At 38.4% G+C, this 243,793-nt stretch overlaps 2 protein-coding genes, 2 long non-coding RNA genes and 1 other non-coding gene across 30 annotated transcripts; 3 read left to right on the forward strand and 2 right to left on the reverse strand.

The window, feature by feature from the left end:
- Positions 1-2,063: 2,063 nt before the first annotated feature.
- Positions 2,064-18,142, reverse strand: ASNS (asparagine synthetase (glutamine-hydrolyzing)). 3 transcript variants are annotated; one of them, XM_038556888.1, is made up of 13 exons: positions 18,012-18,142; positions 15,286-15,321; positions 14,213-14,484; positions 9,552-9,789; positions 8,324-8,509; positions 7,962-8,063; positions 7,392-7,519; positions 6,161-6,287; positions 5,189-5,295; positions 4,392-4,492; positions 3,197-3,278; positions 2,954-3,109; positions 2,064-2,398 (listed from the first exon to the last, which is right to left on the reverse strand). In XM_038556888.1, the coding sequence occupies exons 3-13, from the start codon at positions 14,459-14,461 to the stop codon at positions 2,189-2,191; spliced, it is 1,686 nt and encodes a 561-aa protein (XP_038412816.1). In that variant the 5' UTR covers positions 14,462-14,484; positions 15,286-15,321; positions 18,012-18,142; the 3' UTR covers positions 2,064-2,188. The 3 variants fall into 3 exon arrangements, with proteins under 3 accessions (XP_038412816.1, XP_038412817.1, XP_038412818.1); XM_038556889.1 differs by lacking the exon at positions 18,012-18,142 and adding an exon at positions 17,546-17,766; XM_038556890.1 differs by lacking the exon at positions 18,012-18,142 and adding an exon at positions 17,542-17,766.
- A 101,148-nt stretch (positions 18,143-119,290) lies between these two features.
- On the reverse strand, positions 119,291-147,515 carry LOC102154669. Of its 6 annotated transcripts, none has more exons than XR_005369416.1 (5): positions 147,272-147,515; positions 146,164-146,205; positions 132,287-132,419; positions 128,846-129,225; positions 119,294-119,350 (listed from the first exon to the last, which is right to left on the reverse strand). It is a non-coding gene; the product is annotated as an uncharacterized LOC102154669 (long non-coding RNA). The 6 variants fall into 6 exon arrangements; XR_005369420.1 differs by having other exon boundaries at positions 147,234-147,515; XR_005369417.1 differs by lacking the exon at positions 128,846-129,225 and having other exon boundaries at positions 119,291-119,350.
- Positions 125,959-126,031, forward strand: TRNAE-CUC. The gene has a single exon. It is a non-coding gene; the product is annotated as a tRNA-Glu (tRNA).
- Positions 147,516-147,814: 299 nt separating the features above from the next.
- Positions 147,815-186,023, forward strand: C1GALT1 (core 1 synthase, glycoprotein-N-acetylgalactosamine 3-beta-galactosyltransferase 1). Of its 4 annotated transcripts, none has more exons than XM_038556891.1 (5): positions 147,815-147,993; positions 169,500-169,597; positions 170,958-171,194; positions 174,192-174,859; positions 180,999-186,023. In XM_038556891.1, exons 3-5 carry the CDS (start codon positions 170,975-170,977, stop codon positions 181,188-181,190), a joined length of 1,080 nt encoding a protein of 359 aa, XP_038412819.1. In that variant the 5' UTR covers positions 147,815-147,993; positions 169,500-169,597; positions 170,958-170,974; the 3' UTR covers positions 181,191-186,023. The 4 variants fall into 4 exon arrangements, with proteins under 4 accessions (XP_038412819.1, XP_038412821.1, XP_038412820.1 ...); XM_038556892.1 differs by lacking the exon at positions 147,815-147,993 and adding an exon at positions 148,454-148,594; XM_038556893.1 differs by lacking the exon at positions 169,500-169,597.
- Positions 186,024-224,160: 38,137 nt separating this feature from the next.
- On the forward strand, positions 224,161-243,433 carry LOC111098769. 16 transcript variants are annotated; one of them, XR_005369428.1, is made up of 9 exons: positions 224,161-224,398; positions 224,654-225,051; positions 225,532-225,626; positions 226,390-226,740; positions 227,233-228,163; positions 231,959-232,669; positions 238,020-238,195; positions 242,277-242,565; positions 243,240-243,433. It is a non-coding gene; the product is annotated as an uncharacterized LOC111098769 (long non-coding RNA). The 16 variants fall into 16 exon arrangements; XR_005369433.1 differs by having other exon boundaries at positions 226,522-226,740; XR_005369436.1 differs by having other exon boundaries at positions 226,575-226,740.
- The last annotated feature ends 360 nt before the right edge of the window (positions 243,434-243,793 follow it).

Here is a 243,793-nt window from a genome sequence, read left to right on the forward strand (position 1 = left end):
TGCTGGTCATGGAAGCTTGTGTCAGGTTTATGTTTCCTTCAGCCTGGGTCTCAGAATGATTATAGCCCCTTCAATGATGAGCAGAGCTTCATAGGCCCAGATGAACATACAGTTTGAGCAAGAAGTAACTTCAGTTGTGGTAATGCACGGACTATTTGCAATCTTCTCATCATCTAATCTATCCCGTTTCAGAAAATGCTTAGCGTCACCTGGCACGTAACCCTACTCTCAACTCCAGCTGAGAGGGGGTCCTTTCCAAATTCACAGCAGAGACCTGGGCTGTAATTGCAAACTGTCATGGGAGGGGATAGTCAGGAAAGAACACCACAAAGGCTCTGGAGCCAATCTGTCAAGTAACTTGGAGCTCCAGTACCTAGCAATTAGCTAATTGACTGAGCAATTGATTTAACGTGTATAAAATAGGGGTCCTAGGACTTACCTGTTCCAACTACTGTCCCTGTGTAAGAAACCACATAAAAGGTAATGGTGTCAAATATCCATTTATTACACTCAAGGAATTTTGAATCAGGAATTGGACACAGCATGCAGGGATGGTTTATCCCATGACTGGGGCCTCAGCTGAAGACTCAGAGCAGGAGTAGGAACCATTTGGAAGTTTACTGACATACTTGGTGATTGATGTTGGCTGTTGAGGGGTAGGGGTGGTGGTCGTGAGGTCAGCCCTAACTCTTACATGTGGCCTCTCCCTGTGCCTGGGCTTCCTTACAACATGCATCGAGAGAAAGCATAAGCCAAATCACCTTTTGTGACCTAGCATTGGAAGGCACAGCCTCACTTCTACTGGATTCAGCTAGTCAAGGCAATCTTGAAATCCTGCCCAAACTCAAGAAGGGAAATAAACTCCAGTCCTATTCGCTTTTCCCATCAAACATTCTTTTTTTTTTTTTTTAGGATTTTATTTATTTATTCATGAGAGACAGAGAGAGGCAAAGACATAGGCAGAGGGAGAAGCAGGTTCCCTGTGGGGAGCTTATGTAGGACTCAATCAAGACCTGAGCCAAAGGCAGATGTCAACCACTGAGCCACCCAGGCATACCCCCCCATCAAGCATTCTTATGTTGACCTGTGCACTACCACTTTGCTCTTCAAAAGTGCCTATTAACTGAATATTTATTTATTTATTTATTTATTTATTTATTTATTTATTTATTTATTTATTTATTTAATTTATTTTTATGATAGTCACACAGAGAGAGAGAGAGAGAGGCAGAGACATAGGCAGAGGGAGAAGCAGGCTCCATGCACCGGGAGCCCGACGTGGGATTCGATCCCGGGTCTCCAGGATCGCGCCCTGGGCCAAAGGCAGACGCCAAACCGCTGCGCCACCCAGGGATCCCTGAATTCATCTTTATAACATATTTCAAAATGTTGTCCCTAAACAACCAATAAGCACTTAAATACGAATCTAATTCTTTTACTTTTGCCACTTAGGTTTAGCATGCTTTTTCCTTTTATCAGAAATGCTTGGTTTGTTTCTCTACAGCAGGGCCCACAGGCTAAATCCAGCCTACTGCCTGTTTTTATAAACTTTGACGAGAACACAGCCATCTCCACTCATATGCATATTGTCTAGGTCTGCTTTTACAGTCCAGTCATAGAGTTGAACAGTTCTGATGGAGGGCTGTAAAGCCTAGAAGACTGATTGTCTCTTAAGAGTCTGCTGACCTCTGATCTAGCATAGCAGTTCTAAAAAAGCTGTTGGCTCAACAGAAAAAGGAGATAGAAATGGCTATTTCACAAAATAGAGCTGTCATGGACATCTACAATGGACCCAGCTGCCTGGCCAGCTGCTGGGGATAGAGAAAGGAAGAGGGGAAAGCTGGGAGAAGGCCACTAAGAGGAGGCGAGGACTGGAAGAGGGCCATGGTGGCACAAAACCCAAGTCTTCTGCAACAGCCAGAATGCCTGTGAGTGCCTGCAAATGTGTGATGGCTTCCCCCAGTCCTAAGCTCACTCTCTCTTATTGGAAAATAATAAAAGCTGCTCAGTTTCTAGTTACCCCTAATAAAGGGGCTATATGAATATAAACAATTACAGCAATGTTTCTGATTTGGGACTTTTATTTTCTTCATGCCCAATAAGCCTACGTGGTTGACATTCACAGCTCCCCTCTTACTCCCAAGCCCCCTACTCTTTATTGCCTTGTACTCGCTAGTGCAGAGGGCACCTAGGCTTTGGCAGCTGCCTTGTAATGGGCCAGAGTACGGGCAGAAGGGTCAGTGGCATTGATCCACCTCGGCATCCAGTAATGGGTCAGCCAGTCAGCCCGGCCGGGGTAGTGGCGTTCAAAGATTTGACGGTAGTAATAGCCCTCTTTAGTTTTAGGAGTATTGAAGGGAAATTTCTGGGCTGCAGCGGCCATCATTGCATCGTCAACCTGGAAGAGCATAAAAGCAAAATGGTTTTTTAAAGGGCACAGAAACACTTGTGTTTAATGTGGCTTCACAACAACAACAAAAGATAACCAAAAGGCATGATGTAAATTGCACAAGAGACCCTTTGAATAACCTTTCACTTAGAAAATGCTAAAATATCCTAATATACACAGTTGCAGTGACTTTTAAGGAACATTTTTGTGACTATCTGTAATACATGGTGGCTCTGAATGTAATACATGGTGGCTCTGAATTAAAGGAGTAATTCCTTTATTCAGGAATAAAACATTCCTGCCTGCCAGCAGCACCCAGCAGGTCCCCAATAATGTGTTAAATGGAGGTCAGTGATGGTTGGTAAGTCGCCTCTTTTGCTCTTTCAATTCTAGATGCTATTATATAATCCTTCATGCTATTGAAATCTTATGAAATTCTTATAAAAATATTGTTTACAGAGAATTTCTCCAACAGACACAAAACATTTAAACAAAATGGACAGCGACTACAACTCTGTGTCCACCATGCCCTATTCCCAAAAAATATTTCTAAAGACATTATACCTGATGTTCAATATATTCCTGCAAGATCCTAAACCAGGAATTCTTAACTGAGGTTATTCCATCACTGAAAGCTTCTTTTGGCCGCCAGAGAATGTCTTTAGGTATCAGATTGGAGTCCTCAAATGTCTCTCTCAGGAGATGTTTTTCTATTCCATTCTGACATGAAAACAAAGGAATGTCAGTAAAAGTTCCAAATATATTCAGTGTCAATGGACAGTTTTTATCTTGAATTGATTCACCTACCTTGGGAATTCTCATATCTGGTGGCAGGGACAAGTAATAGGAAGAAAATCGATGATCCAGGAAGGGGACTCTCAATTCAAGGCTTAAAGGGGAAAAGAAAATCTAAATCAAAATGAATATTTCGTGCCTGTCCATTTAGATTTTCCTTGAAAGTTTCTTAGCATTCAACCAGTCTTTAAATAATGTTAAGACAATGAAGTCATTTTTTGCAGTCCTCCTGCTTGTGCTACACTACTGCAAGAATACAAAAAAAATCTTCATTTAAAACAATATTACCTTATCAGAGTAAGACCAACTGTTTGACAATAATTTACTTTCCCCTGCATAAACAATTAAATGCACATCTCAAAAAGCAGAAAGAGTAAGAATCATGAGAGACCTGATCATTGAGAATGTACTTTTCCTATGAAAATCAAAATCAAAATCAAAATCTTTTCTTGGTGACACCATTTCTCATCCTATTAGAAACTGTAATAATTCAAAACTGTTTACTACTAAATGACTAATTTACATAAAATTCAGTAGTGTTTCATCAAAGGCCACAACATGTTTCCGAAATCCTGGTGACTCTGGTTAAAACAAATGGATGAGATGATAACCATGGATTCAGTTCATTCCCCACACCATGGTTCATTATTTTCCAATCTAAGTGTGATTTAGTAGAAGCAACTAAAACATTGAAAATCGGTTGTCTATCATGTACAATAGTGTCTCATTCTCCAACATGACTGGCCACAAAGTGACAACTTTAGGCATCCAGAAATGGTATCAGAGAAACCTGTTTTATAATCTAATCAACCCTCTTGGATCCTCACTGCCCTGTACCCACACAGGGTCACCACAGAATCCAAGGGGCATGGCAGGCACTCAACACTTATTTCATAGGGATGTATCATCTTTAATTCTCTTAAAAAGTCTTAAAAAGAACTACAATCTGCCTTCTTTCTCCATTGTTCTGATGGCAGCAGAGTGGGACTGTAGTAGTAGGTAGTCTAACCCTAAAGACCATCCCTTCCCCCTCATCAGTGCTGCAACAGCACTAGGAATAAGAGGAGCTTCAATTTCACCAAAAAAAAAAAAAAAAAAAAAAATCATACTTTGCAACATATAACCAAATTAAAACAAAAAAATCAGCTGTTGAGCTTTCTGACTTTTGAAGCTATCTTTATAATTGCTTCTCAGACTACTGAGTCACCCGTGGGCAGCTGTAGTGCGATCTGCCCGGAGAACATCGAACAAGTAGAGTTCCTTCAGAAGCCTCTCACTCTCCTCCTCGGCTTTCTCAGGAGAAGGAGCCTGTGTTACAAACAAACAGGTGAAGTTACAAATACACCAATAACTTTGCTTTGTGCACACAGAACAATCTATATTTCTTACTCTTTCCCACACTCCCGCTGTAATGGCAGGTAAGACAAAAAAGCTACACAAGGTTTGGGGAAGGGCGTCCCTGCTTGGTAAAACAGGCCTCCCTTCACACCAATCAGTTCGTGTCAGGCAATAAAATGGGACACTGTGGGCAATAACACTCTGCCAGAGGATCTCAAGACATATTAGAACCACGATTCTCATGTTTACCCAGTTCTCAAAAATGCAGATAATCTGACACCATCAAGACTTCTTTCTCCCCCAGAAGAAATATAAAACAGAGTACCTCGGTGGCTCAGTTGGTTAAGTGTCTGCATGCCTTCAGCTGAGATCATGATCCCAGGGACCTGGGACTAAGCCTTGCATCAGACTCCTTGCTCAGTGGGGAGTCCGCATCACCCTCTACCCCTCCCCACTGCTCATGCTCTTTCTTTCTCTCGTATTAACTCTCTTTCAAATAAATAAAATCTTAAAAATAAAAAATACAAATCAGACACTATCTGGTTTCCTCACCTACATCACAAGACACTCAAGTGGTAGGGCTATAGTGAAAAGACAGACAATAGCAAACAAATTGTTCACTTTTCCTAGACTAGTGCCAATATCTCTCCATTTCAGAATGCTTACCTTGTGAAAATATATGTAACCCTGAGTCAGTTCATCTGAGCCTTCTCCAGAGAAGATCACCACGCTATCGGTGTTCTTCCGAATGTACTTGGAAACTAAGTACATACCTTAGAAGAGGGACAGAAATTGTTAATGTCAACATAACTCTCTACCAAAAATGCCTTTTGTTTGGCTTTTGGAAACTACTAAGTTTTACTTCGATTGAACTCTGTATTAATGAAGTAGTCTCCAAAATAATGACCTTTTGTCTATAAGCCATTTTAATATACCTAATCCAGAAGTTGTACTGTTATAATGAAATAGCTCAAAATCATTCCAGAATTTCCTATACAGATTTTAATGCTTTTAGATCAAGAATGTCCATCTTAAAACTCTGTTAACCTGAACAATGACAAATACCTTAAAAAAAAAAAATAGCTTTCATACCAGTATCACTCTACAAAAATAATAGGAGTGGGGAATTTAGATAGTTTAGTTTCAATTTTTTTCCTAACACTCCCCATGCACCAAATTTCACAACAGAGTGGTTGTGAGAGTTTTGTTGTTGAGCCTTGTGATCACTTGGCTGACTGAAAGCTGTAGCTCACTGCCACTGCCCAGCATCAGGAGACAGTAGCCTCCACATGGTGCTAGCCTGGGGAAAGTATCCAAATTCAAAGTTGAAGTATGGTTTCTACTGAAAGGGTGTTGCTTTCACACCATCACAAAGTCAAACATTGTTTAAGTGGAACCGTGGTTAAGTGAAGGATCATCTGTAGTGATACCATAAGTGTGGAAGTGTATGTATTTATTCCTGTCCCAAAGAGATTCGGGGAATTCTTAAATGGTCTTGTCTTAAAATACTGCTGACCTAGGAATTTCATTTGCATTCATTCTCAAGTATTGTTTTTCAAACTGTTGTCTGAAATAATCTTTTAACCCTTATTATTTTTTCAGTATTAAAAATCTTTCTGTTATCCGAGAATACCTTACCTACTGAAGCACGAACTGTTGTAATATCGTAAGTTTCCAAGGAAAATATGACTTCATCCAGGACCTGAATGCCTTCCTCAGAATTAAAGAGGACTTCATGGTGTTCACTCCCAATATGATTTGCCACCTGATTATTTAAGAAACGTCCATACACTTGTTATTTAAAGAAAAGAACTGCTCTTTTTTTTTTTTTAGAAAAGAACTGCTCTTGAGAAGGAAAGATGACAGTAGTTCACAGCGCATTATAAGTTAAAAGCAGTGAAAAATAAACCAGGCAAAATAGGGGAAATGATTCTCCAGGCCACCATATACACAGCTCCCTGGTCAGATTTTCTGGCCTCCCTCAGTCTCTGCCCTGACTCAACTAAGAGGTAGACAGCCCATCAGCTCCTTCTACTCCAAGACTTCAACCTAACCATCTAAAGTGTGCCCCCTACACACCGAAGTTACCTACCTCCTCTCTCTCTAGTCCAATGGGACCCCATTCTAACCATGGCCCCCTATTGGCCCTCCAGCAATGTTTTACATTACATTCAGGATAATATTCCTAAAGGGAATGCTGCCACCACCACCCTTTTTTCTTTGGCTATTTTGAATTCTATCAGCATTGATAACTTACTTTGAGACTGCACTCTAGCTCTTTCTCATCCATTCTACATAAGTTCTTCTAGAGTAGGAATAAGGTCTCCTGAACACTGAATATATATTATATGTATAAGGTCCCTCCCCACCCCATAATCCTAACACACAGTATTTTATTAAAAACAGAAAAGAAAAATAGCTAATGTTTACAAAGTACTTACTACATGCTATGTTCTATCCTATGTTCTTTATATGAATTCTATCATTTTTACCACAAAACTATTCCATAGTAGATACTATTATTCCCATTACATATATGAGGAATTACATGGCAGAGGTAGGATTTGAAACCAAAAGTCAGGTTTCAAAGTGTGCAGTCATAACCACTATACCACATCTTTATATTCAAAAAGAATTATTATCATGGGATTTTTAGGATTGCACAAACCTTGGTAGAAGTACCCAAAGGAGTGTGTACAACACAGTTGATACTCAACAGGTATTTCATTCCATTTTAATATCCTTAATTTAAACTAATTACCTGAGTCAGTACAGGAGCATAAATAAGCATAGAATTATTAATTATTGGCTTGATTTTTATTCTAACAGGTATGTCTTAACTAAATAACGGGGAGAGACAGTGTCTTACCTTTCTAGCTGCTAGTAAATCAGTACTGTCTTCCATGCCAATTGCAAATGTCTGGAGAGGGTACTGAACATGGGCCTCTTTTAGTTGCTTTAAGAGGGTGGCAGCAACCAGACTGGAATCTAAGCCCCCTGTGAGTAAGACCGGAAGTACACGGGTTATGTGCCTTGCATAAGGGAGGAACAGGTGGGATTTATAATCCTGTTAGGCTCCAGGTTTTGAGTTTTACCACTTAAAAATCCCCAAGTTTTATAGACTAAAAATTAACTTTAATAAAAGAAAATTCTAACATATATTACCTGAGATAATGGTTATAGTATTTGAATTGGTTTAAAAAATCACTACACACGATTCTAAAGAATGTATATTAGCTCGCTCATCGCAGTGATTATAACAGAACCTGACATTGCTATATAACTATGAATATTAAATGCAGCTTACAGAAATCATTTTCAATCTACAATGGAGGGAAGATTAAATCATAAATATTTTATAGTCAAAACCTCAGGGATAGCTATAAATCATTTAGTTAAATACGCATGAGATATAATTAGGCTTTTTAACAGCCTTTACCTGATAAAAGGCAGCCAATCCTTCTGTCTGTCATCAAGCGTTTCTTAATGGCATTGTCAAAAAGGATCCGGAGGTTGTTCTTCACAGTTTCTATCTCAAAACCTATAAACACATAAAATAAATAAACAATTCCAGAAAATCTTGGTCTGAATTATTTACTGAAACGTGGTACACAATCATCTGTATCTATCATGATGACATGTGCTCAACCGTGGAATTTGCCAAATCCCAATGCACCACCTCCAAATTAAATAGGAAATAGCTCTTCAGACTCGAACCATTCCAGTGACATGATAATATCATTTTCTTTTTTCCTTTTGGGGAAGACAGGTAGGGACTAGGCGAGTGGGAGTATCTACTACCTGGAAACAGTTTCTCCACATTGTCGTAGAGGGCGTGCAGAGGTTCATCTCTACAATGATGATATTTGACCATTTCCACAGATGCAACTTTGCCATTTGGCTTTAAATCCAAAACTTCATAATGTCCTGGGAGAAAAGGCTCCACTTTTAGAAAAGGAGTCGTGGAGTGCTTCAAGTTAACAAGACCTACGAATTCAAGAAGATAATTTTACTCAAGATACAATGCACAATAACTTTCAGTTACTTATTATCCCCTAAATTCCTATTTTCCCTTTTTAATATAAACATATGTCTATTAGATGAGCAAAATATAGAAAAATTAACCCAAATACTACTATCTACTTACTAGAGAGGGCACAGTAGTAGAGATATATAGCAAGGCTGCACTGATTTCTAGTAATTCAAATAGGAAAATCAGCAATGTTCAATATCTTCTCCCTAGCTGAAATTTCAAATCAAGAGAATCTATTTTCTATAATAAATTAAATATAAAAAGATACATTAAACAGAGAGATCGACTTGAAATTACTCATTTTATGTTATCCTGGGAGTCATTTCTTTGACTGAGGTATTTTACGAAATAGCCATGGTTCCTAGACCTTTGACAGGCAAAATGATCCACTAAGAGATCGACTTTACTTTAAAGTTGGATATTAAGAAGTCAGGCATCTACCTCTTAGTTATTACATACTCTGTAATGTTAACAGTATAATCTAAAGTTCCTCAATAAGTTTTCACAGAGAGTAACCAACCTGACACCACCATAATCTTTGATACAAAATCAATGTTATATTATAAATAGGAATAGCCTATCTAAATGCTCATTATGATTTACAATGTGAATTTGTCAGCCTAGTAATCTGTCTTATTGAATTCAAAAACCAGATTGGACTCAGATCCCATCACTAGCTAGCAGACCTCAACAGAGCCATATAACTTCTATGGGGGATGAAGAGTAATTTAAAAGTTTTAACTAGGCAATACCATGAATGGATTAGTTTTTGATATATTATCCTAAAAGCACTGAGACTATGTTGGCAAACCAAACTTCAATAAAAAAAATAATAAAAATTAAATAAAATTAAAAAAATAAATTAAAAATAAAAGCACTAAGAAATAGTCATTTGAAAACTTTTGGAGTGCCCATTATGATATTCAGAAATATGAGCTAGAGAAAAACACAAAACCAGAGCAATAATGAAAACCCACAGAAAAATTCTATCATTACCTTTAGCTTCTGAACACACAGCCAAAAATCCATCTTCTGTCATGGCTTTAAACAAAGGCCTGACTCCATAAGTATCTCTGCCCAGGAACACTTTCTTATTGGCAGTATCCAGCAAAATAAATGCAAATACCCCATCCAACATACAAACTGTTTGTTCAATTCCTCCTTTGTCGTATAGATGAAGGATTATCTCACCATCCACTTTGGTCTGGTATTCAAATTCAAAATGGTGTTGCATCTTATAAAAGTAATAATAAAATAAACATGTTAAAATCTGTGTGCATTCACTAATAATTTTTCATTGCAAGTTGGTTCAATACTTCCGTGTTCTATAAGCATGCACTTTAGTGGAATTACAGCATTATCAAGATATAATTTGTTTGAGGTCACAATTCTGCAAATTCTTTATAACATAGAGCTAAGTCCATGAAAATTTTTGTTGCATTTTCATAAATGCAGTGTATCAAAACAATCCTGTGTGGACAGATAGAAATGCATATTACATATGTGCTATGTCTGTAATACACATATATTTACAGCTGTACGTGAGGCAAATAGGATGTCCCCTTGCCATGACACTAAAAATGTGCTGCCACAACTGTAGTATTTTGGCTTGGGAATATAATATCAGCTAAGGTTTTTCCAGTTCAGTCCCAAAGACCTGCCTACAAAAATGGAAAGCAAAAGGACAAATATAGTTGGTTCTGGTCCCTGACAAGTAGATGATTCCATCACAACAATAAAGACATGGTGCAAACAAAGCTGCTGGTCCCCAGGGAATGACCGTTAATATTCAGTTTTTGTACCACTGCAGTGGCATTAAAGCTACTACTTCTCACTGAGGGACAAAATGACAGGGAGGCTTTAGCAGCTCACACCCCCCCAAGGCACAGCAAAGTGACAGTCATGACCACTGAGTGCAGAGGGTTTGATTACATTACACCTGGACTCTGTGGCTCTCCAACACCACTGGCAAAGACGGTGAAAAGTACTCAGAGAATTCCTCTTTCTGCGAACTTACTCATATTTTAGCTGACAATGGAGAGAAGTTCATATAAACAAAATGAGGTAGAAATCCTGGATAAGTTTAAACATTAAAATAAGTTTCTAAAATTCAAAAAGAGAATCTATGTTTGTATACATATGACCTATAATCATGCTTCACAATCATGTTCACTCTACGATTTGTGAAACTTCCATCTATGAGCATTCAGAATGACCCAAAACATGGGTTTTGGCTGCCTCCAGCGACTACAAAGCCACTTCCGGTTCACCTCCCCCTACTCTGAGAGACCATCTGGGAAGATCCTGTCACTAGCAGGTGGGTTTGGAAGCAGTCTTCTGCTGACCCTTCTGGGCTTAGGCATTGGAAAGATGAATATACCCCAAAGCATTCAATGATTCCGGTAAGCCACGGCCTCCCTAATCTATCCTCCATTGCCACCATGTCAGCACTGCTCTTTAGCTAAAGCTAGCAGGTAATTTATTGGTTAATGATTCCCATGTACCACTATTCACCCTCCTGAAACCACATGGGTAAAAGCTACACTGGGATAAAAGCCCCTATCTCTTGCCCCCATCCAGAAATCACACTGCCATTTGACCTGCTGGTTGTAAGCCCCTAATGCTCCCTGCAGAGACTCTTCTCTGCCCCAGACTCCACTCAAATTTCTCCTCTCTTTCATTTATTCTCCTCCATGCCTAACATACCTCCAGCTATATTTTATTAGCAGGAATAAATTTTCTTTTCTGTAAAAAAAAAAAAAAAAAAAGAGGGGCGTTGAAGTTTATGTTGCAGCATACTTTATATACGCCTAAAATGGCCATCCACCTAGACAAATTTCTGGGTGCTCACACTGCATAAGCTTAGATGATTGGTAGAAACAATGGAATGTCTATGCTTTTGAAAATATCTTTTTTTTGAAAATATATTTGACTAATTTAGAATAAAAACACTTTTGAAACATTTATCATTTTCTAACTTTTCAATAAAAAACATAAAAGCAGCAAAGTTGTTGTTCAAGTAAAACAAGGTATTTCCTATATCTTTTCAGGTGAAAATCAGGTTAAAATTGCCATAATGCAATCCAGCATTCTTGTGTATATGGTATTAACTTGGAAGGAAGTAGGAAAGTAGTCTTAACTATTTCCTTCCTGTACTCTCACTAGTGTGAAACTCCATTCTTACTTTTCTTGTTCACCATTTTATCTCTAAGCACCTAGAAAGAGGATGCCTGTGTATAATACACCCTTAATAAATGTATGAAAGGAATCTAAATAACTATAAAAACTTCTCAAATGAGAAGCCTATGATTCGGAGTATTCCTATAAGCATATAACAAACATCAAAAGCTATCACCCAGAGAAAAATGTCCAAAGGGTAACTAGAATGTAAATCCCTACCTGGGAATGATAGACCTAACATATCAAGACTCAAAAAGTATCAAGGAACAACTAACTGTATGAAGTATGAATGCTATCTGGATTCAAACAAAACAGCTATAAAAATATCCTTGGTGGGGATGCCTGGGTGGTTCAGTGGGTTAAAGCATCCCAACTCTTGATTTTGGCTCAGGTCATAATCTCGGGGTCTTGAGATCAAGCCCCATGTGGGGTTCTGCACTGGGCATGGAGCCTACTTAAGAGTCTGTCTTTCCAGGATACCTGGGTGGCTCAGTGGTTGAGCATCTGCCTTTGGCTCAGGCCATGATCCTGGGTCTGGGATCGAGTCCCGCATCGGGCTCCCTGTGGGGAGCCTGCTTCTCCCTCTGCCTATGTCTCTGCCTCTCTCTGTGTGTCTCTCAGGAATGTATAAATAAAATCTTTAAAAAAAAAAAAAAAAAGATTTTCTCTTTCCCTTTGCCTCTGCCCCTGCCCACATCTTCCTACTGCCCAAAAAATAAAAAGATATTCTTGGCACACTTGCAGAAATTTAATATGAACCGAATATTAAATGGTTCTATTAATTCTTAGGTTTAATAGTATTGGTGGGGATCCCTGGGTGGCGCAGCGGTTTGGTGCCTGCCTTTGGCCCAGGGCATGATCCTGGAGACCCTGGATCGAATCCCACATCGGGCTCCCTGCATGGAGCCTGCTTCTCCCTCTGCCTATGTCTCTGCCTCTCTCTCTCTCTGTGACTATCATGAATAAATAAATAAAATCTTTAAAAAAAAAAAAAAATAGTATTGGTGTTAGGTAGAGGAATGCCCTAATTTTTAAGAGGAAGTGCTTATATATTTAGGAATAAAGTGTCACATCTATAGTATACTCTAAAATGATTCAGCCAAAAAAAAAAAAAAAAAAATCAATGCCTAGATATATATACAGAAAGAGACAAACAGAGCAGATATGGTAAAACATTAACAGTTATACAATCTAGGTTCTCGTTCTGTTCTTTTTTACATGTTTGAAATTTTCAAAATTAAAATCTGGGGAGGACGGTGGCAAACAAAAGACTACTTGGAAATTTTAGATTAAAAAAAATTTTTTTTAAGATCTTATTTATTGATTCATGAGAGACACAGAGAGAGAGAGAGAGAGAGAGAGAGAGAGAGAGGCAGAGACACAGGCAGAGGGAGCAGGCTCCATGCAGGGAGCCTGATGTGGGACTCGATCCCTAGTCTCCAGGATCAGGCCCTGGGCTGAAGGTGCTAAACAGCTGAGCCACCCGGGCTGCCCCTAGATTAAAAGATTTATGAAACACTAGCTAAACAATTCCAGATTGGAAGGTTCTTAGCCAATTTGGCTTCCTGAGGTCAGAATTTCCACTCCCTCACCACTCTCATCCTGAGTAAGCTTTCACCAGATTAGGAAGCTGTTCCAATTTTAATACTGCTAAAAAATCACTTCTTGCACTCTGTTGCATCTGGCTACCCTTCTGGCATGTGGCTCTATGTAAGTGCAATATGCAGAGCAATAAATATCATAAGGGCAGGATTATATAAAACCTACAAGTATGATTACCTCCAAACTATTAAACTCTATACCTACCCTAAAATTCTCCCATCTTACTACTCTTAGAATGATAGTCCAACTCCTTACCAAGTCCTTCTTGATTGAGTCCTGCTGATCCTCCTAACCCCACCTTCCTACCTACTCCCCTTGTCACAATCCCAGGGCTGCTTCCTGCCACAGGCTTCTACACATGCTATTCCCTCTGCATGAAAAGTTCTTTCCAGCGCTGATAGTTGATCACGGTCCATTAGGTATTCGTTCAAAAGTGTCCCTTCCTCTGATCAGGCCTTCTCTGATCATGCTTATTGACACTGAATCTCCCACATCATCCATGTTTTCAGAATATTTATCATATGTAAAAGGAATTTTTTTTGTCTTTGATTTTAAATGGAACAAAGCTCCATCAGACCTACCTCTCATACTTACTATTATATCCCTAGCACCAAACATAGACTCTAATTAATAATCAAATTCATAAAAGGAAAAAAAATTCTGAGTTAAAGAATTACAATCCTCAATTTTGGTTTTTTTTTTTTTTGTGACCAGCTCATTTGACCTCTTTGTGCATAAGTGCATAGTCTTTATAACTGCAGCAAATGAGGGACATGGAAACTGAAAAGTAGAAAGCTTTATACAAAATATTTAAAAATTATAACCAACTAGCTCTGAGGTTTAATCACATCCAGATACCTTCTGGTTTTATTTACCTTCTTGTGGTTGTAGATTTCACCGTTGTAACAGAGCCACAAATAAGGATATTTCTTTACTCGAATTGGCTGCATTCCAAACAGCTGGTCAACCACTGCCAACCGATGAAATCCAAAGCAGCAGTTGGTGTATCCATTGACATTCTCAAAACGAAATGCATCTGGACCCCTGTGTGCAATCTTCATAGCACTCAGGCACTGCACAGAAAGGCAGTCATCACTGCCAAAGAGGGCCCAAATCCCACACATGGTGCAATGGAGCTACGGGCTTTCTATGAAGAGAAGAACAGGTCAGCTAAATATTCAATATCCATTCCAAATCTGTATTAAATCTTAATTCCAAAAACTGGCATACTCCACTTCAAAGGCTGAAACTTAAACTATCTCGTCTACAGCAATTTTCCATTAAGCCGCCAAGCACACAGGAGTTGAGAATGATTTAATTTGTGTATAAGCAGGGCACCTGGGTGGATCAGTGGGTTAAGCATCTGCCTTGAACTCAGGCCATGATCCCAGGTCCTGGGATGGAGCCTTGAGTGGGGCTCCCTGCTCAATGGGAGGTTTGCTTTCCCCTCTCTCATTGCCCCTCCCCTCCATTCATGCATACACACTCTCTCTTTCAAATAAATAAATAAATAAATAAAATATCTAAAAAATAATAATAATTTACATACAAGTATTCAGAAAAAATGCATGACCTTTACATCTGGCCAGCTGTAGCAGTCTGGCACCCTGTTGAAGCCTGCATATCTCTCACCTTGAGACTTGGTCAGCTAGAGCTCAGAGCAGAGGGAGTCATGCCATATTCTAGGTTTACTTTTAAGATAAAGATACATGTCCAGGCTGGCTCAAATCTAGTGAGATTCCCCATCCCACTCTCTACATCCCAGAATCTCAGAGGCCCTCAAAAATCCAAGAGACTCAAAGTACTACCACAGTTCCCTCTGAGGTCTCTTTGACAATTAAATGTCCTATCTTTACCTGTATGGAGGGTAAAAAAGATCATACATACTTGCTCAAGTGTGATATTAAGATATACAGCTAGTACAAGAATTTCACAACTTCTGGCTTACCTCTAAGTGATCTATTCAAATGTGATGAAAGAAATTCTAAAGAGAAAAAAGAAAGGCATGTTATCTAGGATCAGATATCCTGGCTGTATAAGAAAAAAAAAAATTTAGGTTGATAGAGCTGCATAATGTTCATCATCAAAATGTTCCAAAAGACAAAAATATTGGAGAATATTTTTATCTCAAGGTTGCCTTGGTTCATAAGAAAGCAAAGTAAGTGGCACATAAACAGCAACATCATCTCTGAAAAACAACTTGGCCATCCCTATAGGCTAAAAAGCAAACAATTCCTACAAATGTTACCTTGCAATTTCATATTCTCAACTGTGAAATAAAGGGTTGTTTTATCTGGATGCTGTCAGCCAGGTATTTTACCAAAATATCTCGAACTTAGAAACTATTTGGGAATTTTTTTTTCTTTTTCTTTTCTTTTTTTTTATTTGGGAATTTTTAATTCAAAATTGCAGCCAATGCCTAATTTGAGACAAAATTATCAAGAAAATTTATACATTTAAGTTACACCAGTCAGTTTGGACAATCCTCTGAGGGTGTTTGTATCTAAGTGAACCAAAGCTTGTTTAGCCTTTTAACAAGACCATATCAAACTGATGAAAAGTAGGGACTCAAACAACATGAAGTGGCACGTGTCCTATGTAGTCCCTTCCATGCACTTGGCCAAATAGCTTCTTCTTTTTTTTTTTAAGATTTATTTATTTATTTATTCATGATAGACATAGAGAGAGAGAGAGGCAGAGACACAGGCAGAGGGAGAAGCAGGCTCCATGCCAGGAGCCTGACGTGGGACTCAGGATCACGCCCTGGGCCAAAGGCAGGCGCCAAACCGCTGAGCCACCCAGGGATCCCCTGGCCAAATAGCTTCTAATGGGATTTTTGAGATTAGGGGAAATTTACTTAGATTGAAATGATATGACTACTGATAAGCCAGGTTTCACTCTATACCAGTTAAAAATGGACTGAGACAGTGCTTTGAAAATCACAAGAGGGGGACGCCTGAGTGGCTCAGTGGTTGAGCGTCTGCCTTCAGCTCAGGGTGTGATCCTGGGATTAGGGATCAAGTCCCACATCAGGCTCCTTGTAGGGAGCTTGCTTCTTCCTCTGCCTGTGTCTCTGCCTCTGTGTCTCTCATGAATAAATAAAAAAAAATCTAAGAAAAAAAAAAAAAGAAAAGAAAATCACAAGAGGTCATTACTGAATCATTTACCCGTCTTCCTAATGCAGCTTAGTGAATCCCACTATTAAGTCTACTATAAGGAACACACATTAAGCACTAGAGGAGCAAGAAGGGGAACACACATTAATTAGGAAGCACACTTCCTTCTGCAGCAGGAAAAAGCACATTAAAACTATTACCTATTTTTATTGGACTCTTACTTGCAAAGGTCCTACTTGCGTGCTTTTTCCTTCTGCTATTACCTGTTCCCAGGAATTCTCTGTATTTCCTCATAAACTTCTAGAACAGTGCTGTCCAGTAGAAACGTGAGCTACATATGGTATTTTAAAAACACTAGTAGCCCCATTAAAAAAAGTAAATAGAAACAGGGACGATAACTTGAAATATGTTTTAACATAATATACCAAAAATAGTATTTCAGTAGGTAATCAGTATAAAAAATTATCAAGATACATTGCCTTTCTCTATTAAATCGTCAACATCTGGTGTGTCTTACACTTACACCACACCTCAATTTGAACGAGTCAGCATTTCAAGTTCTCAGTAGTTACATGTGGGCTGAATTGGACAGTGCTGCTTCGGTGCATTTGATTTCGAGGCTGCTTACCAACTACCTCACCATATTGTTTTATTTTTGCATTAAGATATCAGCAACCGACTCCTGGACAGGCTCAAGACTTAAGTTATTATTATTATTTTTTAATCTTACAGCAATTTGATCAATGAGAAAAGGGTCATGAGTGCTTTTAAATGGTTAGGCAAGGCACCCAGGGCAATGGCCTATGAAGAAATAATGTAGGCCAAGGGCCCAGAAGAAAACGGTCCTTTTATTCAAAAGAGTAACATTAATCTGAAACTAGCCCTACGGAATAGATATCCATGAGAAAGGCAAGTCAGTTCTTTTGCTTTGTTCCACGCCACTCCGCCTGTCGCCCTGACAGATCTCTTCTGGGTGAGGTTTGCTCAAGTCACTTGTGGAGTCCTGCAGTCTGGCGGGGAGGGTGGGGAGGGTGGGGAGAGGGAGGGGAGGAAACGGGTGGGGCGAGCCGGAGGTGAGGGGCACGTACAGACCCTTAGGCTTGGACAGACGGCCCGGGGATCCGACCAGCTGCTGCGCCGCCCGAAACTCCGACTGCCCCGCAGCCACGTGCAGCCGCCGGCCGCTTCCCCGGACTGCGAACATCTCCACAGGCTTCGGTGCAATAGGATTACAAGCTGTGAGATGTACCGGGGCCCGGGTGGGCCGCAGCCCGGCCTCCCCTCTGCCTTTCCCCGGGCCCCCTCCTCGCGGGGCCGGGAGCGAGGTGTTCGCTCCCCCGCGGGCTCCCAGGTGCGCCACAATCGGCCCCGCCCCTCGAGCCGCAGGAGCCGCAGGAGCCGCAGGAGCCGCAGCGCGGGCAGGCGGCGGCCGCCTGGGGCCCGGGGCGCGCAGGTCGGCAGCAGCGCCCCGGCCGCCTCCTCGGCCTCCCGCCCCCTCCCCGGGCCGGCCCGGGCCACGCCGGGAGGGCGCTGCGCTGGGCGGCCGGGCCTGGCTTACCTGGGCTCCGGCGGAGGCGTCGGCGGGAGGCGCCGGGTAGGGGCTGCAGGTTGCGGGCGGGGCGGCGGGCCTGCTCGGCTTTCTCCCGGCCTCGCTCCTGTAATGCTTGCGGGAAGTTTCATCATGTCTGTGGGCGCCAACCAGCGCGCAGGGGCGTGGCCCACGATGCGAGACCTTGGCGGGGCGGAGCAGGAGCGGGGAGCAAGGACCGACTGCTCCGTTCCAGCTCCTTAAAGTGTTAGCGCACCTGCTGGAGGGGAGAGCCTCAGAGGTCTAGCCGGGTGCCCCGCTGACACCTAGGGTGACCTCACCTGCTCTTCTGGCCATGAGGAGGTCTTCTGCCCTTGGCTTGTTCTTTGGGAAATCATCGCCAAATTGATCAGTGTCCCCTTCGCATCAGATCTCCCTCATGTCCTTAATTGCAAAGGTTTTAGGTGCACAGGTATCCACTGCGCTCTAACAAAAAGGCCCGCATGGGTACCTGTTTTTGCTACCTGAAAGAAATCAGAAGAGGATTTTTGCTTTTAGGGGGGAAAGGCGAAAAATGAAAATAGCGTTCAGTTTTTATTTGGCAGCCAGCATGGATGGAGCAGCAAGAATGGCACTGCCAAGTTCCCTCCCCAGATCTGCACTCAGCATCAAGGTGCCCTAGCTTTGAACAATGTCTTAGAGCATCTGTGCTTTATCTCCATTTATATCGTGCATTCGTTAGCAGGATGTGTCCTAAGGTGTCAGAAAGGCCTAAGAGAGGTTATTTTGAGGATCTAAGAAAACCCATTTTCCATGTAAAGTAATGAATGGTAACTGCTTCTTCATTTTATGTCATTTCGGCCTACAAAATGTTTCATAGGAACACTCTACTTTGAGATAGCAGGGAAACCTGTACTTCAGTTTCCCCTTGACTCCTAAGAGAGCATCCGATACATAGACGTGTATGTATACATACAGAAAGATCTGTCCTATTAATATATAATGGGGCAGATGGGAAGAGCTGGAAGGATATCATCTTTCTATTAACTATGAGGTAGATTTCACTATCTTCTATCTCAGACGTAATTAAATTTCTCCCCCTTCTGGATATCAGATCAGTGAATTTTTATTTTGTGTTGGATCATCATCAAACTTGTGATGCCGTTATATTCGCCTTCAATTAGATTGTCACTTTCCTGGTTGTGTTGACTTGACCTTTTGAGCCTCATTAGCAGCTCAGTGGATACCACTAGGTAGATTCTCAAACCTGTATTCAATTGGATTCAGTTCTTCATCGTATTTTGTCATTGACAAATGTCAGTTTCAGGAAAGGATGGAGTTCCAGTCTGAATTTTACCACTAACTACTTCTATAACCATAGGTATGTTCTATAACCTTTCTAGGTTTCCATCTTGAAAGGAAAGTAGAGATTGCCAGGGGTCATTCCAGCCCTAAAATTCTAAGCACTAAAGTGATGAGCATTCTGTAGAACCCTAGCACCCAAGAAGGAAACTTTTTTTCCATCCCCACAATATCATGTCTTTTTGAAACTCAAAATAACTTTACAATCTGGATAATTTTACATCAGGCCCAGGTAGAATTATCCAAATTCACTCACCTGCTATTTGTAGATCCAGGATGTGAAATCAGGTTCATCTGGATCCACAGGACATTCTCTTCTGATCATATTCTGCCTATGGAATAGGTTCACAAGAAGAACTGGGTCATACTGACAGAAGAGCAAGGATTCTCTCTTATGTTTGCTAAACATGAATGATTTACATTCAGAATCAAATATATGTTCTTTTCCAGATTTCATCCCCACTCTTATATTGGAACATTACCCTAAAATTAGATCTTTTTCCTTTTTATTATCTGCACTAGAGTTTAAAAGGGAAGACTCTCCATTTTAAAGGCATTGTTGAACTGGTACCAGTACTGCCCTCAAATTTGTTACACAGTACAGGGAAAGACTCGTCCTCAGAAATCAATTTTTTTCTTTTTTTAATTTAAGTTTTTATTTTAATTCCAGTTAGTTAACATACAGTGTTAGTTTCAATTGTACAATACAGTAATTCAACAAGCCCATACATCACCCTGTGCTCATCATGACAAGTGTACTCCTTAATCCCTAACACCTACTTACTCCATCCTCCCACCCACCTCCCTCTGGTAACCATCAGATTATTCTCTATAATTAAGAATCTCTTGCTTTCTCTCTCTCTCTATTTTTTTCCCTTGTTTGTTTCTTAAATTCCACATTAGTGAAATCACATGGTATTTGTCTTTCTCTGACTGACTGATTTTGCTTAGCATAATACTTCTAACCCCATCTATGTCATTGTAAATAGCGGGATGTCATTCTTTTTTATGGCTGAATAGTATTTCATTGTATATATACCACATATTCCTTATCTATTCATCAGTCTATGGACACTTGGGCTGCTTCTATATCTTGGCTATTATAAATAATGCTGCTATAAACATAAGAATGTATGTATCCTTTTGAATTCTAGCATGATTGCTTGATCATAAGGTAGTTCTGTTTTTAACTTTTAAGGAACTTCTATACTATTCTCCACAGTGGCTGCACCAGTCTGCATTCCCACCAACAGTATGAGTGTTCCTTTTTCTCCATATATTCTTCAAAACCTGTTTGTGTTGTTGATTTTAGCCATTCTACAGGTGTGAGATGATATCTCATTGTAGTTTTGATTTGCATTTCCATGATGGTAAGTGATGGCAAACATTTTTTATATGTCTTTTGACCATCTGAATGTCCTCTTTGGACATTGGACAATCCTCATTGTCTGTTCATATCTTCTGACTATTTTTAATTAGATTATTTGGTTTTGGGGTGTTGAGTTGTATAAGTCCTTTATATATTTTGGATACTAACCCTTTATTGGATATGTCATTTGCAAATAAATCTCCCATTCAGTAGGTTGCCTTTGGTTGATTGTTTCCTTTACTGTGCAGAAGCTTTTCATTTTGATGTAGTCCCAATAGTTTATTTTTGGTTTTGTTTCCCTTGCCTCAGAAGACTTATCTTGAAAGATAAGCCTATGCCAAAGAATTACTGCTGGTGTTCTCTTCTAGGATTTTTATGGTTTCGCATTTCCCATTTAGGTCTTTAATCCATTTTGATTTTTCTTTTGTGTATGGTGTAAGATGTGGTCCCATTTCATTTTGTATGTTGCTGTCCAGTTTTCCAAACACCATTTGTTGAAAAGACTATCTTTTTCCCATTGAATATTCTTTCTTGCTTTGTTGAAGATTAATTGACCATATAGTTGTAAGTTTATTTCTGGATTTTCTATTCTGTTTTACTGATCTACGTGTCTATTTTTGTGCCAGTAATATATTGTTTTGATTACTATAGGCTTGAAATATAACTTGAAGTCCAGAATTGTGATGCTTTCAGCTTTGCTTTTCTTTTTCAAGATTGTTTTTGCTCTTCAGGGCCTTTTGTGGTTCCATACAAATTTAAGACCATGAAAAATGCTGTTGGTATTTTGATAGGAATTGCATTAAACCTGCAGATTGCTTTGGGTAGTAGAAATGTTTAACAATATTTGTTCTTCCAATCCATGAGCATGGAATGTCTTTCCTTTTCTTTGTGTTATCTTCAATTTCTTTCATCAGTGTTTTATAGTTTTCAGAGTACAGGTCTTTCACCTCTTTGGTTAGGTTTATTACTATGTATTTTATTATTTTCCGTGCAATTATAAATAGAATGGTCTCAAAAACCAGTTACTAAGGCCTAAAATGTCTTTAGAAAATATAAACCAGGCAGCCCCGGTGGCGCAGCGGTTTAGCGCCGCCTGCAGCCCCGGGTGTGATCCTGGAGACCGGGATCGAGTCCGGAGTCCGGTTCCCTGCATGGAGCCTGCTTCTCCTTCTGCCTGTGTTTCTGCCTCTCTCTCTCTCTCTCTCTGTGTCTCTCTGAATAAATAAATAAAATATTAAAAAAAGAATCCAGAAGGTCTATGTTAAAAAAAAGAAAGAAAATATAAACCAAGTTGGTACATAAAGTCGAAATATATTAGTGTTCCTAAACATCTTAAGTATGAGATTCCGTTTAGAGTCACAGAAAAGTTTCTCTTGACCTCACCCCAAAAGATAGTGGGTTTTTAGTATTCTTTTGATAGAGTAAAAAGTACCATGATTAAAAACAAAACAAAACCAATAATATATCAAGACTTCATACCACTCTCAAATAAATTCGTACTTTATTAGTTACATCAGCACCAAAATAAACTGATAAATAGTAAAATGTGTAAGACACACTAAGATCTTATACAGTCAATGCTTATAGAGTACACAGGTTTGAAATCCCCCTACAGTACACTGCCAACTAGTTTACAGATTGCCAAGAATATAAATTCCACACAGAGCGTGTAGTGAACACTTAGTAGTTGACAAGCAAGACCAAAGATGGTAGATGACTAAGTTCTAAGGTTCCTTATTGCCCTAAAGTCTTTAGCCAACTGTGATTTTGCCGTATCCTAATCTACATAATAGGTCCGAAAGCTGAGAACAATGTAGGAAAGAAGGTATTCTATCCACATATTACCAATGTAAAACTAAGAATCAGAGAAGTTGAAGGACTTAGCCAAACAGTCTGGATTAAATTATCAAGAATGGAATAATAACCTGTATAAAACCCAGAGCCTATTTCCTTTACCACCCTGTCTATGTAGTGGAAGACATATTTGATAGGTTATCTAGGTTATCTAGGGTCATTTGTTTTTCAGATTATCTTCTACTTGTATGTCCAGAGCCACTCCATCCTTTCCCACTTCACTTTGTGGCCTGGCTCCCTTACCCTCCTCTTCTTATGGAAGTGTCCAAAGGGAAACATAGAGGATGAAAGGGAGAAGTCCCAGGGTAGTTCCTCCTGACTCCTTCACTACAAAATTCCTCTCCTCAAGGCCACAGCTTCTGGCATCTATCTGGCCTTCTCCATACCATCTTCTCCTCAGAGTCCAGCAACTTCCTTCCTCTTCTCCTTCAGGCCTAGCCTTAGGGTACTGAACCATCTTGCTTTTCCGAAATTCTGCCCACGCTTCTATAACTGTCAATTGGAGTGTGACACCTGCTTCCTATCAGAACCCTACCCAATACATTGATCTAGGATATAATGGAGAATGCTGTGAACTTAACTAGAGCAGAAAATGATTCACATCCTCTCTTAATTATTGGACACAAATGAGAACTAAATTATGTTGGCCTATTTTCCCAGATTTTACCCACCCTTGTATTGAAACCTCACTCTAAAATAAGACTGGGAACATTCAACATTTTTTTTATCTGAGTCATGGAGGGATCAAATAAAACCCTCCTCTGTCAAGTAAAACGGTTTGGCTAGTTCTCCGTCTCAAAAGTGTAATTGACAATACAAGATTGCACTTGTTCAGCCCTGAGAGCATTAATTAAAGTTTTTAAAATTCTTTTAAATAACTGGTAAATTGGTTTTCTTCACTGGATTTGTTTTTGGATTTTTTTATAGATTGGTCTATTTTCTAGAATTAAAAAAATATATAGTAATAAGACAACCCCATAATGGTAGCTCCCCCTTGGTATTCTTTGATTTAAAAATGTACATAATAATAAAAAAGCTTCATTGATATTAAGACACTTTAAAATAAGATTGCATTTTATTCAGCCCAATATACCTTTGTAAAAGTATTTGTTGATGAGTTTGACATGTTTATGGTCCATAGAAAATGCTATAAAACCATTCAGATTTGCCAACTCTTATCATAACTCCAAAGCTACCCAGAAGCCCATGAGTCACATGTTAGGTAACACTGAATTAGAGTTTCAACTAGTTTATAAGCCCATCCCATATCACCCTGCAAAATAGGAAATGCTTCTAGAGCAAGCCATGTGATTAGCACTTCCCTAAATACTAGATGAATTATCAGCAAGAGTGCTACCTTTAGATCCCAGTAACCAAACCCATTGAGCTTTCCACTGGACATGACCTGCCCACTCAGGGGGGAATTTAGGATGTCACCACGGGTGAGCTCTCAAGGTATAGGATGGAGTCAGAGGAAGACAAAAATGTAGCTGGAGCCTCCATCTCTTGCCCTGTCCTGTAAATGTTAGTCACTGGCCTTCTCAGCAGCTTATGAGTCTATTTCCCTGCCATCTGACCTATTTTTTATAATTCTTGAAATGCAATTTGAAATAGGACTTCTGATCTTTACTTCTATACCCTACTTTTCTTCTAATTTCACAGAAATTCCCCTGTACCTACATTTAAATCTGCAGGGTAAACAGTAATATGGAAAATTCTGACAATTCCAAATTCCAGAAAAATTCATGGATCTATTTGATCTATCATTCTAAGATATGTTACTTAGCCTCCGACAACAAAAAAAGGAAATATTAACGCCAATTGGGTTCATATGTGTTTTGTAGAACCACAGATTTCATAGAACTGGGAACTATCTACTCTTTCAACAAAACATTTATATAGTCCCAAATACAAGAATACTGGTATATAAAAAGGAATAAGAAAACACTGTTAAATCTGAAAAAAAAATGAGAGTCTCTCCTATGAAATATTAAAAACTCCTATGAAATATTAAAAACTTACTGAGAATTTCCACTAATTTAGAATCAGAATAATAACTGATATGAAGAAGAATAGAGGGCATTGAACATATAAAACACCATTCAAATTTGACTTTGCACAGCAGATGACGTGAACAGAGATTGATATTTAAGATAATATGAAGTCATTTATTGAGTACCTCTAAGCTGCAATGTATTTTATATATATTTTTCACTCTATAGACTAGTCATGGAGAATAATTATTCTTCTTTTGACAGTTAAAATAAGTGGCTCAAGAATATAAATGAACATATCCAACACTGAACAGTTAACAAGTGGCTGAGCCAAGGGTCTCAAACCCAGCATGATGACTTGAGAACTTCCATCCCTGCCTGAGAAGTTGCTTAACAAGCAGACCAGGTAGAGAGAGCCTTTTCAAGAAACAGCAGTAAGACATGAAAAGTCCCAGTGTGTCCCCCTAAGGTCAGCTAGAGAAAGTACATTTGGACCTTGAACAACAACTGGTTTGAACTATGTGGATCCACTTATACACAGATTTTTTTAATACAGTACTATAAATGTATTTTCTAATGATTTCCTTAACATTTTCTTTTCTCGAGCTTACTTTATTGTAAAAATACAGTATATGACACATATAACATATAAAATTTGTCTTAATTGGCTATTTTATGCTATGGGTAAGGTCAACAACAGACTATTAGTAGATAAGTTTTTAAGGGTTAAAAGTTATACCAGATTTTCAACCGTGTGGGGGAGTCAGTTGTGCCCCTAAAACCCATGTTGTTTAAGAATCAACAGTATACAGAACAAATGGAAAAAGCCAATGAAGATGAAAAGATTCCATTTTAAGAGAGCAAGAGTAAATGGAGTAGGGTAGCCACAAGAAATGGGCAGAATGCATGCATTTGGAGAAAAAAAAGGCTATTCATACTTTTAGAACAGGAAAGGGGGAAAAATGATGGTGTGGTATTGGTAAGCCTAAAGGAAAAGGAAAGAGAAGCAGAGAGAAAATAAACAAGTTAAGTATAACAATGATGATAAAGAAGTGCTATGGAGAAGAAAAGGAATTGAGGGAGGATTATAATTTTTAGGATAACTTTTACTTATAGCCCTCCATTTTCCCTAAGAAATAGAAATCACATTGTCTATGGTTCTGAAAGGTTTGGGTCATGGTGATGGTGCAGTTTCAAATAATAGCCAAATGTCAACAAAAATTGCTGAGGGAAAAAAAGGTGGTCGAGCAACATGGAGGTCCAGCACAGGAGGACAATATAAGCATGAATGTGACTGGGGCAATAAGGGAAGGCATATCCTCCAATCACTTGGGGCAATTCAAAACTTGGGGTCAAGGCATAAAGGGGAATGGATCCAGGCTCTGGGTTGGGTAGAGCATGTATAGCACGAAGAAAAGAGGGCATGAGATTGTGCACCTATGAGTATTGATAGGGACAGCCCTTTTAGTAAACACTGTTATTGCTCAGAAATATTCAGTGCCCCTCCCTGGGGGAGGCTTATACCATTTCTAGCCCATTGACATAAGGGTTAACCACGTGACTTGCTACTGCCAATGAAATGTGAGCAGAAGTGACAGGTGTCTCTTGTGAGCAGAAACTTTAGGAGCCATCGTTATGCTTCATGACATCCTCTTTTCCCTCTGCTAGGAATCTGGCAGTGTTCCAGAGGCAAGCAACTCTGCTAGCCCAGAATGAAATATGTGGAAAGAGACCACAGCTTACCCATGAGGAACATGTTTTCTGCTTACAGGTGTCTGAGATTTGGGGATCTTTTGTAACTGCAGCATAACCCACTCTAACCTGACAAGCAAAGCTTGAATGTTTTAAGTTGGAAGGGAAAGTAGTAAAGTCAGAAGTTAGCTAATTTATTAGAAGACTAACAGGGGCTAAAGGATTAGAGACTGGGTTGTAGGCTAGGGAAGTATAGGAATAAAAGAAATAGATGAACTAGATGTTTTTATGGAAAAGGAATGTATAATTTTAATGTGTAAAATAAAATAGTGAATGCAAGATTACTTATCCCAGGCTCCTGAACACAATCAGCATTAAGTAAACAAACGTCCTCCCCAAATATAATTCCCCTGTTCCTTACCAGGCTATGTCCTGTCTGGTCAAGATGATTATTAGATTAGGAATTAGCAGTCTTGGAATAAAAGGCCCCCCGAAACAGAGTCAAACAGCAAATCTTGAAGCTTGACAAAAACATCCACTCTTCTCCCACCACCTCTCTTACTGCATTGCACCCTAGACCACTGGTATTCTTGTTCTTGAACATAACAGACAATGGTAAATAGGGTTTTTAGCTGCCAAAAGTTGGACTTGTGCTAGAAACCGGATTTACCCCTTTTCCTTCTTGTGGAAGTTATGCATATTGAGGTTGTCAGGGCAGAAAATCATAGTTTCATTTCTTCATTAAACTAACAATATACATGGAGCATCTACTATATTTGGGAACGTGGAGCTTACCCTCACCATACAGAGGAACAGAGAAAATCAATGAGATACAGAAGCACAATACATAGGTAAGGGTAAGTACGTGCTATGGAGAAAAACAGCAGAGAAGAAAGATATCATACTGCCGCCCTGTTGTTGCATTATATCACTCTATAATTAGTCTTATATTTGGTTTTCACATGTAGCAAAACATTATGAGCATCTCTCCAAAATGAAGCTGAACCAGAGTTCACATTTCTCAGTGAAAATTCCTCAGAAGAGTCATCCAGTCGTCCTTCCCTGAGGCTTGTCAGATATGCTCAATTATCCCACCACATTCACCCATTACTATTTTAAACAATGCCCACCAAATGGGAAAGAGTTTGTTGGATTCCAGCCATGAGCACAGCTTTGCAGCAGCTGAAGATTCATTACACCCTTAATCTAATTTTGGGCACTGTGAAAGGACCCAATCTAATACTTCAAAGCAAGGGCTTTAACACCATAGTGGAGACCAGTGCTTCCCAGAAGGATACAAGTTCAAATGGCATTCACTACTGCATCTACAGCCCAGAAAGGCTGAAAACAACAATCATTGGCTATTGAAGCTGCTTTAATGGCCTGGAAGCAGGACCATTAAGAAAGTAGCACCTAAAAAAAAAAAAAAAGAAAAAAAGAAACTAGCACCTAATAAAAGCTATACTGAGACCACCCAGACCAATTGTGGCAGATCTAGAAATTACAGTTGTAGTTTCTACTTATTGAGGACATTTTGGGTCTTTTCTAAGAGACTTATTTTTTACCTACTGTTAATGTCCAGGCAAACACTGTGGCTTGGAAGTTGGACTCTAAAGGCAGCGTCACCCTCAGGAAATGCTTCAGACTGAGCATATGTCAGCCATCAGGTCCCAGTACAGACAGAAAAATGCAGTTTCCCAGGGCATCTGGCCATAATCCACAATATTGGGTGGAAACACAGAGGTAAGAAAGGCTGAGAAGGGATAATCAGGGCAAACAAATAACAGCTTCAAATATAGGCTTACCTATGAGGTCATCTCTGTCCATTTGTGTTTCTGAATATAGTATGCAAAGGACTTGATGTAGTGGGTAGAATGGTGGCACCCAAAATATCTGCCTAAATCTCAGAATCTATGAATGTGACTTTATTGGGAAAAGGGTCTTTGCAGATTTAAGTTAAAGATCTCAACACAAGATCATCCTGGATTTTCCAGGAGGGCCTTAAATCCCATGACAAGTATTCTTATAAAAGATGCATGGGGAGAAACAGAGAAGAAAGCCATGTGAAGACAGAGGCTGAGATGGCAGTTATACAGCTACAAACCAAGGACACCTGATGCTACCAGAAGATGGAAGAGGCAAGGAAGGATTCTCCCCTAGAGACTTGGAGGGAGTTTGGTCCTGCCAACACCCTGATGTCAGATTTCTGGCTTCCAGAACTAAGAGAGAATTTCTGTTATTTTAAGGCACCTAGTTTGTGGTAATATATTATATGAGCCCTAGGAAATTAATACACTTGGTGATTCTCTTTAGCTTGACCCTACTCTTGATGTCCCTCTCCAAGAAGAAGAGGCCCAAGCAGCAACATCTTTCTCAATGCTAAATTCCTCTATAATTCTCATGGCCTCCACTTCAGATGTGCTCTCCACCACATTCAGGGTGTCTCCCTGCACCTCCACTCACTCCACAAATACCCAAATCTGGAGCAAAGTACCTAATCATGAAAGAGATTCTCCATCTTCATGGACTATTCAACCAATTGGCCTCCAACCTTCCATTCTAATACATGCTCCAATTTGGCAACACATTCAAAACTGCCAATGCAATTATCCTCCTGCTCAATGCCCAGACATGTGCAGACAAGGTGAATCAGCAGGTGCCCTTATGATACACCCCCTACAGACACCACAGTTCTTCCACCTGCTCAGCCTTCCACAGAAGCGGCATACAGCAAACTGCTCTTTTCCTCCTACAGAATAGCCATTTCCCTAAATATTATTTCTCCCTCTACCTTTTCTCAACTCTCCACTCTTTTTCACACAGTCCAGAGCTGAGCGCAATACTTGGCACATATAAGGCATGCAATAAGCACTTGCTGGTTGAATGGGAGCCAGATGTATTTGGAGCTTCCAGAAAGATATTCTAGAAACTAGTGTATGAAGAAATGCTTTAAAGACCTTCTCACTGGCACTGCTGCCACTGGCCTCCTAACACACTGGACAACTCTCTTTAGCTTGACCTTATCCTTGATGCCTGTCACCTAGTGATGACAAAAGCCTATTTTGGCCTCTTCCTGTTGGTCACACAGATACAGGTTAAATTTTGCTTCCAGTGAATGCTTCCTGTCAGAGTCATCTATGAAGTGAAAAAGCAAAAAAATCAAGCACAGCCCCTATTGCCCCTACCTTCTGGCTACGCATCTATCCCATTTCTTTTTCCTCCATTTGGCCTCCCTGGTTACAAACCTTAGTTTCAAATTTTAGAACCCTTGGCTTTTAATTAATGTTTGAACCAGCTTGTCCACCTAATGTTGTTCTCACAAGCTCTCATGCTACACTTTGGGAGAGAAAATCAGAGTAACATAATTATACAGATCAAATATAGAATCCTGGCAACATCACCTTCAAGCTATGTGACCTTGAGCAAGTTCCCTCTGACCCTTAATTCTTCCACCTGCCAGAAAATAAGGCATGAACTTTGCAGGGTTTTGTTTTGTTTTAATTTAGAAATACTGAGAGGATTAAAGAACTGCAGAATAGCTGAAACAAAATAAAAGTTCAAAATACGATTATTATTGGACTTACCTTAATATTCACATTGTATATTGCAGAAAGGAAGTCTTGAAGAACCCTGGGCAGCCTTGCCCACTCTTCCAGACCTGGAGAGATGAACAGGTCACTTCAAGTATACCCAGATGTTTCTACAATTCTACCTCACTAGACTAGGATGGAAATAACCAAGATCATAAGAGAAGTTTGAAAAAACTCGTTTGAAACATAGTTAAAAAAAAAATAATAACTGGAGTGCCTTAGTAGCACAGTCAGTTAAATGCCCAATTTTTGATTTCGGCTCAGGTCATGATCTTAGGGTCATGAGATTGAGCCCCATTTCAGGCTCTGTGCTTAGCAGGGAGCCTGCCTGGGATTCTCTCTCTCCCTCTCCCTCTGCCCCCTACCTCTTGCTCTCTCTCTTACTTTCTCTAACTCTTTCTCTTTCAAATAAATAAATAATATTTAAAAAGAGAAAAAGTATTTTCTTAGCCTTTCATTGTATCTATTAGAAATGTGACTTTCTAGTTTTATATATAGCAGATGTCACTCAAAATGTTTTACAAAAATATATCAGTTGTACAACATTGTGAATGTACTAAATGGCACTGAATTGTACACTTTAAAATGGTGAATTCTATGTTATGTGAATTTTACTTTAACAAAAAACATAATTTTTTTAAAAGATGCAGAAACTGATGTTGTCATCAACATCAGAATGTTGACTTGAGGATCATTTTTACAAACACAGATTCTGATTCTGTAGGTCAAGGTGGAACATGGTTATTAACACCTTTTAAAAAGCTCCCTTAATGATTCAGATGAGCCAGAGTTAAGAACCATTGATTAATAACTTAAAATATCTCAAACTAGACAAGGAAGAGAGATGAGAAATTGCACCTTCTACAAAAAGACAATTATCTGACTAACATGGTATGATTCTGAGGATATTCTTTTTGTTTTATAATTTCTATTATTGAGGTTACAATAAAGTTTGAACTATGCATTTACCCATGCAAGTCACACTTTCCTGTGGATCTTCATTCATTTCACTTTTAGGAATAGATATCTATATCTATATCTATCTATCTATCTATCTATCTAGCTCCATTAAATCATATTAACAATGCTACATTAGGAGACTAGAATATTGTGGTCTACTCCCAGATACAGAAATAGTTTATGATGTGTTTCTTGGCAATTCACACAATCTTCTTGGGTTTCCACATTTGTTAAAAAAAAAAAAAATAGGGCTGAACTACATAAACTTCCTTAGAGCTCTAATTGCTAAAACTAAATGGATGTGAGCTACTTAGGGAATTTGAGTGTAGGAGAAATTAACACTTATTGACCTTTACTCCCAAGAACCCTCATATTTACATTGTAAATAAGATTTTTTCCTCCATTTAAAGATAATTGAGAATCAGAGATAAGATGGGACTTGCTCATGATCATACAGTTATCCAGGAATAGATCCCAAATGGATCTGAACCCTGATTCCATTCTCTGCCACCCCACGTAGTCCCTTATTCAGGAGACTGATCTCTACAAGAGGATAGTCCTTTTTACTGCAGGACCCAACAAGCGCAGGTTGTGCAACATTAAAATACAGTATATTATTTAACATAATCTTTTGTCCAGGCTTCGCTTGCATTTTTTTATTGGAAACTAACAAATGACCAGATGTATTTTTTTATTATTTTAATTGAAAACAAGGAGTTCACACCATAATAAAGATGCATTTTTTTATTATTTTAATTAAGAACACAGAATTCATCCCATTCCCATTTCCGAAAGCCCCTGGTGTCAGTATCCCCATCTTCTCCCATCCCCATGTATGCATCTCCACTCTCACTCATATATTACTCAAGTTTATCATGTAAAATTAATGTCCCCTAGGTATAGAATCTACATCCAGGGAATAGCTCTGGCTAGGAATATTAATTAAGAGCTTTTATGTGAAAATGACCTAGTTTGCATGTAGTTATGAATAAGAGTGTCTTTTCACATCAAAAACAGTTTCACATAACAATAGTTGTACATTTAGTTACTCATTGAGAGAAATAAGTTAAAAGCCACTTAAATGTAGTAAAGGTTCTGAAACTCATTTTGTTTTCTTCAGCATAACAGCATCTACGTACATCTTAAAATACAACTCTTCACATATGTTCATGATATTTCTCAGAGGCAAGTCAGGGAAGGCCAATTATAGCTTGAGAATATAAGGATAATGGAAATTACAGTGGAGGTGACAAGGGCCATGAGAAGTTTTTAAGTGGAAAATGGAATGATCAGATTGACTTTTTCAAAAGCTAACCTTGCTGGCTGTGAAGAAAACTAGCTGCAGTGGGAGCCCAGTGGCAGGAGGTCAATTAGAAAGCAGAGGAGAATGTCAGCAGCACTGGGGTGCAGAGGGACCTCTGCCATAACCTGGGGGATGAGGAACATGGACATGAGGGAGAGGGCAAATCCAGAACATTGAAGTCTTGGGTAATGGGTTGAAGGAGAAACCATGATAAGAAATAAAGACAATCAGAGGAAGAGATATTAAAATAGAGACATTTGGACAGTTAGGAAGAGTTTGGAATGAGGAGCGCAGAATATTGAGTTTAGCATAGTATCTATTAAGATAGAAATGCCTGAGCTACATTTATTAGGCAGTTGGATGGATGCACCAAATTGTAAACTCAGGTAATCTGAGAGTTTTAAAAGACAATAAAACACAGTAGACATAACGTCAGCTTTAGAGTTAAACACACAATGGGTTCAATCAAAGCTCTGCCATTACTAATTCTGTGAGATTGGATAAAATTTGGAGACTTTCTGAGCATAAACTTCCTCATTTGAAAATGAAGATATGTTCAATATATATTGAAACATACATTGTAATAATCAACTGAATATTTGGTGTGGACTTAATGAGACAAAGCAGATATATCAGTGAGCAAAGTGCCTAGCAGATGTTAGTAATTGTTCCGTAATGTTATATGCTACTTTGACTACAAAGGTTACTGAACCACAAATAAAGGTAGGAATTGAAGACAGAGGTTTGGACCTGATAAACCTGGAAGTACACGAGAGAAGATATTTAAAGGCAGGGCCTTAGGGATGCCAACTCTGGAGGATCAGGCACAGTAGGAGCAGGCAACAATAGACTGAAGGCATAGAAGGGGAAAGGAGAATCAGGAGAGTGTTGTGGCCTGGAAGCCAATGGAAATAAGCAACAAGTAGGGGGATGGATCAGAATCATTGAATTAAGAAGTTATGGAGCAGAAAAATAAGTTACATTTGCTTATAAGGAGGTCTTTGTTGACCTGAACAAACGGTACTTTGATGAAAGAAAGAGTAGAAGCAATACTTAGAGACAGCACTTAGCTTTCCTATAAGCTTGAAGGCTTTATTATTAAAAAGAAATATATAATTCTAAGAGAGAGAATATAATCTAGTTTTAAAACAGTAAGGGGTTAATTAATAGTATCAACACAGCTGAAGTGAATCTTTCCCCTCCTTTGGTGATCTTGCTGTTATGTTTCCCATCTTAGCAAAAACAAACACGAACACATTCTTGACTCTGTGATACTACCTCTTCCTCTGCCTATTGCTCCTTTTCTCTCTTTACCTTCAATGGTGAATCTCTTCCAATAGTTGATCTCAATTCCCCATTTCCAGTGCTCTTCTGTTCCCTCCTAAACTCACCCCTAAAGAATTTGTCTCCCACATTCTACTAAAATTACCTGTAATCCCCACATTGCAAAAATCCAAAGATCATTCCTCAGTCATCACCTCAGTTGACCTGTCACCAATATCTGATACAGTTAATCAGGGAGAGGGAGAAGCAGTCTCCCCACTGAGCAGGCAGCTTGACATGGGGCTTTATCCCACACAGGGATCATGACCTGAGCCAAAGGCACACAACTGACTAAGCCACCCAGGCACCCCGATCACTGTCTTCACTTTAAATACTTGGCTTTTAGGAGACAAATTCTCTTGATTTTCGTCTTTTTCACTAGCAATTCTATCTCCTTTGCTGGTTCCTTATCATCATCTTAATATTGGAGAGCCCCAGAGCTCAGTCATTGGACATTATTATGATTATTATTATTTTAAATTTATACTCACCACATAAATATTCTAGTATCATGACTTTAAAAAGTTACATGACTCCCAACTTTATATCTTAAGTCTGACCTCTCCAGAAATTCCAGAATACTCTATCAATCTTTGTTTCAACGTATCTATTTAAAATTATTTTAAGAACAATAAATTTTTGAAATGCATATCAACTAAATGAATGCTTATTAGCTTTTCAAGTATGTGGAACCCTTTACTAACATCAAAAAACTAAACCATCCACATGAGAGTAGTGTAATTGAGTACTGCTGATAACAAAATGTATAATGAAACCATCTACTATTAACTTAGTCTCACCTTACATTCATATTTCATTCATCATTACATTAACTTGAAAATCATTTTTATAGATTTATCAGTTACACTATTTTCAATCTACAGACAATGAGACAGCAGCATCCAGATTCACCAATTCCTTGCTATATAATTCCCAAACTATCCAGGATCAATGCCTCACAGATTGAAAAACACAAGTGGATTACTAATTAATTTATATGCATACTCAAATGTTTATGTTCAAGACAGACCCACTATTTAAACTTTATGTAGGTTGGCACTGAGATTCCTTATTTCTGTTCAATACATTACTTATAGCAATTATTTTTTCAAGCATTAAAATTCAGAATGGGAAAAATGTAAAACCTCATGTTTAGCCCTCCAGCTACCAGTCTTCTCTCATGATTTAATAAGGGTACCACATGCATCTGTTCATATCCTAAACACAGTGCAAAAGATTCAATAGCAGAAGGTAAGATTTGAGGATATTTAATATACCATTAGATTGCCATGATGTTTTGCTTTGTGACATTTTGACCAGCTAATAAGTCTCATTTCTCTTTGTGCAAAAAAATGAACTATTAGCATGGTCCTCAAAAGACACTTCTTGGAAAAAATAAGATGACAGCACTATGTAGGATGTAACTGAAGTATAAAAGCAAGAATTAAAAAAAATAAAAGAAAAGAGACTAGTTAGGAGGTGACAGAGGATAGAATTGATGGCAGGGATGTACAGACGTTCCTGGATGTGAGAGAGCAAGACCTCAGCAGGTAAAAGAAACAATAAGAACAGGGACACGCATAAATGGCAACAGCTCTATGTGTGTGGCAAAAGCCAATTATCCCTGCCATTGGTCCATATTGAAAACAGTACATGCTGAAAACAGCAATGATAGTAAGATAGGCCTGCTGAGGTCAATTCTCCCATGCCCTGCCTGCCTCCTAGTTAATCCTCCTCTGAGACCTGTGCAGATAGTCACATATGCATTTCCCTGTTGCCCCTCACATGATTGGTTTCTTGAGGTGTTCTTCCTTCCTTATTTCCACATACTTAACATTCTATGATAATAAAACCAAATGCCAACCTAGATTCAGGGCTTCACCTTGGTACCTGCAGTTCTTGGCGATGCCTGAAGGTGTAGTCCCTTTGGGCCTCTGTTCCAAGATACTGGACCCCTAAAATCATTTCATCTCTTATTGGAGCACTCCATGTGGCACCTGGGGTAAGTTCTGTAGGACTTGGAGACAAAAGGATAAGGAGAGTGAGTAAGAAGGATTCTAGAATGACTTCCAAATGTCCATCTGTGTGTCAATGGTGATATATTAATAATATGAGAAATAAACTAAGGAGATTTTTTTTTAACTAAGGAGATATTTGAAAGGATATAGGTTCAATTTTGTCCAGGTCAAAGTCAAAGTTTCTGGGAGGTATCTAGGTAGCAAACGAGTAGTAAATTGAACATAAGGATCAAGATCCCATTACCTGGCATACATCAATAGCATGAATCAAAACCATCTACCAAGATTTTCTTTCAGTAAGAAAAAGGAGGGTCAGAGCCATCTATATTTGAAATAATTTTTATAGATTCCTCTCAGGTGCTCCAAAGCTATGAAACCCTTGCCTCAGGTTCAAGTCAGACATTGAAATTCACAATATATTGGGCAGTATATGTTAAGTTTAAAACAGTGGTCTTGCAGTCAGATATGGGATCTAGTCCCAGATCTTTCAAGCTATGATTTGAACAAGGTACATGACTTTTTTTTATCTTCATGCCAAACAAATATACTAATTTTAAGAATGTTGTAAGAATTAAATGAGGTAAAATACATTAAGAGATAAACACAGTTCCTAGTACATGATAATGTTACCAAAAAATAGTATTTTTTGAAAGTCATAGGAGTATTTGGAGAATGGAATCAATCATCCTATAAAAACAGAAGTAAAAATTAAAGGCCCAGCCTTGCAAATGCCAACATTTTAGGAGTAACAAGAGAATTATTTAAGCAAATACACTACAAAAGTATAAGCAAACAGCCATAGAGAATTCACGAAGGTTGGTGAACTAGAAGCAATTCAGGAAATTATTTCAAAATCTTGGGATAGATCAATAGTATCAATATGGGGATTAAGAAAGACTAAAACTAAAATTTTATCATGGACTAGATAATGAGGAATTCACTGGGGATGGCATCCTGAGCTGATTTCTGAACAGCCTTATGATCAGCCATTGGTTTTAGTTTCAGGTTGATTGAGATCTTCTCCAAGAGCCACCATATCATACCTCTGAAATATTTTTGTTCTGCGTCAAGTGGACTTTCACACATTGGTAGTCAAAAACCATAAAGGAACAGAGAACTTGTAACCTTCATCAAGCTAATAAAAAAAGGTCTGATACGCTATTTTATGTCTCTTGTACACATGACAGAATGTAACTTAAGGTAGCTTTCATTATAACCCAGCTCAAATTGTTCCAGCAACTAAAATTTTCTATCAAAAATTAACTAAGGACTCTGGAGAAGATGGCAGAGTAGGAGAATACTAAGCTCACCTCATCCCATGATAGAACTAGACAACACCTACATCTGTGTAAATAACCCAGAAAATGACCAAAGACTGACATAACAGACTTTCCAAAACTAAATGTAGAGAAAGAGGCCACATTGAAGAGGATGGGAAGGACAGAGACATGATTAGGAGCTCAACAGGCCTGCAGATTGGTCTGTGGAAGGAGGGATGCACAGGCAGAGAAATGGGGAAAGAACAGATACCGTAAGCATGGGGACCCCACACAGAGAAGACAAACCACCATAACATCTGGCTTTGAAAATAAAAGGAGCCCAATTTTGCAAGTTCTTACAATCAGAGAGGCTTAACACCTGGAACTTTAAAAATCAATGGACTTAGAGGCCAGAGTCTCCACCCTTAAAAAGACACAAGCAAAGCACAACAAACAGCCCCACAGAGATATAGCATAGAAGCAGCAGTTTGAAAAATGCCTGAGGTTTACAGGAGGGAGATTTGTTTACTAATCTCAGAGTATGTGATGGCAGGAATCATTGGGAAACTACTCCAGAAATAAAAAAAAAACCTGGCAGGCACCATTTCCCTCCCTTACGTTCCAGCCTAAATACACAAACACCTGCAGGAATCAGCACTGTGTCAACACTTGCTACCTAACTTGCTAACACCACTCACTCTGTACCTGTGCATTTTTCTTTGGATCCACTCCATCCAATCCAGCCTACCTTGGTCCAGAAAGTACCAGCATGAACCCCAGCATTTTCTTGTGGACCTGCTCCTTCCAGTATGTATTTGGCTGGAGCCCATCCAAAGATGTACCATAAGCCTGGCAGTGTGCAAGCAGTCCCAACAAAGACCAGAACCACTTCAAAGTGACTCCTACCCTAGGAAGACAGGGAATAACCACACACACCCGTCCAACTGAGGCAACAGCAGTGGGCTGGGGGCAGACATCTGGTTTGACTGCAGGCCTCATCCACCAACAAAAGCTTCTCAGTGGCCACAGAATGGCCCACTAACAACACAGGGACCAAATCTTGCCCACAACAGGCAAGAGAGAGCCATTGCAAATGACTGGACTGAAGGCAAAAGCAGCTTAGCCACAATAGTAGGACACATATAATACACAGGAGACATCCATGAAGCACTAGGTTCTGGTGAACAGAAGACATTGCACGGCAGGGCACTCCAGGACCTCTTCTCCTTAGGGCCATTACTTTCTTTTTAAAAAAATATTTATTTATTCATGAGAGACACAGAGAGAGAGGCAAAGACATAGGCAGAGGGAGAAGCAGGCTGCCCATGAGGAGTCTGATGTGGGACTCAATTCCAGGACCCTGGGATCACAACCTAAGCCAAAGGTAGATAACCACTGAGCCTATCCAGGTGCCCCAAGGCCACTACTTTCAAGAGCAAGGGATGTAGCTGATTTTCCTGACTCATAGAAATAGACACAGAGAGTAGACAAAATGAGGAGACAAAGGAATATGTCCTAAATGAAAGAACAGGACAGAAATACAACAAGAGACCTAAACAAAATGGAGAGAAGTAATATACCTTAATAGAGAATTTAACGTAATGATCATAAAGATACTGATAGGACTTGAGGAAAGGGAGGAGTACCTCAGTGAGACCCTCAATAGATAGAAAGCATTAAAAAAGAACCAAAGATGAAGAACTCCATAACTAAAAATAAAAATACACAGGAAGGGGGGCACCTGTGTAGCTTAGTTGGTTCAGTATCTGACTATTGATTTCAGCTTAGATCATGATCTCAGTTGTGAGACTGAGCCCTGTGTTAAGCTCCATGCTGGGCATGAGTCTGCCTCACTCTCTTTTTCCCTCTGCCCTTCCACCCTGTCTCAGGTTCTCTGTCGCTTTCTAAAAAAATAAAAAATAAAAAAAATAATAATAATAATAGAGGAGAGGGACTACATAGTAGACTAGAGGAAGAAGAAAAATGGGTCAGTGACCCAGAAGAAAGACTATGGAAAACAATTGAAATGAACAGGAGAGAGAGAGAAAAAAATAACAAAAAATGAATGTAGACTTACAGAACTCAGCACCACTATCAAGCAAAACAACATTCACATTATAGGGACTCCAGAAGAAGAGAAGGAAAAGAGGGCAAAAAATTTATTTGAAGAAATAATAGCTAAAAACTTCCCTAATCTCAGGAAGAAAACTGAGATTCAATAATAGTAGGGGACTTTAACACTTTAACATTAATGGGTAGGTCATCCAGACAGAAAATCAACAAGGAAACAGTGGGTTTGAATTGGACTACATGGATCTAACATATGTTCAGAACATTCCATCTTAAACAGCAGAATATGCATTCTTTTCAAGTGCACATGGAACATTCTCCAGAATAGATCTCATATTAGGCCACAGAACAAATCTCAACAAATTCAAAAATATCAAAGTCATTACACCCATCTTTACTTACCACAAAGCTATAAAACTAGAAATCAACTGCAAGAAAAAATCTGGAAAGAACACAAATACATGGAGGTTCTAAACAAGGAATGGGTCAACCAACAAATGAAAGACGAAATAAAAAAATACATGGGGACAATGACAGTGAAAGCACAATGGTTCAAAACCTTTGGGATGTAGCAAAAGCTGTTTATGAGGGAAGCTTATAGCAAGAAGCAAGAAAAATCTCAAAATAAACAGCTTAGCCTTACATTTAAAGGATCTAGAAAAAGAACAACAAACAAAACCAAAAACCAGTAGAAGAAAGGAAATAATAAAGATTAGAACAGAAATAAATGAAATAGAAAATAAAATAAATAATAGCACAGATCAGTGACATCAGGAACTGGTTCTTTGAAAAGATCAACAAAACTGATAAACCTTTAGTCAGACAGATGACAATAATGACAACAATGACAATGATGACAATGTCAGGAACAAAGAGGACTCCGATAAACAAAATCAGAATTGAAAGACGAGAAATAACTACTGACACCACAGAAATATAATTATAAGAGAATATTATGAAAAATTATATGCCAATAAACTGGACAACCTAAGAAGAAATGGATAAATTCCTAGAAACACATAAACTCCTGATATTGAATCAGAAACAATAGAAAATTTGAACACAGTGATTACCAGCAATGACAATGTATCACTAATCAAAAACTCCCAACAAACAAAATTCCAGGAACAGATGGTTTCACAAGTGAATTCTACCAAACACTTAAAGAAGAGTTAATGTCTATTCTCAAACTATTCCAAAAAATAGAAGGACAACTTCCAAATTCATTCTAGGAGGCCTGAATTATCCTGATACCAAAACCTAGATAGACACTACCAAAAAAATAATAATAATAAGATAATGACAGGCCAATACCTTTGAAGAATATAGATGCAAAAATCCTCAGTAAAATACTAGCAAACTGAATCCAACAAGACATTTAAAAATTCATTCATAAATATAAAAAATCTTTAAAAAACAACAGCAAAAAAGAGGTACCTAGCTGGCTCAGTTAGCGTCATTTGGTGGAGCATGTGACTATTGATCTCAGATTGTGAGTTCAAGCCCCACATTGGGTATAGCGATTACTTAAAAATAAAAAATCATAAAAATAAAATCATTCACAATCAAGTGGGATTTATTCCTGGGTTGCAAGGGTGGTTCAATATTAGCAAATCAATTAATGTGATACATCACATCAATAAGAGGAAGGATAAAAATCATATGATCATTTAATAGATGCAGTAAAAGCATTTGACAAAGTACAATAACCATTCATAATAAAAACCCTCAATAAAGTAGGTTTAGAAGGAACATACCTCAAGCATAATAAAGGCCTTACATGAAAAACCCACAGCTAACATACTTAATGGTGAGAAGCTGACAGCTTTTCCCCTAAGATTAAGAACAAGACAAGGATGTCCACTCTCACCAGTTTTATTCAACAAAGTACTGGAAGTCCTAGCCACAGCAATCAGACAACAAAAAGAAGTAAAGGGCATTCAAATGGGTGAAGAAGTAAAACTCACTATTTGCAGATGACCTGATCTTGATATAGAAAACTCCCATAGACTCCACCAAAAAACTACTGAAACTAATAATTCAGTGAGGTCACAGGATACAAAAAATCAATAAGCAGAAATCTGTTGAATTTCTATACACTAATAATGAAGTGGAAGAAAGAGAAATGAAGAAAACAATCCCAGTTACAACTGCACCAAAAATTATAAAATACCTAGGAATAAATTTAACCAAGAAGATGAAATGCTTGTACTCCAAGAATTATAAAATATAAAACATTGATGAAATTGATGACACAAACAAGTAGAAAGATACTCCCTGCTCATGAATTGGGAGAATAAATATTGCTAAAATGTCAATAGCACCCAATGCAATCTAAATATTTAATGCAATCTCTATCAAAATACCAACATCCTTTTTCACAGAAATACAATAAATAATCCTAAAATTTGTAGGAAATAAAAGACCTCGAATAGCCAAAGCAATCTTGAAAAAGAAGAACAAAGGTGAAGGTATCAGAATCCCAGATTTCAAGATATACTACAAAGCTGTCATAATCAAAACAGTATAGTAGTGGCACAAAAACAGACACATAGATCAAGGGAATAGGAGAGAGAGCCCAGAAATAAGCCCACGATTATATGGTCAGCTAATCTATGATAAAGGAGGCAAGAATATTTATAATATAACATAAAGGAGGCATTGTATATTCTTGCAAGGGGAAAAAGACAATCTCTTCAACCTGCGATATTGGGAAAAACTGGATGCTACATGCAAAAGAATGAAACTGGACCAATTTCTTACACCATACATAAAATAAACTCAAAATGAATTAACGACCTAAATATGAGCCTTGAAACCATAGAAATCCTAGGAGAGAGCACAGGCAGTAATTTCTTTGACCTTGGGCATAGCTCCTTTTCTAGATATGTCTCCTAAGGCAAGGAAAACAAAAGCACAAATAAACTACTGGGATACATCAAAATAAAAAGCTTCTGCGCAGCAAAGGAAACAACAAACAAAACTAAGACAATTTACTGAGGAGGAGACATTTGCAAATGAACTATTTGATGAGGGGTTAATATTTAGAATATATAAAAATCTGGTACAACTCAACACCAAATAGTAATAATAATAATAATAATCCAATTACAAAACGAGCAAAAGATATGAACAGATTTTTCTCTAAAGAAAACATCCAGATGGAAAACAAACACATGAAAAGATGCTCAACATCACTTGCATTTTGAAATGCAAGTCAAAACCACAATAAGATATCATCTGACACCTGTCAGAATGGCTAAAAAATCAAAAACACAAAAAACAAAGTGAGGATGTGAAGAAAAAGGAACTCTCATGCATTGTTGTTGGGAATGAAAACTGGTGCAGCCACTCTGGAAAATAGTATAGAGGTTCCTCAAAAAATTACAAATAGAATTACCATGTGATCCAGTAATTCCACTACTGGGTATTTACCCACAGAAAATTAAAACATTTATTTGAAAAGAATATATGCACCCCTATGTTTATAGGAACATTATTTACAATAGCCAAGATATGGAAGCGACCAATCTGTCCATTGATAAATGAACGGATAAAGAAGATGTGAGAGATACATATATATCTCACATATGTGTGTGTGAGTGTGTGTGTGTGTGTATACACACAATGGAATATTATTTGGCCATAAACAGAGAATGAAATCTTGCTATTTGCAACAACATGGATGGATGTAGAATGTATAATGCTAAGTGAAATAAGTCAGTCAAAGAAAGAAAAATTTCACTGATATGTGAAAATAAAGAAGCAAAACAAAGAAAAAAAAAAAAAGAGACAAACCAAGAAACAGACTCTTAACTATAGAGAACAAACTGATGGTCACCAGAAGTAGGTGGGGGGATGGGTGAAATGGATGAAGTGGATTAGAGTATGCTCATCATTATGAGCACTGAGTAATGTATAGAATTGTTTAATCACTACATCGTATACTTGAAAACAACACTGTGTTAACTATACTGGAATTTTTTTTTTAAACAAAGATGAAAAAGTTAAAAATAAAAGCTATCTTGATACAACATTTTTTAAAGATTTACTTGAGAGGAGAGAGCACAAGCAGAGGGAGAAACAGGCTCCCCACTGAGCCCTATGTGGGCCTTGATCCCAGGATACCAGGATCTTGACCTGAGCCCAAGGCAGACACTTACCCAACTGGGCCACCCAGGCACTCTATACAACATTTTTTAAAAAGAATTAACTGGGATCCCTGGGTGGCGCAGCGATTTGGCGCCTGCCTTTGGCCCAGGGTGCGATCCTGGAGACCTGGGATCGAATCCCACGTCGGGCTCCCGGTGCATGGAGCCTGCTTCTCCCTCTGCCTATGTCTCTGCCCGTCTCTCTCTCTCTCTGTGTGACTATCATAAATAAATAAAAAATTAAAAAATATATATATAAAGAATTAACTAAGGACAGTTTATTAGTGTGATTCTCAGCCTTTGACTAGTGTATACTATCTCCTTTTCTGTGGTATAGTTTTGATAAGCAAAAGTTGTAAATCCTGAGTCTGAGTCTCAATTTAAACAACAATGTGATATATAGCCTTGTCTGGATGTGAAACAATGAAGACAGGGGGTTGGCTGAGGTGAAGTATAGGTCAGAGACTGTGAGCTCAGGGTAGGACTCCTTGATGAACCTACATTAGGTTCTTCTTGAAATCCCCTCTGCATATCCTCTCAGCAAAGCCTTTTTTTAAGGGGAACTAAGAGGAGGAAGAGGATGAGAAGTTTAAGAATTGTTAATCTATAGAATTTTGTGTGTTTTTAATGGTGCTCCTATAACGTACAGGATAGGCAAAAAGAAAAAGGAGATTAGTGGTTGCCTAGGGCTGGTGGTGATGGGGCGTGAAGGGAGAAGTGGTTGTTGGAAAGTGGCACCTACCCTCGTGTGTTTGCATCGGAAAAAAAAAAAAAAGAAAAAGGAAAGTGGCACCTAAAGGGTACGGCTTTCTTTTTAAGGTGATAAAAATATTCTAAAATTGACTATAGTGATGGTTAAACAACTCTACAAATATACTAAGAACTATGGAATTGTAAAGTTTAAATGGATGAACTTTATGGTATATAAATTATTTTTCAATAATGCTGTTATCAAGAAAACTGGTGTTGTAGTACAGGAGATTATGTGAAAATTCAGTTTCCTTGTTATGACTTCTGTGACCATGATGTTCCTTCCCCAGCCCTCCCCCAACTAAAATTATAAAAACACGTGGCATCTTTAGCCTGTAAAGCAGAAAGAGTATATCCTGTGGCATCCCCATGAGACTGAGTGAAGACCTCAAGGAAACATCTATGCTCTTCTGGGAGACTTAGGACAAGTAACATCAGGACTTGGATACACACTGGTAAACCACCCAGTCAATGCTCTGTGGAAAGACCCTCCTTCTCTGCCCCTAATCACACCCTGCACCCTCAAGTGTCTCTGGAAGTAATACTAGATAGTCATAATCCCTAGACAGATTCATAAATATATAGGTATATATGTCTGGATTATAAAGTACAAAGGTGGGAGATATTGATGGGGAAAAATGCAGCTCACATAATAAGCAGAACTTCTTGTCATATATTCTAGAAGATAAAATTTCAAGGTTTCCTTAGACTACTGCACTCAGAACAAACATTGTGATTCTTTCACAGGGTATTTGTGTTTTACTCCCCCTAGACAAATACTGTGACTTATTTTTAAATCTTAAAACAGTTTATTGGATAAACAGCATAACTTCTTTCATTTATAGGCAGTCTCCTTTATTTTTTTAAAATATTTTATGTATTTATTCATGAGAGACACAGAGAGAGGCAGAGACGTAGGAGGAAAAGCAAGCTCAGGGGACCCAATGTGGGAGTTAATCTCGGAACTTTGAGGTCATGCCCTGAGAGGAAGGCAGATGCTCAACCACTGAGCCATCCAGGCATCCCTAGGCAGTCTCCTTCCTCAAGGGACACCTGGGTGGCTCAGTGGTTGAGCATCTGCTTTTGGCTCAGGCAGTGATCCTGGGGTCCCAGGATCGAGTTCCAAATTGGGCTCCCTGTGAGGAGCCTGCTTCTCCCTCTGCCTCTGTCTCTGCCTCTCTCTATTTCTCTGAATAAATAAATAAAATCTAAAAAAAAAAAAAAGCCTTCCTCAAGTTTGTCAATTTAGGAGGACTACAAGCTATGCCCTCTATCAGTCTTCCCTCTATCCCATCCCCCCATGTCACAAAATCCAGTTATGTCATAAGGACTAGGATTTCTACTTAGAGCTGTACATGTTGTGATAGGCAATAGACTTGACTTAAAGTAGAAAGGAAAGAAAATAAAATATAAGCATGTTGGTAGATGGGAAGAATATGGAAGGGTAGAAGCTGACGTAGTCTCAAACAGTTGGGTGAGTTGAGGTAGTACATTACAGGGGGCTTGTCACATAATCATCATAAACTTATGAAGATTTATATGAACTTATGTAGATTTATGTATGTAAAATTATAACAACTTTGTGGCATGTGGCAATTTACTAGGTCTTTGAAGAAAGGGGGACAAAGGGGGCTCCATCTATCCTAAACTGCTCTCAGCCTTCCCTCTGCTTCTTCCTGCTTGTCCTAAAATTTCACTCCTGTTGAGGACATTACCTCATGTCTTCAAGGATGGACCAGGTCTCCAAATGCGGCAGAGCCTCTGTTGTACCTGTCAGGCTAACTCTACCCTAAACTATAGGCTGAGAAGCAAGAGTCTGAGGAAGGAAGCAACAGTTGGCAGGAAGGATGAGGGCAGGGGAGAGAAATCAGCAGCTGTGTCTTTGAGCCAAACTGTCAGGACACAAATGAAAGTCAGAATAATAAAAATCCAGGGCTTAAAAAAATAAAAGAAAGTGAATGTCAACATAAAAACCTGCACACAAATGTTTATAGCAGCTTTATTCATCATAATTGTCAAAAAATGGGAAACAACTAAGATGTCCTTTAAATGAATAAACAAACCGTGGTATGGCCATACAATGGAATATTATTAAACAATAAGAAGAAAACCATCTACCATGAAAAGACATGGAGAAACCTTAAATTCATATTGCTAATTGAAGAAGTCAGTGAAAAGCTATGTACTGTAGAATTCCAAATATATGAAATTCTGGAAAGAGTGAAACTATGGAGACAGTAAAACTACCAAACTTTCATTTCCAGAGGTTCAGGGATAGGCGGTAGGGATGTTTCAGTAAAGCACAGGGCATTTTTAGAGAAGTGACACTATCTTGTATGATACTGTAATGGTGGATATGTAATATTACACATTTGTCAAAACCCATAGAAACATAAAAAAAAACAAAGAGTGAACCCTCATGTAAACTATGAAATATAGTTAAAAATTATCTTCTAATACTGGTTCATCAGTTGCAAATGTATTCTGTTAAGGAAAAATGTTAGTAATAGGGGAAACTGTGCAGGGATGGAGTATATGGGAACTTTCTGTACTTTCTGCACTATCTCTGCAAACCTAAAACTGTTCTAAAAAACAAAGTCTTTTAATTTAAAAAAAAAAATCCAGGGCTGATCTGTTTATTTCCAAATATCTGCCTCACCCATTACTTGGAGGTTGCCTGGTATGTAGCTCTATGAAACAGGGAGCTCTTGCATTTGCTTATATCACTTTGGGAAGTAATTATAAATTCTTATTATTATTTCACTTCCAGTCTTATTTCCCATATCCCTGGATTACAAGTTGTTTGACTCATTTCTTTCTCACTGATGATGTCAAACACAATACTTGAAAGAAACATTTTACTCCAGACATATTTGTTGAATGAATGATGGATAAGGACAGTTGGAATCTCTCTTCAGCAGATTTCCCGAAGCTATCCTTTTGATCCCCAGGCCAATTCCCTTCTTCCTCTGTGTTCTCAAGCTCTTCTCATTTCCAGAGTTATCATTCCATCATAAATAATATTATTCAGTAGTGTTGATTTATAATACCTGGATTGTACCTTAAACCAAAAGAACTTTAAAATTCTGAATTTAAAACTCCAGGTGAAGTTCAGACATGGACCTTTTTAAGACTTCTCCCAGGTGATTCTAGTGTGTTACAAATTTCTAGGAGATATTTCCAATAAAATAAATATTTTTATCCATTACTGATACTAGCAGCATCAGCCCAGTGCTCAGAATTAAGAAGATTCTCACTTACTTGTTCCACTCAATCCAGTTAATATCTCTTTAGCATTTGATTGAAGATCAGCTTGCCATCACTAGGGATGGACAATATTAAACTAGAAGAAGATTCCTCAGCCTAAGCCTATGCTCAATCATATAACAATTTCATGATGTGATCAGATCTCGCATGACTTCTTGGTATTTTCACATTTATGAAATAAGAGGCTAGACTAAATAAGGGTTAAGTTTCCCCCAGCCTTAGAGTTTAAGCACTAAATAGATGTGAGCTATTTGGGTTCATGGTACCACAGAAAAAGAAGTCAAGATTTATTACTCTTTTCAAGTTCAACTCTCTTTTTTAAACTCTCAATAACCTTACAAAGTAGGCTTTATTCCTGTATTAAAGATAAGGAAACTAAAGTGTAATATTTGGTGACTTTGTATCAAAGTTTTAACCCAAACACATCCAACTCCTGAGCCCAATCTCTTCCCTCACTACACAAGGAAATGATCTATTTAATCCCTTTACTTTGGTGATGGTGTCAAATGAACAGGTGGTTGCACAAGAATAGAAAACAGTGTCCATCCCCTGTTTTCAAGATAGGAGACAACTGAAGACCAAACCACATTGGATACAGTTTTTTAATGAAATATCACTCTTTTCCTTTTTATTTCATTCCTGTTTCTATACTGAAGCCTACCGTAAGGGAAAGAAAGACATATTTAAATGTTCTTTCTGATAAGCTATTAAGAATAAAAATTATTAGGAATAAAAAATTCTTCCCTACTTTGGAAAGATCTTAGGGCTAGTAATTCCATGCACACCTAGGTTCAACCTCCGCCACCCCCCCAAAAAAAATCAGTCCATTACTCAGCCCAGGAATGACTTTGGTTCCAAAGTCTACCAGGTTCAACCTTGAAACTACAATAGTTAATCATGTTCATTAAAACTTTTAAGCTCTAAAATCCCAAAGAATGGTTCTTGATTGATCATCATTTCATAAAATGTATTGGCAAATCTCAGCATTTATTACTTATGAGACACTCTTAAATATTAAAAAAATTGAAGTATCCCATATGAAAGTAGTTGTACTTTTAATATCTCATTGGTTGAGAAATTCACAATGATAAAAATCCACTATATTTTTAGCAATAACTTGAAATTATTTTGTATTTTGATCCTTATATAGCATGTACATACATCTGAAAAAGCAATCATTCACATATGTGTAAGGCAAATCTGATCAGAAAATATAGATGGAGTCATTTGTGAATGACTATGGAGACTGGTAGGCAACAAAGACTCAAGAAGCCATGAGAGGTTTTTAAGCAAAGTGACAGGATCATATTGATTAAAAATATCTGTTAACTGTGCAGGACTAATGGACTGTGGAAAGACCAGCCCAGAAAATCAATTAGGAGACAGGAGATGTCAGCAACATATACTTGCCATGACATCTGTGAACTAAATGCTGCTAGACATGAAGAACAATTTGACAGGGGATAATAGGAAAGAGTCCAGGATGTTTCCAGACTTGGAAACTATATAGAAGATCAAATCATGAAGTACAATAAAGAATACAAAAAGAAGAGATGTTTTGTATTGTTAGGTTTGGGGGTAGGAGAGGTGGAGGGTGGAATTGGAATAAATGGGAATTTTGAAAGACAGTAGACCACAGGTGTTAATGATGATAGCTTAGGATTTATATGGGTCTGTTTTCAAAACCAAATTCTACCACTTGCTGAATATGTGAGCTTGGACAAAACCTATAATTATGATGAGTTTGTTCCCTCATTCAAAAATAGGGATAGTGATAATATATCACAATATGAATAAAATTATATATACACAGAGCTTAGAGATGTGTTGGTGCATAATGATCTCATGATCAGTGGTAAGCGCAATTATTAATATGTAGATTTTCAAACTATCAGAAATTTCTGAGAGTCAAAGACATGCAAGTTAAATTGAAGAAGCAATTTTCCACCCTGAGATACACAAGAGAAAAATCAAAGCAGGGCTCTATGGATGTCAAGACAAATGAGAGAGAAAAGTGAGAACTGGAAGAGGCTGGTGACTTGAAGCCAACAAGGTAAGGCCCTAACAGGCAAGGGAAGAGCTGAATATCATTCTAGTTTTCACTGAGTGTTGTATATAAGGATGAAAAATTGACCCTGGATTTGTCAGTGGGTTAGTATTTATGTCCTGGATTAACAGCAGTGTGAAGAGACATAAGGGTAGCAGCAATAAACGGGGGAAGGGGGTGACTTTTTATCAACTTATAAGAAATTATAATTTAAATTCAAAACAGGAAGACCCTAATGCAAAGCAAGGAATGAGCTGGTTCAACAATGAAAAGGTAGAGGGGAGGGGCATTCCACATACCCTTTTCCCTCCCCTCTCTACTCCATTAATAAATTATGTTAGTTATACTATCAAAATAAATCCCAAGTCTATAATAAGCCTCTTTTCTGGTCTCTATACTACCACCAACCTGGTTCAGATACTATTATCTCCTTCTTGAACCACTAGCCACTTAATTAGCATTCTGGTTTCATGTTACTTCTCTGAGAAACTATTCTCTATGGAGTTATCCAAGGAATCTTATAATTGTGAACTAGATAATATTCCCCTGCCTCAAATCTTCCATTGTTTCCCACTGCGTTTAAAATATAATCCTCACTATTTATGGGGGGTGTCTATGAGACTCAAGTAAATATACCCCAACTAGCTCTTTTACTGTATCTCCCTTTATATGCCCCTTTGGGTACCAAATTTAGCCCAATGGCCACCTTTCCTTTCCACTGGCAAAGTAATTTCCATTTCTCTTTGCCTTCACAGTTCTACAGCTATCTGAATCATCTTCTGCCTCTACCAACCAGTACCATTTCCCTAATTCCCTATCTCCCAGACATACTAACACTTTGGCAGCCAGCCCACTTAAGTCCTCCCAAAATAACCTTCCGGTACACCAGAGAATAGTATAACAATCATGTCCAGTAAGAGCCCAGGAAATCAGAGTGGGAGACCCTGGCTGTCTTTCTTCCCAGTGTATACATTGGAGCCTAATAAGCTTTTCTCCCAGAAAACTTGAGGAAGCCACAGTTGTACCATATCCAGCCTGGGTATTCAAGTGGAACAGGTAAAGACCTAGTCACTATAGCCTCCTGTCTCTGGCACTCCTGCTAGCCAGCTACTCATTCTGAATTTAGAACTGTGATATTGACCAAATGTCTTCCAGGCTTGATTTTGAATAAGCTCTCTTGGCAGAGAAGCCATAATGTATGGTATAGAGGATGCACGGTTAAGTTACTGTATCCCTTGTCTGTAAGATAGTTACATTGATAGATTATCTTGAGAATTTAAAAATAATGTTTATAACACACCAAATGTAGTCCCCAGAATCAGGTAGGAATTTGACAAATGGCTATTACTATAACTAAATAAGATTTGGTATTTGCCCTCTGAATGTACACACTTAGGTAGTGGATCAGAGTCCCTACAGCTAGATCTCAAAGAACTGGAGACCCCCTAGCTTCCCTCTGCTCCACTTGAGACTTGAGGCCACTTCAGACCAGATACTTCCCTGCTTTCCAGATAAGTCACCCACTGTTCTGCCTTACAGGACCACGTGGGGGTGGGGGAAGGGAGGGAGTACAAAAAGAAGGAGACAGTTACTGAAAAGATTGTAAAATAAAACTTTTAAAAATATTTCAATCATCCCTTACCAAGATAAATGGATCTTTACATTTTAGGTAATGAACCAACAAATTCAAAGTGAATTCTTGGAAACCATAAAACAGCAGATTCTGGAATCTTACTCCAGAGACAATGAGCCCATAGCTCTGGAGAGGAGCCCAGGCATGGGTGTATTTCACATTTTCCCTGCTGACATATACAAGTATTCGAAGTACAAATCAGTACTGATCTCTGCTCAGAGCATTTAGGAATAGGGGCTTGGAAAGAACAAGAAAAATGACAGCAGGTGCTTAAGATGATAAAATTCTGTACGCTTTTTTCCTTTTTGTTTCCATACTCTTTCTTTCTTTTTTTTTTTTTCTTTCTTTCTTTCTTTCTTTCTTTCTTTCTTTCTTTCTTTCGACAGAGAGAGAGGCAGAGACACAGGCAGAGGGAGAAGAAGGCTCCATACCGGGAGCCCAATGCAGGACTCCATCCCGGGTCTCCAGGATTGCGCCCTGGGCCAAAGGCAGGCGCCAAACCGCTGAGTCACCCAGGGATCCCCTCATACACTTTATTACAACACTGTTTACATACTAAATTTAGAGAAATTATTATACTTGTTGTTTATAAAAAAAAAAAGCCTCTGAATATTTATTAGCTAACAGGAGAAAGGGTGCCTAGACAGGAAAATGGCAAAGGGAGCTGTGATAGATACGGACAAAGAACTGTTGAAAAGAAAAAGGAACAAAGAAAAAGACAAAGAAAGAAACAGAAAAGAAAGAAAAAAGAAATAAAGAAAAGACACTGACCATAAAAGAAAAGAACGAAATAAACAGACCGAAAAGCATACGAAATAACCCCCGATAACGAAGACCTACCCCCTGCCCCTAACAGAAGAAACAAGCACTAAGAAAGAAAGAAAGAAAGAAAGATCCTAATGAGAAGCCTTCTATCCTGCCACCATCACCTCTAAGTCGGCCCGGTCCCAACCCCAGCCAAACATTCTCTTTGATAGCTGTTGAGGAAGCACAGTAGAGGTATGAACTCTGCAAGGCCAAGTGTGCCCCTCTTTGACACAGACACTGAGAAGTCTAGAGGAGAGGGAGCTTATGGGATAGCTAGTCACAACTTCTCCCTCTGGAACTCCCATCTCGTTTAAACCTACTACTAAGCAAAATCAACATTTTTATTAAGGAGAGGATACAGAAAAATTAGAATGCTCATACGTTGGTGGGAATATAAAATGGTTCGGTTACTGTGGAAAGCATTTTGGCAGTTCCTCAAAAAGTTAAATAAGAGAGTTGCCATGTGACCCAGGAATATACCAGAAAGAATTTGAAAACACACACTTGAAGCAGTAGATATACAAGAACATTGGTAGTAACACTATTGATAATAACCAAAAGGTGGAAACTGATCAAATGCCCTTCAATGGATGAATAACCAAGCAAAACTTGGGTATACACATACAATAGAATGTATAGGTACACATTTAGGCATAAAAAGAAATAAAGGGATGCCTGGGTGGCTCAGCGGTTGAGAGCCTGCCTTCAGCCCAGGGTGCGATCCTGGAGACCTGGGATCTAGTCCCGCATCAGGCTTCCTGCATGGGGCCTGCTCTCTCTCTCTGCCTATGTCTGCCTCTCTCTCTCTGTGTCTCTCATGAATAAATAAATAAAATCTTTAAAAAAAAATAAAAATTAAAAAAATAAAAAGAAAAGAAGTATTGATATTTGTTACAACATAAATGAACCTCAAAAACACTATAAAAGTGAACAAAGCCAGACACAAAGGTCACATGTTTGTCATTCCATTTATCTGAAATATTCTAAATAGATAAATCCATAGAGACAGAATGCAGACTGGTAGTTTTCAGGGAATTTGGAAAAGCAGAAGAGTGAGAAACCACTTAACGGGCAAGAGATTTTACTTTGGAATGATGGAAGTATTTTAGAGCTAGATAGGAGTGATGGCTGCAAATATTGTAAAGAATTTTTTTTAACTAAAAAGAAAAAAAGAACTTTTTTTAACTAAAAAAGAAAAAGAGAATGGAACCCCAAATCACAGTGATGGCTGCAGGAAAGAAGCAGTAAGGATGAAAATACAATACCTTGTAGCAGTATGAATTGCAAGGTATTATAAATTTAATACAATGACAATTTGTGGGATCCCTGGGTGGCGCAGCGGTTTGGTGCCTGCCTTTGGCCCAGGGCGCGATCCTGGAGACCCGGGATCGAATCCCACATCGGGCTCCCGGTGCATGGAGCCTGCTTCTCCCTCTGCCTGTGTCTCTGCGCCTCTCTCTCTCTGTGACTATCATAAATAAATAAAAATAAAAAAATTTTTTTTTTTAAAATACAATGACAATTTGTAAAGAATCAATGTTCACAAACAAAACTGGTAGCTTCTCTGTGTAATTAAAATGGAATTTAAAACATACTGGTTTGTGGACAAAATTTTACTCACCTCTGAATCCTGTGTTTGACAAAATAAGAGGATACTAAACTCAGAAGATGGCTCAGTAAGGATGGCAAGGTTCTGGGGGAAATTATTTTTATGCCTATTTTACAGGGATTTAAAATACTGATATTTAAGAGAAATTAAGTGATTTTTCCAACTACATGTAATCATAAAAAGTTAATTAAAAATTTCAACTTAGGTTTGTCCAAATCTGGAGTCCACTCTCCTTCTACAAGAATATTCTAAAATCGTAGAAGACTAGTATCTCATCTATAACACTACCAACCTAGAAGTACTGTCTAAAGATAGAATGGCTTTAACTAGAATAAAAAAATAAATATCTTCTCTTAAAAATTAAACAAAAGGGAATTATATATGTCTATCTTTTCCAGACTCACTTCCATTCACAATTTAGAGACCCATTATACAGGCTCTAAGAATTTAGCAATCTTTTTAAACTGAGCCATGGAAGATTCAGAATAAAATCCTCTCCTTCCAAATAAAGGCCAGGGCCAGTCATCATCTCTCAGATATACCCTATAGTATATGTACACTCTTAGCTTAAATGAATACATCCTGGCTCATCCCAAACCATATTAGTTACAATAATTAAAATTGTTTAAAATGTTGACATAGTTGGTATATAAGTCTACCAAAGAAGCACTGAATCCAATGCTTCTTAACCATTCCAGTTTATGAATTACTTTTATAACATCATGAAGTTACACGCATGCTTTCCAAGTATATACATCATACTAATTAATCTCTTGAAAATCACTGCTGAGAATATATATGATAAAACAACCTTAGAAACACTTCAGAAAAATTCCTATTTTACTGATCTCCAGAGATACACAATTGTTTTTCAGAGATTCTTCAGTCCACAAACAATAGTATAAAAGCATTAACGCTATAGTCCATGGCCCACAGACTAGAAAACACTAAGCTGGATTCTCATCTTTGGTCTCACCCCCTGGATGCTGGGCCCCATTATGGCTTTCATGGGTCCTGAGCACTTTTGCCCTCATGGACCTTTCCTCTATAAAAAATGTTAAAATGTGTATTTTATAGTTGTATTGGTATACAGAAAAATATATTATTACATGTTAAAGTATTTTATTTGACCTAAAAGTTCATTTCTTTCCTTCTGATTTTAAAAGAAATGAAAACATTTTCACTGTGTGTCCTCAGCACTTTCTCTAATAAAGAAGCCAGCAATTCCCAGGTGTTAAGAACCTTCAGGATTATGAATATAGCAAGTACTCGTTAATCATTCAGTTGTTTGTTAGTCAGTAACTGAAAGGATAGTCCTATTTTTCTTCTATCTTCAGTCTATGGTCTATAAGGACTTCTTTTTCAGTATTTGAAATGCAAGTTTGAGAAAGCAAAGTTCTGGGCAGCCCCAGTGGCCCAGTGGTTTAGCCCTGCCTTTGGCCCGGGGTGTGATCCTGGGGACCCCAGATCGAGTCCCAAGTCGGGCTCCCTGCATGGAGCCTACTTTTCCCTCTGCCTGTGTCTCTGCCTCTCTCTCTCTCTCTGTGTATCTCTCATGAATAAATAAATAAAATCTTAAAAAAAGAGAGAGAGAAAGCAAAATTCTATCATTCATTCTCTACCCTGCCAGTTGTCTCCCACGATTCCTTAAATGTACTGATGGCTTCCAAATAATAATTCTACAGGATGGAAAATTCAAGAAGAGAATTTCTAACTTCCAGATAGAGTATTATATTGCTATGCTCACTTGTGGCCCTTTGAAACTAAGTAGCACTATACCCTTTGGTCTCATGTGCATCCTGTATATTTGTAGTGGAATTATAGACACACTCCATCCATAATGCATTTTTTACTTTAAGAAAAATATCTCTAGAAGTAGTGGGAAGGAGAGCTGGAATGTGAACTGCTGAGAAGCAGGAGACCAATGAGGAGCAGAAGCTGATGCAGCATCTATGGGGATGCCCAGGCATTGACAGGGCAAGCTCTGTAAGATGTGGTACAAACCTGATCAGAGAGTGAGGTGGGGGGTAATAAGGCCAGGATGGTTCCCCGGCACCAGTTAGCCGATAGCCATTTACATCCATTTAGCTCCCAATTCATTAAAAGTCTGCCCTGTGAAATGAATGTGGTCCCTTTAAATACTTTTCCTTTGCCAACTGGTACAATGTTAGATTTGCCAGTAGAGGGCACAAGGAGGAAAGAGTTTTGCTTCCTGGTTTTGGTGAATGTGTGTCTTTTTCCAGCACCTGCTCCTGTGTTACACACAGCTTCCCTATGGCTAGCAGCCAGCAGCTTCTCTAGTCATCCCGCTCCAAAATTTGGCAGCAGAATGCCTCCAGTGAACAGCTCTCTCCTTGGCACCATAGAGGAATGATTTCTGGCAAATTCCACCAGCACTGCACCACAGTGACTTCCCTGCCATCCAGTGAACTGGCTGTGCCCCCTCCAATAAAGTCTAGGTCTCATGCTGAAAGGACTAGGGCCTTCCTTGTGCTCTCTGTCTCAGCCTGGAGGACAGTGGCTGCTTCCTGTATCTGCTATCCTAGGTTCATAGCAATTCTTTTTTTCTTCTTTCAAGTCTATCTCTTAATATATCTATCCCCTTCTGTAGTTAATAGTTTTCATATTAAACTTTCCCACCATTGTATGTTTTCTCTTTCCTAATTGGGTCCAGATTAACATACTTCATGAATTTAGGAAAATTCATAAGGATTGTGATATTACTAATAAAGAGGAAGGAGAGGAAGAGGTTTGGAAGGAAAATAATTTGCTCTGTTTTGTACACATTATAAATAAATCTCTTGACAAACATCCAGGACATAGTCAAGAACAGGGTTTTACATTATTTGGTCCTTTCCAAAATATATTTGTCCTAACACTACCCACTGAGATGTCTATTGAGATGTAGTACTAATTTAGAGTTCGGACACCTGATTCTTTCTTTAATTTCCATAGATGGTTCTCACATGCAATTGCAATATTTGACTGCTTTGGGCACTTTTTAAGAAAATAGTTTTATAGTTAGATTAATCTGAGTTTAAATCTGTTTTGTTATTAGCAATAAATGAACAATGATGAGCCTCTTCTGCAAAATGTATTTGGTAATATTTAGCTATTTAAATTGTAAGAATTAAATTGGATGACATGTATTTAGCATAGTTTTGGCACATATTATTTTATAAATGATAGGAGTGGTGGTGATTCTTCTGATATATTCTGAATCAACTTTATTTTTCTACATTCCACTTACCCACACCTCCACACCTCATATGCCATACATTTATGTACTTATTCTACAATTCACCTCTCTAGAAGGTAAACTCCAAGAAAGTGGAGCATTTGTTCTAATCATAGTTGCTTCCTAAACCAAAGTAGAACCAATGTAGGTACTCAACAAGTATTAGATGTGTCAATAAATGATGTAAACCTGAGCAGGACCAGAATTAGTTGCCCTGAAAGAGCAAGAGGGAAATGAATTTACAACAGAGCCAATACCTGAAAAGTAGGAGGAAGATAAGCAAAGATATTGTAGGGGAAGATAAAACCTTCTCTCTAGCCTCTTAGTTTCTTTTAATAAGATCTGTGAATTGAACTGATAAAGGACTGATTAACAGAAGAAAAGGCATACAGATTCTGCTTGACGTTAGTTTTTACATGTATACATAAAAAAAATGAGCGAAGATCAAAAGAGGCATTTAGGCAGGCCCTCATATACCATTTTAACAAAGGGTAATAAATTATATGGGGGAAACTAATAGAAGATAAGGGTTACTTAGTAAAGTTTTGTTTATTCAGACTTTACTTCCAGTGTTAAGGGCTATTGTTTCCTTTTTGGTATGAGAGAGGGAGACACCTTTATAAAGGGATACTTATGCCCTGTTTTTAGGCAGATAGAGGGAAGATAAAGAGCACTCCAGTTCTGCTCTTTCTCAACTGTCTTCCACTCAAAATAATCCTAATGCCAAGGTGGCATAGTCTGATGCCCTCAACATTAAAAAGGACAAGTCAGTGAGGCAAGAAGCCATGAGAGAACAACCAGAGGGTTGTAGTAAGAGTAGAGGTAGTCCATCTCCAGAGCTCTGAAAGCCTGATTAGTAAAAATTGCTCTATAATTCTAACAAGCACAATATTGTCAAAACTAAGGAGAAGAAAAGATTTCACTCTAGTACACTGGTGATCCTAAGGTATTTATAAGAAAATGAAAGGATTCACATGGGAACCATGAATCTGCTCGAAGAAACAAAATTTACTTGTATAGTATAACCCTAGACCTCTGAGGACTCTGAGTTACTAACTCAGGTGTCCAAACCCTCTGAATATCAATGTTCTAAAAATAGTTACCACCATGTGTGACTGGTAGAAACCATGAACTATTGAAATATCAACCTCTTAAGTCCAGCTTATTGTTTGAAATGCTAGCTAAAAAACAACTTTTATAATTTGACTTCTTGTGTACTTTTACTACTGGTAAAGAACTCTTGTTCAAAGAGTAGAAATATTTTTCACTTTTAAAAGTCTTGTGCTGGATTTTGCTTTAACTCAGGCCATTATGAATTTGGTCACCATGAGTCTATCTATCTAGATATAACCACTTCTGGGACATTTGGAAAACTTTACTTGTAGATGAAAAAGCTGAGGTTCAGTCTAGTCTGAGATAACTTTAGGAAATAAAATGTCCCCATGAAATTATCTGATGGTCAGCTTGTCCACCTGCCTAGTAATCTCCCCTCTATTTTGCTACTCCCCTTAAACATGAAAAGACAATAAAGCATATCATAAAAGTGATATAGACTGAGGAAGTAAATACCACATGCAAATGCTTTTCTTCCTTAAGGTTCACTAGACAAGAACAGGAAAGACATAAGATGGTAGCCTATTGTGAGGTTACAGTCAAAGGTAGGCTTAGAGGAAAGACCATGTGAAAAGTGAGATTTGCTCATTATAAGGCAGAGGGGACAATGCAACAAGTACCTTCAGGGAGGGCAGATGAAGAAATAAGGTGACGATTATAACCCAGTATCCAGGAGAAAGGGCTGGTCTCCAAGAAGTCAGCCTCTGTTTCAGAATAGGAAAGAAGGAGTAAGAATGTGTGCAGTTATAAGTAACCCTAGAGAAGAGTAGAAGAGAAGTTGGAAGATCTTGTACTAAAAGGACTCCATTTTTTTTCTAAGAAATATGCTAAGAGTGAGAGGGTTGGGGGGAAGGGCTTGCAGATATTGGTGAAAATTTGGAATACTCAAGAAAGCAAGTAAGAAAGAAGAAGACTAGAGACATGAAGTCATGCAAAGACTGGAAACTATTTATTTTAGTTCAACTACTTGGCAGCCAGGATCAGAAGTGAAGAAAGCAGGTGATTGATTAATACAGATTAGTTTGGTCCAAACTGCAGCAAAGATAGAAGGATGAAAAGCCAAGGAAAAATGACTTTTCATTAAAGAGTCATTAATATTATGGAATTTAGGTTTGGAGCTGAGAAGAGAAATATGTAAATCAAACATATTTGCAGAGAAGGAAAATATGGAGGGGCAAAAAGAAAGTAGACAAATTTAAAAACTAGCAATATTGGTGGTGATAAAGCAATGAAAATGTATAAAAATGGAAGATGAAGGTGGGAGCATGGGTTATAACATTAAAGGAATCCACAGAGCAAATGCTAGAGTCTCATGTAAGTCTATCAAACTTCTCAGAAGATGGAACAGTAAGAGGATCCTAAACTCACCTCTTCCCATGGGTACACCCATATAACAACCCACATCAGAAAATGACTCAAAGTCTGGTACTATAGACTCCCCACAGCTAAATGTAGAGAAGAGGTCACATCAAAAAGGGTAGAAACAGCAGAGTCATGATCAGCCAATTTTTTAGCGGAAACTTTCCAGGCCAGAGAGAATGGCATGATATATTCAAAGCACTGAAAGAGAAAAAGCTTTAACTGAGAATACTCTACCCAGCAAGGCTATCATTCAGAATGGAAAAAGGGATGGACTTTCCCAGACAAAAAAAAAAAGTTAAAGGAATTCATCACTGCTAAACTAGCCATACAAGAAATGTTAAAGAGGACTCTTTGAGTGGAAAGGAAAAACCACATAAGCAGGAGTAAGAAAACAAAGGAAGTATAAAAACAGTAAAATAAGACATACCTATAAAAATCAGTGGAGAGATTCACAAAATAAAAGGATCTAAAATGTGATACCATGTACTTAAAACATGGGTGTGAGAGAACTAAAAATTTAGTGCTGTTAGACATGATCATCAACTTAATATAGACTCCTTTATGCATGAGATGTTATATATAAACCTAATGATAACCACGAATTTAAAAAACTGTAATAGATATGCAAAGAATAAAGAGAAAGGAATCTAAGTATATCACTAAAGAAAGCCCACAAACCATGAGAGAAGAGAGCAGCAGAAGAAAGGAGTAGAGAACTACAAAAATGATAAAAACAAGTACTACATATAAATAAGTATGTAACTATCAATAATTACTTTGAATGTAAATGGACTAAAAGCTCCAATCAAAAGACACAGGATGATGGGAAAAAAAAAAAAAAAAAGACACAGGATGACAAAAAAAAAAAAAAAAAAAGCAATACCCATTTATATGCTACCTACAGGAGACTCATTTCAGACCTAAAGACACATGCAGATTGAAAGTTGAAGGGATGAGAAAGCATTAATCATGCAAATAGATGTGAAAAGAAAACCAGGGCAGCAATACCTATTTCAGACAAAATAGACTTTAAAACAAAGACTGTAACAAGAGACAAAGAAGGACACTACATAAAGGAAACTATCTAACAAGAAGATATAACATTGTAAACATTTATGCACCCAACATAGGAGCACCTAAAAACATAGAGCAGCTATCAACAAATATAAAGGAAGTAATAAATAGTAATACTATAATCTAGGGGACTTTAACACCCCACTTACATCAGTGGGTAAATCATCCAAACAGAAAATCAACAAAGAAACAGTGGCTTTGAATGACACAGTGGACCAAATGAATCTAACAGAAGTTTTCAGAATATTCCATCCTAAAACAGCAGAACACACATTCTTTTGAAGTGCACATGGAACATTCTCCAGAATGGATCACATATAAGGTCATAAATTAATCCCCAACAAATTTAAAAAGATTGAAGTCATACCATGCATCTCTCTGACCACAATACTATAAAACTAGAAATCTAGGACACCTGGGTGGTTCAGCGGTTGAGCATCTACCTTTGGCTCAGGGCGTGATCCTGGATTCCCAGGATCAAGTCCCACATTGGGCTCCTTGCATGGAGTTTGCTTCTTCTCCCTTTGCCTATATCTCTGTCTCTTTCTGTGTCTCTCATGAATAGATAAATAAAATCTTTAAAAAAGATAGAAATCAACTACAAAAAAAAATCTGGACAAAACACAAGTATATGGAGAGTCAATTACATGCTACTAAACAAAAAAAGGGTTAACCAACAAATAAAAGAGGAAAGTTAAAAAGTGCATAGAGACAATGAAAACACAACGGTCCAAAATCTTTGGGATGCAGCAAAAACTGTTCTAAGAGGAAATTTTATAGCAATACAGGCCTACCTCAGGAAGCAAGAAAAACCTCAAACAACCTAAACTTACATCTCAAGAATCTAGAAAAAGAACAATAAATAAGTCCAAAAACAGCAGAAGAAAGGAAATAATAAAGATTAGAGTAGAAATAATGAAATAGAAAATAAAAAACCAATGGAACAGATCAAGAAACCAAGAGCTGGCTCTTTTTTTGTTTTCTTTTTTTTTTTTTTTTTAAGATTTTATTTATTTATTCATGAGAGACACACAGAGGCAGAGACATAGGCAGAGAGAGAAGCAGCCTCCCTGTGGGGAGCCCAATGCAGCACTTGATCCCAGAATCACGGGATCATGACCTGAGTCAAAGGCAGATGCTCAACCACCAAGCCACCTAGGTGCCCCAAGAGATGGTTCTTTGAAAAGATCAACAAAATTGATAAGCCGTTAGCCAGACTTATAAAAAAAGGGAGCACTCCAATAAACAAAATTAGAAATGAAAGGGGAGAAATAACAACTGACATCCCAGAAATATAAACAATTATAATATTATGAAAAATTATATGCCAACAACTTGAACAACCCAGAAGAAATGGATAAATTCCTGGAAATATATAGCCTCCCAAAACTGAATCAGAAACAAATAGAAAATTTGAATACAAAAAAAAATTTGAATGCATTGATTACCAGCAATGGCCAATGTAACAGTAATCAAAAAACTGCCAACCAACAGACTGAAGTCATACCATCCATCTTTTTCTGACCACAATGCTATAAAACTAGAAATCAACCACAAAAAAAAAAAAAAATCTGGGTAGATGACTTCACAGGTGTAGTCTACCAAACATTTAAAGAAGAGTAATACCTACTCTTCTCAAAATATTCCAAAAAAAAAAAAAAAAAAAAAGTAAAGGAAGGGAAACTTCCAAATTCTTTCTGCAAGACCTGCATTACCCTGATACTAAAGCCAGATAAAGATACCACAAAAAAAAAGAGAACTACAGGTCAATATCTCTGATGAATATGGATGTTAAAATCCTCAGTAAAATACTAGCAAACTGAACCTAACAATATATTTAAAAACTCATTCACCACAATGAAGTGGGATTTATTCCTGGTATGCAAGCATGATTCAATATTCACAATCAATCAACATCATACATCACATCAATAAAAGAACTTTAAAAAATGATCATTTCAGTAGATGTAGAAAAAGTATTTAACAAAGTACGAACGACATTCATTCATAATAAAAACCCTCAGCAAAGTAAGTTTAGAGGGAACATATTTCAATGTAATAAAGGCCACATATGAAAAACCCACAGCTAACACCATACTTAATGGAGAACTGAGTTTTTCTCCCCTTAACATCAGGAACAAGGATGTCCACACTCACCAATTTCATTCAATATAGTACTGGAAGTCCTGCCCACAGCAATCAGACAACAAAAAGAAAAGGCACCCAAATTGGTAAGGAAGAAGTAAAACTTCCACTATTTGCCAATGACATGATACTAACATATAGAAAACCCTAAACATTCTACCAAGAAACTGCTAAAACTGATAAATGAATTCCATAAGGCCATAGGATGTAAAACCAACATACAGAAATCCATTGCATTTCCATACACTAATAATGAAACAATAGGAAGAGAAACTTAAAAAGTAATCCCATTTATAATTTCACCAAAAATAATAAAATACCTAGGAATAAACTTAACCAAGGAGGTGAAAGACCTGTACTCTAAAAACTATAAAATGCTGATGAAAGAAATTAAAGAAGACACAAACAAATAGAAAGATTTTCCATGCTCATGGATTAGAAGAACAAATATTGTCAAAATGTCCATACTGCTCAAAGCAATCTACAGATTTAAAAAGTTCTTATCAAAATACCAACAGCATTTTTCACAGAACTGGAACAAATAATCCTAAAATTTGTATGGAACCACAGAAGACTCCAAATTTCCAAAACAATCTTGAAGAAGAAAAGCAAAGCTACAGCCATGTTTTCCAGGTTTTCAGTTATACTACAAAGCTGTAGTAATCAAAACTATCTAGTACTGGCGCAAAAATATACACATAGATCAATGGAACAGAATAGAAAGCCCAGAAACAACCCCCTGATTATTTGGTCAATTAATCTTCAACAAAAGAGTCAAGAATATGCAATGGGAAATATATCTCTTCCACAGATGGTGTTGGGAAAATTGGACAGCCACATGCAGAATGAAACTGGGCCAGTTTCTTACATCATGCACAAAAATAAATTCAAAGGTAATGAAAGACCTAAATGTAAGACAGGAATCCATCAAAACCCTAGAGGAGAACATAGGCAGTAACCTCTTTGACCTGGGCTGCAGTAATTTCTTGCTAGACATATCTCCAGAAGCAAGGGAAACAGAAGCAAAAATGAACTATTGGAATTTTATCAGTATAAAAAGCTTTTGCACAGTACAGGAAATAATCAATAAAACTAAAAGTCAATCTACGGAATGGGAGAAGATATTCGTAAGTGACATAGGGGGCTAGTATCCAAAATCTATAAATAACTTACCAAACTCAACACCGAAAAAAAAAACAAAAAACCTCGGCAAGAAATGGACAGAAAACACAAACAGACATTTTGCAAAGAAGACATCCAGATGGCTAACAGACACATGAAAAAATGCTCCACATCACTTGGCATCAAAGAAACACAAATCAAAGCCACAATGAGATACCACCTTACACTGTCGAAATGGCTAAAATTAACAACTCAGGAAACAACAGATGTTGTTGAGGATGCAGAGAAAGGAGAACTGTCTTACCCTGTTGGTGGGAATGCAAATGGGGGCGGCCACTCTGAAAAACAGTATGGAGGTTCCTCAAAAAGTTAAAAACAGAACTACCCTACAACTCAACAATTGTACTACTAGGTATTTATCCAAAGAATACAAAAACAGTGATTTGAAGGGGCACGCACACCCCAATGTTTAGAGGGGCAATGTCCATAACAGCTAAAATATGGAAAGAGCCCAGATGTCCATTGACTGAAGAATGAATAAGAAGATAAGGCATATATATATATATATATATACACAGACACACACAATGGAATATTACTCAACCATTAAAAAGAATGAAATCTTGCCATTTGCAATGATGTGGATGAAACTAGAGAATATTTTATTAAGCAAGATTAGTCAGAGAAAGACAAATACCATATGATTTCACTCATATGTGGAATTTAAGAAACAAAACAGATGAACATAGAGGAAGAGAAGTAAAAATAAAATAAGATAAAAACAGAGAGGGAAACAAATCATAAGAGACCCCTAATAGAGGGGACAAACTGAGGGTTGCTAGAGGGTAAGTAGGTGGGGAGATGGGGTAATTGGGTGATAGGCATTAAGGAGCACAATTGATGTAATGAGTACTGGTGTTACATGCCACTGATGAGTCACTAAATTCTACCCTTGAAACTAATAATACAATATACGTTAACTAAATTGAGTTTAAATAAAATTTTTTCAAATCTAGAAGATAACACAAGCATTAATTTTTCTGACATTGGTTGTACCAAAATATATGTCTCCTGAGGCAAGGGAAACAAAAGCAAAAATAAACCATTGGGACTACATCAAAATATAAAGCTTCTGTACAGTGAAGGAAACAGTCAACAAAACTAAAAGTCACCCTACTGAATGGGAGAAGATAGTTGCAAATAGCATATCTGATAAAGCGCTAGTAGTATCAAAAATACATAAAGAACTTATACAACCCAACACCAAAATAATAATAATAATAATCATCTTATTTAAAATGGGCAGAAGACATGAACTTTTCCAAAGACATCCAGATGGCCAAACAGACACATGAAGAGATGTTCAACATCATTTATCATCAGGGAAATGCAAATCGAAACTACAAGGAGATATCACTTCACATCTGTCAGAATAGCTAAAATAAAAAACACAAGAAACAAGTGTTGGAAAGGATGTGGAGAAAAAGGAATCCTCAAGCACAATTGGTGGTAATGCAACCTGGTGCAGCAGCCACTCTGGAAAACAGTATAGAGGTTCCTCAAAAAGTTTAAAATAGAACTACCCTTGGGCAACCCGGGTGGCTCAGCGGTTTAGTGCCACCTTTGGCCCAGGGTGTGATCCTGGAGACCCCGGATTGGGTCCCACGTCGGGCTCCCTGCATGGAGCCTGCTTCTCCCTCTGCCTATGTCTCTGCCCCCCCCACCCTCCCTGGTCTCTCATGAATAAATAAATAAAATATTTTTATAATTAATTAATTAAGTCAATAGAACTACCCTACACTCCATTAATCTTACTACTGGGGATTCACCACAAAAATACAAAAAACTCTTTCAAAATGATATACGCACCCCTATGTTTATTACAGCATTATTCACAATACCTAAATTATGGAGGCAGCCCAAGTGTCCATCAATAGATAAATGAATAAAGAATGGATTTAAAGATAAATGGGATAATATTCAGCCATTAAAAGAATGAAATCCTAACATTTACAATGACATGGATGGAACTAAAGAGTATAGTGGTAAGCAAAATAAATCAGAGAAAGATGGAATGACCGGGTGGCTCAGTGCTTGAGCATCTGCCTTCGGCTCAGGGTGTGATCCTGGAGTTCCAAGATCGAATCTCATATCGGGCTCCCTGCGAGGAAGTCTGCTTCTCCCTCTGCTTGTGTCTCTGTCCCTCTCTCTGTGTTGTCTCTCATGAATAAATAAATAAAATCTTTTTTTAAAAAATCAGAGAAAAATATTGTATGATTCCATTCTTTAAAAAAAAAAAAAAAAAAAAGATTTTATTTATTTGTCCATGAGAGACACACAGAGAGAGAAGGCAGAGACAGAAGCAGGTTCCATGCGGAAGCCGGATGTGGGATCACGCCCTGAGCCAAAGGCAGATGCTCAACCGCTGAGCCATCCCAGGCATCCCTAATTTCACTCTTATGTGGAATTCTAGAAACAAAACAAATGAACAAAGGCAGGGGGTGGGGGGAGACAAACCAAGAAACACTCTTCTCTACAGAGAATAAGCAGGTAGTTACCAGAGGTGAGGGGTGAATTGGGTGATGAGGTACACTTATGATGAGTGCTGGGTAGTATATAAAATTGTTGTATCACTATATTGTGCATCTGAAACTAACATTTTATGTTAACTATATTGGAATTAAAATTTTTTATAAAAAGTATTTTGCTCATGAAAAATAAACTAGAAGTTGGGGGAAAGAAAATAGAAATGGGCATGTTAAGCTAGATTCGCAAGTCAGGCTGTCGGAAAAGACATGCAACTCTGAATCATTAGAAATCTTGGCTGCTGGTTTCTCACTTCTACAGAGAAAAAGGAGGGGTTGCCTTTTTCTACCATTTGGTGATTGCCTGGTTTAATCTCCTGCAAACGCCAGTATCTTATTATTTGTTTCTATCTCTTATAAGGATATTCATTCATTCATCACCTTACCTTGTGTCAAGAACAGTTCTGAGCCCTGGGGACACTGGGAACAAACAGATGAAATTTTCTGCCCCCTGGAACTAACAGGCTAATGAGGAAATTATCACCTATTTTGGCCATTATTCTCTTATCTTACCACAAGCCCACTTGGTTGTTAACTGTTTGCCACACTACTTGCCTTCTTTTCCTCTGACCAAATTAAACATGTTGCTGGTAAAGTTTGTTCCTTTAACATTTGCCTAACTGATGAGTGGTGACTCCAGAGAAATGGCTAGAATAGTAGACCTCTTTTCAGTATGCATAGAATGGATTTAGTGAAGCTTTCCCTTTTACCCCTAGGCAAAGCAATACCCCTCTCCCTTTGGCGCCTCAAGATTTTATTTCAGCTGCTAACCCAGCCCAACTGCAGCAAGATTTTATGTAGTTTACAACTTTGTGTCTACCAAATCAGGAATATCTTCTAATACAGAAACTAAAGTACCACTACACTCATCAGCACTGAGAAGACTCACAAATGTATGCAGTTCACTTCAATGTTGATTTTTCATTATATTTAATTGCTAGGATAGGCTCTCTATCCATAGAGTAGAAAGCACAGCTAGGAAATTAGGAAAGACTCTGAGCTCAAGCCTCAAGCCACTTGCATTCCCTCCTGAGATTTCCATGCTTGCCAAACTTCAAATCCTAATTAATACACTGGTAATATTTCTTTTAGCCCTAAACTTCAAAGCACTAAATGAGACCTAATGAAATACGGCACCCTTAAGGAGGAAAAATACTATTTGTTAATCTTCAAGAGACCAAATTTATCTAAGTTCCATATTATCTCTTTTTAAGTACTTTATTCCTTGTAAAAATTATTTTTAGTGAGGGACTTGAGGTTCAAAGGCACAACCGTCTGAGGTCAAAGGGTTGCTCACTGTTTATCCCACATGTAAACCCAAATCTACTTAACTCCTATCCCAATGTATTGTTCCTATAGTATGAGATTAGCTTATGTCATTCTTTCTTTACCTCTTAAAGTGGAAAACAGTTTCATCTTCCCTTTTCTATTACAGGATATAATAGAAAAACAAATGGTCATGTTAACAGTAATAAATTATCATATAATATTATCACTAAATATTTTTTCCTGACTCCTGCCCCATCCACTGATTGGAAGTCATATGTGCTAGAGACATTTTAAAGTCCCTTAAATTGTGCTACTGAGAATGAACTCAGTTCCTACTAATCAATAGCACTTGAGCTAGCATTACCTCCTTCCCCACCTAATGCCTCCACATACTCCCACATAAACCCAAAATTACTATGCAAAAGAATCTGTCTTTGGCCTCAAGATTTGCAGCTATGGAGTAATGGTAGCTGAGGAAATTCTCTAAGATCTGAAAGCAAAGGAAGCTCTGGGGACGCTTTCCTAGGGAGCTGACGTATGGAAAGTCTGGCTACTCTGAAACTGCCAAAGCTAAAGAGATCTCATTTAGAGGACACATAAAGATTGAGCTGCTAAGGAGCTCCAGATATGGTTGCCCCCTCCTATCTGAGTCTTCCTAGCATCAACTGCCAGACATGTGAGTAAAAGAACCTTCAGAGGATTTCAGCCCCAGCCTTCAAGCTGCTGTAGACATAGAGCAGACATGAGCACTGCATACATTGCAGGATTTGTGAGCAAAATCGGTATTAAACCAGTAAATCTCAGGATGGGTTGCTATGCAGCCATGCTAATTAGGGCAATACTCCTGCCTCCAAACAGACTCTATCACATCATATCTAAGAATTTTTTTCTCTAGAATATAATCACCCGAGACACTTACATAACAAAGATATTCCCAGGCACCCAAAGTTCTGCGGCTCTAATCTTGATTCCTAAAGACCTTTGGGACCCACTCATGACCTTAAGTGGTCAACCAGCCATGCTTACTCCAGAATCTCTCTTACTTTGTCCTCTTCAGAACTCATTACCACAACATGTGCATGAAAAATATTTTCTATCCTTAAGGTCTAACCAACCACTTCATCTTCACTATTCAACCTCAGTGGATATTCCAGTTTTGAAGGACAGTTCAAACATGCCCCTATGAAAGCACACAATAGTCCAGACAGATTCTCTACTGCTGTACCTCCAAAATTAAATATTACTGGTTTACCTCACTCAGGCTCCATTGTCTCTTCAGAGGAAAGCGTTGTTCTGCCCCATGCAGATCTCTCACTTCCACCAACACTGGTGACTACCTCAGCTACCCCCTACCAATCCTTCAGGTCCCATTCCTCCTGGACCTGTTGTCACTCAGCTAACTTAGGGACAAAAACCTCTCATATTATCTACTTGCCTTCAGCTCCAAAATTTTAGAAAAAGCAATCTATGCAGGTCTCTACTTCATTGTTCATTCTTTCTTTACCTCTTAAAGTGGAAAACAGTTCAAAGGGCACACAGCTAGGCAGAGAGGTGAGGTCTAGGCTAGGCTAATTGGACAGCCACCCAAACACGGCCTGAAGGAATGTAATATCTCTTGAAGACCTCAAAATCTGAAATTTGTTTATGCATCCAAAAATCATCTTTCCAGAATAGATTTGATATGATCCATAATTACACTTGTGCTGATTAAACAAATTTTGATACGTAAATTGAAATTCCAATATCATAAATTATAGTAAGAAATTTTACATGCTTTGTGAGCCAAAATGCTTGTGCCCACAAGATTTACTATTGCTTTCTTTCCTCAATTAACAATAGGAATCAATAAAATAAGACAAAATCAGAGAGAGAGACAAATCAAGAGACTCTTAACTAGGAAACTGAGGGGGACGCCTAGGTGGCTCAGCAGTTGAATGTCTGCCTTCGGCTCAGGGCATGATCCTGGAGTCCTGAGATCAAGTCCTGCATCAGGCATCCTGCATGGAGCCTGCTTCTCCCTCTGCCTATGTCTCTGCCTCTCTCTCATAAATAAATAAATAAATAAATAAATAAATAAATAAATAAATAAATAAATAAATACAAACTAACTGAGGGTTGTGGGAGGTGAGGAGGGTAAGGGGAGGGGTAACTGAGTGATGGGCATTAAGGAGGGCACTTGATGAAATGAGCACTGAGTGTTATATGCAACAGATAAATAACTGAACTCTATATTAGAAACTAATGATATACTATATGTTAACCAATTTAACTTAAATAAGTTTAAAAAGTAAAAAGACAACAGGAGTCAAATATTATATACTTTTACATCAATTCTAAATTTTTTCCCCAAAATTTAACCTCTCCAAAATCAGAATACTTCTTTCAATTGACTATGTTTTACAGATACTATCAGCCAGATGGCAGTCATGACATGGGAATTTAAAATTTTCTATTGATTCGGCAGTTCCTCAAGAAGTTAGACCTAAAATTATCCTTTAGCCCAACAATTCCACTTCTAGGTATAATCCAAGAGGCTTGAAAACACAATATGTGTTTATACAATAACTTGTACATGAATGTTAACAGCAGCATTATTTAGACGTCAAAATGGATATTTAAGTGACCAAGGGCTTCAAGTTTTCACAGGTGAAAGTATTCATTTGCCTTCATTTCTACAGCAGGGGTTAGCAAACTATGGCCCCTGAGCCAAATTTGATCCCCATCTATTTTTGTATGACCTAGAAGTAGAGGATGGTTTTTACATTTTTAGATGGTTGAAAAATAACAAAAGAAGATTAATGTTAATTAATTATAAATCAAAATTGCATGAAATTCAAATTTGTGTACAAAAATAAAGTTTTTGCTGGAATACAGCCTTGCCCATTTTATAATAGCAGAGCTGTGGCAGGGACCATACAAAGCCCAGAATATTATTAATGGCCCTCTATAGAAATTTTGCTCCCTCCTGATATAAACTACTATTTTACAGAAGGATTGGATTCCTGATTTTGGTAATAACAGCACTCTGGGGCCAGAGCAATGAAGCTCCATCATATTTTATATCTTCTCCAGCTTCTGCTAACCACATTAGCCCAGTAAGTTGGGCTACAGTGACACTTTCCCTTCCTGTTCATTAAGATTGCATTGTTTCTGTGTTTCCTGCTGATGTTAGTATTAAACTCCTGGAGGTCTAGGTGTGCCTTTCTGCTGCCTGTGCGCATAATCTTTTCCCTCTGGACAGTGGGTAGCGACACAGCCAGTGCCCTCTCCTAACCTTCAGACTTTTTGATGGGCTCCAAGTGACTTCCAACTGCTAACATATCCCTGTTGGTGCCTGAGAACTTTTATTTCAAAAACACAATAGGCCTCTCTGTCTAAGCTTCTGGCAGATGAAAAGTGCAGAGGAATTAAAACCCCTAAAAGTAATCCTCAGCTGATAACTTAGAATTTGGTATATACATACTGTCTCATCCCTTCAGCATATAATTTTTGCATCATTTCCAAGAATGCAAGATTTTCTTAATCTTTGTTGGGATTAAGCCCTAGTCTCCAACTATGGTAACTCACTTAATATTACCTTTTATTAGCGGCTTTTTCTTCCCCATTTCACTTCTCCACTTCATGTCAATGTTTCCTGAAATTCCCAAATAATCTGCATGTACTACAATCTTGTGTTAGTTTCTTCTTCTAAGAGAACCCACATTAATTTTCTAACTAAAATCACCCTTCCTGCAGCCCTTTCACGCTTATCACCTGGGAGGAGTTGTACTTAGATTAACAAACAGAATCCCCAGAAATGTCAAATCTTTCAACAAGGGCCAGCATGAGTACTGACTAGAAGAAAGTTTGTCTTCTTCCCAAGAGAGGTTAAGAACACACTTTCCCTGAGATTACAACTAAGCTTTCCCTAGGTCCCCACTTATGCTATCAGAATAGTTTCCTGCTATCTGAAGCTTTAGCTCATATTGCCTCAGCGTAGATCCATATGTACAGCTGCCTAATGCACATCATCTGGTTGTAATCAATCTTTATATATTTTATATATATATTTCAATCATATATGTATGATTGATCATATATAAATATATATGATATATTATATAATATATAAATACATATATATTTATATATAATTATATATTTCAATCATATATATTTACATACACATATATTTTTTAATATTATATATATATTTATATGTTTATATATATTTCAGTCATATATGTATGATTGATTATATATAAATATATATATTTATATATGATTTATATATTTCAATAATATATAAATATATATATTTACACACATATATTTTTTATACAGGAACAGAGAGAGTTTTTTTTTTTTTAAGATTTTATTTATTTATTCATGAGAGACACGAAGAGAGAGGCAGAGACACAGGCAGAGGGAGAAGCAGGCTCCATGCAGGGAGCCTGATGTGGGACTCGATCCCGGGTCTCCAGGATCACGCCCTGGGCCGTAGGCAGGTGCTAAACCACTGAGCCACCCAGGTGTCCCGGGAGAGTATATTTAAAATCTAATTCTATATCTTCCCTTTTTCCAACCCTTCCCCCAAAACAAATAAATTAATAAAAAGCCTCTTTCTCAGACATTCTTTATTACCTTCATGGTCTCATCCTCCAACACAGTTTTCCAAGCTTAGAAATCCTCTTGACCATGTCCTCTCTGCTGTGCCCAACATCCAGCAGATTACCCAGTCTCTGGGGCCCGGGGCCAGAGGAATTTCTGCATCACTGTGGCTTCTGACATCATCTTCTGCCTTCTAATTGACCTTCTGCTATTGGCCTTTCTATATACCATTTGGCACTCCACGCTGCTGCCAAAATTATCCTTCAGAAAAGCAATCAATTGAATTCTACCACTTGGCTTTGAAACCCCTTTGACTCCATTTTGCCTACAGAATAAATTTCAATCTTCTTGTAGGTCTCTCAAGGCCCTTAACAATTGGTCCAGCTCCCTCTAAGTTAGCTATTTTTCACACACATATGACTGATTACTTTTCAGATGGATATAGATGCTGCCGAGATGAAGAAAATATAAACTCATTTCAAAGCTTTACTGAACTCATACTGATTTTATTCACGTATTTTTCAATCAATAGAATACCAAAAAAAAAAAAAAAAGGTACAGCTATTATCATGTGGAGTTGCAATTTTCTGATGTTAAAAAGTGATTTTCATAGTTTAAAAGTTGGGGCCAACTGGATTTATAGTTTTTTAAGTTTCTTCCAGCTTTCAACACATGCTAAGTAACTTTCCTAGTCAGGGTCATTCCAGTGATGTAGACTTTGAGAACAATGGTATATTTGGGCTGAAAAATAAGCTTGGTTTTGGATTAGTGTGTGTGTGTGTGTGTGTGTGTGTGTGTGTGTGTGGTGCAGGTGGCAGTGGGTGGTGAGAAATAGATTAGCCCTGGGCTTATATAAATAGGGCAGGATGTTCTACCTTTTTCACAGTAATTCAATTAAAACTCTGACTCCTTTAATAGGCTTCAATAAGGGAATTGGAGAAAATTCATCTCAATTATACACAATTTATAACAATTTAGTCTTTGATAATATCTGTCATAAAATGGGAAGATATTAACAGTCTTCCGTCCTACCGAAGCCACTAGTTCTTCAGGCAGCATCACGAGGATACCACCTTGTGTCAGACAGTATCCCATTATACAGTCAGAATGTGGCAACTGGAGGGAGTGAACCCTGGATTCACGTGTATTTTGGATCAAATCCTGGGAAGATTCTTGGGTAACTCTACAAACTTGAACAAATCACTCTGAGTCTCAATTTCTTTATCTATTATGTGAATAACAAATATATCATATGATACTGTGAGGACTTTACAAGAAATTAAGTTGTTCTGGTGGGTATTAATGTATTTTTTCTTCCCCTATTAGTATTACTAAAATCACCATTACCTCAAATGCCTCATATGTTTAAGGCTTCCAACTGAGTGTCTAACCTTACTTAGACCACTTTATTTACTTTTCAGATATGGAAACCAAAAGAGGTTATGCAGGTTGCCTCTCCTTATATCATGAACTAGTGATATTTAGAATAACCCTAAAAGCAAATGGGAGAGCTTATGAGAATTGCTGAAAATTATTAATATCAACAGAGGTTAAAAACAAAACCAAAAACTCACAAATGTGCATCAGGGAAAAGATTTTCTCCAAAACTACTTGAGTGAAAACCAGAAATGAAAAAAGCAAATACCAAAGATCCCCCTGCTCCTATTTACTACTGTTGGGAGACAATTCTTCAAAGGTCTGTCATATTTTGCTTATCTTTTAAGCAGAGGCACAAACTACTTTTGTACTCAACAGCCTTTTCAAGAACTTTTGTGGAGTGAATAGTCTTGGGAAGTAAAGACATTATCTCCCTCCAGAGCAAAGGTTTTGCTAACCACCAATAACAAAAGATGCAGGTTCCCCAAACTCAGAGTTCCTCTCTGTAACAGTCACGCTTGTGCAGCTGTCACCTAGCCCTGTGGGAATTTGGGTTCACAGAATCATTACAGGAAGCCAATATTTTGGCTATTGCTCTTATCATAATTCAATTCTTTGTCTCTGACCAGGCATCTCTCTTCTTCTGCCAACATCCATGAAACTGTCAGGCTATCTTGTTGGTGTGCAAGTAGGGGGAAAAAATCTCAGACTTTCCAAAGTTCTTAGCATTGCTAGGTATTATTAGCTATCAAAGCTGCCTTTAGGCCCTTGAAGCAGAAATTTTATATAACAAGCTCCCCTGGTGGCTTCATGCAGACCACTAGCAACTAAGACATATTCAGAAATAGCAGTAATAACCACTTATTTAGTGTATGCCCCATTACCCTCCCTCCCTTCCTCCTTGGATGTCTTCTAGCAGCTCTGTGCTCCAATCCCCCAGTTTCTAAGCACTTGCTGCTAACTCCTCTCACCTGAAAACTTCAGAGGCTGAACTTGGCACTCTGTACAGAAAGATGCAGGGAGTGGACATTTCTCCTTGGGAGGCTTAATGACTAACTGAAATGGAAACAGGGGAGCCCTGCTCCTCTTCCTCAAGACCAGACAAACTCTGGAAGCATAATTTACATTTTATAACTTCCTGTGGGATCCGCTAAGGCTTAGTCTTGCCCTGAAATGGAACCTTTGGCCTAGCTGCTTTCCCTTTCCTGTCCTGCTTCCCCACTGTATCACTGGTTTCTCTTTGGAACAGATCTTTAATAAATACATGACAAATGGTTGGCCTGGGGGTTTCTTCTAGGAGAATGTAACTAATCTAAGATAACCAGTGATTCTCAAACCTGGTTGTATATTAGATTCAACCATGGGAACTTTTCAAAAATTATGATAGTATCCCAGCCTTGGACAATTAAATCCGAATCTCAGGCAGTGGGGCCAAGGCATGTGTTATCATCCCCAGATGATTCTTTTTTTTTTTTTTTTTTTTTATCCCCAGATGATTCTAATGTTCAGCTCTGACTTAGGTCATTTGAGTGCCAACATCTTTAGGTAGTTTAATTTCATCACTTGCTATATTCCCAGCATTCAAACAGGCCTAGCAGAAATCCTAGCTAGAATACTGCCCAACCCAGGAAGTGTTTTTTGCTTTTTTTTTTTTTTAAGATTTTTAAAATTTTATTTATTCATGAGAGACACAGAGAGAGAGGCAGAGACATAGGCAGAGGGAGAAGCAGGCTCCTTGCAGGGAGCCCAATGCAGAACTCGATCCCAGGACCCCAGGATAATGACCTTAGCCAAAGGCAGATGCTCAACCACTGAGCCACCCAGGCACCGTAGCCCAAGAAATCTTAAAGGCTAATAATTGGCAGCAACATGGCCTGGCTTAGGCAGCAGCACAATGCTTTTTCTGAACAATCTTGAGATGGGAAGAGCCAAGGGAAGGTTATATAGACCTGGCAAGCAAGAGCTGGCCACTAATCCTCCCACTACCCTGAAAAGACCACCACTGTTCATATATAGTTCCAAATCCAGTTTATAGGTATATCTGGTGACACCACATCCATAATGAGTCTCATCTTCACAGTGATGAGATCTCTACCTCCTAATCTAAGGGTAATTGTGATGGTTACATTTTATGTGTCAACATGTCTAGGCCCCAATGTTTAGTTGTTTGGTCAAATACTCACCTAGATGTTGCTCTGAAGGAATTTTGTAGATGTGATTAATTTCTACAATCAGTTGACTTTAAGAAAAGAGATTACACTTGACACTTGACAATGTGAGTGGGCCTCATAAAATAGCTTGCATCGGTGTAGGCTCCTTGTGGTTTCTCGGATTCGCAATCTTGGGCACAACAATGACATGGTAGTTGCCTTGCACAAATTTGTTGCTCCACAGATTTGTGTTGAATTTATGAATGGTGAGCTGGTTGACTGCCACGCACATGCCACATGCATGCCACGCATGCATGCCACGCACATGCCACAGATTTTAGATGCCAATTCCATTCTGTTCTAGACAAAATGCAACCCTCTTTCCTCTGGATCCACAGCACTTGACATTTCACTTAAAATTATTCCAACCTGGGGCACCTGGTTGGCTCAGTGGTTGAGTGTCTGCCTTCTACTCAGGGCCTGGTCCCAGGGTCCTGGGATGGAGTTTCACATCAGGCTCCCCAAGGGGAGCCTGCTTCTCCCTCTGCCCATGTCTGCCTCTCTGTGTGTGTCTCTCATGAATAAATAAATAAAATCTTTAAAAAAAAAATTATTCCAACCTAACCTGCCCTCCAGATCTTGGGTTACATCTGGTTGCAAATCTGGGAGCAATGGGTCCTCATCAACTGTGCCTGGAAGAGATCATTATCTTTGAGCAACAGAGCCTGAGGGTCCTCCTCTGTGGGTCAATCCTTATTCCACTGCCTTATCTGACAAGGGGTCCTGTGCTACTCACCTATCTGTACTGTAATTAAATTGGCCAAAAGGCCAATCTCCCTGGAGGGCCTGGAGCTCTGAGCTCTCCTTATTCCTGTACTTCTATAGCCTAAGGGAAATTCTTAAAGTGGCTGATGGAAACAAACAAACAAAAAAGCACCTACCAGTGGATGGCAGAGCACTGGCTCCTTAGCGGGGCCTCACAGGTGCTGCAGCTTTAATTCCTCCCCCCTATCTCAAAAGGCTATCTCAAAAAGGCAGTGCCTCCCCCACACGCTGTATTTTAATATGAAAAGAGAGGGGAAAAAAAAAAAGAAGAAGAAGAAGTCATCCCTATCAGTATTCTAGCGGGTAAACTGTAAGGATTCTAGACCATTGTTTCCACCAGGCTGTGAGCACCTCAGATAGAGATTGCTTTTTCCCACCAGCTCCCAACACAGCACTGGCATTGAGCAGGTTCTTGAATGTTTGCTAATTCAAACCAATTTTCCATCTCAGTATTACTTCTCTGGCTCTGATTTCCTCATTACTAAGAATGAAATTAATGCTAAAAAGAGAAAAAAAAAACTCCTTTTTAACATAACTGTAGATAACCTAGGATCTTGGAATTTCCTTATCTATAAACCAAGTGGACTAAATCAGCTCTCAGGACCCTTCTAGTCAGAGATTGAAGCACTAAACATAAAGCAGTTGGAGGCAGGTTATGGTAGAAAAGCAAATGAACCCGTATAAATTCGCTGCAGACCAACTTGACTTCATATAAAACTCACCATAACTCTGAAGTATGTATTTTATTCTCATTTGAAGAAAAAAAAGTCTCAGATCTTTGATTTGTTGAAGGTCAGGTAGTGATAGTATGCCTAGGATTTGAACCCAAATGAGATTTGTTGAAGGTCAAGTAGTATGCCTAGGATTTGAACCCAAATGTTTGAACCCATAGGCCATCCTCCCCAACCTCCACACACTGCTTCTCCAGTGGGAGACTGGCCACATAAGACAGTGTGCTGGAGGATCCTGCTGAAAAAAACAGTGGCTCCTTTAGAATAAAAATAGTTTTCATCTCCACTTTTATCACAGAACATAAAGACAAAGTTTCATAGCATGACTACAGCATTATTAAATGATGTATTTTTCCTGTCTCTACCATTATTCCCTGATTGGAGTCTATTAAAAGAGCTAAGGGCACTTTTAAAGTATTTTACCTGGCTGGAGAAAAAAATTAAATCTTTCCCCTGCTTTTTACAAGTCTTAAGTTGCTCCACCATATCCTTCTAATAACTTTGGCTAAGAAAATTACTTAAAATAATTAAACTCTAAAATCCAGAAAAATATTTCATGAAAATGTCTAGTTCATTCCCAATGTTTACATTATAAGAATCCTTTTCCTACCAAATATAAAATTTCAATTCCACATAATAGTTGTGCTTTTTAGTACTCATTGATTGAGAAAATAGGTAATAAAAAAGTCAAAATGAATTCTGGTTTTGAAATGCTTGTATATTCTGTACCTCTACAGCATCTATATCCATCTGAAAAATAATCACTTCTGTATGTCTGAAAAATAGCTGATTGCAGGATAGGCTAGGCCAATTGTCAAGGGCCTTGAGGGGCATAACAAGGAGACTGAAATTTATTCTGTAGGCAAAAGGGCATCAAAAGAGGTTTTAAGGCAAACTGACAGGACTGGATTGATTTTTCTTTTTTTTTTTTCCAGAAGATAATTTTGGTAGCAGTGTAGAGAGCCAATTGTGAAATGGAAAGAACAGTGGCAGGAGTCCAAGAAGGAGATAGGAGAGGATATCGGGGAAACACAGTGACACAGAGATGCCTCTAAGCCCAACATTGGAGGACATGGTGAGCAATCCAATGTGAGTAGCATGGGAGAATGAAGGCCCAAAGAGGTTTCCTGCTTCAGAAACTTTTGGAGACTGTTACCTTGTAAAGAATAGGAGTGCCAGGGGAAGTATGTGTATTTTGGATGAGGTTGAAGGTTAGAGTGGTGGAATGGTTGGTGAGACTGATAATATGGACATGACTTATATATATTAAGTTTGAAATGATAGGGAACATTCAGGTGATATCTCTTTAGCATGCCATTGAATATTTAAGCCTGATAATGAGGAGAGCTGAACTGGATCTTTTAGTCAGCAGGAAACCTTAGTTGTTATGACAATAGCTTATAAGTTAGGCCTTGATTCAAATCTACTTACTGACAGGCTCAGGCAAAATTCCCGAACTTTACTAAGCTTCAGTTTCCTCTTTTGAAAACATAGATCCTTAATATGCACTTCAAGGGTTTCTTGGGACAGCTGGGTGGCTCAGTGGTTGAGCATCTGCCTTCAGCTCAGAACATGATCCCATGGTCCTGGGATCGAGTCCTGCATCAGGCTCCCTGCAGGGAGCCTGCTTCTCCTTCTGCTATGTCTCTGCCTCTGTCTCTCATGAATAAAAAACAAAATCTTAAAAAGGAAAAAAAAAGCAGTTTCTTATGAAAGATTATAGGTTTTCTTTTTCTTTCTTTTTTTTTTTTTTTAAGACTCATTTCTTTATTTTTGAGAGAAAGAGAGATATGTGGGAAGGAGCAGAGGGAGAGAGAGAATCTTAAGCAGACTTCCCATTGAGCACAGAGCCCAACACAGGGCTTGATCCTGAGACCCTGAAATCATGACCTGAACCAAAATCAAAAGTTGGACACTTAACCAACTGAGACACCCAGGCACCCTTATAGGTTTTTTAAATTAAAGATTATATAAATTAATAAAATGCATGGCATATGATAGTTACTCAAAAAATACCATGTGCCCATATGCAGATGTAAGTAACCAGAGTATAGCCCTGTCCCTTGAGATAGTGGAACTTCTCATTCTCAAAAAAGTAAAAGAGAAAAATAAAAGGCAAGGCCTTGGAGATCCAATGCTAGAGAACTGAAGGAAGAACAAGGAAAAAAAGGCAGAAAAGGAAATAAATGAATCAGAAAAAGAGGGTGACCTGGCAATCAAGGGAGGAAAGAGTTTCAACAAGCAAGAAGTGGGTCTGATTCCTAAGGATGGGCCCTACACATTAATCTTGACTTGATAACAGACTCATGATGCTGGGAGAGTGATGTGAGATTTGGGATGGGAATATATGAGCATATTCCAATAAAGCTGGGGACTTTGAACCTGTAAATTCTGCTGATCCTCTTTTGCCAGCAGAAGCAGCCCTTCCACCTATGTCTAAAGAGCTTAGTCTTTCCCAGCCTGAAGAACCTATAAAGTCTTCTAAAGCAATTGCCGGGATGCCTGGGTGGCTTAGCGGTTGAGTGTCTGCCTTTGGCCCAGGGTGTGATCCTGGAATCCTGGGATGGAATCCCACATCAGGCTCCCTGCATGGAGCCTGCTTCTCTCTCTCTCTGCCTATGTCTCTGCTTATGTCTCTGCTTCTCTCATGAATAAATAAAAATCTTTATTCAAATAAATAAGTAAATGAATGAATGAATGAATGAATGAATGCAATTGCCTTGAAGGAAACCACCAATCTTGCTCAGGAGCTACCCTCATGCCTCTCATTACTTCTATACCTTTAACCAGACTCAAATCCCAGTAGGCCTCAGGAGGGAAGCTGTAAAGCCGGACTCATAAGGTCTATATGCAACTGCCCCTAAAAAATTGCAAGATTTTGTCAATTTATATTGATAGAACCTCAGTAGTATGCATGAGAATTGATCCTAAATTGTACTGGATCAGAGAAGAGGACACATAATGTTGGACTCCGTGAAATCAGTTCATCTTAGGTGAACTAAGGAGGGTTTCTGGAATCAGTGTGTTAGCTCTAGGGGCTGTGAATGGCTTTAAAAGTTTGGTTGGTTCTGAAACCCGGAGTTAAAGACACTTTGCACTAAATGGATTTGAAGTTTCATAACCCCCTTGGTATACTGATGAAAGGATCCCAAGGCTTAAGGAAACTGATATGCTTAAGTAGATTTATTATGTAATACCCTCTATGTTCCTCAGAATGGTCCAGAGGATACACCTTTCACTAAGACATTGAGATACATTATGGAAAGAGGCCTAGCATCCGTGAAGAGCTCTGTGATAGCTGTTGTCTTAAGACAACTTTAAAGTTAGAACTGAGAGGAAGAAATGCTGCCATCAAACTGGGGTTCCTGATTCTGATGGGGATGATGAGATCCTGGAGTGGCAGGAGTCACTTGGCGGCATTTAATTACAAAAGATGAGGATGATGTTACCATAATAAGCAACAGACCCATAGAGACCTCTGACATTCAATAGTTGATTATGATGTCCCTAGAACTGAAATAAGTGATCATTTAATAATGTCTCACTTGATTTGTATAAGCAGAGTGGGGGAAAAGAAGTCATTCCCTGTTTAGCAATAACGAATTGTAGACTCTCAGTCAATTGCCAGACTTAAACCAGTTCAAAGACCTATAGACCCTTGAATGGAAGGTAAGAAGAGTCTTCTTGAAGTACACTCCTACAAGAAAACCAAAAATTTATACTTCAGGTCTTCTTCCCAGCCCTGGGAGAGTGGTCTTCAATCTGGGGCAATCTTACCCTCTGAAGGACAGTTATTAATACTTGGAGACATTTTGGATGGTCACAACTGGGAAAGTCCTTCTGGCATCTAATGAGGAGAGGCTAGGGATGCTACTAAACATCCTACAATGTCTAGAATAGTCCCCACAACAGAGAATTATGTAGCCCAAAGTATCAAGAGGGCTAAGGTTGAGAAACCCTATTTTTCCCAAAGAACTGTGACCACTGAGTTTCAACAAGTGGAAAGTAGGTCAACATCATAATTTGCAGTGATTCAAGAGGACCAACACTAAACATTAAGCTTGGATTTGCCATATATAATAAATTTGAGAGTCACAACACAGATTGAAGTGTGATGTGAGAACAGAATTCAGACAGTCCTAGAGCTCTGAAAATTTAATTATCCAAAGTATTATATAATTTTGAGAGAGAGAGAGAGAGAAATCCAGATTAAAAATAGAATATAACTAACCATATTAACAAGTTTTTTAAGACTTTGTTTAAAGTAAAAATGCCAAGTGATCTCTTTCTTTCATTTACCAAATCTAATTCCATCAGCAACTGCACTCCAAAAGTCATTTCAAATGCAACTCTTGTCTCTTTTACTTTTCTTCTGCTACCCATCCTAGGTAAAGCCACCCTAGAAAGCTGCTTTAACAACATTTTCACTTCCTTGTTCCTGGAGAATCTATTCTTGATAGGCTGCTGCCAAGTGATCTTCTTAAAATGTAGATTACTTGCAATGCTCCGATGCAGCAGAGTCCAGGTGATGATGTAGGCCATAATACTTGAAATGAAATTGGGATCTCTTTCCTATCTTGAAGGGAAGCCCAGAGGTATGAGTAAAGAAAACACTGGTCCAGTTTTGCTCTGCTTGAGAGAGCACATGTGGAAAGTATTCCAGCTTCTATTCGTGGTCCTGTATCACTTCCACTCGCACACTTGCAGATTACCATTCACAGCAGCAGAGTGATTCATTCAAACCATAAATCAGGTCACTCAGCATAAAACACACACCCACAAGAGCCTGCTATAGCAAGCACCTGATCTAAGTAGTCCTGAGTGAGGCTGGCAAGGGGTGGGGGAGGTGGGGGGGGGGGTGTCTTACATATTTTCTCTCTCCAGGTGATTCTAATGTATAGCCAATGCTGAGAACCACTAGCTTACAGCTGTGGTTCTCAAAAATCTAATGTCCACACAAACACCTGGGAGTCTTGTTAACTTCACTTTCTGACCCCATAGGGGTGGGGCCTGAGACGCTGTAGTTCTAACAAGCTCCCAGCTATTCCAAAGTTGCCTTCCAAGGACTACATTCTGTATAGCCAGAGCCTAGGAGGGTGAATCACTGCTTCCCTCTATCCAGCTGCCTTGCTCATAATTACTTGCAATTGTATTTTTCACCCTCTACCAGTCCTCCAGTTTCTCAACCTCCTGGACCCACAAATAACTCTGTAGCCAGCCAGCTCAGGACTTCCCATCAGGACCTTGAGGACTGACTTTCATGGACAAAAAAAAAAAAAAAAAAAAAAAAAAAGATAGAATGATGGTGCCCACTATGAATAGGCCCAGAATATTTGAATGGGAAGCACTATATTTGTTCCCAAGGTACAGGAAGGCTTTTCTCTGGGTAAAATTAAGCAAAATTCAGCCCTGTCATGTCCTATTGGAAAAATGGATCTTCAGTGACAGGTTAAAACCTAATCATAGTACCCTCCTCTAATAAGTATCTAGAGCAGTGTTTAACTTTTTAGTTATTATCATCTCCCTAGAGCATGATTAGACATTTTTCCCTAATCACAACACTTTCCTCTATGAAATGTTAATACCACAATTCCTTTGCTTGTCAAATATCAGTAAAAAACCACCTCCAGGGCTATCATGAGGGTTGGAGGTGGGGTCTTTCTCCCAGCAGAGAGAGCCTGGCTCCCATTTGGGGCCTCTCCACTTAGAGATTGACTTAAAAAGGTGGTTGCCTTGGTGATGCTGCCCAAAGAATAGTGGGTTCCCGGAGAGGGGAAATAGTTTCCAGGCTCCTTTTTCTATTTCAGGATTCAACAACTGATGATCAAGTTATATCATATTACAGTACAAACTTATCACAAAAGAATTATTACTTTTTCCTGACTTGAATCTCTTTCCAAATTAGATCCTACCATCAGTGCCAAAGGCCACTTAAGATTCTACCACATAAGAAAAAAAGTCTTTAAAATATTTAGTATTTCAACAAATAAAGAATAAATATTTCATAAATCATTTTTAGCCATTTTCATCATTTAACTTTTTATTTCTTGAAAAGGAGAAAGGTAATTACTAATGATTTTCCTATTAATCAGTACATAAAAAGAAATTTTAAATTGAAATTCTAAATCAGAGGGGCAGCCCTGATGGCCCAGCGGTTTGGCACCTCCTTCGGCCCGGGGTGTGATCCTGGAGACCCAGGATTGATTCCCACATCAGGCTGCCTGCATAGAGCCTGCTTCTCCCTCTGCCTGTGTCTCTGCCTCTCTCTCTCTTTCTCTGTGTCTGTCATGAATAAATAAATAAAATCTTTAAAAAATAAATAAATAAGATAAGCTGTTGATGAACAAGTAAACACCACTACCTCTTAAAAAAAAAAAGAAATTCTAAATCAGAAGTGCATTGTATATGTGTGGTTCTCAACACTGATTGGTCCTCAAAATCACCTGTAGAAGATCTTAAAATGAAAGAAAATTAAGTGTCTGACTCTTGGTTTCAGCTCATGTCCTTTATCTCATGGGTCATGGGATGGACCTCTGCCATCAGCGAGGAGTTTGAAGGTTCTCTCTCTCTCTGCTCCTCCCCCTACTCACACATGTGCTCTCTTTCTCTCTCAATTAAATAAATTAAAAAAAGAAAGTTCTTTGGGGCCATAGCAATGTGCTGCTAAGAACATCTTATACTTGTCTTTTGGGGGCATATATACATCTGTTTCTGTGGAGTATATGTGAGAGAATAGAATTGCTAAATCATAGGATAGGCATGTGATCAGCCTTTGTAGATAGTTAATTCCAGCTCTCAGCCAAACAGCCTCCTCTGACCAAGTGTGGAGATCCAGTGGTGATGTACACTTCTCAGATGGCAGGGTCCAGAATGTATGAGGCTCTGCAAATTACTAGAGCAGACTGAGGTCCTGAAGAATGGGAGACACGGAGGCAGCCAGAGATGCCAGGCACAGCCCTTTCATGCCCTGTTTGGCTGTTTGAATGCAGACTAGTCATTTCATCCTTTTTTGCAAGTGCCTATGAAAAGGGGTATGGACACTGATGCTGTTAGGCAGATTTTAATTTAGATTAGAGGCTGGAGAGTAGGGCAGGGGATATGAGAAGGATAATGTATTACCACTACATTCGTGTGCCTGTAAAGAAATGTGACTCTGGATAATGGGGATGTTGGCCAATAGCATCAGTTTTTCAGAGAGAAAGAGCCTTCATTCCCAGGCATTTGGTGGTTGACTGTTCTTTTTTATTTCCCCCTGTCATAAGCCTTCCTTTTTATTCCTAGGCGAAACAAATCCCTCCTTCCTTTGCACTTCTGCTGCACTTGGCACTTCTATATATACCAACGAAACTGCACTGTGCTTTAATGGGTTGAGATCCATGACTTGCTCTAGACTACTGGTTCTCTGAGTATGGTCCATGGAGCACTTTTAGACATGCACATTCATGTAACCCAGCCCAAATCCACCGTATCAGAAACTCTGGGCATGGGGTCTAGGATCTGGAGTAACAAACGAGCCCTCCAGGTGATCCAAATGCAGGCTGGAGTGACTCTCACGCTGTAGCAGACTTCCCTTCAAGAAAAGTACCTGTGACATACACCCTGAGGGACCTGGAAATCAACTGAATGTAGGAAGGTAGAGAAGCCGTAAAAGACAAAGACATTTCCAGTTTGGGAGATTGGATTTATTATACCATGGAACCAAACAAGGAATACAAAGAAAGGAGATATTAGTCTGTTCTTATTCACACAAGGTAAGGAGCAGGTGAGAGTAAGTTTGGTTTCATGCCTATTTTCAGGTGTGTGAACTACATGCATGTGTTGTTCACAAGGCAGCTCAAAGCATAGATCTGGAAATGTGAGGTGTGACCTAGGGCTCTAGACAGCAGTTAAGTCCTGGTTATAAAAAACGGCTGCAGAGGGCAGCCTGGGTGGCTCAGCAGTTTAGCGCCGCCTTCAGCCCAGGTTGTGATCCTAGAGACTAAGGATCAAGTCCCACGTTGGGCTCCTTGCATGGAGCCTGCTTCTCCCTCTGCCTGTGTCTCTGACTCTTTCTCTCTGTGTGTCTCTCATGAATAAATAAAATCCTTAAAAAACAAACAAACAAACAAAAAGCTGCAGAGCCACATGAACCTTGCTTTCAGTCTAAGCCCTGCCACCTTTAATTCTTGGAGCTTGGGCAAGTCTTACTTACGCCTTCCTGAAACATCACTCCTTCATCTGACAATTATAAGACTCATACCTGCCCCCCTCCAAGTTCAGGAAAGACTCAAATGAAATAATGTGTTTGACTCAATTAGTGAAGTCCCTGGTTTATAGAAATGGCTGATGCTACTATTTTATATATATTTGCGAGACGCAGAAGAGAGATGGGAAATGCAGACAATGGAGTGGATCTGATGACTCAAGTTGCGCAAGAATGAAGAAACAGGACCAAACCTGGGGGCACCAGCACTGGGAGGGTCCCAGGGGAACAGGCAGAGACTGATGAGAAGGCACAGGTTGAGAGGCAGGAAGAGGCTCAGGAGAGAGTGGGTGGAGGGAATGGATGGACAACTGCACATGTGCCAGGGTTGGAATGAAGACTTAGCCATTTTATTTGGCACTGAGAAAGTGCTGCCTGGAAAACAGCAAAGTCCATGGACAGGCCGCAGAGAGGGACAGCACCCCCCAGCAGCATCAAGCAATCCTTAAATGCTCTAATTTTCATCATTAAAATAGATCTATAATTAGGAGACAAAGGGAATGTAATCCACCTTAAAATAGAAGAGCCTAATCAACAGCATTAATACACATAATGGAGTAAGTTTGCTCAAATCAAAAAGGATGTAGGCATCACCCTTGGTTCTTTCCTTCACATGTCACATCTGAGTCATCAATTACTTCTGTTGGTCCTATCACCAAAATAATTCTGGAATCCCTCCACGTCTCCGCTTTCCCTCTGACCCGTACTGCCCAACATGGTAGCCACTCGCCACCTGTGGCTATTAGGCATTTGAAATGCTAGTGAGAGTTATAAAATATGTACCTAAACATATTTATATTCGTGGAGCCCTATGTGGTGGGTATGATTGAAGAGCTGAATTTTAGATTTGATTTAATTTATATAACTTAAATAGCACATGTGGCTAGTAGTTACCATGGTGTACAGTGCAGAGTAGAACATTTCTGTCATCACAGAAAGTTATAGTGGATGCCACTGCTCTGGCCTGATCTCCCATTATGTTTCCCCTTGCTTACTGGACATCAGCATCACTGGCTAACCCTCTGTTCCTTCCATTCCTCACCCACATCAAGCTCAAGTGTTTTTGCAGATTGTTCTGTCTAGACTTTGTGGCCCATTATCTTCACATGACAGCCTTGTCTCAATGTTACCTCCTTAGAAACATTGAGGCCTTCCCTTTCCACACAAATGAAAGTCTCCCTATTGTGTTAGCTTCAAAGCATTCCTGACTAGGCAAAAAGTGTTTTCTATATGGATTATTTGTTTATTGCCATACCCTCCTTTAGGCATGGTATTTTCCCAAGAGCAGGGACCTTGACTCTCCAAACCTGGAGGCTGAAATTCTTTTACTTCAAGAGAGCAGAAAAGTGAGCATAGGTGCTTTCCTTGGAAGAAGAAAAATGCATCAAATATGCCTCATGATCCCTGAGTTCTTAAAAAAATAAGAGGCAAGATTATCTATTGAATATAAGCCTCCTAGGGATGAACAAATTTGAGAATCTGGGAAATCTAGTAAGGAACTGCTGAAAGGGACTTAACTAGCTACAACTAAGAGGAACAGTGGGCGTGATCACTGAAGATGCAGAGGAAGGGTGGAAGTTATAAGCAGTTTGCAGTATTATCTATAGCATGATTTTCCTCCGAAAGATGAACAGCCTGCATGCACTCATCCCATTAAATCCTTATAACAACCTCTGAAATATGTGCTAAAGTATCCCCACTTTATAGGTCACTAAACTAAAAGACAGAGAAGTTAAGTAACCTATCAAAGACCATGAAGCTAATAAGTAGAGGACCTATAATTTGAGCCCTGGCATTCAGAGCCCAGAACCAGAACTCAGCCACATTGCCATAAGTCCTCTCTCCTTATTAGAGTTCACAAAGAGTAGGTATTTCATTAAAAATGTCATAAATGTCCATTGCAGGACTCTGAGAATTTCCATTTTTTCCAAAATGGCAAACCAGCTGAAGAAACAGGATGAGATAGAGAACTTAATAACATTTGCATAAAATTACATAAACAAAAACTTTTGCACACAAATAATACACATTATGCAAGAATGCATACACAAAAACATTCAATACTTTAGAAGGGTCACATATAGGGGAATTCAGGATAAACGGGAAATTGATCAATAACTAATGAATAAGAGAAGGGCCTTGCATGGATGTACAATGGCAATGCACCGTGAACGGAGAAATATAATTCGGCACTCTGCTCCTGAGATCAAGCAACCCTAGGACTGCCCAGCCCATTTCTCCATAGATGAGACCAGGATCAGATGCTTTCCTCCTCCCCACAGAGGCCTTGCACCATTCTAACCTCACAGGGCTTGGGGTAAAGTAGAAAAGATTTCTATGCATATGGAACTGCTTATAAATATGTATTTTTTTTACTCTTCCTAGCTTTTGTCACTCAAAAATATGAATACTTAGCAATTTTAGGTGAGGCAAAAAGTGGGCCTTCAAATCAAAAGTCTATGAATATTAATGTTATATACTTTGGTGGTTCTCACCCTTAGAAATGACTCTCAAATATAATTCCATATATTAGGAATCCACAGCTCTGGAGCATAGCCCAGGGATCTGGAGTGTGTGTGTGTGTGTGTGTGAATTTTTTTCTTAAGATTTTATTTATTTATTCATGTGAGACACAAAGAGAGAGAGAGGCAGAGACACAGGCAGAGGAAGAAGCAGGCTCCATGCAGGGAGCCCGATGTGGGACTCAATCTGGGACTGATGCTGTGGAATCACACCCCGAGCCAAAGGCAGATGCTCAACCACTGAGCCACCCAGGCATCCCATGTGTGAATCTTTTTAAAGCAAGCCCCAGATGACTGTCATGACCAGCCACTCTTGGAAAGAATCATACTGCCAACTCAGTGAGTGCCAGTTTTCTAGTCAGACATAGAAGAGAGGGACATTCCAGGCATGGACAAGGACAGTATAGCATGGGAAGTCCGGGTGGGTTCTGGAAAAAGGCATCTACTAGAGCTGGGGTTTGTGGAGATTAGCGTTGGAAGCTGATGCAATGGGGTCTGCCTCTAGGGTCTCTAGGAAGCAAAGCTGATAGCCCCGCACTTTACTCTGGAGACAGCAGGGGCTTGCACAGGTTTTTCAGCAAGAAGGTGACCTGATCTGGCATGATGCCACCTGGTAGCCATGTGGAGTGGACTGTGGGGTGACGGGATTGATGCATATACTACATAGAAAGGGAAGAAGGAAGTCAAAAGCATGGACTTTCTGCCCAGTAGATGGGAGAGGTTAAGGATGGTTCTGATGTTTCTATCTGTAAAGACTGAGTGGCAAGTGGCACAAATAATATGAGGTCCCCTGCTTAATTTACAAACTGTACACAGATAAAATCTGGAGGAGCCAGGCAGCTGAGTCACCCTAGAAATAAATCCTCTTCCCTTTTTTGAGTCATTAAACAAGAATGTTTATGTATAAACTATTGTGTTCATTTAATCCTGACTCTACCCCTAGGGTGGAAGCCTAGGAGGAATAACTATTGCAGCTTATTTATCCTAAATGCCATGCACAGCAGCTCCGTTTTCTCAGTATCTTATGTTTGATAATCTAATTTACCCTTGGCTCCCTAGGCCTGTCTGGCTTCCCTGTAATTGCTTAGCAAACCTGCCACCTCTTTAAACCGTAGATCAGCCTGGTAAATATCACTGACCTACCAGACTAAAGCAAAGTGTTTGTCATGCTGGTTTTAAGCATCTGTGTGCCTTTATGTTTTAGTTCCTTTTCCCTTCTACCCAGATCATTTTCTTCTTGTCTGCCTCCTTAGACTCTTTTTTTTTTTTTTAAAGATTTTATTTATTTATTCATGTGAGAGACACACACACACACAGAGGCAGAGACACAGGCAGAGGGAGAAGCAGGCCCCATGCAGGGAGCCCAATGTGGGACTCGATCCCGGGTCTCCAGGATCACGTCCTGGGCTGAAGGCGGCACTAAACCACTGAGCCACCAGAGCTGCCCAGACTCTTTCTTTTACTCTCTGCTTCAGTCTAGCTGCTTATAAAAGCAACAGTTACAATTTCTTGTATAAAGTACTGTTCTAATAAGCATGTTACAGTTCAGCTCAGACTCCTCCACAATGATGGCTGAGAAAATCCCACTGAGGGGCTGTGTAATAATCCAGCAAAGACACGATGAAGATCTGGACAAGAAAGGATCAGGGAAATGGGAAAATGGGAAGAGGTCAAAGAAATCACAGGGAGACTGCAAATAAATCTGTTGAGGGGAGAGACAGAAGATATTTAAAAGATGAGGGATCCTGATTCATGAAAGATGTGATGAAACAAAAGATTAAAAAATAACCACTTGGAGCAGGGGGCACCTGGGTGGCTCCATCGGTTAAGCATCTGCCTTCAGCTCAGGTCATGATGCTGGGGTCTTGGGATCCAGCCCCACATTGTGGGGATCTCTGCTCAGCGAGGAGTCTGCTTCTCCCCCACCCTCTGTTCCTCCTCATCCTGCCCATTCTCTCTCTCAAATAAATAATTAATTAATTAAATATTTTTAAAAACTAAACAAAAAATATGCTCCAGGTGATCACAAGTGATGTGTTTAGAGGCCCCTTCCTTGCTTTCCTATAGCTCACCTTATACATCTCCCAAATGATGAGAACAGAGTATTAATTTACATCACATGCAAAAAATACAAAGTCTAGAATATAGCAATGGAAGAAGGAAAATGAAATCAACGAGGAGGGTTAATGTCATTAGGGTTGATGCCAGACTTATAGAACTTTGTCCAAATGTAGCATTATTTTCTGCCATATTTTATTTAAAAGATGTTAATTGATGCATCCATTTCCCCTATCTAGGTTATGGATACTCACAGGCATATACTGCTTTCTATTTAACCTTTGTATCCCTAGCAACTGACAGTGTACCCAGCACAGAAAAGACTCTCAAAACATATTTGATAAATGAACATGGTTGGTTTTCTTGACAAAATGATAATAAAGGAATTCCTCAGCTAGAAAAAAAATTCATTCCAGGAATTATCACTGTACAGATTTAAAGAAAGCAGGGTCTGTACACTATGTTTCTGTCTCTTTAACCAGAGCAGGCCCACCCAAATATCCTACTATGTTTGGTCTGTAAGATCCAGTTATAGAGAAAAATTATTCCAGGAAATTTCTCTGGTGCACTTCCCATTCATATACATATCTACTACTTCTGCTGTTATCCTCTGACTTTTCAAATTCTGGGTTCAGCACCTCTGACTTTGATAGATGGATGCTTTGGGCTCCTTCAGGTTTGATGACACCATATATCCTCTCTGGTTCACAAAACCTCTGCTTCCTACCTGGCTCTTGTCCCTGCTTGCTCCTAGTGATTATGATTTTATTAAGCTCCAGAAATACCTTCAGGATAATCAAATCAACCCTCAGACTGCTAAGTAAAAATGGCAGTGAATATACCATGGAATAAATTAATAGAGACACATGTCATCACTGGAGTAAATGACACTCTTCAGTGATTCTATCTTGGCTGTTCTTGGAAATGACTTGGGGAAATCTAAAACTATTGACTCCGGGTCCCACTCCCATGGATTCTGATGTGATTGGTCTGTGGTGAGGTCTGGGCATCAGGGTTTTTTAAAAAAAACTCCAGGGGATTCCTATGTAAAGTTTTCAAATCATTGCTTTCGGTTGAAAACCAAAGTAGTAGCATTTTCCCCCATATTGCAGAGAATAAACATTACTAAATGACAATAAAACAGTTTCTTAGCTTTGTATTCTATTCTCATGTCTGAGTATACTATACCATCTATATAAGTATGCAAGTAAAATGAGATAAATTGGGTAGATAAGTTTCAGACTTCTTAAAACAAACAAAAGAATTCCAAAATGTTAATACCATAGGATGGACTCTTCTTATCTAAAGTGAGAACTAGGGGTGAATGTTTTCCCCACTCCCTATCTTAACTGAACACTGAAAGCTGTCAATGCTCTCAGGATGTGGGCCAGCATCCCCCGACCCCACAAAATTAAGAACTGGCATTCTCTAGCTGGACCCTCTCCCACCTGCAGGTCATGTGCCCAGGCATTGGCTGTTTTTAGAGACATGAGTCTCCAGAAACATGGGTCTTAGCTCTTAATTGAGGGGGGACAGATGCCAGCCTTTGGGTCTGACTCATGCTGAAGATAAGGAAAGGGAGCCTGGGAGCATGAAGGTCTCCTTCATTAGCTGTTCTTCTTGAAAGAGCTGAGGGGCGTGCTCCTCTTCCAGATGCAGTAGCCGAGGAACAGTGTCAGTGCCAACTCAGCCTCTGTTCCCCAGGCTTCAGAGATAAGGGTATAGTCTCACCCCAGGTACTGGCATCTTCAGTTTTCACTCCTGTGTGCCATTTGTCCCTCTCTCTAGACATAAGGGCCAGCTCATACTTCATACCAACAATAGAGCCTCAATTTCTTGGGGAAAAGCAGAAGTGGGGGCAGGGGGTATTAGTTTGAACAGAGTTGTTAACAATGCCATGAAAATTATCCTATGTGTAGTTTAAATAAGCCATACACAGTATATTTGTCTTCTTTTTTTTTTTATGTTCATGATTATAGCTTTCATGGGACACACCTCAGAATCCCCCACCTGGGTAGTCTAGGTCTGAGGCCTATCTCAGGACAGAGCTGAGAGGAGAGTGGTCACTAACCGTTCACAACTTGCACCATCCCTAACAGAGACCCCAAATGGGTCCTGCCACAGCCCAGTTCTCCCGGCCCCCACACGGTGTGGCACTGTCTTTTTAGGAAGACTCCCGGCTCTTCTCCAAGGACACACTTGGACAGATGTTGTGATTGGATCTCTACTTGCTGGTGGAAGAAGAGGAGATAGGGCATCCATTATTGGCAGGACCTACAACTTGAACAGAATGAGAGAGGCAAAAAGAAGCAGGCAGGCAGGGAAGACCCAAATATTCTCCACTGATGAGACTGTCATAGAAGAGCAAGAGAAAGCTCCCAGCAGGGCTTGCATGGAGTACAGAGGGTTAGCATAAACAGCCAGACTGCTCCTCCGCATCTTGAACAACAGGCCCAAACCGCCTTGTCTGTGCTGTCAGAGATGAACAGTCTCCTTGGCAACGGAGGCACTTGCCCTGCAGGGCTACCAGGCGGGCGTCTGCAGGCGCCGAAGGAGCGCTACTGCTCCTGCCCTTCCAGACTGGCGTCCTCCCACTCCCCTTCATCACTGTCACCCACTGCCTTCGGGGCACTCTCCTTCACTGAGCAAAGTCCTCCCCCCGCCCCCCGCCCCCCCGCCCCCCACTCCAAAGCCTGAGAGATTTCAACCCCTATGAAGAGAGTCAGGGAGCAGTTTCACTTCACAATTCCTGAATCTCCTTCGCTGCACTGCACTTCAGTCCCCAGTGCAAGGAGCCCATTCTGGAGCTTACCATCCTAGAAATGCCCGGAGGCAGAAATTCTGAACTCCAGCTGTCCATGTGCAGATCATCTCCTGGCCTCTCTCTGCTTTCTCTACATTCACACCCACTGTACTTGTTCCCCCAAACACTAATTCCTTCCTTGCAGGTGAGCCAGACCCTCTGGGCCTCTCCTCTCCACCACTGGGCCCCTTTGTTCTAAATTACCAGCTGGCCAGAAAAAGCAGCAACCCCCATCACCTGCTACCCACTTCCTTTTCTGATGCTTAATACTGGTCCTGCTGCAGTATTTGCCCAGTGGCACACAGTGACTACAGCGCCGTTTTGTGGTTTCCCCTTCAACGGAGCCCTGAGCACTGTTTATAGGCCTTTCTATTTGTTTTTGATGAGTTTCTTCATCTCATCTTCTCAATGGCTCTCAGGTGATTGTTGCACTTTCTATCCACAAAACTGGCAGCAGCAGCAGCAGGATCAATTCCCTGCCTTGTTTCATTCGTGCACACTTCACACTGGATCTCCAAGTCTGCCCAGGTCTTGGTGGGCAAGGTCCCCCCATCTCTCCAAACCACCCGGGGAGGGCCTGGCCCCATCTCCCACCTGTGCTCTCTGGAAATTATTTCACTCGTCTTTTTCTTGTCTTCCTCTACCACTTTTTCTTATCTCCCTCTCCACAGGCCCTTCCTCCTGTGTCTACAGACCTGCTCATGTTCCTCTCAACCTAATGTTCCACCCCTTGACCCAGCAGACTCCCTCTCAGCTTGGTAAAGTAGGGCCCAGAGGGAGAAATCCTATATTCCTGAATAAAATTTGATTGGAATATAACCAGGCTCCTTTGTTTACATATTGTCAACAGCTGCTTTTGCCTTACAACAAGTAGTGCAAAGTAATCAAGTAGTGAAGTAGCTATGACAGAGATCATATGGCCCATGAAGCAAATAATATTGGCTCCTTGGCCCTTTACGGAAAAAATTGCCCACTCCTCCATATCACCACCTGTTTCCCTCCTCTCCACTCCTCGATCCACAGCATTGTGATCTTATTTCTGTGCCCCACCATCTTCTTAATCTTCCCTTACTCAGTCACTCAGATGACTCCTAATTTCCTAATTCAAAGGCAGGGGAGATTTTCTTATTCTTTTTTTTTTTTTTAAGATTTTATTTATTTATTTGAGAGAAAGGGAGGGGGAGCAAAGAGAGAAGGTAAAGCAGACTCTGTGCTGAGCATGGAGCAGGATGTGGGGCCCAATCACAGCACTAAGATCATGACCCCAGTAGAACCAAGAGTCTGAGACCTAACCAACTAAGCCACCCACATGCTCCAGATTTTCTCATTCTTTATTCATTCCTCTGCCACACTGGACATTTGTCTACCACACCTTTCTTGAAATTCTACAGAAAGAGCCCAAATTCAAATGCCCAGAGCCAGGCAGACCATGTCAATGAATGCAGGCCATATTGAGATACGAGTATGAGGGGACCTGGAGAGCCTGTCCCCATAGCAATAGCTCCAATACAATCGGCTTTTCCAATGTTTTAAGGGAGGCTAGAAATGCAGATTTTATGTGACATCTCTCTAAAATATGGGCAACTATTTAAAAAAATATATTATGAACCCTGATGAGGCAAACAAAACAAACTTTTTGGCCAACTTGGTCTAACAGCTATGAATTAATCTCCTTGGATCCCAAGTCCATGACTGAATTTCCCTGGTTCTCTTGGAGAATCTCTGATTTTTGCTGTTTGAAGTTCTCTGTGAGACAAACTGCTTATGCCTTCCCAGGTATTTATCCCCAGCCTATGGGTTTTTTTTATTTGCCACACAGTCTCTCTAGGTGAAATCCCAAATTTATATCTCAGTCTCTAACCTATGCCCCTGTTTCTGACTCTCATTTCCAGTACCTGCTGGATTGGTCCACCTAGAAATTCCACAGACACTTCAAAACACATCAGCCCTCCACAGCCTTATCCCCTACCCTTTGCCAAACCAACACCTGTTTATCATTTAAGACTGAGTTCCTGAGGCAAGGGTGGCTCAGTAGTTGAGCGTCTGCCTTTGGCTCAGGTCATGATTCTGGGGTCCTGCGAATGAGTCCCAAATCAGGCTCCCTGGAGGTGATACAGGAGAGCTTGGTTCATGTCCCACAGAGTGGAAGAATCTCGTGGACAAAGGAGAGTAAAGATAGAAGCCTATTAAGTGAGGATACAGAGAAAGCTCTCAGAAGTGAGAGGGGTCCTGACAGGATTACCACTGGGGGCCTGTAGGGTTGGTCTTTTATTGAAAGCCAACCAGGGAACCTAAATCCTTTTAACATGTCTATTGATATCACTATTGAGTAAGGACTAGCGATAACATCTTTAATGGCTTACTTCCTTTTTAGGGTCCTGTAATTCTTTGTTGGTCACAAGTAGCTGTTACAGCAAGACCCCACCCCTGGCACCTGGGACTAGACGGTCTGGTTTGGTTATCTCTGGTTTCCTTTCATCTCCACATTTTTGGGATTTTTGTGAGCCTGATTCAGAGCCTGATTCAGATCTTTTCCTACATAGCTCTGTTTGTCCCTAACTCAGAGGGAAGCTGTTTCTCCCTCTGCATATGTCTCTGTCTCTGTCTGTCTCTCATGAATGAATAAATAAAATCTTAAAAAAAAAAAAAAAGAGCTCCCTCCTCCCCATGAAGCTGCCCTTCTTTCTATCTTTCCATGGGAGGATTGGGGTCCCTCTATGTCTTTATAATATTTTGGTAACTATACTTTCTACAAAATATTATAATTATTTGTCCTTGTGTCTCTCTTACCCTCCTAGAGTGTACAGTGGGCAGAGACTGTATCTCATTAATCTCTACATTCCCAGCTTCTAACAGAGTGCAGGCATATAATAATTTTCTAATAAATGTTTGGCAAAATAATATTTGCACAAATAAGAGAAAGATACACTAAAAATTAAACTGCCAAATTTCCTATGTCTACAGTACTTTTACTAGTGTTATGTTTATTTTATGGTATCTTTGGTACAAAACTAGCATTACTGTTAACCCTTTAGTATTTATCAGGAAAAAAATGTAATTTTCTCTTATGATTATTAAAAATGTTTGTTTTCATATTATTGTAAAACTTTATTATGTGTAGCCATAAAAATAGTAAAACTTAGTAAATGTAAATAAATCAAGAAATGAAGTAGGACTTGCCAAATAAATTAATCATTAATCAAAACATTGTGAGAACACATATCTTTTAATAAGTGTGAGATTTCCTCGGAGGATTTACTTCCGTACAGAAATGAAAAAGTAGATTTTGATCTTCAAATCTTGTTATGTGTAGTGATAGTTAACAATGAAACAAGTTTCTCTTAAGCAAATGAGGGCATTGATTCTGGGGGGACTTATAATGCCCTATCATGTATTTGGTTTTGTGGCATACTTTTAAGAATCCTATGAGTTTTATCTCTGAGGAGGGGGGAGGTTGTGGGGACAAAGCAGGGTGAAAATGTTGAAGTAACAGGTTTATTTTTGTCCATGGTTAATTGCCTGGGACTCCCCACCATCACTACTTGCAGATTAAACATTAAGGTAAAGTTCTCTTTTTCTACCAATAGGTGGCAGTATTGCTTTGGGACAAACAACATTGACACCTTACAGTGTGTCATTTTTGAAAAACAAGACTTCTAGATCTGTTTTATCTTTATTTTATTCTTAGACTCTAGGCCTCAGAGTGTCCAATACAAATAACAATGGAACAAACAAGGCACAAACACGATATTTGAAGAAAATTAAAGAAGACTTACCAATATTACCCCTTCATTCATAGCCTTGCTTTTGAAAGAAATGCACAGTAATTCCTCTTCCCCCTCCTCCAACCCAAGGAAGACTTCTTTCCCAAACCTGGAATGATGATTAAGGTAGAAAAAAGAGGTTCCATGTTGCAAGTGGTAAATTTTCTTCTCTGAGAACCTCCAGATTGGGTTATATTCAATTCACTAATCTACTCCCCAGCCTGGAAAGAATCTACTCTGAACATGTATTTACATAAATCTGTTTCTTACATTGTTAGGTTAGAACTAGAGTCAAACTGCCCAATTTGTTGATTGTCTCTAATTATTTTAAATTTATTAATGTGTATGTGCCCACATAGCCATCACACTGATTAAGATGAAAACATTTTCAACATCTCAGAAAGCTCCCTATGCCCTGTCAATGTTTAGAATTGGGAAAACATTTTATTTCTCAAATAGTGTGTTTAAAACAAAATCAGACAAAAAACTCAAGAGGCAGAAAAGTTGGGGAGAGGAGTTGCCCTACTTTATACATTGGTCAGGGTCTCTGTGGCCTTGAGTGGGAACTCTGTGGATAGATGCTTTTGGGGGGATCTGCTCAATGCAAGGCTAGGATGGAACATACCAAGTTACAGTAAGGATGTGGAGCAACTGGAACTCTAGTGTATCAGTGGTTGATAAGTAGACAAAATTACTTGTGAAAGAGAGCAGGGCTAGCTAAGGACAAAGCACCCTCAGACTCAAAACTCCACATACATACATACATACACAACAAAAATGCAAACGTACTTTCACCAAAAGATGTATACTAGAATATTCCAAGATCGAATGGCCAGTCAACAGTAGGATGCATAACCAGATTGTGGTATATTTATGCAATGTAATATCATATAGCTACAATGAGTAAATAATCCACAAATACATAGAACAATATGGATGAATCCTGCAAACATATCAGGGAAAAGAATACAGATACAAAAAAAAAAAAGTGCACACATTATTATTCCAATTCTATGAAGTTCAAAATTAATGTATCCGCTGAAGTGTGGATTGTAGATCCCCTTGGGTAGGACTAGTGATGCGAGAAAGATTTCTGAGGTGCTGGTAACGTTCTGATTCTTCGTTACACAAGTATGTTCAGTTTGTGAAACTGCTTCAATCTGTACACTTACATTTAGGTAAGTATGTGGTAAGTATTAAAGGAAGTAGATATACTTCAATTAAACTTCAATTAAAGTCTTAAAAATTAAACTCTAGCCAATTATAAATACAAGTCAGGTCTATGTGAATTGACAGTGCAACTAGATGAAGGAAATCACATTTCCATTAAGCCCTCAAAGATGGGCAAGGCTTCCTACATAGAGACAGAGAATGGGCCTTTTATAAAAAAGCAATGTAAAAAAAAGTGATGGTATAAGCAAAAACATAGGAGGTAGAAAGAGTAAGGAACATTTCGAAAATGACAGAATTAACCAAAAAATAAAGCCAATATAAAAAGGAAAGCGGGAGAAATATCTCAAAGCTAGTCTGAGTCTAAAGAATTTAGTCTTTATTTATTGAGCAAGACAAAGCTAGTGAAGTCCCTGATTTTTGTTTTTGTCTTTTAAGTGAGAAGCAAAATGACCAATTCTCTACTTTGGGAAGAACAATGTGCAGGATGCAGTGGAGGAAAGAGAGGACAGATTGGGTGAAGGTCACATACAAGTGTAATGTGGCCCCTGGCCCACTCACCTCTTCAACCCAGTCCTTCACCTAGCCCCACCCAGCTACAAGCCAGTTCCTCCACCAAACCAAGCTCTCCTGGCTTTGGCATGAGGCTCCATTTCCTGGGAAGATCCTTTCTCTGCTCCTTCCATGAGGCTTACCCTGGAAAAGAGCATCCTCCCAGCAGCGTGCCAAGAAGCTCTGCCATAAAATAAATCAAAATCTACAAGTACAAAACTTGTCTTCAGGGACTCCTGGGTGCCTCAGGGGTTGAGTGTCTGCCTTTGGCTCAGGGCGTGGTTCCGGAGTCCCAGGATTGAGTCCCACATTGGGCTTCCTGCTTGGAGCCTGCTTCTCCCTCTGCCTATGTCTCTGCCTCTCTCTCTGTATCTCTCATGAATAAAAAAATAAAAATCTTTAAAAAAGAAAAAAAAACTGGTCTTCTGAACCAAAGAGGCTGTATATAAACCAAATAAGAAATGTAAGATACAACAGTTTCTATGACCAAATCACCTCCAAAATCTGAAGGAAAAAAAACTATTGGTTTTCAATATATTAATTTACAAAGAACAAAGTTTCACTCCCTTGTTTCTCAGCACTCCTGAGTCTTATTTACTTTCAGTAATTTAACAGGGTTCTTGAGAAGCACAGAAACTCGTATTAATATCTACAATGATAAACCACCAGGGATCACCCCAGAGTATAACTGCAGCCCAATTTTGCTAAGTGTACCACATGCTGTGACTCCCCCTTGCCACACTAAAAACCAGAAAAATGCACCCTGCTTATGGGCAAGAAACTAGAAATTGGGTATTGAGTCACTGGATTTACCTATATAGGCTGAAATTTTGAAATGTTTGAAGAAAATGTATAAGGGCAAAAGAGAATCATCTGGACATTTTCCAGGGTTCAAAAGGAAATATAAGAAAACCTAAGTAGGGATCCCTGGGTGGCTCAGCGGTTTAGCACCTGCTTTGGCCCAGGGCGTGATCCTGGAGTCCCTGGATCGAGTCCCACGTCAGGTTCCCAGCATGGAGCCTGCTTCTCCCTCCTCCTGTGTCTCTGCCTCTCTCTCTCTATGTCTATCATAAATAAATAAATAAATAAATAAATAAATAAATAAATAAATAAATAAATAAATCTTTAAAAAAAAAAAAGGAAAACTTAAGTAACTCATATCCTGTACATCTTCTAAGCAAAATACACCATTAAGCATTAAGTGTAGTCCTTTACAAATGCAAATATTGGCAATAATACACATGCCAGGCAGTGGAAAATGTGAGGCGCAAATATTTGTAGGGAGGTTTCAGTGCCAAGATCTAATAATCGTGGTGAAAAGGAAGAATGGAAGCCAGCTATTGCCTCTTAGAAGGCAGGGGGGCAGCAGTGAGCAGGTCAAGTGAAATGAAGGGGCAGGAAGGGTGTTGAGTTTGATAAGCTCTTTATCTTTTTTGGATATTAACCCTTTATCAGATATGTCACTTGCAAATATCCTCTCTCATTTAATGGGCTGCCATTTAGTTTTATTGATTGTTTCCTTCACTATGCAAAAGTTTATCTAGATGGAAGTCCCAATAGTTCATTTTTCCTCTTGCTACAACCAAAACACAAATAATCCAGTTAAGAAATGGGCAGAAGACATGAATAGACACTTTTCCAAAGAAGACACCCAGATGACTAACAGACACATGAAATGATGTTCAACATCACTCATCTTCATGGAAATACAAATCAAAACCATGAGATACCACTTCACACCTATCAGAATGGCTAAAATTAATAACACAAGAAACAATAGATGTTGACAAGGATACAGAGAATGGAAAGCTCTCTTGCATTGTTGGTGAGAATGCAAACTGGTGCAGCCACTCTGGAAAACAATATGGAGGTTCCTCAAAAAACTGAAAATAAAACTACCCTACAATCTAGCAATTGCACTACTGATTATTTACCCAAAGTTTACAAAAATACAGTTTCAAAAGGGGGTATATGCACCACGATGTATATAGCAGCATTATCAACAATAGCCAAACTATGGAAAAAGCCCAAAATGTTCATTGACTGATGAATGGATAAAGAAGAAATAGTACATATAAGTGATGGAATATTACTCAGCCATCAAAAAGAAAATAATCTTACCATTCGCAACGATGTGGATTGAGCTAGCATGTATTATGGTAAATGAAATAAGTCAGAGAAAGATAAATACTGTATGATTTCATTCATGTGGAATTTAAGAAACAAAACAGATGAACATATGGGAGGGGAGAAAAGAGAGAGAAAAGCTATAAGAGGCTCTTAAAGATAGAGAACAAACTGAGGGTTAATGGAGGGAAGTGGGTGGGGGGATGGGCTAGACAGATGATGGATATTAAAGAGGGTACTTGTCATGTTGAGCACTGGGTGTTGCATGTAAGTGATGAATCACTAAATTCTATTCTTGAAACCAAGATTGCACTGTATGTTAACTGGAATTTAAATAGAAATTTGAAGAAAAAAGGGGGGGGGGGTAGAAAGGGAATTGCTCATCTTAGAACAAAAGTTTTAGCTGAAGATTAGGATATTAAAAGCTTAAAAATACTGATCCTCAGCACCTATCCTTAGATTAAATTTGTCTAGGGAGGGTCCCAGGTATGGAGATTTTCCAGGTGATCCTAAGGTATAGCAAAGTTTAAGAACCACTGCAAAAGCAGAAAGGCAGGAGAGTCACACCTATGACATAAGTTCAGGTTATAATACTTCCCTGATGTGAACTCATTCTGTTTGTTACTCATTCACCCCACCGCCTTCTACCACACCCCGCCTCATCTCACCTCACCCGACTGACACTTACCTTACAACCACCAGCTGGGTTTTGACCTCTCTAAAGTCAGATCCCTGGAAGTTTCCATCCTTTCCTTCCTAACTTCCAACCCTTAGCCAGCACAACTTTCTCAATCAATCAATCAATCAATCAATCAATCACCAAGTTCTGTCTTCTTCTGCACCTTAATTCTCAAATCTGCCCTTTCTTCCCCATCTCCATAGTTTCTACCTTATTCTGGTCATTTGTTTGCTCAACAAATAATTATGAGTGCCCGCTACTCTTTAGGTGTAGTTATGTACACTGTTTTGGTGAATAAAACATAGTCCCTGCTCTGAAATGCTTACAGTCTAATGGAGGAAAAAGCCCATAAACAAGTAAGTGAATAAATTAAGATGATAAATGTGAGTACTGAGGAGGAAACAAGCAGGGTGTGGTGAAGGAGAATAGGGAAGGTAGAGGGAATCTGATTGGACAGGGAAGACAGGAAGGACTTCTAGGAGAGTCGCCTAATTTCATTATAAACTCTCAACATCCCAAATAATCCCTGTAATCATTCCTTTCCAATCCACCCTCAAAGCAACTACCAGACTGATTTTTGTAAAAGTCCAGACACTTTAATAAGACTCATGGCCTATTCAAGACCTAGCTCTCACCCCTCAGCCCAAGCTCATGCATCCTTGGGGCTCTAAGTGCTTCAGGCCATCAGCAGCTGCTAAAGCCATCTTTCAAATGTGCATACATATTGCCCTGCCTACAATGTCCTTTTCATGTCTTCCATCTGCTTTATTCATATTTATCTTTCAGAACAAATCTTATGTTGCCTCCTATGAGAAGTCTCGTTGGATCTTCCCTAGTTTGAGGGGAGCTGTCACTTCTCTGTGGTTCCAGGGCACTCCATGTTCATACAAAGGACAGCTCTTGTCAGTCTGTGATGTGACAACAATTTTCCTGGTCTGCTCCTCCTCTGACTGGGAACATCTTCAGAGCATTACAGACTCTGTCTGTACCTTGTTCCTCTCAGTTTCTCATGCCCGGCACAGTGCTGGGCACACTAACGTACAGCAAATTTGAATATATGCCTGAAATCTCCTTGGAATGCTTTTAGCTTTTTAGCTGGTCCTGGTAGGTCCTAGCGGAAAATAGGGTGACCAGCTGTCCCAGGTTACTCATAAATACTAAAGCCAGGAGGTAAAGCCAACTTCTGCCAACAAAGCCCATATTTCTTTCCTGTAACCATGTCACGATTTTCCCTACACTGTTTTTGAAGTCATTGACACTATCTAAATTGCATAGCTAATTAACACATGGTCACATTATAAACCCTTTGAAAATACAGATAAATGAAAAGAAAAAAGCCACTCAAATGTCATCTCTCACCACAATCACTATTAACCTCAGGGGAGGTTTTCCAGACATTCTCCCACAACGCCATCATACACAAACATGTATATTTTTGTGACCAGGCTTATATGTGCACAGACACTGTTCTCTCCTATATAGTTTTGAGGTTAGGACTACGGTTTTGTTTTGTTTTGTTTTGTTTTGTTTTTATACTAAAAAGAGACTATTCCTTTCTCAGAATTCAAGAACTGTGCTTCAAAAACAGTTGTGCTGTTTGGTCATTTTGTTTTGGTTTTGTTTGTTTGGTTTTTTTTACACTTCAGTAGTTGCTTAGAACAGGACATGTTGCTTTTGGACAAAGAGCTCTATTCCTTTATTATATCCTCAGTTTTTCAGGCTCTCTGTGATGTACCAGTCCAAGCCACTGCAGTCTTGTTCTTTTTTTTTTTTTTTTTTTTTTTTTTTGCAGTCTTGTTCTGAGCAATTCCTCCATCCTTCTTTCTGCTCCAGTACAGGCTGGGTGCACAGCAGCCTGATGCTTGGCAATCATCCTGGGGCTTCACTTCCCTGCTTCCTGGGCCCCAACCCCCACACCCCCACCCCTGCCTCTCTTAGATTACTCTCTCTTATCGGTGAAATCCATCCTCAAGTAACTTTTTTAGAAAGGTATCTTGGAGAAAAAAAAAATTCTAATCCTTAAATATTTGAAATGTTCCCTTCCCTCCTCAACTTAATAGTTTAGCTGAGCATAGCAATTTAAATCTAAAGTTATTTTCCCAGAATCTTGAAAGCCTCCATATTTTTCTTAGCATCTTATTAAGCCAGTAAGAAGTTTGATGTAATTAATGGTAATTGTCCTTTATAAATTTTGTTTTCTTTCTCTCTTTAAGATTTTAAGATGTGAGAATTGTGTTTATGTATTTGTATTTTATGTGTATTTTATCTATTAGGTAAAAGGAAATGTATATTTTACTGAGTCGGAATGATGCTTCCCACCTCCTCAAAGATGTACATGCCCTAATCCTCAGAACCTGTAAATCTGTTCTTTTCCATAGCAAAAGGGACTTGGCAGACATGATTAAGGTTACCGGTTACCGATCTAGAGCTGGGGGGATAATTCTGGATTATCTGGGTGGGCCCAACCTAATCATGTGAGTCCTTAAAAGCAGGATGCCTTTTCTGACCAGGTCAGAGCTGGGACAGGAGGAGGAAGAGATGTGAAGTGTGAGAGAGACTTGAGCTGTCACTGCTGGCTTTGAAGATGGAGGAAGGGGATCAGGAGCCAAAGTTTGCAGGTGGATTCTAGGAGCTGGATCCGCCCTCAGCTGACAGAGAGAAAATGAGGAACTCAGATTCAACATCTGGAAAGAACTGAATTTGCCAACAGGGGAAATAAGTTAAAAAAAAGGTTCTTCCCTAGAGCCTACAGAAAGGGACACAGCCCTGATGAGGCCTCGATTTTAATCTGGTGAGACCCATACTAGATCATGACCTTTGGAGCTAAAGTTACTAAGTGTGTGTGTGTGTGTGTGTGTGTGTGTGTGTGTGTGTGTGTTTTAAATATGTATTGTTCAATGCCACTGAAGTTTGTGGTAATTTGTTATAGCAGCAACAGAAAACCAATACATTTATATTTTGATAAATGTCGTCAAAACTTCAAGGCTGGATTTATTTATATGTACACCAGTAGCTGTTGAACAAACTTTCTCAAAACCTTCACTAACACGCGATATTTTTAGTATCTTAATTTTTCCAAGCTTACTGTGAAAAATATTTCGTTTTTGTTTTCATTTGTAGTCCTCTAATTTTTTAAACAAGGTCAAGCATCTTTTATATATTTGTTAAACATTTTTTGTTTGAAATTATACTGTCTTTTTTTATCCTTAGATTGCTAATATTTCAAATTGTTATGACTATGTGTATAAAAATGTATCCTGTTAGGTGTTTGTTAGGTACTTTTAGTTTAATAATTTGTATCTCCTTTCTGCTCTAGAAGTTACACTGCATATTAAACCATGTGCAGAATCTGCTAGCTGCCTAACTCAAAGAATCCTGGTCCTTCTGATCATATTACTGTTGAGTATAAAGGACTACATGTCCTAGCTTTAAAGGACTACATGTCCTAGCTTTTCTTGCAACTAGGTTTCACAAAAGTGATGTAAGCAGAATTATGGGAAAGCTGCTTAAAGATAGTTGCCATAGCTTGGAAGGCCTTTTCTTTCTTTTACCCTGCCTGTCTGCCTGCTTGCCTTCCTTCCTTTCTACTTTCTCCTTCCCACTTTACTTCTTTTTTGGACTGGACTCAGAAAAAATGGTTGCAGTTCCAGCAGCCATTTTGGACTACAAGGTAGCCTTGAGAATAGAAACCGGGACGCCTGGGCGGCTCAGCGGTTGAGCGCCTGCCTCCCAGCTGAGGGCGTGATCCTGGAGGCCCTAAATGGAGTCCCACATCGGGCTCCCTGCATGGAGCCTGCTTCTCCTTCTGGCTGTATCTCTGCCTCTCTCTCTCTCTCTCTCTCTCTCTCTTTCTCTGTGTGTCTGTGTGTGTCTCAAATATATATATATATATATTTTTTTTTTTTTTTTTTTTTTAAGAGAGAATAGAAATCGTGTTCTAGATGACAGAATGGGAAGGAACAGCCTGGTATTCCTGGTGACTCACTGAAGACACCAAACCACCTCAGAAATACCTACTTGTTTTATGTGAGTGTGATTCTTCTCTCTTGTCAGTCTCTGATTCTTCTATGGCTTTCTATTATATAATACAGCTAAATCTTATCCTAATACAGAACCCCAGCACTGATCTGCTATGCCTTTCTTCTTTATCTTTCCCATCTCTCTCTTCTGTTCTATTTTCTAGGTGAGTTTCTTGACTTCACCTTTAAAACTTCCTATTTTTTTTAATTTCTGAAATTATATTTTTAAAAATTTATTTGGGAGAGAGAGAGAGAGCACAAGCAGAAGGGGGAGAGGGAGAGAGAATTTCAAGCCAACTTTGCGATGAATTTGGAGCCCCAGGTGGGCCTTGATCTCATGACCCTGAGGTCACAGCCTAAGCCAAAACTAAGAGTCAGAAGCTCAACTGACTGCACCACCCAGGCGCTCCTGCAATTACAATTTTATTTTCCAAGAGTTTTTTTTTTCTTTTTCATAGCACATATTTCTTGTTTTGTATATGCCATAGGTTTTACATCTCAAAGGCTACCAACTGGAAAGTCTTTCCCATTTTGAAATATACCTCTGACTTCTGAATTCTTCCTTTCTTTCTTTCTTCCTCCATTCTTTTCTTTCTTTCTCTCCTTCCTTCCTCCCTTCCTCCCCTCTCTCCCTTCCTCCCTCTCTTCATTCTTTCCTTTTTTCCCTTCATTATTCTGTTGCTTTATCTTGGGTTTTCCTTTTCATATTGGAGACTTTCATCTGATATCTATTAATTTTTGGTTGCTATTCACATTAAGAATGAAGCGATAATGGGACAAATTAACATCATATGCTCCTGATGAGATGCACTGAGAAAAACATCTACTTGTGTGGGATTCTGCCAAAAGTATATAACCTGAATTTAATCATGAGGAAACACCAGACAAACCCAAGCTGATTTTCTACAAAATAATTAAAGAGTAGTCATAAACATCAGTATCATGAAACACAAATTGGTGTTTGGTGATTGGTCCTACTGAAAAAGACTAAAAAAAAAAAAAAAAAAGAAAGAAGAAGAGACATGGCAGCTGAATGCACCATGATCTGCTGAAAAGAACATGTTAAAAAATAATTGGCAAAACCTGAATAAAATCTACAATTAGATAATAGTATTATATCAATGTTAATTTTCTGATTTTGATCATTTTTCTGTCGTGTGTAAGAGAGTGTTTTAAAGAAATATACACTGAAGTATTTAAGTATCACATCTATAACTGACTTTAAAATGGCTCAGCAAAAAATGAAATGTACATATACCCATATCTATATATAGGTCTATCTGTTTGTTAAGAAAGAGAAAAAGGGATAAAGTAAATATGTTAAAATGTTAATACGACAGGAACTTAGGCATAGTGTATATAGAAATTCTTTGCACTTCTAGCTTTTCTATAAATCTAAAATTATGCCAAAATAAGAATAAAATTGTGCCAAAAAAATTAAAAGCTTTTTTAAAAAGAGAGAATATAACAATAGATTCTCTGGGAGTTGTATGTTCAAGGACTGGTTGATGCTAGGTTTCAATAGAGTTCATGCAGGCATGAAGCCACCTGTGACTCTGGGAATCCTTAAATGCCAGAACAAAGAAGCATTTACCTTGGGAGTGTTTTCTGTAGTCATCTGTTCTAGTTTTTCCTAGGCAATTTCTTAAGATTAATTAAACCTTCCAATTTTTGTCCTGGGCTAAATGGCTGTTTGCAAATCCTTTCAGCCCAATGTCTCAATCCCATCCCCTATTATATCTGCTATGTTAAAATCTAAGGCCTTTCTGGGGCTCTACCAGAGAGTCAGTCCCATGGTACGTTCTAGGCTATGGCTTCCTCTACTCTGCTTCATCAAACAACACTCATTAATCTGTTCTGCATCTTCCATAAATTTGTTGAAATCTTTAATTTGATGAAATTTTAGTCTACCAATACATTGTAGTCTACCCTCTTATTCCTTTCATTGTGTTACTTCTGTTTTCATTTTTATATATCTTTATTCCTAAGCATGTGCTTCATCGGCCATCCTAAACCAGAATCTTTAGACAATTTAATGTTAGTTTTAATCTATAACTTATTATTCAAGGAATACATCCTTTTTCTACTTTTTTTTTTTTTTGGCATATCTGACAATCTGTCAGCTTTTCAAAATTCCATGTTATCATAAGCTTTCTCAGCTAACTATAGGTCATATTGAATTCTTAGACCTTCACAGTTTTTGCTCATACTATTTATTTGATCACTTAATAAAGTTATGTATTTATTTCATGTGTGTGGTCTTTTACAGCTTCATTTTATAGATTTGGGCTTGTCAAGGACAACCTCAATTTATTCCTTTCTTTATACTTTATCTGATGTAAGGATATGCCCAGAAGAATTGAGTAGCCCAGAACCTCACCTCTCCTTCTCCCCACCATGGATGATTAAATCAGGTATCTACCCCAAATAGGCAACCAATCCATTGATTGATCAGAAACCTTTGCTTGGTGTGGCTGGACTAGAAAAGATACCTAGGCTAATCAGATGCCCTCCATTATGAGTTCAAATTATAAAATACAGAGATTGTTGCTGGTCAGGGGTGGGTATTGAAACAGCAAAGTCATGTCAATGTGGTGGTGGTTAAGGCAGCCATTTGCAAATAAATGAAACTGATCTTAAGAGGGATGAAAATGCAAGTAAGTGAGAAAGAATTTATCTTGGTTTTGAACAGCTCTGTAGTTTGTGTGAGGGTCAATTGCACAGAATTCTGTGAAATATCTGTAGCATTGAAACAAAACTTCCTTCCCAATAATGAAACTAATTTGAGTATCTATTTCTTGCAACCAAAAAATAAAAAGCCTTAACGTTATTATCTTCATTTCCTAGTTCTCTTTTTTTTCTAAAACAGAAAGAACTATTTGTTAACAAAGCTATTCATAAAAAATAACATCTATATTAATTGGTACGCAAATTAAGTTGTCATAGAATTAGGAGGGTTTTTTTTTTAATCCTCTGATGGAATGTGGGGTCTTTTCCCCTAATCCTTGACTCTTTTCAGTCAATTTAATCTAATTCTACCACTGAAGTAAAAATTTCTTTGGGGCAAATTCAGTTTTGTTGTTTCAAGAGTCAAGGATTAGGCATGAATTTTCCATTGTGAACGCTCCTATAAGATTTCCTGCCAACAACACATTAAGGAAACCTAATGCATCCTATACTTCCTCTGCTTCCTTTGTTTGTCCTTCATCTTTCTCCAGAAGCAGCAAGAAAAGATTCAATGACTTCAATAAGTTTCCATATTTGCTACTGTGAAATTATGTCTTATTCCAGTACTATCCTCTCTATGCATCTTGACCTTTGAAGCTAGAGTTTCTTCCTGTTTTTATATCAAATGGATCAGATTTATCATGGGTTTCAGAGAATAAATGCATAGAGTTATAAGAATATCTAGCCAGAATAAAATTACTTAAACACATTTAAATCCTACTTTCAAAAGAGTTATAAAAAAGTTCTACAATAGTCTTCTATTTTTTTTAAAGATTTTATTTATTTATTCATGAGAGACAGACAGACAGAGAGAGAGAGAGAGAGAGAGATAGGCAGAGAAGAAGCAGGCTCCCTGCAGGGAGCCTGATGGGAGACTTGATTCCAGGACTGGGATCACACCCTGAGCCAAAGGTGTCCCTACAATAGTCTTCTAAAGTGAGTTCCTGAATTCAGGGACCATATTCTTTAATTTGTTCTACATTCCCTCTAAAAAATAAAAATAAAAAAGATTCAGAACTATGTAATTTTCAGCTATCCAATTAATGTAGTTGAATTGAATAATTTCAATTACCAGAAGAAAATTTTATTAAACTTTAGTGCCAAGTTTTAAAATGAAAATACATTTAAAACAAAGTTAGGAAATGACATTAAATTTTTAAATTGCAAAAGTCAGCAGTTAAGAGTTATGTTCCAAAATAAGCACTGCCCATCTTCTGTGAATAAGCAGTTTATTTTGGCAAATGCAGAAGTTTGTCTTGGGTGGATTCATAATGATCCATGCCATTGCTGTTTTCTTCCAGACTAGTTAGAGATTTACTTCTTATTTAGCTATCTGATTGTTAGAGCTAAAACAAATATGTGTCATATCATCTTCAAATAACAATTTTCCCAATTTAAAATAGTTTGTTCATAAAAGGAAATTCTGAAAAAGTATAACAAAATTGGTAAAATAAATTATTCAGAGTTCTACCATCCAAACAGATCTGCTCTTAGTATATTCTTCTAGTTACTTTCTACTCATAGACCAAAGAAATACATGTTAATCACTTTTTGCATAGGATAGCAAGCTCATCTATACGACATGCTGAGGAATTTATGATCTAAATTGTAATGTACCATTTGTCCATGAATTCTCCCAGATTTACTTTTGTGCTCTAGGCCAAAGTTGCCCTGCTGGAAGAAATGCTTTGCCCCCATTGATTTGTACGCCATGTTCGGGTACATGAGTGTTGAAGGAGAAGAAAGCTTTCAAAAACATTGCTTCCCACTTCATGGTACATATGAATCATCTGTTGATCTTGTTAAAATGTAGAGTCAGTCAGCATTTTTAACAAACTCCCAGGTGATGCAAGAGCTGCTAGTCTATGAACACAGTTTTAGTAGCAAAATCCTATTATAACCTGGAATGTAAGAGAATTTGATGGAAGACATTTTTGCCTTCACACATCCATCTGCCATTAAGCCATTGCCACATCTCTGACCCATTTCTGGGAAGACATGGGACTATTTCTCATACTTGGAAAGTTTCCCACAGGCTGAGGGTGGAGTAAGGACTTATTTATTGCAATGCGAGTAAAAATATTGAGCAACTATATTGAGTCTCTCCTCTGCAAAGACTTGTAGAATTCACAAAGTCTCTGTTTATCTCTTCTCCCTTGGTAGCAATATCTCTGATATCTGGGCACAGGGTCTCCTAGAATAAAGGCTACCTTTCCTAGCCTCCCTTGCAACCAAATGCGGTCACGTTACTAACTTCCAGCCAATGGGATCTAAGTAAAAGTATATGTCCAGCCATGTTTTGAGGATGGCAATTAAATTAAATTATTTTATTTGTCCTAGTTAGAATAAGCTGCAACCCAAGTGCAGTTAGCTAAAAGTTTAACTAGAGGTATATATATCCCAGAGGTTGTCACTGATGTTCTAGTCAAAAAACCCATATCCTACAGGTGATGAAGTGTTTCTGTCATCAATATCCGGATCAACACCAGACTCACTGCTAATGTTCTCAGTGAATTTCAGAAATAGGATTTTAAGGCTGAAATTAGTAGTCTACTAACTAGTATAATGATGCTAAAAAGGAACACTCACAGGTTAATTTAAAGATATGTAAGATATAAGGTTGACTAAAATCATTTACAGACACTTTCTACCCTTGCATGGATAGAGTAAAAGAATCCAACGAGGCCTGCTGCCCATACCTTTAGGAACGGTGCCTGAGGTTTGATCTCTAATGATCGTGGGTCAACTTTGGTTTTAGGCTACCTGATGTCGACCACAGAGATAATGGATTTCTGCTTCTGGAATGCCTGCCTTGATTGAATTTTCCACTCCAGGTAAGACTAGGGATTGGAGGAGATTGGAATTGAGACTTCATTGAATTGAAAGACTAGATACTATGAGCTATTCTTATGGTTCCATATAAATAAATGTTTTGTTAATAAATATTTGATTTTGTGGCAGAATTTGTCCTGACACTTGCTTATCATCTGATAGCCAGGTTGGGGAAGCACTTTGAATCTACTGTTACCTACCCAAAAAGACCCTAAGAACTGTGTGGGACCCTGTTGGTTTGTGTCAGCTCACAGTAAAGAGAAAGAGGGATAGAAAGAACTGGATTTTCTGAAATCCATGAAGCAAACACAGAGCTCTGGACCTCTCTCCTCCAGAGGTGTTTTTTATGTCAGAGAGAAATAAGTGTCCAAGTTGTATAAATGTAAGTTATCATCTTACATTTTCTGTTACTCACAGCAGAACCTATCCTGATAGTCCTGTATGCTCCGCTCACCATCCCAGGAAAAATCATTCCATCGACAGCTTTTATGATTTCACTTCCCCTCCTCATTCTTATTCTCTTCTGTATTTAGGATTCTCTCTACCACCACCCTCCTCCCTCTACTTTCAGATACTTTGGACTCCTCTTCAATCCTTTCTAATCAGAAATATCTTCTCTCCCAAGGAAGTCTCATTGATGACATTGCTGCCCCCACCAAGGGTTGATCACTCACCCTTACTATTTTAAGGAAGAAAAGTTTCTAACCTAACCATTTTCCGATGACATATATCAGAAGTCAGATACTTTATCCTTAGACTTTACATCTTAGCATATATGATTTTAAAAATAAAAATGATCAATTGTTCGGATCAAAAATAATCCAAGCCTGTATAACATGCTATGGCACTTCTTGCCATTTTTCATTTATTTTCTTTATTTCATCCTTTTCATTCATTTCACAGATTTTTTAAAGTGGTTTTTCAAGATTAAAAATGCCTCAAGACTATATAAAATTCATGATTACATAACATGGCCTTAACAGAATGCCTTTCAGGCTTATTACCATTCTTTATCCTTCTCTTCATGCTTCCCTTCCAGTTTTTTCAGTAACAGAGAATGGAACTAAATAAAGGGCTTCACATTCCTCAAACCTCTCTTTTTGCCCAGCAGAATACCATGATTTGGATTTGGGGTGATTTCCTAGTTATGTAAAGTGCAGTCCATGATGAAAGCAGTAGAGTGAAATGACCTAGCATATGTTCTAGAGTCAGTAGTGGTTCAAATCCTGGCATAGCTATGTGTCCTTAGGCAGGTAACTTAATTACCCTGTGCCTTAGTTTCCTCATCTAAAAAATAGAAATAATAATAAGGCCTCCCTCCCATGGTTGTTGTAAGGATTAAACAAGATAATCAACAAAAGAGCTTAGTGTAGTGTTTGAATGCAGTAAATTTGTAATAGCATCCATTTACTCAACAGGTAATTACTTGCTATGTGCTACAAGCAAAGTACTGCCTAACACTGTAGTGCACTGGAAGCTGAGACAGAGTGTGTTCCTTCCCTTAAGAAACTTATAGTCCTGTGGGAGAAATAAAACAGCAAAGTAGATTACCACAGTAGAAATGGATATATGTCAAAATATTCTAATAAATTATTTACTGTACTATATTAAAGATAGTTGCAAATTCTTTACCCTAAGGCTAAACTGGTGATAAAAAGTATATTCTTTGCAATTATATAGCAAGACTTTATAAATTTATGGCTAATCATAAATCCTGATACAGAGTCAAATTTCTTCCCTTTGAATCTAGGTTGGCCTTTGCAATTTGCTTAACTAACAATATAACAGAAGTAATATTCCAGGACTTTCACCCAGGTCTGCTTTAGAGTACTCTCGCTCTGAGGGAAACAAGCCATCACACAAGAAGTCTAAATATGTGATATCAACATGCTGTAAGAAAGCCCAAGATAGCTATCTGGCAAACCTGCATAGACAGAGCATGAGCTCTGGCTGTTCCAGCCATCCCAGCCCAGGAATCTAACATAAGTGAATCAGCTGTCCTGGCAGCATCTTAGCAGCCCCAGAAAATGCAATGTGGAGAAAAACCAAGAACCCAAATAATAGCCAAGACGGAGCCCTTAGATCTATGGTCCTAGGTCAAGCCATCTCAGCCAACTAACTAGATAGGACTTAAGGTAAGCCATGTAAACTGTCCTTGCTACAGGTTCCTTATATCAAATAGGTTAATGATAGATAGCTGTCTTCTTTATGTCTCTATATGTGCTAGAATAAAGAAAATAGTACATGCAGAAAAAAGTCAGTTGAACAGTCCTGAGACTGCTAGTCTTAGGAAGGGTTACTTGCAAAATTGGCCCTTGGCAGGCATCTAGGACCTTGACTGGTAAACAGTTCCCTACACCGATATCAAACTTTCCTTAAATGATCAGGATGGCTATGGCTAGACTGCTTCTACAAACAGTATGGCTTATGCTGAGCATCTGCTTTCCTTATAGGAGTCTGGGACTGGGATATGTGGTGAGTGAAGAGTGCTTCCTTGACAGCCCTTGATAAAAACCTTGAGCACCAAGTCACTTATGAGCTGCCCCAGGAGACGACACTTTCCCATGTGTTGTCACAACTCACTGCTGAAGGAATAAGCTGCCCCACTGTAAGAGGGCTCTTCCAACTTTGAACCTGAGGTTGCCCCCAACTTCATCCTATGCACCTTTTCTGTTTTTTATTTTTTACTTTTTTCATGGTAATAAATCTTAACTATGAGTGCAAATAGATGCTGGGTTCTGTGAGACCCTTTCTTGGATCAGAGACCCAGTCACTTGATCTGGCAGGTGACCTTGGGGACCCCTGACACCCAGCATTTTAAAAAGTTGTGAAAGTAATATTGGAGAGTTCTTCAACTTTCTTTTCTTAAAAGGAGGTATCCCTCCTAACTTTCTCATGTTCTTCCTCTCATCCCACCTTCCCAGAATATGCAGATTGAACTTCCTTCCCACCTAAATCCAAAGTGACATGTGAACATAAACACACCATTGGAGATAATACTTGGTTCTTCAGACCTAGAGAAGCTGTGTAACCACAATCTCACACATATATATATAGAAGAGTGACTGCCTGCATTTTATTCTTTATCCTCTTGTGTTTGCCTTGTGTACATATAGAACAGGAGTTTATAGCTCATCAGGCTAATGGTAGCAGTAAAGTTCTTTTCAAAATATTTACCCTAAGGCTAAACTGGTGATAAAAAGTATATTCTTTGCAATTATATAGCAAGACTTTATAAATTTATGGCTAATCATAAAAGAACTGGCCCCAAATATCAGCAAGAATCTAGATAATCTATAATAATCTATAAAATCTATGCAGTATCCTGCTAATGAAACATATCTATCTCACATTGTATAATAAGCATGACTTATTTTCAGATGGTCTTCTGGATAAACTTTATAGATTTTACTTTGACAGGGATGAATATCATTTCTTTAATCTCAGAGAATGATAAGAGCTTAGGCATTATGACAAGCAAAGTCCTTGGATTTGGCTCTAGAAATCAACTGAGCACAGTATATTTTAAGAATTCACACAATAAGTCAGCAAACTGAATATTATATGCTAAGCACTTTAATTCATACTGTAGACATAGGACTGAAATTTAGGAGACCAACTCCTAACCCAATCTATGTTCTAAAGATATGATCTTGATAAATAATTTATCCTTACTAGATCTCTATCACATCAACTGTAAAATGGGAGCATTCACATGAACCATTTTTTCAATTTCAAACATTCTAGGATTCAATAATAATATGAAATGTGGGAAGATAAGTGCCAAATAAGAGAGTACAAGTTTGGGATCCCTGGGTGGTGCAGCGGTTTGGTGCCTGACTTTGGCCCAGGGCGCGATCCTGGAGACCCGGGATCGAATCCCACATCGGGCTCCCGGTGCATGGAGCCTGCTTCTCCCTCTGTCTATGTCTCTGCCTCTCTCTCTGTGACTATCATAAATAAATAAAAATTTAAAAAAAAGAGAGAGTACAAGTTTATTTTGTGGAAGGGAGAGGTTCCGGGAGGTTAGAATAAGAAAATTTAATTGGCCAGGAAACAGAGAGAGGGGCACTCCTCTATATCTTGGTAAAGGTATAGAGATAGAAAATTTTCATTATAAAATAACAATGATAATATTGGCCAGCCATTGTTGGGTATTTACTGAGGTAATATATATCATCTTATTTAACATCCATAACAATCCTAGGTACTGTTATTATTCCTGTTTTACAGAGGAGAAAACTGAGGTACAGAAAGATTCAGGATTTTCACGAGGTCACACAGCGAGTGGCAGAACCTAGATATGAAGCAATCTCACCCTTTTAGAGAATAGTTCTAATTGCTATTATGGCAATAGAACTCAGCAATAAAACTCTCCTCCAAAGCATTGTAGGTTAGATAGAATTGACTAGAAAACTGGAATAAGCAGAAAATAACAGGCCATTACCAAGAAGAATCGTGATAGTTACTTTTCACGGAGTCCCATTTGTGTGCTTTTCATTTATTAGCTCTAACCCTTGCAGATGTTTTTTGTTTTTATTTTTGTTTTAAATTGCTATTTTACAATTAGGAAATTTGGGCCCAGCAAGTTCAACTCGTAATAGGTCAAGAGCTGTGAGGTGGGAGAGTTGGGATCCAACGCTGAGTTTTCTGACTTCAAAGACTGTAACGTATTCTACTATGCCATGCTGGATTCTTGGCAAGAAAAATAAAACTATTTCCAGATATTAAAAACAGCTGTATCCTACTGTATGCTTTTATTTACATGAAATTCTAGAACAGAGAAAAGTAGTCTATAGACACAGAAAGCAGATCAGTGGTTACTTGGAGCAAGGGGAATGAGGAGATTTACTGCAAAGAAATATAAAAAAAAGTTTTTTTGAATGATGGAAAAATTTTATATCCTGGTTATGGTACTGATTACATTTATACCATATTTGTCCAAACTCACTGAACTGCATGCTTAAAATAGGTGCATTTTATTGTATTCAAATTATACCTCAATGAAGTTGATTTTTTTTTTAATCCAAATGAATCCAGTATTTGGTCCTTTAGACAGAAGCTTGGGCCAATGGCATGATGTACCTTTTCATATGTATGGATCAAATTGCTCTTAGCAACCATTCTGAACTACTCTGTGGTTCCTTCTTATATCGCCAAGGCTGAAAAGCTCAAAATCACATTTCTCTGACTCTTTTATAGCTAGTGTTCAAATTGTGAGTTAAATACACTCAAGAGGCTTAAGAGGAAGGAGTGAAACCAGGGCCATTAGCCTGCTCTGTTATTTGTTGCTACTGGCAAGTAAGGTCATGCAGACATTGAGTTTTTGGCAACCGCATCCCAAACATCCAGTGTCTAGCTTCATGAGGATTAGAAATTAGTGGCTGCAAGGATGACAGTGTTTTCATGATCCTCAGATTGCAACTATACGGGATCTGCAAAATTCAAAAGCTTCCCTAAAGACTCTTGACTTCAAACACTTACAACTGTGGCAGGGGCAAGAGCTCCCCTGAGAAATCAGATTAATAGTTATCTCCTGGGAGTTATTTCTGGTGTTTCAGTTTAGAAACTGCTACTCCAGCTCTCTAATGATTTTGCAAGCATGTAACTACCTGTATTAAATCTCCTTCTACTTATAATTGCTGGAATGGTTTCTGTCTTCGCAGAACTCTATACTGACATTCCTAGAAAAGATGGTGTGGGTTTCTTCAGTCACAGGGACAACTAAAATAATTAGAGGCAGCAACAGAGTAATAGCAACTTTTTTGAGTACTGACTTCCTCCCAGATGAACTCACTAAGGTCCATGCAGAGGACAGCTTTATTCTTTTCTCCATCCTACTCAAACTCTGTGGGTAGATTCGTCCACTCCTCCTTACTTTTTCAGTCACTCTCAGATCATAAAAACCCTCCAGTTCATTGCAGTCCTCCAAATCAACTCACTGCAGTCCTTAAAATGTCCAGTCCAGGGCCATTAGCATACATAACCCGATGCTCTCATCTAATTTAAAGCTTATTTATGCCCTCAGCTTCAGCTTCCTTTGGGTTGGAAAGTCTGTCATTTTGAGGAAGAGAACACGATTGGGTTCCCCTCCACTTCTCCATAAAACGTTTGTTTTCCTTCTCCTCCCTGTGTCCCTCCTCTATTAGGCTGCTTCAGGATTTTCTGGGGTTATAATGTGGTTGGGAAGAAGTAAGACTAGTTTCTAAAAAAGCCTCTAAACTGGTCTGAATATAATGTGGCATGTGAGCCCACTGGGTATGGCAGATTTCCAGTGCTGATACTTTCTCTGCTGGCGTGCTGACATAGCTTCCTCAAAGAAATCCCACTGCAGCCTTCCAGCCTCCAACCCGCATCTTTCCAGACTGCACAGTAATGAATCCTCCTCAGTGTCTGTATATGACGGTATGCTCCAACTTCTTTTTGCTGAGGTTCAGCTTGGCAAAAAGCCTTCTTGCACAGTCTTTCCAAAATGACTCTCAGTTATCTCCAACCTGCCAGCCCACTGGCACATGAGAAAATGCCCCACTTCATTGCTCTGCTATCAGTGAGGGAGCATTTGGGCCCCTCTAGCCACCAGGTGGGCAACACCACCCATAGTCTTCCACATTTAATTTCCTAAGGCACGAGTCAAACAGCAGTTCCTACTTCCCCCAAGCTCTGAAGGGTCCCTATCACCTGACTTGGGGTGAGAAGGAAGCACACATCTCCCTTCCCACACAAAGAGCAGGAAAACAACTCTAAAAATACATCTCTTTTTGGTTTTATCAGCCTTGGCTCCTTTATCATAGAAGATGAGTGATTGCATCTGCCAGCTCAAGTACCTTCACACTCTGTGAACATGTCTTACAGAGGTGGTTCAGCAGCTCACTTTAGAATGTGGAGATACTTTGTAATTGTTTGCTGTTTTTGGTCTTGAAGCCATGAAATTTTGGCTGTTAGGGCCAAAATTGAGATGGAATCTTGTTTAATTATCACAACCCTAAAAGGTAATGATTAATGCTCCAATTTAGAGACAAACTGAGGTTCAAAGGGCAGAAAATGAGATTTCAACACAAATGAATATGACTTTAAGGCCTTTCTGTTAAATATTATATGTTTGACAATTATGAACACTAATGATTGTTATGGGTCAGATTATGTCCCCCAAAACTCATATTTTGAAGTCTTAAGCTCTGGTGCCTTGGGAGGTGACCTTATTTGGATATAGAGTTGTTGCCAACGTAATTCATTAAAATGAAATCATACTGCAGTAGGGTAAGCCTCTACTCTAATTTGACTGGTATCTGTATAAAGGGAAAATCTGAACACAGACATGCACACAGGGAGAGAGCAATATAAAGATGAGTTAAGCTGCCACAAGCCAAGGGACTGCCAGGAGCTAGGAGAGAATCCTATAACAATCCTTCTCTGATGCCTTTAGAGGAACCATGGCCCTGCTAATACCTTAGCATGGACTGTGAGCCTCCAGGCTATAAAACAATAAATTTCTGTTTTTCAAAATTTAGTTTGTGGTACTTTGTTATGGCAGTCAGAGAAAACTAATAAAATAACTATGTAAACAGTCATGGAAGTATTGAAATTCTAGCTGAAATAAGCATCATGTGAAAGAACCAAGCTGCTAAGAGAAGAAAAGGTAAAAAGGTATTGGAGGAGCCAGAATAGGTGGTATTTGTTCATGTTGGATGACGGAAAATTGGGTTGATCATTAGTAGTCTTTTAATAGGTTATTAAGTAGAAAGCTTCAGAGCAAATTTTACTTCCCTAGGAACAGAGAAGGATTACAATATTCACCTTGAAAAACTTGAAGAAAACAAAGCTCAAGCCAGGATTTTGCATAATTATTTCTGGGAAAGCTTGAAGAAATTTGAAAGAGGGCCAGCAGGAAGTTATATCTGTATCTGAATGTACAGAACCAGGAATAAATGAAAGGGCAACACAGTATAAGCTTATATTTAATATTTCATGTTCCTGATGTCTTTGAGGAGTACTAAGATACTAGAATATCTTAATAAAATTTGCTTATACCTTGAAACATATAAACAACTATAAAGATTTTTAAATTGTAGTTTGTGCAGAATTAGAAGACACATTTGCATGTCCTAAACAACACACACACACACAACTGGTTTAGAGATTTTAGGTTTTCTTTTTTTTTTTTAATTTTTAAATTTAAATTCAATTTGCCAACATATAGTATAACACCCAGTGCCCATCCCATCTAGTGCCCTCTTCATTGCCCTCCCCCCAGTTACCCCATCCCTCCACCCACCCACCCCCCTTCTGCAACCCTTTGTTTGTTTCCCAGAGCTAGGAGTCTCTCATGGTTTGTCTCCCTAATTTTTTCCATTCAGTTCTCCTCCTTGCCCTTAGAATCCCTTTCACTATTTCTTATATTCCATGTATGAGTGAAACAATATGATGATTGTCTTCTCCAATTGACTTATTTCACTCAGCATAATACCTTCTAGTTTCATCCATGTCAAAGCAAATGGTGGGTATTTGTTTCTACTGATGGCTGAGTAATATTCCATGTGATATATATCACATCTTCTTTATCCATTCATCTGTCAAAGGACATCATGGCTCCTACCATAGTTTGGCTATTGTGGACACTGCTGCTATGAACATTGGGGCACAGGTGTCCTGGCATTTCACTACATCAGTATCTTTGGGGTAAATACCCACTAGTGCAATTGCTGGGTTGTAGGGTATCTCTATTTTTAACTTTTTTTTTTTTTTAAGATTTTATTTATTTATTCAGGAGAGACACAGACAGAGGCAGAGACATAGGCAGAGAGAGAAGCAGGCTCCATGCAGAGAGCCTGATGGGGACTCAATCCCAAGACTCCAGGATCATGGCCTGGGCCAAAGGCAGATGATCAACTGCTGAGCCACCCTGGCATCCCTATTTTTAACTTCTTGAGGAACCTCCACACAGTTTTCCAGAGTGGCTGTATCAGTTTGCATTCCCACCAACAGTGCAAGAGGGTTCCCCTTTGTCCACATCCTCTTCAACATTTGTTGTTTCCTGTCCTGTTAATTTTCGCCATTCTCACTGGTGTGAGGTGGTTTCTCATCGTGGTTTTGATATGTATTTCCCTGATGGCAAGTGATGCGGAGCATTTTCTCATGTGCTTGACGTGTATGTCTTCTTTGGAGAAATTTCTGTTCATATCTTCTGCTCATTTCATGATTGGATTTTTTGTTTCTTAGGTGTTGAGTTTAAGAAGTCCTTTAAAAAAAAAAGATTTTATTTACTTTATTCATGAGAAATACAGAGAGGCAGAGACATATGCAGAGGGAGAAGAAAGCTCCCCATGGTGACCCCAATGTGAGGACTCTATCCTAGGACCCTGGGATCATGTCCTGAGCTGAAGGCAGATGCTCAACCACTGAGTCACCCAGCATCCCTATCACATCTTCTTTATCCATTCATCAGTTAATGGACACTTGGGCTGCTTCCATGTCTTGGCTATTATAAATAATGCTGCTATAAATGTAGGGGTGCATGTATCCCTTTGAATTGGTGTTTTTGTGTTCTTTGGGTAAATACCCAGTAGTGTGATAGCTAGATAACAGGATAGTTCTATTTTTAACTTTTATTTAATTTTATTTAATTTTGCATTTTAAAATTTAAATTCAGTTTGCCGACATATAGTATAACACCCAGTGCTCATCTCATCTAGTGCCCTCCTCATTGCCTGTCTCCCAGTTACGTCATCCCTCCACACACCTCCCCTTCTGCAACCCTTTGTTTGTTTCCCAGAGTTAGGAGTCTCTCATGGTTTGTCTCCCTCTCTAAATTTTCCCATTCTTCAGTTCCCCTCCTTTCCCTTATAATCCCTTTCACTATTTCTTATATTCCACGTATGAGTGAAACCGATGTGGATAGTACTGGCGAGTATTATGCTGAGTGAAATAAGTCAATTGGAGAAGGACAATCATCATATGGTTTCACTCATACGTGGAATATAAGATTTTAGGTTTTAGATTTTATTTCCAAAAACGTTGGCCTAAATAGCATAGCTAGACAATTAAATATTAATAAAAATATCTCAAGATTTCAATGGCTTGTTACAACAAACTTCTTTTTTTCACTACCACGGCATTCCAGTATGGATCAGGTGGCCCTCCTGAAGCTTGTAGCTCTGCCATCTGTAATGCTTGGCCTACATGACGGGAAGGGAGGGATAGAAAAGACAAACTGGTCTTAACTGTCTTGGTCCAGAAGAGACACACACCACTTCTGCCCACAGATCATTGGTCAGAACTAGTCACATGGCCCAACCTAATTGCAAGTGAGGCTGGGCAAAGTAGGAAAACACTTGGAATATTTAGGGAACACCAATTATCTCTGCCATAAAACTATACGGGGAATAAGTGTATAAAACATGCTAACCCCAAAACTAAGATGTTTGTTAGACAATAAATCCAATGAGAATCTGATCTCATTAATCTTAATGAGGGACACTCTGATGCCTTGCTATCTATATGCAAATTACTACACTCTGGTAATTTGCTCAAATTTAGTGCTGCTCAAGAGCCCCCCATTACTTCTGATAGTTCCCTAAGGAGTGCCTCATGTGTGACCCCTTCCCCACAAACTAAATTGCTCCACATATAAAACAAAAGCAAGCAGGGATGTTCAGGGCAGTCTGTGAAAGGGAGACAGCAGTGAGAGTCCCAGGATTTGGAAGAGATGTGAAAAGATGGAGGAGGAGGTCTAAGCAGAGGGAGGGAGGCCCAGTCAGATGGCAGCTGACAGGAGGCCTGCAGCAAAGCACATCCCCTTTGTCAGGACAATGATACCCAATATTCGAATTTAAATTATTTTCAATTATTTCCTGAGCTGTAGTCCTGTCTCTCAGACTAATAATATTAAAAGGCTGCTATCCCAGAGAAGGAGCCTGACCTTCAGGATTAAAGAGGTCACCCTGCACGACAGCGACAATAGCTATAGAGATGTTGGTCCCACATTTTCTAGGGCAAACCCACTATCTGGACCCATATTTTACAATAATTCATCTCTCAGACCCTGTATTCCAAGTTTTGTTTTCAAAAAATAATGTCACTGTGGAAATCATCCCTATAGGAAACTGGAAAAGAAAGGATTTTTCTGGGCAAGGGTAAGGCCCCACAGAGAGCAGAGGACAGCCCAGATTTGAAAGTGGGTCCAGGCAGCCTATTTTCATAACTTTTGCCAGCAGTGTTCAACAAGGAGACACAAGAACAAAAACAAAAAACAAAAAACAAAAACCCAAAACAAAAAAACCTTTCTATATATGCACTGTATTATGTTTGCATAAGTAAATCCTAGAGGGATACCAAAAAAGCTAATAAAATAGCTACTTGGAGTGGGAAAAGGGGGGAAATAGGACAGACAATTGCAGGGGTAGGAGTGGGATTTTCACTATGCACCCTTCTATATAATTTGATTTTGAAACCATGTGAATATATTATCTATTCAAGACTGTAAACACAACCAGGGGGAAAAAGTCTTCCAACCACCACAGCCTTGCGTTCAAGCTGCTTTGGGCGAACAAAAGAATTGAAGCAAAATGAAGAGTAAAGCAGCATAGAAGTAGCCACAGGAAGAATGATACTGTCAGCACAAGCAGGAAATGGGAGTGAGAGGTAACTAAGGAAGTGAAGAGCTCCTGATTCAGCTTCTCATTCCTAAAAGCTCCAGAGATGTTTGGGGGAAAGTTGCAAGGAAGAGGAAGGTGATGGTGGGCTCTCGCACAATGTGGAACGCAAGGCAGTTGCTCTGTCAACTTGAGTATAAGATGAAAGGGTGGCCCAACAAGGGGAGGATTTGAGGACATCCAGGTGGCAGACACTTGGATTATACTAGCATGGCATTCAAGGCTCTTGATGATTTGACCTGATCCTTTCTGGGAGTCACTTCTTGACTGGAGCACTTCCCTCATTAAGGATCAGTCCAGGCTAAGTGTTAGCGTTTTATTCATGCAGTGATGAATAAAAAATTAAGAAACTCACAGTCAGATTGATAAACATGACTTAAATGTTTAAGTTTAATGACTTAAAAACAACCAAGTATTACTTACACTCTGCTAGGAAAGTGTACAGTTTCAGCAGGGCCACAAGTGAGGAGTGGACAACTACCTCTGCCTGGAGGAGACCAGGTAATGAGGTTTCATGGTCAAGGTAAGCCTTGAGTTAAGTCCTGGAGGGTGAATGGATATGCTGGGAGGTGGAGGAGGCAAGGAGGGCATTCCCAGCACAGCAATTTGTGGATAAGCTCAGAGGGATGACACAAGATGGGGTTCCAAATCTGTGCTGTGCAAACAACTCCATATGGCAAAAATGAAGGAGGTGCTAAGAGATGCAGCTGGAGAAGCAGGAAGAGAGGCTTGTATGCCATGGACTTTTATCCTGTAGACAGCTAGGTGATAATAAGGATGAACCAAAGATCCTATAGTCATCTTATAACACTGACTTCAGTAGCAAGAACTGACTGGATCCACTGGAGGGATCTAAGACTGGAAGCTGGTTGGGCTGCCTGGGTGGCTCAGTGGTTTGGCACCAGCCTTCGGCCCAGGGCATGATCCTAGAGTCCCAGGATCGAGTCCCATATTGGGCTCCCTGCGTGGAGTCTGCTTCTCCCTCTGCCTGTGTCTCTACCTCTCTCTCTCTGTCTCTCATGAATAAATTAAAAAAAAAAAAAAAACTGGAAGCTGGTGAGATGCAGGAGTGACTGTTTTCAAAGAAAGGAAAATCAGAGAAAGCCTAAAATGAGGCATTACCTTCTACCTTACCATCCTGCAGGGACAGTGCTCCCCATAAGGCCTAGAGTAAGTTATTTAACATCTACTCAAACTTAGCTTTCTCACCTGCCAAATTACCTGCCATTCAGGGTTACCATGGGGGTCAAACAAAACAATGTATGTAAAAAAAAAAAAAAGAAAAAAAAAACAATGTATGTAAAGTACCAGGCACAGAGAAAGTATTTGATTATGGGTAAAAACAATTATTCCCTAATACACTATTAGCCCAGGACCTCAATATTCTCACTTCTGGGAAGCGGTGGTGCACTGTGGGTGTTTCAGTTACCTATTGCTACACAGTAATAAATTATCCCCAAATATAGTGGCTTGAAACAACCACCATGATTCTGTTGATCTTATTGGGCTCTTATTGCATCCCTCACAAGGCTGCCCTTGGCTGGTAGCTAGGCTATGCTAGGAGGTCTAAGGAGGTGGCTTTACCCACAAGCCTGGGGCCTTGGCAGAAATGACTGGAGGACTGGGACTTAACTTTCTCCACATGGTCTCACGTTATTCCATTATCTAACCCAAGCTTTACATAGGGTGGCTGACGTCCATGAAAACAGAAGCTCCAAGCCCTCTTATGTTCCAGAGATTTATTGCTTTGAAACAACCATCCCCAAACAATTCCAACCATTTATTTGATGTATTTGCATATGATTCTGCAACTTGGGCAGATTGGCAACTTAACTCTGTTTCACATGGTATTGGCCGGGGAAGCTCAACAAAAGCCACAGGAAAAAAAAAAACAAAAACAAAAAAACAAAACAAAAGCCACAGGATCCAGGATGCCAGGCTTCATTCACATGACTCATACCCAGCTGAGGTGACTGAAATGGTGGCAGACCCATTGGACTTCTCTCTCCACTCCCTGTCTCATCATTCAGTAATCCAGCCTCAGCTTCCTTACATGGAGGCCACATCCCAAGAGGGCAATAAAGGAATCTGCAAGGCCTCCTAAGGTCAGGGTATACAAGTCATGCCACATCATTTTCTACCCAGGTACTTCTCTTGACTTTCTACTGAAGACTTGTAATCGTTTTTCCTTTTCAAACTTCTTAGATTCATTTGTATGAAGAACAATTTTTTTTAAAAAAACCTTTTTGGGAGAGAATGTGCACGATGCATCTGACTCTAATTTTTTTCTTTTAAGCATTGCCTTACCATGTCATTCCCTGTCCCTATCTGTGGGAATATTCACTCAGCCTTCATTATGTCTGAACAGTGATGTAAAGACTGCACCTGCCCTCTTTCTTTGGAGCTTCACCACAGTCCTCTGAGATAGATATTATTCTTAGACTTATTTTTCAGGTGAGAAAACTGGAGAGTATCCCATCCAAAGTAATAGAGTAGTACTTAGTGGAGCTGTACTTGAAATCAATATCTGTCTGACTCAAGACTCTGTACTCTTCACCAGCATGCTATAATGCTTCTATAATGATTGGTTGAGCATCCGACCCTTGATTTCAGCTCAGGTCATGATATCCGGGTTGTTAGACTGAACCCCTTGAGGGGCTCCATGCTCTTAGGCAGGCTCCATGCCTAAGATTCTCTTCTCTCTCCCTCTCCCTATGCCACCTTCCCCTATCCCTCTGCCACCTTCCCCTATCAAAAAAAAAAAAAAAGACAAAAGGAAAAGAAAGTCAAGTGAAGTTTCAACATTAAAAATGTCAGTTTTGGGGCAGCCTGTGTGGCTCAATGGCTTAGCTCCGTCTTCAGCCCAGGGCATGATCCTGGAGACCCTGGATCGAGTCCCACATCAGGTTCCCTGCATGGAATCCTGCGTCTTTGCCTCTGTGTGTGTGTGTGTGTCTCTCTCATGAATAAATAAATAAAATCTTAAAAAAAAAAAAAAAAAGTCAGTTTTTAAATCCAGAATGCTATGTTGACCTTTTGGTAAAGGTAGATTATATTAATAAAGTTTTTAAAGGGCCACTATAAGCAGAAAGAAAAGGCTAGGTAAAACAGTAAAGCATTATAAATCTCAAATCAAGAGGACTACCCAAAAGAGCAAAACATAGAAAATGATTGATCTCTACAAAGAAAGAAACAAAACTCCAGCATGTTAAAAAGCTAATGCCAGTTTTCAAAATAAGTTTCAAGAACACTATAAAGAAAATCAATATGTAAACACCAAGTGATGAAATGTTTGCAACCTATTGACACGGGTTTTATTAAAAGGAGATCATGCTAGCTAAGCTGAATAAGTCTGTGATTGATATCTGATGAAAGAAAAGTCATAGACATAGTCACTGGGGTTGTCTAAATAACTTTTTTTGGCACATCAATGAAGCCTTTATTAGAAAATAAGCAGACAACTGCTGTAGAAATAGAAAATGATGCATCTTAAATTTCACAAAGATGACAGTTCAGAGAATCCTTTTGTCCTTAGGCGAGGGAGGTCAGTGGGAAAAAGAATCTGATTGACAACAGTGGTGGTAGGGGAGAGGTGGGTGGAAGGTTGTGAGGCTACTCCTTTGCTTCTATCAGACATAACAACAACCAAAAAGGGTTTGTTTTTCAAGCAGAAACTAGGTATCTTTTTTGCTTCAAATTATAAATGTAAGTTGAAATAGATGATTATAAAACTGCATTAGATGTTTCATAAGATTTCCATAAAAGAATTGGCTCTGCAAGACTCTGGAAGACTAGAGACTCTACCAGGTGTACAGTGTTCCTTTTTTACTTTACCTCTTCATTTTGCAGCTCCAAGATTATAAATGATCCAGCACTATAAGCATTTTTTTTTTTTTTTTGGAGAAGAGGCAGAAAAGACAATATTTACTTTAGGTTTAAAAGCTTAAGACTATTTTAGAAAGAGAAGATAAAATAATATACCAGGCTGCTTGACTTTCATGGACTAAAACAATGGGATACTCATTCAATCATTTATTCAGCAAATATTTGTCAAATACATTGCATGTGCCAGGCACTGTTCTAGAAACTGGGGAGACAGCAATAAACAGGACAAAGTTTCTGTTCTCATGGGTCTTGTATTCTAACAGAGAAATACAGACAATAAACAATTAGACATATAAAATGTGAATGGGGCACCTGGCTGGCTCAGTCGGAAGAGCATGAGATTCTCAAGCTCAGGGTCATGAGTTCGAGCCCCATGTTAGGTGCAGAGATTACTAAAAACAATACATTTTTAAAAATGTTTTTAAAGTGATTGAATTCCATGAAGAAACATAACAGGGTAAAAACAGGAGGGGAGAGGTTATGAACTTTTTTAGGCTTTGTCCTCCCCCTTTCAAAGGTCTAACTCCATACCAAGATTCTGGTACATGGTAATTTTTAAATTATCTTTGAAGATCCTGGCATATAGAAGTCTTTGTTGAATGACTACCAGAGCTATTGATGGTCTGTGGTGAGCACAAATCTCTAGGGTATTTGCTGATGAGCATACTAGAGTCACATGGGAGGAGCCCCGTGACAGGTCACAGGGACCAAGGGGACTGAAGAACCTACAAAGGAAACATAAGCCTTCTAGGGTCTTTTTCATGCAGTTCCTGCCTGATAAAGACATCCTTCTACCTCCATATGTGACCCCAAGAACACAGGGCTGGGCAGGCTTTTTCATCTGGCCATCTCATGAAGCAATACTCACTCACAGAAATTCCTTTCATTGTGCACAAATCCTGACACTTCCTGGGCCTCAACTAATCCTCAGGGTACCCACTCCCTCTCCTTTAGACCCTTAGACACAAAAGATTTCCTATTTTCCCAAAAACATAATTATGCTATCTTTGAGAAAGGGCCCAGAACTTAGAAAAGCTGGTTTATACCCCCTGAGAAGTAAAAGGGACCAAAATCTAGAAGCTTTGAAGAACAAAGAGTTTCTTTCACTCTCTCCCAAACTGAATGTGAGTGTATGAGTGTGTCTGAGCTACTTATCCTCTCCTTCAGCCACCTGTTCCTTCTGTAGTAGGCCATCACCTTGCTAAATTTATTATTTGTACACTGAGGGAAACTGAAACAGTGCTGGAAGTAATAGTGACATAATTGAAGCAGGTTTTTTCATATAAACAATAATGAGAGATTTGCTTTTGATCAATGGCCTAATGTTTAATCAATTATAAATTATAGAGCTAAGTCATAGGAGTGTGCATGCCTATATAGAGGCTTATAGTAACAAATCTAATGTGGTTTCTTGCGTTTTTGTGTTAAAGGCCACAACATAAATGGGCTTTTTTTACCAGTTGAAGAATCAATCATTTTTATTTTTTAAAATAGATACTATTATTAAAATGTTCATTGCACTTAAAATATATATTTTTTAAAGATTTTATTTATTTATTTATTTATTTATTTATTTATTTATTTATTCATGAGAGACACAGAGAGAGAGAGGCAGAACATAGGCAGAAGGAGAAGCAGGCTCCATGCAGGGGGCCCGATATGGGACTTGATCCCAGAACTCCGGGATCACACCCTGAGCCAAAGGCAGATCCTCAACTGCTGAGCCACCCAGGCATCCCTAAAACATATTTTTAATTAACATTTCTTCTGAGAGAAATATGGAGACAGAAGCACACCACATTTGTTATTATTAAAAAGAAAACAACAGACCCAAAATGGTGTCACTTAGGTTAAGGCCCCAAGTCAGTAATGAGGGCTTAATACCTAATCTAATTGCAATTTCAGCCTCTCCCAGAAAGATGAGTCTTAACGAGGTCAGTCAGGAATTTTCTGATAAGCACCAATGAGGTAATCTGTCTGGGTTTTCTCTGTCCCCCCAAAGGAACATTAGGTAATCTACATAATAAGATCTCCTGTCCTTTTCCTTATGGGAAGGTGATCTTACCTGACACAATCCTTTCTCTATTTTGCTTATAACTTTCTTGCTCCACCTCCTTCCAAAGAATACCTTCCATTTCGTACAATTCTTCTGAGAGCTCCTCTACTTGCTAGATAGGATGCTGCCTGATTCATGAATTGTTTAAAAAAGCCAATTTCATCTTCAAATTTACTTAGTTGAATTTCGTTTTTTTAACATTATAAAGGGCAAAATGAGTTGACTGAATTGTTACACTCAGCAAAGGTGGAACTTGGCTAACCATGAAACAAGGGCATTTCCATGTTCAGGAACCAATACAACTTAATTAAAGATAATCGAACAAGCTAGTGGTTACGTTAAGTAATAAATGAATCAGAAAGTGAGTCAAGGTCAAGTACACAGAAACAAATGATTCCAAGAAAAGCAATTGCCTAAGGAGGAATACAAAATAAGATATCAGGCTCACCTACGTAATAGCAATATGTTATTAGCTAGAAAAGGATCATCTCTGCTATTCAAACATGGCAGTAAGACAAATTTGAAATCATTGTTATCCCTATCTCTGTTGCAACCTGTGAACAGCAATAGTGAAAGAGAAAGAAAGAAGCAAAGGTGTAAATCTAAACTCATGCAAATTTAAATATACAAAATATAGGTGGAAACTAATATTTGAAGATATCTACTTTATACTAGGCATATCCATTATCCTATTTCATCCTCCTCAAAACTGAGGAGATTGGGCATTAACTTGTCCATTTTATACATGCTAAAATTGTCTCACAAAGAGGTCTTGTAATGGATCTAAGTAATAAAACTAGCAATCAATCAATCAATCAATCAATAAAACTAGCAAGTAGTGGAAGTGGGATTTGAACCCAGGTCCCTCTACTTCAGAAACCCTTATTTATCCTGTTCCATTGACTTGGCCTCTTTTCGGATACCAATTAAATAGGTCCGAAATGTAAACCTAGGTAAGTGAGATGTAAACAAGGGTTCTGGGAGCCTGTGAATAGAGTGGAACAGGACTAAACTTTGGGCCTCAGGGCCCAAAGGTGCCAACAACAACAACAAAAAGATAACGATAATAATATAGCAGATACTGAGCCAGAATAAAGAGCTAAGAAGACAGTCAAAAACAATCTATCAGAAAGATACTAACCAGTGTTCCAAGAAGTACTGGGCTCTTGTAGGACACTCGTACCTTCAAAACAACCCATGAAAAGAAAAAGGATCTTTAAGACCCAGACGTGTGGGATGGTGCAGAAGGGAAAGCCACCATCACCTGTAAAACTAGACAGTGACAAAACCCAAATAACCACAAGAAGTCAGGGGTAGGGGAGAACTGGGGCCTTCATATCTCTCAGATGAGACAACAGTAAAGGTAAGAAGAATACCACCCACAGCAGCAGCAACAGCATCTCATGGAGTAGAGGGGAGGCCCAAGCGAGGTTGAAGAACTTTCCTACCCATTGCACTGGGCAGTATAGCATAGTGTCCAGGCCTATAAGCATTTCAAGGGCCTGAAAAACAGTTTCTTGCCTGAAAAAGAAAAGAAAGTATTGGGCTCACAACACAAAAGAAGAAAAAAAAAAAAGGAAAAACCAGAATTCACAAATTTTGAATTAAATATCTAAAGATAATATCAAGTCAAGCAGTCAATTGCTGCTAAACCTTCACTCAGTTATATGGGAATATCTTTGATGAGAAATGGCTGCCTTTTAATATGTTTTATATGACATGGGATGGAACCAACAAAAGAAGAGGGGCTGAGTGGTGCTCTTATAACCCAGCCTCTGAAGACACCAGCTGGGGTTATCCTCTGCAGCTTTTCCAGACTTCTTCAGCCCTAGGCCATATACAGGAGGCTTCTTTCTTCCCCAGAGCCATATCTAATTATGGCAATTCCATAAGAGGCCTGATCAAAATGGCCAAACATATTTACTTCCAGTTTATCACTCACACTACTTTCCCCTCAGCATATAATAGTTCTCTCCCCTTCTTGATCCCTCTCTTTTTCCCCACTGGAGGAAAAATTATATCCAATAACATTCCAGTCAATAACATTGACTTCAGGTTTCAGAAGGACCTAAGGAGCTATAACTAATTAGCCTGGCAAATTTAAGATTTATGTCAACCAAATATAAAGGGAGAACATAGAGGGACAAAGGTTACACTACTAACAAATGACATTGAATGAACTGAAATCATGTAATACTCAGGAAAAGAAAACATAAGGTAAACATTAGAATTTACATTTCTATCAATATAAGATTCATTTAAAAGTAAAGTATCTTTCCTATGATTAGTTCTATATTTGATAATGAAAGATGATCATATCACTGATATATCAGATGTCATGAAAAAGACTATAAAAATATGACTATATGATTCTAGTTTGTTTTAAACACCACTGTGTGTTTGTTCAAAGAATGAAAAAGTCTAAAAAAGTGAAGACAAAAATGTTTGCAACTGATAAGAGTTTTATTTGGGTGATTAGAATCGTTTTTCTAATTTTTCTATAATAAAGATATTATTGCTGTAAATTTTAAGTTAATGACAGGAAAAGTTATGGCCTAGTCTTCAAGAAACATTTTACTATGAGATACAGAGAACAGGATTAGTTTGAGGGGAAAATTAATGATGCTGAAGGTTTATACTCTGTCAGCAAATGGGTTTTTGAAGAGAAATTTAGTAAGCTTCAGAAAATTCTGGATCCATTTTCTAGCTCATCCATGTGCCATTTGTGCATATTGGGCAAATTACTCTGAGAGTTTATTCATCTTGATCTAAAATTTTCCCAGAACTAACACTCTTTGACTTCACATTTCTAGCTCTCTGGTAACTAGCAATTTGGATAGCTTTTTCCTTTTCCCTACCAGGTATAGCCTGAAATTCACAAATTTATTATTTAAACCATGTATCCATCCAACCATTCATCTGTTAAACTAACATTTATTGGCAAGCTGTTATGCTCCTGGAACTTAGCTGAACCATCCTTTATGATTTCTTGATAGCCTGAATCTTGTTTTCTAGGTTTCTGAAGTTTTTACAGGTTCACATCTTTTTCTGTAGTTTATACTTAAAATCAACTTTGTACATGTATAAAATCACTATTTCATGTTTTCTTTCCTTGAGTCTCTTAACTATGTTGCTGTATCATCTTATGCTGAATAAATCTGATGAAAATGTGATTTTACTTTCCCTTTATAAGTAACTTTGTCTTTATGCCTAGATGTCCAAAGAGTTTTTTCTTTCTTATCCAGTTTTACTAGATTATATCTTAGTGTTTACAATTATGAGTTCATTTTCTAAGGTTATTGGGGTGATATTTCAATTTAGATGTTCCAATTTTTTAAAAGAAGATCTTGCATTATGGATTTTTGTATTGTCTTATTCTACTGCTTTCATCTTCTTCTTCCAATATAAATTATGCTTATGTTGGATCTTCTTTTCCTATCTTCTGTAGCTCTCATTTTTCTCTTGAATTCTTTCTCTTTCTTTCCTTTTTCTTTCTTTCTTGCTTTCTTTTTTTTTCTCTTTCTTTCTTTCTTTCTTTCTTTCTTTCTTTCTTTCTTTCTTTTTCTTTCTTTCTCTTTTTTCTTTCTTCCTTCTCTTCATTTGTAAACTGTATTTCCCAATTTCTATTTCTGACAATGGTAGACTAGGTTGTCTCAGAACAATGTGAAATTATTTGAAGAATCCTCACTCAGGCAGTGAGGATATATGGGGACTTGATCCAGAAAATAAGGAAATCTGAGAAGAGTACATGAAAAGATGAGAATTTGAGAAAAACTTTTCATAGGTTCCAGGGGTTGAGAGAAAATTAGAGTTTAAAGCCTTGTACGAAAGATGGGAATCTATAAATTTCAACTGGGACCAAAAAGTAAGAGTAAGCTGGAAATAGACCAGCCCTCACGACTTGAGCCCAGTTCTGAATCTTGATTTCTCAATTAAGCCGCCTCATTTCTTAATTTCCTAATTATAGTGTACGCTGTTCTTTCACAGTTTTTTTTTATTGTTTTCTTAAGTTCTTCTAGATAATTCTATTATTTAGTTTTCATCTTTTTGTTATATGTTTTTTAGAATACATTAATTATCCAGTTTCATCATGTAGTCCATTTTTAAAATAGTAGTATATTTAGTGCTTGACAATATTCTTTTTCTGTTGTTCATGTATAAACAAATCCAAGTGTTCCATGTCTTTAAAAAGTGATTTCTTTGTAGGGGATTGAGATGCACTAGGGTAGCTTTCCTACCTCTTCTGCTTGAGAGCTTTCTCCTCTATTTTTTATTACAAATAATATAGGTAGATAGAGATACAAATAAATATATAAATGACCTCTCTGTGTAGTCATACCCACTTTCTGAGATCTGCCATCTTTGGAATCCTACCTTTCCCCAAAGTGTTAGATCCTTTTCTCCCCTCTGTCCTAAGCGTTCCTGTCCTACTCAATTTGAATTCTCTTCACAGGACCATTTTCCAAAAGGCAAGAATGTTATTAGATATTTCTGAGTTCTTTGAGCATTTGAGCCACAGCAGTACCTTCTGATCTCTCCATAGTGCCTGAGTATGTAGCTGTGCTCTTCTTATTCCACTCACCCACAATTGGAGCCTGGAATCTTCTTCTCTTCACTGTTATTCTCACAATATTCAACTTGCTGAGAATTCCATTCCAGGAGGGACTCTCTCTCCTTTGGAGTATATCTTGGCAACTGCTGAAAGTTTTCTCTATCTGAAAGTAGAATGTTCCTATGAAAGCTTTCATAACCAAAATGCCATTAAGTGAGGAAGTAATTACCATTACCTATATGGAAAACTTTTTAGAGTTCCCAGATCTAAAAAATAATCTCTCTTAGACTTTTCTGATACCTTAGGACACATCTTGGTAATGAACGCACAAAATAGAAATAAAGCACAGATGCTAGTGGATACAATTCAATGCTATGGCAGCATGATGCTGAGATGCTGAGAGTAGTTCCACGGAAGGAGCCTGGAGGTGCCACTCTTTCTGATCTGGGTATTCACTTCATCTATAAACACTGAACGCTATTTTTGCTTTTTTTACCTATCTTCATAAAAGTGAAAACCCTCTTGGGCTTTCTCTTAGTTAGCAAAAAATAGGTACTAAAGTAGGTCTTTTGTACAAGTGAAATGGCCTAACATAAAGTTCCTAAAAGCAGGGGAAATCTGCATTCCAGTGTTCATAGAACCGTTAAAACTCTCTTTTTCTCCTCTCCACTACCTCTGCATAGCTGCTAAGCCTACACATGTCCTATATGCATCCTGTATTGTCTGTGGTCTGGGTAAGGCAAAGGATAATCTCAAAGGATATTCTGAGGTCCATGGGGATGTTTTATTAGTTTTTTGGAGGATATTGTACATTTTTCTTTTGTTATTTTATTTATTATGTTTTTAGGAAGGAATTAGAGAAATTTAAAAACTATGCATCATGAACTTGCCCTGACCTGAAGTCAACATGGGCTTACTTTTAAATCATGATACTATCAATCAAGGCAACATAACACCAATTCTTCATTATTCCAGTGTCTTGACTGGGTTCTAAGATGACAGTTACTTCCAAAGTAGTTTCTGCTCAACTTTATTGTTTATTAGCTTCCCTAAAAGTATTCTTTTGTAAATATAATCAGCCTCTATCTTGTCCACATTCTGGTATTGCTTTCATTTTCCTCACGAACTTCTATTCAAATTATAGATTCCATCATTAGCTAGCCTCAGATAGAGTATGTACACATACATTCTGAACAATTTATTCAATCAATGATATCTTTTTTTTTTTTTTTTTTTTTTTTTTAATCAGGCTTCATTTGAGAACTTTCTTATGCTCCAGTTGCTGTATTTTCCTCCTGGGCATGTTTCAAATTGTTCTTTATATTTCAGGAGCTTCAGTCAGAATGCCCCCTTTAATGTTCAGAGGACTTACTAAGTCAAAAATGGTTTCCTCAAGTTCATATTGTATTAAGTTTGCAGTAATTCCTTCCACATTAAAATTGGCACATTTAAGCCTATTGCCCTCACATTGCTAGAACTGCCTGCCACATTTCTCTGATTAATAGAAGAAAATTACTATATTTCTCTGCAATTTTGTAGACTCTCTCCACTTTTCAGAATGTGTTAAAATGCCCCCTTTCCTTTTCTCTAAAGAAATGAGATTAAATGGGGAATAGGAGAGGGGTGAGTAGCCTCAAGCTGCCAACGATCTACTGTAGGGTTCTGTAGTTGACTCCGGTTTAGTTCAATCAACATTCCAACCTTCCATAAATACCTATGTGCTAAGTTTTGTGTTGAACAGAAAAGATAACTAAGATATTACCCTCCAAGGGAGCATTAGAATTAGATGTAGATTAGAATCCTTATCTATATTAATAGGTGACTTGAGTTAGCTATTTGATTTCTCTGAGCCCCAATTTCCTTATCTCAGTGTAAATCCTACATGATATAGCTATTGTGAAAATTTAACACATATATAATATTTTACATCATGCATATTTATATATTATATACATACATATATCTGTATATATGTGTACATATATATAATTTTTATAGCAGCTGTATCATGTAGGAATTTTATATATAGGTATGTATATGGCCAGCAGTGTTCAATAAATGTTTGTTCCTTTTGGATGATGTTACAATCTACTTGCAATTTGTTTTTTGTTTTTTTTTCTACTTGTAATTTGATAAAATTTCTTCTATTTTACTTCTCCAACCACACAAAATGGCTGTTATATAGCCTATTGATTTTCTTAACAAAATGAATTAAACTTTATTATGTTCTATGATGTTTTAAGATTCCTCTGATCTCAAGTTGTATGATATTTGTGAAATGTACTGGAATGACCAGCAAGGTTCTTGATCTGAGGTCATAGGCTCCTAAGGGGTTCAGGGAGTTTTTTAATCTTCTGAAACTGCATGCAAATTGAATGTGTCCATGACTTAGTCATTTTTGGAAGGAGGCAGTTCATTGCTACCATCAGATTTTTAATGGGACTGAGAAAAAACAAAAAACAAAAAGCCAACAATCATGAGAGTGTTATAAAATCACAGCTGGGACTCATAATACATTACTTCAGGGGTCAGACACTATCTATGTAATTTCCTTTTTATAATGCTTAGCACAGAGTGAGAAAGAGTTAAGAACTTAAACTTCTCTTTTAATGAAAATAATAATGGTATTCCTTTCTCTACCAGGAGGGGCATATATAAAAGATATAAAAACAAGAAATGAAAAATAAAAAGGAAGGGATTGAAAGGAGGCAGACCAAACAATGAGGGCAGTGAAAGAGCAGGAAGCAAAGAAAAAGAAGAGAAAAAGAACCCCTGCCACCTTACCCTCCCCCATCTCCCAAACACACACAAATGAAAACAGAAGAAGGAAAGGGGGAGGAGGAAAGAGATAGATGGGAAGAACATAGAAATGCAAAGCAATTGAGAGAAATGAAAAAAAAGTGATTTTCTGTCAGAAAGGTTATTTTGTTCCCTTCCCAACTGCATCCCTCTCCACCAATAATGTCTTCAAAGCAAAGGCTTCCTAAAGATCTAGTAGAAAAAGAAGTTTTGCAGACTGAATGAAGGTCAATTGAACTAATTTTAGTTCAATTTGATCATAATGCCTTTTGCAAGTCACTGTTTTACCTGAATTTTCCTAACCTACAACATCTAGATAGTTGATGCTAGTAAGTCAGAAAAGGTCTCCTATATCCATGTGAGCTGTATCCCAAAAATTCATTTTAAGGTAATCCAATCTGAAGAATGCATTTTTCTACAGAGATACTGTTAAAAGATTATTATATTTCACAAAAACATATTTAAAATAAAGCGGAAGAAAAGGGAATTGGCCTTTAAGTCATTGGCTGGGTAAAATGGAGCACAACATCTCTCCTCATTTCTTTTTTCACACTCTAGGGAGCTTTATACTCACCCATGTTGTTAGGTTGGGGGCTATGTCTGCACTTAAAAGTCAGTGATAGTATAAAAGGCCATTGGCACATGAGAAGCAAAACTAGCTAAATTTCCTGATGCCTATTCCTTCTTTCAACTCCTTTCTGTCCCACATGTGTATCTTTCTTGCTCCCATTATTTTTCCACATTTTATATTGGGCACAAATTCTACTTTCCTCATAGAACTGGAGTTCTGATTCTCCTGAACTCTGGAAGACTCTAATGTTTCTGTATACCACCTTCACCTTTCATTTAGATCTGTCAGGCTTCAACTATAAAGGTGGTATACAGAAACATACCACACAATGGTATAACAGATTGAGAGTCTGAATTATTTGCAAGGAGAGTATTAGTCAAGAAGACTTAGAACTAAAGTTCTGTTGACATGTGGCCATCCTCAACACAGAGCTTCAAATCTCAGAAATAGTTGCTTCTATTTTTAGAGGGTCATATTAATTCATAGACTCACAAGGCTCTAACCACTGGGGGAAAAAAGACTTAGAAATCACTTATTCCAACTCTTTTTTCTTTAGAGATAATTACTGATTGGATGAAGATCATTTATGCACATTTCAGTATAGAGATCTTTATAGAGAGTATCTTTGTTGATTAATATTTGCTACTAGGGGACTAAAAATGTGGCAGTAAATTGAAACATATGTTGAAAGGATACTTCCTTTTAAAATCTTTACCCAATCCACTTATGTCATTATTATACTTGTTTGTAAAAATAGCTACCATTTATTGAATACTTGAATATGGTAGGCCCTTTACAAATATCCTCTCATCTCACTTAACCAACACAATCACTCTGAAAGATGGGCATCATTACTTCTTGTTTATAGGTATGAACCATGAGGCTCAAAAAGCAGCTAGTAAGTGACAGAGCAAGGATTGGAATACATTTTGTCTAATATCTACTACCCTATCAGATTGTATCACCATGGAAATATTTGGAAAATATACCAGGAAAATCTTTTGAGGTTGATTCCTATAAATGAGAAGAGGAGGAAGCAGCATTGTACAGAGGAAGAAGCTGGGCTATGTGTAGTCTTTCTATGGGGAACTCTGATGTTGTAATGGCTCTAAAGAATACTACAGGTCGAAGTTGGGAGGCTGAGTTTCTATACCATTATGTTGATCAGTCATTGCGTGTGGGTGCCCTGAAAGGAGTCATGACCTTGAGTTAAGTCAGGTGCCTGCACCTGAGAGGGCTGTCTGCGGCAGCACTCCCAACAGCTAGGGGAATAAATCTTTCAGTCCTGAAGAGGGGATCAGAACCATACATCACAGCCCTTTGTGATGTTTTGTGCCTTTGATCATTTGTACAGTATCATTTTTATTATTTAAGATGTCTGGGTGAGTCATCATGAAATGTCCCAAGAATGCCTCAGCCTGATGAAGATAACCTTGCCTGTCAACTCATTTCCTTTAGACCCCCAAGACCCTCAGTAGAAGACAAAAGTGTTTAGTTAGTTAGAGCTCAAGGAGTTGGGCTTATGTTTTTTCTGTGAGGGCAACAAGAATCACAGAAGTCAATGAGAGAAAATAGCCAGATAACTGAAAAACAGGAGGCAGGTTAGGAAGAACCTCAGACCAGGTTGTGCCCATCCGTGTGAGAGGATGTGATCCTTGTACAAGCAGCCATGGGACTAAATAAAGCCCTTTTGTAGGCTAGATTTAGCCCAAAGGCTGTAGCTTGCTAACAGTGGGTTTTTTAAATTAGCATTAAAAATGCAGGTCTAGGAATCTGTTTGGTTTCATTTGCATTTAACACCATAAGATTTCTATCTGTGTGACCTTGAGCAATATCACAAAGCCCTCTCTGTCTCAATATTCATCTGTTAAGTGGGTTATAGTACCTTACAGCATTGTTTAGAGTAGGGGATAGTCTCAGTTAAACATCCAGTAAGTAGTCTGGCACTCATCAGATATTCAGTAAGCAAATTTGGAATTGTTACTGTTGTTAAATTTGTTATCATACTGAGTTAATTGAATATTTTCTGCCAAAGCCACTATTAGCCTAAATTTCAGAGGCAAGTGAATAGTAGAATAATTTAATAATTTAATTTAAATGAGTTGTTAAAATTGTAAAGCAATAATCAAGGAAAAGATAGTATTAAGTATTCTATTCCTGCAACTTTCCTGTAAAATCTGAAATTATGTCAAAATAAAAACTGAAAATTAAAAAAAATAAAGCTCTTTAACTTAACTTTGCTGGGATTATTTGGGAGAGAAGTATGCTCTGAGACCCTTAACTATTTCTATATTTCTATATTGCTTGGCTTCATGTAATTATACCCTTTCAGTTTATCCCTTTATTTTTGTGAAAACATCACTCTATTTCAGTCATGGTATGAGAATAAGAAAAAAAGTCTGTCCATATTTGGATTAGAAAGAAAAGGGGAACACTGTATCCATGAGGTGCAGATTAGATGCAAGCAGGGGAAATCAAAGTGAGCAATCTTCAAGAATGAGGTGAAATTGCAGGAAAAAAGACTCCAAAAAAGCATATACTGCTATATTTTTTCTCTTTTCCTTCCTGGAGATATTTCTTTCCTGGAGAAAATGAGTATTTATGAGCACCTACTGTATGCTATGCACAGTATTAGGTGCTTTCCCATTTTATCTTACACATAAGATAAAAGGACATTGGGAAAAATATTACTGCCATTTTACAATGAGAAAAATCGAGGCTCAGAGAGAATAGTTAGGTTTCCCAAAATCACACAGTGAGGGAATCACACAGTGAGGGATCTGGGGAGAGAATGTAGCATGGGTTTAGAATCAGAAACAATTGGGTTAATTGTCTATCAATGAGTGAATGGATACATAAGTAGCAGTATTTCCTTATAATGGAACACTATATCAGCAATAACAAGGAATGAACTATTGATCAACAAAACAACATGGTTTAATTTCAATGTAATTATACTGGGTGAAAAAAAGTCAGATAAAAAAGAACAGACATTGTATGATTCCATTTATAGAACTCTAGAAAATGCAAACTAATCTATAGTGACAGAAATCAGGTGAGTGGTTGCTTAGATATGAGGAGGGGTGGGAAGTAGTAGGAGAAAATTTTGGAAGGGGAATGATAGCTATGTTTAATATCTTGATTGTGGTTATGTTTATATACGTCAAAACATCATATTATACATCTTACATATATATTATTGCATGTCAATTATACCTTAATAAAGCATTAAAAAAAAACTGGAGTGGAATCCTTTTTACTATTTACAAGGGCTTAATCTCTGAGACTAGTACCTTCATTAGTTGATAATGACTCCTCAGAGAGTTGGCATGAAGATTAAAATAAATCAGTGAGGTTGTTTAATATAGTACCTAATATAATATTAAGCGAGAAGTTATATAAGTCCTAGACTCTGAGTTCTTCCTTCTTAGAGCTTTCTCCACTTCAATTAGTAATGCTAGTCATTGTTATTTTTATTTATAGCTAATTTGAACACATTGGTCTTAATCTAAAGCACAAGATCTTTCTGCTTCACCACACCAAACCATGACAAATTTTATAATTTGAGTTCACTGACATCATCTCCTGATGGAGGACCAGGCCAGAGTCTTCTGCAAAAAACGCTGTTTTGTCTTAGGGCCAATAGTTTGTCCAAATTGTTGCTATTGTACTCTTTAGCCCCAGAATTTTTCTTTAGTTCCTTTTTATAATTCTATTTCTTTATTGCTAATTTTGTTTATACATCTTTTGCCTCATTTCCTTTAGTTCTTTGTCCAGGTTTTTTGTTTCTGTTTTTGTTTCTTTGAGCATATTTAAGCATAGGTTGTTTTCAAATCTTTGTCTAATAACTTCAATGTCGGGGCTTCCTCACAAATGGCTTCATTCCTTTAAATAAGCCATTCTTTCTTGTTTCTTTGTATGCCTTGTAATTTTTTTTTTGGGGGGGGGGGGTAGAACTGACATTTGACTATTGTAATGTAACTGCAAGTCAGATTCTTCCTCTTTCACAACCTATAGATTTAATGTCCTTTCCAAACTATTATTGCAAAGACTGTATTCCTTGTTACATGTGGTCACTGAAGTCTCTGTTCCTCAGTTTGTGCTCAGCAAGGGTTGTGATAGAAATACCCTTGAATGCTAGAAACTTCCCAGTCTTTGCAAATTGGCTCTGAGCCTGGGCCCCCCTTCAACTTGCCAGTTTTCACTGTGCCAAGGGATGAGCGCAAGGTGAAAACAGGGTTTTCTTGAGTGTTTTTGGAGTATGTCTTGCCCTGAGCATGCACATGGCTTTCCAAATTCCATTTATATAGTTACTTTTGAATGTCTAAATTTCCCAAAGAAACTCTACCCAGCTTTTGTCTTAGGCAGTCTATTGTGTTTCAACTGTAATCTCTGCCTTGTTAATTAATTAACAAGGCAGATTTGCAGCATTTTCAAGCCTTTTTATCTGAGTTCTGAGATAAAATAGGACAGAATACCTTGTATCAGAGCTACCTTATATTAGTCTGCTTGGGATGCCACATCAAAATATCATGGTATAGATTACTCAGACACCAGAAATTTATTTCTTACACTTCTAGAAGATAGAAAGTCCAAAAATCAAGGCACCAACCAAGTCAGTTTCTGATGGAAGATGATTTCTGGTTTGCAGACAACTGCCTTCTCACTGTGTCCTCACATGATGGAAAGAATGAGCTCTAGTGTCTATTCTCACAAGGGCTCTAGCTCTACTAAATGAGGGTCTTATCCTTAGGGCCTCATTTAACTTTTATTACCTCCTTATAAGCCCTAGAATCACATTGGGGGTTAAGGCCTGAATATATGAATTCTGGAAGGCATAATTCAGTCCATAGCACCCCCAGATAGATTAGAACAGGCCTCACAGTAATCTCTAAACAAGGTCTATTTGCTCCATTCAGAACCAGGGAAAGAGTGGCACACTGAGAACAAGGGCAGCTGCCATTTTTTGGTTGCTACACTCTAAGACTCTGCCTCTTTATGACTGCATTGGCCTTATGACTGTTGCCCTTTTAATACTACTGACATTACAAGACTGTCTCCATGCAGAGAAAAGGGTAGAGTGAACTACCTACTCTGCCATCATGCTCTTCTTATTCAAAAGACTGTAATTTTTGCGTGTTTTTCATAAGCTTTATGTTAATCTTCAGACCAAAGATTTCACAATGCTTTTTACTTTTTTAAGTGATTTTAAAGGTTTTTTGTTTTATTTTTTTATTTTTTTATTCATGATAGACACAGAGAGAGAGAGACAGAGAGAGAGAGGCAGAGACACAGGCAGAGGGAGAAGCAGGCCCGACGTGGGACTCGATCCCAGGACCCCAGGATCGTGCCCTGGGCCAAAGTCAGGTGCCAAACCACTGAGCCACCCAGGGATCCCCTTTTCACTTCTTATAAATGAAAAGAACTATTTAGATTTCTCTTAAATACAATGAGATTTATTAGAAATGTATTTTAAAGAATGGAAAAAATTAACCACTTAAACTAACAACAGCAAAGTATAATTTAATAGGAGAAAATAGTGTAGGGATCCATGGAACTCAAAAGCAGGCAGGCCACTCTCAGTATGGGAGCCATAGGAAATCTGTGCAAAGCTAGAAAATGACTCTCCCCTTTCTGTTTCTATCTCTCTCTGGGAATACCACAGCTTGGGGCCACTATTCTCAAAGAGTTTGCTTCATTTCGGTCTTTCTCTTTTTTTTTTTTTTTTCTGTCTTTCTCTTTACAGAGTAGATTCCCTTATCTTGGGTTTACACATCTGGGTCACAAGTCCATGTCTAGAATATAGTTTCAGTGTTAACAGATAGGAACTAGGATTTCTCTCCCAGTTCCAAATTCCCAGAAGAGACTCTGATTGATTCAAATTCCTCTGAGGATCAAAGTCTATGACCAGGAAGGGGGAAGTGTTCTCACATAAACAGTACTCTGGAGACTCAATCTGTAGATGAAAATTATAGAAAAGGGGATGAGGAAGAGGGTGCTTCTCAATGGATGATGGCCATAAAACCCAACCCAAAGTATCGACCACAATTAATTTTTAGATTTGCATACACTTAAATACAATTTAAAAGAAATGAGGAGAAAAAAAGGTGCCACAATATGCAGCTAAGATTTGTAAGTCAGTTCTTTACAATAAAACAAGTAGCATACACTCTTATAATTTACTGCTTAGGGATTTTAAACTAAAGCTAGCTTCACCTATTCCATTTACAGCAAACGTTTTCTGCTTTTATTGAACCACAAGGGAAAACAATTAAGGAATATTCTGATTTGTATTCCAGGGAACTAGAGAAACTCAGGGTAAGTAATCCCAGAGAGCCCAATCTCATAAATTGAGAATCTTTCTCTAGATGACACAAGTTCCTCAGTGCAACCGTGGTAGTCTCTGCTTCCAAGCTAATATGTGGCGAGTCATGCTGAGTCCTCTTCTCTTCAGGTTAAAAGTATTTCCTTTTTTTTTTTTTTTTTTTTTTTTCTTATCTCCCCTCTCCTCTGTTCTCCACCTTTATCCCCTTTACATGTCAACCAACTTAGAAAATAACATTAGTGTTTCCATCTGTCTCAAAATCTTGGTAGATTTTGTGATGATATAGCTACAAGGAATAAAAATTGTTTGCAAATGCTCTTTTAGTTTCTGTCGGATGAAAATACTTTATCTTGGCAGGTTATCTTCAATATGAAATTAGAAGCCCTACCATCACCAGAAAAGAAAGATCTGTCCTTTTTTTCCTAGAATTTTTCTTCTTCCTATTCAAGTTAATAAAGATGGTAGGTAGCAGGAATCATCAACTACAAATAACCTGATGAATACTTAAGCAAGTAGTTTCAGCTGATGTGGGGTCATACTGAATATCAGAAAGAAAGAAAGAACAATACAATAAAACCAGGGAGTTTGGATAATTCATCCATTACATAATCAGGGCTTGAATCTTACACTAAAGCTCTATCTTACTCATCCTCATATATTTATCTCTGAGCTCATCCACACCACCAAACTGTGCATTGTCAATAATTGCATCTCTGGTGTTCCATTAAATAAAGACTTCCCTATGTGCCCAAGTTTTCCTCTCTGAAAGAGAAAGACATATATTCTATAATTTATTTTCTTCCTGTTGGCTGCAATTTTGCTCTAGGATAAACTCTTAGACTCAGACCAAATTATTGGTTAAATGTATGTTTATTACAAAGTATGCTTAACTACCACTGTTGCCACAAAGAGGGGCACACACCCAACTGCAATTACAAATTAATTCATGAAAAGGAAAAGGAAGCAGTCATAATTATGTATTCCTTTTAAAGTGCAATAAATTTTCAACAGGCTAATAAAATGAGATCTGACATATAATAACCTACCATCCTACCATACTCTTAAATCTTAACTGCTTGCTATGAATGATGCTAGTATTTTACAAAGGTACACAGTAAAGTCAGTAATGAGTTATCACCTCTTGAAAGAAAGCTCTTCATGGTGTATACACCTTAAATATTTAATACTTAATTGCTTAAAAATAAAATAGATCTGAGCCTAATGAAATTAAAAGAATGTCAATGCTTTTCAATTACACTTTCACCTATAATCTGATTAACCACCTTTTGAGGTAGGCTGGGATTATTTCCCCCAATTTACAGATAGAGAAATTGAGATTTAGAAAATTTGGATGACTTGCCATGGGCCATTCAGCTAGTCAGTGAAAAAATTGGGAGCATTATCCAGATCTCAAGGGTTCCACTGCTCTATTCACTATATGTTTCCTCCAGAATTGTCGACATTTATAGTAAGATTCACAATGATTTCTCTATGATCGCATCAGAAAACCCTTATAGAATACAGGTGTCAGGGAGCAAAGACAATACTAGCAATGTATGCTATTCTTCAAAGTGAAAAAAACATATTTCACTTCACCGGTTTGTTCATTCAAACAAGAAATCATTAAACACCTACATTAAATGCCAGCCATTGTTCTAGGTTCTATTATACCCACCTGTATTAGTTTTCTTTGCTGCGTAACAAATTATCCCAAAGTTTAATGGCTTAAAGCAACAAACCTGTATTATCTTACAGTTTCTATGGGCCAGGAATTTGGGAGATTTTTTTTTAAAGATTTTATTTATTTATTCATGAGAGACACACACACACACACAGAGAGACAGAGAGGCAGAGACACGGGCAGAGAGAGAAGCAGGCTCCATGCAGGGAGCCCAATGCAGGACTTGATCCCGGGACTCCAGGATCACGCCCCGGGCCAAAGGCAGGTGCTAAACCGCTGAGCCACCCAGCCACCCTGGGAGCAGATTAATGGAGTGTTTCTGGCTCAGGATCTCTCTGAAGGTCAGTATAGATGTTGACGAGGGATGCAGTCATCTGGAGACTTGACTAGGGCTGAAACATCTGTTCCCAAGTTCACTCACACGGCTGTTGTTAAGAGTTGTTGGTTCCTCACTGGCTGTTGGTGGGAAGTCTTAACTACTTATAATGTGGGCATCTCTATAAAGTTGCCTGAGAGTCTTTATGACTTGACAACCATCTTTCCCTAGCAAGCAGTCCCAGAGAAAGAAGAAAACTGGCATATGTTTTATAATCTCCTCTAAGAAGTTACACTGCATCACTTCTACATCTTATTCATGAGACAAAGTCACTAAACACAGTCCAGACTCAAGGTAAGAGGGATTAAGTCCCACTGTTTGAGGGAAGAAACATCAAAGAACTTGTGGACATATTTTAAAACCACTATATCAAAAAAAATAAAAATAAAAAAATAAAACCACTATATCAGTGACTGTAATTTTATATACAGAATTTAATCTAATTATTACAAAATGATTTGTTAATCTCATAACATTTGGATAAAATTTTTTCTTTTTTTTTACATTTGGGTAATTAAAGGGAAACCAAGTGTATTAGAGAGTGGTTTTTTGTGGTTGTTTCCATTTTGTGTCCCCATTTTCATTTTATTCTATTAAAAAATTCTACATACAACGCTAAGTAAATGCTGGCTTGTCCTATCTTGCTGTGTTATTAGGAGTTGCATTCGTTGCTTATGACAGAAAACCCAAGTAACAAAACCTTAAATAGGAGGGATTTATTCTCCCTTACATAACAATAAATCCAGAAATGGATGGTCCAGAGCCAATTAGCTGGCCTTCCAGAGCAAACACAAACCCTGGCACCTCTGGCTTCCTACGCTATTAATATTTGTGGGGCTTTGGTTATTATGGTTGAAATATGGCTGCTCCACTTCTAGCATCATGCACTGTTTCAGGTGAGAAAAAAAAATGGGTACAGGTCTAATGGTTAAAAGGACATTTCTTCCATAGAGCTTTGAGCCTCTCCTAAAAATACCCATTTTCATTTTATTGATCAGTCACACAGCCAGCCATGGCTTACAGAAATCTGGAGAAGTAAATATTTTTAACTAGACTACACTGTCACCCTGAAAAAAAAATCAGAGTTCTGCTAGTAAGGAAGAAAGGATTTTGGTTTAAACAGCTAGCAGTGTTTACCACCCTGCTTCCAAGAAGCCTCAACACACAATATTCTGCTTCAACAAGTTTTGACACACATTACTGAAACACCACACCAGACAAATATACTGTCCAAGATTTATCTGTGTTTCAAACGGGAGAATCTAGTCATTTTGAATCCCATATATAAAGTATATTTTTCAAAGTAATCACAACTTTCTTTCTTCTAGTTGATAACATTGAAGAATTGGCTGACATTAATGTCACTTCTAGGAGACTATCCAAGTAGATAATCATATAGTTGTGCAAAAGTATGTGCATAAAGTTCATGAGTTGTTTATTATATTGAAATTTGGGGGAAAAAAACAAATAGCAATAGAATACTGGTTATATAAATGATAGTACATCCATGTATCTTTAAAAAAGTGATATTAATTATGATATACTGTTCAGTGAGAAACGAAATATATACATACTAAAATCCACTTTATGAAATATTGTATTTACATGTCTTTATGTGTTATTTTTTATATCTGAAAGAATGCAACATACACTCTTATAAATCGTTATCTGTGGATTATGGGATTTGGATAATTTTTTTTTTTGCATTTGTTTGAATAACTATATATTCTTTTCATGAAAAAAAACAGCTATTTTCAAATACCCAAAGGGTGGGAGGGGCTTACTTGATCTGGTTTTGTTCGTATCAATATTGTTTCCTGCCAGTAATTTTCTGAGTCATGCTGTCTCAGCTTCTCTTTGGAAGGGTTTCTTATCTTTGCTCAATGGAAAAAGCAAAGTTGTTCCTTACTCATTAAAAATTTCCGTAAGATTAAAATGAGGTAAAGAATCTTGAGTTTATATTTGTTTTGCTTTCTATTTGGAACATTGTGATCTCTGGCGGGGTCTCCTTTCCCTGTTTTACAGTGGGTTGTGGAAGAGAAGGGGATGAGGCTGGGCAATTCACTATACACAAGTTGGAAGAAAGGGAAGAGGATACAGTTAAAGGATACAAGGAGAAAAGTCTAGAGGCATGCGCCAGGAAAAGAGCACTAACCTGAAGCCTATGAGTTTATCTTTCTGACCTCAGTTTCCTCATCTGAAAAATAAAAGGTTTATAAAAAAAAATTTTTTTTAAGACTTTTATTTATTTCCTTGAGAGACAGAGAAAGCACGAGTGGGGGGAGGCCCGGAAAGAGAAGCAGCGCCCCCCCCACCCCCCGCCCCAGCATGGAGCTCCATGATCCCCAGGACCCCGGGATCAGGACCTGAGCCAAGGCAGATGCTAAATCAACTGAACCCACCCAGGATAAAAGGTTTAAGGATCACTAGATGCACTTAAATTCTTTTGGTAGATTCTCTTGGATCTGTTAGTGGCATATCATGGCAAACTACACTAGAGCTGAATCTAAACAAATTAAGGGAAAAAGAACAACAATAACTTATATTCATTGTTCATTATCTCTCCGAGGTGTGTTAAGTAACTTGCCAACGTTGCACAGCAAATAGGTGGAGGGACCGAGATTCCAGCCCAGAGCCCAAGCTCCTAAAGGTTATGCTGAAAGGCATTAAAAAAACAAACTAACTAACTAACAAAACGGACTAAGAAGGGCTTTTAAAAGAAGCAGGATGAGGGATCTCTGGGTGGCTTGGCGGTTAAGCTCCTGCCTTCAGCCCAGGGCATGGTTCTGGAGTCCTGGGATCAAGTCCCACATCGGGCTCCCTGCATGGAGCCTGCTTCTCCCTCTGCCATGTGTCTCTCATGAATAAATAAGATCTTTTAAAAATAAATAAAAATAAAAGCAGCATCCTCAAGCTAAGGCCTTTCTCATCCTCAAGCTAAGGCCTTGTCGATGATGGTGAAAGCCAAGACCTTACTCCCACTTCCTGACTGTTGTGCGGTTGCCTCAATGGCTCACGGGCTCCTTTCTAGAATCCAAAAACCACTTTCTGATTCAAAGTCCTTTCGCCAGATAAAAGGAAGACGAGTTTTAGAAAGCCCCCGGCCGCTCTAGACTTGCCTGACGGCACCGCAGCGAAGGAATGAGAGAACCCAAGCACGTGCACACAGGCCACCCCTTTCCGGTTCAGGCATCTGGTCACCCAGCTCCCGCTTGCGCACCTCACCTTCCTGTATTCCCTTTCAGTAAGGCCAGAGAGAGTACCTGGGGGGTGGGGAGTGGGGGACAGGAGAAAACGGAGTAGGCGGGCCAGGGTGAGAGCCTGTTCCTCACCCAGAGGCCCCTCAGGAACCTCCAGCCTCAGTCACTGCAGTTTCACTGCTTCACAGTCTCTCGGGGTCCGGAAGCCAGCGCGAAAGCCCCACCGCCAGAGCAGGAAGCAAGAGGCCGGCAGCGCAGAGCCGCAAGCGGGCTGCGACTACCGCTCGAGGAAGACCCGGCTTCCCAGACCCCCTCGCAGAAGGGCGGGGCGTGAGCTCGGCGGCCAATCCCCGCGCCCGCACGTCGCCACGGCCCCGCCCCCGCCCGCCTCCCCTCGCCCCGCCCTTCCCCGGGGCTGGTGCGGCGGCGGAGACGTCAGCTCTAGGAGACCCCGGGGTGGCGGCTGCGCCGTCGGCGGGCCTCGGCCTGGACGCGCTGCGGGGAGGGGCGGAGCGAGCGGGCGGGACGGAGGGCGAGCTGGGCCCGCCTCGGCCGCCGCCGCCGCCGCCGCCGCCGCCGCCGCCGCCGCCGCCGCCGCCGCCGCCGCCGCCGCCGCCGCCGCCGCCGCCGCCGCCGCCAGGGAATAATCTGGGCGGCAGCGGGCGGCCCCCGCTAGCGGCCACGAGCCACTTCTGCGGGTGCCGGGAGGAGCTGCGGCTGCCGGTCTCGAGTCGTCCCCCTCTCCGCCCCCCAGGAGGGGCGTGAGGAGCCGCGGCTGCTGTCAGGTACGGCCGGCGGAGGCGCCCTCCGCTGCGGGTCCAAGGTCTCGGCTCCCCCTCGCGCTCCCGGCCCGGAGCGTGCGCTGGGGGCGCGCAGCGGGGGGAAGCAGACCCGGGCGCCGCCAAACAGGTGTCTCGGGGGGTCGCCGCCGGGGCTGGGGACTCGTGGGCTCCCGAGGGAGGCGTGGGGTACTTCCTGCTCCCGGCGCCTCTGCGAACCGCCTGGGGGCCGCCCGCCCACCGGGCCGCTATTTTGTGGACGAGGAGCCTCGTCTTCGCGGTGGCTTCTTCCTTTCCGCCGGCTGGCGCCCCTCACCTCCTCTTCGCGCGCTGCCTGCCGTCGGGCGGCAGCACTGAGGCGCCAGGCTGCGCCCGGGTGGCGGCCGGACCGCTCCCGGCTCCTGCCCGCGGGGCCCCCCTCCCCGCTCCCCTCCCCGCTCCCCTCCCCGCCCCCCTCTGGCCCGTGCGTCGGGCGAGACCCGGGGCTCCGGTCCGCCCCAGCGCTCAGGTGTGGGCACCTGGGGCTGCGGGGCAGCCCGAGTGCCGGAAGAGCGGGCGTCTTCCACGAGTGCCGGGGGACTTCCTCGGGGCTTTCTTGGGTCATCAGGTTTGTCCGTGGCTGACTTATTTATTTTTTTATTTTTTTTTTAATTTCTCTGCCTCTGGCCGAACGAGCAAAGCCAGGTGCGTTGGACTCACTTGCTGCACTGGAGAAGGAGGAAGAGTTTTCTCTCCCCCCACCCCCCGCTCCGCGCTAGTGTGACCGGAGTAGTAGGTGCTGACAGGCTGGCCGCACAGTTTTGAATTTGGAGAAATTGTACGCTCTTAAAAGAGGAACGTAATTTGGGAACGGGGATTGATTCTTCCCTAGCTCTTACTCTCTTGTTTTTTAAGATTAAAAAAAAATAATAATAAGAAAGCACCACGTGCTTTGGAAGAGTTGATTGGATTTATAATCTAGTTCTCTAAATTCGTGATGTAGGTCTAGTAAATAGATCTTTTTAGCGCTTTTCAGATTGGAAAACTCTTAGGCTAACCGTGAATTGACTTCGCTATGAATTAAAGAGTTATAAAGGTAGAACTTTTAACGCATTAAGGTGAATGATTAGGCCAATGTAATTGGGACAGAAATATGTTCATTTACTAGAAGTTAGGCACAGAATGTAGACAGCTCGGCCTGGATGCCAGGAAAAAGTTGTGCAGATTTCGATTTGTTTCATTCTGGTGTTGATTTAGGTATTGGGGACCAGACTTTTTGAGAGAGATTTAGACAGCTTTCCATACCCTTAGCAGATAAATGTCAAGTGAACCTTTATACACATGATGTTCTGTGTTATAAGTATTGTGTACAGTAAACTCTACTTATTTTTCACTAGCCTTAGTATGTTTTGATGTGCACTTTTAAGTGAATATAAAGTTTCAAACTACCGAACAGTTAACTTTTCACCATATGTTAAGTAAAACAGTGATTTAGTAAGGAAAGTATGACTCATTTAAAATTCTTCATAAGAAGCATGGTTTTTCAGTACTAGTGGAGAACTATTAAGTATCTCTCTTAAATTTGCCTGTGATTTGTGTTTTTCTGTATCTTTTGATTTAGGCTTCAGCATTTTAAAACTACTTTGTGCTTAATACCCATTTAAGAATAGATATGCTTTTTTTGGCTTAGGTTATACTAGTCTATATTTCTGAATAAATTTAATATCCAGAAATTCTTCGAATTTTGCCACATTCTTATTTAGTAGTACATACAATGGATTAATTTTCACTCAGTCATAGAAATACAAAACTGTGTCATTTAGGCGTATGCTATTTACTGTTTGTATATAGATTTGTGCTAAGAAAAAAATTGCATTTTATAGCTTATAAACGTTGTAAGTCATGGTAATTTAAAATAGAGTCTATGTGATGAAATTATTGATCAGAATTCTTGTGACATTGCAGCTGTAAAAATTAAATGGAAAACGGACAACTTGATGAAATTAATTTCAGATACATTTAAAATTTTAAGCTTCACAATACCACCATGTTACTTTTAGGAGATTTGTTGAGATTTGAACAAAACTATAATGAGATGGAAAGAAAAGTTTGACAAAATTTTTTTTCACCCAAAATTCATTAGAAATAAGGTCATTCTTTTACAAGAAGGAAGAAAGAGAAAACATGGAGAACTGTTCTGTAAAAGAGAAGATAGCATTTTATTTTAAATCTAAATGCATATCTAATGTGTACTTAAAGGTTCACTTTGCAACTAATTCAAATGGCCAAGGGGAAAATACATACCAAAATGTATAATGTGTGAAAATAAGAAATGTCCCTTGGAGGGAAAGAAAAAAAAAAGATGTTTGTGAAATAGAGAAGCACAAAAGAAGGTAGGAGAAACAAACAAAAAAACCTCAAGTTATCTAGAACCTCTAGTATGAGCTGTCTTGCACATTGAAGGCAGGAGAGGCGATGTTAAGTGGGAGAGATTTTGAGACGGGAAACCTGATTAATTTACAACTAAGGCCATGTATTAAAACAAACTGATGGAAATAAGAGAATAGCCAGAATTTGAAATCATGTATGGCTTGGTGTGGTTATTTGCATTCTTGGTCCTTATATTGGTTTCCGAGGGCTACCATAACAAAGTGTAGCAAACCGGGTGATTTAAAACACAGAAATTTATAATCTCAGTTCTGGAGGCTAGAATTCTGAAATCAGGTTGTTGTCAGGGCCATGGTGTCTAGGTTCTAGGGGAGAATCTGTTCGTGTCTCTTAGCTTCTCATGTCACTGGTAGACTTGCAGCTATATCACTCCATCCACTCCATTCTTTCTGTCTTTTCATATGGCATTCTCTCTTCTTTATAAGGACACCAGTTGTATTGGATTAAGGTGTACCACAATGACTTCATCTTAACTTGATTACATCTGCAAAGACCCTATTTCCTAACAAAGCCCCACTTATAAGTACTGGGGTTAGGTGGGGGGACACAACCCACCACAGTCACATAATTTATCTTCTACAGTGTTCAGCAAATTTTTAGCACCATGTGGCAGACCAAATCAGAGGGTGTGGTGGCAACAGTGTAGGGGACATGCAAATTTCCTTGTCATTTACTTATCTCAGTGCTTAACTCCAAACTGGGTTGCAGAGAGAAAGCAAACAGGCAGACAAAAATCTCTGTCCTGGAGGAGCTTATGTTCTAAAACGTAGGTTCACAAAATGTGGTTCCTGGATCTGCAGTATCAGCATCATCTGGGAACTTGTTAGCAATCCACATTTTCAGGCTATTTTTATATCAAGCCCCAGACCTCTTGATTCAGAAACTTTTAAAAAAGACTTTCAGGTGATTCTGATGCAGACTCAGGTTTGAGAACCAACAAACAAGACGGAGAAAAGAGACAATAAACAAAATGAAGAAATAATATGTGATGTATTAGATGTTAATAGGTGTTGTGGGTAAGAATAGGGCGACCAGGGAAGACCCCTTGAGAAGTAAAGGCCTGAAGGAGTTGAGGAGTAAGCCATGTGAGTATGTAGGTGAGTTGTGTTCCCAACAGAGAACAGCAGGTGCAAAGGCCTTCACATGTTTGAGAAACAGCAGGGAGTCAAGAAGAATACAGTAAGGGAAATGTTAACAGATTCAATGTATGAAATTTCTTTTCCTTTTTGACCTATAAAAACCAAGTACTAGGAAGAAAGATCAGAAGAAGAAGAGTAGAATTAGGATGGCAGACCATTGAGGTTCATCTTAAGGCTTTTGCTTTGTCTCTGAGTGAGATTGGGAAGACACTGGAAGATCTTGAGTAAGTGAGTTTACAGTCTTTTTAAAAGGATCACTGGCTCAGGGTGTGATCTGGGAGTCCCAAGATTGAGTCCTGCATGGAGCCTGCTTCTCCCTCTGCCTGTGTCTCTGCCTCTCTCTCTCTCTCTCTCTGTATCTCTCATGAATAAATAAATAAAATATTTTAAAAAATGAAGAAAGAAGGATGTAAAGGGAAGAGTTGATTGGGAGTCAGTTATAGTAGTTGGGAGAGAGAGAGGGAGAGGAGAAGGGAGAAAAGAAGGTGATCAGAAACATAAGACTAGTGAAAAGGGCTTTTTTCCCCTCCTACTCTAGTTACTTCAGTCACCCATTTGCCTTCCTCAGAGGCAACTGGTGTTACAATTCTTTATATATTCTTCCTTAGATATGTATATGTGATAGACTAGGTTCTAGCAGGTTAGTGGACTAGTTCTTACCTGGAGCTGATTTTGTTCCTTAGGAGACATTTGGCAGTGTCTAGAGACATTTTTGGTTGTCACAACTAGGAGTGCAGCTGGTATCTAGTGAGTAGAGGCCACAGGTGCTACTAAACATCTTACAGTGAACAGGACAGCCAACCACAAGAGAGAATTATCCAGCTTAAGATGTCACTGGCTTAATGGGGGTTGCAGAGGTTGAAGCATAGATGGTGGAGGGAAGATAGTGTCGTATAGGCAGAGAAGACAGTAGGAATAGAGGAGCCCACTGCAGCAGGGATGTTTAGTAAACCGTAGATAGTTCAGGATTGCTGAAGAGTAAATACTAGGGCATGGAGTATTGAAATATGAGGCCGGAAACTTGGACAGAGTCTAACTAGATCAAGGAGAACCTATATATATCATGTTAAAGGTGCTTAGATTTTGTCTTTTAGGCAGTAGGCTCTATGGAGAATTCATGGAGTGATTTGGTCAGCTTTTCCTTTTAGATAGGTCATTCTGGTAACAGAATGGGAATAAGTTGAGAGAGAACGTTTGAGTGAGGGAGACAGATTAAATATTGTAGTTGCTTAGGGAAGAGAGGAGGGTCTGAAATAGTAGAAATGGAGAGGAGAGGATGGATTAAAAAACATTTAGGAAATAAAATTGACAAGATTTGGTAATTGGATATGGAGTAGGGATAAGGGGAATGTTAAGAATTAAAGACACTGATTTCTAGTTGAGATAAATAGATGGCTCCTAGTGAAATAGGAACCCATTGGTGAATAATGTAGGTGATCGCCAGTAATTTTAGTTAAGATAAGCAGGTAGCAAGGGAATTAAGGAAGGAAGGTAAATGAGTCACTTTTGGCTGTGTTGAATTTAAGATGCCTATGGTCAAGGTGGAAACATTCAGTATATATGTAAGTCAAACTTCAGGAAGTCTGAAAAGGATCAAGAGATCCTCTTTTGTAACAAATGTGGGGATTTTAGTGCACTTTGTTTTTGTTACATTATCTCTATAAATAAAGTCGCCTATCTTAATTTTTGTAAAATAAAAAAAGTAATATATATGTCCTTGATTAAAACATTAAAAGGTTATAAAACAAAAACTTTTCTTACTCATGCCATCTAGTCTTAGTTCCCAGAGATAGTCTTTGTTATATATCTCTATATACATCTTTCTAGAGCTATATTTACAGAAGCATTTAAAAAGCCAAATGTGATTATACAATACAGACTGTAGTACTTTGTCTTAAAAAATAAATATTTTTTCTTACACGTTTTAATGAATGAAGTTGTGTTATGGAAGAAAATAAAAGAGCAAACTGGAGACTAACATATAGAATCATCTCTTTGATGTAAAGTAAAAGATGCAAATACATATATGCTGCTACAGACACTACTTTTTTTGCAAAGATACACAGAGAGATGGGGAAGAAAATGTACTCTTTTTGCTGTGTATACATTTTTTTTTAATATATAGTTTCAGTTTAGGTTTTTTTCATTTGTTTTCTCTACATTTCTCTGATTAAAAAGTACCACTACAACATGCTAGCAGAAAGTCATAATATGCCAAATGTGTAAAGATTTTCTGTATTAGCACATATAGATTACTGTTTTGACAGCTGCAGAGTATTCTTTGGTATGGATGTACAGTATTTGTTTATTTAACTAGTTCCTTATCAACAAGCAAACATCTTACAGCGATGGCCGCTGTAAATATCTTTGCAGACTTCTGTGTGTCCATAGACAAATTTTTGATGATGAAATGAGGGTCAGGTCATACTCATTTAAAAATTTTAAAATGTATTGCCAAATTGCCCTTTCAAAAGTCACTAAATGTATATTGTGAGAAAGAATGCATGACTGCCAGTTTTCTCTTCCATGTCATTACTGGATGTTACTAAACATTTTTTGCTAGATTATACAGTTTTAAAAAAATCTCTGCATTTGAATTTCCTTAAGTGAAATTTGAACATCCTTGACCATTGTGTTTTCGTCTTCTTCAAATCCTTTATTTTCTTTATCTGTTTATTTTTTTAATTTATTTTATTTATTTATGATAGTCACACAGAGAGAGAGAGAGAGGCAGAGACACAGGTAGAGGGAGAAGCAGGCTCCATGCACCGGGAGCCCGACGTGGGATTCGATCCCGGGTCTCCAGGATCACGCCCTGGGCCAAAGGCAGGCGCTAAACCACTGCACCACCCAGGGATCCCCTCTTTATCTGTTTTTATATGAGATGGATCTTTTGTCTTTTTCATTATGATACCTTTTGGCATTTTTTGCTGTATAGGTTTTTTTGACATTTTATACAGAAACATCTTTGAACCAGCAGTTTCACTGCCCGAAGTTTAACTGATGAATAATTTCATACAATTTTCCTAAGTCATAGCTTCTGAGTTTTGAGATCTCAGCTCGTGTTATAAAAATTATTTTTATGTTATTTTCTGTAAATAGTTATTTTCTTCTAGTGTTGTTATAATTTCATTCTTCTATAAAGATTTTATTTATTTGGGAGAGAGAACACGAGCAGGGCAGGGAGGGGTAGAGAGAAAAGCAGACTCCTTGCTGAGCAGAATCTGACTCAGGGCTGGATCCTATGACCCTGGGATCATGACCTGAGCCAAATACAGGCACTTAGCTGACTGAGCCACCCAGGCACCCCTATAATTTCACTTTTTTTTAATATTGAAGTCTTAGAGACTTTTGAAGTTTGAAAGAGAAAGGGATCCACTTAGTTGATTTTTATCTTTTTCCCAAAAGATTATTCAGTATCAGTACTTGAATAAACCATTTATTTCTTGATTTGAAATGCTATATATATTGTGTATTTCCATATGTATTTGTTGTTTTTTAAATTGTGTTTTTTGTTTGTTTTTACCATGTATTTGTTTTTTTAATAGACTCTTTATTTCAGTCTGGTAAAGACCACCAGGGATATATATATATCTTTAGGCTGACAAAGATTAATTAACTTGCTGCTGTGAGGGAGACCACACACCAGAGGAACTGCCAGCATTTTACCAAATAAAGAAAGGACAGGTTTATTACAGGATTTTGGATAAAGGTGGAGTTTAGACAAAATTTAAACGAAACAATATTTGATAGGTTTGAAGTATAGCAAGGCTGTGTGTCAGGGGTTAATTAACATCAGGCCTGGGCTGAGAAGCAAGCCCAAAGTCCTATTTCCTTAGAGACTACACAGTTAAGATAAATGTGGAATGTTGTGTCTGGGAAGCCCTATATGAAACTTTGACTCGGAAATTAAGGCTGCTGCTGTTTGATGAATGATCCGCCACCCATGCAAGAATGGAATGTTTCAATCTCTGATACACTTTTAAGATGGCTTAGTTCTAACGGCATGGTTGTAGAGAAAGAAAATTTGTCAGCAGTAAATATACAGTATTAATTAAAAGCATTAGAAGTGGGTTTTTAAAAACTGATTCATAGATAAATTGATGTGCCTGTTCACCCTACATATCAAATTATTCTAATTACTACACCACTATTTATTGTAGGTAATATATTTTAATCTCTGGTAGGCTTGATCTACCCTCCAGCCCACAATGCTCCTTTCGGGAATTTCCGAGTTTTGTGTATTTTCCAAAAAATATTAAGAATAATTTTTTTAAGATTTTATTTATTTATTCATGAGAGATACAGAGAGAAAGAGAGGCAGAGACACAGGCAGAGGGAGAAGCAGGCTCTATGCAGGGAGCCTGATGTGGGAATCGATCTTGGGTCTCCAGGATCACACCCTGGGCTGAAGGTGGTGCTAAACTGTTGAGCCACCCGGGCTGCCCTCAAAAATAATTTTTTACTACATTATTTAATTTTTTAAAATCTTGAATTTTAAGTGGGTCCATTAGGCTTCATCTATCCCCATACTCCTTTCCAGAATTTCCCAGGTATACTCACATATTTATTTTTACAGATCTTTTTGATTGCTTTTTACTGAGTTATTTAACTTTTCAAAATCTTCTTGTTTTTTTTTTTTTTTTTTTTTTTTTTAAAGATTTAGTTATTTATTTATTCATGATAGACACAGAGATTGAGAGAGAGGCAGAAACACAGGAGGAGAGAGAAGCAGGCTCCACGCCGGGAGCCTGACGCGGGACTCGATCCCGGGACTCCAGGATCGTGCCCTGGGCCAAAGGCAGGCACTAAACCGCTGAGCCACCCAGGGATCCCCCTTCAAAATCTTCTTGTATTAAAAAAATAACAAAAAATAAACTCTTGTATTTTAGTTTGGATGACATTACATATATAGATTAATTAGAGAAAATCAACATTGTTATCTTTTTCCAATGTTTATTGTAAAATGCACATAAAATTTACCATTTTAATCATTTTTAAGTGTACATTTCAGTGGTATTAAGTACATTTATATTGTTGTGCAACCATTACCACTATCTATCTCCAGAACTCTTTCATCTTGCAAAACTAAAATCTATGCCCATTAAACAATAGTTTCCCATTCCCCTTCTCCCCCAGTCTCTGGCAACCACCATTCTCCTTTCTGTCACTATGGTTTTAACTGAGTGTCTCCTGTAAATGGATTATATACAATCGGAAAAGGACAAACATTATATAGTCTCATTCATTTGGGGAATATAAAAATTAGTGAAAGGGAATAAAGGGAAAGGAGAGAAAATGAGTGAAAATATCAGTGAGGGTGACAAAACATGAGAGACACCTAACTGGAAATGAACAACGGGTAGTGGAAGGGGGTTGGGAACGGGAGGTGGGCAGGGGGTTGGACTGGGTGATGGACACTGATGGGGGACTTGGCAAGTTGACAATACAACTTGATTTTGACTTGGTGGTGAACTGTTACATAATTTTGGAAGGTTTATTAATTTGTTTCTTATCCTACATACTTCCTTAGGATTCATAAAATTCCATGGTCTTTCTAATGCTAAGGTTTTGTAACCATAATGCAGGGTCATTAGGTGACAACTATGTGTTAATTTTATCAGCTTAATAAATTAGTAATAGAAAATACTTTTAGAGTCTGTCTCAGAATTAACATGTACTTCTATTATAGTTCATATGAGTTGAATACACATCAAAGGAAATAATATGTAGTTCATATTATATATCTATTTTATGCCTTTGGGTTAAAGAAGTGTAGAGCTTCAAATGGTGGAACCATATGTGATTTTTGTATTTAGTAAATTAAATGGTATAAATATAAATCTGGTTACAAAATCATTTCAACTGTATCCCTCCGTTTAGTAAAACATTTGAATGCATTTTATAAGCCAGTCTGTGTGTTAGGTGCTGGAGATGTAGAGATAAGAGCCATAACCACTTTTCCTGAGTTGCTTATGGTCTAGTGGGAAACAGATGCACATGCTTAATATTATGCAGTATACACAGTAGGGAGTGTGAATAAAAGAATGAGGAAACATTCAAAAGAGAGCAGGTAATTTGACCATGGGTAATAGGGAAGAGTGGTCATGGCAAGTTCTGAAACTAAGTAACCTTGAAAGAATTATGCACCTATCCAGTAGACAAAATCGAGGATGGCACACCAAGCAAAAAGAATAGAATAGCCAAAATCATCCATATGAAAGGTCATGGCAGACTTGGGAGGATGGCTGAATGGTCTTTGCAGATAAAGAGTTATGAGACAGAAGACAGCAAGAAGATAAGCTGGAGCCAGTCTTATGTATCAAGTAAGCAGTATGTATTTGATCCTGTGGCATTGGAATGTATTATGTGTTTTTAACAAGACTGCTGTGTGAAGCCTCTGTGAAGTTGTTACCAAGGAAAAGTAAAAAGACCTGAACCTAGGCAAGAATGATCAAGGAATGAATATAGAAAAATGTCTTTATGAAGGGATAAAATATGTGGAGATATAATCAGATTTGGGGTGTTAGGAGAAGAATAAAGAGATAGATGCTTTGCCCTCTTATTTCAAGCCAGCTAATGTTTATCACACTAAATTAAGAATTTAAAGGGATCTTGAGAGTACAACTTTTGAGAGCTGCTCAAGTAATATATATTCATTAAACTTCACTTGGAAAAAAAAATAAACTTCACTTGGAAATAGATGGAAAGAAAAATATTCTTAGTTATCCCTAATTCCAGCACTGATATTAGAAGTTAGAATTAAAATTAGAAATGAGAAATTAACATTTTGGCTTTTTCTTTTTCCTTTTTTTTTTTTTTTTAAGAATTTTGGTTTTTAAAGCACAGATATATAATAACAAACAAAACTCTGCTTTTTTTTTTTTTTTTTTTTTTTTGCTTTTGTTCTAACCATGGTCCCATGTCATTATGTAATCTTTAAAGACATTTTAGGAGTTGTAAAGCATTGTATTTTTGTATTCAATGGGTGTACTTTGTATAATTTTTCCTTTTATTGATTCTGACTTGTGACTGAAATCTTTCATTTAGCAGACTCTTGAGGGTTTATGTGCAGGCACTGTTTATAAATACTTCTCATATAGCTTGCTAAGATTATTTTCTTATTTTTTTAATTTTATTTATTTATTAATGAGAGACACAGAGAGAGAGAGAGGCAGAGACACAGGCAGAGGGAGAAGAAAGCTCCATGCATGGAGCCTGACGTGGGACTCGATCCCGGGTCCCCAGGATCATACCCTGGGCCAAAGGCGGTGCTAAACTGCTGAGCCAGCTAGGCTTCCCAGATTATTTCCTTAGTTTAAAAGTTGACCTCCCTCTGCCTGTGATTCTGCCTCTCTCTCTCTCTTTCTCTCTCTTTCTCTGTGTGTTTCTCATGAATAAATAAATAAAATATTTAAAAAAAAAAAGTCTGTGAGCTAAGAAAATCTTAACTTCTCTTTTGATTTTTTTAGATCAGGTCACGTGGCAAACTGTCAAAAGTATTAGGTATTTACACAACTCTTAGCCTGCATAGTTTTGTGGAAAGGCTAAGTGAATTTAAAACACTTAGAAGAGGGGCGCCTGAGTAACTCTTAAGAGTCCAACTCTTGATCTCAGATCAGGTCTTGACCTCAGAGTCATTAAGTTCAAGCCCTGCTTTGGAGCCTATTTAAAAAAAAATCACTTAGAAGAGTCTCTTTTGCATTGAATAATTACTGTATTACCTGTTTTTATTTGCTAGATAATATTTTGGATTTGAATGTTATTTTTAATTTGTAATTTGTTATTCAAGTATACAGATGACCAACTGTGGATGTTTTCCCAGGTTCCACACCTGCATCTCCCTCTCTCTTTTTTTAAAAAAAGATTTATTTATTTGAGAGAGTGAGAGAGCAAGCAAGGGGAGGGGCAGAGGGAGAAAGAGAATCACAAACAGACTCCAGGCAGAACACAGAATGTGATGTGGGGCTCAATCTCAAGACCTTGAGATCATGACCTGAACTGAAACCAAGAGTTGTACACTCGACCAACTGAGCCACCCAGGTGCCCCAGACCTGCATCTCTTAACAGCTTGCTCAGTATTTCTATGTCAGTGCACTACTGGCACTTTAAAATAGATATAGTATGATGCACTGAATATTGATCTGACTAAAGTCTGTCATGTTTTTAAAATATCTGTACTCATCCCTTATACTCCTTGGATAGTTTAGCTGGGTATAACATTGTAGGTTGGAAATCATTTTTCCTCGGAGTTTTGAAGGATTTTCTGCCTTGTTTTCTAGCTCTCCGTGTTGCTGTGTGAAAGTCTAAAACTACCTAATTCTTGTCTCTGCCTCTTTCTCTGCAGGTTTGCAGGATGGTTTATTTGAGGTGAAATTGTTCTGAAATTACAAGATACTATATCTTTGTCGGTCTGTTTTTGTTCAGAGTGTTAGCTATCATTGGATCCTTTAGATCTGGAAACTTCCTCAAAATATTTGATTATTGATTTCCTCCCCTCTTTTATCTGCACGTCTAAACTCATCTTTAGTTATCAACTTTCTTATTTTTCATCACCTTATCTTTTTGTTTTGCTCACTGTGGGGGTGATTTCCTTTGTCCTTTGTTCTTCTGTTCAGGTTTTTTATTTTCTTATATTTTAATTTGTTGTAGAGTTCTTCTTCATGTAATTTTTAAAGCTAATATTTTATTTCATTAATAGAATGGCATGACATTTTTTAATCTCTTAGGATATCAATAATTGGGGTTTTCTTAGTTTTCATCTCATTATATCATCTCTTCCAAGTTGCTTTAAATTTGACTTTGTTGGGGTTTTTTCTTTCGTATTACAGACTTTCCTTAGAGTATCTGGTGATTTTTAAGTGGCTATTTACATTTTAGAATAGATACTAAAACTAGTTAATATTTCTATATGCATTGTTAGGGCTGACAGTATTCTTCACTGTATGATGATTGAACTGGAATGATTGATTGTTGAAGCTTTTGGGGATTCCATATGGCAAAACCAAACCAAGTGATTTTTAACTTCCCAATAATAAAGCAGATGGTGCTAATGCTTTTTCCAAGGGCCTATATCCCCTTTCTGTTCACAGGCTCCTAATGCATTTTTATCCTCATTGTTTATCTCCTAAGATTCTACCCTCACACTGCCAGAGCCAGCTTTGCTAATGTATGAGCTGTGGGAATGTCTGGGAAGTTTATTTCCTAAGGACAGCCCTTCACCAATAATTATATGAATACAACTCTGAGGTGTGGCTTACATTGCCTCCAGAACTATCCTATGGAATGGAGTTAAAATTACCTCCCATGGGATTTTGTATGACTTCCTTTCCTTCCTGTCCTACTTCCCTACAAGTTTTTCCAGGGACTACTTTCTGTTAAACCACTTTCACACAAAGGCCTCATCTCAAGGTTTCCTTTCTGAGGACCCACTTAACCATTAATGTTTGGGCTTCATTCCCTTTGATAATGTATTATTTTGGAGTGAGATTGGACTGGTTTGTTTTTTTTATGCTATCTATATTTCAGGCTCTCTTTGTCAGATGTTGGTATCAAACTTTTTCATGAAAGAAGAATTAGTTCTACTTAACTTCCTGAATGATTCATGTAGTACAGGCATACTTCAAAAGTATTGAGAGTTCATTTCCAGACCACTGCAGTAAAGCAAATATTACAATAAAGCAAGTCAGATGAATTTTTGGTTTCCCATGCATATAAAAATTATGTTTACACTGTTGTGTAGTGTGTTAAGGTGCAGTAGCATTATGTCTTTTTAAAAATGTACATACCTTAATTTACCTTATTAAAATATACTTTATTGCTAAAAAATGCTAACCATTATCTGGGCTTTTGCTAGTGGCATCATAATCTTTTTGCTAGTGAAGGGTTTTGCCTTCATGTTGATGGCTGCTGACTGATCAGGCAGGTGGTGCTGAAGGTTGGAGTGACTATGACAATGTCTTAAAATAAGACAGCAACGGAATTTACCACATCTGTTGACTCTTCCTTTCTTGAACGATTTCTCTATAGCATAGATAGTGTTTGATAGTATTTTACCCATGGTAGAACTTCTTTCAAAATTGGAGTCAGTCCTCTCACACCCTGCCAATGGTTTATTAAGTTTATGTAATATTTTAAACCCTTGTTGCCATTTCAGCAATCTACATAGTAGCATCACCAGGAGTAAATTTTATTGCAACAAACCACTTTCTTTGCTTTGCTCATCCATAAGAAGCAACTCATCCATTCAAGTTTTTTTTCATGAGATTACAGCAGTTCAGTCACATCTTCAGACTCCATTTCTAATTCTATTTATTTTGCTGTTTCTACTGTATCTGCAGTTACTTCTTCTTCTGAAGTCTTAAACCCCTCAAGGTCATCCATGAGGGGTGGAATCAACTTCTTCCAAATTTTTGTTCATGTTAATATTTTGACCTCTTCCATGAATCATGACTGTTCTTAAAGCCATCTAGAATATTGAATCTTTTCCAGGTTTTTAATTGAACTTGCCTTGCTCCATCAGAGGAATCACTGTTTAATCACTATAGCCTTATTAAACGTAGTTCTTTTTTTTCAAAGATATTTATTTATTTATTTATTTACTTATTTATTTATTTATTTATTTATTTATTTATTTATTTATTTATGAGACAGAGTGCACACAAGCAGTGAGGAGGGACAGAGGAAGAAGCAGACTCTCTGCTGAGCAGGGAGCCCAACACAGGGTTCAATCCCAAGACCCCAAGATCATGACCTGAGCCAAAGGCAGACACTTAATTGACTGAGCCACCCAGGAGCCTCATGAAATGTTTTTAGTAAATAATAAGACTTGAAAGTTCAGAATTACTCCTTGTTCTATATGCTGCAGAGTGGACGTTGTGTTAGGAGACATGAAAATAACTTTAATCTTGTTCCTCTCTGTTAGAGCTCTGAGATAACCAAGTGCATTGTCAGTGAGCAGTAATGTTTTTATTTTTTTGTGAGCAGCATGTCTCAACAATAGGCTTAAAATATTGCGTAGCCTGGGTGGCTCAGTGGTTTAGCGCTGCCTTCCGCCCGGGGCATGATCCTAAAGGCCTGGGATCGAGTCCTGCATTGGGCTCCCTTCGTGGAGTCTGCTTCTCCCTCTGCCTGTGTCTCTGCCTCTCTCTCTCTGTCTCTCATGAATAAATAATAAAATCTTTTAAAAAGTTTAAATAAACAACATTGTAAAATAGATGTAATGTCATCCAGGCTTTGTTGTTCCATTTCTAGAGCACAGGCAGAATAGACGCAGCATAATTCTTAAGGGCTGTAACATGCTCAAGATGGTAAATGAGCAATGGTTTCAACTTGAAGTTATCAGCTGCATTAACCCCTAATGAGAGAGTCAACCTGTCCTTTGAAGCCAGGCATTGACATCTCCTATCTAGTTCACAAAGTCCTACATGGCATCTTCTTCCAACAGATAGCTGTTTCATCTACATTGGAAATCTATTGTTTAGGGTAGCCACTTTCAGTAATTATCTTAGATGGATTTCTCTGGATAACTGGGAGCTGCTTCATCACTAACTGCTTCACTTCTTTGCCTTATCTCATGAACCAACCTCTGCTAGCTTCAGACCTTTTTTAATGTGCTTCTCTCAGCCTTCATCGAATTGAAGAGTTAGGACCTTGCTATCGATTAGGCTTTGGCTTAAGAGAATGTTGTGGCTGGTTTGATATTCTATCTAGACTATTAAAATGTTTCCATATCAACAGTATCAAAATCAGCTGTTTTGCTTTCTTATCATTTCTGAGTTCACTGAATAACACTATTAATTTCTCTCAAGAACTTTTCCTTTCTATTCACAGTTTGGCTGTTTAGCATAAGAAGCCTAGCTTTCAGCCTTTTTGGGCTGTCAACATGCCCTCCTCACTAAACTTAATCATTTCTAGCTTTTAATTTAAAATGAGAGGCATGTGATTCTTCCATTCACCTGAACATGAAGAGCCCATTGTAGAGTTACTAATTGGCCTAATTTCAATTTTGTGTCTCAGGGAATAGGGAGGAATTAGGAGGAGGAGACGGACGAGAATGGCTGATGGTGGAGCAGCAGAACACACAGCATTTATCGATTAAGCTTGCCGTCTCATATGGATGCAATTCATGACACCCCAAAACAATTAGAATAGTAGTGTCAAAGATCACTGATCAGAGATCACTATAACAAATATAACAGTGAAGAAGTTTGAAATATTATAAGAACTGTCAAAATGTGACACACAATTGAAGTGCATGGTGTTAGAAAAATAGCGCTGATAGACTTACTGAACAAAGAGTAACTACAGACTTTGAATTTGTAAAACATCCAGTATCTGCAAAGCACAGTAAAGCATAGTGACATTAGATATGCCTGTATAAAAATTGTGTTTTGAAAGATTTAAGTATTATATCCAAGAAAAGCCTGGACCTTTTTGAAGTCTGACTCTGACAACATTTTTTATTTCCTTTGTGGTACTTCTTTTAGTTTTTATACCTGAGTCAGCTTGGATTTTTTGCTTTTTTTTTTTTTTTTTTTTTTTTTTTTTTTTTTTTTTTTAGAGAAATATGTTTCATTTAGGTTTTCCAGTTTAATAGCTGTTTATTATACAAAATGTTCTTTTGACTTTTTAAATCTGTGAATGTGGATATAATTTAAATTCTGACTGTAACAAACCAACTATAAAAAGACATTTGTGAACTAATTGAGGCAATTTGACTATAGAAGACAGTTACAGAAATTTGATTACATACTTGGGTTGGATGAGTCCAAAGAATTGTTAATTTTTTAAAGCATTGCTGATTCTGTTAGGCATTTGATAGTGGCTTTTTGTTTCATTAATTTTATCTATTTTTCTATCTTGAATTTTATTGATTTTTGTTATTTCATTCATTTTGCTTGCTTTAGGCTTATTTTTCTCTTTTTCTTGATTTTTGAAGTGGGAGCTTGAGTCAATTCATTTGAGATTTTTTATCTTTTCTAATGTAAGCACTTAGTTCTGTAAGTCTTCCTTAAGCACTGCTTTAGATGTGTCTCTTTCATTGCTATTTATGAGCCCCTGTGTAATTAACAGCACAGTAAATTCCATGAAAACAGGGAAAGATATTTTGTTTTAGCTTTTCCCAGTATTTAGCAGTGCCATATAATTGTAAATGATTTTTGAATTTTAACACTTCCATATAGTAGTATCTCATCTTGGCAGCTTAGCTCAAAAATCTGAAACTTATAAAGAAATAAAATTAGTAGAAATATTCTCAAAATATTAAAAGAAAAGTACAAAGGAATATAGCAAGTAAAATTTTATGTAATGGAGTTTTCTTTTTAGTGAAAAATGTATTGAATATGAGATATGGATTAAATCTTCAACAATAAACCTTTTGAAGAAATCATATAAAGAAACATTTGAATTGTTATTAGCAAGATTAGTAGTAGGAGAGCAGAGGCATGAAAATTTAGTCTGAAACCAGTTCTGGTCTTTCAGCAACTCTTAACATTTTCACAGTCCTTCTTCAAGCTCATGGGCTTTTTTTTTTTTTTTTTTTTTTTTACATCTTTACATCTCAAGATTTATCAATAGAGCAAGAATAGTTTCTTCTTGTGCTGGTAACAATATCTTCTTATCTTCCACTTAAAGATACTTTTAGAAAGGGAGAAAGATATGGGAAGTTGGTTGGTGACTATAAATGTAACTGTGGTATAATGGGAAAAAACCTACAAACTTTAAGTGAAATGTGAGTTAGAATCCTAACATGTTGGCTGTGTGGTTTGGGTCAGTTTAATTTCTTTGAAACTCAGTTTCCTCATTTGTAATATAGAGATACTACTATCAAGTATTCCAGTTGTTGTGAAGATCAGAGAAAACAAAAGTTTTAAACATAATGCTTCATACATTTTTATGTATTTGTACATACACCGTATCTGTAAGCATTTATACATTGAATCACTATATAAGATTCATTTCAGGTTTTTTTTTTTTTTTTAAGATTTTATTTATTTATTCATGAGAGAGAGGCAGAGACACAGGCAGAGGGGAAAGCAGGCTCCATGCAGGGAGCCCAATGTGGGACTCGATCCAGGGACTCCAGGATCATGCCCTGGGCCGAAGGCAGGTGCTAAACCTCTGAGCCACCCAGACGTTCCTCATCTCAGTTTTGTAAGGAAAGTCTTTTAAGGGAAAAAATAAACTACCAAAAATCATTTTAATGTAGTTTATGGAGAGAAATGCATGTTTAATATGTAAATGTAGCAAATTAATACTATAATCCAGAAAAAAATTATAAGCAGTAGACTGACAACCCTGGTAGGATATAGTATAAAGTACTAAAATTTAAAAGCAAAAAACAAACACTGAAAGCCTCGGATTTGGGGGACTTTATTGTAAATTCCATTAACTTTCTAAAAGCCTGAAAATTGAAAGAAAACATGATCTCATGTAAAGGGCATTAAAGTCTTATTGAGAAGGTATTAGTGACTGGTAGAATAACTAAAAACCAAATATTAGAGAAGAGGACTATTTATCTACAAAGATAAAAGATCAGTCTGCATCTTTTCTAGCATCAATATGAGAACACCATAAATCAATATTTACGGAGTTTATACTTGGTCAACTTGTGCTTCATTTATAAAGAGAGTACTTAATAGTCTCAAGCCTGTAAGAGTTTAGAATATAGCACCAATGAGTACTATTACAAAAATTACTTGCCGAAATTCAGCCAAAAAGCATGACATTAATGAAGAACTCATATATAAAGGAACTGTAATAAAAAGACTATTAATGAGCATAGAATCCAATTTAATACATATCCAAAATTAAGCAGTCATGGGAATTACAGCATAATTTATAGATTGTAAACTGTGCAAAATTTTACAGAATAAAAATAGTTCACAAAATTTGAGCATTTGGGGGAGAGTATATGTGCTGATTTCCACTCTTCTCACAGCAAGAAATTAATAGGAACTATCTAAAATTGAAATATGTAGTTTTTAAAAAGAGCCTCCAATTGCCTTATATTTTTCAGTCTTATCTTTAGAAAGATCATTGAGAGAAGAGTCATAAATGTTTAGCTGACTTTCAGAGTTCATTTAGATTGATTTAATTTCCCCCTTTTGTTTTTGGTAAATTTAAGTAAATCTAACTTAATATGTTAAATCTTTAAAATAACGTAACTAACATCCATACCAGTTCTGTAAAACTACAGTAAAATGATTAAGAATCTGAATTTTTGATTCACATTGCTAGTATGACCCTGGGAAGATTATGAACCTTTTTGTCAGAGTTTGTCTGTAAAATGAGATTGATAGTCCCTAGTTTATAGTTAACTCATGTAAAGCTCTTAATAAATACAAGGGTCAACTATTAGCTATAGTTATCTTTCCTTCCATCTCTGTTATTTATAAAGATGTTGTTCATATCTATAATGATATCACCAAATGTTAATAATAGTTATTTCTGGCTGATGGAATTTGGGATGATTTCTATCTTTTCCATGTTGTTCTGTATTGTTTGATTTCTTTTTTACAATGAGTAATACAAAACTGTCCCTTAAAAAATAAAGCAAAAAATATAAAATTTATTAGTTGTTCCAGCCCTTCTTTTGCATCTAAAATCTCAATTGTTAAGCCTAAAAATCTTTCTTTTTAAAATGCTCCTCAAGTGATTTTGATTCCATATCATGTTTGGAAAACAGTTGACATTGAGAACTTCCTTCCACTTAATTTTAGTATATTAGAAGCTCCTGTAATGTGCAACTTAGTTACACAATGTCTTCCAACCTGGTCTACTTCAGCACTCTTGTTAAGAATCTGAATAGTTGAGAGTGCTGATTTTTGCCAAAAATCAGAGTAAGATTTTGGGTGCATTGTACCCATATGAGATGTCTATTTTATCCCAGGAACAAGAAAGAAAAATGGGAGTAAACAGAAATTTAGTCATAAAGCCACAATCTTAGAGGTTAAGAGGATGGGGTAAAAGCAACAGGGATGAGCCAGCATATGTTGATTGATAATGCTCTGGAGGAGGAGGGGTAAGAGGATGGTAGCCATCCAGCAGCATCACAAGATATTTTTTAATTAAAAACAAATATTTAATAACAGTTTTCCCTCCACTCACCCCAGAACAGGTGTGTTGCTAAAACAATGTCACCTCAGCGAAGAAAACTAACCATAATTATGTCACTAATTTACTACAAACGATAAATCCCCCATGCTGCAGAAGTAGACTTGTTCTGAAACTCAGTGTCTTTTGGGAAATGATAGGGTAGCAGGTTAGTATTCGTAGTTACTGGAGCTGGATCAGCACTTTCTTCACATATTCACTTTCTTGCAGCTCTTCCCCTTGTCACTCACAGTGCCTTCTATGGCTTGCTTTCTCCCCTGCTACCAGGAGTAGACTATAGCAGTGGAAAATTCATTTAGACTGTGTCCTTCTGAGACTGTGAAGTGATTATATCTGGTATTAAGGTGAGGGAAGTCACAGCCAGTACAAAAAGAAAATCAGAACCAGTGTGCTAGAAGGGAAAGTGTCAGAGAATCAGAAGATGTGGGGAATTGCTTACAGTGCGGCTCCTAGATGATATCTCAGTTTAAGTGTTTGCTAATGCTACCTTAACAACCTTTCTTTAGTTTTATTGCTTCAGTCTTATACTGCTAATCTTTTTACATGTACCTTAAGAAATTTGGAGTTATGATATCTTTCATTCACTTTTCTTGGCTTCATGTTTTCAATTCATGGGACTTCTGAATTAACTCTATTGTGGGTAAAGTCTTAATAATACACACTTATTTTAAAGAAAGAATTCCAGATTCTTGAATAGTTCTCTTCAGCTTTTTTTTCTTATATAATGATTCAGCAATTCTGTACGTTACTCAGTGCTCATCATAATAAGTGTACTCTTAATCTCCTTTATGTTTCACCCATCCCCTACTCACTTCCCTTCTGCCAACCACCAGTTCTCTGTATTTTAAGGCTCTGGTTTTGCTCTCTCTCTCTTTTTTAATTTCCTTGCTTTGTTTCTTAAATTAAACATATGGGTGAAACCCTATGGTATTTGTCTTTCCCTGACTTATTTAATGTTATAACCTCTAGATACACCCATGTTGTTGCAAGTGGAAAGATCTCCTTTTCTATGACTGAGTAATATTCCGGTGTGTGCATATGTGTGAGTGTGTGTGTGTGTGTGTGTGTGTGTGTACATGCACACGCACATGCGCCACATCTTCTTTATCCATTCATCTATGGACACTTGGGTTGGTTTAATATCTTGCCTATGTAAATAATGCTGCAGTATACATTGGGGTGCATATATCTTCATATTAGCATTTTTAATTTTCTTTGGATAAATATCCACTAGTGGAATTACTGGATCATATGGTAATTCTATATTTAATTCTTCAAGGGACCTCCATACTGTTTTCCACAGTAGTGAAACCAACAGTATACAAGGTTCCTTTTTTTTCCACATCCTCACCAACACTTGTTATTTCTTGCCTTTTTGATTCTGGCCATTCTGACAAGTGTAGAGTGATATTTCATTGTGGTTTTGATTTGCATTTCCCTGATGATTAGTAATGTTTAGTATCTTTTGATGTATCTGTTGACTATATGTCTTCTTTGGGAAAATATCTCTTCAGGTCCTCTGCTCATTTTAATCAGATTAAATGGGGGGTTTTGGTGTGGAGTTGTGGAAGTTCTTTCTGTGGTTCAGCTATTAACTCGTTATCAGATATATCATTTGCAAATAATCTTGAGAGTTTTAGAGTTTCAAAAGAATCACTTAAACCATGAAGGGTATTTTCCCTGGGGTTGCAGATTATACCTTTGTTATAAGGATTTCACTAAAGACCAATCTGAAGAAGGAAAAGAGGACAGTAACAAGGGAGAACTTGAGACCCCTCTCAGGGAAAATAGTAACAATACTTGGTAAACTTGTTTCTGCTTTTCCTCTAGGAAATTTTATAGGATAGCTGAGTGGGACATATATACTCTTCACCCATGAAGGCCTACCTTTCTGAACCTTAGAATGCAGTTAAGATAGAGCAAAGGAAGTAAGTAAACCAGTACCTGCCAGTTTCATGTGGGTAATTTACTTCTGCCTTATTACTGAGCAACTTTGCTCACATGGTCTTTCTTTTACCTCCACTTCTCCTTGGGGTAATCCTTCTCAAATTACTACTTAATAGAGGGCCTGAGAATCGAGATGCAAGATGAACATGGTATAGTTCCATGGCCTGATAATTTTATTTATAGAATTAAGGATAAATATTTTTGCATTAAATATACATATATTAAATATGTATTAAGGATATAGTAAAAGGTCACATGCAGTTTTTTTATATAAATTTTTTGCTACAGTAAATATTGATACAAAATATATAAATCATAAACATAGAGTTTGGTGATTATCACAAAGATAACAAACTATGTAACCATTAATTTATTTTGATATTAGCATACTTTCTTTTTGTAAGTTTGATACATCTTTTTCCATCCTTTTGCTCTTAGCTTTCTGAATATATTTAATGTATACCTCTTATAAGCAACATGTTGTTTATTTTTTCACTAATCTGGGCTGGCAATCTTTATCTTTTAGAGTTTTCAGTCTTTTTTACATTAATATCATTGGTGATATATTTGCATTAAAATAAACCATATTACCTTTTTTTTTTCTGTTTTTCACCTATTTTGTATCCACTTCTCTTTTTTCCTGGTCTTATTATTTTATTATTTCATTTTTTCTGTTTTAGTTATATAGCCTTTTACTAATTTTTTAAATGATTACACTAGCAATTATATTATACATCTTTTAGTCTTTTTTAAAGCCTAAACATTTGTACTTTCACCACTTCTGGACAACAAAATTATTTTAGAACTGTGTCCTCCTTACAATTTTTGTACCACTTATGTCATTTGTTTTAACAATGATAGTAATAATGTCTCACAGGATATTATATCATATATACTAACATATATAATATATACTATGTAATATAAAAGAGAAAAAAGGTAAGTTTAGGTATTTTGACAGCAAAAAAGAACATGGCAAGCAGGCTTGGGTTCACAAAGGATTCTGGTGGGAAGAACAGGAAATTCTGTGTGCAAAAAACACTGACCTATTTACCATATCCCACCCTAACAATGATTCTCCAAGTTACTACTCATCTATTTTATAGAATTGTCCATAAGGGGGAAAAAAAAAAAGAATTGTCCCTAATTGTGTTTTAGCAACTGAAGGGATAAAATATTAGAAATGTTCTCCTATAGGGAAGGAATTAATTTTCCCATCTGGCTAAAAGTAATCAACTTTTTTATTTTTTTTTTTTAAGTTATCAAGTCTTTTCCTTTTAACTCATGGTAGGTATTGATTCCTTTATAAATTATAACTTCCTGCTAATTTTTTTCTTACAGAAATACACTTTCGGGAAATGGCCTCTAAATCTTGGGTGAATTTTTTAACCTTCCTTTGTGGATCAGCAATTGGATTTGTTTTATGTTCTCAGCTATTTAGTATTTTGTTGGGAGAACAGAGTGATGCCCAGCCCAATATTCTTCATAATGATCCTCATGCTAGGCATTCAGATGATAATGGACAGAATCATCTAGAAGGACAGATGAACTTCAATGCAGATTCTAGCCAACATAAAGGTATGGTTCACTTTATTAAGGATTAAACAGAAACAGTATTTTTCAGTCTGTGTAAGTGTTGTGAGAATTGGAAAAAGCTATTAATGTGAATTTTGTTATACACAGTGTCTTTTGATGAAAATGAGCTTAATTCCTGGTATTTAATGACAATTCTTAGTTCACCTCAGGAACTAAAAATTTATTTCAGGGGTAAGATATTTAATTTTGAATTTATTCTTTACTGTCTTTATCTTAGCCCAGTTCCAAACACTGTGAAAAAAACATTAACATAATTCAAAGATCTCTGCAAATATGATATATTTGACAAGAAAGAATACAACAGCTCAAGAACAATTGGAATCCTGGGATGCAGAGGGTCCCTCCATTAAGAATGGTTTCTTTATCTTTTTGGGAGTAAATTACTTCTTTCTGACCTCTCAAGCAGAGGCTGAGGAATAAAGAGTACCACATTCTGATTGAGTTTTATGAACTTAGAAGTACATATACATACCATTATGAATTATGTTATATTGTGTAAATGTTTCTATGACCCTGATTCAGCTCTGAGTAGGTGCTCTGTGTTCTTATCATAGAGCAGTTTGATTACTGTACACTTCCTCTATAGCATTGCTCCAGATTGTTAAAGAACTGATTGGTGCCATGCTTGTCTACTACTAACAGGCTATCAGGTCACTGCAGGCACATATATTAGGTACCTACTTGTCCTGATCCATGGTCCACATCTAAGCTAGAAATTATGAAGTCATGGTAGGTGTTTTCCTTTGCTTACCAATCAATCCCATTTGTCTTAAGTTCTAACATTCTACTTCTTTACCATTTTTTCAGATTTCCTCTCTCCAACTATTTCCCCTAGTTCGGGCCTTCAGTTATACCCATGTACCTGGACTCAACCAAACTTCACTATACTGTTTGTCTTTCTTCATTTAAAGACCTATTCTCTGCATCATTTCTGTTTTCCTCATCTTGCTTTATCTCCTCTTTTCTTTCCAGCCAAGTTCCCATCCCACTGTTCTATAGGATTTATCAACCACTGCTTTCTTTTTCCTCAGCACATTACATTGAACCCTTTCACATACCTCTGTTACAGCATCTCTCTTAGTATGTGTCAAGTGCTGGTTTGCGTGCCAAGGTCCACTACAAAGCTGTGAGTTCTTCTGTAGCAGGACTGTGCTGTATTCATCGTTTCATCTCCTATGCCAGCATATACCTACAACAAAGTAATTAATGAATGAAAAATTAACAAAATGAGAAAGAATATCTGCCAGATCCCAGCAGTGGGGAGAAGGGTGTCTTGTCTTGTTCTCAAAGTGAAACATTGAGAATTCCTGCATCTACCATTTTCCCTATGCATCCAGTGTTTTGTCTACAGCCAGGAAATTGGGCTCCTCAAGTACATGAAATATGAGTGCTCCCTGAGTGAAAGTAGAGTGATTTTGTCTGTTTTTGAATTCTGAATTATTGCTTTTTCCGAGGGACGTGAGAATATTTTCCGTCCATGCCCAGCCTAGCCCAACCTGTGTTACCTCTCTATCAGTTAACTAGAAATGTATGCTTCCAGTGGTTAATTTTTCACAGGACTGAGCTTTTGTAACTCACTGGGTTGATGTTAACCTTAAGGATATGCTTTCCTGGGATCCCTGGTGGCGCAGCGGTTTGGCGCCTGCCTTTGGCCCAGGGTGTGATCCTGGAGACCCGGGATCGAATCCCACATCGGGCTCCCGGTGCATGGAGCCTGCTTCTCCCTCTGCCTGTGTCTCTGCCTCTCTCTCTCTCTGTAACTATCATAAATAAATAAAAATTAAAAAAAAAAAAAAAGGATATGCTTTCCTCAGGATTCTGCCTAGAGCATTACTACAAAAAGTGTGGTTTTGCAGACTCATGCTGGTCTACAACTATGTAGGTATTGAAATTGGGATTAAACAGTTAGAAACTTTCATGGTAATTTAACAGTAATTTTGTCTAAAAAAATAAGAATTAGGATTTGTTATTTTTTTTTTAGTTTTATTTTTCTAGTAATTCATTTTTAGCATATTTATAAAAGAATGGGTCTCTAACCATTGGAAATAAAAATTGATCCTCCACCAAGCACTTAAGGTCTAGAATCTTAAAATTGGACTCTTCCTTTAAAACAGTGATACTCGGAATGTGATCCTAGCCTTGACAGTCTGAGTTGTTTGTTACTAGTCTGCACCCAAATAAGGAGCTTGCACAAAGATAGAACTCATTTAAACTCACTGCTTAGTTAAGTGGACTTCTGGGGGTGGGGGGGAGGCGTATAACAAGACTTCCTTGGTGAAAGAAGTAATATGGTACTTTATATTCTGGCATAAGCTTCCTCCTCTTTACAAAAGAGTATTTTGAAAAACACTGCTCTAGACAGTCTTGCAAATATGACTGCTACCTGTTCTGTTTCTCACTGATGGATTTGCATTTTGGAATGAAATATGTTACTATCAGCAGTAACCTCAACTCTGCAGCATGTTTTTTCCTGTCTTCAGAAGCTTATTTAGAGCTCTGAGAAATTCCTGTCTATGTTCTGTTGAGAACCAGTTGAATCTTTGTAGAATGAAGTGAAAAGCAGAGTGTCCAAGACTGTGCTTTGTATGTATACAAATCTCCAAGAGAACTTGTTAAAATGCAGTTAGATTGAGTAGGTCTGAGGTGGAGCCTGAGATGCTGCATTTCTTACAAGCACCCAAGTGATACTGATGCCTGATGCTGTTTGGTCAATGAACCATCATTTGAGTAGTAAGAATTTAAGTCATAGTGGCAATTCTTGCTAACTCCAATGGATCTCATGGATAAGATTGACAAGAAACCAATAAATCAGAATGTCAATTCATATTAGGTTGAGTTTTGCTTTCAGCCAAATTACTAATGGTAGAAAGGTAAATAGAAGGGGGCTTTTGAAATTGTTTAAGAAAACTTTTCTTCAACATAATTTATTTGAGTTTTACATCCATGTAAATATAACTCTAAAAATTTTTTGTTTAATAGATGAGAACACAGACATCGCTGAAAACCTCTATCAGAAGGTTAAAATTCTTTGCTGGGTTATGACAGGGCCTCAAAATCTAGAGAAAAAGGCCAAACACGTCAAAGCTACATGGGCCCAGCGTTGTAATAAAGTGTTATTTATGAGTTCCGAAGAAAATAAAGACTTCCCTGCTGTGGGATTAAAAACCAGAGAAGGCAGAGACCAACTGTACTGGAAAACAATTAAAGCTTTTCAGTATGTTCATGATCATTATTTAGAAGATGCTGATTGGTTTATGAAAGCAGATGACGATACGTATGTTATACTAGATAATTTAAGATGGCTTCTCTCAAAATACAACCCTGAAGAACCCATTTACTTTGGGAGAAGATTTAAGCCCTATGTAAGACAGGGCTACATGAGTGGAGGAGCAGGATATGTACTGAGCAAAGAAGCCTTGAGGAGATTTGTTGATGCATTTAAAACAGACAAATGTACACACAGTTCCTCCATTGAAGACTTAGCTTTGGGGAGATGCATGGAAATTATAAATGTAGAAGCAGGAGACTCCAGAGATACCACTGGAAAAGAAACTTTTCATCCTTTTGTACCAGAACACCACTTAATCAAGGGTTATCTACCTAGAACCTTTTGGTACTGGAATTATAACTATTATCCTCCTGTAGAGGTAAGTTTAGAAATTTTATTACTATATAAATACTTACACTGACTTTTGTTTACTTGGAAAAAAAAAAAACTAACAAATAATATGTTTCTTTAGCACCAATAACTAAGAATCTCCTTTGCTCTTTTTATGTAAAGTGTCAATGTATAACAAAAAAAAAAATGAGAACATGTCAGTAGTAGTAATTCAATAAATATTGCTGTTATTTATCTACTATTTATTGCTTATGTCAGGCACTAAAAATATAGCAGTAAATATGGCCAAGTTCCAGTTCTCATGAACTTGATAACATTATATTATGAACTGGGTACAGAGACATACAGTAAACAGGCACACTAGTAAAGATAAAATATGATTTTAGGTAGTGATAAGTGCCGCAATGTAAAATGAAGCCAGGTAAGGGGATATAGAGTGACCCTGAGTGGAGTGGAGTGCCCTAGTCTGGGTGATTAAGGAAAGTGTCTCTAAGAGGTAACTTCTGAACAGAAATCTGAGTGATGTTAGAGAGCAGGCTGTATGAAGAGCCTTCTGGGCTTCAGGAACAATGTATGAAAAGACTCTGAGGTTCAAAAAGACTTAGATTCAAGTCTTTTCCCACTTAATAGTTCAGTAACTTTTAATGGACAGAATTTGCCAGACTTCTGAGCCAGAGTTGCCTCATTTATAAAATGGACCTGATCTACCTGTTTCATTCAGTTGTGATTATGGTATAGCATAGTACCTATCACACTGTAAGCACGTAATAAGCCTCTCATTTAATACCTTAGCATTCATTCCTGAGGATTTTATCTAAAATACATTATTTTATCAAATATATAGCTAAAAGTTTGAGAAGAATTAATATCCTGTATACCCACCAACTAGCTTCACCAAATATTAATCTTTGCCACATTTGCTTCCTTTTTTTTATAAGAAAATGGTATAGATACAGTTGAGGCCTCTGTACCCTCCAATCCAGTTCTCTTATCTCCTTCCTGAGTGTTAACCACTATCATGAATTTAGTATTCTTCATTACCTTGCATGTTTGTATCTTTTTTTCCTACATGTTTATTTGTCTATAAATAATATATAGTATTATTTTGTAGGTTTTTAAATAAATGGAATTATTCCCTATATATCCTTGAACATTTGCCCTTTGTATACAACATTAAAATTTATCAACATTAATATATGTGCTTCATTAATTTAGGCTGCTGTACAATCTAATGTGAGTATACAATAATTTATCCATTCTTCTACTATACACATTTAGTAGGTTGTTTCCAGTTTGTCATTGTTACGAGCATTGCAGCAGTGAGTGACTGAAGAAGACTAGGAATCATGAAACCTAGCTTTTAGATTCAGATCTGTTATTGATTAATAATGCATGTAGACAAGTCATTAGTACTCGACACCTTCTTTTTTTCTGGTCCTAAGATACAAATAATACACTTCATGTTAACATTCTCATCTTTACAAGCCAGTGTTTTCAAATTATCTAGGACAGGGGGATCCCTGGATGGCTTAGCGGTTAAGCATCTGCCTTTGGCCCAGGGCGTAGTCCTGGAGTCCCAGGATCGAGTTCCACATCGGGCTCCCTGCATGGAGCCTGCTTCTCTCTCTGCCTGTGTCTCTGCCTCTTTCTCTATCTCACATGAATAAATAAATAAAATCTTAAAAAAGAAAAAATAAAGAAACAAATTAGGACAGTGGTTCTCAACTGCAGGCGTTTTTTTTTTTTTTTTTTTTTTTTTTTTTTTTTTTTTTGCTTCCCAAAGGACATTTGGCAAAGTCTAGAGACATTTTTTGGTTGTTAACTGGGAGACTGGCATTGAGTGGAAGTTGCTACTGGCATCTAGTGGGTAGAAACCCACAGGACTGTAAACCTACTAGATTCTAAATGTCTTACAGTGCTTGGGATAGCCTCCCACAATAAAGAATTATCTGACCTAAAATGTCAGTTACACTTAACACTGAGGTTAAGAAACCTTGACCTAGAACATTTGACCTAATCTTTAGACAATCAGCATTAAAGGAAACATTGAAGCAAATCACTACTGCTTCTGATGTCAACCACTAGTATGTTCTTGGTACTTATACAGACACAATAGTTTTCCTTACAGTAATTCTGCATTTATTTATTCATTTACTTATTTTTTTAATTCTGCATTTAATGGGTGACAAAATTGAGACTCAGAAAAGGCAAGTAATTTGTCCTGGTAATAGCCTAGGCATTATTATAAACCATGCCTATAAACTCTTGTGATTTCCATCATGAGCTCCCCTCCATGATTAATATATGTACCCCCAAAGGGGTTGGGGGGCTGAGGGATGTTAGAATAAATATTCTACTGTTGGGATAAAATTCCACTTTAATAAATGAACAGTTTTAAGTTCAGTTCTATGTAATGAGTCTAAAACCTTATGCTAGCATTCTATTGTGGATGCAACAATTTCCTAAACTATAAAACAGATGTATTCCTAAGTCTGCTTTGTGATAGTCTGTTTTTGTTTGGTTCTACTGAGGTACTACTTTGAATTTTTTTTTTAATGTAAACTTTTCTTAGTATAATTCTGTACCCTTTTCCATATAAAGATCTATAAAACTTAAGAACATTGCAAGTACATATAACAAAGACATTTAAATGCGTGTAAGATTTTATTTACTAGGAGTATCTGCTTCATACAGTAATAGCAAAAGGACGTCATAATTGTCACTGTTTTTGTAAACAATAAAATATCCTTCTTGCCCTTAAGAGTTCTACTCACAATTTCCACCTACTGATAGGGTATACCTAACAATATAATTTCTATGAGCAAAATAAATATTTCTGTGGTATATCTTTTGTTTAAATTGCAGTGGTTTTTGAAATGGATGCCAAATTTACATTTTTTCTATAAAAGTTTATTCAATTATATTGAAGACAATAAAATAGACTTGGAAGCACCAAAATTGACCCAGCTTTCTAATGTTGCCTCTTCTTCCCCAGGAGGTTCTATACAAACACAATGTGAATCAAACTTCTGTTATTGCTCATCCATCATTTAATAAATTTTCGTCTCCAAAAGTGAGAAGAATATTTACTGTTTTCAGAGTTGAAATATTACTCAGAAATAATACTATTTTCTGAATTATTAACTCTGAAATTACTGCTGTTTTCAGAGTTATCCTAAATCTCATACATACACTTTTGCTCTGTAGTAGTCACTACAAACACAGTGTGGAAAATTTTTATTTTAGCAAGTCACTATATGAGATATTACAGTTAATCAAAGAGTTACATTCTTAAGTTGGTTAGTTGTTTAAAACTTAACTTCTTCATACAGTTCCCTTTTCCTACCACCTTCTCACTTCCCTAGAAGTGAGTTTATTCCCTAGGACTAAAGTCTGTTTCCTAGGAATAGAGTTTTCACCAGATAATTTATAATCAGTCTTTATACAGAAGATTTAAACTAGTGTATATGTGTGTAATAGTGTATACATACACACTTATATAGATATGCCCCTAAATGTGAAATTGCTTTTGTTGTAGGTTAGAAATGACCAAGTAGGATCTATTCTATTCTTCAATTCTATTAACTGTAAGCCATCTGAAACTTACTGACATATGGTCAAGGTTGAGAGCTCCTGATTTTTCCAAGTTGTTAACTGATCATTCCAGTACCAATTTTTATTTTCAGTAGTGATTTAAAATAATCTCCTTTATCACATACTATAGTGTTTCTTACAATAGGATTGGTATCTGGTATTTCACTTCTGTTCCATCATCCTATTTGGTTTTGCCTTAAGCACCATATTGTTTTGAACCTCCTAACTTTACAGAATTTTGAAATTATTAATCTAAGAGTATATATTCCTTTATATCCTTTTTCTTTCAAACTACTTTGGTAACGTGCATGCCTTTACGTATTTATCAATTTAGGAACAATGAATGCCTGGTATTATTAAAATTTATTTTAGATGGCTTAGTAAGCTTTATAGTTTTCTCCAGATTTTATTTCTTCTTAAATATCTCCCTATGCTTTTAATTTTTTTTTTTTTTTTACCTGAACTCTCTTGAGTTTTGGTAGTAACCATTATTATATGCAAAGAGATATTTTGTTCCTAATATTATAGCTGTTTTCTTTTATTGTCTTTTATTTTATTGCTTATAAATCTTAACAGTATCCTGGTCATCTAGCAAAAAAAAAAAAAAAAAACAATAATGCAATAGAGTGAAATGTAATTAATGCAGTAAATCTTATCAAAAATATAGTATATCAGGGTCATATAAAGTTGCTTTCAGAGAGGTTCGACAATTTAAAATTAATTGCTATTAGTCTAGTCTTTTAGTTTTAATACACACTGGCTAGTATAGTAGCTTCTAGCCAGGTATGACTGTTGAGTATTTATAAAGTATGGCTAGACCAAATTGAGATATACTGTCAGTATAAAATCCATTCCTAATTTCAAGAACTTAGCACAAATAAAAAGAACAATTTCATTAATGATTTTTAAAATATTGCATGTTGAAAAAAATAGATTTATTCATTTAAAATATATTCAAAATAATTCCCATTTTTTAAATTACATTTTAAATGTGGCCACTAGATTTTAAACTGCATCATGTGGCTCACATATATCTATTGGACAGAGCTGATTTGATGATCACAAGTTGACTTATAATTTTACTTTTCAGATTTGTTCCTATCCTTACATTGCCTAATTGTGTTAAGAAGTAGGCAGCAAATAATTTTCCAGTGCTACATGGTTGTTCAGAACCCCACATATTCAGCATTTGTTTCAAAGGGAAGTTCATAGAGAAAGCCATAGAAAATACAGTGGACAATTCCCTGATAATTTTTACTGCATTATAAGCTATCTACTTCCAAATATGAATTATTAAATGTTCAGTATGGATCTTCTCTGGAAACTTACCAGAATATCTTTCTTCTTGAGTCCCTGCAAAGACATTAGATAAAGTGTGAACGTTTTGTTGGAGTCACCTGGGTGAAGCATTCTCTAGATACCAAAATGACCTTACAGCTGTTTAATTCTAGGACCAGTTTTTAAATTTTTTTTCTGCTATGTTCTTGCTTTTTTTGTTGTTTGTTTGTTGTATTTTTTATTATCTTGTTTTTGTCTTTTTTTTTTTTTTAAGATTTTATTTATTCATGAGAGACACAGAGAGAGAGAGGCAGAGACACAGGCAGAGGGAGAAGCAGGCTCCATGCAAGGAGCCTGATGTGGCACTCGATCCCGGGTCTCCAGGATCCCACCTTGGGTTGCAGGCAGCGCTAAACTGCTGCGCCACCGGAGCTGCCCCTGTTTTTGTCTTTTTTAAACCTGTTTTTCATACTAACTGTGTTAGGAATCTGTGAGAATTATATATCTGGACAAATGTGTAACACTTACTGAGGGCCACCTAAATATGACTATTTTGTCAAAAATAATGTCAACATTTATTGGGCTTTACTATAGGTCAAGATGGTTGCAAACATTTTATAAACATTATCTCTTTTAAATAGCCATCTTTTGCAGATGGGGAAATTGAAGCTTATAGATATTAAGTAACTTGCCCAAGGTCAGACACTAGTAGGCAGAATTTGACCCTAGTAGACAAACTTTAGATTCAAACTTAGATTTGACTCAGCACTTCCTCTCATAAATACTACACTGTTTTGGTTGATGTGCAGATGAAGTATTAGGTTGCAGACACATTATGGGTAAGGCTTTTGTAGTCCTTGAATGTTCCAAAGATGTCTTCCTGGGGTTGAGCCAAACAAAAAGTTATAGACAGAACTTATGAAGAGAAAGCAAAACTCAAAAATGGAGCTTCATCCTTTGTATAGTTGCCCCTTTCATTTGAGAATTCTCAAGATAGATAGATATATACATATATATATATATATATAAATTTTTTTTTTTTTTTTGCAAAACCCTATAGAATATGAGAGAATATTATTTCAGGTAGATATATTTTAGCAGTTTTCATGTTTAGTTTTAAATCTAAAAACTCTTGGTTTCTTCCACAGGTCTAATAAATAAGGTGCCTCTGCTTTACCTTGCCAGCTTTAATGCTTGAATTCTGTTAAAATTAATGTTTCCTTTATCAGTATGTGAATATTGTATGTTAACTATGTATTATATCTTAATAATGCCTGTTTCCACTACTTTTTTAGGGTCCTGGTTGCTGTTCTGATCTCGCAGTTTCATTTCACTATGTTGATCCTACAACTATGTATGAGTTAGAATACCTCGTTTATCATCTTCGTCCATATGGTTATTTATACAGATATCAACCTGCCTTACCTGAGAATATACTAAAAGAAAAAAGTCGAGCGTACAAAAATGAAGATCCAAAAGTACAGTGAGAACCCTTGAAAGAAAAACATAAATGAAGAGGTAAAATGTCTAACATTGCACTGAAGAACTTCTACATTTCTGATACAGAACACTGGAATCCCAGTGAGGAATTCTTCCTAAGTGAACATTCCATATTAGAGAAATCTTTCATATGAATGACTGTAAACTGAAGCTTTAAGTGAGCTGTGAAGTCTGTTAAAATGTGTTTTGATACATATATATATATGTGTGTGTGTGTAAATATATATATATGTGTGTATATATATATATGTATGTGTATATATATATATATATATATATATATATATATATATATATGAAAAACTTGTGTTTTTAAAATGGTGGCCAGGCAGAGGAACTAGAAATGAGATTTTTGTTTTCTATTCTTGACCACATGTATTATTTTCACAGAGAAACTAGAACATTTAAATTTTCTAAAACTACACTGCACATATTAGTAACACATGATGCTAAATAGATCTGCCTTAAAGAAAATTTTAGAAATATTGTTGCGTAATATTATTTATAAACTCAAGATATGAGTTTATATTTGCAGTATGATATAAATGAACCAAACCCACACCCCCACACACTCACACATGCAGTTTTTGTCTAATGAAAATTTTCCTGTGACTATAGTTGGCAATATTTCTTCCGGGCAAGGTTAAAGTAAGAATGGCACTTGTCCTAAAGTGCATTAATAAAGCCACATTTTGAAATTATATGGGCCTTGACTGTATTATATATATTCTTGGTTCTAATTAGTAGTTAATGTTTTACTGAGTCCCCGTTGTCTCTTTTCTAAATATGTTTATTCTTGAATATGATTTTAATTATTAATATTTATGTACTCAAAACATTAATAGCATTCTATAAACACATTTTAAAATATTTTGTTCCCAAATTTACCCATTGTTAATTGTGGGTAACTAATAAATAGTAAATTTAATGCTATTTGGGGATGCTTTTCTTAGATCAGAAGCACTCTCAGGAATTACTAAGTGACATTTTAAATGGAATATGTAAAACTCTTTTCAACTACATAATTATAGTTCCTTTTGTTATCATTTTGTTGAGAGTTGAGAATTATGTTTGTGCCTTTCATAACTTGTTTAAAGCAAGGTTAAGACATTCATTTTTAGGCTCTGAGGTGGCTATTAGTTGCATTGGCAAAATAATTTGAATATACGAGTTTGATCAGAGGTCATTAAAAACATTAGAAATACAGAGTGCTTAAACAAACTGAAATATGCCAGATGTTAAAAGACCAAATACTTAATTCATGAACAACAGCCTGAATTTTGATGCTGACTTACTATTTGGGGGTTTGTTTATTGATTGGTTTTTGGTTTTGCCAATGGATAATTCTAACGGAGCAGAATACCATTCAACACTGTCATCAAAAATATATTCATAAATATTTCATTCTAATTTTAGTGACCTTCTATTTAAAGGATTTCTGGAAGGAAAGAATATTTTGCAGACTTTCTATAAGATTATCTTAAATGTAACAAATGATTTACATTTTTTATGTTTATCATCATGCTAATTTTACATGGCTTTCATGCCCTTGAATCTGCTGCTTAGCTAAAGAGTTTATATTTATTGTGCCAAAACATGTCAAAAATCATCTCTTTGGATGGTGTATTGAAAAGATGTTCATCTTGGTGACAATTAGTGGTAATTATGGATTATTCTGTTCACACAGTGAAAAGTCACACCTGTTTTTACCTTAAATTGTCTTTTTTTTTTTTTTTTCATAGCACTATCATCTGCCAGAATTTCAAGGCATTCATTCTGTTCTTTAAACAACTCTTCACCTTGGTGTCAATATGAAGTTATTTGCAGTCCATATATGCTACTTTCTAAAAACCTGAAAATTTACTCATAGGAAATTAACATGGTGATGAATCCTGGGATCTGGAGTCAGATTGCCTGGGTTTAAATTCTTGATCTGTCACTTATTAGTTTTGTAACCTTAAGCAATTTTAATCTCTCTGTGCCTCAATTTTCTCTATTAAGTTAAGGACAGTAATACTACCTACCTCACAGGATTTTAACAAGAATTAAATGAGTGAATATATGTACAACTTTTCGAACACTTGTCTGGCCCAGCCTATGGAGCAATAAGTATAAGGTTTTATTATTCTGTTACCTTAGAGTATAAATATTTGTTCTAAATGAATGAAAAATCTGCTTTAATCAAATTAGATATTGGAGGAAGTATTTCATACAATTCTTAAGTAATAGCTAGTTTTTATCTAATGCCTACTCTATGCCATCTAGTGTGCTTAGATATTCTGTGTGCATTAGTGTTAATCTTCACAAATTGGGTGTTCTTTCTGTATTGTAGATGAGAAAACTGAGGCTCAGAGAATTAAAGTAACTTTTCCACTGTCACAGAGCTAGTAATCACAGAGCCAGGATTTATGCTCAAAGACTGTGTGTTCTTTATACCATATCACCTTTGAGGTTAATCATTTAGTACTATTTCCAGTTTTACTTACTAACATGTGTGATCTGATACATCAGCCAGTAATAGTCATATTAACCAGGCAAATTGTCGTAGTGGCTCTCAAATTGTGGTTCTTCTTTTCTTGCCTGGGAGCTTGTTAAAATGCATATTTCAAGACCCCAGTCCCAGAAATTCTGATTCTAGCATGAGAACCGTTAGTATGCATTCTTACCAGATTCCCTTGCTCACTGGTTTTCAAAGTGTTGTCCCCAACTAGCAGTATTTGCCTCATCTGGGAACTTGGAAATGCATCCTTTCCTGGGCCCCCACCTCTGACCTCCTGAGGTGGAGGCTAGCTGTAGTGTTTAAATAAGCCCTCCTGGTGAGTCCTATTCATTCTAGTTTGGGAACCAAGGCCTGGGTGATTCTGATGCAAATGATCCTTGGGATGTGCTGAAGATTTATTGCCCCTTAAGTAGGATATCTTTCAAAGATTTAAATAAAGCAAGTTTTAAATCTGTGTTTTCCAAGATCATACCATATTAAATGTCAGAGATTTTAAAGATAACCTGAAGGGTCCGTGGATCATTCAGTTTTTGACAAAATTCTTTGGCTTCTTCAGGTTCCACTAATGTCAGGGCCCACAGTAACTAACATATTTAATTCTCCAAGCTTAGTAATTTCACAATTGGGGTGGGAAGAGTTTATTAAGAACTAGTAAGTACATACTAATTCATTAAAAGCATAGCTAAATGAGAGTCCTCACTAGTTAGTAAAAAAAAATTCTGATTGTTAATAAAAAATTTTAAATGGAGGTAGCAGAATATTACTTTATAATATATAGAATGTTTTTCTGCAAATTAATAATATCAAACTTTGATCACTGTCAAGAATCAGTTGACCCTCCATATGACCTCATACAGCAAAAAATTTTCCCAAGTATTCAGCAGAGCACATAAAACCGGATTTCATGGTGATAACTTACTGTATTTTAAATTGAGATCTTTGTCATTTGGATAAATGGTTTTAGTGTTGTTTCAAAATATAAGGCTTTTGCTATGTTTATGTTTCCCAGGAACAGTATACTGTATTTCAAGTGGGAAGTTCATAGGTGATACAAAGCAGATTTTTGTCTCAGAGTTCAATTATTTGTTTTCAAATATCTTAAATTTCAGAGGAATTTTTGTTACTGTAAGAAGACTCAAAATAAATTACTGGCCAGTTTTTGGTATTTTTTGAAATACGGTAATTGCATTTGAGCATTAAATTTGTTAACGGGTTATTTTCATAATTGTTTGAGTATTAATTTTTCATTTCCTTGAGCCTATCAAAAATACTATCAATGATAGTATTTTCAGATTGAGACTTGAAAAACTGTCTCACTTTATGATTAGATCAAGTCTATCCTTTTGTTCTTCATTTAAATTTTCAGTTCATTAGAGTATTCTGTCTTTGACAATTCCTTCTTCTTTGTATTTGTTGCCCTTTATTTTCTTTACAACTAATTTCCATTTTCTAACTATTCTTAATGCTGCCTTTGCACGGTTAATTTGGCTGTGATTAGTGATTAGAATTTGTATCACTTACTAATAATTTTATACCTATTAACTTTAGATTTCCCTAGGAGATTGGAAGTAAAAAAATCTAAGAATAATGCCTGCTGGCTCTCAGGATACTTGCCCTACTTAAATGTCTACAGTTTTAAACTAATTCTAGATACACAATTATTAAATGAAGTAAAGTTATTTGGATTTCATTTCCTCTACCCCTTTTTCTCAAAAACAAACCAAAAAAACCTCATTTGCCTCATTTCTCTATTGTAGGCCTGACAGAAACGCTCTTATGCAAGCTGGGGGACAACCTATGGTTTATTTTATACTAAATGTAATCTCTGTTAATTTAAAAATACAACTTATGTTTATATATCGGAGTTGAAATAGAAGTTTTAATACAGATTTGAGTAAAAAACTTTACAAATTCTCTCCAGAGAAATCGACTCTAAAACTGGCTCCAGAAGTGAATAGTGCTCTATTTCAACTCCTTTTACCTTTTTAGCTCTCTAGTTTTTAGTTTATATCAGTTCAGTTTAAATAATTTTGCAGGGCCCTACAAATTAATAATCCATATGAAGTATATATTAGAGGGAAACTAATCTTACTGCTAAGCAGTGTGTTATATTACACAGTAAATATTTGTGTTTTGGAATTTAAAAATTATGTAAGGTAATAGTATGAATGATTTAAAAATGTGTGGTGACTTGATTATTTTAAGTGATCCACCAATAAGTCAGGAAAAAATGTATTTTTAAATGTTTCTTAAAGTGCCTTTTGAACATTTTTAAACAATGGATTTAAACAACCACATAAAATAAATTACCATGTTTAAAGCTGTTTTATCTGATTATTTTTAACTGATATAAGAGTTACGGGAGAAACTAAGGGGTAGTTTTTGGGTTATTTTACCAAAAAAATACTAATTTAAATTATTTTCCCATCTAAGTTATTCAATTTCAAGAGGCTTAAGTAATTTTTACTACAATATATATTATTTGTCTTAAAGCAACAAAATACTCCACCTCAAATTTTAAGTAATAACCTTAAAAAAATTAGAAACACTCTGTCATCCAGGTAAGTATATGTATATGTGGGGGATTCTTTTCTATCTCTTGGTATATTTTGATCTATCATGTACACTCAATTTATTCAACTAATGAAATAATTATGCCTAGCATCTGCTAGAAATACAGTGGTGAGCAATAGAGCCTTAATTCTGTAGCTAGACAATAAATAAGTTAATAGGTGCATGAACTAGGTATTTCAGAGAACAATGTTTTCTGAACATTGGAAAAGAAAACAGTGATTTGATAGAGCAATTTTCTGGGTAGGGTGTCAAGGTAGACCTCTGAGGAGGTAGTATTTGACCTGAGACTGGAATGACAGACATTTTGTATACTTCAAAAGTTATTTATATTTATGAGGTTCTTTGCCCCATATGTAAAAATAATAATTTTTCTAACTTTGCTTAATTATGCTCTGCGTATATATAAAGGCTCAGTGAAATGAATTTTATAGGCCAAAATCTTTGTGGTTTTAGGCATATTTCATTCAGAGCTCAGGTTTATTATCTATCGATATTAGATCAGTCTGGTACTTTTAAGATATGAGTGAAAATTGACCTACCTCTTTCTTAAGCAAATGATTGCAGATGTTCATATGGCCCTTGACCTGAAGTCTAGCCTGTCTACCTCAATTTTCAGTAACCTGCCACCCAATATGTTCCTTATTAGTGCATATGTACGTGTATGTGTTTATATGTATATACACACTGTTGTTTGGACTCAGCAGCTTTAAAAAAGCTGAGGGAATGAATGCCACTTTATACTGTTTTAGTAGCAGAGTTGTAAGATTTAGTAAATTCAGATAGCCCCATGTTTTCCAATTAATTGTATTTAGTTGTAAGTCTTTCAAGAAGAAACTTATGTACCTAAATACATATAGATTTACTACAACCTATTTTAAGTTTTCCAAAGGTATAGTCCTGGAAAGGATACAGAATTATTGCTTAACTTATCTTATCACTAAAGGGAGGCGCTCTACCTCAAACATATTTTATTTCAGATCTAATAATGTTGACAATATAGATTGTCCAAATAGAATTTCCTATAGTATTTAATTAAGGTGAATGAACAGTTAACAACTAAAGTAATCAACATTCTCCAGATAAAGCTATCAGTATTAGCAAAACATAGAAGTGAACGATTTTCTCATGAGTTTGTTACTCATTATTGAATTTAGTCTTGCTATGTAGAACTTTACTGTACTTCTTAAGAACTACATTTGTGTTGCATCATTTCTGCTGCCTAAGAATTACCAGGTTTGTACTGGTGTTTCTCATTCTGTTATTGATAGCTCTTTTTTTCCAGGACTAAAAATTTGTGCATTTATACTCTGTCTTGTATGTTGCCTCTCTATAGTGTAGTTGAGTACAGCTATTTACCTCCTAATGAAATACTCATTGTCTTTTTTGTGAAATTCAGTACTAGGATTTCAGCTCTTTGGGTTTTCTAATGAATGTCTAATGACAGATTAACAGTACTTCCTCATTTGTAGAACTGCTAGATGTGCCATTATAGAACTAATTATAGTGGCAGTGTCTTAGTCTTAACAAGTTGTCAAGTTGTGACTCTTGTCAGTTTCAAATCTTTTTTCATAGAACTCACACTAAACCACATTGTCTTTCCTCTTTCTTTTTCTAGAATACCAGAATTACACTCCTGGTAGCAGTTAGGTTGAATTTCATTTTCCATTCATTTGTTATTAGACTGTAGCAAGTTGGTGATAAAATCCAGAAAGTAGTTTGAAAGAGACTAATGATCCACTCTTTAGTTCTATATAAGACTGTATTCATTCTCTTCAGTGCTGTGTGTGTCAGAGATATAGAAAGGTATGGTTATTTTAGTTGGATTTTTCTTTAGTCAAAATACTAAACTTTAGTTTTTCATACTAATTAGGTGTGTAAAGTAAGTACTTTCATTCTAAAAAAAAGTAATTTTACTCTGTGAGGTGAAGGTCATTACATGCTTAGAATAATAAAACAAAAAATGATTTATTTATAAAAAGTAATTTTTATAGGGGCACCTGGGTGGCTCAGTCAGTTAAGCCTCCCACTCTTATTTTCGGCTCAGGTCATGATCTGGGGGTTGTGGCAACCAGTCCTGCCTTGGCTCCCTGCTCAATGGGGAGTCTGCTTGAGATTCTTACCCTCTCTGTCTTCTCTCCTCTCATGCTCAGTTTCTCTCAAATAAATAAATAAAATCTTTTTTTTTTTTTTTTAATTTTTAAAAATGATTTTTACAGACCTACTTGCCTGGTTACAGAAGCAGAAAAAAAAGGGGAAATAATTGAATCACCTATATTTCCTTAATCCTAAATTAGACATGTAGCCAACTATTTTGGAGATCCTCAAGTAATCATTGGTATTTGGTGTTTTTTTCTCATCCGAAAATTTCATAATCTTTACCAGGTTAGACTTCATTCTCTGTTTTATTGTAGACCCTCTTAGGCTACTAAATCTTCAGATTTGCCAAATGGAAAATTGGTGTTCAGAAGTCAAATGACTCAGAACAAGTGAAGCAGAACTGAGTGGCAAGATTGAACCCGAGTCTGAAGTTTGAAAACACATCAAGATCCATTTATAATATGCTAACTTAGAGGGTAGAAAGGCAAAAAACTTGTAGGTGCACATAGTTTTAATTTAAGATCACCAGTGACCTCATTTAGGCCTAATTGATGACCTCATAATGTAAAACAGTGCTTATTAAAGAATATTAATAGAATTTTTGCTATTAAATAGAAATTCACCTTACTAATTCAGTAGCTATTACAAATCCTAAACTTACAGCATATTGTCTAAATTTATTCTTCGATAACTCTAGATCATTGCATAGAATTACTTGAAACTCATTTGTCAGGTGTCTTTAAGAGGGTTTTCTTTTTTCCCCTCTGCAGTCCAAAACTTTTGATGTAAAATTACCCAAACTTCCTGTCATTACTAAAACTGAAATAAACAAGAGATAGAGAAACTGAAAATGTGAAGCAGGCATTTTACCCAAAAGCAGTTATTTACATCAGTGAGATTTTTTTTTTTTTTTTAAGAAGGCAGGTTGGTTTCCTTTGACGTCATTTTTTCCAGACTCCTCCTTATGTTACAGTATGGTAGTGGTTTCCTCCCTAAATTTTATTGCACTTCTTACACCTAAGAATTAAAAATTAGTCTTACTCTATGGCATAGCATGTTAAAATTAGGAATTGTCTTGTTTACTTCTTCTTTCACTTCTCAGATTCAACCCAAGCTCTGTACTCAAAAGATCAGCAACCTTTTGACTTATTTTGTTGGCTTTAATATATGTCAAAATCACACCCAGGAGCCCAAGGTGTGGTAATAGACATCAAATATACTATTATTCTAATTCTAAGCCAGTCAGTGCACACCCTCTTTCATATGAGAAATAATAACAGAAAATATCTGACAAGTAATAATGGGGCTTCTAGAGCCAAGGGTGATTGAGGTTAAGTTAAATCTTCACTGCTCATGACACTTCAGAGCTATCTTCCAGGAATACTCAACCTCCTCGTTAACAAAACAGGGAACAAAACTCCTTCAGGGACCTCACTCTTCATTTAGTTAAACAGTTTGGATAGAAAAGGGAGCTGTATCTTGAGGCAACACAATTATTTGAGTGACCCCATTTTCCACCTCATGAATTGCACATCAGAAGAGGTCGGTAATGTGGTTGACCACTTTTTTTCTGAGTCCAGGTTACTAAAGACTAATTTTATTTATGTACTGCGATCCCACAATTTCCTTCCCACCGAATAAAACTGAGCTATACATTTGAGCGCTCTGCTAAACATGTAAAATGGGAGAAGGGTTACCATTAGATACAGGGAACAGATCAGCCCACTGCCACCAGTCAGGACTTTGGCAGACTTCTATACTTTTTATTACTCTAACAGAAGAAACACAATACCTTTCAGTAATGAGAGGAGGATCACGCTGTCAATCACTGTGAAGGGAGGTCTGGCTAGGCGAGAGCAGCTTGAGTAAGGTTTCTGCCTTGAAGAAAAGCAATTTCCAAGTGTTGTGTAGTTCAGGCCTTGGCCTAAGGCTTTAAGATCACCAACTTTATTTTTTCAAAGTCCCTCAGCCCTTCATTTTCCTTCTACAAGGCCAATTCTTGTATTCATATGAATGACGATTCTTGCCCTCAGGTACTTTCTGGTCCTAGGGTTGCAGAGAGGAAAAAGGTAGAGTCTTGCCCCAAGAAATTCAGTGTTTAGGAAACACCCCTCTAACTTAACTGTAACAGAGCTGATGACAGTGTTCAAATATGTTAAACCAAAATGGGCAGTAAAGGCTAAGGGCCCAAAGAGTAAAACAAAGACGACAGATGTCCGTCCACGAAGAAGGCAAAGAGCCTTTTGGAGGCTAAACTATTTTATGAGGTTTGAATTTGAGGAAGGTCTCCCAGTAACTTCCGTAATGAAAAGTTTTGTTGGTAATATTGGTCCATTGTAAAGCCCATCTAGGGATCCCTGGGTGGCGCAGCGGTTTGGCGCCTGCCTTTGGCCCCTTTGGCCCTGTTTAATCTTTTAAACAGGACAAATGAATCTGTGTCTCACCCTATAAAAACCATAAAATCTAGGCTATCCAAAGTCCCAAGAACCCCACTGACCTGCTGACTGGCCTCCTAGTGAGGAAGTAAAGAAGTTACACAAGTTACACAGGGTGGTCAGCCAGCGATTGCCTTCAGAGAACCAAATGAGAGAGGAGCCTGCTCTGATTGCTGTGAAGGATTGTGTAGTTAATAGTACAATGTAGATAATTGTACTATTATCTACATTGTACTGACTAGTATTTGGCCCTTCATTTTAGACAAGGATGACCAAACCCCACATGGTCTTAAAAGGACAAACTTAGGTTAGTGCCTTAACAGTCCTACTTCAGTGAGGGCTCTGTGAACTCAGACTTAGAGAATAAGCATTAAGGGAGTATCTTACAGTCCTTCAGCATTAAGTCTTAGAAGCAAACCATACCCTACATGCTTAGCTGACCTAAATTAATTAAAAGCCACATTTGGAGAAACTTCCAAGTATTCATCTAGATAGTGAAAGCTAAGAGTTGGACCCTGTGTGCTTCTGAATAAGTACGGCCTCCACTCTAATTAAAAGAATTTACAAAGTTAAACCTATCCTTAGAAGTCTGGAAGTTCTCACATTTTAAAGTTGAGTCTTGGGGATCCCTGGGTGGCGCAGCAATTTGGCGCCTGCCTTTGGCCCAGGGCGCGATCCTGGAGACCTGGGATCGAATCCCACGTCGGGCTCCCGGTGCATGGAGCCTGCTTCTCCCTCTGCCTGTGTCTCTGCCTCTCTCTCTCTCTCTCTGTGTGACTATCATAAATAAATAAAAGGTAAAAAAATAAAGTTGAGTCTTAAAATATAAAATAGACTCCAGGTCTGGGCTTTTTTTGCTGGAGTTAGAACCTTGAAACAGTTAATAGGCTGAGACAACCTAACACCAACAAATCAATGATAGTGCAACATACTACACTCAAGGAATAAGCACTAACACTGACTATATTAACTTTGTTTTGTATATTAAAGCCACATGCCTGTCTGATAGCAGAATAGGTTGGAATTACTGCTATTCACCACCATCTTGGTCTTGATCTTAGAGTAGGGAGATAAATTGAGAGCAAAAAGTAAAATTATTAGTTCAATTTTATGAGCATTATACTTGACATCCAAGAGACAATCTTACATGAAGAGATGTTAAGAATAAAAACATTTGGGAAAAGGTTAAATAACATACTTAGTTGAAAATTAGATGATATATTAGATTCACAGAGAGAGAATTACGTCTCATTTATCTTTGTGTCTTCCACAGAGATTTGTGGAGCATAGGTCATTCGTAAATATTTGTTCAACTTTCAATACTTAAATCTTATAGCGTATCTGTATGCCTTGGTCACAGTCCAAGGGGCTGGATTTATCTTTGAAGACTTTTCTAGCCCTAAAGCTAATTATCCTATTATGCCAGGTTTTTTTTTTACATTTTGGTGTGCCCAAGAATCACCTAATGGGCTATTATAGTACAGAATTCCAGGCCAAGTAGGTCAGGAGTGGGGCCCAGGAATCTGAATTTTCAAAATCATTCCAGATAATTTTAATGCAAGTGCGAAGCCTCACTTAGAACCATTGAATTATACTGTATACTCTCGTATCCAGTGTTTGTTAAAATGTAGCGATTTATTATCACTCTAAAGAATATAATTTTTTAAAAGATTTTATTTATTCATGAGAGAGGCAGAGACACAGACGGGGAGAAGCAGGGTCCCTGTAGGGAGCCCGATGTGGGACTTGATTCCAGAACTCTGGGATCATGCCCTGAGCCAAAGGCAGAGGCTCAACCAGTGAGCCACCCAGACGTCCCAATAATATAATTTTTTAACCTAGGATGAGTCCCTCTAAAAATGTACATTTTATATTTTTAAATATCGCTTGAAACCAAGTTTTTACCCAAGATGAATAGCACAGGAAACCAGAATCTTTCACGTGCATCTTCTTTTTTTTTTCTTAAAGATTTTATTTCTTCATGAGAAATACACAGAGAGAGGCAGAGACACAGGCAGAGGGAGAAGCAGACTCCATGCAGGGAGCCTGATGTGGGACTTGATCACAGGACTCCAGGAACACTCCCTGGGCCCAAGGCAGGCGCTAAACCACTGAGCCACCCAGGGATCCCTTTCATGTGCATCTTACTCACAGATAGCCTTCTTGATTTCCCACCGCACTTAGGAACACTTTGTGCCCTAACTCTTTAAGGTTGGGTTAAGAAGTGCTCTTTTCACATTATCCTGATTTCCACAAAAACCAAAGATATCAGGAGATCTAGAAAAGGTTTATAGAATTGTCTTAGATAACTATTATTCTCACTAGGGAAGTTTTCAGATCCTAGCTTAGCATCAGCATGTCAGTTTCAGCCAAATTAACACTTTAAAAGATCCAGAATGGAGGTCAGTAAGTCAGAAGAGCCCACCTTGCCCTAATGAGTAGCACTTCCATCAGGGCTGCCTCTTACAGCTATGTTACCACCTCTCATTGTTGACCACTCTACAGAAGACGTAAGAGATGAATTTTGGGGGAATAATTTCCTTGAGTCATTTTTCAGAAGATGATGGAACATTCTTAAATGTTAATTTTAACTTTGAAATGGCTCCATTATTTTGTAAGTGTCATATTTTGGATAGCTAACTATGGCTGACAGTCCACGCCTTGTTTTGACTACACCCAAATCATGTCTAGTGCATCAGGGAAGGAAATGAATTTGTTGCATTTACTGCCTTTCTGAATTTTTCATCTTTACCTTTTATAACTTTTTGACAGACAGAATTGAGACTTGAAAAAAAATTGAAGCTCATGATGAAATTTGAAAATCCAGTAAATTTATTCTCGCCATATTTTAAAGCTAGATCATTTGCCCATTCTTGGTTTCTCAAACTAAACACAAGAATACATACACATACACTTGTACATGAGCATAAAGATGAATACATCCTCAAGGTTGATGAGACTTGTTAGAATCTGTTGCCAGTCTGAGATGAGTATGCAAGGAAGTGGTAGAGAAATGGCCATAGGATTCACCCCTATGGGGAAGTAGAGGGAACAGCTTTGTGCAGAGGCAGGTGTTGAACTGTAAGGTGGCCCTAACAGAGGCCTACACCAGTCTCAGGGAAACTCTGGAACTGGGGTGGCCCTTCATTCTTGTCCCGCTTGGGGCAAGGCTACCTGGCCTTCATACACTAGTATGTACCTGTCACTGGATGAGGACTGCCCAGGGAAGGGGCATGATCTCGCACAAGGTCGCTTTCTTCAGCCAAGGGTAATTCCCTGAGAGGAACTTGGCTGAGAGCCATCAGCTGCCAGCCCTCCCAGCAGCTGGGGAATGGGTGCCTCAGACTTGAAGGAAGGACTAGACCACACACCCACAGTGTGCACTACAGAATCACAGTAACAATGTGGACATGAAAGCTCACCTATGACGACTATCTCCAGGCCTTTATTATTTCATTTGTTTTGGCTTTTCAAGATTATCCAGACTTTCTTACTCTCTCCACTCTTTACATTTTGATTTTCAGTGCTTTGAAGTTTTCCCAAGCTAAAGATTAAAAATCAAGCTAAAACAATACTTACCTAAGACTCCTAAAAAATATTCTGGGTAACTACCAGGTGGTAGGCTTTGCTCCAAAGGAGCCGTTTTCTGAATCAATTTGGGCATCTGAGGAAAGTCAGTTGAATTTAGGAGGCCAGAAAGTTGGGGGTTACCTATGCTATGTGACTGGAATGGTCCTGGAAGGCTTGTCCAGGCCTGCAACTCTGAGATGGTCTCCATTTATAGCTATATCTGAACCCCCATGGTGCTTACGGTCAGTGTCACTCACCTGGCCCTTGGAATGAACTGTCTCCTCTTGTTTATCACTTTGTGTCTAATTGGAATTCTTAGGCTTGACTGCCTGGTGTCTCCAACCCCTCGAGGTCAGGTCAGACTACTGATTCTCCATTGTCCATGATCAGGGTGTACATGTGAAGCTGACATCACTCTTGTCCTGGTTTTTGCCTAATATGGGAAATACGTTATACCTAATCTAGCTTCAATAAAACACATAACAGGTACCAACACTTCACCTGGAGATTGCTAAATCCAGGCTGATAATAAGATTGGAGGATAGGTGAGAACCATTGGGATAAAGGAGTGCTTGAAAAAGGGACGTGCATGGGCAGTTGTGGTAGGCAGAATTTCTAAAGTACTTCCTCCTCCCCAAAGGTGTTTCATCCTAATCCCCAGAACCTGTGAGTATGATGAAGTATCACGATCATGATTCTGTTGTTATAAAAGCACAGTTTACATTACAATAAAGGGATTGTCCTACGTTATCCAGATGGGCTCCGTGAAACCACAGAAGCCTTTAAAAACGGAGAGCTTTCTCCAATGGGGCAGAAAAGGAAGTCAGAGAGATTGGAAGCATGGAAGAATGTGATACACTGTTGTTGTTCTGAAGATAGACAGGATCATGCAAGAAAAAATGTGAATGGCTTCCAAGAGCAGAGTGACCCCAGCCCAAATACAGCAAGAAAATGGGGCCTCACCCTACAGCTGCAAGGGACTGAATTTTGTCGACCCCCTTAATGAGCTTGGAGGTGTCTTCTTTACCCAAGCCTCCAGATAGGAGCCCAGCCCAGGCAACTCCTTACTTTCAGAATGAAACCCTGAGCATGAGACCCAGGCTAGCCTGCTTGGACTTCTAACCCACAGAGCTGTTGGTGTTTTAAGATACTAAATTTGTGATAATTGGTTACTATGGCAATAGAGAACTAATACAGTAGCCAAGACTAGCAAGTCTACTCACAATTTTGAAAAGCGCCATTTCTCTGGGGAAAACAAGATGTGATTTTTTTTTTTTTTTTTAAGTTTCTGCATACAAGTGATATCATTCAGCATGTTTCTTTATCTGGGTTACTTCACTTAGAGTAATGCCCTCCAGATTTATACAAGTTGTTGCAAGTGACAAGACAGTCTTTTTTTTTTTTAAATGACTGAATAGTATTTCAATATATATTATATATATTCTCTATATATATTCCTAGAGACATTTTAACATATATTTCTATATATATAATATTATGTATATATGTGTATATAATATAGTGTGTGTGCATATATACATCACCTTTTCTTTATTCATTCATCTGTTGGCAGATACTTCAGTTGTTTCCAAGTCTTGGCTGTGGTGAGTAATGCTTCAGTGAACAGGGATGTAGGGGTATGCAGATATTGCTTTAAGATAGTGATTTCAATTCCTTTGCATATATACCCAGGAGTGGAAATGCTAGATCATATGGTAGTTTAATTTTTAATTTTATGAGGAACTTCCATATTATTTTCCATAGTAGCTGTACTATTTTACATTCTCCTTGGGGAAAAAAAAAAAAAGAGAAACGACTATGTTAACTATGATGATGAGGAGATGAAGTGAGGTGAAGGATGTGTTAATTACCTTGACTTTGGTAATTATTCTACAATGTATAATGAATATCAAATCATCGCATTCAACACTTTAAATATATGATTATATTCATCAGTTATTCCTCAATAAAGTTGTAAATAAATATTTTAGAAAAAGAAAAAGGAAACTAGAATCTGCCTCTAAAAGCAATCTGGAAAAAAAATAAAAAATAAAAAATAAATAAAAGCAATCTGGGGTGGGGGCACTAAGATCCAAAGCTTAAGTGTACCTATTTTGTGCTGGCTTGAACTTCAACTTTCTATATACCAACTCATTTATTTCTAATACTTATCCTACGTGGCAAATACTATCATTATCCTAATATTATCTCCGTGGGCTGTCAGCTGGTGTTCACAAAAATTAACTGATTGGTCCAATGAGAGCTTAATCCTAGCTGCACACCAGAATCACCTAATGAGCTTTAAAAAAAAAAAAAAAAATCCAGATGTTCAGGCCTTACCTCTGACCCACTCAGTGAAATACAGGCCTCTGGCACTTTCTAAAGCTCCTTGGATCCTTCTGATATAACCCAGATGATGTTTGGCAACCATTGGTTTAAAGTGTGATCCATGGAATCCCCTCAGGGCCAGGGCAGACAACAGTGGTGGTCCCCTGACAGCCATCCTCTTCTTCCTTTTCAACAGAACCCCAATTATGTTCAGGTGGCAGAGTGCCTAGCCTTAGGGGATACATTACAGTTGTCTCAATTTTACACACTAGTCATGTTCTCACATTTCACTTTCCCAAATACCCTCCTATCTCTTTGTAGCTAGAGGCAACCAGTAATGGTCTGACCAAAAACATCTAAGGAGACTGCTGGGAATGTGGAATTTCTGGGGAAGATTTTACTTCTGAAAAAAGAATGAAAGTACACAAGGAGAGCTGTCTGGTACCATTTCTTGGGCATGATAGCAAAGGGATATGCTACTGGGAGCAGCAGTCCTCTGTGACCACAAGGTGAGACATCTAAGATGAAAAGCTAACATGCTGAGAAGTTAGAGCAGAAGGAAAGACTCTGATGACATCATTGAGCCACACCAAGCTTGGAACAATTATTAGGAGATTTCTTAATATGTGAGATAATTAGATTATGGAATATTTTGTTATTTACAAGGAAAAACATTTCTAACCACACACAGGACTAATTTAGAGTACAAATCAGAATTTCTGGTAATAAGGCCTAGATTACTTGCATTTTGAACAACCACCCAATTCACTGTGCACTGAAGTCTAAATACACTGATCCAGGATTACCTATGCAGAAGATGATGAAGCTGCTTCTAACTGGCCTATATTTTTTCCACTTTACTGTGTTGCAAATGAATGAGAAGACATCTGTATTCCTTTCTTGTGACTACAGTCCCCATGGGAATGTTGGTATTAGTTATATCAGAAAATAAGAAATAAGGAAACAACCTGAAGAAAACACATCTACAAATTTTTTGTTAAAGAAAAAGTCTATAAAACCTGTATTTGTATATGAACTGGGAAGTAATGGCTATGAGGAGAGGGGTTGTAGAAGTGTAGGGGAAGCTAAGACAAGGCTCACTTTTCACATTAATTACAAAGGACCTGCTAAAGGATAGTTGTCCCCAGGATCTCTGGAAGGGCTCACCATAATCAGTCTATACAACTTTTTTTTTTTAAGATTTTTTAATTTATTCATTTGAGAGAGAGCACAAACAGGGGATAGGGGCAGAGGAAGAAAGAGAAACAGACTCCCCACTGAGTGTGGAGTCCAACATGGGGCTAGATCCCAGGACTCTAGAATCATGACTTGTGTAGAAGGCAGACACTTAATTGACCAAGCCACCCAGGCGCCCCTATACAACTTTTCATAAATATGTTAATTCTGCATATCAGATTGCACCCTAATAACTAGATATATAGAAAAACACAATCTTATCTAAAAAAGCTTCCAGACTTCTCATTTAGAGTGTCTTTGTATCTTCATCATGACCCCTAGAGTTGTCTCTGGTATTTCCCATTTGGAAATTATTGCCTGCGTAATAAGTTGTACATGTGCTCCTGAAGTGAGTAGCCATCTCCCCTTTGTTTCTTGTCCTATCCATAGTCTAAAGCACAGTGCCTTGAACATAATATTCATCCAGTGTCAACTACAAGATCCCAAAAGACCCAGCAGGCTGATGCCTTCTCAAGAACTTGTATTTTGTGAGGCACCTGGAACATATCATTAGATCATTCCCTCAGATGGGGCCCCAAACACAGAAACGAAAAATACCCTTCTAAAGGGCACAGAGCAAAGCAGCTGCAGAACCAGCTATCTGAATTTATTCCTGGCACTCTTTCTCCAAGAAGGTTCATTCCTCACAATGCCCAAATAATTCTTCTCTAAAATCAGTCTCATGAGTGGGAAAAATCAGAGACGGTGACAAAACATGAGAGACTCCTAACTCTGGGAAATGAACAAGAGGTAGTGGAAGGGGAGGTGGCCGGGGGGGTTAGGGTGACTGGGTGATGGGCACTGAGGGTGACACTTGACGGGATGAGCACTGGGTGTTAGGCTATCTGTTGGCAGATCGAACCCCAATAAAAATATATATATAAATAAATAAAATCAATCTCAAATATATGTTCCCTGTGGAGATTACATAGAACAGTAAGGTAACTACCCTCAACAAATAACATTATGCCATTTAACAGAAAAAAATAAATTGTGAGTTTCTGTCATATAATTACAATTTAATGTCCTTGATATAGAGACACATAACTCTTAGAGTGTACATTATATAAAACATAAGGACTAGCATGTAGAAATTTAGTATCCGTGCACCATGTTAATGTATCAAAGCACAAGTTTTTACACCCTTTTTCTTTTCCTTTTTTTATTTTTAAGTTTGTTTTTTTTTTTTAAGATTTTATTTAATCATGAGAGACACACGCACACACACACACACAGAGGCAGAGATACAGGCAGAGGGAGAAGCAGGCTCCATGCAGGGAGCCTGACGTGGGACTTGATCCCGGGTCTCCAGGATCAGGCCCTGGGCTGAAGGCAGCGCTAAACTGCTGAGCCACCCGGGCTGCCCTACACCCTTTTTCTTTCACATCACCCTCTTCCTATCCCAGTTCGATATTTTGCAGCAAGAATCAGTATCTCACTAAATGTACAAAGGAGTAAGTCTGGCCACTTCCTGTCTCACATTGAGTGCATCAAGGATTTTAGTCCATAGTGGCTAATAGAAGAAAGACTTGCAAAAATATCCTTAAAATGTGGATGAGATCAAGCCTGATCAAAAGAAGCTGCCATTTCCCCATCCCCATTTCCCCATCTTCCCAAGGGAAGAGCCTAGCTGTTCCCTTCCAGAACATCACTCAAAAGTCCTGTTGATCAGTCTGGGATCCCTCCTGTTTTAGAACAAAAAGGCCCCTTCTCCAATTCAGGTAGGATATCTAAGAGCATGGTCTAATCCTACAGATCACCATTCAAGGTATTCCAAAACAATAAGACTGTTTGAAATGCTCAAACTTTAGGGAGCTTGTATGAGAAGAAAAACCAACAAGCAAACACATCTCCTGTAGCAAACAGAAATCTGTTGAAATTGCTGGTTTTAGTGGGTTGTGTGGATCCAAAGAATAAAGTGGTCTTAAAAATAAAAAAAAATAATAATTTTATTAAAAGAAAGAAGAATGTTTTTCCAGATTCACCATTGGATGTTTCTCACCTGTGGACAAACTTTGATATGTGGAAATACAAACAACAAACAAATGAAAGACTCAAAATTCAGTTTTCTATAACTGCTCCAATATCAAAAGGGCTAGCTAATCACCTGGGAGGAAAAGAAATTTCTTGTAATGAATTGAAGAATGTTTTCTTGAATCTGGATGGTACCCTGCTCAACACTAAAACTGACATATTTCCCCTGCTAAATTCTAATTGACAATTCATTTTTTGAGGGATTTGTGAGAAAATAATTTATCACTCTATTTTCCCTACCTCCAGTGTTGTTTATACATTACTGTATAGACAGACACACTGAGTCTCAGTGGATCAGGGCTTCTTTCACTCCTTGATAGAACCCAACCATATGCTTCATGCTGACCTGACAGCCTCTCATTCCCCAATCATCCCTCTGTACTTCTCATGGCACTTGTTAGAACCACCTAGTACAAGCCTTACATATTTTAAGAAGCAGATTGGCACATTTTAGAAAGTAGGGACTCAGTCTGTATCTTTGCATTTCCTACAAGGTCCAGGACAAGGCCCTAGACCTAAGATATAGTTAATAAATGTTGTTTGTGTAAATGCTTGTGAATTGAATTCAGAATGGCCTTCTCCCTATAAGAAGGATCTCCTTCCCACATGGCCCCAGGAGAAACAAAGTGAACCAAGATTGCAATGGGGTAGGCAAAACTGTCTTCAGGCACCTGCCTTGCCTAGTCCTGAACAACTTTCTGACACTGCAATTGCCCCTGCCACCCAGGCCTTTATTACTTACTGTCTTCCTTTCCTGAAAGGTCAATACAATGGGAAATGGCTGAAGTTGGGTTTCATCCATAAGGAGCTTTAAATTTTATTTGCAATAGTCAAGGCCCTAGCTACCTGAAATCATGAGATTAAATCATTTGCTGAATGAATAACCTTACTTAGTACTGATCTTGAGCCAACAAGGCATGGAGATTGAGCCATCAGGAAGCTTACAGAGAATTAAGCGCATACAAACAGAAAGGTGACATGAGATCTGATTCTATATAGGATTAAAAGTATCTTTGTGTCCGTGGGGGAGAGGGTAATCTTTAAATCCTAAGTCTCAGTAAGCCTGGATCTACAGTGTTGGCTTAGCCAGGAAGAACACCTTGAGGTACACACAGAGCAGGCTTACTTGGATGGCTGGAGACCTTACTAGCCAAAGCCTGAGAAATGCTGAGCACCTAGAAAGAGACACTGGAAGTATCCCAAATAAGATTTCCAAAAGTGATGGTGTTAGCTTTTGTTGGACAAGTGTGAAAGTTTTGCTTAAATATAAATCAACTATGTCTTGATTCAGAAAAGGAGTTTATTTCTATGCCAGCAAGTCTTCTCAGGTCTGTATCTCTACAATTGGGGCTTTTTGGGGTGCCCCTCAATGTTTTCAGAGATATTTATGTGTTTCATAAATATCTATATTTATCTATTTCATAAATACTTTCTGGATAAAAGTATAACTCCTTAAGTACTTGTCAGGTTAAAATATAAGCCTAACTGCTAAGGAACTTACCACCCCTAAAATACCTACATTTCATACATAAAATACCTACATTTCATTTCAAGGATAGCATTTTGGTTAGAAATGTGACAGGGAAATCACTTAATTGATGAGGTATGATAGGCATGTATGTTCCAACATGCCTTTCTTATGTAATTTTTACAATGTTTTTACCTTTTGAAGAGTTAATACATATGCATGGTGCAAAATTCTAAAGGAAAAGAAAATGAAGAAAAATACATGTCTCCCTTGTTTTGTTTTGTTTTTTTATAAATTTTTTTTTTTTTTTTATTCATGATAGGCACACAGTGAGAGAGAGAGAGAGAGAGAGAGAGAGGCAGAGACACAGGCAGAGGGAGAAGCAGGCTCCATGCACCAGGAGCCCGACGTGGGACTCGATCCCAGGTCTCCAGGATCGCGCCCTGGGCCAAAGGCAGGCGCTAAACTGCTGCGCCACCCAGGGATCCCTCCCTTGTTTTGATTTAATAACGATGCGATGGGAAGAGGTACAGGGCAATGGAAAGAACACACTCTTAAAAGGAAAATATAACCAAATGGAGAGAGAATATTAAGTGAATTTTAATCCATAATTTGGAAAAGAAATGTACAGAAGCCATAACTCAGTCTGCAGAGAAGATACTGTAGGCAAAGGTAAATAATAGTTTCTATATATTTCTATATGTGACTCAATACGTAGTATTAGATGTCAAGTGCCTGCCATGTTTTTATTTACCCATTGTACAATCACTCCACAAGTTAGGTTTAATTGTTCCAAATTACTAGTGAGGTTAAGAGTAAGTCATTTTCTTGGGTGCGAATCCCAATTCTGCCTCTTTCCAGCGGGGAATCTTAAGTTTATGAAAAGTTTTGAACCTCACTTTCATCTGTAAAACAGGAATAAGCAATGTTGTGAGCTTGTGTGTAAGCTCTTTAGCACAGTGTCTAGGACATGTAAAAACTTAATAATTCTTTTACTATTATTATTGTGTACTAGAACTGATCAGATTTATGCTGGAAAACAGCAAATTAAAAGGAACCCCAATCTAATTTCTTAATTTGCATGCTCAAGATCTAACCCTAAACTAAACCATCTCAGCCCTCATCCTATGTGACTGGAGTTTTATTTCTCCAGAAAATGGGGCCAAAAATCTTACTTGCCACTATAAGTGATTATATTATAACATTTTGCTCAGTCTCTATGAATCATGATCAAGTTGCAAAGACATCTACCTATATTATCAGAAGAAGAAGAACAAGAAGAAGAAGAAGAAGAAGAAGAAGAAGAAGAAGAAGAAGAAGAAGAAGAAGAAAAGAAAAGAAAGAAAAGAAAAGAAAAAATAAAGAAAGAAAAAGAAAAGAAAGAGAGAGAGAGAGAGAAAAGAAAGAGAAAGAAGATAAAATAGGCCCTCTATCTCCATTTCTTTTCCATAATTCCCTGATTCTATGATAGGATAAGCCTTGCATCCCCCCCATATTCTCCATAGTCATATGTAATGTCCGTTATAAGGATATCTAGCCTTTTGTAGGGCGATGCACTACATTTCTTTTTCTCAATAAACTCCATTAACACATACCCACTAAAGAGAGGAGAAAACTTTTCTAGAGTCTAGCTGTTTTCAAAGCCAAGTTAAGAAGGCCAACTGGGCATCTGGTAGGGACAGCAATCTATAAGGGGCACCAAAACATTTCTGGAGACATAATAAGATTAATAAAACCATGTTGACCAGACCTCACCTCAGAAAGAGTAGAGAAAGTAGGTATATGTAGGAAAGACTTTGATAGACTGCTGAAAATAAGAGCTAAGGCCTCCAGGAACACTGTGGAGTAACACCAGATGTTTACTAAAATATCAAGTGGTAGTTCGGTTAATTGAATGCTTACTGTTTTGCTCTTAGGATGTAAAGGATTGAGACTTGAACTAAGTACTGCTCACCAGCCTCCCACCAAATCTACCCTTTCTCCATGCAAAACTCAGCCTCACTAAAAAGCAGTGTTGAAAAATATTTGGAGATAAGATTTAATAGGATAACAGGGTACTCATAGATCTTGATTTATATTTCCAAATATCACTTAGAATATCACCTATAGAATCTATACCACATCTTGATGTTGGGTGTTACATTTCAATCCTCTATACTAGTGGCTGTTTACTGGAGCTCTTCCCTTCCTAGAGGAGGGAGACGTGCCTGATTTCACAATCAAGAATACAGATTTAGCCATCACAGTGAGATTTGTTGGCCCCACATCTTGCTAATGCCCAATTCACCAATACACATAACTAAATCAAGCTCAACTCCCTGCTATTATTTCAAATATTTAAAAAAATGTGCCAGTAATTATGTGTATGTCAGTGAGTTGATTCTATTATATAGAGCTACTCTGTTGTAGTTCCATCTGTCTTGCCACATTGTGAGGTATTTCTTGATGCATGTATAGATAATGACACATCAGCATAGGTAAGTTTGCCTGAGTAGTTAGCCATTAACTGTTAATATGCTGACTGTGGTTTATTCCATAGCAAAACTCCATATCTTTGTCAGTTTTTTTGTGCCATATTCTAGAGAAACAAAAACCCAGAAATCTCATTCAACTTTACTGTATACTGGAGAAGGATGGAGCTCAACAACTGCCATGTGTACTGTGTCCCTTGCTATTTCAAACACTGAAATTGAAGATTTCTTTTTTTTTTTAATTATTTATTTATTTATGACAGTCACAGAGAGAGATAGAGGCAGAGACACAGGCAGAGGGAGAAGCAGGCTCCATGCACCGGGAGCCCGATGTGGGATTCGATCCCAGGTCTCCAGGATCGCGCCCTGGGCCAAAGGCAGGCGCCAAACCCCAGGGATCCCCTGAAGATTTCTTTTAATCTGAGAAGATACACCTTGTTATCATGTATGTACAAGAGAATGGTTTGATCATAGCAAAACCTTGAGAACATGTCAGTCTGTGTGACTTCAGGAGCTCTGGACACAAATATCCTATTATGTATCAAAATCAGGAAAAGAAGCTCCTATAAGGAGTAAATTTCTGTGCATTACAAATGTAGTTAAAAAGAGATCTGAAAGGAGATGCACTAAAGAAACTTCTTCAGGTTCTCTTGTTTAATAATAAGATTTATCTTAAAATGTATGAATAATCTGGAAGTTATAGAAAATGCAAAATCTATCCTCCCTCTTAAAGTAGATAATTAGTTTGACAAGCCAAATGATAATAATGGCTCTAATCAGCTGTTGATATTTTTGCAGTATGGAAGGGAGAGAGTATAAATGAATTCCTCTTTTATGTACTGCTTCAATTAACTATGAAAGGAACCAATGTGTTCAATCTCATCCAAGATTTCTTTTTGAACTATAAGCTAACCCTTCACATATATGGATCAGTTTGCAGTGATAGTACCCCCTGCTCTCTTGGTAAACTGTCAAGCTTTCCTGCATAAATACAGAAAGGAGTAACTACTCATATAAATACACTATCATGCAGTTGCTGCAAGAAATTTGTTTACAAAAACAAAAATGCCAGTCCTTGTATAGTTACAAAATCTCCACCAGGAGATAAAAATCAAACTTTGCTTCTTCTGTGACTTTTGTTAAAGGAACTGATAGCTAACACATCATCTGTTTCTGTGTAGAAGGAGTTGATTTCCGGTGGCAGCATGTTTATTTTGTAACATGTAAAATTATGAAAATTAGTAATGTGTTTCTTTTGTCTCTCTGAGAGGGTGGCCTTCATCCAGTTAGCCAGAATGCCCAACCAATTGAAGGGGTAGGGGTGCAGTGATGGAGATTCGGACTTATAATAAGAAAGAATGCAAAAAAACATTATATTATTTAGATTCTCACATAAGATTATGAAGAAAAAAAAATAAAAAGGACTTGCAAGTCAGGCTATTGCCTTGAGAGAGGATTTTCCAAATACTCTTATCTCTCTTTTTTAACATATCACAGTCCCAGCCTGGATGATCCAGTTTATGAAGTTCTGTGGGCTAGAGAAAAAACCTTTGCTATCTGACAGCAAAACGCCAAAACCTGTTGCTACATGGAAGAAGATAGAAAAATGGAAGACAATGGAGAAGAAAAACTAAGCCAAGTACACAGATGACATATGCTCTCTACCGCAGCTTAATAACAGGAAAACTCACACAGGGCAGCAGATGAGATTTCCGCACAGACTGCTCTGCACCAACCTGAAGAGAACCCAAATCATTTAGCTGTGCAGAAGGATCAGGAGAAGGTTGTGGTTTCCCCACATGGCTTTGGTTTCTATGTGGTGTATATATAGGATCCTGGAGCCGCTCAGACTGAGGTGGAGACAGTCCCAGTGAGGAGTACTGTCATGAGAGTGAGGTGCTCTGTAGAAACAGTTAACAGAGCAATTCACCAGGCCAAGGACTCAGGAGTGTCTGTAGCCCCTGAGAAATCAAAGTGGGGCTGAGCCAGTCAAGGGGAGACCAGATGACAGAGTGGCTACAGATCCCTCAGATGACTTCTAACCACGTGAAGACCTTGAGGACTGCTCTAATGGTTCCTAACCATTGGCACTAAAGAAGAGGTCCATAAGAATATGAAAAAGTGAAAACTTGTGTGGGTAATGGATAAGAGCATGCAGATAATGCCAAACCATCAGCCATAGGGACTTTGGGCGAACTCTTTGCTGTTCGATAGCCCTGAATTGAGCCACAGGTATCAACTGGGCAGGAACCAACCAAGGGAAATGGGTCCATCACCCCATCACCCCAAAGACTACTCTCTCAGAAGTCATGAAAACCATATCCATATCCACAGAAGTCATTTTGGAGAGGAATCGGGAACACACAATATAAGACATCAAAGAGGCTCTTTATGTTGTCTTTTTCCCCAAAGCTGAGCATTATTTAAAGGGATTGTTTCCTTTGTTCATTTCTTTTTTTTTTTTTTTTTTAAGATTCTATTTATTCATGAGAGACACAGAGAGAGAGAGAAAGGCAGAGACACAAGCAGGCTCCATGCAGGGAGCCCGATGTGGGATTTGATCCCAGGTCCCCAGGATCACGCCCTGGGGATGGCAGCACTAAACCACTGAGCCACAGGAGCTGCCCTCCTTTGTTCATTTGAACTAAGATTTCATGCAGATAAGGGCTAAAAGTTAATGATTCCCTTTACCACCACCAGAAGTCAGGGGAAATCCACAATATTTTCCATTGGAGATTTTGTGTAGAAAAAGGAAAAACAAACAAACAAAAAGATACCTGGGGCACTTAAGAAAAACAACCCTCAATTCAATGACAGTCGTCTATATAACAAAAATCTTATTGAATTATGACACAATTAATATATTTTAGCAATGAAAGACTTTGGAATTTCTAGTGATACCTTACAAATGCCAAGAACAGCAGTAGAGATTATGGGATAGATTTTTCTACTTTTATACATCAAAAAAGGTTTTATGTGAATCAGACTAACACCATCTTGGATGAATCCACCATGATGTTCACTCTGTGACCTAAAGCCTCCTTGAGTACCTCTTTCTTAAGTACTTCCTCGGGGCATAACATCTTTGATCTGCCCTGGAGATAGGACTATGACATACACCTATTCTCAAACATCCCCCTCCTGGATGGTCTTGTAACATGTACTCTCCATCCTATAGGGCTCTAAAAGCAGGTCTTACAGGAAGGGGAGTTGCGGAGATCTGCTTGCTTTGCAGCCACCTAAGACATGCTTCTGTACCTAAGTCACCTTAATAAGCCATTTCTGGTCAAGCTGGATTTGTTGGCAATTTTTTTAGTCTTACAACTCCTTCAGCCTTCAGAGGTCATTTTGCATATACCTTCTTTCATAGAAACCTGGAAACTGATAATGACACCAATATAATTATTTTTAAGTAAAACTTCTTTATTTTTAAAATATCTTTGAACAAAATTTATATATTGTTTTTATAGGGCCATACTTTTAATGTGTTCTTATTAATTTAGTATTAAAAGGGAATACTAATTATTTTTCACTCTATAGTTAAAATTATCTAAAATGTATTATCCTCTCTTTCAGAAGTTTGTAATACATGCTGTAAGAACATAATCTGAAAGCAAAAGGATACCAGTTGTTATCAAGTTAAGGACCAGGGTTCAATATCCAAACTTGTCAGTACAGGCTTCCAAAGATCTGGTGCTTATGTTATAACTACAGCAATTCAGTGCAAAGCTTAATGACCTGATCTAAATGTAACTGAAACCTAATGAAGGCATTCACTTGGCTTTCATTTTAAACCATGTCTTAGATGATTTGATACAATGTAGTATGTGTTAAGGAGCAGCTTGAAAAGCTGGGCATTACATAGTCACTCTTATTGATATAAAACAAATGCAATGATTAAGTTGTAAGAGCACAGTTTGAATATATAATCATTTCAAGAAGTCATTCTTATCATGAGCTATTAGATCTTGAAAGCTCAACATGTCTGAGCTTTTACTGAGCTTTCCATGTCTGATATATTAGCTTAGTGTTGTTTCCCCTTCCAGCCAGCATGTTGACCGTTGGCACTGCCTGTACGTCCATCTGCCCAGTGCAGCTCCTTTCCCTTCTTCAGTGGCAATGGGCCTTGAGGGAAAATGGGGAGAACATGCACCTGACATCCTAGCTGATCTCTCTCCTTTACTATCCCTCTTTTTGTCCGTTATTGTATCTTCTTCTGCTCCAGTGGAGCACCAGATCCATTTTCAAGGTCTCTACCATGAGAAGATGCAGGAAGTGCGGAAAATTCTTACATGTATAGTCTGTTCTTAAAATACACTGGTTACAGTTGTGCAATTAGAAAGATTATCTGGACTCAAAGTTGGTTTTGCTGCCAAAAGTTTGCCTACAACCAGAGCCTGTCAAGGTTTCCACCTTTTTCAGTATAAGGTTCTTCCCCTCAAATACTACTTTCTTGAGTATTTTTGAGGAACCTAAGTCTGCATGGATATCTATTTCATGATAATCCTCTAGGACTTTTTTTTTTTTTTTAAGATTTATTTGTTTATTTTAGAGAGAGAAAGAGAGAGAGAGAGAGTGAGCATGTGAATGGGGGGAGAGGTAGAGGGAGAGAGAGAAGGAGAGAATCCCAAGCAGGCTCCCCACTGAGTGTGGACCCTGACACGAGGCTCCATCTCTTGACCCTGAGATCATGATCTGAGCTAAAATTAAGAGTGGGATGCTTAACTGACTAAGCCACCCAGATACCCCCTTTAGAATTTTGACCCCAGGAATATACACATCCCAGCAATCACAGTCTCTAAGCACAGGTTCTATTCTCCCTGCAGCTTTTGTAGTTTGGGTGTAATCTCTCAGAAATGAAGCTATTAACTGGATAAGAAATAAACATCTCCAAAAATGTGATTCCCCCTGCAGGTTCCTTAAACTCTTTGTTGTCCAGACAAATCCTAATGATATATATCCAAGGTGAATTATAGTGAATTAATTACAGACTCCTGAGAATCTAAGAATGGGAAGGCAGCCCAATTGTTCTGATCCCTGAACCATGCTGTTGCATATATCCAACCTACCTTAGGTAAATTTGGAGTTCATTTTTGATAATGCAGCAAATATGAATATAAAACACATTTCTAAGTGACCTTCTTTAGGAAATTTGAGTATATGTTTGTTAATACTAATATGTAGTAAAAATATTATACGTTCTAAAATTTGGGCAACAAATTGAAAAAGTAGTATTTCTGTTCTTCGAAAAAAAGCAAATACATTTTATATATTTTTTTCCTTTAATCAGAAGGAAAAAATAATTCTGTTGATTCAAACTACCTGTTTCAGACTTATACTAGTTTCTTACTCAGAAATGTATTAGGTCAATTTAAGTACTATTCATTATATCAGAACTACCCATGCCCATGTTACTACCTCTTTTGGAATAAACAACATGGATCAGATGTCAATTCCACTTTAAATAAAATAAGTAATTTTCTTCCATTTTAATCGTTGAAATTTAGGAAAGAAATGAGCCCGATGGTGATATGATCCCATAAGTAGGAGATGAACGTGTTCCAAATGGCAGTGTAGTTCCAAGGAGACCTTTAGGTTTTTATTCCGAGGGTTAGCTCAATACTTCATTACACAGAAAGTGTGTTTGATCAGGCGAGACCTTCAAATCTAAACTCCTCTGTGGTCAAGGGAATGCTAATGACTGTCTGACAGCTTGTCACAGACATTGGATTTTTTCCCCTAGCATCCCAGGCCAATTTTCCTTTCATCTGGCGGCCAATGTGATGCACACTGCCAGCAGACACCATACATACCTACTATCTTGGGAGAAGGCTTGTTCCCAGCTTTACTGTCATCTCTATATTGCATCTCTATCACAGATCACTCTAGAATTTATAGGCGTGCTAGTATGATTTTAATTTGCATTTGTTTGTTACACTGCTTTACATGACTCCTTTCCATGAATCTGTGTCTGATCTCCTCATGACATCAAAGTGCCTGGAAGGTCTGATTTTCTTTGACTCAGAAAAGCACACCAGAGGCCATGCCTCTGATTTAATTTATGACCCGTTAGGACACGGTTTCCACTCTCAAACTCTCCTGCAGACCAGCAAATGATTGACTTATTGAGTGGAGAAGAGAAGGAAGAGCTTGGGAAGAGGTGGGTTCTGAGACAAGTCGCAGACCCGCCCTTAATGGGAAACTTTTGCCTCTCAGATGTTATCATTTGTTAGCATCACACAGAGCTGGTCAGCAACCAACATCAACCACCTGCTTTTACCTGGGATAAGAGTATTTTGTATGCAAATAGCAATGATTCTTATTATGACATACGATGCCTAAACATCATCAGATAATAATGACAAATTAGAGGTAGGACAGGGAGGTGCTTTACAAATGCCCCAACTCAGGATACATCCTCATGCTTATCCAGTGGGTCCATGGCAAGGACAGGGGCTGGGGCCTGTCACTTCCACACCTATACACTCCTTGGGGGTATCTAGGCCCAAGTCTCAAAGAGCTGGTTATTTTGTTTTTAAAAAAGTGCAGTGTCCATAAGAATAGTTCTAATAGAACTGAGTGATATCTTGGGGCATCACCCCTACCAGGCCCTACAAGTAGCACAGGGAAGGAGGAAGGCTACTGTTGTCTCTCAGCACAAGCACCTGTGATGGGCACCAGAGCAGTTAGTGTGCTAGGAGTCATCTATTGGTTGCTTGTGACAGCTGGCAGAGAAGTGTACACACAGGTTAACACTGAGAGGTACACATACAAAAGGTGAAGGCTTGTAGCAAAACGAGGGCTTAGCAGGTGGCACAGTTGGGCCAGGAATTCCATCAAAATGGAAAGCAAGGAGTGGAACCTCAGGCCTCGGTTCTTGGTTAAATCCTAAAAGTTTCTGTTGTAGTCAATGCATAGGAGTGAATGGGGCAGAGAGTGAGGCCATGAGGATGAACAAGAAACTGAAAACAGTTTCGCTGATACAGGGAGTCAAGAATGAGTGGCTTGTGATACCAATGGTTCCATGCTGGCAGAGCATGAGGATAGGAAGCCAAGGACATGCAAACATGTCAAATGGTGATTACTTGAATCAAGGGCACCGGAATGATCAATGCTACCAGGATGTTGACTTTTTACTCTTTAGAATGTTTTCCCCCCAACCCCTACCCACCTAGAATATGAACTCCTTGACTTGTAATTGCTGTCTCCTCAGCTCCTGGAATACCTGGCACATAGCAGGTCTGCAATAAATATTTCTTGAATGATTAATGAAATTGGCTAGACATGGGCTAGATGTAGATGAGGCCTTTCTGGAGGACACCTTTCCTGAATGTCATCCATTATTAAACCATGAACCAGCCCTACTGATTTAATGCCTAGGCTTGCTGCATAACTATATTTAGCAACACTTCAGACTAGCACAGAGTGAATTCCTGCAATAATACTCAGCTTTTTCCCTGGGTACATGTAGCCTTGGCACATGATCTGGTATTGTTAAATTCTTTACTGTACTTGTACAGGTCTCTTTAATTCAACTCTTTACTGGGGACTCTTAGTTCCCAGCTTACAACCTCTTTGAAAATAGCAATAAATAATTTTGTATAGTTAGCTTTATAAAAAAAAAAAAAAGGCATTAGCAAATATGGAGAATCCACACTACATATTCCTTTGGTTTCCTGTGGTCAATAAGGTCAATATGGAATTCTTTAAAAATGTAGAGACATTTTGATAACATCATAATCAGGATTCTATTATATCACTAATGTCCACCAGACTAAATTAACTCTCCCCCAAGCCTAACTCATCACCTAGCCTAACATGGTGACTAGTTCACCTAGCCTAACATGGTGACTAGTTCACCAAGCCTAACATGGTGACCAGGTCACAGTCCTCAGCAGATCAGTACTGGCCAGATTAAAGAAAATGCTCATTAATCAATACAACAGGAAAAATTTGAATAAACGACTCCTATTTATCTCAGTCTAATAAGAGGGAAATAGCCTTGTGAACACATGTAAAACCTTAATAGAATTTGCGAATTCTCTTGAACATTTAGAAATCAGTGATTTCATTTCCCAGACAAATAGAGTATATTATGTTTTAGCATGGAATTTTTGTGTAGTTAGGTAATTGGGACACTCTCTATTAACCGATTTGGTGTCCTTTTCTCTGTGCTTTCACTATAGTATTCATGAATCCTATTAAATTGTTTTTAAAAGATATTTTTAAAGAAAACAAAGGAACTAAGTCACCCCTGTGGTGAGGCTAGGGATGGTGGTAGAAATGGAGAGGAGGAGGGATTACCAGATATGACTAGATATGTTTTGATTTGCAGGAAGGCTTTCTCACATGTGAATATCCACTCCTGTCACCTTTGTGTTGGCAGAAGGTAGAGCAATTTGCAAAGGAAAATTCTAAGATGAATGTGCTAGAGGAAGAAAATATATGTTTGGATGCTGCTTTTTTCATTTTTTCAATGATAATCTTTTGGTGCTTTACATGGTCCCTCCCACTTTTTCTGGAGCTGTGGTTGAGGACATGCCCTAATTACAAGATTCTGTGCTATGGAAGCTGCTGTTTATGCCTGAAGAACTGCTCAGAATATCACTGTAATTGCATGTCTGCCTTTCTGACTTCTTCAAAAAGGGGAGCATGACTTATATGTTTGAAAAAGGTCAAAAAAGTGCTTAAGGCTAAAGGAAAAATAAAAAGCACTAAAAACTTGCTAGTATATCAGTATAGTTTTGTTTTAAGGTTGTCTTTATCATAGTAGCAATCCTTTGAATTTATAAAATTCTGTAATGTTTTAACCCTTGTGGTGCATACCCCTCCCCCCCGCCCCGGAAATATGAAGTATGCTTGATGGTTATCATTACACACAATTTGCAGCCAAGAAAATAGAAAATAAAATGACTTGGCTTGCTCTCTGTCTTCTCTCTGTATCCCTGGAGTCCCATCACCTCTTACATGTGGGAGGACAACTGACAAATCATTTTCTGTAGCCTAGACCTCTCTGTAGAGCTCTTGCCTCACATACCCTCCTGGCCATTGTCCACAGACATCCATCAGGTACCTTGAAATGAGTATGTGAAAACTGAGTTCATCCTTTTAACTCTGATGTTATCTTGCATTTGCATATGAATCTCTCATTGCCTCAAAATAAAAAGTCTAATGAAAAAATAGCTGATGCAAACATTTGAATAAGTATATGTTGGTTTCACTAAATATTTCCAGGATTATTGAAGACCAATTCTCAGCACCACTGCTTATTAGCAACAGCCCCCACTCTTTAGTCAGTACTCATAAGCTATGTAGCCTTAACTTTTGCAAGCCTCAATTTCCCTCCCATGTATAGTGAGGAACAATAATACTTTACAGCAAAACTCCAACTGATGTTCTGAGACACCGTGGTATCACAAATGTAGAAATAATAAAACATGGGCATAAATAATTTTCCCTTTACCCCTCAAGGTTCTTGGCTGGGACCCCCATAATAAAAGACAGATTAACAGAAGGAAAAAAAATTAAGTGCATAATTCATTTTAACTAAAATGAATTTAATTACGTTAATTTTAAATAATTTTAATTTTAATTAATTAATTATGGAGCCCTACAAAGCTGTGAGACTCAAAAGGCTTTGAGGCTAGAGAAGATAGTGTTCTGGGGTTTCAAAGGCAGAGAGGGCAATTCAAAGGTGAAAAAAAGAAATATTGGATAAACAAAAGCTGTCCTGCCATTTCACCTTTCTCAGGTGAAAAAGTGATCTCTGGTAATAGCCCTTTTTCTGATACAGACACCTTTTCTATTGTACACTTCCCTTACAAAAGGGTAACTTCTATTCTGCTCTCAGAGTTTCTCCTGTGTCTAGTTTCTCAAAAATTGTCAGGTCAAAATAATCCTTATGCCAAAAAAGCATGTTTTGGGTAGCACATTCTGCTAGCCTTCACAAATGCATTAGAAAGATGCCAAGATACTGGCTGGAACCCCTGAACTGCTTGCCTTTGGCTTTGGGCAACCTTACCTGCTCACCCCAGTGTACTATCACAATTACCATTTTGTATGTGTTATGATCTGAAAAAGGTCATATGTAAAAAGCCAACATAGGGTCTGCAGTATGGGGGACATTAAAATGCATGTTACTTATCTATTTTGTAAATGGGTGTCTTTTTCTCAAAGTAAGATAATAATATCTCATATTTTTTGAGCATGTGCTATGCATCAGGCATTTTATGTACTATATTTTAACTCATCTAAACCTCACAATGATTGAATGAATGGGCTCAATAGTATTATCCACAAGAAACAAAGTTCAGAGTTTACTAACTTGCTCAATATCTCACAGTCAGTGAATAGTTAACACAGGGGTTGTCGTGTCAGATGCCAAGTTCTTAACATGGATTGATTGCCTCTTACTAGAGAGGTCTCACATTCTGCAAAGTCTAGTGCTACTGGTGAATGAGAAACTGGTCGTTATACATTTAAGGAAGTCTGAAGACTGTGACTCAGGTTATGTCAGAGACCCACAAGGACTTCATTTCTATGGTCAAATAAATACAGTGCAAATACCAATGAGAAGTAACACTTTTTTTTTTTTTAAGATTTTATTTATTTATTTATTTGAGAGAGAGAGAGAGTGCACAAACTAGGAAGAGACAGAGAATGAGGGAGAAGCAGACTCCCTGTTGAGCAGGAAGCTGGGACACAGGACTCTGGGATCATGAGCTGAGCCAAAGGTGATGATTAACTGACTGAGCCACCCAGGTGCCCCGAGAAGTTAACACTTTAGATACCAGTAGTAAATAGTCTTTGGTATGGGTAATTTTTCCTATTTTGCAGAGAAGAAAGGTAAGTAACCTTAGCTCTGGGGTCTCTATCAGGAAAGCAGGTCGGTGTTTTTGCAGCCTCACAGCAGACAGAAATAAGCGAGTGGAGGGATACAGAATTCAGAAACAGGAAATGTAGTGCTCTAATGTTGCTTCTCTATTTTTCCAAGCACAGACGAATTCTCTTTTTAGATAGAATGGGACCAGGGAGATGTGAGCACTTTATAAATATGTAGTCAAAGTAGTTATTATTTCTTTCCATCCCATTCAACATCCTCACTGCCTGATACAGATTAACTGGCAGTTTTCTAAGAAATGACAGAGAATATTCTAGCTAAGTTAATAGATAATATACCAAAGGGGATAAGGAAACCCGTAAAGCCTCAGAGTGATAAGAACAAAATAAAATATAATCATCAACTTAATGATGAAGACTTTTTTTGAATTACCACACAATGTGAGCAATTTTCATCCAATTAACAGTTGCTTTGGATATAGAGTGACTAAGTCAGCCAGCTTCTGGTTTTCCTGTAGGTAGAAAACATATTGCCATGGCAGATGTTTCACAAGCTATCATGATGTAGCTTGATTTTCAGTAGAGAGGTTCCTTTCTTTTGCAGTGAATTCAGTGCAGTCCACTTTTAACACAAGGACTTAATGAGTACGTACTATGTACAAGGCAATCTGATAGGCCTAAGAAGAGAAACAAAAATAAGTCTCAATACTTCCTCTCAAGAAGATAATAAAAATGAACAATTTGTGTGCATATATTATGATAATCTGTGATAGAATAATTGAGTGAGGACATCTGGTCCAGGTGGAAAAGCTTTGTTTTGCCTTTGGGTTGACACTGGAAGTTAGGCAAGATTCCAAAGACTGAGACAGGGGAAGAATTTTCAAGAAAAGGAAATACTGCCTATTAAAATACAAAGCTTTAAATTATAATGGAGAAAAAAAATCACTTTTCTTTTTCTTTTTCCTCTACTCACCTTAAGTCCATTAGCTGGGGCCCTGCAAATTACACAGATTAACAAGACAAAGACAAGCAGAATTTTATTAATTCATGCACTGCATATACACACAGGGGTACTCAGTGATGAATAACTTAAAGAGGTGGCTAGAACTTAAGCTTCTATAGCATCTTAATAAAGTATAGCTAGTTTGTGGAAAAGTGACAAGACAAAGGAAAGGGACTTTGAGTTTCCAGAGTTGGCAAATTGTGGGAAGGCAAATATATGAAGAATCTAATGGAAGATAAGGATTGTTTAGCAACGTTTGTTTGTATTGATTCCTTTGGTGTCACTCTTGGGCTAGCTAGTAAGAGTCTAGACTTATCTCTAATGATGAAGAATCATCCTCCATTTTCTAAGAGAAAGGAAAAGGGCAGAGAATAGTTCTTATGTTTGCTCTTTTCCAACTGCCTTCAGCAGCAATAACCTTATGTCAGAATGACATATTTTAGGGTGGCATGCTCTGAACCCCTCCAGGATATATTGGATTGAATAAAAATAACTCCATGTATTTCTTTTTCATTTTTAGATGTGACCACTAGAAAATTTGAAGTTACACATGTGGCTAATATTATTTTTCTAGAAGTTAGTGCTGGGCCAAGTTATGACACACCTTGAATATTATACAATGTGTGTGAAAGGTGTTTCTCCCTCAGCACCAGATTTTGGCAATGTGAAGTGGATATGATACCATCAGCAAGGTAGGGCACATGCTGATTGTGATGATACTATGCAGGAAATAGGACCAACAATTGGAAGAGGGCTGGAAAACAAACTGCTCTATTTGCTGTTTCAGTAGATGGGTTGGGGTTTTTATCTATACTAGAAATAAATGACAAAGGTGCTAATATTGCTGCTATGGTAGTAATAGGAGAGGTAGTAACTCTCGAGAGGAACTAGAGGTAATGCAGTACCAGATTTGCTCTGTTTCAATTTTATAGAAAATACTTTATCATTGAAATTTCTGTAGGAAAAACATCTGTTACTACCAGTCAAACTCTCCAGACTGTAACTTCCATTTCCCCCTTGAAATGATAATTTTTAATGGAATTGTTAAAAACCGATGGTTGCTTAGGGACCTAGATATTGAGTTTTTACACCATCTGAAATTTACCTGAAGTACTTCAGAATAGTGTAATATGTAGGTATCTGTTTAAATAAGTTTCAATCTATACCCAAGGAGATATATTTGTTAACACCTGAAGTATTCTAATCGTAAATCCGTACTTGAAAAGTGGGTAGCAATTGAAAGATGCTGCACTCTGGACGACATCTCTGCAAGATGTTCAAAAATTGCCATCTGAATCTGTACCTAAGGGGACTGAAAGGAATAGCATAAGGGTGAAATGAATGATGTGCCATACAAGGAGCTTGGCAGCTAACACCTTGGGGAGAAGCTCCTAGATTTAGATTCTGTCCTGCATTCCTTCTTTTAATGGAGGATTCTCTTGTCTGATCCAATTACAAAGTTAGCTGATCTTTAGTCAGAACATGTTCTCATTTTCTGGGAATAAGCCTTTTAGGCAAAGTGCTCTTTGGATTTCCTAAATGATCAGGGAGCCAGAACTTTCCAGAGCAAGGATGAGTGTCCAAGAGTCAGTTTGTAATAGATATTTGGACATGTGTCTTGGACTGAGATTTATCTTCATGAGGGGTTATGAAAAGACAGGTAGCCAAGTGCCCATACATCCTGGTTTGCTCAGGGGAACCCCAGTTTATACTTACTATCCAACCTTGATATTAATAACCCCCTTTCACTCCTAAAAGTGCCTGAGTTTGAAAGATAAATTATATAATTACTCTTTTGTGGTGACTTTAAAATATGCCCACAAATTCTTTGTTATTCCTCCCTTTAAGATGTGGAACCTAATTTCCCATCTTTTGACTATGGGCTGGATTCATGACTGGCTTCTAAGAAACAGCATGAGGCAGAAGCCATGGTCTGTTGACTTAGGTGTAGATCATGAAGGCACTTACTCCTTGCTCTCTTTTGGACACTCACTCTGGGAAAAGCTAGCTGCCATGTTGTGAGCATTTTGTAAACAAGGAATCTGAAATTCTGTAAAGCGCCTTGCCTAATTCCCCCAGCCAGGTAGGCGGTGGTGGAGCCAGCTCTCGAACTGACTCCAAACCCACACTCTTAAAAGAACAGAAGTAGGTTCTACTGCTTTGCAAAAAAGAATCCAGAACAATGAAATAACAGAAATTTTGGCAAAAAGCCACCAGCAAATGCAGAAAGACTCCTTCTGAAAGGGAGATTGTAAACCTAAGGTTTACATGCTGTTTTTACCACATATTTTTTTCAGAATGCATAATATATTCACATGGTTCAAAAGACATGAAATGTATTTCAGTGAAATATCTTTCTCTCACCTGTTCCCAGCCACCTACTGCCTCTTTCGAAAGACAACCAACATTGCTAGTTTCCTGCATATCTTTCCAGAAATACTGTATGCTTGTATAAGGCTATATATACATATACCCCTACCGCTGCCATTTGTTTTTTTTTTTTTTTTTTTTTACACAAATGATAGCATAGAATAGATACTATTTGGCACTTTATTTGTTTTGCCTAACAATGAATTGTGGATGTCATTAAGTATCAGTACATTAAAAAAGCATTGTTTTTGTAGCTGCATTATATTTTAGTGAATTATGTAACAGGATTTATTGTAATGAATACTCTTTTGATAATCATTTTCATTATTTTCAATCCTTTCTTATTTACTTTTTTTTAAGTAGGCTCCACATGGAGCCCAATGCAGGATCTGAACCCATGACCCCGAGATGAAAACCTGAGCCAAGATCAAGAGCCGGATGCTCAACTGACTGAGCCACCCAGGTGCCCCTTTATCATTAAAAAAAAAAGAAAAAAAATGCTGTAACGAATACCTGCATCCACATGTTGTTTCTAGATGCAGGTTCCTAGCACCATAGCCCCACCTCACTGCCCTGACTTGCAGAAGAATCAGTCCAAGGGTATTATGGACCCAACAGCTCCAAGTTAAAACTGTGATGGGTACTGAAACTTTTCTTCTCCTTTTTTATTTTTCAGGGAATGGGATGAGAGTAAAAGAGCAGAATTTTTTTTTTATTCTCTTAAATAAGTACATAAGTATTTATCCTCTAACTCACCATAGCAGAAAATAACCGAGAAGGTGATTTAAACTTGGCAGGCTTACCAGTTTGGGTATTAAAAATATTTTCATTTGTCTGTACACCAAAGATACAGTAGATGCTTTCTTATATAAATACTTTCAAGTCTTTTCCTCAGACTTCCCCCTTCCTCCCTGTCCTCTTTCTGCCCACTCTCTTCCTCCTCCTTCTTTAGATGTCCAATTGTCCAGGCCCGAAAGCCAGGATTCATCTCTGCTTCTGCCTTCTTTCTCACTCGTGCACTGTGGTACAATAGTCATAAGAGCTGGAAGTGACCCTCATGCTCATTCTTGGTTGGGAGGACAGTGACCAGTGCAAGGCAGATGCTCTTTCTCAGTGGAAGAGGCTGCTCAAGGGGCCAGGTCCCCTCCTCCCACCTCCCAGCCATTCCTGGCAGCTTCCCAGGGGCCCAGGGTTTCCTGAGAGGAACAACTGGCATCCCCAGGCAAGTTCTGCAAACAATAGCTTCCCGTGGTATTTTTCCCAAGCCCCCTGCAACAGGCTGCTTCCTCATATCAGCCCAATAAAAAGGAAAGGTATTGATGAGGTTCAGGACACACTACCTGAAAATATGGCACCTCGACATATTGAATATTTTAAACTGAAGGAGTTTGAGAAAATGACAGAAGCAAGGTCACTCTGACCTCCCTGATCCCCCTTTTTCCCCTGAAGCAGAATCAAACCCTCCTATGGGAGGTGTCTGCCCTATGCCTGGAGGAAAGGAGCATCCTTATCTTGGAAAAACAAGGGACTTCGAGAAGAATTCTAACAAAGAGTCCTAGCTAAATCTCTTCTTGTTCACTACATTTACCTCACTCCTCAGTCTATCCTATTTCTTCATGACTGCTCACACTTCATCAAATCTAGAATAAAAATACCCAGGTCTAGCTCTTTCTTCCAGGTCTTTAGTTCCTTATGAAAGCTCCCGTGATACAAAAACTTATATTAAATAAATGTGTATGCTTTTCTCCCACTAATCTTTATCAGTTTAACTCTCCGATCCAACCAGGGACCCAGAAGCATTGAGGAAAACATTTTCTTACTCTGCAGCATCAGGGGGCAGTTCCCTCCATCACAGACCCAGCAGAGCACCCTGCCCACAACTCCTCCTGGTGAATGGAAGAATGGAAGCCTCCTGTTCTTCCTTGATGATGCACCTCACTAATTTTCCTCCCAGTGACACCTCTTGGCTAACCCATGCTGTGTGGCATTGTGGAAGTTCTCCTGAACCCTGACACCAGATAAGCGGCAACTGCAAAGAGATCCACGTTGTATGACAGGTGACCAATTGGTCCCCACATCCTCCTAATCCCATAGTAGCTGGTTTTTGAATGAACTGGACTTGGTAGGTGTTGGGGCCAGGCGGGAAGGGAAACTCCTCAAGATGGCGGATACGCCAAAATGGCTGAGGTTCCTGTCACCACCTCCACTTGGGATGACAGCTTGAGCAGACCCTTACACCTCTCCTTTGGACTTCCCCAACCCAACCCAATGCCCTTCAAACCCCAGAGGAGGAAGTCACCTTTGACTGGTCGAATTGCAATCCTTCCTTTGCATAGTGAGGGTCACTCTGACTGGTTGGATTGCAATCCTTCCTTTGCATATGAGCCAACCAATAGGAAACCGTTCTGCCTTACAACGTTATGTAAACCCCCTACCACCTTGTCTTGGCGACTTCCTCGACTCACTCTCTTTCCCCCGTGAGTCGTGGAACCTCGCCCGAGGGTGCCTGCAATAAAATCTGTTCTTGGACCCTCGCTTGCCTTGGCGGTCTCATTTCCATCCAGCTACTAAAAAACTTAACAGTAGGTACAAGCAGATTGCAGTGTTTTTCCTTCTCACCTGTCCCCTTCCAACTTACACTATGGATCCATTCTAAGGTAGCTCCAATGAAATCTCATGCAAGTTCTGTCATCTTTTCAATGACTGTCACATAAGAAAAAGTCCAGTCCAGCTGACTGTGCTGCAGGGCTAGGGAGAGGCCATGGAAATTGCTGTCACCACCCACCCTTCTACTCCCCATGGTGGGAAAAGTCAAGCAGCTCCACAACTTCCAACAGAGAGTAAAAGGTGATGGACTGATCCAAAAGCAGAATTCTACCAAAATCCTGGGGGTAATAAGAAGATTCAAAAGTGAGAAGCAGCTTCTCAGACTGGGTAAAACCAAGCACCATGGACCAGATCATGTCAACATGAGTGATTAATCAGAATAAGCCAAAGAGTATACGGCTGAATGTTAATCAAACCACTTCCTTTTGGTAACAGACACTGAGTGGGGAGCGTTTCCACTTGGGTTTCTGAAGCATACCAAAATTAGAAGGATTCCTATATGTGGTACACAACTCTCAGGAGACATTCAGAAAGAAAAGGCTCATGTAACCTCGAAAAATGCATTTTTTTCTAGAATATTTTAAACCCTTGCCAAGGATAACAGGGATGCTCCCAACTGTGACTGATCAATTCACCTAATCACAGGTTATCAAAGCTTAGTGTTCCCACGTAAGAGTTTTAGGAAGTACCTTTAGTATTTCAAGCAGAACAACTGACTTCCACATTCAGCTTTGGAGAAACTACATTATTTAGCCTAGGCTCTCTTGTTTTCAAACTTTAAAAATCTAAAAATAAAATACTTTGCATTTTAAGGTGCCAATAAAATAGAACTTAGAATTACGTTTATGCTCTTTCTCCCCCATAGGAATATATAATGCAAGCAGTGACTTAAAGGCTTTCACAAGGACATTGTCTTTAGGTTCACAGAACCTGCTGACTTTGTAGAAGGGTTTCTATTCGACTATAGAAATCTCCAGAAGAGGATCTTTAAACATTTAAATTGTCAAGCATAACCCTCCAAACTCATTTGCCATAATAGTTGGCAAAAAGTAGGATATATAGAGATGTATAAAAAAATCCTGACTCTGAATGGCTGTTCAAGGTTCCTGATTCCTCATAAGAAGTTTACCAAAAATTAACTTTCTCACAGTGTTAACAAGTTCTTACCTAGCTTGTTCTCTGAAATTATTATACACAGAAAACAAAAAAACAAGTAACAACAGGGGCGTCCAGGTGTCTCACTGATTAAGCCTCTGACTCTTGGTTTAGGCTCAGGTCCTGATCTCAGGGTCCTGGGATTGAGCTCTGCATAGGGCTTCATGCTCAGCATGGATTCTGCTTGGGAGTCTCTCTCTCCCTCTCTTTGCTCATATGCTTTATCTCTCTAAAATAAGGAAATAAAATCTTAAAAATAAAAACAAACAATAACAGGGATCCCTGGGTGGCGCAGCGGTTTGGCGCCTGCCTTTGGCCCAGGGCGTGATCCTGGAGACCCGGGATCGAATCCCGCCTCGGGCTCCCGGTGCATGGAGCCTGCTTCTCCCTCTGCCTGTGTCTCTGCCTCTCTCTCTTTCTCTGTGTGACTATCATAAATAAAAAAAAAGAAAAGAAGAAAGAAAGAAAGAAAGAAAGAAAGAAAGAAAGAAAGAAAGAAACAATAACAAAAGCACTACCTAGTAGAAACTTTCAAAAATTTATAATTTTTGGTCTAGCTTCTAAAAAGTCCCAGAGGATCCCTGGGTGGCGCAGTGGTTTGGCGCCTGCCTTTGGCCCAGGGCGCGATCTTGGAGACCCGGGATCGAATCCCATGTCGGGCTCTCAGTGCATGGAGCCTGCTTCTCCCTCTGCCTATGTCTCTGCCTCTCTCTCTCTCTCTCTCTCTCTCTCTCTCTCTCTGTATGACTATCATAAATAAATAAAAATTAAAAAAAAAAAAAAAGTCCCAGAGGTAAAGGGAGTAACATTTGTTCTGCTTTTGCATTTTTCTAAGAACTCAGACTAGTGCCTGATTTGGTAAGGAGCAGTATTATTGGTTTCATCAGTTTTAGAAACTACAAATTACCGAAGCTAAAGGTATTATAATTCAGATGCATTCCCATCTATTTGTGGATGAAAGATGTACATGATTCATGTTTTATGTTAAGTGAGTGACTAAAATATGTTTCTAAAACATTGTCACATGTTTCAGGGTACTTCAGTAATTACCATTAGAAAAAACGGCCACCAAAATCCCCCCATGGTAAGTGCATGTCACTTGTGAAGTAAATGCTGCAAAAGGAGACACACGCTCTTTATGTTAACGTCAAGAGCTAAACATCCTTTAAGTTCAACATAAATAAACAACTTGATAGGTCCTGCTCTTTGCTCAGGTTCTCTTGACTCTTCATGGGAGTATCACAGAAAATTCACAGTATTGTCATGTTAGACTATATCCATTGCAGGTCAAAACTCATGCTTGTGCATTAGGTGTATTTTTTACATTAGGCAGCTTCTTAATCAGCCTGTCCTATTTAGATTGTATACTTCATTACATCTGACCTTCTTATAACTACTGTGTGAGCAGTAAGATTCTAATAAGAAATACTGCCTTAAAAAAATACCATGCCAAGAAAGGTGACCTTTAGTGGGTAGTCACTTTATTTATAGGATATTTCAAACAATTACATTTTTTATGAACTAAGGTGAATAAAGCACAACTCAAAATTGTCTAAAAAGAAAAAAAAAAAAAACCTCTTAGGGGTAATAGTGAAACTCAAAAGTCCCTACCAATTTAAAACTTTCCCTTGCCTGCTTCAAGCACACTTGAGGCTGAGAAACGCACAATGGGGAGGATCATTTAGCTTTAGGATTCTTTGAGTGTTTGTTCTACCTCCTTCCCACCCTTTGGACACTGTTTTGGGCACCCCTGGGGATAAAACGCCCGATGATCAGCAGTGAGAGGGAACAGACACAAAACATTTAAGCTGAAAGGGGCAGCTGGTGGCTTTCAAGGTGTCCCTGGGGCATGATGAAAAATTGCAGCCAACCCTATTTCACTGGCATTCCCATGGGGTCTTTGGAGATCCCCTATGGCTGCTGGCTCACCTGACAGCTTAGGGGGACAAGTAATTTATTTTCCGGGTCTCTGCTTGTGACTCCCACTCAGTCCCCAGGCTCTAGTCTCCCCACAGGTTGCCTGTTTGGAGGGGTGCTCCTCTCAAAACGACCTGATCCAGCTGCCTTCCCAGGTAGGACGCCCAAGGCATTCTTGCTCTGCCACACTGTGAAGGCACAGGCTTTTCCTGAGCAACCACTTCTCCTCCCGCCACTGCTGCCAGGCAGAGCCACAGCCTCCTGGCCTCAGGTTCCCCGGCAGAAGGCCGTGAGAGTTCCAATGACCCTCAAATGTCAAGGCAACAAGTTCAAGTTCTCTGAATGTGGTGTTCTCTAAGCTCTTCTCATTAGCTTAAAATGAATTGGAAACCACCACCACACCCTGTTTGGAGGAACACAATACCTTTCTGCGAGAAAATCCTCTTGGGAGGCTCTTCTACCTCTCAATGACCCTTTACCCTCTCTTTTATAGTCTAGAAGTGGGTGACGGGCTGATGCCGGAAAGACCATTTCACAACCTCTTCCCTGGCTGTCTGTAGGCGGTCCACTACCTTGCTTTGGAATGAGCGAGTACTTGGCATCTACTATTTTTGTCCTTCAAACTTGGGCCCTCTGCTGAGGTTTCAAGACAAAAAGAAGAGTTGATTTTAACACGTTGTTATACTTTGTTTTCAATTCTTAGATGACATCTTTTCTAACACTGTCCACATAGGAAGTTTTTTTCTTTTTTTTTTTCTTTTTTTTTTTGGTTCATTTTATTATTACTCAAAAGCCAAAAGTTCTCTGAACAATTGCTCTTTTTTTTTTTTTTTTTTTTTAATGTAGTAAGAGTTTCAAGTGACTGGGGAGAGAAAAGCAGCACTGTGCTCCGTGGATGACTGGCAAGGAGATGTACCTCCACTTCAGGACTTCAGAGTCTAAGAGGAAAGGATCTTCCCTTAAATACAGAAAATGAGTATTTCTTACATCTCTCTGCTTATCTCTATCCCCACTGCCCACCTTAGCTTTAGACCCCATTCTCTCTTGCCCATGTGGGGATAATCTCTCCAATTAGTGATCTGAGTGGCGACGTATATCCCTTCTTCTGCTGGCACCAAACTATTTCTCTAATATGACTATATTTGTTTCCTAGGGCTGCAGAAACAAATGATCACAAAGATGGTGACTCTAAACCATAGAATTGCATTGTCTCATGGTCCTGGAGCCCAGAAGCCAAAATCAAGGTGTCCTTAGGTTTGGTTTGTTCCCCCAGAGGCTCTGAGGGAAAAAAAACCACCCCATGCTTCTCTCCTACCTGCTACTGGCTTTGGCAATTTTTGGTTTTGGTGACTGGTAGAAACATAATTCCGACCTCTGTCTTCTTCACATGGCCTTCTCTGTGCAACTCGGTCCCAAATCTCCTTCTCCTTGCCCTTGTAAGGACACTGGTCATTGGATTTGGACCCACTATCTAAGTCCAAAACTATATCATTTCAAGATCCTTCACTAAATTAGGTGTGCAAAGACCCTATTTCCAAATAAGGGCACATTCACAGCTATACGGGTTAGGACTTGGATGTATCTTTGGGGTGGAGGAGGAGCACCATTCAGCCACCATCCCAAAGGGCTTCTCCTGTACAGCCTCCTCCAACCTCCAAACCATAAGACTGAGAATGCTTCTGGAAGACTGGGATATACCCTGGCAGACTATTTATCTTGCACAGACTAGGTGACTGAGAATGGAGAGCAGAGAACACGGAGTAAAGAAACCTCAATCCTGGAAGGAGGAGCATGAGACAGCATGTGGAGGCAGACTCAAGTGAGAGCCAACAGCCACTAGCAGGCAACTCCTCCCAAGTAGGCAATCTATGTAGGCTGAGCCTCATTCATGCTCTGGAAACCCTGCCAGGACAAATACAGATACACACACAGACATGCACACACAGTGCACACACAAACTTTCCACACATACACAAAACCCACTGTATAATGACCTTGGATTGGAGGTAGGGCTCTGGCACGCTTACAGTATGATAGTGACAAGAAGACAAAGCCTGGCTCCTTGGCTAAAGTGAAATTTGCACCCTGTGTGCCTTAATAACACAAAGCCTACCTTTCCCTGATCTCCTAGCTATGCCATTCATTCCACACAGTGTCCAATGGGGATTTTTCTAAAAAGTCAAATCTGACCTCAATGTCACTCTGGTTTAAATCTGTCAGGGACTTCTTAGAGCCTTCAGAATATAATCCTGTCAAGTTCTAACTACACAGACTACTCACAGTTTTCCTGAATAGACTCCACTTGCCACCACACTCCTGCACACGGTGCTTCTTCAGCTGGGGGTTTGCTTCCATTTTCTTCACTCCTAACCCACCCAGAACCTATATCTACTCATCATGAGAGCTTTTACCTTTAGGTGTAGAGGGAGGTGGGCAATTTGGATGAGTGGCACAGTATGCCCAGACTGACCATCATCATGCAAGTTGGTCCATGGTCTGGGCGTCATGGTGTGCATACTGCCCGGCCAGATCGCCCCTGTCCTGGGAAGCTCTCCCTACACCAAAGGCTGGTTTCCTTGCAGCTGCCATGTGCACATTGCTACCAGCCCTCATTACAACTCCATGAGACCGTGGCCACTTGAGAGCAGTCATCTGGATCTATTTGTTATTGTGTTCATGATGCCTGAGACAAAGTCAGCATTTCTTATGGTTAGGTACCTGGAAAGTGAGCAATAACCTCCCAGCTGCTTCCTCATTCTCCACCAAGTAACAGTGGTGCCTACAACCCCTGTTGGACAGCACTAGGGAGAATTGGAAATGGTCCCTGTGCCCTCAGCTCCTTGGACTCTAGCAGCAGAGGGTGCGTCAGCATATCGATCTTCTATGGCCTATGATCCAGCCTCAGACACCATCATCTACACCCACAACTCCAGGTGATAGTGTCCCATAAGATAACTACAATGTGCTTTTTTTTTTTTTTTAAGTCATAGAGATACTAATTGTTTGTTATAGAAAATTAGTAAAACACAGAAAAACCAGAAAGACCACTTATGACCCTGTTTAAAATTTTGGTGTATTTATCTCCAGATTTGGAAAGGTAATTCTATTTTTGTTTGCTTAGGTTTGCTGCTTTCAAGAGGATTGTAAGACAGATGATGTTATATTTATCATTTCACATCTGGCATTTCACATGCCAACTTGAATATAAGTTGTTGGTTTATATTGAACTTTTTTGTTATCTCAAGGCTTCACTACCTTTTTTACTTCCTGGTCCCTTCCCAAGGGAAAAAGCTGATGAAAAAAAAAGTTCAGGTCATATTTATGTTCCAGTATTTCCTGCTCAACCAGAAATTCAAGTAACAGAAATCTCTGTAGTCTCTCTCATTCTCTAATTCCTCTTGTATTAAACCCATTTCTTAATGCAGGTCTGAAGATTAAAAGAGATCATCTCCTGCAGATTCCCATACATTCCTTGAAGATGGCCAGCACTCAAGTCAGGAAAGCTTCCTTTCCTCCTCTATAACCAGGTCAGTCCCAGGGAAGGCAGAGATCAGCAAATGACCAAGAGACCTCTGAAGAGAGCTAAATGGAGTCTCTCATGTCAGGCAGGAGCCTGCAGCAAGCAATGAAGCAAGCAGTTAAGGAATCGCAGCTAGGAGGTATCGCTGGGCCCAGCATCAGCTGACAGCCCAGAACTGATAAGGAGCCGAACCAGAGGAGGTCTGTGAGGGCCTGAGATGCATTAAATCCCTTTAAAAAGGAGAGGATTTGGGCAGCAAACTGTCAGACTCTTTAGGCCTGACCCCTCTATGTCTGACCACTTTTTTAAAAGCCAACTAGTGCCGAAGGCTCTGCCCAAGGTTTCTCCGAACAGAACCGAGATCCTTCCCTGCTTGAACAGGAGCAGCAGTAAGTGCCCAGAGCTGACCTGGCCCAGACAGCAGCCGGATCTCAGCTGCCCGCCCAGAGGCCGACTTCTTGTTGGGTTCATTAACTTCTGCACCCTCTTTGATCCTGTTTGTTGTGTGGCTTGTCTTCCGTCCTGCTCTGTGTGCGGTGTAAGAAGCCAAGTTTAACCACATGGGGAAATGGCCTTGAGTTTGGAATCCTGAGCCTGCTTTATAATTGTGATTTAACTTTGCTTAATGATTGAATAAAGCTGACTTTGTGGAAAGACACAGCTTCCATAGCGCTTCCATGTGCGCTTCCATAGCATGCTCATGACAGCCTCCAAGACCTCCTACATCACCTTCTCACTCGTTGGGTCAAAATTTTGCTCAGAGCTCCCTGGCTTCGCAGAGTGACAGAACCAGAGCCACTTCTCTGACATCCAAACTGGATTTCTCCTCTAACCTGGTATTTAAATTGAATGAAAATGAATTTATCAGATATTCACAGTTGAGAGCTTTATAAGGAAATTCTTCATAAGCATCTATTCTATTATCCCAAGTTATTTTGCACTTATCCAACATTTTTTGTTGGGGGTGGCAGCAATCAGGGAACAAGTGGGGTAGAGCATAATATAATCCCAGAATAAATTGCTTCTGCCTCTCTCTCTCTTTTTATCTGTCTTCCCCTACCCCCTTTCTTTCATGGTCTCTGCTAATTGTATTTCCACTGGTGATAAGAAATTATGCAGTGGTCCCATCTGTGCCAGCTAAGGCAGACTGGCTCCAGGGAATCCCGGGTTCAAAGGGCAAAGGGCAATTCTTGACCCAATCATTCTTGATCCAATCATTCTGGCCTATTCCAGGCCCTGTGCCTGCTTCCTCCTTATGCATTTATCAGGTTGATGGACAAGGCAAACAGCAATCAGCATATCCTCACCTATCAGCATGCCCTCCCGGAAGTGGTCAGGAATTCAGGATAGGAATAGAAAGGCAGCTATTGTGCCACTATTGTGCCTCCTGGGCAAGCCCAGGTCACCTGAGACTTGTTCCTGGTAGCCTGTGGCTGACTATTACTGTTCCAGAGAAGGGCACAAGGAAAGCCTTCCCTGCTGCCTGAGCCTAGGCTCCCCTCACGTTTTGGGAGTCCAGACCCTAGAGAGGAACTGGCCCTGGAAGAAGGCCATGCTGGGAGGTACAGCAATGGGGTGGAGTCACCACATCTCTCAGACTTGTTTTTACCATGAAAATGAAGATTCTCCTTGGACTCTTTTACCTTGGCTCTTGTAGTTTTGTGAAACAAATGGCTATCTTAAGAAGAGGGGGTTGATAGATAGCCAGAGGTGTTCTGGAGGTAACAGTCAGGAGTGCAGGGCAGCTTCAGGACCACCCTGCCCATCCTGACCATCCTAGGAGTGCCACTTCCCTCTCCATGGTGGCTCCAGGCTCTCTCTCTCCTTCTAGCTTTGTTGGCTTCCACCTTGCTTTTCTGCTCCCACATAATTCCTGCTTGCACATGACTTTCGGTTCTTTGGCCCTGATTCCAGCTCTTCACAACATTTGACTGTGAACTCCACTGTCTGTTGGTTAGTTCTATGTGTCTCTTTATTCATCCTCCCAAGGCAAGAACAGCAATTGAACCAGTGTGTGGGTGTTGGATTGTGTCCCTCAAAAGAATATACTCAGGTCCCAACCCTGGTACCTGTGAATGTGACCTTATTTGGAAATAGGATCTTTGCAGATGTAATCAAGTTAAAAGAGACCATAATGGTTAGAGTGGGCCCTGAATCTAATATGACTGGTGTCCTTAAAAGAAGAGGTCATGTTTGGACACAGGAAAAAAGATGCACGGAGAGAACGCCATGTGACAACAGAGGCAGGGACCCAAGTGATATATCTGAGAGCCCAGGAACAAGGACTTTTGGCAACTACCCAAAACTCAAGAGGCAAGGAAGGAATCTTCCCTAGAGCCTTTAGAGCTTGATTTCAGACATCTAGCCTCAGAACAGTAAAAGATAAATTTCTGTTATTTTAACCCATCCAGTTTGTGGTTAAGTTGTTAAAGTAGCCCTAGGAAACTAATACATGCAGCCTATGTTTTGGTACCAGGTCAACTTCAGAATGTGACCATCTCAGATGGTCTTTGCCCAGTCAGCCATGGCCCAAAGAGTCAGGGTAATATCATCCAGCTGTGGCCACACAGGCAGCAAAGCTGTAGGTAGAGCAGAATCCTGTAGAAGGAGGCATGAGCATGCATAGATGTTTGCTGGTGTGCCCTCTCTAGTACCAGGTAGGTGGCTTTTAAATTAAATTTCCTTTCTAAAGGCACACACTGCCCAGGATTGCAATCATCTCTGGCTATAGTCCAACACAAGGAATATTTTTGTTATTGTCTTTGTTTACCAAAGCAGTATTTTAAATATAAATTATTTTCCCATCTGCAATTCCCAAGGGTTAGTTTCTTCAGCCAGAAGGTATATCGATTACTGTCCAGACCTGTTCTTGTTCCCCAGTGGGCCCAGTGGCAGTGCCACCCTCACTGGCCAGCATTGAGGCAGAACAGTTCTAGGCTAACCTTGAAGGCATTTTTAGTTGGCACGGCCAGAGGTAGTTACCGTCTTAAGGAGAACTAAGGATCTAACCCAGATGACTGAATAGCGCCAAGTCTTGTCAAGATAAAAGAAGGAAGCATTCATTGTCCATGGCCTAAGGGCTTGAAAGCTTGATGGACCCAGGTGACAAGAATGAGAAAGAAAGCAATTTAAAACCAAGACCATGAATGATGAGCATATGCAGGATTTTCTCTTTCCTGCCTAAACAGAATTGTGTGTGCTTCCAGGGTGAATGTGGTATCTTAGCACAGAGCTGACAGTCTAAGACTCTCTATTCCTGAAATTTGCCTTTTTTGTCTGAAACTAACTTTTGTTTTAATGAGTAAGCCATTTTGACATCCTAGCACTCTGTATCTATGGTGATAGCCCTAAATGTTTGTTCAAAAAACTGATTCCTGGGACTCCTGGGTGGCTCAGTGGTTGTGTGTCTGCGTTTGGCTCAGGGCATGATCCTAGAGTTCTGGGATCGAGTCTCACGTCGGGTTCCCTGAGAAGAACCTGCTTCTCCCTCTCTCTATGTCTCTGCCTTCTCTCTGTGTCTCTCATGAATAAATAAAATCTTAAAAAAAAAAAAAAAAAACTGATTCTTAGGAACAATATCAGACACTGTAAGTCACTGATAGGTTGACTAGAGCTTAGCTTTGCCATTTATCTAGATATAATCTGCTTTCTTATGTGCTATATATAACTTGTTTTCATGAATGTGAAAGTTATACTTTACTGTAGACATTTACGATAGAAACTTGTTTTAAAAAATGTTGAGGGTCTGATGTCAGGAGTGGTTTAGAAATGGTTTTCCAATCAGATCTCTGCTTACTCTGTTTCTGTTAGTGCTTCTCTCTTTCCACTCCCTAAACTCTAGCTTTGCTCAAACCCTAGCACTGTCACCCCTCCAGGGAAGCCTTGTTTTCACTAGTCCTAGTTCCTCTGTTAAAACAATTCTTAGTAAAATCTGTCAACTTACATGAATATCTTACACTGCCTTTGCATGCCTCTTAGGAAGAAACTTGGGAAAGATCCCCACATGGGGTTGGAGATACCTTGATCCCGCTTTCAGCCATGCTTCCTGTTCTTGGGGAAGTGAATGGCATTAGCAGACTCTGATTATTGTCTCTAGTTCTTAGGCAAGGTACAACAAGATCAATGTACCACCTCTTAGACCTCTTAGACATAACTGCATTTCTGCAATAGAGAGGAGATGTCATGCTGCAAATTTTTATTGAGAGTTCCTCTTTGCTTAGGAATAGTCCTTGCTTGCTTTTAATGTGTTCCCTTTTAAAATAAAGGAAAAACTGTGTATACAATGCCTTATATGAGGCAAGAGATTTCTATTATTGTGGACCTGGTGAAGGTAATAAGAGAGTTACAGCACTTTTACCCCAACCTTTCCCTCAGTCACTCGTTTACCCCCACAAAGGCATGGCTGTGGCTGGTGGACAGCTGGCACACTTGGGGTTGTGAAAATCCACTGGCCTTGAGCCACTTGTATGTGCCCACATTTAGCCTCCCACCCATCAGTGATCTGACTGTGATTCTGCCTCCAAGGTACAGACCTGAGAGTGGGTGGTGGTGGCAGGTGTTCTTTTCCTGTACGTGTTCTACCAGTGCACCCAGTTCGACCAGCATGTTTTCTGTCACTGTCCTCTCCATAGGTTTCACATCATGTGCCAGTCAGCTCTAAGGATGGCTACAACTGTCTCCTCGGAGGGCTTCTGAGATTATTGCCCCACCTTGCCAATGAGTCCTTCTGATCAAGATCTTTTCTTGTCTTCCATTAATGTGGTGACACCATGCTCTTCTCGGTTGAACAGATAAGTGAAGGGCATTCTTTGTGTGAATGGGACTGCCCTTCCAGCTTTGCCCACAGATCCTTCTCCTATCCTTGTTGGTGGTAATTTATGGAAAGAAATGATGAAGTCAACACTGAAAAGATCATATTCTAGAAATGTGGTAATGTAGCCTAAAAAGTTCAAGAGAAGACATTATTGGAAGACGTTTTCGACATTTATGCTATGAAATTCCAAACGATACGTTTAACATGACCAGAAAATGAGTAATCACTCACAATTTCCCTCGTACTCTGCCTGAGACTTATATTTGTGGTCATCAACAAAGCATGGTAACAACCTTTGAGAGAGTCATTGGAAAACAGTATTCATGGGCAGCTTGATGGATGTTGCTACATCATGAGTAATGATGCAAACATCATTAAATCATTGATATCAGGGAATTGTAAAGGTCAGAACAGCTATATTGTTTCAATACTGAGAGGTTCTGAAGAGCCATAGCATCGTAAGAAATTGGCCAGGAATGGTGCATTTGACAGTAAAGAGCACAAAAGAATGATTCCTGGATCTAGACAGGTGGATATATTACAAAGAATCTTCATGTGCAATGATTGGATAACAAATGGATAAAACTTCTTTACCATTATTCTAAGTCTTCACTGATACATTAATAATGATACCTTACATGGACCCATGAATTTTGTAAGACATTTTTCATTGCTTATGTAGAACAGAGACCTTACAGAAAATGTTTCCCTAGGCCTCCCACAGCTTACCTTAACCCTATCTTCACTTAACCTTGGAAGAAAGAGGTGACATGATTTCTTGCAAGAATAATTCTTTGGTCTGTAACCTTGATTTCTTAGTCATTTTCAACTTTTTTGTATGCTCAGTCTCTCCCTCTCCGATTGCTTCTTTTCCTCTACTCTTTATTTACACAATTGAGTTTTCCTTTTCTAATGTAATCCTCTCTGACTTTTCTATCCCTGGGAGCCACCATACCAATGCACTTTGTTTTCCTCATCACCCTTATTGAAAGGATAATTCATCACCCTATTGAAAGCCTCTCCACACTCCTGCATTAATTGCTTGTGGCCTTGGTTCTACTCATGTTGTGGTCCCCTTTTCTCCTTTTCACTCATTAGGCTCTGTTCGTGTGTTTGTGTGTTTTTGATTTGTTCATAAGTAAGTTCAGTATTGACCCCTCTTATGAACTTCAGATTTGCACTTCCACCTGCTCATGAGACAGCTCTTCCCTGAACTCTTCATGGTCATTCAAACTGGACAAACTTAAAACCAAATCTACCATTAAGCCCATATCTTATTTCTCCCATTTTCTACTGTCACCCAAAATGCTATTGCTGGCTTTCCTGTTTTGATAGTGGTTAGAGATATTATTTTTTCTTCCTCCCTGTTCCTGAGTTCCTGAATCCTCCCTCTCTGAAACATCATTAACATTTGTTTTAGTATTCATTCCCTCTGGTTTGGGAGAATGCAAATGTTTTCTAACCAGTATTTTCATTCCTAGTCATTTTTTCTTCTTTTGCTCCATTCTTCACCAAGATAATTGGTCAATATTTTGACCATACATTAATAATTGTTTCCTCTTGCTTCATTAGAAATAATTGGGATGTAGAAAAAGTTTCTGTTGAATTCTGAGACATGTCTCAAAGAAGATTCATTGAAAAGGGGAAAATAAAAACCTTCTATATTCTCCTCTATAGTTCAAAATTAACATGGAGGGTTGGAATTGAAGGAATTCAGGAAATTAGGTCAGATGGAGAAACAGACAAATGAAAATAGGAGGGAAAAGATAGGTAAGTAAGAGATTAATCCAGGAGTCCACAAGATATGTCTAAGAAGAGAAAGGAGGGATCCCTGGGTGGCGCAGCGGTTTGGCGCCTGCCTTTGGCCCAGGGCGCGATCCTGGAGACCCGGGATCGAATCCCACGTCAGGCTCCCAGTGCATGGAGCCTGCTTCTCCCTCTGTCTGTGTCTCTGCCTCTCTCTCTCTCTCTGTGACTATCATGAATAAATTAAAAAAAAAAAAAATAAGAAGAGAAAGGAGACCCAGAGACAGAGAATAACACTTAAATGAGGAGGTGCAAATCCCCACTGGAGGTAAGGAAGATAAGGAGTAAGTAAGGAAGATAAGGAGATAAGTAAGGAGATAAGATGGGGAGGCAGGAAACAGCTGGATAGAATCTTCTGTTAAGGCCAACAAGTTCAGTATCACAAACTACGCTGCACTAGCACAGATGCCAGAGAACTGTGTTAGTAAATGTATACAGTGTGCTACCATCACAATTGAGTTTTAGAATATTTCCATCACCCTAAAAATTTTCCTCATGCTCATGTGCAATCAGTCCCATTCTCACACCCATCTGCTTTCTATCTATCATTTTGCCTTCTATAGAAATTTCAGGTAAATGGAATCATGTACAATTCATGTTTGGCTTCTTTTACTTATCATAATGTTTTTGAGGTTCATCCATATAGCCACAAGTATGAGCAGTCTGTTGTTGTGTTTTGTTTTTTACTGCTGAGTGGTATTCCATGCATGGATATACCACGGTTTGTTCATTTATTCTCCAGACACTGGGACATTTGATTGCTTCCAGTTTAGGGCTATTATGAATAATATCATTATCAACATTCATGTACAAGTCTTTGTGTAGACATGTGTTTTCATCTCCCTTTGGTCAATGACTGGGAATGGAACTGCAGAGTCAAATGGTATGTCTTTAACTTTTTAAGAAACTGTAAGACTATTTTCCAAAATATCTATACCAATTTACATTCTAACCAGTTCCAATTTCTCCACATCCTCACTGACACTTGATACTGAAAGTTCTTTTTACTCTGGCAAATCTAATGGGTATGAAGTGGTATCTTTTGATTTTAATTTGTATTACTTAATGACTAATGATATTGAGATATTCTCATGTGTTTATTATCCATATGTATATTTCTTTGGTGAAATGGCTTTTCCCATATTTTGCTAGTTTTAAAAATTAGATGACTTTCTTATAATAGAACTAAAAAATTCTTTATACTAGAAGCAAGCTCTTAATTAGACATATGATTTATAAATAGATCTCCCAGTCTTGGTTATCATTTCATTCTCTTAATGGTATCCTATAAAAACTAAGTTTTCCACTTTAATAGAATTCATTTGATCAGTTTTTTCTTTTATGGACCATGTTTTTAATATCTTAGAAATCTAAAAAATCTTTGTCTATCCCAAGATCATGTAGGTTTTTTTCCCCTGTTATCTTCCAGGAGTTGGCTCACTCTAGCTCTTACATTTAGGTCTATAATTCATAGTGAGTTAATTTTGGTGTATAGTGTGTGGTAAAGGTCTCAGGTTCGGCTCTTTCTTGGTTTTGTTTGGGTTTTTTGCATGTGTATATCCCATCATGTAGCACAGAGAGCTAAAGATATTATCTTCTCAACATAGAGTTGCCTTGGTACCTTTGTCAATTATTAATTTACCATAAATGTGATAAATGTGTGGGTTTATATCTGAACTCTCTACCATGTTCCCTTAATGTTCCCTTAATCTTTTTTTTTTTTTTTTTTCATAATAGTCACACAGAGAGAGAGAGAGAGGCAGAGACACAGGCAGAGGGAGAAGCAGGCTCCATGCACCAGGAGCCCGATGTGGGATTCGATCCCGGGTCACCAGGATCACACCCTGGGCCAAAGGCAGGCGCCAAACCACTGCACCACCCAGGGATCCCAATGTTCCCTTAATCTACATGCCCATATTTCTGCCAATACCACACTGCCTCGATTATTGTAACTTTGCATTAAGTTTGAAATTTGTTCCTTTTACAAAAATTATTTTGGCTCTCCTAGGTCCTTTACAATTTCCACACACAATTTAAAATCTGTTTGTCAATTTATCAAAAAAGGAAAGAAAGAAAAGAAAAAACTTGCTGGGATTTTGATTGGGATTGTTGAACACATAGATTAGTTTGAGGAGAATTGCAATCCTCATAATATAGAGTCTTCTATCCCATGAGCATGGTGTATCTTCCCATTTATATAGATCTTTTAAAGTTTTTCCACAATGTTATGTTGTTTTTATTAGATACGTCTTGCACTTTTTTGTTAGATTTATTCTTAGAGATTTTATTCTTTTTGATGCCATCATGAATGTATTTATTTCCTTAATTTCATTTTCAGATTGTTGATCTGATTTCTAGTAAATAGAAATACAATTGTTTTTGTACACTAATCTTGTGGTTATGACATTGCTAAGCTCACTTAATAGATCTAATAGGTTTTATGGGTTCCTTGTGGTTTTCTACACAAAAGATTATGTCATCTGCAAATATCTACAATTTGCCTCTTTTTTCCAAACTATATGTTTTTACATTCCAATATATATATGGTCTTTAGATTATTTCTCTTGCCTTGTTGCCATATATATGGATATACATAGAGAGAATATATCTAGATAGGAGATATATAGGTATAGATAGATGATTTGTTATGAAGAACTTCTTTAAATGCTTATGGAAGCTAAAAAGTCCTACGATCTGCCATCTGCAAGCTGGACACCCAGGAAAGTCAGGAATGTAATTCCTGGGTCCAAAGGCCTGAGAATCAGAACAGATGATGTAAACCCCAGCTCCAGGGCAGGAGAAGAACCATGTCTCAGCTTAAGCAGGTAGTCAGGAAGTGAATGAATACTCACTTCCTCCACTTTTGTTCTATTCAGGCCCTCAACAGATTAGATAATGCCCACCCACCTTGGGTGGTGTGGTGCACACAATATACTCTATTGTGTCCACTACTTCAAATGCTAATCTCTTCTGGACAGACCCTTACAGACACACCCAAAATAATGTTTAATTTTGTTATCCTGTGACTCAGTCAAACTGGTATAAAATTAACTGCCACATGTGGTTGGAGTGGATGTCTTTGTTCTCCTAATCTTAGGGGGAAAAATTCAACCTTTCACATTATGAATGTTGTTAGCTGTAGGTTTTTATAGAAATCCATTATCAGTTGAGGAGGTTATTTTTTTATTCCTGGCGTGTTAAAAGTTTTTAATCATGAATGAATATTGGAATTTGTCAAGTGATTTTTGTTTCATTGTGACGATCTTTTTTTCTCATTTCTTCTGTTTATATAGTGTATTACATTAATTGATTTTTCAGTGTTAAACCAACCTTGCAAACTGGGATACACCTCCCTTGTTCATGGTATATAATTCTTTTTATATTTTCCTTTGTTTTTGCACCTGTGTTCATGAGCCTAGTTTTCTTTTCTTGCGATGCCTTTAACCTGGCTTTGATGTCAGCCTAATATTTACCTGATAAAATGAATTGAGAAGAACTCTACCCTCCTCTATTTTCTAGGAGTTTGTTGGTATTAGTATTATTTCCCTTTTAAATATCTAATAGAATTCACGAGTATAGCCATATGGGCTTAGGCTTTTCTTTGTGGAATAAATTTTTGCTAATTTAACTTTTGGAGGTTTTTTTGTTGTGTTTTGAGGCTCGTATGGGTCTGTCCAGATTTTGTTTCTTCTTGTGTCAGATTGGGTAATTTGTATCTTTCTGCAAAATTGTCTATCTCAAAGGACAGAGTTGAACTTCTAGAGACGATTTTATGTTGATGGTGGGGTCTAGCAGTAAGAGGGACATGCTGCTTACAGAAGATAAAATTATTACTCTTGGTAGAAGATAAAATTACTATTTTAACATTGGAGGAAGCTAAAGAGAGAGACAGCCAAGAGGAGAATACACCTTGTGGAGGGCCATAGGGTCTCACATTGTAGGAACAATACCCTGCATACAGTCTTAAGTTTACTTTTTAAATTTTCTTTTAAGTTCACTTTTTTTAAACAGTAATTCCTTAATGTTGTCCTCCATCCTCAGTAAATTTTTTGAAACCTTCATCCTGCTTTTAGCTGTATCTTAGAGAACTAACAAAGGGGCAAGAAGGAAAGTGATGAAGAAGAGGAGAAGGAGAAGTGGCAACCCATAGAAGCAGAAGCAGAACAGCAGAACCTACAAGATGTCAAGAGGTGATCTTGGTACAGGGTACAGCAGAAGTAACAAGCAACAGCCAGAATCTGTAGACCATGTAAGCTTTCCTTCTTTCTTTTTTTTTTTTTTTTTAAGGTTTTATTTATTCATGAGAGACACACAGAGAGAGGTAGAGACACAGGCAGAGAGAGAAGCAGGCTTCCTGTGGTGAGCCTAATGCAGGATCCCAAGACCCCAGGATTGCACCTTGAGCCAAAGGCAGATGCTCAACTGCTGAGCTATCTAGGCATCCCCCACGTAAGCATTCTTCAATGATTTCCAAAAATTCTTTTAAGGAGGGAAACTTGGGAGAAAACAAAAAAGGAATAGGTTAGAGTATTTCCCAATAACAAATAAATCCAAAACTTTGTGTGGCTTAAGACCGCAGAGTTTATTTTTTACTCACACTACATTTTCACTGTGAATCAGCTGGAGAGGTCTAATTTAAGGCGCCCTCCCTCTGGGATCAAGGCTGGAAAAAAAAGTTCTAGAATCTAAAGGATGAAGATTCTATGTCTTTGAGTTATGGGTACCTAAAAGAAAAAGTGGCCCTAGTTGATAAAACCTCTGGCACATCAAGATGGGAAACACATTAGTTATACACCACCTTCCCAATAATCACTGTCTACATTTCCCAGGGCACCAGTGGAGTCAGGGTATTAGCCACTCCTTTTAAATTAAAAGCAATCAGATAAAATCACATCACATAAAAGTGTTCTCTTTCCCAAGGTTAATAACTGCATTTTTAAAGGACATATTAGCTATACCAGAGACATTGCTTATTACAAAGAAATAAATGGTTAACCAGCAGAATTTCAAATAGCAATGATGGTAGATAATTTTTTTCTTTGGGGTAAAGCATTTGAATTCCTTAGATTGCACAAAAAGATGATGCTATAACTTGCCTGCCTATTCATTAATAAGTTGTGTCCTGAGCCAAGAATGGTAGCTAGTCAGGCAAGCTGAAGAGAGAATGTAAAAGAAGCATTTAAACTCCATTAGCTGAGCATTTAGACAATCTACTCGTGTCTAATTATTTTACTATTAAATGCCTGTGCATCCAACCAAAGAGAAAGCCTCAAAGTAGATAGATGAGTGGATTAATTCACAGACCTCAGAAGTAAAGAAGGATTATTTAAAATGGGGTACATCTTAGCATACTGCTTAGAGCCTTGTTCACACTGAGACTGACATCTAATGCCTCCTAATAGGAAATCCCATACCAGCATACTGTACTTCCTAGGAAATGTGCTTGATGCCACATTGTGAAGGGCACCCTATAGGTCAGGGTGACTTAAGCATTGAGTGCACAGAGCACAAGATCAAGACTTGCTTGGAAATATTTTGGTGAATTGATTGTTATTTACTCCATATTTTCCTTTTTTCTTATCTTCTTCAGCTCCATCCCTGCTCCTAAGTCTCTTTAGTCATTGCCTTCAAAGGGACAGGAAGAAGTGTGAAAAGCAGGGGCCTGTGGAAGCCTGGGACTTCTTGGTTTTGTTTTCCAAGAAGATTTTATCAATTGAGGAAATTAGGGCTTGAGGAGCAAGGGCAAGGCCATCTGGGGAAAGAGAAATACCCAAAATACTCTTATGGTCTAGGAGCAGGCTGGAAGTAAAGGGAAGGGCCACACTTGAATTTATTGCCAGGTTGGTTTCATGAGGACTCAGAATGAAAAATAAATTAGTATAGTTTTAAAACAGAGATGAGATATCCCATAAACTTTGTGAACTGAGGTTCATGTCAATATACAGGTATATTCTCTAAATACAAATGGAAAGCTTGAGGCTTTGGGAATACAGTAGGTTTCTCACTACAAAAATTTTTCATAGAGGTAAGGAAAGAAAGGAGGTTACAAGCAGAGAATTGGTTTCAAGGCTACTGACCAGTCAACTAAAAGAGCAGTTTCATTTTAGGGTTTTTCCTGCCTTTGGAGTAGGGAGTGGCCCATGTGACTGGAAGAATGCAGGGGAGGGAAGCCCCTCTCCAGAACATTACCTACCCCATTCCTGACTGCAAAGTCAGTGAGGCCAACACTGGAAAGACAGGGGGCTAACATCCCAAGATTGCCTCTCAAGTGCCAAAAATACTTTCAGGTTTATATAGGGAAAATGTGCGACTAAGGTCAGTGAGTACATGCAGATGGGCAAATCCATTGCTGTCTTGGGGTCAATCACACAGGCTGAGGGCAGTCCTTATTGCTTGAGGGGATAGTTTCATTTCTCGTCAAGGGATGTTACACCTGTAGGGTGTTCCTCCTGAGCTGAGAGACAAGCTAGAAAGAATCCAACCAGAAAGTTTGGAGTTAAAATGGAGGCAGCAGTATCTTCGTTCAAGGCTGATGTGAAGGTGTGTGAGTGAGAAAGAGTTCAGGCCTTCCCTAGACCTCCCAGAGCCATGACTCTGTAGAGGAAGCCGCTGATGGGTCTCCTTAGAAAACTCAAATGATCATTTCCTGAAGAGCTGGCTCCGGGCATCTTCCCTATTTACAGAAACCAAGGCCAATCAGCAATAGAGAAAGAGGTGGCAACTATCAAGAGAAAGGGACAACCTTGCTCTGGGCAGAAACGTTCCTGCCTGCCTCCTTCTAGTCCCCAGGCAGGATATGTGAGACAGCAGATCACAGTCTCCTCTGTTCTCGGCCGGCCTCCACTCAGCCTGTGCTGGAAGGGGAGGGGCAGGTTCAACATGACATTGAGGTTTCATAGATCAAGATTTTCATTGCATAGGAGATTGGAATTTTATAAATGAACCTGACCAAAATATAAGAACTAGAATGAGATTGTTTTAATGGCTGAAAACTTGTGGAATTAGGTTGAGACATTGCTAAGTTAGCCTAACTATGAACAAGTAGGACAGCATACAAGGGAACGGGAAGGTGATCAAGACAGTACAGTTCACAGTAGCTTTTGGAAAAATAAAAATTATATTTTGTTTATACACCAGTGAGTTGAGCTTGCTCACTAAAAATAATTATGTTTATTAGCAATTTAATTACTTTTTTGTCCTTGGTGTATTTTTCTGTTGAGCTGTTCTCTTTCCTATTAAGTGTTTCTTATATACCAAGGAGATTCACATTTGATCATAGGATGGATAATTTTTTTTCCAGTTTGTTATTTGTGTTACATCTTTTAACAAGTTAGTTTTTCTTTTTTTCCCCAATAGTATTTTTTACATAATTAATTTGCCACTATTTTCCTTTGTAGATTCTGAGGTTTGTATCTTTCTAAGAAGAGTGTTCCTCACTGTAAAGTAATAGTAAAAACAAAAATCACTCATGATTTCTTCTAGTACTTTCTTCTTGGGTTTGTAAATGGCATCTAGAGAAATGTGAACTAGCCTTTAACTAGCCTTTAAGAGAGAGCACTAGTTATTGCTTTAACAGCAATGACTTTTTTTGTAACTTTTTCTTCTGGCACTTTTCCACTCATGCTTAGGTGTACCAATGATCTGCTCAGTGGCAGTCAGGCAGAGAGAGCAAATTCTCCCTTGCTTAGCCTTCTTTGTTCTATTCTGGCCTTCAGTGGAATGGACAAGGCCCACTCACACCAGGGAGGGAAATGTGCTGTATTTGGTCTATGATTTAAATGTAAATTACATCCTGAAACACCCTCACAGACACACCCAGAAAAATGTTTTACCAAATACCTGGGAGCCATGGCCGACTCAAGAGGACACATAAAATTAACCATCACACAAGAGGCAATTGTGTAGACCTAGCCAAAGATGATGTGATAGTATCTTGGACCAGGAATGTAGCACTGGATTTGGTGAGAGGTAGTCAGATTCCAGATGCACTTTGAAGGTGTGGCATTGGGGTGAGAAGGTGACACTGAGTTTTCAGCATGGGCATGTAAATAATGTTATTACAGAGGTAGAGAACACAGGGGGAGAAATACGTTTTTGGGGCTGAATACAAAATTTGGCTTTGGACCTATTAGTATCAAGAGGCCTACTAGCATCTAAGTGGAATTTCAGGCCACCAGAAAGACAAGGCTAAAAGGTTGAGGTTAGGGCTAGAGATAAGAATTGGGGAGTCTTTGGCATATAAAGAGTATATAATCAGGAGCTGGACAAGACCTCCAGAGAGAAGACTAGATTGAGAAACCATCTAAGGCCTGAACTTTGAATCTCTCCAGTATCAGAGGTTGGAAGGGAAAAGGACCCAGCCAAGGACACTTAGAAGAAACACCCAGTGTCGGAGAAGGAAATCAGGATGTGACTTCCTGGAAGCCAAAGGAAAAACAGGGGCTTAACAAGGAGTGAGTCATCAAGTGTTTGAAAAGCTGCCAAGACATTAGGTAAAACAAAACCTGGAGATTTTCCACTGGATTTGGCATCTTCTTCTGTGTTTCCTCCTATGTGATAGAATCAGATTGAGTCCTGGTGACACCAAAAGCCAATCCTCCCAGCTCAGGGAGACTGCTGGTAAATTGCCTCTTAAAGATGATTTCCTCTTCCCTACTCACAGAACCCCAGTTTTATCCAAGTTGATAGCGTGTCTACCTCCTTTGAAGCTAGAAATAAACATATGGCACAGGATTAGTCAATTAATAGCAAACAGAAGACATGGAATGGAAATTTTTGAAAAGTCCTTTAAAGTGGACTAACTCAGCTGGCATGGTTTCAGGATTTCTTGTCCTTTAGTGCCCACTGTTCTTGGTCACTTTGCTTGGAAAAATGGAGAGGTGGACCAGACGAAGAGTGGAAGGCAGCAAAGCAAAGTGTATTGAGTGATAGCAAAAAGCTCCCAAAGAGGGAGGGAATCTGAGAGGTTGAGCTCCTAAATCTAGGGGTTTTACTGAGATTGTTGATGGGCTGCTTTAATCTGATTAACTCTCCCTGAGCCTGTCACCCAATCAGATTATTTTCTACATACTCATCTACCTATCAGGGAATTGTTCATGTGGGAAAGGGTGGAGGGCTCTTTCCAGAGTGGTGTAGAATAACAGGATGGGGTCTTTTTCCTCTTTTTTTAAGGGTAGTTTCCTCTTTGGGGACTGGGGAGGACTTGGCCCCTGCCCCTGCTGGCCTCTCTTCCAACTATCCTTCATTAACATGAGTTTGTTTCCCTTTGTTCCTCCCTTTCTTCCTACCTGAAGCATGGATATAATGGCTGGAGATATCTGGTAGCCATCCTGACAGCACAAGAACAGTGAACATACTCTAAAGAAGGTGGACAGAGAAGCTGGACAGAGCCCAGATTGCCCAATAACACTATGGGGCCTCCATGCCAGTCTTGGACAATTTACCTTTTGATTTTCTTCTTGTAGAAATATATAGATTTACTGTCTCACACTTATTTTCTATTCTTTGACAACTGAACTTAATCCTAAGTGATAGGCTAGTTATATTGCCCTCACCTTGGCTCTCCCTGAGGAAGCAGTCCTGTAATCCCACACGGTGGAAACAATGTGGAGCCAGAGGCCCAGGCAGTGGTTCTAGGATCATCTCTGCTAGTCTAATAGAGTGGTGAGCCTTTGGTCAAATCACTTGAGCAATCTCTAAACTTCACCTTCCTCATCTGTACAACGGGTGTGTTAGAAGAGCCAATCCCTGCCCTTCTTGTATGACTTTATGTTTTTTTCTTCAGAATTATCTGTTTCTTATCAGTGATCTGTTCTGGTTATGCTGCTAAAGGTAAATGCGGATACAG

The sequence above is a fragment of the Canis lupus genome, chromosome 14, assembly GCF_011100685.1.
Source record: "Canis lupus familiaris isolate Mischka breed German Shepherd chromosome 14, alternate assembly UU_Cfam_GSD_1.0, whole genome shotgun sequence".
Lineage (NCBI taxonomy): Eukaryota > Metazoa > Chordata > Mammalia > Carnivora > Canidae > Canis > Canis lupus.

Bases quoted from the DNA above. Each gene is read 5' to 3' on its own strand.
- ASNS (XM_038556888.1), bottom strand. From the start codon at position 14,461: ATGTGTGGGATTTGGGCCCTCTTTGGCAGTGATGACTGCCTTTCTGTG. The intron at 9,790-14,212 runs GTAAATAAAACC...TACTTTTATAAG, and splicing joins AAATCTACAACCACAAGAAG to ATGCAACACCATTTTGAATT. The intron at 4,493-5,188 runs GTAAGCATTCTG...TTTGTAACACAG, and splicing joins GTTACATATATTTTCACAAG to GCTCCTTCTCCTGAGAAAGC.
- C1GALT1 (XM_038556891.1), top strand. From the start codon at position 170,975: ATGGCCTCTAAATCTTGGGTGAATTTTTTAACCTTCCTTTGTGGATCA. The intron at 171,195-174,191 runs GTATGGTTCACT...TTTGTTTAATAG, and splicing joins AGATTCTAGCCAACATAAAG to ATGAGAACACAGACATCGCT. The intron at 174,860-180,998 runs GTAAGTTTAGAA...CTACTTTTTTAG, and splicing joins ACTATTATCCTCCTGTAGAG to GGTCCTGGTTGCTGTTCTGA.